General features: G+C 40.2%; 1 protein-coding gene across 1 annotated transcript; it reads left to right on the top strand.

The window, feature by feature from the left end:
- The first annotated feature begins 2,232 nt into the window (after window positions 1–2,232).
- On the top strand, window positions 2,233–233,879 carry SLC35F1 (solute carrier family 35 member F1). Its single transcript, XM_032216781.1, has 8 exons — window positions 2,233–2,884; window positions 113,305–113,480; window positions 176,500–176,627; window positions 201,210–201,369; window positions 202,238–202,394; window positions 203,834–203,886; window positions 208,658–208,812; window positions 233,655–233,879. The coding sequence occupies exons 1-8, from the start codon at window positions 2,718–2,720 to the stop codon at window positions 233,877–233,879; spliced, it is 1,221 nt and encodes a 406-aa protein (XP_032072672.1). The 5' UTR covers window positions 2,233–2,717.
- Window positions 233,880–268,954: the final 35,075 nt, after the last annotated feature.

Genomic DNA, 268,954 nt, shown 5'->3' on the forward strand with positions numbered 1-268,954 from the left:
TGTTCTTATTGCCATGCAAAGGAGCCTTATTCAAGAACAGCTTTGGGGAAGGGAGAGAATCTTCCTACAAGACTCAATGGTTGGCACCTGATGCTCCACAAAAGTGCGCCCGATCAAAGCGCGTACGTGACGTCATCAGCAGCGCGACAAATAAAATTAAAAATAAATTAAATTAAAATTAAAATTAAATTAAAGCAAGCTGATTCACATAAAGGTAAGGGTTAGGTTTAGGGTTAGGGTTAGGGTTAGGTTAAGGGTTAGGGTTAGGTTTAGGGTTACGTTAAGCGTTAGGGTTAGGTTTAGGGTTAGGTTAAGGGTTAGCGTTAGGTTTAGCGTTAGGTTAAGGGTTAGGTTTAGGATTAGGTTTAGGGTTAGATTAAGGGTTAGGCTTAGGGTTAGGTTTAGGGTTAGGTTTGGGGGGTTAGGTTTAGATTTACGCGTTAATTTTAAGTTTACCGCTCACAGCGTGCCGTTTTCGTTGCGCTGTGATGATGTCACGTACGCGCTTTCGTTGAGCGCGCTTTAGTCTACGCGGATTTGTGGTGGAACCGATGCTCCAACCCAGATGTCATCTGCCTGTTTGTGGAAGCAAGACTTTTGTTTCTCTTGCACACTTTCCTTCACCTATGTCAGCACCACACGTGTAACCCCCCCCCCACAAAGTTCTCTTATGTTGTGAGTTGAGGTTAGTTCTCCACAAATCCAACCCAGCTGTGGTTCCTGAGTCAGAAATACACAGGAAGCCACCCTTCCTTTTCTTTCTGCAACATATCCTTAATTCTGCTGTGCTTCCAGAAGGGCCTCATTCCCAGATGTTTCCCCAGTAAATCAGAGAAAGTTGTAAGACAGGGAGATCGTTTTGTGCAGGGGGTCCAGGTGCAATTTTTATCCAACACCCAGAGCGCCACTGCAAGAAAACCTTGCAGATAACTTTGAGAGACACCCAGCAACTTCCCCTATGTCTCTTCCCCACTCTATGGATCAAATACAGCTTACACGTGAATCAAACACATGCTCCGTGATTCTGTTTTAACATCGTTTCTCTCTACCAGACCTTTTTTCCCTACTATTATCTCAGCTTGATTTTTTTTTTTAAAAGCAGTCTTTTGGGGAGTTAACTGAAGTCTATAGTAAAATTAGTACAGTATAGTCAAAGCTATGGTTTTCCCAGTTGCTGTGAAAGTTGGACCATAAGAAAGGCTGAGCCCCAAAGAATTGAGACTTTTGAACTATGGTGCTGGAGAAGACTCCTGCGAGTCCCTTGGACTGCAAGGTGATCAAACCAGTCAGTCCTAGAAAAGATCAACCCTGACTGCTCTTTAGAAGACTAGATGCTGAAGATGAAACTCAAATACTTTGGCCACCAAATGAGAAGGAAGGAGTCACTGGAGAAGAGCCTAATGCTCGGAAAGATTGAGGGCAAAAGAAGAAGGGGAGGACAGAGAATGAGGTGGCTGGATGGAGTCACTAAAGCAGTAAGCATGAGCTTAAATGGACTCTGGGGGATGGTAGAGGACAGGAAGGCATGGAGGAACGTTGTCCATGGGTCATGATGGATCGAACACAACTTCGCAACTAACAACAACGAATAGTAAAATTATCACACAGAACCACTATACAGACCACACACAATGCATCCCAGCAAGTGGACTTTATTGCCAGCATATAAGCTTATTCTTTAGCCTGTAAATTCTCAGTCATCCAGGTCATGGTTGTCCCAAAGGTGCTTTTTCTGGAGACAACTGGGCATCTTGTTTTTTTTTTCCTTGTCTTTTCTTCTTCAAATAAAAAACAAAACGTCCCGTTGCCTCCAGAAAAAGCACCTTTGGGACTGAACTCTTTAGCTTCTTTCTCTTCTGCCCTTACGCCCCCGTTCGCCAGTGCCGTTGTGGATGCTGGGAGCTGTCCAAGGACCAGAGGTTCTGAAGGTAAGCGGAGAGTTTGAGCACCTGAGCACCGCAGGAAACTACAACTCCCGGCAAACAATTCCGAAAGGGAAAGGAGGGCAAAGGGGGAAAGATAGCGGATGGGAAGGTGAGGGCGTCCAATCCTGTCTGCTCCCTCTAGTGGGCGCAACTGAACTGGAGGTGGGGTGTGGGGGGGAGACGGGGAGGGGGACGCACGGAGCGGGCGGCTTCGGCTCGGCTTGTCTGCAGCCGCACTCTGCCGCGAAGAGCTCCCCTGTTCCGTGCGCGCGCAGAGGCGGCTCCCTCGACCGGGCTGTGCAGACAGCGCCGAGCGAAGCGCTGCACCTGATCGCGCTTCGCCGAGAAGGAGAAAGAAAGAGGGAGAGAGAGCGAGACAGAGAAAGCGAGACACCGGCTGGGTTGGGCTGGGCTGGGCTGAGCTGCGGAGAGACAAAAGAAGAGCCAGGCAGCCCCCTCGAGGTTCCCGCGGCTGCCATCACTCCGATTGCTCGCCGCACCCCTCGTTGGCGGACACTTGCTGCTGCTGGGGAAGGAGCGGGGAGGCTGTAACTGAAGGCAAACCCCCTCCCCCCAAAAAGCCCCTCAAACCACCCCCTTCACTCCATGGCCGAGCAGCCCTGAGGCGTGCGGCGGCGGCGCCTGGAGCTGGAGCCCCAAAGAGAAGCGCGCGAGCCCCCGCAGCCGCCCCCGCGGGCGCTTTCTCTGGATCTTCCGCGGGATTCTCGCCTCGGCGGCCGGGCGGCGCACGATGCGCCCTGCTGCACTCTTCTGATCGCCAGCCCCACCGCGATGATTTCTCCGGATCAGCAGCAGCAGCAGCAGCAGCCCAACCATGTCGTGGCGACCATTGAAAATCTGCCTCCCGAGGGCATCGGCGGCGGTGGCGGCGGCCGGAGCTGCATCTCCGCCCCGCCTTCCTCCAGTGTGCGCCAGAAGATCCGTAAAGTGTTTAACAGGTGAGCTGGCTTGGAGCGTGCCGCACGCATCCCGGCCACGATAGTCCCCTCCGCAAAGGTCGCCTTTCTTGGAAGGGGAGCGAGAACGGCAGAAAGGGCCATTCAGACCCAGCATCCTAACAATGTGGGGTGCATGTGTATGTGTGTGCATTTTGACGATCTGTTAAAACGCTGATTCAAGCGCCCTGCGCCTTCCCTAATCCCTTCTCCACATCGGCTGGGTGGGTGGGGCTGAATCGGGCATTGTAAGAGAAGAGTACTCTGCACATGTTCGGAGTAGCCGGAGGTCGGCCCTGGCCTGAACTGGAAACGAATCGCAACCCTATAAAATCCTAGCCGAGTGCAAGCCCTAGTAGAAAACGCCCGGGGGCACCAATGCATCCAACGGAGTTCCCACTGGAGGAGAAGAAGACTCAGGCTGGGTGCTTTTGTTTAAGAGTTTCTGTGGGCAGGGATGGTGTGACAGAAAGGGTCATCCATTTTCTTCAGCACGGTGGCTTTGATTAAAGAGCATCTGTCATGATGGAGGGTAGCTTGTTAAGTGGATCCTTCTGAAAACGCTAGCTAGTTGGTGCTTGGGGCTAGCTGGTGCTTGGGAAAGGGGCAAAATGGAAGCCTGATTTTTTGGAAGCAGCATTAAAATAATACTGATTGCAGCCCACAGATACATCCTCACCAGAAGAAAATATGGGATGGCAGCAAAATCAATGTCCTGCCCTTTTCTTTTCTTTTCTTTTCTTTTTCAATCCTTCAACTTAGCTAAACACAGTGGAAGAGCCCAAACGTTTTTACACTGTGGTAGATGTTTTGGGAAAACTAGCTTCTCTTCCTGCTTTTGTGTCTGTGTGCATCTTGCAAAGTGCAAGGGAAACTTGATCCAGATATCCTGAAGCAGGGCAGGAATGCAGACTGGAAAGGCTAACTCTTGCGGAGTTCCTTTCCTTGCATAGGGATGAAGGCAAAGCTTCTCTATTTATGACCAGAGTGTCTTCTTTTGATCCTGGCTGTGAGAAAAGATCATGTTTGGTTGGGGAAGTATAGCATTTGTGAGATGCTCAGGAATTTTGTTAAATCTCTAAGAAAAAGATCTTTTTAAGCAGCCTTTTCTACACTACCAGGAATCTTTTCTGTAGCTTAAGCTGTGGATCTGGAATAATATAGCTTCATTTCCTTCTTTTCTTGTGAAAATCCTCAGCAGTGGGAAATGATTGTGCGGTGCCATTTCAGGTCTCTGGGGAAATCTCCAAGGAATTTATGCCCAGTTTGGATTATTTGAGACAGGAACATGAAGAGGGAAGGATTTGGAAGCCCATCCAAGTTGATTAGATTTATTCAATAGTATGCATTGTGGTTATTTTTAGTATTCCAAACAAATGAAGCTTTTTGCTTCCTGACACTTTCATGGGACTCACATTAGTTCAAGTCTGCCTGTTCTTGAAAGAGGAAAATTCTCATTGTCAGAATGATCTGAATGTATAACATACAAAGAACATGTTGGTGAGGCAAAGTTAAGATTGCCTGGGCAGGTAACCAATAACAAATAAGGGAAAAATATGGGAAAGGAATTGCACAAATTTACAAAAGAATCTCTGTTTCAAGATCAATTGAGTTTAAAACTGTAATCTCTTTCAAATGGTAACTCCTCAGTTTATTTGTTGTATGTCTGATGGAGAAAATGAATAGATTATTTTGAATAATCTCCTTAATGGTATCTTCTTGTGTGACACACAGACTTTCTTGGGAATTCCTTGATTCTAGATTGAGGTAGGCAACCTTTTGATGGCCATGAGTGTCACCTAACATTTTGGGGATTGGGCTGAGGATGAGACCAATATCACATATGGATGAGGTGGAAACATTTGGGAGGAGCATTCATTATTTGATCATTAAAGTGTACCATTTAGCTTTATTATAATTTCCATATTAAAATGGGACAAGACTATTTTAGGTAGCCATTGTTTCATGAAAAGTGAGCATATGGGCCTTGTATCCCCATTTGATGGGAAACCAAATACCTTCTTTTGTCTCAGAAATGGGCAACTTGTGATCCTGCACTATTGTTAGACTCTGGTTCTCTAAGTCCCAGTTTGTAAAGGCTGAAGCTGATGAATTGGGAGTCATTGATTGTCAGACCAGACAGGATTTTTATGTGAATGTAGAACACATGTTTATGACTTTAAGGCTGGGAATAAAGAATGGCCCAAAGTCTTTTAATTCAAAACAATTGAAGAAAAGCACCAGGTTTTAAAATTTGAGTCTCCCAATATACTACTCTGTAGTAAGCAGATCTGCTACATCAGTGCTTCCACCCCTCCAAGCTTTTGGGCACCAGGGACTGGTTCTAGGGAGAGAGTTTTTCTGCAGACTGGAGGAGGCGTTGTTTCATGTGCTTTCTACATCCCACAGATGGGGCTTCACATGTTTGCGTGATCTGGTTTCTGGCATGCTGCGGACGGGTGTTAATCCATGGACCGGAGATTGGGGACCCATATGCTACATGTATAAGACTGCTATGAAGCAACTTATTTAGTCATGTTAAATCTATGAACATTCTGCTGTTTATGAATGTAGGATTCTGTTTCTGCAACATTTATATTTAGTACCATGCTGGGAGATGCCAGCCATAATAAGGCCAGTTATCTGGGATGGTGCAGTTGTAGTCCATTCCTTTGGAGGACTATCAGGGTTCAGTTCCACAAATCCTGACGAGGTTTGAAAAACCTGTTAGGCAAACCTGAAATAGGTGTGGGTTGGGGTTGAGTATGGTTCAGCATGTTGTCTTGATCAAGTCATTGCCTTAGCTTGTTGAATGAACTATCTCATCAAGTTTGGACATAGCATGCTGTGTGTCCAGAGAATTATGTTTGTTTACCTGACTTTCAATTCAGTGTGCATGGCAAATTTGTTGCTTGTTTGTTTGTTTGTTGTTGTTTATTAGTTTTGTATGCTGCTCACTCCCGAAGGACTCCAGGCAGCTCACAATAAACAGGGAAAGGGAAATAAATAAGACAATACAAAGAATTTAAAAATGCACAACATTGACAATTGAGGCGGGGCTGGATATTTCAACAGCCCCCAGCCTGCCGGAACAGCCAGGACTTGGTAGCTTTATGGAAGGCCGGGAGGGTAGTAAGGATCCGGATCCCCACGGGGAGCTCATTCCAGAGCGCAGCAACAGAGAAGGCTCTACCCCGGGGGATTGCCAGCCGATATTGGCTGGCCGATGGAACCCGGAGAAGGCCAAGCCTGTGAGATCGAATCGGTCTTTGGGAGGTAATTGGCAGGAGGCGGTCTCTCAGGTACCCAGGTCCGATGCCATGCAGGGCTTTATAAGTAACGACTAGCACCTTGAAGCGTGTCCAGAGACCAATGGGTAGCCAGTGCAGCTCGCGGAGGATAGGTGTAACATGGGTGTACCTGGGTGCACCCATAATCGCTCGCGCGGCTGCATTCTGGACTAGCTGAAGTCTTCGAACACTTTTCAAGGGCAGCCCCATGTAGAGCGCATTACAGTAATCCAGTCTTGAGGTGACGAGGGCGTGAGTGACTATCTGAAGGGCCTCCCGGTCTAGGTAGGTCGTAATTGGTGCACCAGGCGAACCTGGGCAAAGACCCCCCTGGTCACAGCTGACAAATGGCGATCTAAAGTCAGCTGTGGGTCCAGGAGGACTCCCAAATTGCGAACCCTCTCTGAGGGGTGTATAATTTCACCCCCTAGCCTGAGAGATGGAATAGTGTGCCAATCTTTGGGAGGGAACATCAATAGCCATTCAGTCTTGTCGGGATTGAGTGCAAGCTTGTTCGTTCCCATCCAGACCCTAACAGCCTCCAGGCACTGGCACATCACTTCTACCGCTTCACTGAGTTGGCACGGGGCGGACAGATACAATTGTGTATCGTCCGCATATTGATGGTAGTTAATCCCGTGCCGCCGTATGATCTCACCCAGAGGCTTCATGTAGATATTAAATAGGAGGGGGGACAGGACCGAGCCCTGCGGCACTCCATAATTTAGGGGCCTAGGGGTCAACCTCTGCCCCCCAACCAACACCAACTGTGACCTGTCCGAGAGGTAGAAGGAGAACCACCGAAGAACGGTGCCTCCCACTCCCACCTCCTGCAACCGTCACATAGTAGCTGTACTGTTTTCATATCTAAAGAGGAGTCTTGTACATACTGGATTCCAAAGTTAGAGTGCCTCTGAGTTTCGTGAATAACAAGAGATCTTTATGAACATCAGTTTTTGTATTTTCTGCAAAGGAAATGCTGAGCTGAACTCTATATAGAAGATAATTCATTCTGACTTAAAGGCATGCTGCTTAACTCTGTGTGAATGAGGATATTCTGATCCAAGCCATCTATCGTAATCAAATCCCAGTTTTGGCTGTTTGACATATGGCTAGCTTATGGATTACTTTCTATTCCTCTCATAGGATGATCCATCATATAGCAGTCATTTCACTCTCATGATAACCAGCCATAAACAGTATTAACCACTGCTCATCTCCAGAGCAAAATTGGAACTCAAACTCTGAAATAGAACTTTTAATCCAATGAGCTATTGCTAGAGATAATTGTAAGTTGCATTATTTAGATTTGATTTTATTAAACTTGTATGCCGCCCTATTCCCCGAGGGGACTCATGTCACGCTAACAACAGTTATGGTAAATAAGAGTGGAAGAGAAGAGGGTAGGAAGAGTTATGGTAAATAAGAGTGGAAGAGAAAAGGGTATTATATGAATGCTGCCATTTAGATGCCTATATACCTATATACTCAAGCCAGACTACTACAATTAGAGAGTTAGAGAGAGAATAATGGAACATGTAATTAGTTGGTGTCATGAAGATGTTATCTCTACCTTTTTAGCTTTTTAACTTTTAATACCGTTAGCCTATCTTTTAATTCTATTAACTTTGTTCTTATTTATGCTTTTATATCTTGTGACATGTTTTAATTCTAAACTGCCCAGATTCATTTAGGTGAGATGGGTGCTATAGAAATGTGATGAATAAATTGAAAACTATTCAGCAAGCACTAAATTACCTACCTTGAGATTGAATGCAACATTTTTCAATAACGTAGAAATAATAACTCTTAAAGAGTTTTTTTAAAGTTGATATTTCAAATCTTATCATTCAGTGAACAGAGTATGGAGTCTTAATTAAGCCTCACTCCTAGTTTAAAAATGATTGCATAAGGGAGCGCAATTTAATTTCCCAAGCATTTCTTCAAATTTGTATTGATATTATATAGTCATTTGTGCTATCTTTTTTTTAATGAAGTTTTAGGAAGATATTAAAAAATTGTGTATATTTGTGTATGTATATGTATACTGTGTGTCAGAGGTGAGTTCCTACCGGTTCGGACCAGTTTGGTCGAGTAGGTAGTAACTCGGCATGCCATGCCCCCGAACCGGTTCTCTCCAGGGCACGCATAGCACACATCAAGTACGCACATGCACAGCACATCCCTGAGCAAACTGGCAGTAGCAGCAGCCAGAACTCACCCCTGGTGTGTGTGTGTATAACAGAGAGAGGGGGGGAGGAAGGGAGGGAGAGAGAGGGGGAGAGGGAGTAGAAGCAGGAGAGGGAGAGAGAGGGACCTGAACTACCACAGACATTATTGATTGAATATACGTACATCCGTCTGAAAATTTTATTCAAGGTTCTGGCTCCAGAGGGCTGTACATGGAATTAATATATTCATTCTTTCTTGCCCTTGCTTCACATTCCACCCTAGCATTCTTTCTTGTGCCTGGAATAAATTTCCCTTTTATTGCTTAACAGTTATAGTAATTGATAGCTCCTTGAACTAAAATAAATGCCAACCTAGCCTTTTACTGGACTGGATGAGCCTGGCAAATTACAGTTGTGAGTTGTGACAGCTGTAAAGCGGGTGATCACATTGGTTGTGAACTACAGCATAAAGCCCTGCAGGGCATTGGGCCAGGCTACCTATGAAGCCTCCTTCATCCCATTACCCCAGCCTGTTCCACCCAGTCTGGCAGGAAGGGTATATTGCATAGCCTGTCAGCTAAAGAATTCCAACTGGTGGGAACTAGAAAGAGAGCCTTCTCTGCCATTGCCCTGCCTGATGGAATTTTCTGCAGGGGAGCACACAGTTGTGGGTTGTTTAGACCCTCCCAAATCCTCACTTCAACTTTTAACTAATTGTAATCTCTTTCCTCTTTCCTTAGAATTTTTAACTTTTAGGCGTATTGTTTTATATTTTAACGTTTTATTGCACATCGGCCACAGTCCCTCTTGAGGGAGATGGGTGGTACAGAAAAATAAACAAATAAATCTGATTACATCATGATACCAGTTTGTCAACTCCCACATTATCCTGTGAAGGGATAGATCTCAAAAGAAATGGTGAGAATAGAGAGGGCTCCCTTTGAATACTGTCTAGATCAGGGGTGTCAAACCTGATTTAATTGAGGGCCACATCAGGGTTGTGTTTGACCTGGGGGGCAGGGTGCGCATTGCCAGATTGATGTCACTCATGTCAGGGGTCCTGTGGGGATCCGAGTGCTCTGCCAGCAAAAATGGGCTCCCAATATCCGTTTTCAGCTGGGACAGCCTCCTGCAACCCTCTGCCAGTGAAATCTGAGCTCGGGAGGGCTGAAAGCTCCATTTTTGCTGGCAGAGGATTGCAGGAAGCTGTCCCAGTTGAAAACAGAGATTGGGAGCCTGTTTTTGCTGGCAGAGGCATCACGGGCTGGTCCTTCACTGTTTCCAGGGTGGTCCTGTGGGCCAGATCTAAGCACACCTAGTCTAGATGCTGCAGGTTGAAATAGTATAGGACAGTGATGGTGAACTTTTTCGGCACCGGGTGCCCAAACCAGAACACGCGTGCATGTGCATGTGTCGGAGCACCGGAAACCCAAAGACCAGCTGGTGATGGCGCACATGCCCCAGAGAGGGCTCTGTGTGCCACCTCTGGCACGTGTGCTATAGGTTTGCTGTCAGGGGTATAAGATGCAATGGAGGAGAGCATGACCAACCTGACTAGCGAACAGGAAAATTGCACACTATAAAATTTTGTACCCGATTCCACTTGTAATATTTCTACGTGCCATCTCCTAATTACTAAGACTAAAGAACTTTCTCAAACTGGTGGCCTCCAGATGTGTTGGGCTATGGGAGATGAAATCGTACACATCTGGAAGGCATTAGAGTGAGGCAGATTTGAGCCTAGCAATACTATTAGAAGGGGTCAGCTAGCAGTCTAATAACTGGATTAGAAACTTCAAGTGTCAGTTTACTCTACTTTCCTACAAGTAACAGAGTGAAAGCAGATAATAATTAACTGAGATAAGTAATATCCCAAATTCCATAGCAAGCGGCTGTTTTCAAAATTAAAAATGGTTTTGAATTCTTTATCCTAAAAATGATACAGTATATGGTTAAGGCACCAGGCTGTAACGCTGGAGACCATGAGTACAATTCTCGCCTTAACTGTGAAAGCCGCTGAATGACTTGGGCCAGTCACTTTCACTCAACCCAACTGACTTCTCAGAGTTGTTGTAGAGAAAATAGGAGGAGGGAGGTGTTGGATATGTTTGTGGCCTGGAGTCATTTATAAAAATAATAAAGGTGGAATGTTAAAAAACAAAAAAAATAAAATTATAGATTTCCTCCAAAACTGTTTAATAGGGTGCTGAAGAGTCATTAAGTTGAACATGACTATCATATTATTGATGAACATGATATTATTCATCCTCTCAAATCTTGTTTTGTTCTCCCATTTTCAGCACTTTATAAAATGCGGTACATACTGTACCTCAACAAATATGTAGAAATTAAAAACATTATGTATTTCTAATATCAATTTTTAGATTTGCCAGGTTCTTGATTGTAATATCAGTGTGTTCCTGGATGCTCTCCATACTTAACAATCAGCTTTCAAATAATGACAAGATTCCAGAAGCAAGAATAGAAAGAATAGTATTTTATGTACCCTGAGAACATATGCACCAAAGATGAATTCCTTGTGAGTCCAATCACATTTGGTCAATAAAGAATTCTATTCTATTCTAAGCTACTCTATTGTACTCTATTCTGCCCTGCTAATTAAAGTTAACTGGTTGATTATCTAAACATAATTTGTACCTTCCACCTCAACTTTGCTAAGCAAAACCTTACAACAGGGCTCTCCAAACTTAGTAAATTTAAGGCTTGTGGACTACAACTTCCAGAAGTCAATTTAAGTTTGGCGACTCCTGCCATAGGGCTTGTGAGGAGGCATCCAGAGAAATCCAGTTTCATTGCTAAAATTCTGAGTGTTTAAAACTCAGGACAGTACTTTGGCTGAATATCTGAAAAAAATTAGATTGTAGATACTGTTTCTTGACATATAAATTTAGCACTGTATTTTCTTGTTTAAATCCATCATTTAAAATCTTAATTAAAATAAGACAGTGGTGGGATTCAGCCAGTTCGCACCTATTCCAGAGAACCGGTTATTAACTTTCTAAGCAGTTCAGATCTCATCTTGGTTTTTTCGCACTTTACAGGGCTAATCCTATAAGGAAGGCAGGAAGGAAACATTCTGGTCTTGTTTCTAGCCTAATCTTTATTGCCCTGCTTACAGAAACTGCCTCTCTGGTTAACCCTTATTACATTTTAACTGCTAAGGCGAAGCGCTCATCAATGTGAGTGATGTTGAGTTGGCTACACCCACACAGTCACATGACCACCAAGCCCCACCTACTCAGCTGGTCATTAGGGCAGAGAATCAGTTGTTAAATTATTGGAATCCCACCACTGAAATAAGGTAATTTTAAATTGAAGGCTTCTCTTCAATGCCCTGAACTCTATGCTAATAGTACACACACACACAGAGACAAAAAAAACACACACACACGTGTCCATTCAAATCTTCTAAGACCTCTGAAATGCAGGTCATGAATCCATGAATCAGGAGATAAAGTATTCCAGTATGTAGCTTTATTCTAGAAAATAAAACTTAGTGATAATCTATACCAAAAAGCTAAAAATAAAAGCTGAAAATATTTTTAAAAGTCTTAAATTAGCTGAGTCTCACTAAGTCTCTTTCACTGATTTTTTTTGGAAAAGCCATGGGAACAAGACAGCCTTACTCACTATGATCAAACTTTGAATTATTATTACAATTAAAGAAAAATAAAGTATTCTTTTTCAACTCACAGTATCAGGCTGAGATGATCAGTCAGTTGATCAATTCCTGTTACAACTCATGGAACAACATCCTGAAAAAGTTCATGTTACACTTGTGAGAAAAATGCCAGGAAGAAAAAAAAGAATTAAAATGAGAATTTTGAATCGAATTATGGATGCTTCACAGTTATTATACAACATTGTTTCTCATAGTAGTTGCTGGTTTCTCACAAATTAGTTGCCACAGCAGTCTTACCAATACTAAGTATTTCTATCTAAGTCAGAAAATCTGTCTACAGTTGTATGGACTTACTGAAATTATAGATAAATTTCTTTTAATTTAGACTAAATTGTAGAAAGCCAACTGAAGTGATTTGATGTCCGGGAGTGACTCTCCATTGAAATCACATTAGGATTCCCAATATGGCCAAACAGGGATATTTATGGTCCTTGCCAGAAATATGATATTCAGATTTCCAGACCTGTTATTTAAAAACATGTAAACAAAGAGTATTTTGAGGGGGAGGGAAATAATTCTAACTACGATGCATTTATTGTTTTTTAAAAAGAAACAAAATTTGTAACAATGGGGTATACTGGTCAGCAAACTCAACCAGTTAGTAAGGCAAGCAGCCATCTGTATAGTATTTCTTCTGTTAATTAAAAGAAACTTGAAGATCGGATGGGTTTGCCTTTGCAAGTCTTACACAATGAATGCTCCTAACCTTGAACACTTGAGCTTTCTTGTGCAAAATAAAAGAATGATCTTCTGATGCGATTTTGTGCAAAGAGGGAACAAAGAGCTCTTTAATTTCATCTCCCATTAGGGCACTGGGAAAAGTATGAATTTGAAGCCTCTTTTATATCACATTGCTTATCCTTCTCTTTTGGCAGCATCAGAAGCTATGTTTGAACTTTGATTGTTCTGTGTAAAATTAATAAGGTTCAGGAGTGTATAAAGGATTGCACACCGTGGTTTGAGATTTGGACTCCAAGCAAACTAAGAACTTTTTCAACAGATGAAAAAGTGATGGCAACTAAATATGTAAATATAGGGATGAACATATTTTGGGCTCTAACTAGAGTCAGGTGCACAATACATAGGAAGCTGAATATAGAACTGAAGAAAATGGGCTTGTGAGACTATGTTTAGACCAGTTTTCAGTCGTAGAATTGAAACTCACCCACACAGCCTTCCATTTATAACTCTCGTGACACTTCCCCCATTCCTAATGTGATCAACCTTTCTTAATTTAGGAAAGTGGAGAGGCATTTGGTTTGGTTTGGGAGGCAAGATTGACTTTGTTGTTTGTTTGTTTATTATTATTTATTTAATTAAATTTATAACCTCTTTTGTAGCGATCATAAAACAAATACTGCAGTTATAAAGCAATGCTATGTTCATTAAGTAGACCATTGTTCACAATGTTCACTATGGGGTATTTTTGCCAAAAATTGGAAGTAAATCCTGGTTTTGAGCAAAAATGACATAAATTGTGGTCATGTGACCACAGGCTGCTGCAAATGGCCATAAATGTGGGTTGGTTGCTAAGTGTCCATAATGTGTGACTGTAGGGTGTGTGGGTGTGGCTGTCAGAACTTCAGAATTAGGTAGTAAGTATATTTGGGGGGAGTCTTTTGTAAGACCTTATATGTGAACATAAACAATTTGTGTCCAAGTAAGACAGGGTTGCATGTGCTCAGAACCTCTTCTATCATGTCATCTGAAAATTCAGTAGTTGTATGATAATGTGATAAATAGAGCCCTAAAATATATATACTAGTATATCATTATTTTTAAGAAATGGCTGCCCCAGGTTAGCCACAGCTAGTTGGCCACAATGAGGTGGCCATGGTGAGTTGGCTACGGTGAGATGTCCTGGAAAATGGGTGTCAAACTCTCATCATCACATTGTCATCACATGACATATTGTGACTCCCCCCCCTTTGCTAAAAGGGGGTGGGCATGGCCAGTGTGTGACTCATCCGACCCACGAGTTTGACACCCCTGTCCTAGACCCACTGCAGCAGACATTGCTATGAGTAAAAGACCATTGAAGGAATGAGTTGAGGGAGAATTCTTACAGTGATTTAGCTTTGTCTGTATATACAGCTAGCACATATATAGCTGGGCCTTATCGGAGCAGTCTGACAATTTTATTGATGGGCAGGAAAGGCCAGACAAACTCATTTATTCTTTTAGGGAGTTACGGCACTGCAAAGCTTAAGAACTCCAGTGCTATCTCCCTTCTGATGTACTGTAGCTCAAGGAAAGGTTTATTTCCACAATTAAAACTGTTTCTTTTTCACATCCCACTGGACTCATCCATTTGGGGTGGGGTGGGGGAGTTATACTTGCAGTTTGAAATAGACTCTTTCTGAGGAAATTGCCTTAAGATGCCAGAAGTTGCAGTCTCAGAAATCTGGAGCAGACCAGTTTGAGAAATTGTTCTTCTCCTTCCCTTTATTTCTTCAAATAATTCTTTCTCTTCTGTTGTATACCACATAGCAGTCATTTGTAATATGAAGAATCTGCGCTCCTTCAGCTGTCACTAAATCAAACCTCCAGTGATCCCAATCAGCACTGCCAGTGGTCTAAGATGCTAGGAGTTATAATTCAGCCATAACTTAAGGGCCAAAGGTGCTTCATATCTTAAGGACTAAATGCTCTTCCTTCCTAGAGGATGGTGAAGAGAGAGCAATATCATTGCCCATTGGTACATATCAGATGAGATATATCAGGATATTAATTCACAATATACGCAATGCTATTTAAATGATGGCATTTTAAAAGAAGCTGCAATTTGTAAAAACTGGGGCTGTACGAAGCAAAGGAAAAGCCACAAGTGAGGAAAACGTAGTTTGGAAATAACCTTAGTCTCTTACGTGGCAGAAAGGAAGGAACAACTATCCAGCATTAATGACAGTGATAGAAGCTGTAAAGTAAGCACTCCCTGCCATCCTGTTTGCATTGAAAATAGGACTGCACTCTGAAGCAAACTTTTTGAAGTAATGGTGATTGTCATGTAAATACAGTGTTTATTTCTAATTTCCTTCTCTATTTTTTATCTGAACTCCTGTGAACAGCAGTTAGCCAGGATTGTTCATTGAATCTTTCTTTGTTCACTGTAGCTCGATGATAATATCAGGAGACACTGTACATTTTCACATTCCCTGAAGCTATTTAATTGGATGCTTCAGGACACAGGAGTTTGGGCTGAAGGAAGCAACAGTTATTCATTGGATGATGTCTGATGTTTCCAAAAGCCCCAGTCAAAAAGACTACTGATAGAAGTTGTTGTCTAGCAGTATGTTATGTATTGTATATAGTTGTCAGTTGAAGTTCTCAGTCTGGTCCTCTATTGGAGCAGGAAAATACTCTCTCCTGATTGGTTGTGGGTTGATCAGCTTCCCTATAAAAGAAGCTGAGCCAGAAATATTGCCTCACAGACAGTGTTGAATAAAGAGCTGTTAGAAGTCACTCAGGCCTTGCCTCCATTCTTCACCCAGAACAGAACATAGAAGGTCCCAGATGTCAATTTTTGGATTAGCTAAAACTTCAATCTAACTAAACATATTTTTTCGTTCATTTAAAAGAAATTATTTTTTGTTTCCTCTTAAAAGAAATGCATTCTGCCTTCCCAGCAGGGAAAACTATATAAACCAGGAGAGATTTCCTTTGTTGCAGACCACCTGGAAGCAAATAAATAAAAATAAAATAAAAAATAAAAATAAAAAATTGCTAAAGTTATCTTGAGTTTTGAAAAATATGTGACAATACCCCCAAGTCATTTATGCATTAAAACTTGTGGTTGCAGTTTTTTTTAAAGCTCTTCTGTGCCATTGCTTCCTGAAAAAAGGGAAAAAAAGAAAGTCTCACAAGGCAGCGCATGCACATTTAAATCACAAAGGTTGCTAGCGGGCTTCCAGAGAGTCATTGTGGGATTGTGCAGCCCAGCTTTTGTCACAATTCAATATGGAACATTGCTGAAATGGGAGTGGAGGGGAATCTTTTTCCATATGTGCTAGAGATGAAATGAGATGACTTCTTAAGGGGGGGGGAGAACAATACGTAAACGGTGTTAATGGGACTTTCAAGTAGAAGGATATTATCATCAGAGGCATCTTCAGTTTCTGTTCTATTGGTCAACATGATGAAAACAGCATTGTGCCACGCAATGCAAGCAGATGTACAAAAGGAGCAGAGTTGCATCATGATGGATAGGCTCTGCTTTCATTATCCTCCCCTCTCCTCCACCCCCACTTGACCTCCCTTGCAGATACTTCTGACTGTCAGAGTCATGCACAATACTTAAATGTTCTTCGGCTCTGGGTATAATGCAGTGAAGTTCTCTCTAGCCTGTATTTTATTTTACACTTTGTTAGCATCCAACTCCGTATGGAAGTAAGAGATGTTTACGCACAATTCAGAATCAAAATAGCGATAGAGCGGCAATAAACACTGCATCCTAAATACACCTAATGATTTGTGTACGGGAATCTGGGGAAGGACAGGGCTTTCTTGGACCATGTCCTTTGATGGGACAATTCCCATGAAGGTGTGCTGTTTAGCGTGATATTCCGAAGAGCTGCGCTTTTCTGGGTATCTATGATAAGGTAAAGGTTCCCCTCGCACATATGTGCTAGTCGTTCCCAACTCTAGGGGGTGGTGCCCATCTCCATTTCAAAGCCAAAGAGCCAGCACTGTCCAAAGACATCTCCGTGGTCATGTGGCTGGCATGACTAAACACTGAAGGCTCACAGAATGCTGTTACCTTCCCACTAAAGGTGATCCCTATTTTTCTACTTGTATTTTTATGTGCTTTTGAACTGCTAAATTGGCAGAAGCTGGGACAAGTAACAGGAGCTTACTCCATTATGCAGCGCTAGGATTCAAACCGCTGAACTGCTGACCTTTCTGATCGACAAGCTCGGCATCTTAGCCACTGAGCCACCGTGTCCCTCTAAAAATTCCTCCACCTGTGATAGGTGGAGGAATTTCTCTTCCTCTTTCCCAGATTCAGCTTTGGGAAAGGGGTTAGTTAGTGCCTCTTGAACCGGGGAGGCTTCGAAAGAGCAGGCACACAAATGACTTCATAGAGAACTCTGGGGAGAATGGACAGAGCAGCTTTAATGTGCTAATGAAGGGAAGACCAGATGCCAGAAGTGATCAGAGGAGCTCTTTGTGAATCTGTCTCTTTGAGATGGCTGAAGCCTCTGTCCTTATCACTGCTGCTGCTGCTGCTGCTCACAGGCCGGGGAGAGACACTGAGGCTCTTAGTGAGGTGGTCCTCGCCTTAGCACAGCAAAGAACCCTATAAATCAACACCCGAATGCTGATGAGGGTAACTCATTAGGGCAGAGCAAAGGAGGAAAGGCAGTTGCCAGGGTTCCAAATAGCATCCTCAATAAAGTAAAAGTCCAAGTTAGAGATTCCTCAAAGTTCCAATTTATTAGAAGTGCCATGTTGGCACAGCTGGGAAATTAGAACTTTGAGGAATCTCTAGCCTCAGACTATCATTTTATTGAGGATGCTGTTTGGAACCCTGACATTAGTTTGGTGTATAGAACTTTTCTTCAGGCAGCTGGGTGAGGCAGATGTCAGGAAGATGAACTTTGACGGCTGTCTTAAATTTCCAAGGTTTCTGATTATATATCCCACCATCCTCATTGATTGTTACCCTGCTGATAGAGGTTTGTGGATGTTGTGATTCAAAAGTTGTGGAGGGCACCAGATGAACACAGGAAAAATGGAGGTAGGCATGGAGACGACAACTGATAGATTTTACAGTTCTGTACTAAGTTCATCCAAAACAGAAGATTAAGGACATTGTTTGAGGCAAAGGAGAAGATTGAGATCTTATAATTCACAAGATCTGTCTGTTTAATACACTGATGACTGAAATGGACAAATTATTATTTATAAATGAAGGCAAATATACATGTCCCAGGATAATATTGCAGGATCCTATCTGGATCAGTCAACGGGACTAGAGGTTTTGTCTTTTGACTAGATAGAAGTTCCCTGAAGATGGACGCCAGCATGAGTCCGAAAGCTCAGAAGACAAAAGCTCTGGTCCCAGTGACTGACCCAGATTGGATCCTACAAAATTGTTCCTTAATCCTAATGTTTGAGAACCTCTGGAAAATTTGCATTGGGAGGAAGACTTCACCTTTCTTAGCAGTAACATTCCAGTCTTCCTTAGGAGATGTAATTGTTTCCCTCTGAAAACTATTGAATAAAACTTTTAGATCAAATCTGCTTTTCATATTGTCAAAGTGATGGACTAGCTTTTCCTCTGCACATTCCCCTCACTTTTCTTTTATCAGACTTCAGATTTCTTTTAATTTGATGGTGAAAATGAGGGCACGTGAGGCATTGCCCTGTCAGCTCCAGTGTGTATGTGCTCACTGGCCAGCTGATTTTCGGCTGTTTTTGGGCGAAAAACAGCCCAATGTGCAAACCGGAGTTTTCCAGAGGAAGGGAGGGAGTGGTCACATGTGGTATTCGCAAAGCCTGATTGGTCCAAAGACTGAGAGCAAAGACTTAAATACTGGTGCCTTCCAATCCTGGCCCAGTTTTCTCTCAGTCTTTCTTGGTCCAAGTACTGTTTGAGAATTCCACTCTCTGGCGTGATGGCTTTCCCCAGCCATTCAGCGGGGCTGCTGCTTCTGGGAGCTGGACAGGGTGACCGTCACCACAGACGTGGGTCTGTTCAGGTGGGGGGCCCTGGTGGGTTCTCAGATGGCTCAGGGCAGGTGGATGGCCTCAGATCTCCACCACAACATAAATTGGCTGGAGTGAAGGCGGCCCGCCTGGCTCCGCGTCACTTTCAGTCCTCGGTGGAGGGGTGTCATGTGCTCTACTGACGGACAACGTGGCCACCAAGGCCCACATCAATCGTCAAGGGGGGACCCACTCGCGGGCTCTCTGGCTAGAGGCTCTGCAGCTGGGCGCCTGGGCAGAGAGGCACCTGTTGTCCTTGGTGTCGGAACACATCTCCGGCTCTCCAAATCCAGGCGGATTGGCTGAGTTGGGCGACTCTGGACAATGGGGAGTGGCAGCTCCACCTGGTCGTTGTTTCAGAGGATCTGTCAGAGGTTCAGGACTCCTCTGGTGGATCTGTTTGCCTTGACTGCGAACTCCCAACTTCCTCGGTTTTTCACCCGTTTCCAGTCCAGTCTGCAGAGGGCACGGACGCCCTCAGGAGCCGGTGGCCCTCGGGCCTTCTTTATGCATTCCCTCCCATTCCCCTCATCCTGGGGACCGTCAGGAATGTGGTGACGGAGAGCACCCTGGTCATTGTGGTGGCCCCTTATTGGTCCAGGAGGCCCTGGTTCGCAGACCTGGTCCAGCTGTCGGTGGCCCCTCCATGAAGGATCCTCGGGGGAGGTGGGTCTTGCTGCAGGGGGCTCTGATTCACCTGGAGCCCCAGTGGCTCCATCTGAGTGCCTGGCTCTTGAACGGTGGCTTCTAAGGGGGGCTAACCTGTCCTCCGGGGTCATTCGTACCATCGAGGCGTCTCGGCGTCCATCGACGACCCACATTTACAATTCCACCTGGGCGGCCTTTGTCTGGTGGTGCTCTCCTCTTGGCATTTCTCCCGATAAGGCCACTATTCCTAATGTCTTGGACTTCCTCCAGAAGGGCCTTGACGGCGGGCTTTCACAGAATATGTTGTGCCGCCAGGTGGCGGCTTTGTCTTCGGTTCTGGGGGAGGTGGGGTCTTCTTCCCTCTCCCATGTCCCCCTGATCAAGCATTTTCTGAAGGGGGCAGCTAATCTCAGGCCTCCCCCCATCCACATGTTCCCCATGTGGGATCTTCCCCTGGTGCTCAGGGCTTTGACGGGGCCCCCGTTCGAACCTCTCCGGTCTGTTCATCTGTGGTTCTTGTCGCTGAAAGTGGCTTTCCTGCTGGTGGTTACTTCCGCCCAGAGTATTTCGGAACTGGGTGCTCTGTCGTCCAGGGACGACCTTTGCCATTTTCACCAGGACAGGGTGGTGCTTCGCCTTGATCCTACTTTCATCCCGAAGATGAACTCTCCCTTCCATAGGGCTCAGGAGATCGTCCTGCCCAACTTTTGCCCAGGCCTGTCCAATGATAGGGAGAGGCTATGGCATCGGTTGGACCTGCACCGCGCTCTGCAGATTTACCTCCGTAGGTCGGAGGCCTTGTTTGTTTCGTTCCAGCCGGGGACGCTAGGTTCTAGGGTGTCCTCGGCCACCATTGGCCGGTGGCTGAGACAGGCCATTACGGAGGCCTTTGGGGCGGCTGGTCGTCCGGCCCCGTCGGGCATCACGGCCCATTCTACCAGGAGTACCATGACCATGGCGGCATGGGCCACGAGGGCCCTGTTTGAGGACATTTGTCATACAGCCACTTGGGCTTCTCCAACGCTTTCAGCCGACATTATCGTCTGGATGCCTTCGCATCTGCGGATGCGTCGTTTGGTTGGAGGGTCTTGCAGAGGGTGGCGGCTGATGCTCCCTTTGGGTCCTAGTGGTTTTCTTGTTCTCCTCCCTGGACTATAGCTTGGGTATGTCCCACATGTGACCACTCCCTCCCTTTCTCTGGAAAAAGAATGTTGGTGTTACCTGAACGTGTCTTTTAAGAGGAAGGGAGGGAGTGGTCACGACCTGCCCTGAGTGTTGTTCCGTTGTGGCCAAGGGGAGGGCCCGGGTGATCCCGGTTTTTTTTTTGTTGTTGTTGTGTTTTGTTATTTCAGTTCTACTGTTCGACTTCAAGGAAACTGGGCCAGGATTGGAAGGCACCAGTATTTAAGTCTTTGCTCTCAGTTTTTGGACCAATCAGGCTTTGAGAATACCCACATGTGACCACTCCCTCCCTTCCTCTTAAAAAACACGTTCAGGTAAGACCAAGGTTCTTTCAGGAACGGTTTGCACATTGGGCCGTTTAGGCACGCGCAACCCCCCCCCCCCCGCTTCCCCACCTGCTTTTGGCATGCCTCGACAAAAAGGTTAGCCATTACTGCTCTATACCATTTCAGACAAGTGACTGTCCATTCTCTTTTTAAAAACCTCCGGTGATGAAGCACCCACAACATCTGAAGGCAAGTTGTTCTACTGGTTAATTGTCCTCACTGTTAAGAAGTTTCTCCTTAATTCCAGGTTGCTTCTCTCCTTGATTAGTTTCCATCCATTGTTTCATGTCCTGCCCTCTAATGCTTTAGAAAATTTGACCCCCTCTTCTTTGTGGCAGCCTCTCAAATACTAGAATACTGCTATCATGTCCCCCCCCCACCCCCACAGTCCTTCTTTTCTCTAGACTAACCAAACCCAAATCTTGCAAACCGTTCTTCATATGTTTTAGTCCCAGGCTTTAATCATTTTAGTTGCTCTTCTTTGTACTTTTTCCAAAGTCTCACCATTTTTTTCATAATGTGATGACCAAAACTGGATGTTGTATTCCAAGTGTGGTCTTACTAAGGCTTTATAAAGGGGTACTAATGATGTACTCTTTCGGCATAGAGATCATGGTAGCATACTAATCTAATTGTGTGAGAATAGACACAAAATTAAGTCATACTGGTACTTAAAGTAACCCAATAGTATCACTGGGATTTAAATTAGTAATTTAAATCTCATTGATTTCAGTGGCTTTATTTAAAAAAGCGTGCTGCCCGACCACCTCGAGGGCAAAGTACATTAATTTGCCTGAAATGTAACAGTGTTACAAAGGTCATTGTTTATTTGTTTATTACTGCTTAAAATTAATGTTGAACGCTGGCGATTGCCTGGACGAGTCTCTGAAGTTTTCTTTGCAGGATTTCAGAAATGCTTCCTAGGCTGAGAGAGAATGATTGGCCTAAAGTCACCCAGCTGGATTCATGCCTAAAGTGGGATTAGGACTCAGGATCTCCTAGTTTCTAGCCAGGTGCCATAACCACTATACCACATTGACTTTTCATCAAGATCGTGTAGGTATGAAGAATGAGTCTAGAAGTATTGTAATAGGGGTTGGGAGTTCTTGTTCCACAGAGAGAAATGTCAGCCTGGACCTTATTGCAGGGCAGCAGTTACCATCTCCACTGCTTGTGCATGGTTGGAATCAGTGGTGGGTTTCAAAATTTTTTAGAACCTCTTCTGTAGGTGTGGCCTGCTTTGTGGGAGTGGCTTGCTGGCCATGTGACCGGGTAGGAGTGGCTTGCAAGCCATTTGACTGGGTAGGAGTGGCTTGCCAGCCATGTGACTGGGTGGGCATGGCCAACTTGTAAAATGTGGTGAAAATCACTTAACAATGCTCTTGCTTAGCAACCAAAACGTTGGCTCAGAAACTCTGGCTTTTGAAGCACGCAAGTCTTAAAGCTGTCAAGTTACAAGACCCTTGCACCCCTAACCCTTTAGAAAAAAACCCCAGGGGTGTTCAAACTTGACAGCTTTAAGACTTGTGGACTTCAACTCCCAGAATTCCTCCTCTTGCTCTTCATCTTGATGAGGTGCGGATGGCGCGGGGAGGGAGCTGGAACTGGTTCTAAACAGCACTGTAGATTTGTAGAATAGAAGAGGTTAGAACTGGCAGGAACCCACCCCTGGTTGGAATGAGGAGGAACTTCAGCAACAGTATTCTCTTTCTATTTGCTGGTAACTAAAACTAATTGAAAATAAAATACAAATGAGCATCAGGTCTGGTCTTCCAAGTTTGTGTTGCTCAAATGTGCCAGGAAGATGTCTAGGTTCGCTATCTGTCTCCATGAATTTAGACATGATCAAGTTACTTTATATAAAGTATTTGGGGTGTTTGTTTTGTTACTACAGCACCTACTGGTTTTTATGCTGTGGAGACTAACACAGCGCTTGAGTTATTCTCTCCCACCTGCTTCCTCTTTTTCTCCTGATTGCCTTCAGCTGCAGGTTTTCAGTAACTGGTCCATCAACCTTTCAGCAGCTTAGGACTTGACATTTCCTTTTCTGATAACTTGCCTTTTTATTGCTTGTGGTGGCTTAGTGAGCGATATAAATGGAGAGAGTCTCCTGGGTTTTTGCTCTAGTCAACAATTCTGTTCTATCACCGGAGCTGCTAGAACAAGCAAGGTACCAGAACTGACAACATCTCTATGAGAATTAAACAGCTTTCAGGTGAGAATATGTGAGATCTGGTGAGATTTCAGCTACTTTAAATCTGTTAAATCTTATTTTTTTAATATTTGCATGGCTATGGAGAATTACATAAGGATGTAGGGATCTTAGAGTTATGACATTTCATTTAGCGACCGTTCAAAGTTACGACATAACACCCCAAATACTTATGACCCAGTCTTGAAGTTACAAATGTTGCAGCACAACAGTAGCACTTATGAACGACTGCAGAGACACTGCAACATTCACCCTGCCTATTCCACTCTCTGCCAGGTCTCCACAAGCACTGGGCCTGTGGAGGTTCACTTGCCTTGTGACAATCTAGTGAGCCATTGGTTCCTGCTTTGGTGCATTCGTGGAGAACAGAGGCCTAAAGTAGTGCGAGATCATGCGCTACTGATCATGTGTGATCTTGCACTATGGTACGTTAGGCCTCAGTTCTCTGTGAATTGAGGCCTGCACAAGATCCTCAGTAAAAAGCTTTGCAAAAGGACAAGCCTTCCCTCTGTTTGCAAAGCCTTTTGCCATGGATCTGCTGCAGGCCTTAGTCCGCAGAGAACAAAGGCCTAAAGTAGTACGAGATCATGCAAAATCAATAGAGCAACATCTCATGCTACTGATCTCGCATTATCTTGCACTACAGTATTTTAGGCCTTTGTTCTCAGTGAACTGAGGCCTGCACCAGATCCATGGCAAAAAACATTTGCAAACTAACAAGACGGGCAGCGAAATTGTGTAGCTTCAAGCCTTTCAGTAAGATCACGGCCCCCAGAAGATTCCTGTCTCAGCATAAAAAGCATTTGCAAGTTCATGGAATGAGCTCCCGTTACTTGTCCCAGCTTCTGCCAACCTAGCAGTTTGAAAGCATGTAAAAATGAAAGTAGAAAAATAGGAACCACTTTTGGTGGGAAGGCAACAGTGTTCTATGTGTCTTTGGCGTTTAGTCATGCAGGCCACATGACCACGGAGATGACTTTGGACAGTGTTGGCTCTTCGGCTTTGAAACAGAGATGAGTATCACCCCCTAGAGTCAGAAACGACTAGCACATATGTGCAAGGGGAACCTTTACCTTTACCTAATTGACAAGAAAATTCTCAACAATATGCTTTGAATACTTTCCAGGTGATTTTCTCTGGCCCCACTAACAGATCTTCAAACCTCTTGGCATTGATAATATATCTGATTTGTGGATCAACAAAAATGCCTTCCTCAGACTTAGCATCAGTTATTCTTGGAAACATCTGTCTCAAAGAATAAAAACTTTCACCTTTCTTGTTTATCATTTTCACAAAAGTTTCCATCAGTCCAAGTTTTATGAGAAGCAGAGGCAAAAATCTTTGTTGGGTCAACAAGTGGTTCATGTGCCATGCTTTTTTGTCCTGGAGCCAAATTCCTTCTGAGTGGCCATTTGTTTTATAATGTAATGCAACTCTCTTGCATAGCTGTCTCATTTGCGTATGTTGCAACAATACTTGGTATATCTGACCTACATTCCAAGCAGCAGAGTAACTACCTTTAATCCCCACAGACATTCCAGTTGTATTTGGTGTACTGGATGTGTTTCAACAACAGTTCCTTGTATTTGTATGTTTCTTTCATGTGTTCAACACAGTCAACATCTACTGAAAGGTGTACATTGCCAAAACAGCAGATTTCTATAAAATGGTACATAGCAGGTTAAATTACAGGTTATTTTCATCAGCAGCAGCCAAATACCTAGAAGACACACCAAAAAGTGTTCAGGAAGGGAAATATTTGTGGTCCATTGAAATCAGAGACATTCACACACCAGATATTGTTGATCGGACTCTCTTGGTTATTCTTCATCTCTGAAATTCATCTAGTGCAGGGGTCCCCAACCCCTGGTCCATGACCAGCAGCTGTCCGTGGCATGGTAGAAACAAATCTGCACAAACAAGCAAAGCCCCATCTGTGGGATGCAGGCAGCATGTGAAACGAAACCACGCCTCCTCCAGTCCACAGAAAAAGCTCTATCCATGAAACCGGTCTCTGGTGCCCAAAAGGTTGAGGGCCGCTGATTGTTGTGGTCCGCCAGTGGCTTGTGGAGCTTTGCAGCAGAGTTGGACAGTGAGGAGCTTGGGGAGGAACATGGGCCAATCCTGGGGAAGGCTCAGACAAGGGCTCTGCGTCAGAGGCAGAAAGGGGGCCAGGGCTATCTGGGAGTTATGTGCTGCCTCCCAAGCCTCCCAAGCCTCCAGACATCAGCAAGGCAGAGGAACAGGGGGACCCTATTCCCAGTATGCGCATGCACAGAGCTGCCAGAAAGCAAGAACAGCTAAGACAAAAGGGGTGACTCGGGAGTAAGGCTTGGAGACGATTGGCCCCTCCCATAGAACATAAAGGAAGAGCAAAGGCACGTGAGCCTTGTCAGGAAGCAACTTTGTTCGTTCTGGTCAGTTTAAATTCTGAAGCTCCATTTTGACTCTGTGCTCTGTGTGGCCTTGCAAAGCTAATTTCCAATTAGGTCTTTGGAAGCATTTCAAGGGAGATAAAGGTGGGTGCTTATCAACCTTATCCCGAAAGACTTTGGCAGACTTCTGTTGGACTCTTTACAAACTATTTGTGATTCATTACAGGCTGTGAATGAACATAATTCATAGCCGTTGAAATAAAAAAAGGGTTTTTCGGACTAAGCGTGTGCTTTGTACTATCTCAGGAAGCCTAGACCAGAACACTGATCTAGTGGAATGTTCTTGCATAGATTGCAAATCTTTAATTTGAAGCTCATATATACAGCTAATTTTATTAAGGCAAAATCGTATTTACAACATGATTCTCTATCTTAAGAGATGTTTTGTGGACATAACTCTGTAATAGTGAAGAAATCTGAAGATGTAACACACCCCTAATTATTGTATTGTATTGCATTGTATTGTATAATATATTTCATAGAAAATACAGTATGTGGATTAGGATTCAGCATGCCAGGGGTGAACAGATGTGCTTTTCCAAGTAGATGAAGACTTTGTTGAATATTTGCAGTGAAAGATGAAGTTCGAAAATGCCTGACATGCAGTTTACCTATGTCATATTGGCTGCTATATAGTTTATATGTTTCGCATAAATATGGCTGTGAATGGGCAGATAGTCATTATTAATGTGTGTTCATTTTATGAAAGCAATAGTAAGGCTTATTGGATTGCTTTGTACAAATATAGTCTATGGATTATTATAAGAAGGAATGATAAAATCTAAAGTAAAGATTTTGAAATTTCATGGCAATGTGATTTTGAAATTTCATAATTTCGCTTTTTCTTCAAAGACAGTATACAGTATGTGTCAAATGAGCCTGGTGCAACAGATATAATTGTTAGTTAAGATTAATTAATCTTAGCTAGCAATTATACCTGTTACACCAAGCTCATTTGCCACACATTCCATTGTGAAGTTGTGTTGCACATCTATCTAATAATCTCATGGAGGTCAGCATCAGTATTCACTAAACTTAGTGAATAAATGCCAATAGATTCAAAAGTCTTTTCAGAATTAAGGATGTTATTTATAAAATAGTATCACAGTAATAACCCGATAGCTGCTGCTCTAATGCTGATAAATGGACTAATTTGGGTTTTGTAATAAGACCCTAATTATTGCTTCCCTAGCATCCAAATTAATGGGAACCAATAAACCAATTTTCACTGGGTGCAGAAGGCAGTGTTCAATGCTCATTAAAATGTTAATTTGTCAAAGGTGCAATGATGCTGGTGTATCAAGAAAGTAAGTGATGTTTTATATTATGTTGGAAAGACTGGGGGGAAAAATCTATAGCATGCCAAATTTTACATTGCTTTGTTGAACCTGCACAATAATTTGGTGATATAGATATCTGATGAAAGAGATTTGGCTAGCAGCATAAATCATGGCTTTAGATCTTCTGTATACTAAGCAGTGGAGGGATTCAGTCAGTTTGCACCACTTCGGGAGAACCAGTTGTTAACTTTCTGAGCAGTTTGGTGAACTGGCTGTTAGAAGAAATCATTAGGGCAGACAACCGGTTGTTAAAATATTTGAATCCCACCACTGATACTAAGTATACTCTGTAAGATGGATTTCTGGTGGCCTTCCTGTTGTCCATTGATAGCAAAATATTTACAACAGATCATTGATGGATTGGATAGTATCATTGGAAAAGCCTCCTTTTCCCAGGCAGTCTTCACACATGGTGGGTTTGGAACTTCCCAAACTCTTCCCAGATTAGGAGATAAGTTTTAAGGGATTGAGCAAAGTGTATGTGAATTTATCTTAGTTAACATCTAGTTGCGTGAGACCCTTGATGCTTTTTATGCTATTCTGAGTGTTCATCAACGTTCCATTTCTTGAAGGATATTGTGGCGGGACTGTTTCTCCTGGTACATTTACTGAAAGTTTCCTTAAATTACCCTCAAGCACTCGGTATTTTTATATGCTTTTTTCAACACAAGAAGTCCTGTCAGTTTCTATTCTCGCTGCATTGTGTAATAAACAATTGAAGTTGGAAAGCAGCCTTTCCCAACCTGGCATCTTTCAGGTGTATTGGAATACAATTCCCACAACTCCATATAACTGACAGTCACTGGATTGCAAAATGTTGAGGAAAACTATCGAGACTTGTCTGAGCTAGTTCGATATAAAGAGTAAGGAAGATGACCTTGATAGAAATAGATAATCTGTTATCAAAGAAACAAAATATACACAAGCAGTTCAAAGAGATACCGCTCTAATTCACATAGTATAAGAAAGGGCAGAGGCACAGCCCAGAACAATCAGACTGTCAAGATTGTATTGTTATAGTCATTCTCACCCCAAAATAGTTTCAGACTTCCTGTGAAATTGATTTTATGTTTGGTCTACATAGTGGGATTGACATCAGCAAAAGAGTTGGAGAATGCTTCCACAAGCTGCATAAATTAAAATCTACAAAATGATTTTTGCTTTTTTAAAAAAATAGAAAACCCAATGTAGAGTGTGCACAAAGCAAACCATTCAGTTTACTTCCTCTGTATTTATTTAATTACATCTATTATGATTGCGTACCACCAGTTCCTTCTGACTTTTCATTGAGGGATAAATATTTCTGAAAGCTTACCTCACTTAAGATCATACTGTAAAAGTGATCTGGAAGACGATATGAAGCTACCAACGGTGTTGCATCCCCATATTGTTTTTAAAATAACTAGTGGGAAATAGTGGGAAATAAGGAACAGTGAAAGTGAATACACACAATGATGTCCTTTGTGAGCCTCAATGGCTAGAATCATATTAGGATGCATATCTTGCAATAATAGGATTTCTGTTTATTCTAATGTGAATTTTATACAAAAAGTATTTTGTGTGTTGAGGTGCACAAGATGCCTGAATTATGTTCTTCCTTTTTTGCTTTCTACAAGGAAGTTACATGAATCTCTTTGATAAGAGGCAGGAACTCTTTCCCTTTCCCGAGAAAAGTGTGTTTTTCTCTCTGGGCATGCATTTCTTCTTCCCGCCTTAAGAATTCAACTATATTGTGTTATTCTTTTGAACCTTGGCTTCATCTGTTGGCATGGCAACACTTCTGCATGGATCTGTGAAATCTTGTGAATAAGCCAGTCATCAGCAGTTCATTAACACAACTTCTGGGTAGATTTTTTTTAAAGCACATGGGCACATTAAGGGATCATGCAATTCAGATTAAGGCCCCCTGTGGCGTTTCCCATAGTTCATTCGGCATCAGCTTTTAATTGGTATTACGGCATGAAGCCTCATTGGAAAATATTCGGGACAATTAGACACCTGCCCACAAAACCTAAAAGATAATGCCTGTTTGAAAATGTGTAGAGTTAGACTTCCAAAATATACATCACTGTCATCTAGCCACAGAATTTTCATTTTCTGAATACAGTACCAGCTGATCAGTACTATATTTGCATAGAATTGCTTCAGCATGGTTTCAAATCTTGCAGCTATATATTAAGCTATATATTAAGTCTGGAACATAAAGCATTAAAATGCTTGGGGCTAAAGCATTAAATGAAAGTTTGCTTTTCCTAGTTTGGTCAAAATTAGTTGACATAGAAAAAGACACAATTTTTAATATGCAAAAAGATAAAAATAATATGGCTGGTTGTAACTAGAGAAAAACAAACCCTCCACTGTCTATTTCTAGGGCATGTTTAATGTCGAGATGGCACTTCTAAGCCTAACCATCCTTATTTGTGGGAACACACCAATACAAGTTCCTCTTCAGTTCAAACTTTCGTTAGATATTAATGTTCACCTTATCTATGAGAAAGGTAGTAGAGATGCTTAACCACTGCTCATCAATGTAATCTGCATCTATATTCAGCAGCAGCAGGCCCTCTTATCTTTAGAACCATGAGATATAAAAAGAAATGTTGAGAAAATCTAAAATAACAAATCATATGTAAAATAAGGCCTATAATAACCATTTTTCCTGAAAATAAGACAGGGTCTTATTTTCTTTTTACCTCCGAAAAAGCACTTCACCTTATTTTCAGGAAGGTCTTATTATTTTTGAAGTGCATGAGGAGGTGAGCGTGGTTATCTCATGGCTGCTGCTGTGTTGCTGTATTTTCAGGGAGGGCTTATTTTCAGGGGAGGTCTTATTTTCAGGGAAACAAGGTAAAATATGCTGGTATGTTGTGCTTAATTGGTGTTATTAATGAAAAAGAAATCTTGGGTGACATTATTAATAGAATATGTCACTATGAGGAGTGGGATTCTATTGGTTCAGACTGGTTCAGGTGAACCGGCAGCTCTGACAATCAACTGGGCCCACCCGCCCGCTCCTACGCTATACTCACCTATATCCTCTCAGCTGAGTCGCGCAGCAGAGCAGATTGCCTCAGCTGTTTTTCTTCCCAGCAGTAATGCGGAAGGTAAATTTTCTCAAAACTGTGCATTCATGGGCAGTGCATGTCAGGCGGGTTCGTGTGCAAAGCACGGAATCAGAGAATCAGTTATTAAATCGGTAGGATCCCACCACTGGTCATTATCACTACTGTGGTAGAAGCAAAGGCTGTTGGATTGTCGTAACATGATCCATCCTTCTCCCAGCAAATAAATTACATAACTGTCATGAATGAGCTAGCAAGCCCACAAGCTACATTCCCTGACAGCCAGGCTCATCTGAGTTTCAATCCCTATTCAAGCCCACTGAGGCACAACTTGGGATCATGTAGGCAGGAAGATTATCTCCAAACTGCTCCCTGTCTACTGGAATGAAAATGGTTTCATCTTTTTAAAACAAAATTCAGAAGCTGGGAACCAAAGCTGAGACGAGAAATGGGGGTTCATTCAGTCTCTGCAATAGCCTCATAATTAACTGACAGAAATCCTCAAGGATCTGGCGAGAAAGTAAGGAAATAATTGAGATCAGGAGAGAAAATTGAGGCATAAATTGAGATAGAGGGAAACGATTTCAGGAAATGTTATTTCTAAAAATATAGACAGAACATTTGGCTATAAATATTGTATGAAACTATTTTTATTGTGTGTGCCCAAGACTGAACTCCCCCCCCCCTCTGGTATTCATTTTCTAAGTACAAGTTCAGTTCTTGTGATTATGTAGATTAACACCTTCTTACATTAGAGTTGCCTTAAAGTTAGAAGCAAACGACTTTGCAGTTTCTCAAATCTTTTTATTTTTCTATGGGAACTCCTTTTAAATCACAATCTGTGATTTGAATAGCACTACATCTTTATCCTCTTTGTCACTGCTTGTTTTGCATATGACTATTTAAAAAAAGTTTTAAATAAATTCTAGTTTTATTTTTTTCTTAAAACAAAATTTGATTTTATCTGTTTCTTGTGAGATAGGTTTATTTCCCAAGAATGGGGAAGGCTGACTACATGAGCTGCATTACTGAATGGTACAGGATCAATAGATGGCACTATTTTCATTAGTTTAATTTTGTTCTCTTTTTTATTTTTATTTTGGCAGAAAAGTAACATCAGTTGTGTGGTCATTATTTCTCTTACACATGAGGAGTAGAGAGGCTTGCCAATCTTTTGAGGTAGAACAGCCTAGGAAACCAAAGTCATTCATGCTAATACTACTTTTATTATAAATTTACAGTAACGGAATCTTGCAAATATGAACACATAAGATATGTTCTTGTTATTAACCTAAAAAAAAAAACAACCCTAAAAAGCCCTCACCCATTGAAATGCTACTTCTGCATAGGCTATGAGATAGCTATGAACAATTATTTCCAATTTCTGTCTCTCAATGTTTATTTTTGCTTGTTGGGAACTCAAAGTATAAAAATGTAAGGTACAAAATGTGTCATCGGGATGTTGATTTTTTTTAATGAACTGAATATTTGAGAATATTCTTGTAATCAACTATAATATATAGCTTAGAAAAGATGACCTGAAGTAGGTTCTCCAATCCAAGGAATTCGTGGATCTTGCCATAACAAGGACACAATTTAGTAACAAGGTTTGTGTGTGATCGAATGGAAGCAAATAGTACAATGTGAAAGTACAATGTGCAAAAAAGAAAGTAAGAGAAAGTCCTGGAGAAATAACACTCAGAACACTTTTGTTTGTATTTATTTTAAAGTACAGCAGGGACAGCCATATAGCAAACCAATTAAGGATCTGTGACACTAGCACATTTATTACTGCATAAGCTTTTAACATCAAACAGCTGAGCTAGAAGTCATTCAGACAGTTAACATTTCTAACAGTTGCATAATAATAATCATACTGATGTTGACCAGCTGATCAAATCAAGTTTGTTTTTGTCACTTTAAATAAAAACAATTAACCTATGATTGAAGAGGGTTGCTCATTACTTTGTAGTAATATATGAAAACTAAATGGCTGTGTAACTATTTTACAATTATATAAAATGTCAACATACTTTAAAGAAAACACCCACACAAACACAATAAACCAGATGCACAAAATGGTGAAAGAAAGAACAAAAAACCTATATGACCTAAAGACAAAACTGACAGAAAAAGATTAACATTAGAGAAGAAATTGGCTTCTTTCATCATTACAACTCAATTTTTGATCAATAAATTAAGCCTAGATCAGTCTTATCTTTTCTGTGATAGAAAAATTTTAGAATCTGGAACAGTAGCACTTGTTCATGAGCAAATGAAGGAGTGTTTTTGTCATGCCTTAACAACTATTTTGTTAATGGTCACTATATATAAGATACATTCACTTATTTTCTTTTTTCCCTTCTCACCACCCAAAACAGCTGCTCAAATACTTCTTTCTCAGATAGTTAACCCTCAAGAGATGTAGGCTATGATCCAAAAAATAATAATACAATAGTAAGTATACTACTGTAATACTGATTATAAGAAGTATACTGGTTAGACTAAGTGTTATAAAATTCTTTCTTGCTTTAATAAATATTAGTGACTTTGAACTGACTTGTTATTGTGCTTTTAAAATTATGATGTGTTCATCTGTATCTTCCTATCTCTAGCAGTTGGCCTAATTACTTCAGCTCTTTTATTAGACTTTCCCCATGTTATTGCTATCCAAACCTGGCAAGCAACATATGATGTGATCTAAAATAAGACAAAATGTCTTAAATGTAGTAAAAACTGTTATATATAGAATATTATATAGAGAATGAAAAAAAATGTATGAAATAATGTAAATGCACAAATATAAAAAGTTATAGGACAAGGTAATGTATTGTTTCATTTTTTTAATTTGGGGGTACTTTAAAAAAACATATTAGCTGACCAGTTGCATGGTCAGTGTTGTGTGGCCCTACACATTGCATGAATAAATTATAAATCAATTCCAGCTGTTTAACTTTTATCCTATCTTTTTGCACTGATACGACAGCATGAAGTCATCCACCACTCAGAAAAAATGCCAACACATATGCCAACATGTGGCTATTCTATTCCTTAAAACAGTGTGGATAGAAGAGTCCTGGGGCAGATGGTTATATCTTGAAACAGAAGAGCAGAACAATCAAATTATTGAGAGTTTCCCCAGTCTGTCACAAAGCTATTGTGTGTATACTTTTGTAGTTCTTCTAAATCTGTTGCATTTCACTCGGAGGCCCCATAAATGCCCTGCCTTTGTAAATGACTCCACAGGACTTAATAGTTCCATGTTCACATGTGAGTAAACTTGACCCATGTTGCTGACACTTCAGAGAAAGCACACATGACCTTCTCTTTGAATTGTAGAGGCTCCTTATCCCACATGTCATGTAAAGATTCAGTCTAGACAAACTGGATGGAGAGAAATATTGAGCAATTATGTTGCCTCTGGGATTAATATTCCTACCCACAGGCACCCCAGTCCTTCCTTTCTATTAAACATGAAGGTGGGTTTCATGGAATGGCTTAACCGAAAGGTCCATCTCTAAAGTTGTCCATTAAATCGGAGGGGGATCCCCCGCTAAGTGGCTCTGTCAGGAATGGGGGGGGGGATTGAAAGCAACAGTAAGAGTGCAGCTGTGAGTGGATGCTGCCCGTGTGGTTGTTGACAGCTGGTGGCCCTACTTCATGCTGCTCCCTGTCTGCCATGCAGCCATCTGCTGCAGTTTTCTTGAATGAGTCCTTCCCCTCTCTTTGTGGGGGGCAGAACAATGGCTTTGGAACTGTGATCTGCATTCCAATGGGCAGATATGTGCAGGCTCACACAAACACACACACACAGACAGACACTCTGGGGTAGGGTGATGGGAGTTGGGTTGGGTTGCTGTTCAAAACCAACTTTAACCAACCAAAATGCTCTGTTTTGTTAAGTAACACTTTGCTACCCATTTTCCTTCTGTAACGCAAAAAGACTCCCATTCCTTTTGTTATTTCTGCCCTTTGGAGATACTGTGTTTTTTTTTTAAAAAAAATCCTTTTGTTTGGGCATTCTTGTCCTCCCATTTTATCTCTACATAGACACTGCTCTAGCGCTCAAAAAAGACTGTTTAACCTATTCAGGAAAGCTGATATTTCCTATATTCTATTTTATATTGTAAATGGCAAAGATGGGCAAGCCTGCTAGATGCAAAGATGAATTTAGGATGGGCAGGGATCTTTAGGGAAAAGTTTCCTGAAAGAGTCATGTTTTTGTGCAATGGATATGCTACCCCCAACCCCCCAGCAAGACAGGGCATTCATTAGATACATCAGAGAAATGATCAGATGTATTCATAACAATGAAGTTAACTTAAGATAGATCTGGCTAGAAATGCAAGTAGCAGTTGATTAGATGTTTTGTTCTCTGTGGCATGTGATGTTTTGCTTTATTCTGGATCTTTGTTCAATCTAATTAGATTGAATAGAAGGGGGGGTGTCATATACTGTAGTTTCAATTTTTTTTAGGATGGGTTGAATGAACTTTTCTTTTCAATTGAAAATTACTAATTAATCAACATTGAGAGACTTATAAAACAACCACTTGCTCTTGTGAGCCTATTGCCACATGTCTAGTTAAATGAAAAGAAGGACTAGGGGAGACATGATAGCAGTGTTCCAATATCTCAGGGGTTATTACAAAGAAGAGGGAGTCAAACTATTCTCCAAGGCACCTGAGGGTAGAACAAGAAGCAATGGGTGGAAACTAATCAAGGAGAGAAGCAACTTAGAACTGAAGAGAAATTTCCTGACAGTTAAAACAATTAATCAGTGGAACAGCTTGCCTCCAGAAGTTGTGAATGCCCCAACACTGGAAGTCTTTAAGAAGATGTTGGATAGCCATTTGTCTGAAACGGTATAGGCAGGGGGTTGGACTAGAAGACCTCCAAGGTCCCTTCCAACTCTGCTATTGTATTTGTATTTGTATTTATTTGTATTTGCCATGTTACAAGATTGAAGGAAAGCAGAATATAATACGTTAGGATAGATACGTTTATCCACAAACAAAACTACCTTTGAGTCTGAAAAGACATGCAAAGCCAACAATCTTCCAACAGTGGCAAGATACAGATTTTGGCAGTGTTTAAAAACAGAGAGTTCATGACTTATAGCCAAGATTCAGTCCAAAATTTATGTTGCTAAGCAAGACATTTGTTAAGTGGTGAAATTCAAAAATTTTCTCTACTGGTTCTGTGGGCATGGCTTGGTGGTCATGTGACTTGGTGGGCGTGGCTTGGTGGTAATATGATCAGGTGGGAGTGGCTGCACAACTGACTCACACACAATGCAAAAGCAGCTGGACTTCACACAAAATGTGTTCCTGCAATAAGCAGGAACCTCTCAGAGCCACACAAAGCTCAAAAAACGACTATCACACTTTACACAAAAATGACACAAAAGCTGCACAACTGATTCACACACAATGTAAAAGCAGCTGGACTTCAGGCAAAATGGCCCCTGCAACAAACAGGAACCTCACAATCAGGCACAGCTGATTGTTGCACAGCTGACTGTCGGATCTTTTAAAAAACTTTTTAAAGCATTTTTTACTACCGGTTGGGGAAAATAGATGGTTAAAAATGCTTTTAAAAAGTTTTTAAAAGTTCCGACAATCACGCTGATTGTTACAAAGCTGATCATCAGAACTTTTTTTTTCTTTTTTAAGCATTCTTTTACTACCAGTTTGAGCGAACTGGCCCGAACCAGTAGCATTTCATCCCTGGTTTGGTCTTTCTTGCCACAGTTGTTAAGTGAATCACTGCAGTTGTTAAATTAGTAACATGGCTGTTAAGTGAATATGGTTTTCCCATTGATTTTGCTTTTCAGAAGATCGCAAAAGGTGATCACTTGATCCTGGGTCACTGCAGCCGTCATAAATATGAATCAGTTGCCAAGTGACTGAACTTTGATCATATGACCATGATGATGTTGCAATGGTCATAAGTGTGAACAATGGTCATTGGTCGCCTTTTTCAGTGCTGTTGTAACTTTGAACGGTCACTAAATGAACTGTTGTAAGTCAAGGACTACCTGTATTCAGGTTGATGCTGATCTCAGCCCTTCAGATGCTGTCGACCCATCATGAACTGATGGACAACTTTCCACCAAGACAGTCGTCTTCTGTGAATTTTTGTAAGCTCCTGCTTCTGTCATCAGATTCTTGTCTTTCATCAGCCTGTTTTTCGATTGCCTTCCATTTTTCCAAGTCTCAAGGTTTCTCCAACAACTCTTGGCTTTTGCATTATTGGTCCAAAATTTTTAAGCTTTACCTTAGTACTTCTAGGGAACAGTCTGGTTTTACTTCATCTAATAGAGAATTATTTGTTCTTCTTGAGATCCATTATTTAGTTCCACAATTCAAAGACACCCTTTTGCTTTATTCAGCCTTTCCTATTGTCTTTTACGGATATGTTTCAACCGGAAAAATCATGGTCTTGACAAGACCTACAAATGTTGTTTGATGTTTCTGTACTGTCATATTTCGTTTAGACCTATCATATTGTGGACTTTCTCCCAAGCAAGGAGAGAAACTTCATGGCTATCATCATTCCTTTGAGCCTAGAAAGGTGAAGTCTGTTATTGCTTCAGCTACTACTCTATCCATTTGTATTCAGTTGGCATTGAACTTAATACTAGTTTGATCAACTGTCAGAGTCCTTCCATATCTCACACCTTTCTGTTTTTCTTCAGCTATTTTTAATGTGTTAAAATGCAGCCATTTTGCCTTTTCATCTTGTATTTCAGAGCTTTTGTTTGTTTGTTTGCTTTATCTTTAATGATGTCATGTATTTTCAACACAGGATGTTCTAGTCAGTCTATCTATCAAATCTAATCCATTAAATTTATTATTTGATTCCACCATGTAATCATGTGAAATATTGTCAAGATAATACCTTGTTGCTCTGGTAGTTTTATTTGCTTCCTTTAGTTTAAATCATGATTTTGCATGAAGGACTTTGCAATCTGAGTTGCAGTTACCACTAGGTCTTGGTTTTATTGGTTGGATAGAGTTTTGTCATTTTGCATGCTGAGTATATGGTCATTTTGATTTTGGTGTTGACTATGAGAAGATGGCCATATACAGAATTATCATTTGAATCATAAAAACTGCTCAGAGTCACCTTGATTTGTGAGATGGGCAGCATATAAATTTAATATAAATAAATAGAAGGCTGAATTTTTTTGAGGCAACTGTATTACATACACCAAGGCCAATTTCCCCCATTATTTCTCCTGTTCTTTTACCTCCAAATTTCTCATTCTAGATTCTAGATTTCAAAAGCAATTTTCCATTGCTTGCTTCCTAGGGCTAAGAGAGTATGACTGGCCCAAGCAGGCTTTGTGGCTAAGGCAGGACTAAAACTCAGAGTCTCTTTAACATAGCTTATGTTCGTTAATTAATTTAATTTAATTAAATTAATTCTAATTGAATTAGCTTAATTTAAATTAAACAATCAACTCAGTTAATATGATTACTTGCATGCATTTCTCCCACATTAACTTTCAACTGGGGACTCAGGTTGTGTACCAAGTCAAGAAACCTATCTACTTAAATTGCCCCTAAAGAAACAGAACGCAACCTGTTTCTTCCCCGCTAGCTCCTGAATTCCCGCAATTGACTTTTCCAGCTACAGCACCTTGCATGGTTAATTCCTGATTCCATCTGGGAGTAGGAGTAGAAGGTGCTAGAACAGGAAGGCGAAAAAAAGCAGGAACGATCTTGGAATTGTGCTTGTTATTATAAGGATACAAATTCCAGTGTGTATTTTAAAATGTATATGCTTCCTATATGATGGAAGAGGTATCTCCCAACAGGAATTGGATGAATTGTACTTATCTTAAGTATTCTGCTGATAATAGCAGTAGCACTTAGACTTATATACCGCTTTACAGTGCTTTACAGCCCTCTCTAAGCAGTTTACAGAGTCAGCACATTGCCCCCAACAATCTGGGTCCTCATTTTACTAACATCAGAAGGATGGAAGTCTGAGTTAACCTTGAGCCTGGTGGGATTTGAATTGCCAAATTGCAGTCAGCCGGCAGTCAGCAAAAGTACCCTACAGTACTGAACTCTAACCACTGTGCCATCATGGCTCATAAACAGATTACCTGACCTTTCCAGAAGTTTTGGGCTCTGATAGTCCCAATTGTCAATTGGCCAGTGGCAAGAAACCCCAAGAGTTTGTATTTCAAAACACCTGTAGGACATAAGTCACCAATTCTTGCTTCAGGACAGAGGTGGACGATTCATTTTCTCAAGGGGCCATAATGAGAAATGGAAACTGTTGTGGAGGACTAAACCAATGCAACCTAACCCATCACACAAACTCCTCACACTGCGCCAGGCAGGGATCAAGAGCTGCACAGGTGCAGGTCTCTCCTTGACCTGCCATGGCTACCAGTTGACTGAAGGAGCTGACTCAGTTTCTTCTCCTGCCCCCTGAGGTTATTTACATTTGATTTCTAATTTGCACTTGATCTCGCACACACTCGACAAGGACACCAAAGGGCTGGGGATGGACCAGGGTTTTAAAATGCCCAGATCTGCTTTAAGGGCTAAGCATAAATGTTAAACATTCTATCTAATAAAACACTGCAATACAAGTATTAACTTATCCACTGAGCTGAAACCTTATATGCCAGGCAGTTCCATGGTGACACAAGTGCTTTAATAATGCAACCACAGCAATCATATTTCTCTCATAAATGCAGATCCGTGTAGGGGAGCCTTGCAGATGTAGAGGTTTGGCTTGGTGCCATGGGCATAGCATATGGGGGAAAAGCTAGGAAAGAAGTATCAAATTGCCACCAGCCACTTTTTCAACCCGTCCATAAACAAAATTCACAGAATGTTAATCACATGTAATTTACTCATGAAAACTAATGAGTCACTTAGGGTGAATTGTGAGTTGTGGAATGCAAAATTGTAAGGTTGTTGCAGGGTCGCAGTTAGCTCTGAAATACATTAAATAAGCCTTATATTGGTTTTCAGAATACCAAGGGCGCATTTGGTTCGCATTGCCCTACATGCCTAAGTAATTGAAAGCAGCTTAAGAAACAAATTACAGCTATCAGCCTACACTTTTAAATAGGAGAGTGAATTAAGCATCACAGCAAAATAGCTAACTTTGATTCCTTTCAGCAGCGTAATGGAAACAAAACAACAAGAGTAGGACTTTTTGTGGCAAGTTATCTGGATGCTATTTGCACTGCTTCTTTTGAAACTGGACAGACTTTTTAATAGATTGGACTGGACCTGGTGGAACATTGTATTTGCTTGCCTTCCAAAAGAAGAGATATATGGGCATATTTCTTGCCGTTGTGAGATTTCTTACTCTCCTTTGTTCCGTCAGTCAATGTGGACACTTCCAGTTGATTAGGGCAAGCAGTGGCTCACTTAAGACAGCAGAGGGCAGACAAAAAGCAACTGCAGTTGTTGGCATCCAACAAAATGTGAGCGATAGCAATACATAATGATGTTATTAGCCACAAGACTATATCACCATTACTCTTCTGCATTAGACATAGATTCCATTTAGGTAAATCCTGATGCACCAACCTTTTAAAGTTTTTTTTAAAGAATCTGAATAGGTATATGGATAAAGTGATTCCATCAACATTGAGTTTTTGGATTTTCAAAAAGCTTTTGACCAAGTTCTTCATGAAAGGCTCTTGAATAAGCTTGATGGCCATGGGATAAGATGACCTGTCTTTTAATGGATTGCCAGAAGGTTAAAAAAAAAAAGCAAAACGTAGAAACTAACAGACATTCTTTTCTGAGTGAACTAGTAAGAAATAGAATTTCAAGAATTGATCAGTGCTTCCACACTTTTCCCCAAATGACTTTGACTTGGAGGCAGACAATGAACCGGCCAAGTCTGCAAATGGTACTAAATTATTCAGGGTCTAAAAACCAGAAGTGATTGTGAAGCACTCCAGAATCTCTTCAAACTGGGGGAAGGGTCAACCAAATGGCTGATGCAATTCACTTTAAGTAAGTGTCAGATAATTTCAACTTCACATACACATTGATAGGGCATGAGCTGCTTGTGTGGCAGCTGTGAAAAAGGAAAATTTGATGCTAGGGATCATTAGCAAAGGGACTGATAATAAACATGGCAGTATTTTAATATCTTTATACATATCTATGCCACGTCTGCATGTGGAATCTGCATCTAGAGTAGGGTGTAAAGTTCTGGTACCCACCCTTGAAGAATGACGTGGCCACTGTAAGATGACCTGTTACAACAGAATTTTCTTATGTTCCTATGGGCTCCTGAAAATGTAGCTGATATTATAGTTTAGTCTAAACTTTCCTACTTCCCAAGCATTGATGATGTTAGCTAGTTGGATAATGATACTTCTGAAAGCAAATAACTGTGCTCAGAGAACACCAAGAACTTCATAGTTTAACACCCGTCTACAAATACTCTCTTCATTATGTCTTATATATTGGTGTGGATTTTAAGTGGAAAACACCTTGATATTGGACATTGCCATCCTGATGTGGTATAGTGTGATACAATTAATTTCATAGGTAATGACCAGAAACTCACTTTTGCCCCTGACTATGTTAGCTAGGACTAATGGGACTGAGAGAGACACAGGTTGCTTATTTCTGACATGCTCCACAATCAAGTACCATACTTGATTACTGAGAATGGAATAAATGCCATTAAATTATTTGGGGCTTCCTCGGAATTGGAGAAGTTTAAGGTTTTAATCTTGATTTTTCAAGACATATATCAGTAGTGCTTGGAAATACTAATAGTACAGATAATGGGCAAGCCTTGAATCTAAATTGCTGAAATAATGTAAAATCAACTTACAAGCAGTCATTCCAAAGGAAAATAAAACTTATGGCCTTGTACTCACCTTGTGGAAAGGAAATATGAGATAATTGTGCAGCTCCTTTCTTAGCGCTAAATTGTACTATTTTAATGAACGCCTTATCAGAAAGACTTCTTGGTTATTAAAGCCAAGAAGAAAGAATTTAAGAAGCAGAGTCTTGGACTGTTAGTATGATTACACCATGCTATTTTCTAACTATTTGATTTAAGGAAGAGTCACCTCTTCACCTCATTATTCATTCTTCTTCACAAGCATGAAGATGTTAGATTCCAACTAGCGTGGACAATAGATCAGAGAAATCCTTCCCTCCAGTTCTTCATTTTTAGCTGCTATCTGGATAGAGCACCTCCTCCTTACACAATGCCTGTCAACTGTCCAGGAGTGGGTATAGATTTCTCATAAGGAGAATTTCTTCCCAGTTGAATGAAAGAAAACAAACAGGGATGAGGTTGGGGCAATGCCATGGCTTTGTTTTTTTCAATGTGTTGCTCAGTTGCGTTGTGCTAGGAAGAAATCCAGCTTCTCTCTTTATGCAGTGTGCGCTCTGCGATTAAATCCTCAGCAAGTGCCCCTTTCCTAGGCAACAGGGGAACAGAGCCTGGAATCTGGTCACTTCATTGATAAAACTTGAGGCTGAAAGCATGGCTATTCCTTTGTGCCCAAGAAAATCTAGTTCCTTTCAATGTGCTGTAGCCAATATCTGACTTGTTTGAGTTTGTGGTTACCTAATCAGGAGTTTTAGAGATTCGACTTTGACCCTGAACTTTGATCTGAATATTTGAAGAGTGAAAGATTTCTTAACTCTGATGAACTCGATTTTTCAAAGCCTGATGAAGGATCAGAGTCATGAGATCATTTCTGGGCATATTTGGTTCAATCCAGGGGTGGGTTCTGACAGGCACTACTGCCAGTTTGCTTGTTGTGTGCATTGTGTGCATGCATGTCCAGTGCAATAAAAATTGTTCTGCGCATGTGCAGAAGCAAAATACAAGATGGCGGCACTTACAGAGCCACCCGGAGAACCAGTTCGGGGGCATGGCAGGCCTGGGTCATTAACGGTTCCAGCAACCCAGGTTGCCAAACCACTACCGGTTCAGCTGAACCTGTTCAAATCAGTAGGAACCCACCACTGGTTCAGTCTGAGCACCCTGTGGGCTTAGGGGAGCTCTGGGCACTCTCCTACCCTGACTGAGGGAAGCTAGTTTTGGCAATGATTTAATTTCTTCAATATTCCCTCTGTATCATTAGTTAAGGATATTGTGGAAATGTAAATGCTCTCCTTCCTGGAAATATTTTTTTTTTAATGCTGAGGTGCCCACTTGTGAGTATCTCTGCAAATAGAATGAGGATTTTTTTAAAGGAAGAGGATGCAGCAACAGCAATGCCCTATGCCAATTACTGGAGCAGCCTAGGATTTCAGACATTTTACCCCTAATTCTTTTTAGACATGTTATTAAAAGTTTTGCAGACAGCTTAAAAACTAACACTGACTAATGCAGAAGAGAAAGTGAGTTTCCAATTTCCTTTGCAGTAAATACAATTACAAAATTATCGCTCACTTTATGATTACAAAAAATGCTCATTTTTATACTACCCATTTTTTCCTAATCAGCAACATTTCCCCCTAATTCAAAGGCTCGTTATTAGTTTTAAACGAACACCTCATGTTTTTATATGTTTTTATAATGTTGAATATATTTCCTTATACATTAAAAGATAAGCCTTAATGAGTCTTTCCATGTGTCCTCTCATCATCTTAGTTGGTGTTGAGCTTTTTCCATGGCAGCATCTGTGCCTGCAGATGCTACTTTTTCAACAAGCCTCTTGGGGATTTTCTGTTTCTTTTTTTGCCTTGCTCATTTCCCCCTTTCTTAATTTAAATTGGTGCATGGCCATAACAGATTTAGGAAACCATCAGCCTGTGGACCAGCCACAGATGTATGTATGTATGTATGTATGTATGTATGTATGTATGTATGTATGTATGTATATTTCACATTTCTGAACTGTCCATCTCCTCAAAGAGGGATTCTGGACAGTGTACAATAAAACATCAAAACTTAAAACACTATATAAAAATTAAAATGTTAAAATTAGTTGGTGCTATTATACAAAACAATATTGAAGCGTAAGTATTTATTTTGTATGGCTATTTTAGAAAATGCGTACATGCAAAGAAACATCAAGATTTCCTCCAAATGCTATTGGTAATTTGTTCTTTGACTCTCAAGTTTTTAGGTCAGCTTACAATTTTCCCCCAACTTTTTAAATCTGGTACCTTTCAATGGCCAATCCAATTGAGAACGATAGGAATTCTAGTCCAACATATATGGGAGGTTGAGGAAGGTTGCTTTCTTCTTACTGTCGCCAGTTCTTGTCACAGATCCTACCAATGGAACATCCTCTTAGAGTCTTTTGATTTGGTTTCTATCTCTTTAAACCATGTATAATCACCTTGCCTTTCTTCCTAACCATTTCTCTCCTTTGTACCTTAAAGAAAAATGACTTTTGCTTTTATAAACAAGGGTACTCATACATTCTTATACATACCTGGACTTAATAGATTAATGGTATTTTCATTGAGATTATAATAATGTCATCCTTACATTGTTAAACATGAAATCTTTTTGTATTTCTGTATCTTTTAGAGTTCTAGGATCTTTTTTTAAAGTTAATTTATTTTTCAGGAAACCCTCCCATTCATAACCATACTGTACAGACGCAGGGATGTGCAGTCAGGGGAGACAGGGGAGGCAGGGCCTCACCACTGTCATCATGAAAAGAAAAACAAATGTAAAAGGAAAAAGGCTGAAGTAGTTGCTGACAGAGTCACAGTGGATGACTCTGCTTAGTGCTTAACTGCAGGAGGAGGCGAGAGAACCACGTGCCTCCTTTATTCTATCTTTATGATCACTTGAGCAGAGTTAAGCAAGGGTTAAAAGGTGAAAAATTCCTTATGCAAAGGAGGCATGTGGTTCTCTCGCCTCTTGTAGAGAAGAGTTTTTAGAGGCTTTTTAGAGTTCTCTGGCAGCAACTAGCTCAGTCTGACCTCAGAGCTCTTGCCTTTCTCCTTTTACATTTTTTTTCTTTTCATGAGGGCAAGCAAGAGCAGAGTTGAAATCCTCTCTGAAACAGCTGGAAAAGGTGCATGTGTGGGGAGAGGGGAGGAATTCAAAAAGTTTGATTGCATGCAGAGCCACATTGCCTTTTCAAAAACACACACACACACACACACACACACACACACACACACACAGCTGGATAAAAGGATATAAGCCCAGCTTCACTGATTACAAGTTTGAAAAGGCAACGTGGCTCCACCTGCAATCAAAGGCTTGGATCGGAAGGCAGCAGGGGAGGGGGGGTTATGGCAGAGGAGCTGTTTTCAAGCCATTGGAAAATATATCCAATCCAACTTCTGTGTTTGTGTTTGTTTGAGAGTGAGTGAGTGAGAGAGGGATCCAACTTCTCTGTGTGCGTGTGTCTGTTTGAGAGAAGGGGGAGGGAGGGAGGGAGAGAGGGAGGAAGGAGGGAGAGGGAGAAGAAAAAGAATGAAGGAAAACTTATTTTGCAAGGGGGGGAAATGCTGTCGCTTTAAATCGGAACTGAGCATGCCTGGCTGTGGAATTCTGGGAGTTGAAATCCACAAGTCTAATAAAATTGCTGCCTCGCCAGCCATAAAGCTCACCGCACGTCACTGTTCAGACGTGCATGCCTAAGCCACATGGAGAAAAACATAAGTCCACAACAGTGTTCATAAGTGAATTAGACACCCCCTTCCCAATTCACTGAAGGGGAGGAAGTAGAGCAGAATCTGACTTGCAAGATTCTCTTATAACCAATCTCAATAAAAGTTTCTAGCCTCCCTGTGGAGTTGATTTCTTGGTCTGGTCTACCCAATGGGGCTGCTTGGTAAGATGACAACATGCTGTTCAGAAACTTGAGGTAACAGAATGTTCTTGGGAAATGAACGTTGATCTCTGAGACAATTCATAGATACCCCCCCTTACCTTCATACAAGTAGTCCTGAACTTACAAGAATTCATTTAATGACCATTCAAAGTTACAGTGGCACTGAAAAAGTGATTTATGATAATTTTTCACACTGATGATCTTTGTAGCGTCCCAGCGATCATGTGACTAAAATTCAGATGCTTGGCAATTGACTCATCATTATAACTGTTGTTGTGTCTTATGGTTGTGTGGTCACTTTTTGCAAACTTTTGATCAGTAAAATCAATCGGGAAGCCAGATTCACTTAACAACCATTCACTTACTAACCTATCAACTGTGGTGATTCACTTAACAACTGTGGCAAGAACTGTCATAATATATAACTCACTTAACAAACATTTCACTTAACAACAGAAATTTTGGGCTGAATTGTGGTCGAGGACTACGTGTAATGGATTTCAAAACATTTCCAGAAAGAATTCTGCACACTTGGATTTGCATCCTGTGAAAACTCTTCTCTGAAATTCTTACATCCAGGATTACATCAGTGCCCTCATTTCTAATAATTGCCAGCTTAACTTAATGGCTAAGGTGCCTTTTGATAAATGTGAATATTTGCGTACCAACAAAACAATCCTTGTCTTAGATAAGAACACTTCCGATCCAAAGGATTCCATTCTTAGATCCTGCAGGTGGCAGATGAAACTTGAATCTTTCTTCAACCTACGTAGCTAGCTAAAGGCTGTGGAGAAGGCTAAGTGGCCCATATAGCCTTGTCTTCTGACATCTTGTCACCTTCCCCGCTCACCAGAATTTTTTGTTTGAGGCAGATGTTTCAATCTGGTAGAGACGGGGTTGGCCCTGGAAAAAAAGAGGTTTAAAAACCAGATGAAAGGAAGAGTATGCATTGAGAATGATTTGAGGTCCAGCTATTGATGTGACTATTATAGTGAAGGCCTATGGAGGTCTTCAAGCTATTCTCATCATATAATTTAGAAGCTTGTTTGACTACTTACTAGGCCAGTGTTGGCGAACCATTTCGGCACTGAGTGCTGAAATGGGAGCCTGTGTGCGCGTGCGTGCCCACATGCCAGAAACTGGAAGAGCAGGCACCTAACATACATGCACGCACCGGGAAAATGATCTTCCGATTGTCTGGTATGCACATGTGTGCCGGCCACCTGGTCTTCCATTACTGGCTCGCATGTGCATGCTGGATACCAGAAGAGTGTCAATGAAGCACACATCCCCAGCCTGCCACCGAGAACAAACCAGTGCAGCCCCCATTCCCTCCACTTCTGCCAAGGGAGTATGACTGCTTCCAGGCTGGTGTGCCTCTTACTCCAGTGCTGGACAGATGTTCCTCCTGCATGGACTCAGCTCCTGTGCAGCCCCACTGCCCCAGAAGAGCTGCACTGTCCTCCGGCGCTCCTGGGGCAGCTCGCCCCCCCCCCCATGACGGCTCCTCCACCAGCATCCCAGCTAGAAGTGGCGGCCACCTCCTTGCCCCTCACCCACGGCGGTGACAGGAGCAGTGGGTGCAGCAGCTGAGTACTCTTCTGGTTTCTGGCACGCCCTCACATGTGAAGACCAGCTGGCTGGTGCACCAGAACCAGAAAGAGCAATGGGCGATGGCTTGCGTGCCCAGAGAAATGACTCTGTGTGCCACTTCCAGCATGTGTGCCATAGGTTCACCATCATGGTACTAGGCTGTACTTTCTATATTAAGTGTTGTGCAAACATCATTGAGTGAATGCCAAACTTGGAGAGCACTTTAGCCACAGCAGGAAAACAAGCAAAGGGAAAATACAAGGCTTTGAATAGTGTGTGATTGTGTGTGTGCTTGAGAGAGGGAGTACCCCAGTAAGCAATAATTAAAGCCATTTAGCTTTCTTTGATCTTTTAGTCCTTACTTAAATATTGCCTAATTGGCATTTTCATAGAATATTTATGGAGAGAGAGGGGGGGAGGGAGGGAGGGAGAGAGAGAGAGAGAGGGAGGAAGAGAGGGAGGGAGGGAGGGAGAGGGAGGGAGGGAGGGAGAGAGAGAGGGAGGGAGGGGGAGGGAGGGAGAGGGGGAGGGGAGGGGAGGGGAGGGGAGGGGAGGGGAGGGAGGGAGGGAGGGAGAGAGAGAGAGAGAGAGAGAGAGAGAGAGAGAGAGAGAGAGAAATAACTACTTGAATTCAATTCCTGTTTGCAACTGTTTATCTTGCAAGCGTGCTCCTTGCCTTAACTTTTGGTAAATGTTTTCCTTTTATAAATGTCCAATATATTTATAACTGAGAAACCGAGGACTTTTTTTATTTCATACATTTTTGTGTCTAGAATTTAAATTGTTTCGGTTGCAACATTTTGTCTTTTGTAAGAGAAAAACACTTTATTCAAAGTTGGCTAAGCACACCCAGTAATCTGTGTCTACTTATTGTGTGCTGGCTGTCTATTATTTTTCAGCTCTGTGTAAGTTTCCCCAACATGAATTTGCCTCAGCTCCACCTGTTTTGCTCATGACAATACTGCATAAGCAGACTCTCCACCATAATGACCTAGAGTTCATTTGAGACCGGGTAGTTCAGAAAATGGCAGATGGTTCATAAAAAACAATGTACTACTTTACATCACTTTGTTGGTGTCTGGAATGGTATTAACATGACTACACTGTGTGTGTTTTTTAAATAGTCTTTTTGAAATAACGGCGCTACTAATGCAATCTGATCTCCCAGATGGTTTGCCAAATGTGGCTTTGGAATCAGGAGCCTTAGAGCAGTTAAACATAAGCTGTTCTCTTTTTTCCCACCACTGACTTCAGGTAGTCTTTGACTTATGACTGCAATTGAGTCCAACACTGTTGCTGCAAGCAAGAAAGGTATTAAGTGAGTTTTTTTGTCAGAATTTGTTGCATAAATTCAAATCCAGAAAGCACACATAGATAACTCATTCAGCTGGATTAATTAACTTCTTTATATACTTAAGAACATGAATAAATGTACAATACCAACAGGTGGTTCTTCCATGTAAACACAAGGCAGGAGAGTTACAAGCAAACACAAGGAGTTAATTTCATATCAGCAGACAAGCCCAGACAGACTGCTAGTTTACTTCTCAGAGCAACAGACTGCTTAAGTTTCTGTTCAATTCTCTGCATAGACTCAGATCTGTTTAACTGACTTTGGCTGACTTTGTTGCTATGCCTATTCATTGGCTGACCTTGTTCCCATGTCTCTCCCAATCATGAATATTTTAATAGATTTGCTCCATTTTATGACCTTTCTTGTCACAGTTGTTAAGTAAATCACTGCAGTTTTTAACACGTTTCAGTGAATCTGGCTTCCCTTGTTGACTTTGCTTGTCAGACGGTTGCAAAAAGTGATCACAGGACCCCAGGGCAATGCAACGGGATGTGGCAATGGTCATAAATGTGGAAAATGATTGTATGTCAGTTTTTTTTCTAGTACTATTGTAACTTCATATGGTCACTAAAGGAAAGTTTGAGGACTACCTGTTCATGGTATAGAGTTAAAAGTTTTGTGACATGCTAGAGTGCTTCCTTCCTCCCTTCCTCCCTCCCTCCCTCTCTCCCTTTCTGTTTAGATATGGAGGATTTTTGTGTATTCTTATTTGAATTCTAGCAAAAAAGAATAAATTCAGGTGTGAAATAGCAAATACAGTACCTTAAAAAGTAAGAAGCATTTGCAATTTGGGGGATAATACTTATTTATGAATTAAAAGAAGTTCATGTAACCAGTCAAGCATTTTCAGGGGGCACCATTAAATGTACATATGTCTTCACCCCATATTACATGGCTACCTATATGAAGTATGATTCATAAGGTACAGACCAATTTTGAATGGGAATATGGAATGTTTTTCAGCTGATGAGAACAGTTGTTAAAATGAAATCACTTTCCATTCAGGGCTTTGGGGATCCCTGATTGAAAAGTTCCCTACACTTTTAGCCTTCTGGAAAGCTGTGAAGATCTGGCTGTTCTCAAAGTATTGAGTTAGAAGGTTGAATTGCGGGGATGATTGATCTGGTACCTAGGAGGAAGGGTACTTTAATTTTTATTTATATTTTTTATGAATAGTTATGAGCCATCTAGAGTCATTTTATGAGGCGGCCATATAAATCCTGTAATTAATACATAAATATAAAGCTTTATTATTATATATAAATTTAAAGGGTCAGTCATACACATAGAACACAGTGTTTTTATTAACTCCAGATTGATTATTTTACCTGCCTACCATGTTTTTGTTTTAATTGGACTAGACTTCTAATTCCTTTTTAATTTTCTTTCAAGAATTTAATTCTTTGATGAAAATACCAAGGTATGTTTCATTTTTGTAATGCTGCAGTTAAAATGCCAGAACAAGTTTAAAGAAGAGATAAATAAATATAATCGGCCTATCAACTTTTCTATGTACTGTCATCCTTAAGGTTGTAAACTTTCAACTCAAACTATCTGTTACTGTTATATTACAAGTACTCCATATCTACTTTAAAAGTTTTCTTATTACATGTTGATGCTACAACTTCTGTTTTTTTTTACATTAGTGGAAATTGAGGTTAAATATAAACCCTGCTCTTTTTGCTTTGCTTGCCCTTTTTGAACTGAAGTGAATTTTAATATGCATGGCATCAGAGAACTCTGATAGGCAGAACAGGGCAGGTGGTGAAATAACTTTCATTAGCATATAAGTTTTCTGAAAGCATAATTGTAAAGTATTTAGGAAAGCATGACCCACTGGGAATAATCAAATGATTGATGAAGGCTCTAGCTTCTCTCAAGAGGAAAGCAAATGTATCATTTAAGAGAGGCAATTAATATATCTAACACAAGATATTCAGTGGAAGCCTATGGGATTTTTTTTTCTTTTTAACTACCATAAAAGCCATTCAGACTTTCAAATTCTTGAGATACAAAATAAAGCTAAGATACGTATAAAATGCAATCTCTCAGAAATCTTTAAAGTAAATTTTTGAAATAACTAATTTATAGTATGAATCTACAGTTTAACATTCCAATAGAATTTTACTGACTGTTTTTAAATTTATAAAGCAAGAAAGATGATTGGGGGTACTGGAGACTAGAACATATGGGGAATGGTTGCAGGAACTGGATATGGTTAGTCTAGTGAAGAGAAGGACCAGGGGAGACATGATAGCAGTGTTCCAATATTTGAGGAGCTGTCACAGAGATGAGGGGGTCAACCTGTTTTCCAAAGCACCTGAGGGCCAGACAAGGAATAATGGATGGAAACTGATCAAGGAGAGATTCAACCTAGAAATAAGTAGAAATTTTCCGACAGTGAGAACAATAAACCAATGGAACAGCTTGCTTTCAGAAATTGTGGAAGCTTCATCATTGGTAGCTTTCAAGCTTTCAAGAGGAGACTGGACTGCCATCTGCCTTCAAAAAGGAGATTGCTAACAATATGTGAGGCTATATAATATGATTGCCCTCTTGGTGTCCCTTCTCATCGTCCTTTCCCTATATTTTGTGAAAGAAAGAAAAAAATGCATTTACTGATCTTTAGAGAGAGGAATTTCAGCTGAAGTAATAATAGCTTTGTATAACTTTTCTTCTAAAGGTAATTACCAAAATTGCATCAGATGCCACTTATAGCAAACCTGAAATAAAGACCGAGCTGTTGTTTATCTATATTTGTGTCCTTATGAGATTTGTAGAGAGGGAAGTGATTACATCCCTATTTTACGCTATTTGATAGAAGTCAAGCATCTAATATTTTATGTAAATAACAGCACAAACCATAACTGCATACAAAAAGATGCCATTGATGTCACATGCCTGCATACAATCCTGCCCTTTGTCCCCCAGAAGGAGGAGAGGAAAACAATTTGTCTGTAAAACTTCTTTCCTGTATCCCATTCTTAATTCTGAAGGCAATCAGGTGATTTGAAATATTTCATCATGAAGATACAGCAGTAATGTGTGTTTCTTTATGCTGCTTCCCTTCCCATACTTCTGATCAATCCTTCCTCTGTTTTACTTGAATTTGCCCTTCCCCAATGGCACACACTGCCTTTAGAAATAAAGTTAGCAAGAATCTTTATGTGCAATATAAATCACAGAGGCTAATAGCTGGCTGCACCTGCCCTTCTCTGTCTCTGCTTTCATTGCCAAGGCAAACCATATTAACCAGCCTTTCCAAAGCGTCATTCTCACTACAAATTTGTATATCATCTTTGTCTGGGAAAAAGGATAGAAAACTGCTTTTTAAATCCAGTTCCTTTCCTACCTCCCTCACCCCACAAACATATTCTCACTCTTTTCAATAGGAATTTTGATCTCTTAAGTACCTTCTGCTAGATTCCAGAGGAGTATTTGTACACTCACAAAAAATGGAAGAGGACAAAGTTTTCTAATGTAAAAGGATGTTTGTGTTCCTCTCGGCCTCTGTTGACTGCTCCTTGCTTTAAAGCAGCCATTCTCAAACATTTGGGATCCCTATGCTTTCTTAAAAATGACTGAAGGCCCCAAAGATATTTGGTTTTAAATGGGTTATATCTAATGATATTTGATGTATTTGAAATGTAAAAAATTGGGGGAGGGAATTAAAATGGTTACTTGACTATGAAGACTCCTGAAAAGTCACGGGAACCCTAGGAGTCCCCAGAAAGATCAAGTGGGAAAGAAGCATACTTGTAGCTTGTAAGGGCTCACCATTGTTATCATAAAGGAACTTTTTAGAATCAGGCGGAAAGGCTGGATGGTTTGTAGTGAGAGTAATAAAATGGACTAGGATAATAAAGAAATGCTAATTGTTTTGCATAAAACAATATATCAAGTCCATTTGTGAGAACCTGAGTCCCTGAGATGATGTGGAACCACGACTCTTATCTGGTCCAAATGGTTGGCAGTGAGAGGTTTGGGGAGCCCACTACTCAGCAATGTTCAGAGGGCTGCAAGTTACCTATCCCTGCTTGATTACGCTGCTTTTTTCTGTCTACAATAAAGCCATCCCCTCACTAGTGATTTATAACCTCTTATAGCTTTGCCCAACAGTGGCAATATAAACCCTTGCTTCCTTGGTGATTTGTCACCACAGTAATGGCTTAGATGAACAATATTTCAGGGACCTCTGAGACTCTAAATCAGTAAGAGAATGTCTTAAGGTAAGTTTTTTAAATCTGTCAGCAGAACACCTTCCTTGTGTTCCTTGTGTTCTTACAGTTGGTATCACTTACTTTGGCTGTTTTTTTTTTTTTTTTAAATAAACTGGGTTGAACTTGATTAATACTCAGATGGGATTTTTAGATTTGCCTAGAAAAAGGCAAAAGCAAATCATTTGTTGCCAAGAAAATTGCACAGAGATGTCCTTGTACAGTACTCAGTAAGAATTGAATTCACCATGTCTTTTAACTGTTTTAACCAGAAAAACAAGTTTTTTTTCCAGAACCACCAGCCAACTAATTTGGTTAATTCAGTATAATTGTTTGTATGTGCATGTGCTTTAGCATTCCAATATTTCAGACATGAATGAGTGAGTTAAGAATACAATTAATATTAATCCATTTTACAAATGAGGGCTTGTGAAACAGGTAGAACTGTATTTTCTTTTTACATGCAGAAATGCAATATTCAGGCCCGAAGCTGAGGAACCAAAACTGATATGAAGAATTCTCATCAGATTCTGCAGGGAGTATACTTAGTGACAGCCATAATTATTAGTAACTAGCCGATAACCTGACATTCACCAGGTATTTATTTATAGGGGAAAAATGTCAAGACCAAAAGCAATTTCTAATGTTGGATTTTCCTCCTTACCAGAGGGAGCCCCCTTGTGGAGTACTGTGAAGCTGTTACCATGGCAACTCCACTGCACTACACAGTAGAAGCCATTTTACAGCAGTACAGTAGAAGCCATTTTAAGGCACAGCAAGCTGTATCTTAACAGAACACACACCTCAAGGAGTTTTAGGGATGCCTTACTTCTCAGTATTTGTTTCCAGAGAATAAGTCATCTGTGTACCAAGTTTGGTTGAAGTTGTTTGAGGCGTTCCAAAGTTATGCTACAACATACACACCCACAGTCGTTTTTATATACATATAGGTTTCTAGACTATGTCAACTTTTACCTTGATGAGAATTGAAACCAACTCTCATTGCCTGTATCCCTGCCATTGTCTCTTCTGCAAGCATTGCTCCATTGGAAGATGTGTTTGTTGAGGCTCAGGAATGAGACTAGGCCAGTCTTCCACTTCAAGAGATCCAGGGTGATGGAAGAAAATGAGGGTGGACCACAAATATCTACCAGCAGTCAATTAGGAGATACAGGACAGGATGGGAAGTGGAATGCAGGGCTGGTGAAGAATGGGGAAAAGGAAAAGAAACCTAAAACAAATTAGGATTATTTGGAGAAAGTTACATTATTAGATTTGAGTTTTACACAAAAAAATAGGTATCATCCCAAAGCCAGCCAAATGCATTTATTTGCTAAGCCTTGCTTTAGCACAGGGGTATCAAACTTGTGGCGTCATGTGACATATCATGACTTTTCCCCTCTTCACTAAACCATGGGGGAGTGTGGCCAGCATGTGACGAATCCGGTCCATGGGCTGCGAGTTTGACACCACTGCTTTAGCAGTTTGGTACATCCTGATAATTAACTACATTGATAGTTCTCATTTTGAAGAGCTAGCATAACTACCAGTTGGTTGCCTGTTTTAGATCACCTAACTCTCTTTTATTCCCAGAAGATCCTTCATAATTAGTAATTCTAGCATGCAACAAAGTTGTCCTGCAGTGGCTCTCAGTTCCCCTCAGCAGCTGAATTATGAGAAGGAGGACTCCTTATGGCTTAGGACAGGGGCAACAAGTTTATCCCTTTGCTGCCCTCTAGTTGCAGATGCCATTTGTGCACCCCATTTATAGTAGCTGGGGGAAATGAAATATGCTGGGACAGGTAGTCCTCAACCTATGACCACAAGTGAGCCCAAAATTTCTTTTGTTAAACAAGACATTGTTAAGTGAGTTTTGCCCCATTTTACAACCTTTCTTGCCACAGTTGTTAAGTGAATCACTGCAGTTGTTAAGTTAGTCACGTAGTTATTAAGTGAAGCCAGATTCCCCATTGTCTTTGCTTGTCAGAAGGCCGCAAAAGGTGATCACATGACCCCAGGACACTGCAACCAGTTTCCAAGTATTTGAATTTTGATCATAGGACCGTAGGGTTGTAAGTGTAAAAACTGTCCTAAGTCACCTTTCTCAATGCCGTTGAATGGTTACTAAACAAATGGTTCTAAGTGAAGGACTGCAGGGATGGGTTCCGGCAGTCACTACTGCCAGTTTGCTCATGAGCGCATGCGCAGAAGCAAAAAACAAGATAGTGGAGCCACGGCGCTGCTCGGAGAACCAGTTCGAAGTGTGGCAGGCCTGGGTTCAGCCAAACCGGTCCGAATCAGTAGGAACCCACCACTGCAGGACTCCCTGTATTAGTCTCTTACATGTTGTAGGATAGTTTTATTGAAATACTAACACCCCCCTCTTCTCATTTGCAATATAGTTGGGGGACATTATGGTGTCTTCTGGTTTAATTTCTGGAAGACAGATAACTCTGGACTATCATGAACAAGCTGTTCCTGATGTGTCTAATAAACCGAGACTCACAGATATATAATACATATGGTTGCATTGTTCAAAATGTTATTAGAGCAGCTAATGGTCTGTGTTAGAGATTTTGGCTTGTCTAACACTCTTTCCACTTGCAGCCTTTATCTTTGTGGAATGTTCATGGCACATTCTTTTAGAAACAATTTATTCATTAGTGCAGCAATAATCATGGAAATGGTTCACAGCCTTTTTTTGGGGGGGGGGGCTAAGCGGTTTCAATCCACGCAAGAATGACATTTAAATGGCAATAGCATAACCGCAAAATGAGGTAGACATTTCCCTGCTACTTTGCAGCTCAGTGAACAGGATTTTTTCTTCTTCTTCTGAATGCAGGCCCTGATGCATTTAAGATGAATAGTGGTGATTGTGGGAAAATGATCTCTTGTAAACTCACAGTATCCTGCTAGGAACAAAGACTAATTTTTTTTACTAGGAACTGATGAGATCATCAGACACTCTTGTCTTGGGAGAATTTGATGAATCTGCAGCTTTTACCTCCTGCATATGTGGCAGGTCTGCTGATGGCTTAGAGAAAGACAGTTTGAACAAAGAGCACATGGAAATGTATGTTATAGCCTGAAATATCCCATTAGAAAAAATATTATATTATAAAAACCTATCTTCATATACTGATTGCAAAACATTTAGTATAATGGAAGATTTTTGTTCATGAAGTAGACAACATTTCAGTGTTTTCATGGGGAATATAGTGTGTTTTTCTTATCGTATCTTTAATTATTACAACTCAAGTACTTAGAGGCCCCTATATATTTCATTAAAAGGAGGAGGCATGCAAAGCAGTTTAACTAAATAGCAAGAAAATGGTTTTTGCATTAGAGCACAGGTGTCAAACTTGCCGCATCACGTTGCCGTCTTGTGTCATTTCATGACATTTTCCCCATTGGCGGAGCTGGGATGGGCGTGGCCTGCACATGGCGCATCTTTCCCGCGGGCCACCAGTTTGACATCCCCGCATTTTAGAGACAATGATTTGTGCTCTGCACAGCAAGCTTTACTCCCCAAACAATTACTGGGGGCCAGCACCAAAATTATTTTTTGCATGTATTTATTTGTTTGCAAGATTTATAACCTGCCTTTCATCTAGAAGCTAAAGGTGGCCTCCACAGGACTTCCTCCACTTACAATTCTCATGACAATAAGCTGGTGAGGTAGCTTGGACCAAGAAAAGTGGGTGCACTAAGTCACTTGGTGGACGTCTGAGGCTGAGGGTTGGCTAGAACCTGGGTTTAAGTGTTGCTGGTCCAGCACTTTACTCACCACACCATACATGCTTTCTCAGTTTGATAACTCAATTCAAATCAAATTAAGGGAGTACCATTACTAAAACTACTACGTGCACATTTCATAACTTTTCTTTGCTTCAAACATACCCCTTTTGAGAGCAACTTTCCAGATCCTTAGCCTGGGGGAATCTTTGATTTAGAATCACTTTATAAGCTGGACTGTATGTAGTTCTGCCCTTATTTTGCACAAACTGAGTAACTCAGTCCTCTCAGAAATATAGAGAATCCTGTCAAAAATCTTCCACCACAGGTATGATACTTTTCCTCCAAAATATTTAAATGTATCAACAAGGAAAGAAAAAGTTGCTGTATATGTCTATTTGTTAGAGCTAAGCAAGTAATAATTTTAATGGCAGGTGCTGTTCTATTGAAGGTTTTGCTGGATCTGATGGGCTGAAAGTGGCTGCATTGTACCATATATGGAGTCATTTTGCATCCATTTTACAGTAGTCCTTGGCTTACAATCACAGTGGTACCCAGAATTTCACTTGTAAATCATTGCTTGTAAGTTGAGGCATCATGTCATTGGATTCAACTTTACAACCATTTTTATGATGATCATAAAGTAAGGCACCACTATCATAAAACAAATCACCATGGTCATGAACTAAATCATGTGGCCATTAAGCAAATACATTCTTCTTAATGGGCATTTTTTTGCCAGTTTCTGACCAAAAATGCTGGAAACAAGGTCACAAATCATGGTCACTGCAGCTGGTCATAAATGCAAGCTAGTTGGCAAGTAACTAACATGCAGTCCTATGACCATGGGGGAGGGGGGGCAGAGGTTTTAACTTCATGGACAGGCTGTTAGCTTTTTTTAAAAGTATCATAACTTCAAACAGTTGTTCAGTGGCTGGTTCTAAGTCATGGACTGCTTATAGCGATGACTCTGAGACAGCTTAAATGCATTCCTTCTCCACCTCTTTCTCCTTAAGATCATCACTTGATCACACAATGCCCTTTCACACATTTATGGTACAGAAATTAAGAGGAGTAATAGGCAGGTTACAAAAATTGTGTGTTGCAGTTCAACAGACTGGGAATATTAAATGGATCTTCAATCTGAAGCCTTTGCATAAGGGAGGGAGGGAAAAAAAACATAAAGGAAAATATCTGCTCTTCAATGAGTTTCAGGTTTGTTGGTAACAAATATGCCTAGCCAATTGGATTGGTGAAGAGAAGGTTCTGCTCATCCTCCTTTCAGTAATCTCTATATTATGAAGTATCATTGAAGCAGAACAGGTCACCGAGTGGGAGGAGTTCAAAAAGAACTGTTTTAAATGAAAGAGAAAGAAGGAAGATTTGCTCAGTGATTATTCCATGCCAGGATTCCTATATACCTTTGTATAAATCACAGTTCAAAGGCTCCGACAGATCAAAATGAAACAGCATGGACACCTGGGGTTTGTAGGCTCCTTCACTCCCAAAGGAGTATCACTGTTAGGATCATTCACATTACAAACTAAAAAGACTGCAGAGAAATGAAAAGGCAACTCCATGAAACACAAAGACAAAAAACGTTCACAGTATATTTTCAGCTTCATGGATCTAAAATAAAGCATAAAAGAAGATAGCTGGCAAGCTGACTTCTACAGTCTGTATAATTGTTATAATAATAACTGAATTCTCATTGTATTTATTTAAATGATACAATGATATTCTCTGTATTCAAAATGGTATATATATATACATTAGGCGATATTAATACATGCATACAAACTTCAAATTTAATGGATGATGATTGATAACTTCTAATGTAATTAGTTACTGTTATACCTACATGTCATGAAGAAATCTAATGGATATTTGGTAGAAAACCCACCTTTTACCTTGTTAATATTTTCCTGTTTTTGACATTGTTTTTAGGTAGTTGGATTGTATGAGTTGTGTAAGAAATGGTATTATTTGCGTAAATATACTTTTTTTTAACTTAATGGTAGAAGGAGCCCAATTAAGATTCGAACACCGACATGGGGACTCAAAAGTCTTTGTCTACTATAAATTTCTCTGCTATGTATATGAGATTAAAATGGAAGAATGTAGGAATTCAAATGTAACTGTGCCACACCTACACTGTGCCATGAAATCCATTTTGTATCCAATTTAAGAGAAGAATTTGGTGACTCTTGCCTTTATTTTTCTGAAGATGTTATGGATGGGAGGTGGTGGGACATGGTTTGCCTCTACTAGGAATAGTTTAATTTCAGTCTCTAATAGCTTAGAAGGTCTCTAATATCTTAGAAGTAGTTAAAGAGCAATTTCTGAAAGTAATTAGAAAGTGAAGTTTACAAATTTAATACCCTTTAAAATCTCTGCTTTGGTTGTGAATAGGATGGCTAATCTTAGATACTCAAACATGCTGAAAACTGCTGTTGTGTAATCTCCTCATGGGGAGCAACCATCCGAAGCAGATGTGTGGGACCTGGGTCTCCTTATTCAAAGAAGTACCAAGGAATAGGTCTAGTACTAGTTTCTTGTTCTTTGGTACAGTTGTCAGCTCCCCTTTTGCACAACCATCTTCTGTTCTCTGTAACTGCCCTGCAAGACAAAACAATGTGAAGTCTAAGAGACAATCTAAAGATTGAAGGCAAATGAGGTCTAGGCAGAAGAAGAACATCATGGCTTCAAATCTAAGGGGCTAATTTGGACAAAACTCAACAGCACTTTTCCATGTGGCTGTTAATAAAAATAGGATCGCCAACATCCAATGACAAATATGGGAGGGGGGAGGATGAGGGGGAGGATGAGGGGGAGGATGAGGAGGAGAAGAAGACTTTTTGCTGTACCTGTTGAAAATAATGACAAAAGAAATTCCTTGTATCAGCTGTATAAATGGACAAGCATTTCAGTATATTTTCAAACTATTGAAAAAAGGCATATGATATCTCTTTGCTAGAGCTGGATTCTTACATATTTTACTTGGCTATTTAACAACTCAGGAAATAAGTAATTGCCAGGAGTATCCTATAAAATACATTGATTTAGACTGTTTCTGTTCACCTTGGGAGCATATATTTCATTCTCAAAAGATAATTACATTATGCTAGCATTTGCAGTTTCATAGGAGCTGAGAGCTCATTTTTAACAATGTAACCAGTTTTTTCATTCCATGTGCAATAATAATTTTGTCCTTACAAAGCAATTATGTCAGTACTTCTGTATTTATTATGAAATTATGATAGGTGGCTTCCGTTCTGGAACAAACAGAAGATTTTTCGAAATATCCCATGCCATTAACTCCTTTGCTTTAGGGGAGGGAACTGCTAAAGTTATTTGTGGAAACCTGGGCTTATTATGCAGTTTTGCTTCTTTCTTCTTGTTTAATTAGTTAAGTACCATGGTTTTAATTTCTGGCAATTGTTGGTTTTCTCATCCTGTCTCTTGTCAATGACTTGTGTTTACTTGAAACTTTTTAAACTTTTTAAAGGAAGACATTTCTATTTAACCATATACAATATAGTGTATGTTTAGTGTTTTCCAGAATCTCGCCTTCTGTGACTCTTTGTCCAGGATGGCTTACAATTAGTGGTTGTTAATTGGTCAGTTCTCTATAAATTTGTCTAATCCTTGTTTAAACCCAGCTAAAACAATGTTTGCCATCACTCCTCATGGTAGTGGATTCCATAAATTAATTTGAACAAGTTTCCTCTGCGAACAGAGGCAAACAAAGTCATAACCAAAAGCCAACATGGGTTTGTCAAAAATAGATCATGCCAGACTGCTAGAGGGGATGTGTTCTGGTCTTTTTATTTCCTTTTTACCTTTTAATTGTCTCATTTGAATTGTATGTACTTGTGATTTATTTCTACCTGTAATCTTACAGGTTAATGTTTAATCCGCATCCAGATTTTTCACTTGCTGTTTCTTAGTTGCATAGGGAGCTTTTCTAAATCTTCCTAACTTACAGTGTCAACTGCATTGTTAAATTATTAGTGTTCTGTAGTTTAGCGTACATTTTGATTTCCGCTAACGATTCTTCCAATCTTGCCAATCTGATAGCACGCTGCCTGTAAGAGTTAAATAGGTAGTAACTTACTACCAGTAGTAAGACAAAAATACATCCTTGTCTCATTTCTTATCCTATTCTGAACTACATCATTTGTCTCAATTCAATTTTTATAAGTGTCTTATTTATTATAAAAATTCTTCACCAGTTTTTCTGGGACATCCATTAGCATTACTATGGTTTACATTTTGGCATGATTGCTCTAAAAAAAAAGCAAAGATAAACCTTACTATGTTTCTATGCATTCTCCAAACACTGTTTCTGATCTATCTGTTTATTTAAGATTTATCCTATTCAGTTCAGTTATTGTGGTCCTAAATAAGTACAGATAATTAAAAAATAAAGTTTAAGAGAATTAAAATACATTTATAAAACAATCTAACTAACATTTATAAGTGAGGTCCATGATACAGCCTATGTTAAATTATAATGTAAACACTGCAATTATATTAAATATATAAAATTATGACAAAATTAACAATATAAAGCTGTTAGCATCAAAAAAAGTAATAATATTTAAAATTGAAATGAATTATTGTTACAAGTAGTGGATTCTTGGGAGGTTGGACCAGCAGAGTCTGACAGATTTTTCATGCTGCTGCATAGAACCTATAGCTACATTCACAGTAGCAAAGGATACGTCATCTGTGAGCAGCATCTGGCATAGGCAATATCTGGGCAACCAGGTTATCTAATAATCAGCAGGAAGATGATTCTGGTCCAGATGTCTTTGCAAAAGTAGCAAGAAAGAACATATTCTGTACTTTCCACCTCTACAGATCACAGGAGGAGGTTCTTATGGAACTTATCTTTCTATTCATGGCCTTTATCTCCTTTAAGCAAAATTTGGCATGAGAAACCAGTGTAACATTTTAGTAATTCTGCATTTCTCTTTTCCAGTATAGTTACACATTGATCTTTTTTCATTCTTTAAGAGCTTCTGTGCACCATAGTTTGTTTCCTGTTTGTAAACTATCTGGAAATGGAACTGACTTAAGAAAACAATTTCTTAATTGATTTCATCCTCATCCACCCCTTTGGCCATAGGGATGGTCAAGTGTTCAGGTGTGTAGTGTACAATTAATAATTCCCCTGCTTCATTTTTACTTTCACGCAGTCCAGGAAAGCAAGAGTAAAATTTTTCATTTGGTGGGCATGGCTTTACAGCACTGATAGGAAACCCCCCCCCCCACTGCTCCAAACAATTCTGCAGTTCTTCTTATTGCTGGGCTAGACTCTCCACTTGGCAGAATTCTTGTTAATTTCATCAGTTTAAAAAAAAAATAACAAGAAAGAAATGATAGCATTCCCCTGTTCCACCCATTAAAAAATGAACAAAGAAAGGTTTAGTCTTTCATGGCAGGCAGTCTAGCAGCTCAGCAGGAAATGGCCATCAAAGATGACAGTGGGGATTGTGGGCTGTGTGTGTGTGTGCATGCTTGCCAGACTTAACACACATGAGCCAGCTGGAATGGAAACATTTGTGTAGGACAGAATGAAGTGTGGCAGCACACCAGACTGCCCTGCTGCCATCATGGAGCGGGAAAAGACTACTTTTGATACAAAGCAAGACAACTCAGGTGGAGGTCACCTTTTCAGGGACTTAAGTGGGCTGAAGATAAAGTCATCTGAAGATAAAGCCACCTGCCATCCCAAAATTATAAGACCATCTTTCAACTACGAAAGCAGGAAGTGTAGATCAGTTTTAAGACACAAGTCTTGTTCCATATGTGTTGATGCTGAGCAGTTAAGCACTGCAACTGCCATTCTCCTACAGCTTTAAAGAGTTCAGTGGTTATTTGAGCCACATATGATGTCTTCTTATTGACAGTTAGCCAATACCTTTCAGAAGGGGGTGGAGATTCAGCCGGTTCGGACTGGTTTGGGTGAACAGGATGCTGATTTTACATCTGATTCGCTGAACCACTAATTGAAAGGATTGGATGGCTCCGCTCACCCCACTCCGCCCCTCTCAGGAGTGTCCATGTGGCCTGTTTTGGATACCACGTAAGTGCAGAGCCCACTCAGAGGCTCTGGGAGGGTGAAATATGGGCGCCTCTGAAGTTCCAGAAGTCTGGAAACAGCCCCGTTTCTGGCCTCTGGAGTGGCTCTGCAGCCCAGGGGAGGCTGTTTTCACCCTCCCAAAGGCTCAAGAAGAGCCTCCAGAGCCTGGGGAGGGTAAGAAACGGGCCTCCCAGAAATCTGGAAACGAGCCTATTTTTGGCCTCTGGAGGGCCTCCGGAGCCCGGGGGAGGTCGTTTTTAACCCTCCTAGAGGCTTGAGGAAAGCCTCCAGAGCCGGTGTGATGCAGGAGGCTGAGTAGGCCCGTGACCCATCAAAAGCGCGTTCCACAAAAGCACGGTCGACGAAATCGCGTATGTGACGTCATCACAACGCGACGAAAAACATCGAAAAATTGAAATAAAAATTAAATTACAGCAAGCCGATTCACATAAAGGTAAGGGTTAGGTTAAGGGTTAGGGTTAGGGTTAGGTTAAGGGTTAGGGTTAGGGTTAGAGTGTTAGCGTTACGTTTAGCGTTAGGTTAAGGGTTAGCGTTAGGTTTTTCGTTACGTTAAGGGTTAGGTTTAGGGTTAGGTTTAGGGTTAGGTTAAGGGTTAGGTTTAGGGTTAGGTTTAGGGTTAGGTTTGGGGGGGTTAGGGGAAGGTTTTAGCTTTATTTTTACATTTTTCGATCTTTTTCGATCTTTTTCGTCGCGCTGTGATGACGTCACATACGCGCTTTCGTCGACCGCGATTTTGTCGTCCGCGGTTTTGTGGTAGAACCGAGTAGGCCACACCTACCATGGCCATGCCTGGGCAGAGAACCGATTGCTAAATTTTTTCAATCCTACCTCTGCCTTCCAATCCAGCTAAAATGTAATCTTGAATGTGCTTTCTCTCTACAAATGACTTGTCACTTCGCAACTGCATTTATAAAGAGTTTCAGTTGCTGTCTGATATTTGCTCAGTTGAAATTCAAGTTCTCTATGAAAATGTCTTTTCTTCTTATTTTCCTGTGTTGATATTCTTGATTGAGATAACTTTCTATACAGGTAGACCTTGACTTAGAACAGTTTCTTTAGTGACCATTCAAAGTTACAACGGCACTGAAAATAGTGACGTGTCCCTTTTTTCACACTTATGACTGTTGCAGCATCTCCATGGTCATGTGATCAAAATTCAGATCATCTTTTGCAACCTTCTGTCAGAAGTTGTTTGATCTTCGCAGCAAGATGATCTTACCAGATCTCACGCTTCTATTGGCACTGTTGTCTGGATCACAGAAGTGCTAAAGCGCCTACTCTCTGAGATGACAATCCTCTTTCTGATTTCTAAAGGAAATGATTATACTGCATGGGAGCCATTTCTCTTCATTTTAATGAAAATTTTACTTGCATTATATTAATACTCACCCAACCCAAGACCTTTTAGGCAAATTAAATGATACCTCTTCCCTTCAGTTCCAAAAAGAAGATTAAATCTTATATTTCTACACTGAACCATATTTGAAGTCAGCTCTATCTATTATATCAGATGTTACTGCTTCTTGAAGTGACTATGCCAGTGATGGCTAACCCTTTTCTAAAGGTGTGCCAAAATTGTGTGTGTGTGCGCTATTGCACGTGTGTGCATGCCTAGACCCACAATGGAATGCATCCTACCCACCTGCGCATGCATACTTGACCCTGTCCTGACGCCTGGGAGAAGGGAAACAAACTTCCAGTTGCCCCATCGCTCTGCTTTTAGCCCTCTCTAGGCTCGGGAGGCTTTCCGGAAGCCTGGGGAGGGCAAAAATCAGCTGACTGGTGCATGCATGTGCGCAGGAGCTGAGGACCGCCATCCCAGCAAATATGGCTCTGCATGCCACCTGTAGCATGCATGCCATAAGTTCACCAACACGGGACTATGCCATACTGCTTATTAGTAGGGCTGGCTCTGTGAAATTAGAAAATAATTATAGCATTCTTCATTGGCCGAAAATTTCATTTGTAGATTAGCATTCTCTAGAATTATAAATATTAGCATTGCATTCTTCAACCTCCTATCCTTTGTTGATTGATGAGATTAATTTGGTAAGCGAATATGTAGTAGAAGGGATGGAATTTTGCCAGTGTTGCTACTGGAGCTATATAAGAATTCAGTCTTTTGCATAATAGATTAAATATAAACGAGAACATTTTAAACATACAAAATTAGGGTTCACATCTTCCATTCAATGTTGATATAACATCATCTCTTTTTTTCCTACAGGTATTTTGTACTACTGCAGTTTTGATGGGGTTAGTGTTTGATGAAGTGGTTAAGGCATCAGGCTAGGACCCAGGAGGCCATGAGTTCTAGTCCCACTTAAGGACAAAACCAGCTGGGTGACCTTCGGCCAGTCACACTCTCTCAGCCCTAGGAAAGGGACAGTTTTAAAATTTTGCTAGGAAAACCAAAAGGACTTGTCCAAGGAATCACTACGAATCAAACTGACCCAAAGGAACCAAAAGAGATAATATAACATTTAGCAGAATATAACATTTTTAGATAATTACTGTACACATATTTGCATTCAGTATTTGTAGATTTGCAAAGCTGTCGTGTGCAACCATTATTTAGATATTGCAAATAAGTGATACAACAGCTGTCGCCTTTTGGCTTTTAGGAAATAGGAGCTCAAATAACTGAAAAGCGGATCAGAGCCGTCTCTATTCAAGCACATCCGTTAATTCATCTAGTTAATATTTCATCAAGTTGAACTGTCTGAACTACAAACACATCATTATTTTGTATAACTCTTCAGGTTTCTCTTTTGTGCAGGAACAAAGGACATTTATTACCAAATGAACAATTCATCACTGGGGGGGGGGGGGAATATGAATATACTTTCAGTGTGTAGAAATCAATAAAAAACACATGCAAAGAAAATACTTAGGTGGTTTTTGAAGAAAATGATGTGACTAAAAATGCTAGGAATTTAGTTGATTTCTTTGTCATTTCATAGAGCTACAATTCCTGGCCATATTATGGAGGAAAGTCAAATTTAAAAATAGTTTAATATGTATATGCTGAGAATTATTAACTGATCTGAGAAATTGTTATAAATTTCTTATTGTGAATGTAAATTTACTGCAGCACCTTTGGTATATTGCCTTCTGAGTTGATTGAGGGTGATGGGAACCTGTTCTGTCCCCCCTTCACGGCTTGTAACAAACAGCAAGACAAACTTAAAAGGAACTTTCTTTATCAGTTCTCAGTTCAAACTGGCTTCAAGCCCAAAAATAACAGAAATACAGTCTCTTTCAAGCAGATAACAGAATAGAAAACAACTCTTACAAGCAATGCACTTCTTCCAAAGTCTCCACGAATCAGGGTTACATGAAACACCAAAGCACTTATCCAAGTGTATCAAGCAATGTTGTACGAACCCAGGAACGCACGAAGGAACGTTGACTCCTGCGACTAGGGCATGGCAACATCCGTCCTTTTATCTCCAAACCTGCCTCTAACAAGGCCCAGCTGCATAATGAATCTTGTATCCCGAAAAGACTCACAGCAGACATCTGCTGAGTCACAACAGGAACCATACCCCAACAATATAAAGGTTATTTTAAGGGTTCCTCTTCTAAAACAAATAAGGATAAAAAAGTGCTAAGAATGGGAGTTTGAGAGTCTACCATAGACTCCATTGCCACACATTTATTTATTATTTGTTTTATATTCCACTTTTATTCTTTTAATAAATAACTCAAGGTGGCGAACATACATAATACTCCTTCCTCCTCCTATTTTCTCCACAACAACAAGAACACTGTGAGGTGAGTCAGTCACCCAGCCGGCTTTTGTGCCTAAGGCAAGATTAGCACTCACAGTCTCCTGGTTTCTGGGCCACTATCTTAACCACTACACGCAAACTGGCTCTTTGCATCATTTTTTTTTAAATCTTTGCTTCAGTTTCTTAAGATAAAAACTCCACATTGCATCCTATTCATCTGTGATATTAAATTCAGCTGCCCCGTCCATAGAGACAAGAGATATAGTTCTGCAACATTACATTTCCCCACTGCATTTAGCTGTTGCTAAATAGAAACATTAATCATTGATGGCTTTGCCATTCATTTCTTCTGAATAACTCCATGTGCAGCTTTTTGTGTCTTCCATATGGAATAGAGTTCTCTCGGATCATCACTATAGCATGTGGTTTTCCATGCGCTACTACATCACTATTTAAAATCCAAGGCTTAGGGAAGCTTAACAGACAGCTTTTTCACACAAGGTATTCTTTGATTGAAAATCTAATATTAGCCTTTACAACTTCTGGCTTTCTGTAGTTTAGAAGCTACCATGGACATGTTGCTACTTTGGCCAGAATAATCTTTCAACAGCCGCTAAGGAAGCATCCATTTTTAAAAATAGGAACACGGTAGCTCAGTGGCTAAGACGCTGAGCTTGTTAATCAGAAAAGTCAGCAGTTCAAATCCCTAGTGCTGTATAGCAGAGTGAGCTCTTATTACTTGTCCCAGCTTCTGCCAATCTAGCATTTCGAAAGCATGTAAAAATGCAAGTAGAAAAATAGGAACCACCTTTGGTGGGAAGGTAACAGCATTCCGTGAAACCTCACTGTTTAATCATACTGGCCACATGACTACAGAGACATCTTTGGACAGCGCTGGCTCTTTGGCTTTGAAATGGAGCACCACCCTTTAGAGTCAAGAAAGACTAGCACATATGTGCGAGGGGAATCTTTACCTTACCGTGTTTTTATCCTTTAATTGCAATTTTGTATTGCCTTCTGTCCAAGTTACTTCCTGAAAATTACTTCCCCAGCCTTATTATTTTTTACTTTTCCCACAATTTCAGGAATGGGAACCAGGTTTCAAGGTCTTGGAGGGAGAATCTCATTGGATGGATGAGATGACACAGAATGGGTGATGCTGAGTCAGAATCAGACTCATGCATTCAGAAGAATAATTTTCCCTCCCCCTCCCCCCCGATATGGAGCATGTTCTTTTGAATTAAGCTGAAGCTCTGCTACATTTGGAGGATAGTGCAGTGGTTAAGATGCTGGGCTTGTCAGCTGGAAAGCTGGCAGCCCATGTTCGAGACCCAAGTTACATACACTGGGGTGAGCTCCTGTCCTTACCCCAGCTCCTGTCCACTTAGCAGTTCAAAATGCAAGTAGATAAATAGGCACCACTATAATGGGAAGGTAACAGTGCTCCATGACGTCATGCTGGCCACACAAAATGCAGAAATGTCTTTGGACAGTGCTAGCTCAGTGGCTTTGAAATGGAGATGAGCACTCCTCCCTATAGTCAGTAATGGGTAGCGGAGTAAAATTTGTGTGTATCCCTATAATGGGAATATTCATTGCTAATTATTTGATGATGTGATCAGTTGGGAATATGTATAAGGAGGGGAAAATGTATCAGATTAAACTTTTTACTAGAGAATTGCTAATAGGTAGGCTTTAGAGCAGCAGATATTTCCAGAAATGCAGAGGATATATAGAAGCCTATGATCTCAGACCAAGGCCTACCTGAAGCCCTGGGATAACAATCCACTTTTATTTAAACACAAGTTCCTTTGGATCGCCTAGGAACAGGACAGCTGTGGATATCAGTTGAGAAGATGTTGCCTGCCAGAAAGTGGGTGCAAAAGCTACAGTGTATTGAAATGAAACCTAGCATTGTTAAAATCTGATTATATAAAATGTCAAGGCTTTTGGGCAATCCTTAAAATAACTTTGCTTAAAATAGTATACAAATGTAAACAAACCTTTTAAAACTCAAACTGTTGAAAAGTTTCAGAAGTGGTGGGATTTGTGATTGCTGGGAATATATGGAAATTGTAAGCACAAGATTGTGGAAAGCTGATGCACAGAATTGTGCAATATTTTACCAACTATCAGGTTCAAACCCTGCCCCACAGTGTCTGCTGCAGTCTTGAGGAGAGGGTGGGGGGGAGTGCAGCCAATACATTTTTCCAGGGCCTTTGGAGTTCAAAGGGGGCCCCAGGAAGGATAATTTTTTTAAAGAAAAATTTACAAAACCAAGTTTTTAAAAAGAAAAACAATGTTGGATATATACTTCATACTCTATACTTTGTGTGCATAGCAAAATCGCCTTGCAGCCTTGTTTGACACCATCTTTATTAATCTGAAACTCAGTGAACAGTCATTTATGAATTTTAATTTAATTACTTATTAATTTACGTTTCCAAGTTTAGTTTCATTTAATTTCTGAATATATTTTAGATATTTCATTTCAGTTATGAATGGTTATGAAATGTTATCTCAAAAATATAGAGCTCAAAAATGCAAAGAAAAACAGAAATGTGTGTCCATGGGTAGGTAAGGGCGCCCATATTAGTCTTGTTCCAGCATTTACTAATCCTCTCAGCAGCCCTGGTCTGCTAGCCTAAGATGTCATTTGCCTCTGGTCCTTTCATGTTTAAGAAGAAAGATGCCTTGAAATTCCAGTAGAAATTCCATCCAAGAAAGTAATATTTCTTTCATCTTTATAAATTTTATAATTTGAATTTATGGTAAAATAGGCTTTTAAATAAACAAGATCAAAGTTATAGGCATGCAAGAAAGATGGAACTCTTAAAATACTAAGTTTAAACATGCTTTTATAAAAGCAACAAATTACTTAATCCGTATTACTTAAAGATGGAAATACAGGATTATGCTGTACTTTGTTTGCTAAGCTGTAGAAGCAGTTTAAAAGTATTAGGCGAAAAAGTAATGCAAATAATTTTTACTCCTACCAAACCCTGAACACTGGATGAAATCATCAATATAGTTACGCAGGAAAGATGCAGAGGTAACAAAATATGTCTAAAATTATCCAGAACCAGAATTTGAATCAGCCATTCATCAAATGGCTGAGTTTTATATACCGTTAATGGAAACTAAAAGATTTATTTATTAAACATGTTTTTATGCTGCTGGAATAAAAAAAGTCTGTTGGGGACTTACATAGAAAATTGTAATGAAAATTGAAATAGATTAATTCCTATGTAGATCCAGTGAACAGTAATATACAGTATATTAATAGGATTCATAGTTCATTTTATGTGTGGAAGTCACAAAGCTGAGTTTCAAACAACCTGCGGGCTAATAATTGTGGCAATCTATTCTGAATAGATTAAATTGGGGCAATCTGCCCTTCTCTTTCCATCAGCTAACAAGACGTCAGATGATTTATTGTTTTAAAATGATTTCATTTCAGATGCAGTTTTCACATCATGTAAAACCAGAAGCAAGCAAATCCACAATATATTTATCTAATGTGTGGTCAAGTACTTCTGCGAATTCCATGTCGTATTATAGGCTTGAGAATGCCTTTGTAACATAATAGCATTATCCTGGTTATCCTTCAAAGACACAGGCAACCTGTCTCCTACAAAGCAATTTTTTTTTGGATTGGCTGATAGTTGGAACAGCTATAAAAAGAGTCTCTCTTCCTAGGAATGCCTGAAGGGCCAAAGGTCATGATATGAAATGCAGCAAGGCTATTTTTGTAGAAAGTCTCCACACTTGGCTTATGACTAGACTAGGTAAAAAGGAAAAAAAATCTCCTTTGTATTAAGTCCCTGATGCATCTCTGCAGTTTTCTAGGCAACAGTATTGAAGTAGTTTTCTAATACTGTCTCCTGGGGTGATTTTTTTTTAGATTTCAGTCTAGCTCACAGCCTGTTTTTTTTATTCTTCTCATTTTCCTCTTTTTAAAGAATCTCTTAAGATTAAAATAGTTGTGCATTTTCAGTCTATTGGATTATGTATGTGTGTGCTATTTATAGCAAATTAACATATTTTTTGTTTCATACATTGAGTATGACTTCCCCATACCAAGTAAAACCTCCTGTCTGCAGGAGAGAAAGGGTGTGGGAAAAGTCAGCCCATAATCTTAGCATCTGAATTACTGTTTAGTTCCTACAATTGTGAGTTATACTGAAACGGTGGCTTGACTCATAGCGGACATAAGGAAAATTCAAGCTGTCAGAGGCAGTGACCTGTTCCTGCACTGGATGATTTTTGACCTCCTGCTCCCTGAACAGTGTTCTTTTCCTTGTTCATTCCCTGAGCTCTTTTCCTGCCTGAGATCCGAAAAAGAGTGCAATTCATGATGGATGAAGTTCATCTGACCTCATTCGTTCGCAAACTATGTATCCGTTCGAAACACAGATGCCACAATACAGAGGGCCTATTGTTTGGCCACCATGCAAAACAGAAGTCTAACTAAGAAAGGGGCGACCTTCAGTGTCCTTGGCATAGAGTTACTAAGCACATGCCAGGAAGATGCCATATAAAGGAATCTTAGAAGGGTAGAAATGATGGGTCTTTCCCAAATTACTCTTAAAAAGCTGCTTCCTTTCACTATTCTAGTATTCTTGTTCCTTCTTCTTTCCATTGTAACCTTATTATTCCAAAATTGTAATTCAACATTACATTTAGTTGCCTCGGGTATTTTCAAGCATCATAAACGGCAATGTTCACTGAATACCTTGGAAGAAAATCTGTTTTTCGATGCAGGAGCCTGTAAGGAATGTAGTGATTCTTTTCTCCACTAGGTAGCTTATCTTTGACAAAAATATGAAAGATCTAAAGTTTGTGAGAACACTTCACTATCTATTCTTGATGATAATATCTCAACCAATGGTGAGTTCCTACCAGTTTGGACCGGTTTGGCTGAACCGGTATGGTTGGGCAGCCTGGGTTGTTGGAACCAGCAGCGACGCAGGCCTGCCACACCCCCGAACTGGTTCTCCGGGTGACGTCATAGGAGCTTGTTTTTTGCTTCTGCACATGCATAGAACAACTTTATTGCAATGCGCTTGCACTCACACCACACATCAAGTGTGTGCATGTGTGCAGCAGGCCCACAAGCAAACTGGAAGTAGTGGCTGCCGGAACCCACCCCTGATCTCCACTATTATCTGCCTATAAAAGTAGCGGTTGTCAAATGGTCTATATAGAATCCAATAAATTTTTGGAGAAAAGCAACACCTGGGATAACTCTAAGTTCATTAGATAGATAAACAAGAATAATAACATCTCACATATGCTTCTTAGGAAACAAACTTTTGGACTGCTGCACCATTCCATGCTTTGCTGTTTAACTTCCAATAGCCAATGAAAAACCATAAGGGAAGAGGGGTTAGAGCAGTGGGTCTCAACCTTCCTAATGCCATGACCCTTTAATACAGTTCCTCATGTTGTGGTGACCCCTCCAACCATAAGATTATTTTATGTTTTCCATATTTTTTCAAAAATATGTGTTTTCCAATGGTCTTAGGTGACCCCTGTAAAAGGGTCGTTTGACTCCCAAAGGGGTCCCGACCCAAAGGTTGAGAACCACTGGATTAGAGGAAGCTAAATAGGCGTTTGTGATCTACTTGATAAACCTAACCTGGGCTATGGTCCATTTTGTGTAGTGGACAAGTTATCATGCCTCCCATCCCTGTTGCTTATTTCTCCTATCTACTCTTGCATTTTCTTTGAGATGGCTTACACAGGTATCACCCCTAATTGTATCCTCTCAACAATGTCTGTGTTAAATACAATAGATCAGGGGTGTCAAGCTCATGATGAACATTGTCATCACATGACATATTGCAACTCACCACCACCCCTTCATTATACCAGGTGTGGGCATGGCCAGCATGTGACGCATTTGGCCTGCGGGCCCCGTTTGACACCACTGCAATAGATTGTGCTGGGTAAGAATGACTCACTTCCTGTGAGCTGTGAGATTGAGCCCTGTGTCTCCCTGGACCATTCCAGCATCTGAACCATTATACAAAATATTTTTAGCTATCATTCAACTTAGGTTAACATAAAATGGAGTGACTGGAGCAACATAAAATTGCAGGCTTTTTAGTGTGAGTCTTTTGGTCTGTTTCTAGCCTTTTGCCTATTAATTGTGCTTAGCTCTGCATGTACACCTCTCAGTTGGGAAACCTTGGTATAGGGCAGGGATGTCAAACTCAAGGTCCAGGGGCCAGATACGGCCTGCAGGGTTCTTAGATCCGGCCCTTGAGGCCGCTCTGGAAACAGTGAAGGACCAGCCCACAGTGCCTCTGCCAGTGAAAAAGGGTTGAAAATCACAGTGGGATTAATACTTTAGTTCTTCTTTCTATCACTGTTCTTAAGCTCCTTGCTTTGGTGGATCACACTCATAGCTGTATTGTACTAATATTGACACTGATGCAATAGCCATCTTGATCATCAATCCCATAAATATCAAAACTAAACTTCAAAAGATAAGATTTATTTTCACGATCATACTTTTCTTTCTTGTCATGTTTTTCTTCTTGCTGTTTTCCTGCCTGCATTTGGCAATGTTTGTTTTCTTCTGAGTGTATGAGTGCAGTCTCAAAATAGAAGCAATCCTTAGCTAACTTTGTGGTCAGTTACAGTTTAATTTCAAGGCAATGAAAATGTCTTAATCCCTTAGAACACATCATTTTGACCTCATCACTATGATCTTTAAAGCGCTCCATGGCTTGGGCCCAGGGCACTTGCGAGACCACCTACTGCCACCAGTAGCCTCCCACCGTCCAGTGTGATCCCACAGAGTTGGCCTTTGCAGGGTGCCGTCGACTAGACAGTGTTGGCTAGCGATCCCAGGGGGAGAGCCTTCTCTATGGGAGCGCCTTCCCTCTGGAATGAGCTGCCCCCGGAGCTTCGCATAATCCCTGAACTCCGGTCCTTCCAACGCGCCCTAAAAAGTTGGCTTTTCCAGCAAGCCGGCCTGGCCTGAACAGAATAAAATAAATGATTAATTTAATTGTTAATTTTAATCTAATTTTTAAATTTTTATTGTTAATATTAATTGGATTTGTTTTTGGATACTTTATTTAATTTCCTTTTTAACTTTTATAATATGTGTTTTTTTTAAATGTTGGACGCTGCCCTGAGTCCTTTGGGAGAAGGGCGGCATATAAATCCAATAAACAAACAAACAGATTTTAATTATTCTTTGTATCATGTGGTGGGAGGGGGAAAAAGCTCACCTAAGGGCATGCTAACAATTGGAAAGGATCTAACAATCATTTTATTGAATCGAACAAGTTACAATGAGAGAAGCAGTTTCCTGCAATTGAGAGAAAATTGCTCCAAAGGCTGGTCAACAAAATTCTGTGGTAGGTTTACAGAAATTGAAGGTAATCATGTGCATAAATTTGACAATGATTTGTTTCACAACTGATAAGGAATATAGGTGTACCTGTGTTTGGAAAAAGAACCATTTGTATGAAGGGTACTAATTCTTTGAGAAATGAGGATGAAAACTGAGCTGACTGTTGTTTTAACATTTTGGCCCTGCATCCTACTTTGAATGGAGAGAGTTGTAAGGACACCCATGATCTGTAACTCTGGGAATGTTTTAGATCAATTCAGTGATGTAATAGGCTACATCTGGGAGGACATATGTTATGAGGGAGTAGAAGGGTATGAAAAAGTTGGCTGAGTAATTTAACTGTCGTTTGTGGTTGCATTTTTACATTGAACAGTCAAGCAAAAGAATAGATATATTAGGTGGCATTGATGACTTATTTATTTAGGAAATTTATTTGCTGCCTCGTCTAGTATCCAATGACTTTGGGCAGCTTACAGCATCAAACACTAAAGCAGAGAAGACATTAAAACCAACAATCATAGCACACAGCAGATAAAATCACTGACAATTTTCAAACCATTAAAACGAGATGGGAAAGGCGGGAGCTAGACACACAGTGGTGGGGAGGGGGGAGGGGGGATTAATTAATCAACCACCTTCAGTATGAACTTCCCCCATTGGGTCCCCTAGCTATCTGGCAGACTCAGGTCTTGAGGCTCTTTCAAAACATCAGGAGGGTGGGAGCCAATTTTATCCCAGGGGGTAAGATCAGTGGTGGGATTCAGCCAGTTTGCCCCACTTCTGAGCAGTTTGGTGAACTGGTTGTTGGAAGAAATCATTAGAACAGAGAACCGGTTGTTAACTTATTTGAATCTCACCACTGGGTAATATGTTCCAGAGGGAAGGAACCAGGGCAAAGAAGGCTCTTCTGCTGGAACCCACCAGCTGAAATTCCTTGGTGGGTGGGATCCACAACAGTGGTGGGTTGCTCTTACAGTCACTAGCGGTACACTGATTGCGGACACACCTGACTTGCACTGTGCGTGTGTGCGCAATCCACTGCCCCTGCTACAACCAGCTGATTATAGGAGCTTGCACAGACACTGCATGCTGTCCATGCGTGTGCACTTTGCTGTTTGCAATAAAAACAGGTATAGAGCACAGATGGGCTGGCGGGCCACAAGAGCCACCGTACCGTTATGCTCTCAGCTGCTCTGGGCCACTACTGATATGGCTGTACCGGGCCCTACCCACAGCAACCCACCTCTGATCCACAACATAATTTAGCTATTACTGTAGCATATAGGAGCAATGGAAAAATGTCTTTTCCAGGTCTGGTTGAAATAGAAAAACTAGGGTAATTTGGAATGCTGATAAGTGATGCATGGTTTCTACATTACATTATCTTAGATCCATGGATTGTCCAAGTGAGATCCACTCAGCTGTCTAATCTCCATCATTGGAGTTTCTGGGAGGCGTAGCCATGACACATTTCTGCGATTAAAGAAGAGGAAGGCTAGAGTAAATAAAGCAAATTGTAATCTTTGATTGCTTCTCTTTCATCTCCTGGTATCTGTAATTTCATGTAATTTGTTAATATAGAATGATACTGCAAAAATGAACCATGCCACATCTACTTTTCTAGCCATTATCCACTATTTCTTCTTTCAATATTGATGGAATTTTATATTTTTAAATAGTGAATTTGCTATAATGTCTAACAGTTTCCAGACTTTGGGTGCTACTTAGGCCATAAAAATAAACACATTGGAATCCTCTCCCAGTCTATCCTTGTTCATTTCATCTCATAAAATCTAATAGGTACATTGGTACAAATTCAATATTTTCTTATATGTTTTTAAAAAAATGATGAGCGTTTCAGGAAGATAGAATATACAAATACTCTGTATATGTACTTTTGAAACAATGCAGTAAGAATGATGTTACTACCAACAAACCTTGCAATTATGACCTTTGCAGATCTGCAAACTGAAATCAGATCATAAGCATAATCATGGATTCACTTAGCAACCATTTCACTAAACAGCTGAATTGCTGGTCCCATTTCTGGTTGCTAACAAAGACTACCTGTATTATTATTAATAATAATGCACATGTCACTATACTCAGTTTGATCTAACTCAATAAATAAAGATTTGGATTGGTCTACGAAGATTCTCAGTCATCCAGGTTATGGTTACTACACATTATAGCTTCACCTCACAGTGTTTCAGGCAAACCTGAATCAACTAACATAGTTCGAGCCATGGCTTGTAATATTTGCCCCCTTTGTTCTATAAGCAAATTATGTTGTGGCCTATAAGGAGCAGAACGTTTATGCTCAATACCAGCTGATTTTAATATAGTTTGAAATGTATAGTTTGTAAACTCAGTCCTGTTATCTGTTACAACAGTAATCACCTTAGTTTTCATCTTTCTTTCAGCAAATCTTAGCCATTTAAAGAAGTGTTGGAACATTTCTGTTTTGGTTTTCATTAATAGCAGAAACTGTATCTTGAATAATGATCCATCATCCATGATACTCAAAACATAACAGGCACCTCCCAAACTGGTTTCATAGGTCCAATTATATCAGCATAAACAACCTCCAGAGTTTCCTTTGTTTTAAAACCATTCTGTCTGTTTGCTGGAGTAACCTTGCTTTTCTCCTGACTGCACACATTGCAGTTTAAATATTTACTGCAAGGTTTTAATTTCGCTCCTTCTGATAATTTAACAGTATGTTGCAGCATCTTGAAATTAATGTGCCCCATACGTCTATGTAGTAAATGTATACATTCGTCATGTGGTCTCACATTATTATAAAGTGAGTTAGCTATCTGGGCATCAGGTATAGAGTATAAACCATTTGTTAATTTAGCAGTAACCCTATTACCTTCTTTTTCAATTATATAGTTATTTCCCCTAAAGATTACTACATAGCCAATATTAACTAGAGCCCTTACTGATAATAAATTAAATTTTAGTTTAGGTACATATAACATAGATAAATGCTCATTTACAAATGAACAATATGCAGAACCTTCACCAGATGCTTTCACTTTCCATCCATTTGCCAAAGATACATGTTGCTTGCTCGCGAACATTTTTACAAAACTTTTTCTATTTCTAGTCATGCGCTGTGATGCTGCACTATCAACTACCCACAAATCATAGTCTATTGGTGCATTGCTTGGCATAGCCAAAGTAGACATAGCTAAGTAGACATTAGCGTTCTTCTTAGCTTTTCTAGTATTCTGTTGTTTTGCATTTTTACAGAATCTAGCTATATGTCACTTAGCCCTACAAGAAAAACATTTTCTAACAGTATAAGCAGTCGAAGATGACTCCTCAAGTTGTGGTGGTTTCTCTCTCAGTTGTTCTTTTTCCATCCTTCTTCTTGACTCTTCCAACAGTTGTGCAGTTATGTCAGTCAATGTTAGTTCATTTCGGGTTAGGACTTCAAGGGAAGATACAAAATCATCATAACTCTCATCCAGTGAGGAAAAAATGATGTAAACTTGATGTAGCTCTGAAAAAATCAGTTCTTTTTCATGTAGCTCCTGGAAAACTCTTTTCATAAAGTTTAAATGAGCTAACATATCTCCACCTTTCAGAAGACGTGTCCTAAACAGTTTGCATGTAATATGTATATGTGCACCTACAGTGTCATGTACATAAACCCTCTTCAAATTCTCCCAACATATTGCAGCAGAATTTTCTCCACGAATATGTACTAATTGTTAGTCAGTCAGTGTTAGACCAATTATACACAATGCTCGTTCATTGCGTCGTTGAAAATCTGCTATCTTCTTGGCATCGTCCTCATCATTTGGATCCCAAGAAGTTACACCAGTGGATTCTGTACAACATCCCATAATCCCTCCCTATGCAGGAATAGACTGCACTTCATAGATCAGGAAACATAGTTTGTTCCATCCAATCGGGTTATCAGTGATAGACTTGTTGATGGGTCATGTGCCATCTTCTCCAGGATAGTAACAATTACAAAATAAACAGCTGTCTGTATACGGTATTGCGTATCAATACCAACTCTCCTTTAGCTATACCTGGTATAACGTGGGCCTATAACCAGTGTTAGGTAAGCTCCCCGTTAGGACAATGAGTGCGTTCAGAGAAGCGTAGTGAGAGTGGTGTAGAAGAACGCATAAATCAGCATACGGAGACACTGAATTGTGAAACAGATAGTGTTTTACTTCCATGGGAATAGAGGTATGCAGAGTCCAATTCATACACGGTTAAGACAGTCAGTCATCAACATTCGCAGTTAAGGGGCGATCCAACAAACACAGTCCAGAACCATATAAACAGTTCAATACACAAAAATCGCTAACAGTTGCAAAACTCACAGTAATTCACGCTGATCAATACACGACACAGCCATCTACAACCATCATCCAACAATCAGCATCTAACAATCAGTCTGGCTCCATCTTATGGCCGCTTGAGGAAACAGCAACCAATCACATTTACAGCAGTAATTAAAGATACAGTATTAGTATCATGGTTTATATATTGCCAACTCAACTGTTATATTACATTCCTAACAGTTGTCCCAAAGATGCTTTTTAAAGAGACATCTGGACTTTCTGGTTTTTCTTTGAAGAAGTTTCGCTTCTCATCCCAGAGCTGAAAAAGATTATTGAATAAGAAGTGAAATATCTTCAAAGAAAAAAACCAGAAAGTCCAGTTGCCTCTTGAAAAAGCACCTTTGGAACAAAGATTTGGATTGTGAGAAGTTTCAGCAGAAGAAAATTTGCTGAAGGGGACTCCCTGTTTCTTCTCTGCTGGGCATCCTTTTCCACTGCAAACACCATATAGATCATGAGTGAGCCATGGCAGGATTTTTGAACAGGCTGCAGAATCTCTTAGTTCAAAAGAAGATCAAAAGCCTAGCAGTAGAGATGTGATCGTGTTTGAGCATCTTTTTATTTTTTGCCCTCTGGTATCTCATGGAACCCCATCAACTTCAATTCTTAGAACAATGTTTGAAAAACTCTGAGCAATAGCGTTAAAAATAGGAAAAAAATGTTTTCAAAATGGAGTGAGTTTTTTGGAGGTCTTAATGGTCTCAGGGAGGATGGGATTCAGGAGTCACTTTCCACCTACCCTTGTCTGTGGAGCTGCTTAAGAAGCTAGCCAGAGTTCCAAATGGATAACCATTGGCTGGGTAAGCCCTTTATCTCTCACGCCACATAACGGAGTGAGCTCCCATTACTTGTCCTAATTTCTGCCAACCTAGCAGTTCGAAAGCATATAAAAATGCAAGTAGAAAAATAGGAACCACCTGTGGTGGGAAGGTTATAGCGTTTCGGGTGCCTTTGGCATTTAACCATGCCGGCCACATGACCACAGAGACGTCTTCAGACAGTGCTGGCTCTTCAGCTTAGGAACAGAGATGAGCACTGCCCCTCAGAGTTAGGAACAACTAGCACATATGAAAGGGGAATCTTTACCTTTAAGCCCTTTATCTGAAGGAAATCATCCTTCAAATACTAAAGTTAAAGTTCTGTGCATTTTCAAACAATGTGGAACTTGGTCAAAGCCCTCCCCAAAAGAAAAGAGATGAAAAGAAATCAGCTTTCTATTCTATGCTGGCTGGAGGCTTGTATAATTTACATAGAATTGTTTCTTTTTCACATACATCAACTGAAAATTGCCATTGCATAGCAATTAGGTTTAATGGAATGGAGCTTATGATAGGCCAAGCATGCCAGCAACCCTTCAGCTTATTATTTGAGGGGAATCAATTACTCAACTGGGATGTGTTGGTTTTTTTAAAAATCATTTTTAATAATCGTTTTTAGACTTTGAGAAACAATGTGTTATGTCTGACACTTGTTTTCCCTTACAGGAAAAGCAAAACAGCTTCCTGCAAGTTTCTGTAACATTTTGAGGCAATCATATTTACCCTTGGTCTTTTTTGAAATAGGTGTCAACGTGTTGATTGTTGATCCAGAAATTTGCAGTTTGATTAAGCTTTTTCTCATTTAAGTTTCATTTTTAAGGTTTCTGTATGTGAGCTTAACTATTGTTGAAAACAAAGGGGGTGGGGAATCCATATGTTCTACACATTCGAATGTTCTGATTAATTAGGCTGGTTAATGTTTTATATTTAGTGTCTAAGGATTGTTCTCTCTCCCCCCCCCACAAGTTATTTTTAAAAAGCCATAACAATCTATTTTAACAGATGGGTGTAAAATTAAATCCTGGTATCTTTAAGGGGCTTAGTTCAGACAGAAAGACTAGCAATCCAAAATCTTGTTCATGGTTAGGATTGGAGTGAACTCTAATCTATATTTAGAGCTATTTTTATACATATACAGTCATATCATGAAGGTCACTCAAATAAAATCACTTTCAATTTCAGGAGAGATGGGAGAATGTCCTTTGCTTCTAGGTACTCTGTTTTCCCCAAAATAAGACCAACCAGAAAATAAACCCTAGCATGATTTTTCAGGATGCTCGTAATATAAGCCTTATCCTTAAAATAAGCCCCAGTTAAGATCATCAGCCAGACGGACCCAATTAGTACTGTATTTCCCCCCCAAATAAGACCTGACCAGAAAATAAGCCCTAGTGTATTTTTGGAGCAAAAATAATATAAGACCTTATTTAATAATAATATAAGTCTTATTTTCAGGGAAACATGGTAGCAGAGAGGAGAGCCAATTTGGTGAAATCTGTGATTAAACTACCAGGCTGGAGACCAGGCGACTGAGAGTTTAGTCCAAACTTAGGTATGAAGCCAGTTGAGTAACCTTGGGCCAGTCGCTCTGTCTTAATCCTAGAAGCAAGCAATGGCAAACCACATTCCAAAAATGTGGCTAAGAAAATTGCAGGGACTTAACCAGGTAGTTGCCAGGAGTCAGCATGACTTGAAGGCATATAACCACAAATATGCATCCATAAATGCAAAGGTCCTGGCTTTCCTTGTACAGGTCTTTTGGCAGCACTGTTTTCTTTTTCCATAGTGGCTAGCCCTGAATTCAAGAAACTCTCATAAGGCTTTAAAATAGAACACTGTTCCTCCAGAATGTTATTGTAGCTCTCTATGTTCTTTTTGGCTACAAGTTTCCTAAGAAGTAAATCTAATCTAATCTCCCCCCACCCACTTGCTTGTTAAAGAGATGTTTCATTCTCTTGACAGGTGAAAAATTAGAACTGGCACATTTTTAAATTGATTTTGATTTTAAGGGGCGGTTTATCAATTGTTCATAGTTGCAATCAGTCCTAGAACAAGCTTCTACAAATTAGCTTTAACAATGTAGCAATTGCTATGAAGCAATTCTGATTGCATGAAGAAACTGAACATAACCCAGTAAAATATTCACCCATTTTATGCAGAAAGACTTTATGGAGCTTCTACCTATGTTTCGTATTTTCTCAGTCCCCTACTATAATAGGGGAACAATATTGCTGCTTGCAAAGATCACTGAGTATGCAAAGGTGAAGCACTTGGGAACACTTAAAGGAAATACTAAATAAATACAGTTACACGATGTTAACATTTCTGCTTTTTCTGCAGGGATTTTTCCCATGTTTCCAGCTGCACTAAATTGGGAATATGAAATCTAATGAAAATATTTTTTAATAAATGCAAATATTGCAAGCAGCCAAAGGCAGGCATGTATTTATTATTACTGTTTATTTATATGTTTGACTCTAGGATGCCAGACAAAAACCCTTAAAGAGTATTTTATAATTCAGTGTTTGCTGTATTTGCTGTTTGAATATTTTGTTCCTTTGAAAAGTGGAAGAAAATAATTTTGAAATCTAGTCATGTTATAAGGGGACCTCGGTGTTCTCTGAGCTTGTTTTCTTGCAGACAGTTCATTATCCAAACTAGATAACGTCATCAGTGCTAGTAAAGAGTGGGGTTTGCTCTCAGTTTATATTCTAGTGCAGAGGTCAGCAACATTAAACACTCAAAGAGCCACAAAGATCCTAACCGGAAGCCCCCTGTTCAATTCTGGAACCAACTGGAAGTCCGATTCTCCCATCATGGTCTCCTCCTAGCATGGCATCCTATTCCCTCTGCTGACTGGAAGTCTTTTTCCTCTACCTATCCTAACCAAAAGCCCTATCAATTGTGGAGCTGACCAGCGACAGGGAGCCGCAGAAGAGGGATGAGAAAGCCACATGTGGTTCCAGAGCCGTGGATTGCTGACCCCTGTTCTAGTGGCTTGTCCTTTCAATGTTGGTGATCTTACAAGTTCTTTGGTTGGGCTGTTTACTGTTTGCTTGTTTGACAGTTTCTTGATTGATTGATTGTTTACTTGATTGTTGGTCTGATGTTAATCTTGGAGTTAATCTATGCTCCAACAGCCCAACCAAAGACCCTCTAAGATCAACCTCATCAATCCTGCAGGGCAAGCCACTAGAACAGTAATGGCAAACCTTTTAGACACCAAATACCCAAACTGTGCTTGCACATGCCCAAACTGAAAGGTGTGTGAGCATGCATGCATGCACGTGAACATGTGCATGCACAGATACGTGAGAATGTGTGCATGCATGGACATGCATGTACATGCACATGCACACCAATGTGTGCATTCACACCTATATGTGTGCATGCAGAAACATGCATGCGCATTCACATGCATGTTTGTGCATGTAGAAACGTGTGCACATGCATGCATATTCATGAATGTGTGCACATGCGGACATGCACAGCAGAATCTGAAGACCAGCTGGCCGGTGGGAAGCGGGGCATCCCAGCACCAGCAGTGTGGTAAAAGGTAAGATCTTTTTCTTTCATGAGCTTCTGTTTCGTCATTTGCAGGGAAACAGAAGCTCATGCAAGAAACGCCATGGAGATCTGTCCTGGTGCGACGGTACCTGTGCCAGCAGAGAGGGCTCTGCGTGCCATCTCTGGCATGTGTGCCATAGGTTCATCATCACCGCACTAGAATATAAACTGAGAGAAAACCCCACTCCTTATTAGCACTGACGATGTTACCTAGTTTGAGTAATAAAACATTTGCAAAAAAAATAATCAAGTTCAGGGAGCACCAAGGACTCCTGATTTCAACCATGAGCTAAAAATATTCTCCTTTAATGGTAGTCATGTTATATTTGTAATAAATAAATGTCTAACATTCCGCATCTAATAAGGGTTGCCTGTAATTAATTATATTACTGGACAATACAACAGAGCTTTTCTAGTATCTATAGACATTTTCAAAATTGGTCTCAATAAAAATACTAATTCATAAAAATATTTCTGATTTATTTTGGGGTGGAGTTAGGAGTATGTTGAGCTATCCAGGGTGCTGATGAACAGTGGTTTTATTTCTGGACAGTTCTGAGCATTTCAGGATTATAATCAGAATGGGATAGGAAAGTCAGTGGATGGAAAGAACAAAAAGAGAGAGGAAGGGAGGAAGAGGGGGTCTGAAAACTAATTTCTGGATCAAATATCTGGACCTTTGTGCAGTATAAAAGTAAAGCCAAAGTGATCTTGTAAGCCAAAGTAATTCACTAGTCAATTTATTAATCTTTAGATCCTCCCTTTCTTCCAGGAACAATGTATGCATTGCCCTCTTCCTCCGATTTTTCCCTAGACCAACAAACCTGGAAGACAGTTTGGCTTTAAAAGGCAAGTAACTGGTCTAAAGTCATCTAGTGAGTTCAAGGTAAATTAAATGTAGTCCATACCTTGCTAGTCCATATATCAAACCACATCACAGAGAATCACAGAATGTAAGAATTACAGGAAATCAAGTATGCCAAACCACTGCTGTGCAAGAATCTACCAATATTCAACAGCTCTTATTGTTAGGAATTGTTTCCTAGTTTCCAACTGAAAATTGTTTCCTCGTAATTTAAATCCAGTGTTTGTTGTCTTAATTTATGGAACAAACCTAAACAGTTCTGCTTTGTCTTCTACACAACAGCCCTTCAAACAGATGAAGGCTGCTATCTCCTCCACAGTTTTCTCTTCTTCAGACTGAACATATTCAACACTTCCAACTCTTCATTTTTTTCTTTCCATATCCCTTATTTTCTTTCTTTATCGCTCCATATTTATCATTTATAAACACATTGATCAGCACTTGGAATGGACCATTGATACTTCTCTCCAACTTGGTATGGAGAATACACTGATGTATATTCATTGATATGGCTGTTCAGCTATCTTGGTGTCTATCTAATGGTAGCGTAATCAAGACCATATTTTGCCATATTTAGCAGTCTTATTGCTATCCCAAACCATCATCCAGGAACTTTTCCTAGCTTTTGTGTTAAAATGTGCAACAGTTCAAAATGCCAGAAGTTGAAAACTAGAATAAATTGGTTCCTAGTTTACAAGTTATAACTAAACTTTATTTTGCTGTTTTTTATGTTTTATACCATTTTCTTGCTTTAATTGAGTTATAATTATAATCTAAGCGCATTATTTTGGGATGAATGGAAAGCAATTTGCTCAAATATTGAGCCAGCTAAAATTGTGCTTTCAGAATGTAACAGAAGATAGCGTGTGAATTCTTGTCAAAGAGGTAAAAAGAGATGTTTGGTTTCATCAGAAAACCAATTTGAATTTGCTATGTTCTCTGTGGAGATGTAAATACTATAGGTTGGATAGACTAGACTACTCATGACTATTCAATGTCTATTGAAGTTATTTCATACAGAATGTTTTTTAATGAAGTGTTAATAGTTATAATAGTTTATAATATGTGCAGACTGTTTCTTTAGGTAAAAATCTTCCGAATTTTTTACTCACACAAACACATGCACAGAGAGACACTCTGAGGTAGAGTGATAGAGGATGAGTTGGGTTGCTGTTCAAAACCAACTTTAACCAACCAAAATGCTCTATTTTGTTAAGTAACACTTTGCTACCCATTTTCCTTCTGTAATGTGAAAAAACTCCCATTCCTTTTGTTATTTCTGTTCTTTGGAGATACTGTTTTTTTTTTTTTAAATCCTTTTGTTTGGGCATTCTTGTTCTCTCATTCTATCTACATAGACACTGCTCTAGCTCTCAAAAAAGACTGTTTAACCTGTTCAGAAAAGCTGATATTTCTTATATTCTATTTATATTTATGCATTTCTTTCTATTCCTTCCATGTGGGACTAAGGCAATAATGTTGGTTTTAATTTTTGGTCTTTGAATCCTAGTTTGAACATCCCATTTATTATAAGTTTCAGAAGATCGAGATTCCATTTTCCCCACCCACCATTTTTTTTTCTAAGAAGGAGAATGGCAGCTTTGGTTTCTATTTCTGCTTGATTCTAGTATTTCCTACAGCCCATAACTATATTGTAATAATAGGTTGAATTTTTTTCAAAGAAACCATAATAAACATTGGCCACAGTTTAGAAGAATGACAAGCTGCAGTTAAATTTGAAGGTTTTCTTACTTCTCTTCAAGATCTTTTCCTGAGAGCAGGAATAGAGCAGTGGTGGGTTCCGGATCCAATTGCAACCGGCACGGTGCAACGGGGCCGAGCGTCCACCACATGCACACACTCAGCATGCGCACATGTGTACTTACCGCCCGCAATGCTCCAGCTGCTCGGTGGACACAGGCACCGTACACTCCGTGCACATTTATGGAAGCCCTGATTGGCTCAAATACAGGTAAGGAGGGCAGGGGGGCAGGCCCTCTGGAGCACCGTACCGGAATGGTACCTGGTGCTCCCAGCAGGCACCAGTATACCTGTACTGGGGCGTACTGGTTGTATCCCACCACTGGAATAGAGGCTTGAGTTTTGCTGTAATTTAAACCTTCTGCAACCTAATATTTGAGAGAAAGAATTGAGACTGTTAAGATACCCAACCCGAATGATCAGTGGTGCTATTGGCTGGGAATTTTTGAATTTAAAAGGTTTGGAAAATTTGGTTTAACTGGATGTCTGAATAACGAACTTTACCACTCTATCTGCAAGATTTTACAGGATAAGCTTTGTTATTACCTTACAGCATCATTAAATAAATGAGAATGGATCATGTTTGCAAGAGGAGGAGAAGGAGGTAGCTAATTTCATTTGTTCATACTGAGTTTATGCCAGATGGGATCTGGCAGGTAAATACCAGCCAATTCCCAAAGTATCACAGAATGTACATTTTCTTTCCTGCTTCACTGCAGACCCACCTGTTCTCAAGGTGATCGCCTTGCCTCTAGAGACCATCTAATGAAAAATGTAAGGAAGCTTTCTTAAGCTTCAGTATCACTTTATTACACTCGAGATCCCTTGAATGATGTTACCCTTGTGAGTGAAATGACCAGTTTCATACACAGAAAATCATTTTGTTTGATGTAATCTTTCAAAATTGGTGCCGCCAGAATACAACTTAAAGAGAAATCAAACATGATGGGAAGAGAGCAGTTTGAACACTCATTCATGTATTCCAAACCATTGGTTTTCATGGCAGGGAAGGTGCATTCACAGCTCTACCCTCACATTTAATATGATGTGTTTGTTTGCCTCTAGCTGAGACGGCCTTTTTCTACCGCAAGAAAAAATTCACTTTCTTGTGTTCATGTGGCAATTATTCTCCAGCCTTGAACATTGTCTTTTAGATTACTTCATCAGTAACAGCTTATTGCCACCACAGTGATAATTTCAAGCCATTGTTTGTTTAACAACAAAAATTAATAGTGCATTAGTCATTCTTTACCACAATTAGGCAAGTTGCACTTATCTGTAAAAAAAAATTTTTTTACATTGACTTGGCAAATAATAAATGAATGGTCTTTAGTATTCTATTTAATAGATTCATCTGAGAGGTATGATGTATTGGTATCGTGATAGCTTTAATAACAAGTTGTGCACAATCTCCACTTGCACAACATCTAGAGGAAGTCTTTGCATATACAATATTAAGACATACTCTACAGCCATTTCCCCTAACCCCGTGATGGCAAAGCTACAGCATGCATGCCACGCATGCGAGCCGTTGCCTAGCTCAGCTCCGCCACCAGCCAGATGATTTTCAGGTCTGTCACACATGCGGGAGATGCGTGCATATGTGCAGGGGCAGGAAGAGCACAGAGGTGTTTGGTGCATCCCCCTGCGGTACAGTTTGGGTCATAGGAGGCTTTAGAGAGGCCTTTAGAGGGGGCAGGGCACATTGCATTTTGGGTGTGGGCACACGCATGTGCGCTGTTGTGTGCGCAATTTCGGCACACAAGGACAAAAAGGTTAGCCATCACTGCCCTAACCTCATTCACTCCAGCTGTGTTGGAACTCTTCCTCCTCAATTTCTCTCCCTTGCAATCTCATTACTTTGGACAACATCAAGGGCTGCTGGATACCCGGAACTAACTTTCCTTGAGAAAAAAAATACATAATACATTGATGTCTATGATTGGCCATTTGGAAGTAAATGTGTTTGCAATAATGGTGCATAACCCAGATATATTTGCAATAATATGTAGTTTAGAGGAAAATTCAGCATATGCTCTTTAAAATTCTATCTGCATTTTTGTGCCTTTGACTTCTACATTAATGAATTGAACTGGCTCAACTATTAATCATAATCTTGGGTCAATGAGGGCGTTTGTGTATGTGTGTGTGTGGAAATACACAAAAAAAGGGTCAGTTGATCCACACAATTTAATTTAAGCCAATGAAAACTAATCAGGCATAGCTTTAAACTGAGTCCACCCACCAAGTTGTGTTTGGTAACATCTAACTGCAGTTCGTTTGACCCATCCGAGATACAGAACTTATTATCAAGTTCAGCAGGCAGAGCCTGCCTCCCAAATGGTGGCAGTAGCTCAGACATATCTACAGTATTGCTGCCTGACCACCTAACAGGAAATGAACTAAAGCATGATAATATGGAGCCTTGCAAGGGCTTAAGGGAATCTAGCTACTACCTAGCGAAAGTGAGTAGACATGCTATACAGGTAGTCCTCAACTCACAACCACAATTGAGACCAGAATCTCAGTAGTTGAGCAAAGTGGTTGCTAACTGAGACATCCTGTTTTGCCCATCAAATTGTGATTTGGAGAAGGAGGCTTCCGAAGCTCTATGAGAATGGAGCCCACTTGGAGAAGGGCACAAGGCAGACTTCATAAGGAATCCATGTCTCATATCTGCATGGCTGTCAGTAGCTGGAGAAAAATGACCAAGGTCAATGGGGCGTTTTGTGGGACTGGTGGGCTGGGGGGGGGGTGAGTCATCCAGGGCATGGCAGCTTTGATTGCCCTGGTGGGCCATGTGAGGGACCGAGGTTATATGGGAAGATAGGCAGATGGGGAGGGGGGGAGGTTGCAGCAGCCATGTGGTCATAACTGCAGTTGGTTGACAACTGCCCAAATTTTTATCATGTGACCAAAAGGGTACTGCAACAGCCTTAACTCTGAGCAGAGGCCATAAATTCCTTTGTTCAACACCACTGTAATTTCAAATAATTGATGAATGAATGGTTATAAGTCAAGAGCTACCTGTATTCCCATAATGCTGTGTGTGTGTGTATGAGTGTGAGCCAAAAAGATCAGTTAGTATAACTACATGCTGCTAGATGCACCAAGAAAGAATTTGACCAGGTTAGTGATCGTCCCAATTAACGGTGTTGTGGGCAAAGGCCATCAAATTGCTTTCAAGTCTTACATTTTTTCAAGCCTTTCTACAGATTGAATCTAGAACTGAACATTTCCCTGTTGTGTATTAGTCCATGTTCAAACTGTATATATGCCATGAGTTCTCCTGTAGTGCCTTATACCCAGATATCGTCTCAAGGACAGTAGCACTTACAATTTTACTCCTAGCACTGAAGTAAAGTCCAGTCACTAGTACATTCAGTTTTTATACTCCAGTCAAGAGGAGAAACTACCTTGATCTTCACTTCAGGCAAAAGTTAATCCTGGGGCTATAAAAATTAATCTCCCAAGGGCACTTCAACCTTGTAGGACATTTTTACTATTGCATATTATTACTGCTACTTTCCTATCTGCATGTATTTAAATGAGCAGTCAAAAAGAAATCAATTTTTGTCAGTTGTCTTAGAAGAGAAGACAAAAAAAACTCACATAACTGTTTTTCCCATGTGTAATTTCTTGTGCCCTCTATTGTTGTTGCTGCAATATTGTAAGTGCTGACAGAATCAATTAAGCAGTTTATTTAGCCTTTAGCATCAATCTGTTTCCAAAAATGAAAGTAGTTTAACATGAATTTTGATTCTGTGTCTTTATACTATTTTCCCCTTGACCTTTGAGAGTCATCAAATTCAGCTGACTTGAGAGAAAAATAGGTTAGTTGATCGAAGAAGCAATACTAAATAACACTTTGGGGACGACGACGAGTTGATTCAACAACCAGAGATGTAAACTACAAGCTTTTTGATTAGAATTTAGGAGCAAGGTCTCTTGCTCAATCAGCAAGAAAAAAATATTACATTGACTTGGCAAATAATAAATGAATGATCTTTGCTGTTTTATTTAATAGATTCATCTTAAGGGTATGATGCATTAGTAAATGTTCCTTTTGAAATTAATTGTCTTTTTAAAAGAGCATGAATTAATTCAAGACTGTTTAATGACTTGCCAGAATCATTTATTTTTCTAGCAGGGATCTGAAATTTTTATGTTTGTTCAGGCATACCTCACCAGGGAACCTCACTAGTATCATGTACAACATTCTTCACAATATGAATGGAAACAATTACTAAAGCTTTGAAAACTTGTCTATTGAGGCATTGGTGAGGAGCCTTGGTCCAGATTTCCAAATTGATTGTACTTTCATTTAAATACAGTATTTGTTTTTCCACGTGGGAGATGTTTTAGTAAATGCTGCAAAATAATTGCAGTTTTTAAGAGGTGTGTTCCATGAATGAAGTAAAGATCTGGCCATCACAGGCAAGATGATTCTTCTAATTCTAATGAGCCGAGGTGGCGCAGTGGTTAGGGTGCAGTACTGCAGGCCACTTTAGCTGACTGTGATCTGCAGTTCAGTGGTTCAAATCTCACTGGCTCAAGGTCGACTCAGCCTTCCATCCTTCCGAGGTGGGTGAAATGAGGACCCGGACTGTGGGGGCAAGTTGCTGACTCAATTTGCTAAAAAATTTGTAAACCACTTAGAGAGGGCTGAAAGCCCTATGAAGCGGTATATAAGTCTAATAAATAAATAAATAAATAAATAAATAAATAAATAAATAAATGTTGATTGTTCTTCACTAGTTTTGTGTTTCAAAAGGGTACAGAAGTTATGGGGGAGGGAGATTGGTTATTCATGGTAAGCAGTATGAAGCAGACTGTTTGTCACTCTGTATTGTAGCCATCAAATCTTGTCTTCCACATTATGTTGTAGGTTAAGGAGAATTGAAGTTATGTGATAAAGGATAAAAATTGCTGGAGAACAGCTTCTTTGCTGCTTAAGCTTCTAGCATTTACAGCTTTGTTTAGGGTGGACTAAAACTTTCCGGAAGGCTGTGTTACAGATACATCCTTAATGTAACAGAAAAACTGTACCTTAAATACTGGTAGTCCCCAACTTATGACCACAATTGAACTCGACATTTATGTTGCTAAGTGAGAAACCTGTTAAGCAGGCATGAAATATTCTTACCTTTGCTACTGGTTTGGAACGGGGGGCGTGCACGTGCGCAGAACCGTCTGTGCATGCGCAGAGCATCGTGATGATGTCTGGGTGGGTGGGTGGGTGGGTGGAGCCTCCCCCCGCTGCCACTACTGGTTCATCCAAACTGGGACAAACTGGCAGAATACCACCTCTGGTGTTAAGTGAATTTTGCCCCATTTTACGACTTTTGCCACATTTCTTAAGTGAATCCCTGCAGTTGTTAAGTGAATCTGGCTTCCCTATTGACTCAGCTTGTCATAAGGTTGTGGAAGGGGATCACATGACCCCAGGACACTGCAAATTGGAGTCAGGTTGTCCAGCATCCAAATGTAAAACACATGACCCCCAAGGAGGCTGCAATGGTTATAAGTGTGAAAAATTGTCATAAGTCACTTTTTCAGTGTGGTTGTAACTTCAAACCATCATTAAGTGAACTGTTGTAAGTTGTGGACTACCTGTACCAGACAAAGATAGCATGGTAAAAGTAATCTTGGATAAGCCCATAGTGTGCTTGCTGAAATAGGATTCTCACATGATTAAGTTTGAATGGGAATATTGTTGAAGAATCATGCAATATTATATACTAGCATTTGCATATGACAAAAACAGATTATATTATATTGTGGGACTTTCCTTTCGAGTTTGTTCAAATATTAAGCTTAGGATCATGGATGTCCACAAGAGCAGCAAGAGTTGGGCAACTGACAACATGCATTTATTGATGTCGTGAAACAATTTACTTACTTGTATCAGACATCACTATGCAAATATCTCATTGGGCTGTTTCCGCAGTAAGATCATGATGCAAATAACATGTTGACATTATCATGGCTTACTAAGCAATCTTGTGTTCGGATACCATGAATGAATTTAAGAACATAATATTTAAAATTATTGAAATATATTTAAAACCACACTGTGCATGATAAAGTCTCTTAAGTGGAGCTCATGGGAAATATTGCAATCTGTCTTCCAGTTGGAAACAGTATAGTAAACAAATGTTTGATACAAGGCAGAACACCTGCACTTCAATTTCTTTTCTTTGTTGGGTTTTGTTTTTATGCTTGAGTCGCTGGTTTGACATGGGTGGTTATTCAAATTGAATAAATAAAATAAAAATAAATTTTTCAGAGGTAAACTTTTTTAAAAATTGTGTTGTTTTTTGTTTTCTGAGAAGTTTGTTTTTCTTTAGTCTAGAACAGTGTTTCCCAACCTTGGCCACTTGAAGATGTCTAGACTTCAACTCCCAGAATTCCCCAGCCAGCATTTGCTGGCTGGGGAATTCTGGGAGTTGAAGTCCAGACATCTTCAAGTAGCCAAGTTTGAGAAACACTGGTCTAGAATAATCCCAGAGTCACTGAGATGAGGTGGACAGTGTAGAAATTTAATAAATAATTGAATGATGTCTAGATCTGGGTTGTAAAGGCGTATAATAATTTATGCTATAGTTTGGGGAGGGTGGAGATTATTTTATAAATAATCCATCAATTTGAACTATGTTGCTGCGTACTGTAATGTGGTTAAGGATAAATGATGAAAACTCTTGAAGCTGTGTTTTGTCTAATGAAAATGAGACATCTATAGTGAAGTACTCGGTGTTATGTCATATTTCATCGGCTCTGTTTTTTCTGCAATGCAAACGTGCTTCTTTTAAATTGGGAATGGCTGTCTTACTCTCAAGTAAAACAAAACATGACTCACTGGAAAAGCTGGAGATTGCCCAATGTGTTGAGGCAATCTAATAAGCATATGTGAGAACAGATGTGAGATATGAATACAGCACTCTTCACAGAAGAAACATTGGCACTGTAATTACCTCACTTATGATCAACAGTTGACAAATTGGGACTGAAAAGTGGGTTGCTAGATTTGATCTTATGATTTAGTTATTAATCGTATTTTATCCACTATTACTGTCAGGGTTTATTTTTTGTTTATTGCTAAGATGAGTTTTTCTTTATTATATTACGTTTGGCTGCTGTGTACATACCTAGGAAATGGGAGAAAATGCTTGCAGTCAGTTTAATACAGTGTTTCTCAACCCTGGCAACTAAGTCCTGTGGACTTCAACTCCCAGAAACCCCCAGCCAGCACAGCTTGAGAAGCACTGCATTAATACTTCAACTACTATAGCAAGCATAATAAATATGGTTGGTTGGGATACCCGAGGATGAGTCGAATGCAGACTCAATGTGACAGAAGGCAGGTATAAAACTAAACCCACTTCCGTGTTTGCAATGATTTTCATTTAATGTTCAATTGACATTTTCACAGCAATGACAATGTGTGGAAATATTTTAATTTAGTTTCTGGGCCTCAATATTTACTCTGGAAAAGGAATATTTTCTCCTGTTTTCATTATATTTTAGTGAACAACCAGCAGTTAATGGCAGACCGAAAATGAGGAACGTTTGGGACCACAGAGCAAATGCTAAGGTCCTTAAAAATATTCCATCTTGCTCTGATGACTTCAGTGAGAGAATATGGGAACTAGATGGTTGTAAAATTACTCAAGCTCTTTGCATATGGAAAGGACTGGATTGCAGGCAAATACAGTATGGGAGCCTTAATTAGGGCATTTCATTTGACTGTCACCATATCCAGTCCTCCACTTTTTTTATTCAACAACCACATAATATTTGTAGTCTGAGCATGATGAGTTGCCTGGTGTGTGTGTATGTGCATGTGTCTGCATGTCTCTGTGTGTACACACCATGCATGTACACATTTTGACTGTTTCTGTTAGAACATGTCACCTCAATTTGCCATTGGAGTAAAATATAGGTTCTGTAGACATTTTAAAGGAGTGCAGTTCTTAATGTTTGCTTTATACTTCTAAAGGCAATTCAATATATGCTTATCAAGTAGCAGATTTATAGGGCTGTTTTTAAAAAATCCTGCAATTTTTCTGTTTCTCTTTTACAACGACCACACCAATATTTACATATACAGATGGGACTGAATCCAGGCACCCTGGAAATGTATGTTAACTTTTTGAGATTAGTGTATAACTCACAGGTTTTTTTCAAATATATGACTAAAAACCTTAGAAGGCTTATCAGTAATAGATCAAAGTTGATTTTGTTGAAATATTAAGTGTGCTACCCAGTTAAGCCAGTGTTAGAACAGTCAATGTCTCTATTACATTTTTGCATCTAAATTGGGTTACAGTCACATTGTTGGAAGTTGGAATTCTCCTGTTTCTCATAGCCCCCAACTTGCTTCCTTTCCCTGTTTCAAAAGAACATAGAGATGAAGAATAGGGACAGAGAAAGGACTATAAGTAGATTTGAATTTTCTAACACATTTGGGAAATATTTAATCTGGCTGAAAATATAATGCAATCTTGGTGGTGGTGCTGGTAGAAGTAGTATTAAGTGCACCAGTTATTATAAAGGAATTTAGGTCTACCTATTGTTTGCTTGATTACATCCCGGGTGTACAGTAATTAGTGGCTGAAAAGAAGGGACAGTTATTCAAGAAAATGCTAAAAAAGAGCACACTGAACTATTCTGTAGTTTGACAATTTGGCAGAAGGGGAGATGTTTAAAATGGGTTTCCCTTATATAGCTTTTTAAAAAAATGCTCTTTAAAATTACTAGTTTAGCTCAAGTGAAGCGGATGTCAAGCCCTTTGCATTGAATTTTTTTACTCCTAAGAGGGTGTTGATCTATTCTCAGCCCTTAATTTTGCTTCCTTTGTGGCAGATAAGTCAACTGAAGTGCTATAATTAAGAAACAAGAGATGCCAAGTTTCATATTTCAAAATACAGCAATGCACCCTAGAAGGCAGGATAAAGATTTTGATTTTCATCTCCCAAGATAATTCTGTATAATTGTTACAATGCACTATTGTCTTCTACTGTTGTTTTAAAAGAATTTTTTTTAAAATCTCAAAACAACAGGCATAAAATTTGCAAAGCACATGAAGAATAGTCAATGTATTGGGGAGTGGGTAAGAAATAATTTCCAGTTTGTTTGAAGAATATCTGGTTATACTGGTATTCTTACACCAATACTGACAATATTGGAAGATATGAATGGCATGGAATCTTTCGATCATAAGTGAAAATATTTCTGCTTATTTAGGAAGAAAAGTGTGAGAACTTTTGTTTCAGCATCTTCTAACCTCTGAGTAGTCAAGTTAGGGTTAAAATTTCATGTGGTAGGTTTCAGTCTGTGATCTTATATAATGTTGATGCCATTCACATATTACTCAAACATATATTTTAATTTTCTTCGGGATCTCCATTTCTTTTATCCCCATACATACCTGTGAAGTTGATTTGGTTGAAAGACATTGACTAGCCCAAAGTCCTCCAATATGTTTCCATAGTTGAGGGTGAGCTTTGCCAGATGTGATCCAATTTTAGCTGCATGAAGTTTTTAAATATAATCACAAAAGATTTCAGTGAGATTTCAGTATTCCCGAGATTTTATCAGGTTCCATGTGAGAACATGGCAATCTTGTGAGAATTGGCTTTAATTAAATTTCAAGCATTTTGATCTGTTTAATTGTTTTAAAAAATATTTAAACTATGTTTAATTTTGTAGAGTAGGCATTTGTTGATGTAGCTTGCTACACTATACTCTGCCAGGATTCAGAGTTACATAACTAACTCTGTGAATTGGTGAGCTCATACAATTTGTTTTTCTTAATCCACAGGCCCTTATCTCACATAAATGCAGCTTTTTAATCTGTTCAGAATACTCCCCAAAGATGCTCCATAGGTTGTGTCAGCTGCTCAGTGAAAAATATTAATTAAAAAATCCCTCTGAGGTTGCTCCCTAACTCCCCTGGGGTTGAAAAAAGCGATGTTTTGGATTTCTTTCAAATTCTTGCTTAATGCTAAGAAGAGGTTCACACCCTCTTTCTAAATGCCAACCATAAACTGCAATTGCCAATTTATTATGATAACTACATCAACAGGAAATGTGAAGCCAAGCTGAAACAATGGAGGGGAAGCAGTTGGGACATCTTCAAGCAAGCAAGAGTTGTGTTTGACTTCACTGCTCAAATGAGGTGGGAGGAAGGATGGAGTAAGTCATTCTAGTTTAAGGAAATGGATTAATGGAGTTAGAATATTGAGTATATCTAGGATGCGATGGTTCCATTTATCAAAACACAGACTTTGGTCAAAACATCTTTTAGGGGTTTGATTTGACTTGACTTGAAATGATGCCAGTACATTATTTTTATCAAATCTGCAATCAAAGGGATTGCACTAACTGGGTGTTGTAGTATAAAATTTACTGTTTATCACACACTTCAATCGTCCCTAAGCCTTTGATGTGATTCTTAAATTCTGTGGCTTTCTATTAGTATCAGTAAAACAACAGGCAAACTGGAAACATGTTAGCTTTATTCTCCCTTGTAGATGACTTGGTGGTCCAAAATGGAAAGTAGGCCAGCCTTAGAAAGGTTAAAGGTTGTGTCCAGTTGTGATGAACTCAAGAGGGGATGTTCTGACCCAGGCTTCCTTAGAAAGCAAAAGCAAAGTCCTAGTCCCAAGAAAACCTCTTTTATTTACATGACTGTGAAATCCTTTCATTCACAGTCAGAAAGGCTTATCAAACAGCTTTTCAAAGGAATGTTTATCTACACACACCTTATCTCGTTAGGAGCGCTGCCAGATAACTAGTTTCCAAACACAGAACAAAGCAAAACTTGGCCAGAGTTTCTCACAAACAAAACTTTCCAGACCGATGAATGAATTATTTCCTGCAAAAGCCCACTCCCCATTCATTCCCCTTTTGTTTCCTATGGGAGGGGCCAATCACCTCCAAGGTGTGGCTTTGCTCTTGAGTCGACTCTACTTTCTTAGTTGTTCTTGTCTTCTGGCAGCTCTGTGCATGCGCACACTGGGAATAGGCTCCAGTTGTTCCTCCGCCTCACTGCTGTCTAACTTCCTCTCTGCCTCTGATACAGAGCCCTCGTCTGAGCTTTTCTCAGCCCTCAGGACTGCCCCTGTTCCTCCCCAACCTTCTCACTGTTTGGCTCTCTGCAGGCTATCGACAGACCACAACGGGGGCAGTGCTCATCTCCAATTCTCAAACAAGGGAACCTGCATTGTCTGAGAGATATTTCCATCATCTTGTGGCCAGCATAAAACTACTGAATGCAGTAACCTTCCCACCAAAGCAGTACCTATTTATTTACTCGCATTTGCATGTTTTCAAACTGCTAGTTGGCAGGAGCTAGGGCAAGTAACGGGAGCTCACCCCATCGCACGGTGCTTGGGTCTCAAACCCCGGCCTTTTGGCTTTCCAGCTGACAAGCTTCTTAACCTCTGAGCCATTGTGCCCCATTGGCTAGCTTTATCAGTGGGCAAATCAATTACTGTTAGGCAGGGACTGTTGAATGTCTTGTAATCTCTCCTAGGGCCGCTGAGCTAGCCTACTCCCTTTGGGAGTTGGCTTTTTTTATATAACATTAAAGAAGAAAGCTCCTACTTTATATACTGGCTGCACATTGTTTTCAGCCAACCCTCCATGGAGAATTATATCTGGACAGGAATTCACAATCTAAAGCCTGGATGTCAAACTCAATCGCGTCATGTGACATATTATGACGTATTGTGACATTTTTTGCCTTTGTGGTGCTGGGGTGGGCATGGCCTGCATGTGATGCATCCAGCCTGCCAGCCGCCAGTTTTACACCCCCGCTTATTGTCTGCCTTAAAAATTTCAACATTTTTAAGGCTGACTCCTCAGTTATGCCTAGCCAGTCCTTATTATATTGGGTTTAAAGCTTTTACTGGGAATTGAACTCACAGATGTTTGAGAGTTTGAGAGTTTATTAACATTTATAGGCCGCCCTTTTCCCTGAGGGGACTCAGGGCGGCTTACATAAAATCAGGAGGGGGGAATACAAACAATGACGTAGACACACATAGAGTAAAAATAATGAGCAACATTCATTCATCATTCGGGAGGGGCGGCTATCTTTGTCCCCAGGCCTGACGGGCTAGCCAGGTCTTGAGGGCTATGCGGAAGGCCTGGACGGTGGTGAGGGTACGAATCTCCATGGGGAGCTCGTTCCAAAGGGTCGGAGCTACTACTGAAAAGGCTCTCCTCCTTGTAGTTGCCAGCCGGCACTGGCTGGCAGATGGAATTTGGAGGAGGCCCAATCTGTGAGATCTAATTGGTCGCAGGGAGGTAATTGGCAGAAGGCGGTCTCTCAAGTACGCAGATCCACTACCATGAAGGGCTTTATGGGTGACTAGTAGCACCTTGAAGCGCACCCGGAGATCGACAGGTAGCCAGCGCAGCTCGCGGAGGATAGGTGTTGTGTGGGTGAACCGAGGTGCACCCACGATCACTCGCGCGGCCGCGTTCTGGACTAGCTGAAGTCGCCGGATGCTCTTCAAGGGCAGCCCCATGTAGAGCACATTGCAGTATTCCAGCCTAGAGGTCACAAGGGCCCGAGTGACTGTTGTGAGAGCCTCCCGATTCAGGTAGGGCCGCAACTGGCGCACCAGGCGAACCTGGGCAAATGCCCCCCTGGTCACAGCCGTCAGGTGGTGATCAAAGGATAGCTGTGGATCCAGGAGGACTCCCAAGTTGCGAACCCTCTCTGAGGGGTGTAGAATTTGACCCCCCAGCCTGAGTGATGGAATATTGGTCGAATCTTTGGGAGGGAAGCACAACAGCCACTCGGTCTTTTCTGGGTTGAGTACAAGCTTGTTAGCCCTCATCCAGTCCATAACGGCCTCAAGGCCTCGGTTCATCACGTCTGCCGCTTCATTGAGTTGGCACGGGGCGGACAGATACAACTGGGTATCGTCCGCATATTGATGGTATCTTATCCCGTGCCTGCGGATGATCTCTCCCAGCGGTTTCATGTAGATGTTGAATAGTAGGGGGGATAAGACCGAACCCTGAGGCACCCCATATGTTAGGGGCCTAGGGGTCGACCTCTGCCCCCCCACTAACACCGACTGCGACCTGTCCGAGAGGTAGGAGGAGAACCACCGCAGCATGGTGCCTCCCACTCCCACCTCCCACAGTCGTCGCAGAAGGATACCATGGTCGATGGTATCGAAAGCCGCTGAGAGGTCAAGGAGAACCAGGATGGAGGGATGTCCTCCATCTCTGGCTCTCCAAAGATCATCGGTCAATGCGACCAAAGCGGTTTCTGTGCTGTAACCGGGTCTGAAGCCTGACTGGAAGGGGTCGAGATAGCTTGCTTCCTCCAAGGACCGCTGGAGCTGGAAGGCCACCACCTTCTCAACAACCTTCCCAAGAAAGGGAAGGTTGGAGACTGGGCGATAGTTATTAAGAACAGCTGGATCCAGAGATGGCTTCTTCAGGAGGGGTCTCACCACCGCCGCTTTTAGCGCGGCGGGGAAGTTCCCCTCCCGAAGAGAGGCGGTTACAACCGCCTGGATCCAGCCTCGTGTCACCTCACTGCTGTTAGTAACCAGCCATGAGGGACACGGGTCCAGTACACAGGTGGAGGCACTTACAGCCTTCATGGCCTTGTCCACATCCCCGGGGGCAACATCCTGAAACTCAACCCAGAGATGGTCTACTTCATCCTCCTGTGCCTCGGCTGGAACTGCAGAGATGGAGTCCAAGTCCGACCGAAACCGAGCAATTTTGTCCGCTAAGAATTGGGCATAATCCTCAGCTCTGCCCTGCAAGGGTTCCCCCGCTTCCCTCTTATTTAGTAGGGAGCGGGTTATCCTAAACAGGGCAGCTGGGCGGGACTCAGCGGACGCAACCAAGGTGGCTATATAAGATCTTTTCGCTGCCCTAAGCGCCCTGGTGTATTCCTTGGTGCTGGTGGTTACCATTGCTCGGTTCGATTCGGACTTATCGGACCTCCATCGGTGCTCTAGGCATCTCCTCCGGCGCTTCATCTCCCGGAGTTCCTCGGTGAACCAAGGAGGTCTCCGGGATCCGCCGCCTCGGAGGGGCCGTAGTGGCGCAATCCGGTCAAGGGCCTCCGATGCTGCCGAGTGCCAAGCAGCAACCAGAGTCTCTACCGGATTGTGGGCGAAAGTATCAGGAATGACCCCAAGCTCCGTTTGGAACCTTAACTGCTCCATAAGTCGCCTGGGGCGGAACCACCTGGTCGGTTCCTCCTCCCTACAGTGGGGGTTTGGTCTCCGGAAGTCAAGCCTCAGTAGGCAGTGGTCTGACCACGACAGGGGTATGATGTCATTACCCCTCAGACCAAGATCACAAATCCACTGCTCCGAGAGGAATACGAGGTCGAGCATGTGACCCGCTGAATGGGTTGGGCCCCGGATTACTTGGGTCAAGCCCATGGCTGTCATGGAAGCCATGAACTCCTGCGCCCCATCAGAGTTTTCACCGAGCGACGGCAAATTAAAGTCCCCCAGGACCATCAGCCTAGGGAACTCAATTGCCAGCTCGGCTACCGACTCGAGGAGCGAGGGGAGGGCTGCTGCAACGCTGTTGGGAGGCAGGTACGTTAACAGCAGACCCACTTGACCCTTGAGGTCCAACTTTATCAGCAGAGACTCACACCCGACAAGCTCCGGAGCAGGGACCCTACGAGGAGCTAACGACTCCCGGATAACAATAGCCACACCCCCACCCCTTCCCTGGGCTCTCGGCTGGTGCAGCACCTGAAATCCTTCTGGGCACAGCTCTACAAGGGGGACTCCTCCCTCTGGGCCCAGCCAGGTTTCAGTAATACATGCCAGGTCTGCCCTCTCGTCTAAAATTAAGTCCCGGACGAGAGGAGCTTTATGTACCACAGACCTGGCATTTAGCGACAGCAGCCTGAGTCCAGGGTCCTGACTACTTGCGCCATCTGGTCTCGGAGTGGGACTCATAGGGCCGGAAGGAGGGATCTCTGTAATGTAGCGAACCCTCCTTCCCCGGTAATGGCCTGCCCTAAAGTCCCCGCCATATCTGCCCCTCCCTGTTACGACCGTAATACTCCGACCCTCTCCCGTGTCTCTGGTCCCCTCAACCACCCCCATGGCCCCCGCGTCTCCCGGCAGGTCCTCCGAATCATACATACCCATGCACTCCCCCAAGCAGTCCCCACATAAGAGTTAAAACACAGAAAATTACAACAATATAATAGTAAAAAGTGGGACATACATTCATCTCATGCGTATCCCATACATATCCCATACAAAGAGAGAAGAAAAAGATGAAAGAAAAGAAAGAAACTAAAATAAGTTGCGCAGTTAATTACAATTTAGATGTCCTCACTTCAGACAATGCATATAATGTAAATATATTTATATTGCATGCTGGCCAAATCTTGGTGCCATATAAATACTCTAAGACGGGAATACAGTATGTTCCATCATCCCAAGGATTTGTGTGGGATGCCAACGAACGCACTGCAAATCTGGATGGACCTGTTTTGTTTTTATTTTTTAATTTGGTTTTATTATCTTTGCAAACGGCCTTTTCTTTGAACAGTAGAACATCTTTCTTAGGGTTACAGCACCCTCTACTGCTAGAGAACAATATATGCCTTTTTTTTAACAGATAGAAGAACAAGAGGGTACAAAGATTCTTGTTAATCTCAGAAACTCTCTGAAAGCGAGATGAATAGTCTCTAAAGTTGACAAATAAAATTAAATAAAATTTCAGAAACCTTGGGGAATTTGTAAGAGCAAAATAAGCACCCTAAACTTTTGCAGATATCTGTGTAAATGCTCCAAAAGTTTGGGGAGGGGATCAGCCCTTTAGGGGGTATTAAGGCAGTGTTTTTCATTCGTGGCACCATTGTGAAGTGTAGTCTACAATTCTCAGAATTCCTCAGCAAGCATGGAATTTGCTAGTACATTTCACATACTTGGAATTGAATTTCACACCTGGAAATTGGTAAGATTGAGAAACAATGTTTGAAGAAGTATAACAGGAATTTTAAATCATGATCATTTTAGATATTGCTGAACTTAATGCCGAGCTAATGAAAAAAACAGCACCTTCCTTTCTTTCTCACCAGTTGTGGTACAATTCCAGATGTGCCTATAATTCAGTGTCTATGGTAATATATTGATTGATTTCCAGTTCCAGGAAGAAAAGTGTATATTGTTTAATTTGATTGTGTGCTTAAAATGTGTTAGTTGTAGTATCTGGGTATCCTACTATTCAGAATGTACTTTTTTGCTGCAAAAATCCGAGGAGAGAGATTTGCCTAATAATTGCAGGATGCAAATTATGTTGTGCATTATTCATTACGTTAAGGTGGGAATAAGTAGAGGCACGCTTTAATAATATGTAGGTCTCCCAGCAGAAACACTTTTCACATAGATAAGGATAAACTTTTACTCGTAATATTCATAAATCTTGAGAGGCAAACCATATACATACAAAAATACACCAACACACAGAAAAAGAAAGGGAGGGCCTTCTATATTTTGAATTGTAATTAGATTTATGCATCTGTGAAACTGATCTATTCGTTGTTTGAAGAAGAGAAAAAAATCCTTTTCAGTTATTCTTTTGTGTATCAAATAGCATCTTAAGGAAATAGAAATAACATATGCAAGGTCACCTTTTAAAATGCTGAAAGATGACATCATCTGTTGGCTTTACATCTGAGCAAAATTGTCTCCTGCTCCTATATACACTGGAGGGAAAAGAATACTGCAAAATCACTTCCCTTACTAAAATATAATCTAACATCATTAGGCAATATTGTTATGCCATTACTCTTCATTTTTTTAAAAAACATGGCCACCATTTCATTACTTGAAATATGAGAAGCGGTTTAGAATTACAGAATTAATACCAAACTTTGTGTGTATTCTGGCACCATTTTTGAAATCAACTTTTAGAACTCCGCAGGAAGCAAAACGTCTTTTTCCATTCCAACCAATGTATTGGACCCCAAGAGTATGAGAACAGAAGAATGGGCTTAGGACAACATGCCACGGCCAACTCACCATGGCCAACTCACCATGGCCAACTTGCCATGAGCAACTCACCTTGGCCAACTCACCATGGTCAACTTGCTGCGGCCAGCTCACCATGGCCAAATTGCCACAGCGAACTCACCATGGCCAATTTGCTGCAGCCAACTCACCATGGCCAACTGACCAAGGCCAACTGACCATGACCAACATGCCATGGGCAACTCACCATGGCCAATTCACCATGGCCAAATTGCCACAGCCAACTCACCATGGCCCACTTACCGCAGCCAACTCATCATGGCCAACTCACCATGAAACAATTCATCATGGCCAACTCTCCACAGGACAACTTGTCACAGAACACGTTGGCTGTGAGTACAAGAACAAGAGTAACACTAATATTGAAGAAATGGTGAAATAGAATCATTAAAGAAAGGAAAAAAGTGAAATGGGAATGACAAAAATTAAAATATTTTGAAATTATTTTAAATAATTTAATTATTGAATTGCCCTGCAGTGAGTTGTCCCATGGCGAATTGGCCATGGTGAGTTGTCCCATTCTGAAAGCAGGTTATCAATGTGAATAATAGAACCAAGCTTTCTTTGGGCTATGTGAAATTAGTGACTGAAAAATTGCTAATTGCATCATAGTGAAAAAATATGTATCTTGTGTATGTGGATTTTATTCCTTCTGATTATCACATTTCTTCTGCCTTTTCAGTCAATAGCAAATATGAAGTAGCTATTGGGTTATGTATGTACAATTTGCACTGGAATGTAAAAGCTAAAGAATTTTTGTAAAAACAAATTTATATCTAAAATACTAATTTTGATTTAATTTGGAAACTATGGTCAGTTTTGTGCATAGATGTCTGCCTCCTCTGAGGTTCAAATTTATTTTAACCCTGAACTGCCTAATCCTACCCATGAGATTCCATAGACTCTATTGAGACTTATTTCTGGCAAGGTTTACACCATAACTCTAGAATCCTAGGTATAGGCATTATGGCTGTTATCTCCCATTATGGTGTTCTCCAAATGCATTGGGACTACAACCCCCAACCTTCTAATGCTGATTGGTAGTTTGAGAAATTTTTATTCCAATATACCTGGAGAGAGCTAGCTTGTCCTAGGAACTAAATCTCGTAGAATATAGTGGTTTGGCATAATTATGTGCCTTAACAGTGTAGCAAAACTGCTAAAATTCTAAGGACAAAGAGGCAGGGGACGCTATTAACAGAAAATGCACATACTTGCCTTGGAAACTCTTGCTGGTTTTTAGGAAGAAGAAGGTGATAATGATTGTGTTCATCAGATCTGTTAAAAACTAGCCCTACATTTGCATAACTTGATCTATTCCTGGTTTAGTATGCTGTATGTATCCAGATCGTTTAGTTCATTGTATGAAGCCAGTAAAATGAGTTATTCAGAACTCAAAATAAGTGTAGCATGAAAACTGAAGAGATGATGATGGTGAAGATGATGATGATGCAATAATCTTAATGCTCACACAAGAAGGTACACCTTTATTTAATCCTACCAGACATCAGTGAGAATGCAAAGAGACAGAGACTAGACTGGAGTCAGCAATGAGATCCAAGGTTCAGAAAATACATTTGAGTTTCTTGAATGTATGAATAAGAAGAAGAGAAGCTTAACAATAAAGTGAGGTTCTTTAATCAAAACATCAAGAATTGAACAAGGATGATGATAAAGATGTGGCTCGCTAAATGAATTGGCTTCCCCAATCAGCTGTTGACATGATATTGTTCAGGGCGTTTCCATCCCTGTGTCCCCATGTCTTCCTGCTATCAGGCACAAACACTAGCTATTATGGCAAGATGGAACTGGCTATTGGCACTATGGAAAATGTCCTTAACAACATTAAAAACTACTCAATTGGGAATTCAGATTGCTTCCCATATGAATCAAAAGCTATGCCTAGTACCGTGTTTCCCTGGAAATAAGACAGGGTCTTCTTTTCTTTTGACCCCCGAAATAAGTACTTGGCCTTATTTTCAGGGAGGTCTTATTATTTTTGAGGTGTAGGAGGCAGCAAGAGTGGTCATCTCATGGCTGCTGCTGTGTTGCAATATTTTCAGGGAGGGCTTATTTTTGGGGAGGGCTTATTTTTGGGGAAACAGGATAATGCCCTCATGAGATGATTACAATAGGATTTAATTTTTAAAAGCAGCATTTAATATAGCAAAAGTAGGGAAATCTTTCAGGAAAATTGTCAGATGTGAACATTTTTAAAAACCAGCTGTTGGCTGTTTAATGAAGGTCTTGCTTCATATTGTGTTTATGGTATCTGCACAGAAATATTGAAAATTCAAACAGTGCACAAACCCAAGCATCACTGTAAATCAAGCAATCCAACTAAACAGATAAACATTATAACCAAGTTTGTAGAATGGCTTATGTGTGGCATACAAATTGACGGGAAACTTCTGGCTTGCCTTCCAAATGCTATATTTTCAGGGGAAGTAGATTAGCATTAGGAGCAGTGTGTGTGTGTGTGTGTGTGTGTGTGTGTATGTAAAGTAGGATTCCCAAGAAAACCAGATGCATCAGAAGAGAAGCTGAAGTTATAACAAAAGGCCTATATCATTGAAACAGTTTTAGCAAAAACCATATACTTTAAAACTGTTTAAGTAACTACTTACCAATTTCTTTATTTAAAAAAAGCCAAAGGTCTATTTGACATATTTCAAGAAACAAATATTTTGATTCTAATTTCTTAGTTTTCAAGCAGACATTTCATGGTCATATAATTTTCATTTTTTATACAAAGATAATATTTGGAGTGCTCATTTGACAGACTCTTAATGGGAGACTGGAGTAGTTTATAAGATACATGGGAGCTGAAGGTGGAGGATCTGTTCCGCCAGTGGCTTTTGTTGCATGGGGAGATTACCAGAATATCATTCGCTGCATATGTTGATTCAGGGCCCAGATTACATTTCAACACCTTGACTGTATTAGAAAAGATTGGGAGACCAAAGCATATATGAATTCAGTTGGTTTCACTTCCAGACAAGTTGCATTGAAATGACATAGAAAATACAAGAAAATACAAGAGAACTGGCAAATACCACCTCTGGCTGGCCCCAGAGTAGGGAGGGAATGGAGATTTTGTAATATCCTTCGCCCAAGAATGGGGAGAGAATGGAGATTTTGCAGTATCCTTCCCCTGAAGTGGGGTGGGAATGGAGATTTTGCAATATCCTTCCGCTGCCACGCCCACCAAGCTACACCCACAGAACCGGTGGTAAAAAATATTGAATTTCACCACTGGTTGGAAGGCAGTACTGCAGGCTAATTCTGCTGATTGCCAGCTGCCAGCAGTTCAACAGTTTCTCACCAGCTAAAGGTTGGCTCAAGTTCCATCCTACCCCAGATTGTTGGTACAATATGCTGACTGTGTAAACCACTTAGAAGTGATGTAGAGCACTATGAAGCAGCATATAAGTCTAAGTGCTATTGCTATTGCTACTTGGGAGAATGAATATGTTTCCCATGTGCTATTATCTTTCCAAGTAAGCATAGAAAAGTAAGAAGTAGTGACAAATAATGCTTGAGATAAAAATAAACAACAACTCTATATAGTTTACACTAATACCGCTCACCATATCTTGCTTACCTTGCAAATCATCCTTGAGTCTATCATACCACATCACATATTGTATTTTGTTCTCAGACTTCTCATCTTTCTCTTTTTCAGGCTCTTATCAACTCCATCCAATCACTAATTCTTGGTCTACCTTCATATATTTATTTCGCTATTTAGCCCTCATTTATTCTTTTTGTATAATAAAATAACTTTAAATTATTTTTATGTTAATTGTTTTGATTTTTTACCCCATTTTTATTAATTGGAGTAATAATTAATTAAAGACTTTATTAAAAGTCTTCCAGCCAGCTTTAATGCCTAAAGCAGTACTAGAACTCACTGTCTCCTTATTTCTAGCCAGCACCTTAACCACTATACCAAACTGGCAGTTCTTCTATTGTATTCTGTCTTATATTTCAATCCATATTTGTTCAGTACTCATTTATTTTGACCCTATGTCTTTTATCACAATAAATTATTCTCATTGCATAAATCATAAATTGACTTTCTACTGATATACCCAATTCTATGCTAGAGACATACACAGCTATTTTAGAATCTTTTGACAAACATTCATTCTTTGCAAAAAATTCCACTCTATTTTTTGCACCTTCATTTGCATACTTTAAAATATCCCCATTTCTCTACTTCAATAAATATTCTTACAGAGAGTTATCTCTCGCTCTAGCTTTTGATCATTTTTATATAATATGGGCTAGCTTTTCCATTCTTTTTTAATATAATTTATAATGTTCGTTGCAGTTTCCCTGTGAATCGCAACTGCCTTGGTCTTTAATGTATTAATTTTCAGACTGATATTCCTTGTTGCAACATTCAATTCATCTAATATTTGTTGCAAATTATTCCGGCTCTCAGCCAATAATATATCATCTGTGTACAGAAGTGTGTGCACATTCACATCCACAACTACTGCATCCACATCTCTAACATAACAGATTTACATTTACCAGTAAATACAGGTGAAACTCGAAAAATTAGAATATTGTGCAAAAGTTCATTTATTTCAGTAATGCAACTTAAAAGGTGAAACTAATCAATAAAACAAGGATTATACATAGAACAATATTGCATCTCAAGGACCCAGAGTATGGAGGAAGAATGAAGAGGCCAATCAAGCACAGTAATCCCATGGTCATTGAACCTGGTTTTGGTGCTTTTGGCAAAAGTTGCTCTCATCAGAAAAGAGGACTTTGGACCACTGAACAACAGGACTTTGGACCACTGGGCTTCATTAAGACCAGGGTCAACGCAGCTGTCTACCAGGAGATTTTGGAGCACTTCATGCTTACTTCCGCAGACGAGCTTTATGGGGATGCTGACTTCATTTTCCAGCCGCCCACACTGCCAAAAGCACCAAACCCTGGTTCAATGACCATGGGATTACTGTGCTTGATTGGCCAGCAAACTCGCTTGACCTGAACCCCATAAAGAATCTATGGGGCATTGCCAAGAGAAAGATGAGAGACATGAGACCGAACAATGCAGAAGAGCTGACGGCCGCTATTGAAGCATCCTGGTCTTCCATAACACCTCAGCAGTGCCACAGGCTGATAGCTTCTATGCCACACCACATTGAGGCAGTAATTGCTGCAAAAGGGGCCCAAACCAAGTACTGAGTACATATGCATGCTTATACTTTTCAGAGGTACAATATTGTTCTATGTACAATCCTTGTTTTATTGATTGCATGTAATATTCTAATTTTCTGAGATGGTGGATTTGGGGTTTTCATGAGCTGTATGCCATAATCATCACAATTATGACAAATCATTAATATTTACATGAAGCCGCTGGGTGAGATCATTCGACGGCACAGGATAAAATACCATCAGTATGCGGACGATACACAGTTGTATCTGTCCGCCCCGTGCCAACTCAGTGAAGTGGTTGACGTGATGTGCCAGTGCCTTGAGGCTGTTAGGGTCTGGATGGGGGATAACAAGCTTGCACTCAATCCGGATAAGACCGAGTGGCTGGTGTGTTTCCCTCCCACTAATTGGCCAAGTTTTCCATCTCTCAGGCTGGGGGGGTCAAACAGTACGCCCCTCAGACAGGGTTCGAAATTTGGGAGTCCTCCTGGACCCACAGCTGACTCTCGAACACCACTTGTCGGCTGTGACCAGGGGGGCATTTGCCCAGGTTCGCCTGGTGCACCAGTTGCGTCCCTACCTGAACCGGGAGGCCCTCACAACAGTCACTCGTGCCCTTGTGACCTCTAGACTGGACTACTGCAACGTGCTCTACATGGGGTAGCCCTTGAAGAGCATTCGGAGACTTCAGCTTGTCCAGAATGCAGCCGTGCGAGTGATCGTGGGTGCACCTCGGTTCACCCACTTAACACCTATCCTCCGCGAGCTGCACTGGCTGCCTATTGGTCTTCGGATACGCTTCAAGGCGCTAGTCATAACTTATAAAGCCCTTCATGGTATTGGACCTGGGTACTTGAGAGACCACCTGCTGCCAATTACCTCCAATATACCGATCAGATCCCACAGATTAGGCCTCCTCCAAATTCCATCCGCCGGCCAATGCCGACTGGCGACTACCCGGAGGAGAGCCTTCTCTGTGGCTGCTCCGACCCTCTGGAACGAGCTCCCCGTGGAGATTCGAACCCTCACCACCCTCCAGGACTTCCGCAAAGCCCTTAAAACCTGGCTGTTCCGACAGGCCTGGGGCTAAAGAGTTTTTGCCCCCCTTCTCGAATGGTATGGTTGTGTGTTTTTTAAATTTTGTATTGTTATGTTCGTCTTTTTATCCCCCTGTCTGTACCCCCTTCCCTGACTAAATTGTGAGCCGCCCTGAGTCCCCTTCGGGGAAAAGGGCGGCATATAAATGTAATAAATCCAATCCAATCCAATCAAACTATCTTGCTTTGCATGTAATGAGTCTTATCTCATATATTAGTTTCATCTTTTAAATTGCATTACTGAAATAAATGAACTTTTGCACAATATTCTAATTTTTCGAGTTTCATCTGTACATTACACAACGAAGTGACTCACTTTTTTTTCTTACACCCTGTTGAATTGTTTGGGCATTTGCTAAGCATTCGATTAAAAAACAATTCTTTATAAATTTCTTCACTTTGAAAGAGTTAACTATCTTCATTTTCAAATGTTGAGATAACTGCTTAGAGCAGTGTGCTCATTTGTTGAAAGCAGATAAAACAAGAGTCACAATCAGAGATGTTAGAAGGCTAGACGAGCTGTGGTGGCACAGTGGTTATAGTGCAGTATTGCAGGCTAACACTGCTCACATTGCCAGGCCTTTGATTCCTTTGATCCTGACTGGCTCAAGGTTGACTCAGCCTTTCGTTCTTCTGAGGTCAGTAAACGGAGGAGCCAGATTGTTGAGGCCAATGTGCTGACTCTGTAAACCACTTAGAGAATGTTGTGAAGCACTGTGAAGCGGTACATAAGTGCTCTTGCTATTAGAGTATTTGTTCACCAGTAGAATTGTCTTCACACCATGTAAAAGTGGTATTGTTTCAATTAATTTAGGAGTGATTGAAATATAATGTTTAAGTATGGATGCCTAAACTTTTGTATGTAACGGTTTTCATTGTCATTTTCTATATTAGTACTGTATACTAATACATGCTGAGTTTATTTTTGATCTGTGCTTTGTACCAAATATTTTACAAAAGAAGTTATTTCTGTAGAATGAACACTTTTCAAGTACAAAACAGCAGGGTTGATTTGATAGTCATTACCTGCTACTTGACATTATCGAAACAAATAGGAAATGTATAAAGCTTGTTCAGATTGAATCAGTCCATTCATCCATCTAACTGTATTGACTAAACTGGGATGGATCTTAAAACCTTCAACTGTCTTATAGATCTGTCTGGCAATATCTGAAGTTCATTTCTTGTTTATCCAATTTATATGTTACAAAATCTACATTGATTCATCAGGCCCTCTGATTGGCATTTACATCAAATCCTACTTCTGGCAACCTGTTATTTTAAGGTAGATAAGAAAAGTAGATAACCTCATCAGCCTGGGAAGTCTGAGTTTTGAGAACAGTTGATCAATGCAGTCATCAGTTGGCTACCACTAGGATCTCTCTATTCATAAAGTGATCTTTATGGAGGACATAGTTAGTGTCCATACAAAGTTGCCTACTTAGTATTTCATGAGTGGAAAATATGAGTGGAACAAGAAGGTTAAAAAAAAATGTTAGGACAAATGTCACAATATACAAGAAGAAAATATAAAGAGCAATAATATATGAAAAATAAAAAATGAACAGCAATAAAGACAAATGTATCAAGATACCAATATTTGATTATACTACTATACAAAATAAAACTTTATTTTTTTAAAAAAAGGCTAAAATGTATAAAGGTACATATATGCTAGTTGTTCCTGACTCTAGGGGGCAGTGCTCATCTCTGTTTCAAAGCCAAAGAGTCAGCGCTGTCCGAAGACCTCTCCGTAGTCATGTGACCAGCATGACTAAATGCCAAAGGCACATGGAACACTGTTACCTTCCCACCAAAGGTGGTTCCTATTTTTCTACTTGCATTTTTACATGCTTTCGAACTGCTAGGTTGGCAGATGCTGGGACAAGTAACAGGAGCTCGCTATTAGGGATTAGGGATTCAAACCGCTGAACTGCTGACCTTTCTGATCAACAAGCTCAGCGTCTTAGTCACTGAGCCACCAGGTCCCTTCTTTTCTATTCTTTTCTATTTTACATATATAAAATGTATATGTATGTATATATGCGTGTATGTATGTATGTATGTATGTATGTATGTATGTATGTATGTATGTATTCAGAGTGTTCAACGGAGACCTATCCTTAACGTTTCAACGCTTTCCAATCATGCATCATTTTTACTTTTGAAAGAAAGAGCCTATTTTGAGCCTTGAGGCACTGCTAGAATTAAAAATGACGTTGGTCCCTGGCACCTTATTTTGCCAGTATGCTAGCTTCCCATTTTTAAAATTATCTTTAATATCAAAAGTGAGATGAGATCAGAATGTGGTGCTGCCAGGGAAAATCTCTGCTGGCGTAAATGTGCCCAAAAGGAGCATGTGGGAGACTTCTGGTTTAAAGGATGAATCTTGAGGTATATTAACTGGCTCCAATAAGCTCCAACATCTGAATATTGACACTGGACTTAGTTCCATAGCTCAGGGAAATATTTTTGCAGTGAGGCTTTGGAAATATCAAGTGTCTTCCTATCTTTTGTTTGAGCTTCTTATTTCCCCAAAACATAAACTCATTCAAACACCCTGCAATTTAAAATTCTATTAAAAGAAGGAAAATGAGTCCAGCTCTGTGTGTATGTGTGTGTGTGTGTGTGTCTTTACCATTTATTAAGACTGTTTCTCCCGCCACCCCACCCCAATGTGGCAAGCCTGTAATAAATTTACCAGATTGTCAAAAACTGTCTCTCTGTACTGAAAGCCAGCCTGTATGGGAAAGATTTATCTCACTGCCTGAGGGAAAACCGATGAACTGGAACCATTGTTTTCTTAACTTGTATCTAAAATTGAAGAACCATATTTCCTGTGAATTCCAAGCTTATCTTTAGACCTTGTTAAATTTAATTTTGCGGTTGCTTAATTTATTTTCCTCAGTATTAATTCTGAGGAATATCAATAGGAATGTAAGGTGTGGTTAATGCAAAGAATTGTTTGTTCAGTTTGGCAATTTGGAAATGATTTATAGATTTAATATTGGGTTTTGTTCGCCTTTTGTCTTGAAGCACTATACACACCTGTTTTATCTATATTTTGTGTCTTGCTTCCGAAATAGCTGTGTTTAAGACATAGTTATGGGAGGCAAGCAGTTTTTAAGCAGTATAATTCATTTAGAATCTAGCCATCAGGGGACATGTCAGTTTCAACACCTCTGTATGTCACTGTCAGAAATTGGTGATTGAAGCTATCTCACCAGTTGTTAAAATCACAGTGAGAAAATGCAATCGATACTTGGTAAATCTCATGAGTTTAATGGCCTTTGTATCAAGTTTGAAGCTTCAACTAATTCTTCATTGCTTCAAATACCGTTTCTGCATAAAATCTCACCTACTAAAAACTTGGTTAAGAAAGGATGAAAGAAAAAATAATGGAAAACTCTCCCAAGGAACATATTGTCAAGGAACATAAGCTTCCTTGTTAAAACAAAGCTAATGTTTATGGTCATTAAATGAGTACTACTTATAGTGTGGAACTAAGGGCAGCTCCATGTGTGATGTCCACCACATTCATGTTTAGCTCTGCACCCATATGGTAGTTTAGCTAGTTTAACTTTGACAAAAGTGTACTTTTCCCATCCAAGCATTAAAGTTCTGTTGATGAGTACATGTAGAGAGATTCTTTTCCTGTTGGTGTAAAATCTTTCTTTACTTTGCCTTACAGTCTCTTTTTACCCTGCAGAAATTTTGCCCTACCATCATGCCACTTTAAATTGAGCACATGGCTGGTAATTGATGGGTTGGTAAGTTCCCTGAATTCAGTTACTTTTCATAACACCAACCATGGTTACAGAGATGGATAATGGTTCAATTCTGCTATTTGTCTCATTCTGTTGCTCAGCTGGGAGGGTGCATTGATTGCCTGATGTGGTGTTTGTTGTATTCTGAGATTGGCAGTGATGAAGATGATCATAGGTTGGATTAAAATTGACTCTGGGGATTAGAGAGTGAAAACTCTAATTGTTGTTTAAAGATATACTCAAATTCTGTATCTCACAGATATGAAAAGCAAAGTATTTCACATTTGTCACTGGGTTGTCCTATCAGTATTAGTTCTACGAAGCTGTTTTTGCAGGCTGGCACCATTCTGATGTGTTAGAAGAGAACTTCCATAGTTTTCAGCCAGATGTTCCAGTGACTGGGGGAGATAGTCTTCAAGAGTTAAGGTTTTGCTCCCAATGAACACAGAGTTGAGGATCTATGTAGCCAAGGCCTAGCAACCTGTAAGTCACTTGAGGTCCCTGTAAATGAACAAATGAAGTAGAGTGGCAAACAGTTGAATTTTAGTAAAAGGAACCTGTCAAGGTTCTGATGAAACAATAAACATTGTGGAGGACAAGACCGACAGAACCAAAATATAAAGCTCTTTTCTGTGAATTTTAATCATGCAACAATTACATTATCAAGCAACATAGTATTTTATCTCTGCATGGAAGAAAATACAGAGGATTTACCTGAGATATTCTCTCTCTCTCTCTCTCTCTCTCTCTCTCTCTCTCTCTCTCTCTCTCTCTCTCTCTCTCTCTCTCTCTCTCTCTCTCTCTCTCGTGTGTGTCAAATACAACCTTAGTTTGAAACATTCCCTTTAAATCTACTGAGTTGCAATTTGCTGGGGAATATAATTGATGATCCATTAGACTAAAAATTGAGTATTTGAGGTGCATTTTTCTAATATTAAATCTCAGTCCATTGGCAGAATAATGGGGTAAACATTTTACATGGTTATTCATTGTGATGTTGCAATGAAGACTACTTCATGTGTCAGGACATTGCACAAAAGATGTACACACTTTGTTACCAGGGTGAAGCTTCTAGATTGAGCAGATGTCTCTGTATATGTATTCTTTAAAAAGTTAAGATAAATCCTGTGTTGACTTTTCTGATCACATGGCCCTGAGAAAAATGATTCATTTTTCATTCATGTCATGTCACAGCTGTTTAATTTTTCATCAGCTCTTGATAATCATTAATCAACACAGGAAATCTAAGCTACATCCAGAAAACTGTCATATAACAATAAATGTCCACCTTATTTCACCAGTAGATCTTCAGTTTATTTTTGTTGCATGTTTAATATGTATGTGTGTGCTCAGCATTCTCACTTTCCAAGGTATACTTTGAGAAGTTTGTAAAACATTGCTATCATGAGTTCCATTGGTTAGATTCAGTTTTGTGATCATGCTGCCATTTTTCTATTTATGTAAGCACGTTTAATATTGGCTTCATGCTGTTTTATGAGTAAAAAGAAAGAGAAGCCTTCTCTTCCTTTTCCCGCTAATTGCTTTTAGGGCAGGGGTGTCAAACTCAATTTCATTGAGGGCCACATCAGGGTTGTGTTTGACCTCAGGCAGCCAGTGTGAGCATTGCCAGCTCGATATCACTCATGTTGGGGGCACCTGTGGTTTTCTCTTCCAGTGAAAACAGGCTCCTGAGTTCCATTTTCGGCTGCTACGGTCTCCTGCAACCCTCTGCTAGCAAAAATGGCAGCCCTCCCAAGCTCCGTTTTCTTCATTTTCTCTGAAAGAGGCACTTTGCTGTTTCCAGGGTGGCCCCACAGGCCAGATCTAAGCACCCCATGGGCCAGATCCAGGCCCCGGACCTTGAGTTTGACACCCCTGTTTGAGGGGGGCCAAGAAAGAGAGGAAAGTAATCATTCTACCAACGGCATCTTTGGCTGTTCTAACAAGCTGGTTTCTCTGTCTTGTTTCTTTTAGGGAGCTCCTGTTATCTGTTGCTTTGGGGCAAGTCTTATCCCTGCTGATCTGTGGTATTAGCCTAACCAGCAAGTATTTGTCAGATGACTTTCATGCCAACACACCTGTCTTTCAGAGCTTTCTGAACTACATTCTCCTATTTTTGGTCTACACCACAACATTAGCTGTTAGACAAGGTAAGTGGGGTGTGCTGCCTTTAAATGGGTTATTATATCAATTCCTGAAATTGTACGGGGCCTCATTTTTTTCCTTTTTGCCAATTTTGGTCTTGTTATGTAACAAATCATTCTATAATATAACTAGAGTTGAATTTTTAAAGGCAATAAAATGATGCGTTCTTTCATTCAGGAATAAGTTAATAATTACCAAGGTTCAAAATCACCATTACATGTTTTGCTGGCATAAAGTTGTTCGAACACATTTCACCAATAGAATCCTATACAAACAATGTAAATTATTTTATTATTTTTTAGGGTAAAATACAATAGTTATAGGATAAGATACAATACAACTTAATACATGAATATGTAAAATAGAATAAAATGACATAAAATTATATTTTGGTGTCACCCTTACCATCTACCCCAATCAGTCCCACGTATGCAGATCTCAACTGTACCATTTTGTTTAAGTACTCTGCTGTGTTAAATGTTATTTTCAGGTTCTGGCCGCACATAAAGTAAGTGGTTTTGATACGGGGATCCCAATGGATCATTCATTTGGTACAGAGCAAGGTACCTGTTTCTCAGCCCCTTATACAAGCGATAAATAAATAAATAAATAAATAAATAAATAAATAAATAATTGCTCAAGAGGTTACGTCTAGAATGATAACTGAAATGATGAGATTGATTTCTTTGATTTCCTGATAAATAAGGGGAATAGTTTCATTTGGAGTCTAACATGAGTAAATAAAATTTTATGTGCATGGATTTTCCTCTTTTTCCCAACATTCTTGATGATCTAAGGAGCACATCTAGTATAATGTGGGAACTGCAACAAGAGATGAGAAAGACTGGAATTGGGAGGGGATTCTATTTATGGGAACTTCTTCAAGGCAAGCCAGTCTTTCATCTTCGCATACTTGAATCAAACTCTCTCCCTTCCTGCTCTCTCTCCCTCCCCCCTCTCCCTGTCCCTCTCTCCTCCCTCTCCCTCCCCCTCCCCCCTCTATCATCTTTATCCATCCATCATCCATCATCCATCATCCATCCATCCATCCATCCATCTATCTATCTATCTATCATCATCATCATCTATCTTTTTTTCTATTTATCATTTCTCTCTCTCTCTCTCTTTAATGTGTTTTCTGTCTCTTAGAGAAATATAAATATTTTTATATCCACTGTGATTTAGTATTATATCACTGGGGTTTTGCAATATTATTACAGCATTACTTGATATTAATCCACATATCTTCTGTAGCCTTCTTTGTCCTATTTCATACTACCATTGTGTCCCACAAACCTCAAAAGCATCTCCTCATATATGAAGAACAGGAAGTAAGAATGAAGCATGTGTGAAAACCTAGTTTCTGCTAAGAGCAGAAATGCACATGAGCACAGAACCTTAAGCCAACTGTGGCCCTTCAAAATTGTGGGTCTAGGACCTCATAGCTACCAGTTTGCTGCCAAATGGTACGTGACAGAAAGCAAAAATACAGAACAAGAAAAAACCCAGAAGGGTATGGCTAGCTGATGAGACTAAAAAGCTTGAAATAGCTATACTAGTCTCCCTTTATTTCTTTGTCAGTAAATTTAAATTTAACACAAAATAGTTGTTGCGGAAGCAACTGCCTGCGAAGGCTCCTGGATTGCAGCTGAAAGGTGAAAATGGAAGCAGTAGGCTCCATCCCATATTTGGGTTGACCAGATAGACTGGTCTCACCAGAAAAACACTTACAGAATTATCTTTTTAATTATACTTAATCAAGCCCTTCAAGTTAATGATATTAAATTGATCATTTATGAGTTATGTCACAGAATTCCAAGGAGCTGGGAAAAAAGGACACACCATTACATTAGAACAAAACAACCTGGGTTAATTTATTTAAATAATTTATAGAGCTAAGTGATTCTGGGCAATATACCCACAGGTTAAACCCACAACCACTACCACATACAACCCTGGCACCCTGGTTAAAAGAATAATTCTCCAAAGGTGGGGGGGGAACATACTATTGGCAGAGCTTGCTTAACCTCTTGGTCCAAATACTTAATTACCTAGAATTTCCTGGTCTTTTTATGTAATCCAAGGTAAATAGCACTGTATTTTGGCAATTCACAGTTATCTGTAACTGATTTTACTGCAATACAAGGAAAGAACAATGGAGTGTATAAGCAAAATGTTATCTTGCTATTTGTTGGAACTCATTTTAATATATAAGTCCTCAGTTTAGCATTTGGCTTTTGTGAATTATTTATGTTTTTCTTCCAAGAATTTGCAGATGCTTCCGTCTCTATGTTGTCTAAGTATAAGCAATCAACGCTTCCTTTCTTACTCTGGTTAATTTCCAGTGGATAAATTAATGTTAGTTTCCATTCTGTTCCTTTTGTCTGGCTCTATAACACCAATAGGATAGATTGTTATAATTGTTACAAAAAGTATTTGCCTTTCACATTGAATAACAAGTAGCTGTAAGATCTTACCAGTCTAAATTTAAAGGATGATCCTTTACACGTGAGATATATAGCTTACACTACCTAGATCTCACTGGTATAGCACAGAGGTGGACCTACAGAGTTAGCAATAAGGATTTTGCTTGTTGACTAAGTGCAAATCAATTTATCAATTTATTTATTTCAACAAAGTGGGCTGAGGCAGTAGTTTACCTCTACTCTTCCCTTCAGCATTCCATCCATCTTCTTTCCCAAGCCACAAAACAGTGAAGAAGAGAAACAAGGGAAATCTCTTGAAAACTCCTGCTGCTATTCACACCAAGTTAAATGGTGAGTGCCTGGAAAGACCAAGTGGAAGAACCATTGCAAGGTCCAGAGACCATCCCAGTTGCTGTTTACCCAACAAAGGGATAATAAACCCTCATCTCTGGGGGTTTTTTTTTTGCTCATTACTTATCCATATGTTAACAAGTGTGGATTAAAGATACATTTTATCAGAAAATCACTTTTCGGCTGATTTCCAAACCAAATGTGCTGTGGAGCAAACTTTCAATGGCTTAGCATTATGTGATCAAATGAATGCTACTTATCCACGTAGAGATATTTGCACCTATGGGAGTATAATCTTTACTGTTTGCTGTTTTGTTTGATATACAATATAAGTGGCATAACTTCATAATATTTACAATATTTATCAAATCAAGAGTCATCTTTTGGCTCATACATAGAGTTAAATGAGAATTCTGAATTCTTATGGAAATATTTGATCGTATAGATCAAAAACTGGAAAATATAATACAAGGAACAACGAGTAAAACCAGGACAATGAGGAAACAAGGGAGTGACCAGAAGAAGCAGAGGAGACAGAAGAACTGAGAAATCAAGAAGAAGAAGATAACAATAAGAAGATATCATTAAAATTGATAGTGAATAAGTGATTCAAACAGAAGGATTTTTTTTTAAAAAAGATGTGAAAGGGAATGGGAGAAACATGGAAGATAACTGAAAAGAAAAAGGAGTTAGACCAAATAGCTTTAAAACCAGACAGTGTGAAAAGATGGAGAGGGAACAGGAAGCTAGAAGGTATAGTCAATATACAGATTTAAAGGTAGATGAAATAAAAGACTTAAAAGACTTAAAAGAAATGTATGGGAGGCAACCCCAAAAAAAGATTAAAAATTTAGATGCGGGCAAAAGATGTGGGATAAAGGGAAAAGAAAGGGAATGTAAAGTAAAAATATGTCATGAAAGTATTTTAATGATGTGTATGAATATTAGAATTATATAAATTGGATAACTGATTTGTTTTTATGTAGTGTGATAGTGATCTAAGTATAGAAATATGGTTCACAGTGAAAGATTAAAATTAAACAATAAGTGATTATGTAATGAAAGAATATATTTGTTATTATCATGTCTTTGAATGAAAATGAAATGTAATGATTGTGAGTAATAATATTATGTTTATTTTTATTGAAATGTATGATACCCAGGCATCACACTATTTATGCATTGATATATATAAATAATACAAAAATTAAAAAACGACATAAAAAGAGAATACGGAATTTCATTTTGCTTTTTATTTTCTTTAATTGTCTTCATCCTGTTTTCACGTCCAATATTGTCTAAAGGTGTTTTCCTTTTTTGGAGAACTTTTGAGCAATCCTCTAAACTTTCATCTATTTTCATTTTTTTAAAAACTGTTCGTCTTGGACTACAGAGAAATCAAATCCTTTTTTCCCCCTACTGGCATTTGAAGAAATCTCAGAGTGACATCTAGTTTTAAGTATATCTTCTGTCAGATATCAGAGAAGCAATAGTCAACCAATGTCCTTAGTAAAGAAACAGCATCATTTCAATTTCCTTTCCAGAGACAGCTGTATAAAAAGGGGGGGGAAGGTTTCACACGTTCTCCAAAAGACTCCCCCCCCCAAAAAAAAGCCATTTATCTACCAAAGATCTTGGAGGTTTCAATTCTATGCAACTATTTAAGACCGTGCATTTAATTCAATATTCCATTCCATTCCCCATCATCCAGTCAGAGTGAAGAAGCTTCTTCGATGAGCAGTGAAATGTCTTCAAAGAAAAACCAGAAAGTCCAGTTGCCTCTTGAAAAAAGCACCTTTGGGACAACCATGACCTGGATGACTCAGAATCTTCATAGACATTTAATTCAATACTAATTGGTGACCCGCCCTTTAGTTGTGAGGCATTTTCTCCTGCTCTAATCTGCCTTTGATTACTTATCATAGTCATAGTCATAGTCATAGTCACTTTATTTGTATGCCGCCCTTTTCCCTGGGGGAACTCAGGGCGGCTCACAGTTCAAAAGGGGGGGGGAAGGACAAACAATTTACAACATAAAGACACTACATCATTTAAGAACACAACAGTCATACAATTCGAGTGGGGTTAGAGTCTTTAACCCCAGGCCAGCCGGGACAGCCAGATTTTAAGGGCGGCGCGGAAGGTCTGGAGGGTGGTGAGGGTCCGAATCTCCACGGGGAGTTCGTTCCAGAGGGTCGGAGCAGCCACCGAGAAGGCTCTCCTCCGGGTAGTTGCCAGTCTACACTGGCTGGCTGATGGAATTCGGAGGAGGCCTAATCTATGCGATCTTATCGGTCTAGTGGAGGTAATTGGAGGTATCAGTGATCAACTCACCCTTGCCTTGAGGAGAATTGCATTCTGACTTTCCTCTAGCCAAATTATGAGATACTGTATAGCTGCTCTGCTAAGCTAAATAAAAACCACCATGTTTCTTTCTGTTTGCAAGCTCTACTTTCCAGGGATATAGGGTAAAATTATAAAATAATTATTTTATCAATATTTAGTTCTTTTTAATTTAATTTTAATTCAGTTAAATTTGAATAATCTCAGGTTCAATTTAAAAACATGTCTGATTTTCAGGTTGTTTCACCAAAGAATCTCATTTCCAAGATGCAGATTTTCATGTGAAGATTGAAAATCATGTCCCCATCACATTGTGGATCATAACATTTGTTTGGAGCCATGGAAAAAGCAGCTGTGGAAAGTCAAAGTGGTCTATCTTTAGAGTGAGAAGAAGATATTCTTGGTATCTAGCTAACACCTTTTTCACAGAGTGTGAAGCAAACTTTCAAAGGTTAACAAAAGTCACAACTCTGGGGAAAATCCTGGTATTGTTTCACAAGGTCTTTTTAAAGCCTCCATTCCCATGGGATGCTGTAATAAAAAGCTGTCTTTAAAAGCATACTGTTTGCATCTTTCAAAGCATCTGTTTGTGATGCCTTTTTTTTTTGTTTTACCCTTTCCAGTGTATTGTTATATCTTTTTGGGGATCCTTGATTTGCAGAGGTGGTATTCAACTGGTTCTCTCCGGTTCGGGCAAACTGGTAGTAGCAGCTGTGGGAGGCTCCGCCCACCTGCCCCGATATAATGTGTGAGCACTGTGCATGTGCAGGAGGTGGTGCACATGTACAGATGCGCGCACTCACATTTGTGAACTGTTAGGGAAAGTAAGTGAATCCCACCGCTGTTGATTTGGCATGAAATGGCCACAGGTTTATGTTCCGCATGAAAGATGCTAATCGGAATCCATGCCCATTTCTGTGAACATAGGTTTTCAGGGTTAATCTCATATGTTTCTGGTGGTGCAGTGGTTAGAATGCAGTATTGCAGGCAGGGCCGGATTTTCCTATAGGCTAATTAGGCTTCAGCCTAGGGCCTCGAGATCAAGAGGGGCCTACATTCAAATTGTAATGATGTATTTTATTGTCTCTCATGTAATTTACAAACTTAAAAATGGGAGGTGAAAGGGCCTCGTAAGTGGAATAGCCTAGGGCCTCTTTTCATCTAAATCCGGCCCTGATTGTAGGCTAATTCTGCCCATTTCCAGGAGTTCAATCTTGACCGACTCAAGATTGACTCCATCCTTTTGTGGTTGGTAAATAAGTCTAAGTGCTAATTGCTATTGCTATATCTAGAAATAACAATGATGCTTGACTCCATCTTGGGGGACTTTGGGAAAAGATGATGGAGGAATTTACTACTTCTGTTTTTATGCTTTGAGAGTACCCTCACAAAATTAAGGCAGCCTTGCAGAATCTCTCAGCACTGAAAACTACTAAGCAAAATGTTGCTTAGAAAGTTCTATGCACATAGAGGAACCTAAAACAGATTTTAGTGCTGTAAATTTAGCGTATGATTCATATTGAGAGAATAAATCTTTCATTTCATTTTAAGGTATCATTTAATAAAGAACAATTTCAAATTATGTCTTGTGAAATTGAAAAGCCGAACAATGTGCAACTTAAATGCTCAGGAAAAGGCTAGAACTTTGTGTCATCACAGAATTGTGTAATTTTGTTGTCCAATCAACTCTGAGTTTGCACAATAATGCTGTTATTGCCAACTAGAAGTTCTACAGGTTTTGCATCACTCCATAACTATAACAAAAGAGTGTAAATGCTTAGATCAGTTGAATGGATTCAAAAGATGTAGAGGGTCATTAGATGTAATTACATCTAATAAGAACATATACAGTGTGATTTTGTTTTAAGCACAAATTCAAGAAATCTTAAAAAATATTTTCCCTTCATATCTCCAGAGGTGGTACTCAGCCAGTTCTGACTTGTTCTGGCGAACTGGTAGCAGAAATTTTGAGTAGTTCGGAGAACCACCTCTGGCTGGCCCTGCCCCCATCTATTCGCTGCCTCCCGAGTCCAGTTGATCAGCTGGGTCTTCTTTTGTTGCCCTGAACAGGAGAACGGATCTGGAAGTAGGTTATTGGGGCAGGGAATAAATGGGGATTTTGCAGTAACCTTCCCCAGGAGTGGGGAGGGAATGGAGATTTTGCAGTATCCTTACCCTGGAGTGGAGTGAAAATGGAGATTTTGCAATATCTTTCCCTCAGGAGTGGGAAGGGGATGGGAATTTTGGAGTATCCTTCCCCCATGAGTGGGAGGGAAATGGGAATTTTGCAGTTTCCTTCCCCTGTCACGCCCACCAAGCCATGCCCACAGAACTGGTAAAAAAAAATTGAATCCCACCACTGCATATCTCCCATTTCCTGCAACAAAGGAAAGGAAAATTTAAACTGAATAATGAGAATAAGAACAGGGCAGTATAATCAGTACAAGTTAATTGTCTGAACAAAACAGAAATTATTGTAAATATTGAAATATCCTGTAAATCCTGTAAGATTTGTAGTTCTTATTAAAATGGGAGTGTTTGTTGAGGGACTGCTCAGGCTAATCCCTTCACACTAATATCATTCCAGTAGTATCTGCAGGAAAAATAAAAACTTGAAGATATTCAGCTTATATGGAAAGCAGTCACATACAATTGTACACACGCAGGGCCGCTCCTTCTGCAAAGGGCTACATTAGGACAAAACTGCCTGAAGGAATCTAATGTTATTTCTTGGGAGGAGAGCCAATTAAGACTCATGTTATGAAGGATGCTGTTTGAGTAATAAATGAAAAGGACTACAAATCATAACTGTGTCCCAAATATCAGAGACAGAACGCACCTGTAGGAAAGATTCTACAAGTTGCAACATCTGGTGGCTTGTCACTCTGGAGTTTATCTGGGGAAGAATTTAAGCCTTGCATGCATTGTCTCCCACCCCAATTTGTCTTGTTTTAGTTGTCTATTTCCTTTCCTTGTGTGTCTTTTGTCTTTTTATTTTATTTTACCCTACATTTCATTTTAGGATTTTTAGTCTTAGCAAATTTGGAGAGCACCAAGTTGGAAAACTGGTATTCTCCTTGGGGTTCTGAATCTAAGTCAGAAGGTAAAGCTACCTGTGTCTTGACTCAGACCCATCATCTCCTGGTAGGTGCTGCCCAGAGAAGGGATAATGAGATTCTATTCTTAAGAGAAATCAGTGGGGCATGGGCCAGCAGCAAAAGTTCCTATGCTATGGAGCAGGACTCCAGAGATATGCATAGCATCCTTTGTATCAGTCTTGCATAAGATAGCATCTGATTGACAGAGACTGCCTGGACAAATCTTTGCAGTTTTTTTGGCAAGATTTTTCAGGGGTGGCTTGTCATTACCTCCTTCCTGGGATAAGAGAAAGTAACTGTCCCAAGGTTACTCAGTTTGCTTGTGCTTAAGGCAAGACTAGAACTCATGGTCTCCCAGTTTCTAGCTCAGGACTTTAACCAATACACCCAACTGGCTCTCACAAAATAGTTCTATTGGTTTTTGAATATTGATTGATATATAAGACTTTGGATTGGATAGGCATGTAGGACTAGGTAAGTGATCACTAGCACTTTGAATTGTATACTTTTAAGCCCTCTGGGAACCATTGCAGCTCATAAAGCAAAAGGTGGATCACATCCACATGGGTGGATCACTTTTCATGTGAAATATATCTTAGGTTTCAATCTAATGAGGAGGTGATCTGTATATTTATATCATTTCTATAAGATAAGATCATTTCTGTCAGGACAATTAGGTACAGTATTTGGGTTTTATGATTGTTATCTTCCAGGAGTTATTTAAACTGGGAGGTATAGAAATACTTGTAATAAATTGCAATACATTTTTAAGCAACCAAATGTTTTGGGTGGCTGTTGGGACAGTGATTTATTTATGAGAAATATTTATTTATCAATGTATCCTCCATCTCTCTACCACCATTTTTTTTTAAAAGAAGAGACATTCAGACCAGCTAGTTTTCAAAAACGAATAATCCATTTTAAGTCTTCATCAGGATTTCATTTTATTTCGCCAGACACTTTGTATGCAATAAACACATTTTTACAGAAAGGGTGTGTATAATCTTTCACAGTTTGAATTTTTTAAAGTATGCATTTGCCACCCAAATCTTTAGAAAACAGATGATTTTCATGTACTATGAAATAAAAGATAGATTTAGATTGTACAAATTTTCTCTTCTCATAGAATTGATATAAATAAGCTGATTACCTCCTCCTTATTAGCTTGAAATTTAAGATAGCCTTCACATGAAAAGCGAAGCATCCATGTAATCCCACTGTTTTATGAGCTGCAAAGGCTCTCAGAGGGCTTCTGCGTACAATTCGAAGTGCAGGTGATCACTATTATAGCCCTACATGGCAAAGGGCCAAGTTATCTGTGGGCTGACCAACCTCCAATTGGCTCTGCTCTGCTCATGTCACTAGATCCATCAGACTGCTCCAGGGTCCTTCTAATGATTTGATCAGTGTCATCTTATGGGGCCCAGGAGATGTATCTTCTATGTCACAGCCGTTGCCCTCTGGCACAGAATTCCTCCTGAGATGTTAATAGCTGTGACCTTCTTAGCTTTTTGGAAAGTCTTGAAAAATGGCTCTTCCCAACAATGCTGAGACCAGGATGTTAGGTGAACTTGTCCTGCATGGTTTAAGGAGATAGTATGTTTTGAGAGTACTCTTCTTTTGACACATTGCATTGTTTGGATGGTTTTGTTGTTTTTTGGATTGTTATATTTGACTCAGTGTTAATATACCGTTTTCTGCCCAAAGTAATGAGAGTGAAATAGGTAGCTGTATAAATTGCATAAATAAATAATATTCCTTTTCAGTTGAAATGGAATGTTCAGTAGCAACGCTGTTGTACTGTGCTCGTTTACTACAAATTAAAAACATAAATGATGTAAGCAATTCAATAAAAATGAAGATTATACAGAGTAAACACCCCAAACAGTTAGTACCACATTTGGCTTTGTATTGGCTATCATGGTTAACATCCTGCAGCAACTTTCTCATCTCATTTGATTTCCTTTGTAAATTTATGAGCATCTCTATCGTAGATTTTTCTTATACAATCACTTAGGTGGGTTTGGAAAACTCTGACATGGTACTATTATGCATTGCATTTAATGCAATACTCATTGAGAACTGGGTGTCCCCAAAAGTGAGGATAGCTATGAAGGAAAAGGGATTGTATTTTTTAAAAGAACACTGGTCAATCCTAGAGGTACATAATTTAAGGTCCTCCTAAAGTTTTGGGTAAAAGTCCTCCAAAGTTATTATCAGATCATAATTTTATGAGAGGAAAATTGCTAAATGCATCACTGGAGAGGAATTATTTCCTCTTAATTACATGGTAATGAAATGAAATTGAACTTAGGTTTTGAAGATCTGGGAATGAAGCTTCTGGTACATCATTGAAATACCAAATGTTGCTTTTGACTTTGGAAAAGTGGTTCTGAGTTAGTCTAGCAGAACATCTGAACTAATGAGACTTGGGCTGCTGTCCCATATTTACAGAGAGAAAGTTCATAGGGGCCCTTGGGACTGACATCTATGCAAACATGAACAGGATTGACTGTTAGTTAAAATATCAGGCAGAAACAGTAACAGTTGTACCCTTGCCCTTGTTATTTGACAGAAATTCAGCCAACTGACATTTCCCAAGGCAACTGGCTTCACAGCTGAAGGAAATTCTAACTGTGTGATTTAAGTAGTTCTTCAGCAGCAGAGCCACAGCTTGGGTTTTGGCATGTAAATAAGAGGATTAATGGAAGAAAAACCAAATTTACACCCCCTTATCATGAAGGAGGAAAGTTTGAAGTCATTTATACATTATTTGTTGATATGCCCAAGTCATACTGGAACAGAGTTGGTCATGTTATAAAATCAAGGTTGGTGACATCGGATGTGTAGTTTTTTTTTTTCCTTCTCCAATATGGTGTCTTCCAGATATTTTGGATCACAACATCAATCTGTCTAAGAGAAAGATATTTGGAGGGTGGCTGCTTAGAATGCCAAGCTTACTCTCTGTGTGGTGGAGACTCATAGAATACCCTGTGAAAAAAATTCCTTTGTCTCCACTGACTAAATAAGGAGAAGCTTAAGGGGATTCTTTTAAGGTCTTTAGCTTCCCTCAGTTGTGATCTTACTTGTTTTCCATGCACTGAATGTAAAGTCATTTCCTTTGATATAAGTTTGGTATCCTATAAAAGGTCACATAAATGAAGGTCACGCAGAAACCATCATTTTGTGTACAGATTTGCTGGCAGAAGAGAAATGATTCTCTCCTTTGATTGGAACAAAGGAGAACGTACCAGCAGGACTTTACACTCTAGCTCAGGGGTCTCCAAACTTGGCAACTTGTGGACCTCAACTCCCAGAATTCCCCAGACAGCATAGGATACTCTAGCTCATGGGTGTCAAACTTGCAGCCTGTGGGCCAGATGTGTCATGTGTTGGCCACGCCCACCCCCAGTTTAGCGAAGGGGGGGAAGTCACAATATGTCATGTGATGCCATGAGTTTGACACCCCTGCCCTTGCTGTATACCTGTAATCTCTTCGTGTTATTTGAGACCTAAGACCCAAAAAAACCTTCAGTGTAACAATTCTCCTCTCTTATCAGACCTGTTATGGTCTGATAGCACTATGCAGCCCATGCTGCAAAGGTGGTGGTATTCAGGAAGAACAAGATCCCTTGAAGAAAAATAAAAAAAATGTATCTAGACACCTGGGTTTCAAAATTTTCCTTCAAGCAACAATCAGAGGAAGATTTGGAGCTTGGGGGGTGTCAGCTTCTGCTTTGCTGTTGCTTCAGCTGCCATGAAACGGGGAGGGAGGGCATGGTATTTTGGGTGGGGTTACTCGTTGTACTGGAGGAATGTTCTGGAGGTCTTTGGATGGACAGACTACGCATGCGTGGGTGTTTCCCGCCTGGACTAACGGCACCGACATTCCATCTTCGTGATGCCTTTTGAAGTTATCTCACACCTGACACTTGAAGGACTTATGATTGGACTAGGCCTATGATGCCAGAGGGTGTGGAATGGACTATTCTATATATAAACTGCTTTCGCGCCTAATTAACCAGACTTCGCTATGCAATCGCTCTTTAACCATTTTTAATTAGTAAAAGTACATTTTATTTTCCACAAATGGAGTCTCATGGTTTTCTTTCCTAATTATTAAATGGAGAGGTGCTGACAAGGGGCTATTGCCAAATATAGGACAGATAAGTAGCTGAATACCTTCCAAGACCATATAAAGACAAAGCAACCAATTAAAATGTCTTTAATGTCTTTTTGAACCCTAAACTGAGGTTAGCAAGATTTTTTTTAAAAAAAGGATCATCATAGTTTACATTTTTATTTGCTTTATTCAGTTTGATTCATTATGTACCATTAAAATGGTGGTAACTCTTAGTGACCATATAGACGTCCAAGAAAATCTGTTCCTAATCTGGTCCTTCACATTTCCCAGCAATGCTCCCATTGCTTGTTGGGAATTTTTTCTTTCCTTTCACCTTTCCCAATAGGGATTTCTCAAGGAGTTATGTTTTCCACCTCCAGCACCTTCGTATAAATCACTGTTGCTCAAAATAGGTATCTACTTGTTTTACCTGGGCAATTAGGATGATCTGTAGCCCTTGAGTAATGCTACTGGGGAGTATATACACTTAGTGTACATGCCTGCATCATTTCCTCATTTCTTCCAGAAATATCTTTCTTGTATAGCAAGATTTGGCAGTAGAGCAAGGTGTGTGTGTGTGTGTGTGTGTGTGTGTGTGTGTGTGTGAGAGAGAGAGAGAGAGAGAGAGAGAGAGAGAGGGAGGGAGGGAGGGAGAGAGAGAGAGAGAGAGAGAGATTTATAGTAGATCACTTGTGCTTTCTGAAGATGGAAGTGATTTTGTTTCCTCTACCACCATGTTGAAAAGTGAGATCTCATCCCCTTCCTTCCGTTGTTGCTTGAGAAATTGACTTCTTTGGGCAAAGCACACAATGGTTCTGTTCAACGCCTGCTTAAGGCTCTCTCTGCAAAACATACGTTATGTCTGTCCCATGGTTCTCTTACTCAGCATGAAAGCAGGCAGTATTAGGAAAAGCTGTTGAATAACCATCATGGGTTAACTAGGTAACCTTCACACACACACACACACACACACTGTCACGCCCCACTCCATTCCATAATTAGGAAAGAAGACCAAGAGACTCCATGGGTTGGAAATCCAAAGTACTTTTACTAATTATAAATGGTAAGCGAGCAGTAGTGAAGCAAGATCTGAATAATATGGCGCGAAAGCAATTGATATATGGCAAAGCCCGTTCCCCCCCTTAGGATCAAAGCTCCAGTCCAATCATAAGTCCTTCAAATGTCAGGTGTGAGATAACTTCAAAAAGACAGGCCAAGATGGAATGTGAAGGCCGTTGATGCAGGCGGGAAACACGTACGCATGCGTAGACCCCAAACGACTGGAACATCCTAGAACATTCCTGCAGCAGACCTCCAGCACATCAATTAAAACCCTCCCACATACACGCCCCCCCCCCCTCCCGTTTCATGGCAGCTGAAGCAGCAGCAAAGCAGAAGCTGACATCCGGCCGTCCCCCGGAAAAAGGCTGTCAGGCCTGGAAGAAAAAATAAACAAAACAGACAACACAGAACAAAACAGACAAACAACAAAGAAACAAGGGAGGGAAAGGAGAAAAGTCAAGGCTTGTCGGGATAAGCAGCATAAAATTTCCGAAGCAAGCGGGGAGCACGAACGTGGGACTTATCAACCCATTCCGTGTGGGAGGGGGGAAAATGTTTCCAAGCCACAAGGTATTGGATGCGATTGCGGTGCCTGCGGGAATCCAGAATGTCCCGGACTTCAAAATGACGTTCCCCATCAACAAGCAACGGAGCAGGCGGAGGGTCATCTGCGGGCCGCAGGTCAGACACCCATAGTGGCTTGATGAGGTTGATATGGAATACCGGATGGATCCGATTAAGATGTTTGGGCAATTGCAAACGAACCGAAACAGGATTGATAACTTTCAAAATCGGGAAAGGGCCAACATACTTGGGACCCAATTTCTTAGACTTCTGTGTGGTATGCAAGAATTTCGTAGACAAATACACTAAATCACCAACGTGGTACTCATAAGGCTGAGAGCGTTTCCTATCAGCCTGCTTCTTATGAGCCTTGTGGGCTGCGTCCAAGGTGGAACGAGTGAGGGGCCAAAGGCGACTGAGACGTTCACTCCAGTCCGCCACGGAAGGAACCTGAGGCTGGGCCGTAGGTAGTTCGGGGATAGGAACAAAATCATGGCCATAAACGACCCTGAAAGGGGTGAACCCAGTGCTGGAGTGAACCGAATTGTTATAGGCCACTTCAGCGTGTGGTAACAAGTCCACCCAATCGTCCTGTTGATAATTGATGAAACAACGTAAATATTGTTCAAGGACGGAATTAGTACGTTCACAGCCGCCATTAGTCTGAGGATGGTAGGCGGAGCTAAGGCCCTGGGCGGAGCCAATACGCGTGAGGAACTCCTTCCAAAACTTGGAGGTGAATTGGACTCCACGATCGGAGATAATACGGTCGGGAACGCCATGCAAGCGGTATATGTGGGAAAGGAAGAGCTTAGCCAAGGCCTTGGCGGAAGGAATCTTGTGGCAAGGCACGAAGTGAACTTGCTTGGAGAACAAATCAGTAACCACCCAAATAACCGTGTGCCCCTGGCTCTCGGGAAGGTCCACAATAAAGTCCATAGAAATCTCCTTCCACGGGGCAATGGGGCGGGCGACGGACTGTAGAAGCCCGTGTGGTTTCCCCGGAGGTTTTTTGGCGGTAGCGCAAACCGGGCAACTGGAGACATAAAGTTCAATGTCCTTTTTTAAAGAGGGCCACCAGAATTGTCTCTTCACGAGGTGCAAAGTTTTCACGAATCCAAAATGACCCGCCATCCTGGAGTCATGAGCGCGACGAAGGACCACAAGACGTAAGGAAGCGGGGATGTATAATTTAGCTCCAATCCACGGAAGATCGTCTCTCATGGTGCATTCGTCCCGATGGTTCAGGAACCAGTCGTCTTGAGGGAGAGCTGCTTTGAGGTCAGAAAGCAGGTCGTGAGGCACGTCCTTTTGGGCCTTGGTCTGGTGACGTGTGAGCACCGGAGCCGCCAAGAGCGGTTGGACGATACTAAGCTTGGAACAATTATACTGAGGTAACCGGGACAAAGCATCGGCCATGAAATTCTTTCCACCCGGGATATACTTCAGAGTGAAATTGAAACGGTTAAAATATTGGGCCCAACGCATCTGCTTTGGGGAGAGACGGCGAGGCGTGCGCAACGCCTCCAAATTTTTATGGTCAGTCCACACCTCAAAAGGGTGTTTAGAGCCTTCAAGGAAGTGGCGCCAAGTAGCGAGGGCCCAACGAACTGCAAACGCCTCTTTCTCCCAGACCGCCCAGCGTCGTTCCGTGTCAGTGAGTTTACGTGAGGTGTACGCGCAAGGCTGTAAGGTACCCTGGTCATTGGCTTGTAGCAGAACAGCCCCAACTGCGACATCACTTGCATCAGCTTGGACAACGAAGGGTTGGTTGAGGTCAGGGTGTTTAAGAACTGGTTCAGCGGCAAAAAGGCGTTTCAGCTTTTCGAACGCCGCCTGGCATTCCATGGTCCAGTCCAAAGGCTTACTGGGTTTAGGTTTTGGGTCGCCTTTAGTTTTGAGCAAATTAGTAATAGGGAGAGCAATGTCGGCAAAAGAGGGAATAAATTGACGGTAGAAATTAGCGAAACCCAAAAATTGTTGCAGTTGTTTACGAGTTTTGGGAGCGTCCCATTCAGTGACGGCCTTTACCTTTTCAGGGTCCATTTCAACTCCATGAGGGGAGATACGGTAGCCCAGATAGTCAATAGTAGTTTGGTGAAACTCACACTTAGACAATTTGGCATACAAGTTGGCTGCACGGAGTTTTTTCAAAACAGTGCGCACCAGATTGACGTGGTGGTCGTGAGAGCGGGTATAAATGAGGATATCGTCCAGATATACGATAACGCCCTTATAGAGATGATCGTGCAGGATCTCATTAATAAACTGCATGAATACAGCAGGAGCCCCCTGTAGGCCAAAAGGCATGACCCGGAACTGGAAACAACCAAGAGGGCAGTTAAAGGCGGTCTTCCATTCGTCCCCCTCCTTAATGCGAACCCTATAGTACGCTTCACGCAGGTCAAATTTTGTGAAGATGCGGCCCTTCCCCAGTTGCGCCAATAAGTCCTTCATCAATGGGAGTGGGTAGAGGTTTTGAGAACATATGGCGTTAAGGTTCCTAAAGTCACAACATAAACGAAGAGACCCATCTTTCTTCTCACGAAACAGCACAGGGGCCGCCACCTTGGGTCGGGCCGGTTCAATGAAACCACGTTTCAAATTTTTGTCAATGAAAGAACGCATCTCCTCCATTTCCCTGGGTGACATGGAGTAAATGCGGGGTTTTGGGAGTTTGACCCCGGGCAAAATGTCGATGGAGCAGTCAGTAGGCCTGTGGGGGGGCAGAATGTCCGAAGATTGCTCGCTGAAGACTTCCTTAAGATCCAAATATTCCTTCGGAATTTTCTCCTCTCCTGCAATCCTCTCCTGCCCCCTAGCGGCTACTTCAGGAACGTTAGTGACGTCAGGTTGGTTTGGAGAGCCCTCCCCCACTGGAGGCATTTTGGAGCGAATACGCAAGCGGCCTGTCCGCCAATTTATGTGAGGGTTCCACTTCCGGAGCCACGGGATGCCCAAAATAAGTGGTCTGTCCATGCCAGGTGCGACCACAAAAGAGATTAATTCAGTGTGGGTACCCATTTTCATTTCCAAAGGCTCAGTAAAAAAATGGGCGGGCCCCCCCCCCGCAACCGATCCGTCTATCTGGCAAAAAACAATAGGGGTTTTCAACGTGCGCAATTTGAGGCCTAATTTCTCAACCATGGCTGGGTTGATCATGGACCGGGAACAGCCGGAATCCAGTAATGCTAGGAGGGTGGCAGGTGTCCCCTCAGGAGGAACTTTTAATTCAATAGGGAGTAGAAGGGGCCCCTTGTTTGAACTCACCCAGTGAGGTGAAGTGTCGTCATCTGAGTCATCAGAAGAAGAGGAGTTAGCATCCGCGTCATCCGTCAAAGGTTGGGGAAGAGGAGGGGGGTTGGTTTCCCCAGCGAAAGCCGTTTCCTTCTTTTTCTTTTCAGAGCCTCTGGCAGGTTTCTCCTCACGTCTGGGAGGGGGTTGGGCAGAGAGGGGTGATTTCGCCCGACAGAGGGGGGCCGTATGCCCAAGCTTCCCACAGCGAAAACATGTTAAAGGTCTGGAGGAGCCAGAAGGGGGCTCCCTCGCGTCGCCTCGGCGTTTGGAAAGCGCTTGAGTAGTAGGAGGGGGGAGGGACTTGGCAGCTCTTTCTTTTCGCTTCCTTCTTTCTTCAGTGGCATAACGCAGACGAATTAAGTCAAGCTCAGCGTCAGCAGCATGTTCAAACCAAGTGATTAAACGCCTCGGCAGGTTACGATTGACACATTGTTGATAAATGTCAGCGTCTAAGCCTTCAGCAAATCTGTCCAGAAGTGCGTCCTCCCCCCAGCCTCTCATGTACTGAGACAGACATTGAAATTCCTGGATGTATTGGGCGACCGGTCTATCGTCTTGGTCAAAGGTTAAAAACTTTAATTTGTTCCGCTTCTCAGTTAACGGGTCATCAAAACGTTGGCGGAAAGCCGCCATAAAACGGTTGAAATTCCCCAAGAGGGGAGAACCAGACATATGCAAAGCCGTTGACCACGTAGCGGCTTCACCATCCAAAGATAAAAGGACCATTCTGACCCTTAAAGTGTCAGATTCAAAGTCCCGCCCATATATTTCCATGTAGTTAAAGACTTGCATAAGAAAAGAGGGAAGGGTGGCTGAAGCACCATTAAAACGCACAGGCAAGGGAGGAATTTTAGCCATCCGATGTCGTCGAGGGGGGGCCTGGGGGGGAGGTCCCCTTTGATCAGCAAAACCTCTAGCCGCAGGGGATGATACAGGCCGAGGGGGGGGTGGGGGAGAATCTTGGCGTGGGTGACGTTGCCAACTTCTCCAGTCTCTTTCCTCCTCCCCCCTCCTGTCCTCCAAAAATGTTTGACCCCAATAATCAGGTAACTCACTCCGCTGTGGTTTTCTCACGGGGCCCTGGTGTTGATAATTTCTCCATTCAGCTTCATCGCCTCTTTGGCTCCAATAGTCAGGGAAATCACCCGCCTGAGGTTTCCTCACGGCCCCTGGCTCCAGCGAAGTTTGTTGAGGTGGTCTCTGGGTGAGTCCAGCATTCCAGCTTGTCTCTATTTCTCTTTGCCCCACTGAAGTTGACCAACGGGGTAGGGGGGAAGGCTCAGGCTGATTGGAAATTTGTAGTTGAAATAAATCTTCGTGCAGAGGTCGGTCAGACGGGCTGGGCTGGTGTAAAGAAAGGTCGGGAGGTCCCAGTTCACTGGAATCCGTCCCTCCCACGGCGCCTTCCTCTTCTCTGGTCGGAGAAGACATTATGTCCCTTCTCGGTAGACGTAAATCTCCTGGAAAGGGATATATTATTCAGATCTTGCTTCTTGTCACGCCCCACTCCATTCCATAATTAGGAAAGAAGACCAAGAGACTCCATGGGTTGGAAATCCAAAGTACTTTTACTAATTATAAATGGTAAGCGAGCAGTAGTGAAGCAAGATCTGAATAATATGGCGCGAAAGCAATTGATATATGGCAAAGCCCGTTCCCCCCCTTAGGATCAAAGCTCCAGTCCAATCATAAGTCCTTCAAATGTCAGGTGTGAGATAACTTCAAAAAGACAGGCCAAGATGGAATGTGAAGGCCGTTGATGCAGGCGGGAAACACGTACGCATGCGTAGACCCCAAACGACTGGAACATCCTAGAACATTCCTGCAGCAGACCTCCAGCACATCAATTAAAACCCTCCCACATACACGCCCCCCCCCTCCCGTTTCATGGCAGCTGAAGCAGCAGCAAAGCAGAAGCTGACACACACACACACACACACACACACACGTTATTTGGGAGTAAATACCATTGAACTCTGGGCGGTTTATACAGGCATAAAATTATAGAACTGCTATAATGAAATGCCCTTAGTGATAGGAATTAAGAGCTGGGAAGGGGGGGGAGCTGCAAGAAAAATTCTATATATTGCATTTATAGATGGCTAAGTCAATAAGATCACAAGGGAAGTTCCTGATTGAGTTTTGACAAAAACAAAAATACATTTCACAATTTACAGTGGTGCTATACAATCACTATAAAGACTTTCTAACTAACATCCTTTACTGTATGTAACCTTTTAACAATTGTGATTGAGGGCTCATCAGTCAGCCACCTCCAAATTATTTCCCCCCTTCTTGTTCATTTTCAGAACATAAATTGCTTCAAGAAAGCTTTCAAGCCCAGCTATAAATTGAACCATCACACCTTTATTGGAGTGTAATAAGGGAAGCAGAGAAGAACATTTTAACAAACCAATTGAATCTTCTGCAGAACTTTAGCAGAACTTTAGCAGGGGCATGCATAAGCGCACCAGCGTGCCTAACATCCGGGTCCTACTGTCCCCATTTATTTGTACCCATTTCCTGTATCCTTGTTCATGTTTATTCTTATTCCTGTTATCCTATATATGAGTGACAAACTAAAAAAATAAATACAATAAATAAATAAATAAACTTCAGGAAAGAGTGTCTCTCTGCTGAGCCTCTTGGGCTGGAAAGGCTTGCTGCAGGATGATCAACCTTCTCCTCTCCAAATACCTCAGAGCTTCACATTCAGTCAGTCCCAGTCAGTGTGGCCATTGAAAAAAGGCCATAAGAACTGCAGTACAATACATCTGCAGTCATCAGGTTCCTAGGATTGGCTGTGTTCTGACCTAGGTTTCCCCAAAATGTATGAGGCAGAGTCCTGGTCCCGACAAAACCCCTTTTATTAAACGAATGTGATTGGCAAACAGTCTTTCAAAGGAATATTTATGACTACAGACCTTATATATCTTGGAAAGCTGCCATGTAAATATTTTCCAAATGAGGTGCTGTGCAAGGAAAGACTGGACATAGAGTCTCTGAGATTCATGGACAGATCTTCACACTCCTGAAACAATCTAATGACCGAACGAACAAATTGTTTCCTCCAAAAGCCCACTCCACTTTCGCTCCTCTTTTATTTACGATGGGAGGGGCCAATCACCTTCCACCTGTGACTTAACTCCCAAGTCTACCCTGATTTCTGAGTTGTTCTTTTCTTCTGGCAGCTATATTCATGAGCATACTGGGAACGGGCTCTAGCTGTTCCTCTGCCTCACTGCTGTCTAGCTCTGTAGCACCTGATCACTGCCAGATGGCCTCAGTCCCATCTCTCTCTCTGATGCACAGCCCTCATCCGAGCCTTCCCCAGCTTCCAGGACTGATCCATGCTCCTCCCCAAATTCCTCACTGCCTGACTCTGCTGCCAGCTTTGCTGGCCGCTGGCAGGCCACAACAGACTGTAAGCCTCTTTTGTGCAGTTCAGAAAGCAAGTGCCATTGAATATTTAACTTTTTCCTAAGGCTAAGCAGCCCCAGATCAGCAAAGCAAGTCCACCTCTACAAATAAGTAACATAAAAGCTGCATGGATTTGTTTCTACCATTAATATACCACTCAGGATCTTACACATGCATACAGAAAACCCTGTGAAATGTACAAATCAGCCTCCGGCAGTAGTAGGTTCATAGGTATGCTTCTGCACCAAGTGAAGGTTTCAATTGGAATTGTACTATACAAATGCAAGCAAAGAATTGTGATGAAAAACTAGCACACAAATGCAAAGAATAGCTCCCTGACGTGTGGTAGTTATATTGCTTCTTATTCGGTTGGGCATAATATTATTGATGCCATCTTTTTATGAATTTAAGTGGAATGTATAAAAAAAGCAGGGAAGTCTCACTTGGGACTGGTATTAGTAAAGAATCCAGAAATTGGTTTCTGCTTAGTAAACAGATTTCCCCTTTTACTTTGCCCTGAGGATAGTTGATGGTTATTTTGTGAAAGTTCAGCAATATTTGAGCCTACGTAGGTGCCCATTTTATCCAACACCAATTTTCACTGCAGTTTATGAAATATTTAATCTTTTATCTATTCAAGCTGTTCATTGCTAGTGGGCATATAGAGGTTTATGCATGGCACGTTTGTAGGGCAAATTTTAAAAGTCGGTTCTTTGACTTTTCACTTCTTCTTCGTTGGCCAAGGACAGTGAGTCTCATTTTTGCCAGAATGTATCTTTGCATATGATGAATCTCAAAATTCAAAGGAATAGAATTTATCCTCACCACTATCCTTCTCATTATTTTTTAAGAATCGTGTGAGAAGTAGTATGCCATCTCTAGAGGTCCTTTAACCTTTTACAGGATATTCATTAAATCAAATACTCTGTGCCATTCATCTTAGACATGAAGAAGAGGTTGAATTAGGGACATTGGAAGAATATTATGACCTGATCCCAGTTTCTCAGGACATTGAACTCCATTCTTCCTTGAATGTTGTGATGCAGTCCTCAGTCATTTGTAAAAGAACATATACACCTATTCTTTGAAGAGAAACTCTATGAAATTTGCCCAATTTTTCGTTGGGAGTATAAAGATGTGCTGGGAGATCCGAGCAACAAGCATTCTTTACATTTTGTTGCAGGGCTGTCCTCGTAGTCCTCGACTTACAACAGTTCACTTAGTGACCATTCAAAGTTACGACAACACTGAAAAAAGTGACTTATAACTGCTTTTCACACTTACAACCATCCGCGTGGTCATGTGATTTACATTCGGATGCTTGAGAACTATCTCACTTTTATGATGGCTGCAGTGTCCCGGAGTCATGTGATCAACTTTTGCCACCTTCTGACAAATCAATGGGGAAGCCAGATTCACTTAACAACCATGTTACTAATTTAACAACTGCAGGGATTCACTTAACCACTGTGGCAAGAAAAGTCGTAAAATGGGCAAAACTCACTTAACAAATTTCTTACTTAGCAACATCAATTTTGGGCTCCATTGTAGCCATAAGTTGAGGACTTCCTTTCATTAGCCAATGATTGCCCATTATTTCCAACAGCATCCAGAAAGGTGTATCTTGTGTGATTCTGGCAAGTGGAGGAGGTCCCGAGCAGAAGCCTTTAAGGAGAAGGTTGGGGTTAATTCAGCATTCTCATCCATCTACTGATTCACTATAGAAGCTTTTTATGGTATAGGAGGATGCAACTCTGTAGTCCAGTGTTTTTCCACATAGGGCAGGGACACTTGTTTCACAAGCACTGTAACAATCAACAGCCTCGGAAGAGCTGTCATTTGCTTGTCTAAATAGACAAGTCAACTGATCTGTGCCTGTGTGATGACCTTGAAAGAATATTTATGCTCGTCACATTTGCTACCATGTCATTTCTTAGTACATAAATACAAATCAACAGTATCTCTTCCATTTGGTGCCTGCAGTCTTTCATCAGAGTATGATGAAAGGCTGAATCGAGCTTCTTTCAAAATCCCAAGTGTTGAATGTTCACTTTTATTTATTTTTTAAAAATGTGCGTGTTTAAAAATATATAATAATCACTAGGTTATTTAGCATTATTTAAAGCATGTGCATAATCAGTGCAACATGCTGCATTCCAAATTCAAATGTATTCCGCAAATCAGGGGGAAATATTACTTAATTTCCCTGTTTGATGCGGAACTGAATAGTCCTTAATGATTTTTGGTGCAGCTTCTATTTAAAGATGAAAGTGCCTGTGAAAATAGTCATGAAGCAGCTTGGATTTAAAAAAAAAATCATTAGCTGGCAAACGTTAAGGCAATGTTACTCTTTAAAATTTTGGGGTTGTGGTAGATGACTATGGAGACAAGCAAGCTAAGGATTTCGAGACAAGATGGCTCAGCAGATTGAACAATGGGCAGCAGAGAACTGACAGTTTGAAATTGGTCACCAGGGAGGATTTTTTATTGGAAAATATTTTGTAATCCAACTCAGTTCGTGGACAGGTGAGTGAAGGCAAAACTCGGTATTATTATTTTTTTAGCATAGTGCAGTGATGGCAAACCTTTTCAGCACTGGGTGCTGAAATGGGTACACAAACACACGCTCATCAGGGCTGCAACCTGGAAGGGGGCATGCGCGCACCAAAAATGAACTTCTGGTTTCCGGTGCGGGCATGCACACTGGCAAGCTAGTCTTTTGGTTACTGTTGCACATGCGTGCACGACGATCAGCTGGCCAGCGAACATGCTCACACTGGAAAACAGAAAACCAGCGCTTCCAGTTTCCAGCACTGTCTCATGCACAAAGGCCAGCTGATTGTCACACGAACACGTGTGCCAGAAACCTGCAAGAGGAACGGGCGATGCCGTGCATGCCAGATGACATGGCTCCATGTGCCACTTTGGGCACAAGTGTCATAGGTTTGCCACACGGGCATGGTGCCTTATCTGTGTTCTTTTGACAATTGCCGCAGAAATGGACTGGCTCCTCCACATTCTCTAATAAATAAAAAGGATTAGTTATTCTGATGCATTCTATAAAGGGCCTCCAATCTGTTAGAGAGAAACAGAGGAAATAGTGATAAAAACCACGTTCATGCTTTTATACATACAAAAATAAAAGGAATGCTTGTGTTAATCTACACATGGAATAATTACCATATAGGACAACTCTTAATATTTCTCCATAAATAGCAGGTACACCATTTATCAATAGATTATTTAGCAGTTATATGACCATAACAGACTGTAATTTACAATTGTTTGTTCAGATATTAATGCATAAATAAAAGTTCATATTCATACCATTTGTGTCTCCAGCCAGACAGCCCTTATCTACTTTTAAGAGGACACCGCAGGAAATAAACATATATTTAGTTGCTGTGGCTACCATGCCACTCAATTCCCAAAGTTTTGAGCAAATGACATCCCAGAAAGAGTGAAGTAAAAGCATAAGCAGTCTTTAAAAAAAAGAAAAGAAAAACTAGTTTAAAAAAGGAACATATATGCAGCACACCCAAGTATTTGGGATCGGAGAAGGCCATGCTTTTTCCCCATGCCAAAATATTTTTTGTAAAGAGTTGTGTCTTTATAGACTTTTGGAAGCCAGTGAAATAGTGGACCCTAGATGTTTGAGGAGTGGGGAAAGCATGTTAGAAAAGAACAGTTGAACAGAAGAGATCAGAACATAAATCATGGTATTTGGATAGAGCTTTTTTGAGTAATGATAACTGTGAAGTGTCTGGGGAGGAGAGATAGATCCTGAAACTCATATTTTTATTAGCTTGTCATGAAATAGGACACTAGGCTCATCGAATAGAGAGCTGCAATTATTGCTATCTTTTGTTGCAATCATAGGAATTGCTGCAATATCAGTCTGTGCAAATGCCTTCCCATGGAAGCTCGTGATGGCTAACAATTTGGTTAACTTGTAATATTGTTACTTGAAGATTTATGATTTGATGATTCCATTTGCCCTTGAAAGATGGTAAGCCTATTATTTTTCTAATTTGCCATGATTCTGATTTAGGGCCCTTCTGTTTCCTCTGATGGCTTTAAAAAAAACAAAAAACTATAAGACAATTTATTTCTGTGAGAGGGCATGGCTGAATGGGTAAATCTGTACTTCCAGCAAGTTGTGAAAATTCTCTGGTGATTTATGGCTGCTTATGTTGAAACAAATAGGAAAACTTTTTCCCTAGTATCCTAGTGATGCTTTCCATTTAGCAGCCTTTAGGGAATGGAGGTGGAGAGAGAAACCCAGGAATAGATTACACAAGGTCAGGGGTGTCAAACTCAAGACAACACATTGTCATCACATGATGTATTGCAACTTTCCCCCCTTTGGTAAACCAGGAATGGGCATGACCAGCGCATGACACATCCAGCCCGCAAGTCACAGGTTTGACACCTCTGCACTAGGTGAAGGCCAGAATGAGATGGACAGGACACCTGCCTGCTATCACCGAGAAACAGAGATACCAAGTCATTGGATGAGACTGGCAATGTATATAAAATAAAAAACTAATACAAACTAACATAAAATAAAGACGAAAAGAGAAAAAGAAGTACAAATGTGCAAGAAATGTTTTAAAGAAATATAGAAAAGAAAGAACAAAAACAAAGCGTGGCTTCTGATATTCTTCAGAGCAATCTTAAGTACAAATATATTTTAACCTCTCTTTCTCTGAAATAACATCATAATACTCATCTTTCTATATTCTATCCCATCTAATCATCAAAACCATAAATCACGAGTCCGTTTTAATGTTTATGAAAAATGTCCATAAAATGATTCTAGTCACCAATAAATATACATAATGTTTTGTCTCACACCAAAGTAGTTAATTTATCCATCTCAGCAAAACCTATTAATTTCACAAATCATTCCTCTATAGTTGGTAGTGTGAAATCTTTACATCTTTGTATATATAATAATTTTTCCACAGTAATCCTATATTGAAACAATCTTCCATGGGTTTTTCCTGTTTATCCATTAGTCTTAAAAGGACAAGTTCTGGATTCAATTGAATATCAATCTTTAAAAACCTCTGTATCAAAGTACAGCATTTATTTGGATCCAGATTTTTAAAGCTTTTTAAAACGTCCACAGAGCATGATAAAATATTCCTTCATGTTCTTCACATTCCCACCATACATACCAAAGGTGTTTCTGTATTCCAGGTATTTATTTCTATGGCATCCTCTATGACTGACACATCATTTTATAAAAATTCTCTTTGAGATCATACATTTTGAACCTGTTCTTCTGCTTCAATTTCAACAAAAGTGTATACATTTTAGCAATTACATGTTCATCATCAGTACACAATTGCTCTTCAAATTCTGCCTCACTTTGTACCATACCGTAAATCTTTTTGTCCATTTTGAATCTGATAATCATAAGTGAGAAAAGAAGGATTTATGAGAAAAGAAGGATTTACAACTATATCCTTCTGCTACTTAATTACTTTCTTGATTTGATTTTAAATTCCCCTTGATGGTTTTTCAATAGCTCTCAGTACATGAACCATAGTTTCTTTTCTATGATACGCTTCTGGAGCTGAAAATCATAAAGGCATTTTCAGACCCAATCTGGATTTATATCCATTCCATATTCTCAGTAAAATGGTTTTTGAAATCCACATTAATTTAAACTAATAAAGGAGAGAAGCAACTTAGAACTGAGGAGAAATTTCCTGACAGTTAGAACAATTAATCAGTGGAACAGCTTGCCTCCAGAAGTTGTGAATGCTTGAACACTGGAAGTCTTTAAGAAGATGTTGGATAGCCATTTGTCTGAAACGGTATAGGATTTTCTGCCTAGGCAGTGGGTTGGACTAGAAGACCACCAAGGTCCCTTCCAACTCTGCTACTGTATTGTATTAAGCTTGATTGTGGCATACATATCCATTGCCACCCAAACCTCAGAACATGATCTTCGAGTTCTAAAAGTCTCTTGTTTCTCAGCAACATCCATTCTTTCTTTCTGACCTACAAGCAGCAAAATATAATTTCAAATCTGGTAAACCAATTCATAAACCCAGTCCTCTTTCCTTTGCAACTTGCAATGCTAAACTCATGGTCCCCCCCCCCCCGTCACATAAATGTAGATATATCTTTCTGTCATTGTTTAAATGAAATATCAGTTGTCAAAACAAATATTGCCTAAAACAAAAACACGTTGTTGGAAAAACATTCATTTTTTATCAAAGGTGACAATTTTAATTTCTCCCATCATAACATGTCATTCTTAATTTCATTCCATGTTTTAACATAATCATTTTGAAAGGACATATAATTCATATTTTTCATATTAATACTCAAATATTTTACTTTTTTCTCAATATAAAAACTAATTTTCTCCATCAGTTTGATTTGATCTTCTAATTTCATACTTTTCGTTAACATCTTTGTGTTCAGATTATTAACCTGAAAATCTACTAACATATTAAAGTGCTTTAATTTTCCCATTAATTTTCTCATTGGATGAAGCTGTCTTAACTGGGGGCTGGCTAATTAATCAGATCAATTATTCTTCACAGATAGTTGTACCCAATAAACTTTGTCTCCACTGATTGATCTGCCACACATTTTTGAAAATCAGTGTATGGCCTCTTATTTTCATTTCAGTTCTACACCCATCACTTTAACTGCAAACAGTTCCACTCCTGATATCTTGCAAATATAGCAAAAAACAAAAAAAGTCTCTTGAATAATAATATAGTAGAATACTCTTAAGGCACAAAGATACTGTGTGTTTTGGAGGCACATACAGTGTGAAACAACATGTGAAAACTATGATGGCAGGGATGGTAATCATGAGGATGAATTAAATTTATATGCTGCCCAACTCCCAGTGACTTTAGGTATTTGAATTTTTTCTTCCCGTTGTCCACTTTGGGTTCCATATAGATAATAGCTGATCTTTCCACCAGTTTCTATTTCTGACCAATCTCCTTTTTCAACCAGTTCTGAAATGGCAAATTAGTGCCAATCATTCTGTCTCTTTGTGTTACATAAGCAAATGCAGGTCTCCTTACAATAGCAGTTTGTTGTTTCACAGTCCATTGCTTCATTTGATTTATTCATTCCAACCGGGCATAATAATATTGCCCAGGATGATTTCCTTTCAAAACTGACTGCTCCTTCTATCAGTCAATGAGGCAGATGAGCTGCAGGCACAAGTCAGCTGGAGATGTAATGATGGATGATTACAAGTTATCCAAAAGAGGGAGACAAACTAGTGTGATGGTTGCCAGGTTTATGTGCATGGGACTCCCATTCTGATGATTTCTGTGCTCTTAACTTTGAAGTTTGACCCAGCTCTTTCAGGTAGCAATTCCATATTCTATGCCTCCAGAGTGATGTTACTATGCTCTGATCCAATGCCTCTAAATTCTACATTCCCTACAAAGGATCCAAGTTCATATCTTTCTACTAATAGTGTTACCAATCTTCTTGGCAAGATTTTTTCAGAAGTAGTTTGTGGTTGCCTCCTTCCTAGGGCTGAGAGAGAATGATTGGCCCAAGGTCACCCAACTGGCATAATCCATAAAGCAGGACTAGAATCACAATTTCCCATTTTCTTACCCAATCACCTTAACCATTACAGCAAACTGGCTCTCTTTTTCATGTTTCAGCCACCTTTAATTATTTAATTAAACTTCCACCCTATAAAATTGCTGTGCATTGTTATATTTCTTGCCCTTCTGTTGTTGTGATGAAATATGCATACAGCTGTGAATTATTTCATTTTCTTACAAGTCTCAGTGATAGATTTCACAACTTAGCAGTATAAGGCAAAAAATACATGGGGCATGACTTTGCTATTAAAAGATGTTTTTATTACTTGTGAAATTTCAAATATAGTTATTATAACTGAAAAAACCAAGCAGGTCCTTTAAAACACTGTAACCTTTATTCAGTAGCTGAAGGAGTGTAACAAAACTCGCAACAATGTATTAAATGAAAGCTGGCTAGGCGGCTGCAGGAACAGCTGAAACAATGTAGCAATCAGCAAGGTTGTTGCTCTAACAAGACAGTTAACTGTTTAAACGGCTTGCCTTTTATACTGCAAGCACCTGGCTCGGACTTTCTTCAATACACAACAATAGTCAAGAACACAGTTGCCCAAGCTGTGTATCTAGTATACCCAAATGCCTTTGTTACTCTGTTTAGTAAGACTTGCTAGACTTTTTAATAACAGATTGAAAAGCAGGCTATCTTAAAATGAAATATTAACCTTGGGTTTTGATGATTAGACTTGTTCGTGATGACAGAGGTAGTTAGTTATGGTTTATTCTAGTTCAAAGGGCCATTGATTTTTAGGTTTTTATCTGTATTGGAGAAAACAACCAGAAGTTATTTCTATATAACTTTCCCCTCTTTTTCTCTGCACTCCTCAATTTTGCTTTTGCCCTGCCCTCCCTTTTTCTTTTAACTTCTTGTTCTTTTTGGTGTTTTATACTTTTTAAAAAATAATAATAATAAAATTTTCTGGGGGCGGGGGGGGGGGGAAGAAAAGTGGGTTATCTTTTTATCTCCCTACAGAATTTATTTTTAAAAAATGTAATACAGCTAGTCCTCATCTTACGACCATGCTTGAACCCAAAATTTATGATGCTAAGTAAGACTTTTATTAAGCAAATTTTGCCTCATGTTACAACTTTTCTTGCCACATTTGTTAAGTGAACCACTGCAGTTGTTAAGCTAGTAACACCGTTGTTAAGTGATTCTGGCTTCCCCATACCTTTGCTTGTCAGGAGATTGCAAAAGGGGATCACATTGCCACAGGACACTGCAACCGTCATAAATATGGGCCCGTTGCCAAGCATCTGAATTTTGATTATGTGACCATGGGGATGCTGCAACAGTCATAAGTGTGAAAAACGGTCTTAAGTCACTTTTTTCAGCACTGTTGTAAGTTCAAATGGTCACTTATTGAACTGTTGTAAGTCAAGGGCTGGCCATATATAGATCCAAAGAACAACTTTATAGTAACATAACAAGCTTATTTCTTAGGGATTCTCAGGATAAATTCTGTATGAGCTTATTCCTACAAACAGAATTGTGGGTGTGATGGTCCCTCTGTTAGTCCCCCCCCAAATGGAATGAGAGAATAGCAAACATTGGATTTACATATGTAATGCCTCCATCTCATGTAGAATGCCATTGGTCCTTCAGAATAGGAATGTGTTTACGCCAGTCTATTCCCCCCCCACCTCTGAATGGATCTTCCATATGGATGCTACAACAAATGCATTGGTTGAATCCACATGGTGGGCAAAACATAGGAGCCTGAGACAGGATCACACAGCCCATTCCAAGCCTAACAAGTAACATATGTGAAATATATTGCTAGCTCAACCTCCATTTAGGGTAGACACACCTGTCAAATGCTCCCGAGCTAAATTCTGATGACAAATAAAGAAAACTTCAAAGCCTCTTCTGAAAAAAAGACGGGCTCCAATTTTTAAAAAAATCCAAACTAGAAAAGAATGACTTTTTGATTTCTTAATTTTGGCTTGCTGGGAAAATATACATTTCAGAGCCCATGTTGGTCAGTAAGTGACTGAGAGCCCCTTAAATGTGCAATGATAGTAGGCAGTATATACTCGGGTTCCTTCTTCTTTTTTGTTAAATAACAGCCTGAGAGGCCATATTAGGATTGGGAGGCTATGTTAACCCTTTCCCTAATGCTGTGTACCGAAAGAAAAGCCCTTCACCTACTTGTAGTAGGATGGTGTGACAATCGTGGGACCCATCCCAGATGATGTAAAACAGCAACCTGTTGTTCTAAAAGAATTGGCCCTGAAGAAAGAGGGAACACTATGCCTTAGTCCCTCTCATAAATTAGCTTTTTTCTCTCACACTCTGTTAACTAAGTGGCTGATTCCTGAGTCCCATGAATAGAGCCTTTGAAAGTATAAATTAGTCTGTTTTCCAACTGCATTAGTCTTCTGTGTATTCAGTTGTAAAGGCAGCTCACCTGCCTTATGCCTCCATAAAAATAAATAGTTTTGTATATAGTGTTTTCTCATGGACTCATTTTTTTGCAGATTTTTTAATTATTTTTTCCCTTCTACAACACCTTACAGTCATTACATCAACATTGTTATGTCATCATACCTGTACATGTATATAATATTTCGCTTCTATATTTACACAGCTTTATACACAGTTCTATATATATTTATATATAGTTTTTTGGCTTAATTAATTTTATTCTTGTTTTGCAGCCATTTGTACCAATTGTTCCAAATTTCATAATATTCCGACTCTTCTTTATCTTTTAATTTCAATGTTAATTTGTCCATCTCTGCACAATCCAAAGATTTTTTTGTCACTAATTCGTCCGAAGGGGTATTATTTTGTTTCCAGCATTGGGCAAATGCTATTTTAGCTGTAGTTAGCAGATGTATTAATATGTACTTAATTTTCTTTGTATATTTCCCTTTGATTATTCCCAGTAGAAAGATTTCAGGTTTGTATTTTATCTGTTCTCCTGTAATTTCTTGCACCCATTTCCAATTTTTTGACCAATATTTTTGTGTTTCCGGGCAGGTCCACCATATGTGATAATAAGTCCCTTGTACTTTTTTACACTTCCAGTAGGTCAGCTTCATGTTTGGGTACATTTTAGCCAATCTTGTTGGTGATAAGTGCCAACAATAAAATATTTTGTATATGTTTTCTTTAAGTGCTGCTGATCATGTTAGTTTATAATTTGTGTTCCAAATTCTTTCCCAATCCAGTAGATCTAAGTTGTAACCAACATATCTCATGGACTCATTTTTGAATACAGTCTGTCAGCAAATTTTTCACAAAATTTGAACTGTGTTCCTATCCACATTTTAATTCCTGAGCCAGGAAGAACCCAAAGTTATGTTTTCATACTGATCTTATTTATAAATAAAGTGGGTTCACTAAAATGCAGATCAAGGGTACTCTTTTATTCTTAATAATTCTTAACACATCAGGAACTCATATAAATCACCCCTGAATGATGCAATCAATAAAGGCTTTGTTGCTTTAGAAAAAATTATGATGCATTCATTGAAAATTGTGGAACAGATTTCTGAATCGTCAATTATGACTTCCACAGTTGAATGGCCATATTTTCAGAACATACAAAAATAAGATAAGTAAAACTTTTAAAAATGTAAGAAGAGTATCATTTAATTTCATGGTGAATAACATTCCCCCCCCCCCTGAATTTGGTACAGCTGGTCTTTGGAAAAGCAAGTTTAGGGCTGAACCACCATGGTTGACTCATGGTTAAGAAACAGAATTTGCAGAATAAATCTCCACCTCCATAAACGTAAAAGAAGAATTTCTTTCTCTTGAGTTTCCTGGTATAAAAGAACATGTCATTTAAGAGAAGTTAACATTAATTTTGCATAGGAGGGTGGACCCCAAACCTTGTTATTGTTAGTTACGAAGTCGTGTGTGACCCATTGCGACCCCATAGACAATATTCCTCCAGGCCTTCCTGTCCTCTACCATCCTCTGGAGTCCATTTAAGCTCATGTGAATTGCTTCAGTAACTCCATCCAGCTACCTCATTCTCTGTTGTCCCTTTCTTCTTTGCCCTCAATCTTTCCCAGCATTAGACTCTTCTCCAATGAGTCCCAAACCTAATAATATAGAATTAACAGTATTAGAGATATATGGGCCAGTCTTAAGTCTATTGTCTTTTTTTAAAAAACTGGGCATAAATATTCTTTTGAAATTCACCAATTTGTGGGCAGGGATTTCCTGCAATTTCTCTGGATTTCCCTAGGGAAAGGCGTTCCCCCACAACTGCCCAAGAAAAAGATTTCCCTCTTTTAGCCACACAGCAACACCTGTTCTGAAAAAGCTAATAAGCAGGGCTGACTCATTCCTGACACAGTCCAGAGATTTTAACTGAAGGATGGGAAGTCTGGAAGCCAGCAATCTGCTGAGAGATTATTATACAATATGAGCAGTTATACACACTGAAGCTAAAGAAATGCAAGAATACCCCTTGCACATAGGAGAATTCATCTTATGTTCTCTTCTCCTTTCCAAAGCAAATTCTGTTTCTAAAAAAAATGCAGGGACATTTTTTTCTGCCCATCACTAACTTTCTCAACCGTGTCTTCCTCTGTGTATTTAATAAATCAAAAGATTTACAGTGACTCAGAATCCGATCCGATTGAGCATTGAGTTAGCAGCAGGTATTCATCTTGCCATAATCCAGACCTTCTTATTTTCCCCCACTTTGGTTCTCAGGTTTGTTGAATGTTTGGGAGGGAATAAAAAATTCTCAGTTTTAACACCAGGGATATCTGCAGGTATGCTAAACAAAAGTCAAAGTATATGATGTCATTGAAGCTGCATTGCACATAAAAACCAGGTGGAGCTGCAATCATTAACAGAGCAGCTATCTTGACTTTGTTGGCTACAACCAGTAATTTGGTTTCTTTTAGATTTCTCCTAATTCACACCTCTCTGCAATTAGTTTAATTCCCTATTAGTTTCCTTTATCTATTCCACAGGTGTCAAACCCTCAGCATCACGTTGCCATCACATATAGCAACGTTTTTCCCTTCGCGGAGCTGGAGTGGGCATGGCTTACATGTGACATATCCTGCCCAAGGGTCGCCAGTTTGACACTCCTGATCTATTCTTTTGTTTCTATCAGCTTTCATATACCTAGAATGGTTTTTCTGTGTATATTTATCACCTTCCTTTTACTTCTTCCTTTTAAGAAATACATTAGTAGTTTATCTCTGGGAGTTGTGAGTGCTCCAACACTGTAGGTTTTAAAAAAGAGATTGGACAGCCAGTTTTTCAGACTAGTATAGGGTCTCCTGCTAGAGCAGGGGGTTGGACTAGAAGACCTTCAAAGTCCCCCCAATCCTATTATTCTATGTTCCTCCAGCTCTGAGGAATTTTATTTGTAAAATCTTAACCAAAAAAAAAACATTTTAACTTGAATTTATCATCACAGAGTTTCTTTTTCTCCCTATTCTATTGGTAGGTATGTGTTGTTTTTAGATCATTTCTGGCAAGAAACTATACATCTTATCTTAAAAGTTATTATTTTGAAAAGCACCAAGTATTTTTTGATATTGTTGTTGACTGAAGGATTAGCACCTTTGCAATTGGTTTGGCTGCTAGAACAGGCTACATACACATCTGATGAGATTGTGCATGAAAGTACATGATATGACTACTCCTGCTATAAATAACACTTGGGTAGAATATTTGTATTTATTCTTGAACATTTCAGTATCAAGTACAAAAAGATTGCTGATAATTCTGTTTTAAAGAGCATGCTCGCAGTTTAAAAACGGATGCTTTAAAAGTAACCTTATCAAAAGCCCTAACTCAAGAAGATAGGAGGAACCAGGGGTGGGTTCCGTAAGTCACTACTGCCAGTTTGCTTGTGGCTTCACGTATTCGATGCATGCTGCGTGCGCATACGCAGTACAATTAAAATTGTTGTGTGCATGCACAGAAGCAAAAAAACAAGATGGTGGTGCCTACAGCGTCTCCCGGAGAACCGGTTCGGGGGCATGGCAGGCCTGGGTTACTGCCGGTTCCAGCAACCCAGGCCACCAAACCACTACCTGTTCAGCCGAACCAGTCTGAACTGGCAGGAGCCCAGAAGCGGTTGCTTCAACAACCAAGGTATTATTGAAAAAATGATTTGTGGGATTGCTTTTTTTTTCAAAGCTCTCAGTGGCTAGCACCATGAGCAACTTTATGATGAATTGGTTGCTGTCATTGTAGGGGCTATGGGTTTTTTAAAGCAAATCTTTGCCTTGATATACCAGCATTCTGATATTGTCCCTATAATGAAGGCAAGAATTGCTGCTTTGTTTCCAATGATACGTGAACCCGAGTCCTGAAATTGTTGAGGCTTCTATTCCCATCCTCCTCAAGGCTGGAGATAGAAGAAATAAATCTAATGTAAGTCTGATGCCATTTTGTTAAATGCTTTGCCATTTAGAAGCATGCATGCAATATTCCATGGAGCTCAAATATCTGTAATGATCTGTTCCCACTCACCACCTCGCTCCATCCAGATCCTCTTGGCCTTCAGAAAAGACAGTAAAAGTGTGTCTTTTTCATTGAACTTTGCAAAGATTGGAGTTTTTTCCATCTGGAGAGGGATACAGGCTTGAGTTCTTGGTTAACTACAATTATGTTTTCATTTTTGTTTATTGTGTTTTGGTTTTTATCTATTGTATACAACTCAGAGTCTCAGTGTCCCAGTTGGGTAATCACATAAATTCAATTGATCGATTGATCGATCGATCAATCAATCAATCAATCATTTTAGCCTTAATATCTATTTCATGGCTATATAATCCTCATAGAACTAACATTTTCAGCCCATGGGAGTTTTCATTTTTACCAAGGAAAACGCAAGTATTAACAGCATAAAGCTCATTTCCAAATGGGAATCAGTTGTTTTAGGATGATCACTGGTGTGGAAAGAGTTGAAAACACCCAGTAATAGTGGCAACAGGTTTTTTTTTTTAATCATCTGGCAATTTCACGCTTTCTCAACTAAAACTATCTCACAAAGATACGTGTGGTCGGGTGGTGATGTTTTATTGTGACCTCCAATATTCCCCTCGGCTCTTATCCTGAAAAACAAACTGTGCAGAGCCTTATGAACCCCTGCAGCTTTAGATCTATGTGTCTGTATATGGAATTAGGAACATTAATTTGGTTCACTTTGAAAAATGAAATTGAAGTAACAGAATGTTTGCTATCCCACAGGGTGTTCTTTTTTCCCCCCCAAGATCATCTGTTCCTCAAGAAAAGTGTTTCCCCATCTTGGCCATTTAAGATGTGTGGACTTCAATTCCCACTAGTCCCCAGCCAGAATTCTGGTGGTTTTAGTCCACAAAGCATAAAGTTGCCAAGGTTGAGAGATACTGCTCAAGAAAGATGAAAGAATATTGTTCCTGAGGGAGGGAACAGAATTTGCTTTCCTGCAGTATAGGAATGTTCTCAGTCCTCTCAATCAAAGCATGTCTTACTTTGCAGTTTTTTCTTGCCTTTCCCTGCTGTAATTTGCCATGTAAGTTATTCTGCTGTTTTTATTATAATTTACAACTATCACTTACAGTAATATCTCAGTCACAATCTTTCAGTGTTGTTTCTTTCAACTGTTGCTCAGATTCTTTCACTTTTCTACTACTTTTTTCAATCACTCCAATCCTCTGCTTCTTAGTGCCATCACTGCCTGAAAAATACATAACTTAGATAAGCAGAAATAAGTGCAGATATCTCAGAACTAACATGCATGAATTTTCCCAGTGTTATTGAGGCCATCTATGAAGATAAAAGCAAATGCTTCATAGATTGCAAAGGTAGTATTTATAAGACACTTGACTGTATTTAAGCTAACTTGTTCTTCCATGATTAATACATAATCATGGGATGTAAATAGTTATCTACATATCTATTGATCATTTCTGAAGGGCATCACATTGGGAAGCCTGCTCTGCAATTATTATGGAATCACGGTTCACATTTCAACATCAAAAAAACAATCTAAACCATCTCAATGGAGAGAATGCTTTTTAAAAATGTTTGGTAACATGCATTTCCCCCTGTTACACACATTATCAACTTGACAGTACGGCATGTTCATTATTTTATATAAACTGTGTATGCAGATTTCTGAATGTATGTAAGGGAGAGACGGATACAATATTTGCATGCTGAGAATAACAATGCAAACTATATTGACATATGTTCATTATTTGAGGCAAACAGGTATGCCTAGATTGAAATGAACTCTTTAATTAGTTTTAAATTTAGATTTAGATTTAGATTTTATTGTCATTTATAGGCCGCCCTTTTCCCTGAGGGGACTCAGGGCGGCTTACAATTCGTGGGGAAGGAGTGCAAGACAAAACATGAAATAATATGTGAATAAAATAAAACAATAAAACACAACATTCATTCAGCATTCAGGTGGGGCGGATGAAAATCTTATCCCCAGGCCTGACGGGATAGCCAGATCTTAAGGGCTGCGCGGAAGGTCTGGACGGTGGTGAGGGTACGAATCTCTATGGGGAGATCGTTCCAAAGGGTCGGAGCTGCTACTGAGAAGGCTCTCCTCCGCGTAGTCGCCAGTCGGCACTGACTGGCGGATGGAACTCGGAGGAGGCCCAATCTGTGCGATCTGATGGGTCAAAGGGAGGTAATTGGCAGAAGGCGGTCTCTCAAGTAATCAGACCCACTACCATGGAGGGCTTTATGGATGGTGAGTAGCACCTTGAAGCGCACCCGGAGATCAACAGGTAGCCAGCGCAGCTCGCGGAGGATAGGTGTTATGTGGGCGAACCGAGGTGCGCCCACTATCACTCACGCGGCCACATTCTGGACTAGCTGAAGTCGCCGGATGCTCTTCAAGGGCAGCCCCATGTAGAGCACATTGCAGTATTCCAGCCTAGAGATCACAAGGGCTCGAGTGACTGTTGTGAGGGCCTCCCGATTCAGGTAGGGTCGCAACTGGCGCACCAGGCGAACCTGGGCAAATGCCCCCCTGGTCACAGCCGACAGATGATGGTCAAAAGACAGCTGTGGGTCCAGGAGGACTCCCAAGTTGCGAACCCTATCTGAGGGGTATAGAATTTGACCCCCCAGCCTGAGTGGTGGAACACTGGCCAAATTATTGGGAGGGAAACACAACAGCCACTCGGTCTTGTCCGGGTTGAGTACCAGTTTGTTAGCTCTCATCCAGTTCTTAATGGCCTCAAGACCCTGACTCATCACGTCCACCGCTTCATTGAGTTGGCACGGGGCGGACAGATACAACTGCGTGTCGTCCGCGTATTGACGGTATTTTATCCCGTGCCTCCGAATGATCTCGCCCAGCGGTTTCATGTATCTCTCTCTCTCTCTCTCTCTCTCTCTCTCTCTCTCTCTCTCCCTCCCTCCCTCCCCCTCCCTCCCTCCCTCCTTCCCTCTCTCTCTCTCTCTGCCTCTTGCTAGCCAACCTCCCTCGGTGACTAAGTATATCAGTTCTCTTTCCAGCTGTGTCAAAAAATTTCCCAACTTTGCAGAAATAATTTTCTAATGCACACTCCCTTGCTTCATATTGCGTCTTTCCACAAATTACAACACATCCATATAGAATGGAATCTCCTACACCATCTCCTCCTCCTCTTCCTTTTATAACTCCCCCACAGACCTCAGTGCAGATGATCTTGCATTCAGTAAGGTTGCTGGGTGTGGATAAGGAACAGAAGCCGAGTTACAAGGAGGGAAAGAAATACAGTATTGATACAAATCAGCCTTTAATGAGAATTTGGGCAAGAACAAATTCCCGGAGGAGCAACAGACTCTGGAAAGAGGTTGACTCCCAGTATGGGACAGTGTGCTGTGACCATGACAATGAGTCCTCTTTCCTGCTGATCCAGTGGTGGACTAATGTAGAATACTATTGTAATTTTCAGCCGTCTTGCTTTCCAATAGTTATACAAAAGGGTCTTCTCAATTTATTCCACTGGATCTATTCCTAGTGTGTCTTTATTAAGAGAACACAATTCCAATTTTTCTTTTCTCTGAATGCATTTTGATGCATTCCAGCTCTTCTAGTAGATGTTATACATTTGTTTTATAGAAGTGACTCCTGATTTTGGGTTGTTATCCCTCCCTTTTTCTTTTCCCCTTTCTTTCTTTTACCATTCTAAGCACCTTTTGGGCAACCAAGTGAGGATACCCAGTCTTTATGCAGCTCTTTTGGAGGAGATTTTTTTCTCTCTCTCTCTCATTTTTTCAATTCCACCTCTTGGCATACGATTGATCCTGGAATTTGAAGCCTTGAGTAGTGAAAACATATTGTCCGGTCTGCAGCTGGTTCCTTTTGGGATCTTTGGCCTGCCAGACTAATATACTATTCTACTATGCTGTTTCATTAGTGGGGAATTGGGAGGGGGAATTGTAAGGAGTAGAATGTGATGTTGTCAAAATAAAATTCCTTTCTAGAATCCAAGGTCATCCTTTGTCTCTACACCTCTGCACCTGACCGGAACTGGATGGGTAGCACTGCTAGCATGGCAGTGGAAGATTGGGCCATGTGATGGACTTGTGGGTGTGGGGACAACATCATGAACTTTCAACTGGGTGGAGGAAACCCAGGAAGCTTTCAGATTCGGGTTTCCCCAGATGTGCCAACATAACTCTCTTAATAAATTGGAACTTAGAGCAATACTTTGCCTTGGACTCTTGATTTAATTTTGGATGTTATTTGGAACCCTGACACATATATTGAGAATAGTAAACATGACAAGCCATTTCTGTACTGTTGTGGAGAAAATTGAGCAGATGTGTCTGTGTACCTACCAGTGACAGCATGTTTGTTTTTTTCTGAACACTTTAATCCAAAGCTCTTTTGCATTTGCTTAATGGTTCCCTTACCTACTGGCCCAGATTGGAGCCTGGGTCTCTTATGGAGCAGTTCACCTAAAGACATAATGCTATCCCTGAGTGCAGATGCTTGTTGAATCTCTTAGCTTTTTGAATCATTTGTTTAGGAGCAACTGAATTCTTTTCTTATCTAAGAATAATTAATGCTATTAATTATTTCATGCCAAAAAGAAGGAATAAGGAAAGTTCAAAGGTACTTTTCCACCCACATTTCATGTAGTAGAACAAGAACAAGAATCAGATTAAACCCCAAGGTTAAATTATAGTTATTTAAGATGGAATAACTAATCTTTCCTGCCTACTACTAAGAATCATTGATTAAAAAGTATATCTCAATTACTTGTTTGTTTAGTGTCCATTTTAGACAATAAACCACAGATCAAGAGGACAATCAAATACACAGCTATCACACAAAAAATCACCCATCATCTAATTCTCCATACAAAAAAAGATAATATAATATAAAGGCTCTGCCAAAAAAATATCAACTGAAAAACAAACAAGCAAATGAAAAGCAGTCTGAGGCCAATTATAGAGCCTAAACATGTCCCAAAAGAAAAGAGAATTGTTTCCAACAGCTTTCTGCAAAGCCAAGAAATGGAGGGAGAGGGATGAAAATGAACATCAGGAGGGCAATTCATGATATCTGGGCCACCACCAATAAAAATGCTTCTAGGTTTCTATCCCTTTGATGAGTGATGGGACTCCAAAAGTTTGTCATGGGAAGACCATGGAAAATGGGCAATGGCTAATCAGAAAAAGATAGTCTTAAAGGTCTATGGAGGTGAAGCATGAAAGTTTGTATAGGTTAAATGAAGCAGTTTGAATTGAATCCAGAAAAATACTGGCAACTGAAACAATACATATAATAGGAACTTAGTCTCATTAGAATCTGAACAGTACATTCTGAATTAACTGCAGTTTCGAGATCTTCAAATGCAGCCGTATGTAGAGTGTATCTAAGTTGACTAGATGCATTGTGATAAGGTCCTAAATCACCACAGTAGCCCTCAAAAGGATTGTATAGTACAGCGTTGGTGAACCTTTTCAGCACCAATTGCCAAAACAGGAGCATGCACAGGAGAGCACCGGAAAATGAAAGAGCAGCTCCCCAGTACGCACATGCATGTATGCGCTGGGAAGCTGAGCTTCCAGTTTTTTGCATGCACATGCACACTGGTCATATGGTCTTCTGGTTTCTGGCATGCATGCATGCATGAAGACCAGCTGGCTGCCATACATGGGCACACCAGAAACCAGAAGCTCAGCTTCCTGGCATGTGCATGCATGCCAGGGAGCTGCTCTTCCGATTTCCAGCACTCCTGCGTGCACAAAGACCAGCTGGCTGGTGTGCATGAGCATGCTGGAACCCAGAAGAGCAATGTGCGATGACTAGCATGCACAGAGAGATAGCTCTGCATGCCACTTCTGGCACACATGCCAATGATTCACCATCACGGGTATAGTAGCTGAAACTGAATAAAATGTGGCCTGGCCAAGGCTTTCATCCATTACTCAAGCAGGAACAATGAGACCAGGAGAATCCTTAAATCACCTTCACCTATTCCTTCAGGGAGAGTATAAACCCATTCTTTGTTAATAATACGGACCTGGGAAGGAGTCAGATAGTCTATTTATGAGTAACCTCTCTACCTTAGAAGGACTGAATTCAACTCTGTTTTTCCTGTCCACTTCCTCACAGCCTCAAGAAACCAAATAAACAACTCCACTGCATCTCTTCCCTGCCCTTAGATAATGATATATAATTGAATTTCATCTGCATATTGATGATGTCTCACACGGATTTGATGAATGGCCTTGCCTAATAATCTCATGTAAAGTTAAATAATCATGGGCCTGAGTACCTCTTCCAAATAATTGACCAAACTGTTCACTCAGGAAGGAGTGAAATCACTGTAAAACTGTGCCTGCATACGTTTCAGAAAGATATTGTGATTGATGGTACTGGATGCTGTCATTAGGCCTAGTAGGATCAGAAAGTGAATGTTCCTTCTTTCTAGGGCCCAATGAAGATCATCCATCTGTGCAACCATTGCACTCAGGAACCTGTCCAGATGGTATCTGAATAATCTGGTTCATTTGGAATCTTCCATAAAGGAAGTCGTAACACATTCTTTAAAATCTTCCTTGAAAAAAAATTGGAAACTGGCCAGAAATTGTCAGACATGGCTAGAACTTCAGGAGGGGGTGCATCACTGCCTTTTCAAGGCAGGTGGTACCACCCCCTCTATGGAAGAAGTATTTATCACCTCTCCCTCACTCCAATTATGCCTCATGTGGTGATGATATGATCTCTCTGGTGAATTCCCCTGCATGACTGACCAAAATAAGTGAGATGCAGATTCATGATTTTGCCTTCTAATGACATGTCCGATGTTATGCATACTTGTTTGATAGCCACCTTTCTGTCCAACAAATACGCAGGAATCTTCTCCAGCACCACAGCTCAAATGAGTTAATTTTCTTCACATCTTGCTTTTTAAAGGTTCAACTTTCAGAACCATAGGTAGCTTACAGGAAACACAACAGAGCAAACTAACTTACATTTGATTGCTAGGTTGATGTCCCTGCTTTTCCATATTCGGCTCATGCTCTTCATTCCTCAGTGACCCAGTGCAATCCGACATTTTATTTCTGTGCCACATTCACCACTTTGAGCCATCTGAGAGCCTAGGAAAGTGAATTTTTCCACACATTTTCTCTCTTCACTGTCAGTTTCTATTTTGATGTTTCCCTTTCTTGCATTGGCCATGAGTTTGTTTTTTTTTTGATGTTCTGGAGCATGTATTCCAAAGTCATTCTCTGACATTTGATCCATCTGACATAAGACTAGGAATCACCGAGGATAAACTCATGGTTGATGTGGAGAACATCTAGTTCTTATACCAAAGGCCCGGAGATTGAAATCGTCTATAATTAGAAGCCTGAGAACTCTAAACCTCATCATGACTGTGTCCCAGACCTGATCCCATCAAGTTCTATAATATATGCCAGGTCCATATTTATATTCATCAGTGGATCATGAATGAATGTAGTAGAAGTACAACTTAAAACAATTCATCTAGTAACCATTTGAAGTTACAACAGCATTGAAAAAAGCAACGTATGTACATTTTTCACACAACTCTTGCAGTCACATGATCAAAATTCAGATGTTGGCAACTGACTCGTATTTATGACCATTGTAGTATCCCAGAATCAGGCAATCACCTTTTGCAACCTTCTAATAAGCAGGGTCAATGGGAAAGTCAGATTCACTTAACATGTGTGTTACTAATTTAACTACAGTGATTCACTTAACTATGGCAAGAAAAGTCGCAAAACTCACTTAACAAATGCCACACTTAATGACAGAAATTTGAGACTCAGTTGTGGTTGTAAGCCAAGGATTACCTGCAATACTATTCAGAGATTTGGCTTTCATCAACAGCAAATTGAGACCAAGGTGCCTAGTCATCTAGGAAGGAGGGTAATGGACCTGCAACCAATTGAAATATTTATATTCACATAAGTATTCATCCTGTTGATTTTTATTTACCTGTTCTGTAAATAGATGTTAATTTGTGATAATTCAACTGCTTTGCAGTACAATGAGATGATTTATTCTTTGTGACCAAATCCAATGTGTTGTAATACAGTTTTATTTTCTCTTGGCAAAGGGCCTTTTTCCCCCTTGCCAAAAGCTTTCTGTGCCAATAAACAAGACATGTAATTGCTGCGTAATCCCCTGCTTATCAGGCAACATCACTAAGAAAATAAACTATCAAAAGGAGCAGCATTTTCAAGTAGAAGAAAAATACACACAACAGTCAGTTTTCCTTCAAGGATTTCTTTCTTTTCCTGGCAAGCTGTCTTTCAACAAGTAGAATGAACTCTGCAAGCACAATGAGATGACTCTGGCCTGGAAATCCCAAGGATATTTGAGGAATTAACATCAGCAGCAGCAGCAACAACAACAACAACAGCAACTTTTATTAGTACAACTCATACTCATCAGTGCAATGTACTTTAGGGCAGTGGTGAAATCTAAATCCCCTCCCAATTCTGTGAGCATGGCTTGGTGGAGGTGGGGGTCATGTGACTGAGTGGGTGTGGCCAACTTTTTTTCACTTTTTAAAGCTGTGAGCCGCGCGATCGCAGGATACTTTCCCCCCGCTTTTTAAAGCATTTTTTCCTGCTGATTTGCCTGAACCGGCAGGAAAAAAATAATTTAAAAAGTGGAGGAAAGGCTTCCAAGGATTGCGCGGCTCACAGCTGAGTTGCACAATCCTCGCAAGCCTTTTTTTTACTACCGGTTCACAGAACCAAGGACAGTCGTCCCTACCAATTGTATTGTATTGTATTTAATGGATTTATAGGCCGCGCAATCCCGGAGGACTCCGGGCAGCTTACAGAAAAGAAGTAAATTATAAAAAAATAAAGAATTAAAAAAGACAAAGAAAACAGTATAAAACATCACCATGCACCCAATATGATTGGGGTTGGACCTCAATAATGAGGTCAACATGAGGCCCAGGCCTGCCGAAATAGCCAGGTTTTGACAGCCTTTCGGAAGGCCATGAGAGTGGGCAGGGTCCGGATCTCTGGGGTAGTTCATTCCATAGGGTCGGAGCAGCTACAGAGAAGGCCCTCCTCCGGGGAGCCGCCAGCCAACATTGCCTGGCTGACGGCACCTGAAGGAGGCCCGCCCTGTGCGATCTTACTGGCCGTTGGGAGGTATGCGGCAGTAGGCAGTCTTGCAGGTATCCAGGTCCTAAGCCATGTAGGGCTTTAAAGGTAATAACCAGCACATTGAATCGCATTCGGAGACCAATAGGAAGCCAGTGCAGCTCACGGAGGATAGGTATCACGTGGGTGTACCTTGGTACACCCAATATCGCTCACGTGGCTGCGTTCTGGACTAATTGTAGTCTCCGAACGCTTTTCAGGGGCAGCCCCATGTAGAGCGCATTACAGTCTTGAGGTGACGAGGGCGTGAGTGACTGAAGTGCCTCCCGATCCAAATAGGGCCGCAACTGATGCACCAGGTGAACCTGGGCAAAGGCCCCCCTGTTCACAGCCGACAGATGATGTTCTAAGGTCAGCTGCGGATCCAGGAGGACACTCAAGTTGTGGGCCCTCTCTGAGGGGTGTAAATTTTCACCCCTCGGGATTAAGGATGGACTATCTGGGCTGTCCTTCGAGGGCAACATCCACAGCCACTTGGTCTTGTCAGGATTGAGTGCAAGTTTGTTCACTCCCATCCAGATCCTGACAGCTTCCAGGCATTGGCACATCATGTCCACCGCTACGCTGAGCTGGCATGGGGTGGAGAGATACAATTGTGTATCGTCCGCATATTGATGGTATTTAATCCCGTGCTGACGAATGATCTCACCCAGTGGCTTCATGTAGATGTTAAATAGGAGGGGGGACAAGACCAAACCCTACGGCACACCATATTTAAGGGGCCTAGGGGTCGACCTTTGCCCTCCAACCAACACCAATCGGCCAAACCAGGCCAAACCAGACTGAACCGGGAAGATTTCACCTTCAAGGGGAATGTTGACTGTATACCCCCATATGATATAATTATCATCAGGATGAAAGTGTAATGGCAATAAATGAGGATATTTTTTTAATATTCCAGTTTATGTTTCAGACTGGATAGTCCTTCCTGGATTCTTTCCATGTTGCAAGGTTTGTCCACTGGGTGGTATGGTGAACGTATTTGCAGCCTTGTTCACAAAAGTAGATTAATCTGACGGGCATATGAAAACCAGAATTGGTAAAAAGGGAGATATGAACTACTTCCAGCTATTTTTCTTGGATATGAGCTGGCTCACTTTCCCTTCTGTGAGTCTGTGCCTAGTGGTAGAGCTTGTTGTTAGTGTACTACTTAGTTATTGAATAGATTTGCTAGATGGAGAATGATGCAGTTGGGGTATTACACACAATGTACCTATGCATACTCACATATACTTTTGATATATCTATTTCTGTTTTTTATTTTATCTATCCAGTCTTGTCAACTGTATAGACAATATGAGATTATATATACAGTGTGTCTTTGTCTGTCCATCTGTCTGTTTATCATCTATCATCTCTATCTATCTATCTATCTATCTATCTATCTATCTATCTATCTATCTATCTCTCTCTCTATCTATCTATCCATCCATCCATCCATCCATCCATCCATCCATCTATCTCTCACACACACAGAAACTTCCTCAGTTCTAGTACTTATTCTGCTGTGTGTGTGTGTGTGTGTGTGTGTGTGTGTGTGTGTGTGTGTGTAAACATTTTATCACCTGGAGGAAACAATCAGCATTTTCTTGCCAGCTTCTTTTTATTGGGTTTTGTTTCACTCTTTCCCCACCCAAAGACCAGCTTCTGTGCAATGCTTGGCTTTTAACCCACACCCTAGATCTATTTCCCAAAGCCCACAGCTCCACCCCCCCCCCCCCTTGTTTGCCTTAATTCTCACAGTCAGCAAACCTTCTGTTCCTTTCCTAGCATCTGCTCATTTCTGAAAGCTTTAAGCGTCTGACTCTAGGGAAGGGCTGCTCACCCGAGTTTAGTACTGATTCTTGTCTGAATGACCAAAGGGAGGAGGTGGCCTGCTGCTCTTTTCCTTTCATTTGGAAACAAAATGGAGCATTTGTCAAGCTGCCAAGCTGCCAATAAGAATGCCTGTCTTTTGCCTCTTACTTGGCCAAATCTGAACATGGAAATTTCTTTATCAATGCATTGTTCCTTTAAGAACATGAGACTCCATTCACAGCAAGTTGAAATGAGGGGAGGACCAAATTCACAATCCCTGCTTCTTGGGTAATGAAAGGGCAAACAGCAGTACACTTAGACACTGAAAGACACTCTTATGTGTATAGTTGATTATTTGAATTTTAATACAATGTAGACCTAATAAAAAAGTAGAAGGTGCTTACTATATGAATAATTACAATTGCATGAAGTTTTGAGGATTGTAGGATGAACTTGTAGATTCTGCTTTCATCCAGCTCTCTCTCTCTCTCTCTCTCTCTCTCTCTCTCTCTCTCTCTCTCTCTCTCTCTCTCTCTCTCTCACACACACACACACACACACACACACACACACACACAAAAGAGGTGGGAGAATTCTGTATGCATATCTATTTCATTTTGTAGATTGCATAGACAACTTTTGTTATTGAGCACTATATAACTACTGGTTTATTTATTTTTAAACTGAGGTGCAATATATTTGAGTTGAACCTCATTGTGTCCCTTGGACATCTTTTCCCACAGTCTTTTGAAAAGTCACCACCGAGGATATTCTTACCCTGAATAGGATGTGCAAATCATTCAGACTGATTGGAATGAACTTCTTCTAAACTTCTTGGGCAATAGTCAGAAAACCTGAGAGATGGGATCTGGGTAGTTTATAACATTTTTTGGTTGCATAGGACTCAAGGCTTGCTTCATCATTTTGCTACCTGAGGCTAACATCCTACAAAAAAAACCCTCTTCCTATTTATGACAGTAAAAGTGAAGTAAAAACAAGCTAAGTAGGTAACATTTTGTCTTTCAATAAACCCCATCCTCAGAGGACTGCTGCCTGGGGTGAATCCTTGCCTCTCCCCAAGAGTAAGCCTTGTGTATTCCTCCATGGCTCTTGTTAAGATCTTTGGTGTAAAAAGAGTAGATGCAATAGCAGTCACAGCCTTTCCCAATATGTTAAGAGAACTAGAATCCCCCTCCCTCCCTCCTTCTCTCTCTCTCTCTCTCTCCACACACACACACACACACACACACACACACACAGTTTATGTATTGTATTGTCCAATGGTGGGATATGACAGGTATGCCTCAGTACAGGTGTACCGGTGCCTGCTGGGAGCACTAGGTACCGTTCCACAATGGTGCTCCGGAGGGCCCATCTGGCTGCCCACTCTCCTTACCACTATTTGAGCCGATCCGGGCTTTTGTGCACATGCACAGAGCATACAGTCCCTGCGCAACACTCCGCCTAGCAGCTGGAGCATTGCAGGCAGTAAGTATACATGCATGTGCTACGTGCATGCTGCACATATTCACATGGTGGACACCAGGCCCCGTTGCAGCGTACTGGTTGCAATGAGATCCGGAACCCACCACTGGTATTGTCCTATAAAACTAATGTACTATGTATCAAGCTTTGAATTTGTGGAAATGTCTCTGAGGGATTTCTCATTCCCATTATCATCTTTAAAACTTCCCCCCAAAATTAAAACAGACCAAAATAATCAATTCCATCCCTTCCAGCCCCTCCTTTTTGGAAAATTATTCTGGATTCTTTCCATTTTAGTTTACAGTATCACATTCCCACCCAGCAAATCTCTATATCCAGATTGGGGCAGGGCTGGATAATAATGATAATGATAATCACAAATATGTTGCAGCATATTCTTATTCTTTGGATTACATCTTGACTTGCCTCTAAATTATCAGAGTTTGTTATCAGAGGAGGAGGGGGAGGAGGGGGAGGGGGGAGGGGGAGGGGAAGGAGGGGAAGGAGGAGGAGGAGGAGGAGGAGGAGGAGGAGAAGAAGGAGGAGGAGGAGGAGGAGGAGGAGGAGGAGAAATTATCAGCAAACTCTTACTGGATTTGCTGCTTTTTTTTCTGTAGGTTTTCTAAAATGTCAGGAAATAAATCAAAGTTAAGAAAGCAGCATATAATGAGCCTCTTGGATTTTCAGAGAAATGTGCATAGGAGAAAAAAAGACAGTTGTTAAAACTTTTAATAACAAAAACAAGAGATGTAGACAAGAATTCACATGAAGTTATTTACAGTGCCCTGAAAAATGGCACCAGTTGCTAGGCAACAGAGGCTCACTGTTCATTGAAAAAAGCTGCAATAATGAGAAAGATTTGGAGATACATTTTTATCTTGGTTAGAGAGTTGAGTAGAATTTTTGCTGGCTTTAGAACTAAGTGTGCTTCCAAATTAGTCCTTTGTCATAGTTCCTTGTCAGTGTTGTTAGTAAATTTAATAATAACTTTTCGCACAATGAAATGTGAACAAACCAAGATATGTCTAGCTGATCAATGATATGTAGAGAGGGAAGAGAGAAATATCCAATAAAAATAGGTGATTATTATCTTTTTGAAGTGCATGCATCTTCTAATATATCTATTAATTTCAGTTAAGAGTTACACATTCTGCATATAAATTGTCTTATATCAACAATTAGGTAAAGAGCTACATTATACATTCTACACTTATGTCTCACTGACAACCACAATGCTTTTTGCCATGTTTCTATGAAGAAATAAAAGGCCAATGCATAATTTAGGCAGTGGTTTCCCTACACAACCAGTTGTAAAGGAGTTAGAGATGTCTTTTCCTTTCCCTTTTTTTTTTTTTTTTTGCTGATGTTTGATAATACTGTGAATTTCCTTTATTCTCATGCCATTAGGAAAGTAGAAGTGATTAGGAATGAGAAGTTCTGCAATTGCCTGATGAAAACTGATACAATCTGATATGATGGTGTTGAAAATGTAATTTATTGCACAGTAGGAAAGCTGGGCCTTTGCCAATGAGCCACAACTTCTTATATTTCTAGTTATATTACTCACTTTACATTTTTCTCTCAGATCAAATTAAAAGTCATATCTACACCAAACTCATTTTTAAAATTAACACATAGTTTTGAATGGCAGCAGCCATTTCTTCTCACAAGGTTATGTTGGCTGGGGATGTGGCTGGGGATGTGAATTTGAATTTATGCTACAGAACAGGAACTTTCTAGTCCCTTGAATGTTACAGATTGCTAGAACTGATTTTTAGTGGCTGGTAGAGGCTATCACATTCATATTATAGAATCAGTACTGATGCAGTAGTAGCTTTTCTGGGGCATGTAATATTTTTGAAGTTAATTCTATGATTTTGTTATTTTTCTCAATGAATGTAATTTGGTTTCAATATTTATAGATGTAGTCTACATTTCAGATTAAGATATTTAAACTCTTAAATATATGGATATGCACATCCTTACCCATACACATGTATCCTACGCACAAGCATACATACCATTCATTTATAAAGATCATTAAATGTTGAGTCCATTTATATTCCTTTATTTGCTGATATAACTCAAATCCTAATTCCTCCGAATATACGAATTTCACGTTTTTATAATGCTCCTCATTGGGGTAAACTGGTCTGTGAATGTGTCATTTTCGTTGTGTTCTATAGCAGCTACAAGCTCAGATTGGTGTAGATTAAAACAGCAGATTACGCAAAGGGAAAAAAATGATCTGTTTACGTTATTTTCCCATAACATAGTGTTCCTATTCCTATAGTAAAGGTAAATGTAAAGATTTCACTCGCACATAAGTGCTAGTTGTTCCCAACTGTAGGGGGTGGTGCTCAAAGTTGAAGATAAAACAAAAGGAAAACAAAATTCCTGTTTTTAATGTCCTTAGGGATCACATGCAAAGCAAACAATGTAACCTGAAAATAATTGCTAGATAAATGTAGCTTGCTGGCACATTCCGATTTATCAATGGCTAGATAAGCATGGATTTACTTTTAGTTAATAAACAATAAAAAGTAGTTCAGATGCAAATATAATCAAAGTCCTAACTGCATATATTTTAGCTGCACGACAGGCTTGAGCAATATCAGCTAATCATTCTCAGAGTGTGCATGGGTATATTTAGATTTAAATATATTTATTTAAATGGGTCTATTTGCTGCAGAACCATACAGAAAGGATGGTTCAAGATTGGTTGCAGATTTTTATACAGATCCACTCATTTCTGGTGCAGAATTGAGTAATATGTTCAGTAGATTATGTGTTTTAGAAAAAGAGTTTGAACTTGTATTTTGAGAGAAAATTAACATTTAAATTAACATTTAAAGGCATGTCTAACTCTAGGCCCACAGGCTGCATGCAGCCCTGGACAGCTAATAATGAGACTCCACAAGATTGTAAATTTTAATGTGATTTATATACATTATATACACTATTCTATTCTAATTACTGTTTTTGAGCCAGGTTTCACTTAATTTGTACTTGTGCCTTTGGTTTTTCCTGTCTCTAGTTTAATGAAAAGGACTAGGGAAGACATGATAACAGTGTTCCAATATCTCAGGGGTTGCCACAAAGAAGAGGGAGTCAAACTATTCTCCAAAGCACCTGAGGGTAGAACAAGAAACAATGGGTGGAAACTAATCAAGGAGAGAAGCAACTTAGAACGGTGGAGAAATTTCCTGACAGTTAGAACAATTAATCAGTGGAACAGCTTGCCTCCAGAAGTTGTGATTGCCCCAACACTGGAAGTCTTTAAGAAGATGTTGGGTAGCCATTTGTCTGAAACGGTATAGGGTTTCCTGCCTAGGCAGGGGGTTGGACTAGAAGCCTCCAAGGTCTCTTCCAACTCTATTATTCTATTCTATTAATTATAATTATAATTATATTTTGTATGTGGCCCAACACAATTCTTTTTCACCCAATGCAGGTAAGCCAAAAGGTTGCTTACCCATGATTTATATATTGAGCAGACCTTTTGAAAAGGAATGGCATTGATTTTACATCAATAGGTTTGGCCATCACAATAGTAATATAAGTAAGTGGAGTGCTAGAAAAAAAAACATTTCTCTTTTTCCCCCCTGGAGCAGCATTTGCCAAGGATAATTTTTCCCTTCAACAGCATCCTATTTTCATATTGAAAGTCATCAACTGGTTCCTGGGTAGTCTTTTACATTCTTCTGTCTCACATTGCAGAGAAGATTTATCACCCTTAGCCAACTGGATTTTCTTATCTAAGACTGAGCATAATGTGATGCCCTAAAGTTATTTGTTAACCTCTTTCTCAGCCAGCCAGTCAACTATTTAACATAGCAACATGACTATTAAGTACTATTTCTTAGTAAGATTGGCAGAATAATTCAGTGTGGATTTCTATCTTTATGACAGCGTTCATTTCATCACTGATGAATCTGCTTCAGAAATCTGCTTCTCATTAAATGCAAAGTGTATTTTTGGTTTGTCCTTCATGCTAAGTAATTGAGCCCTACCTTAATTATAGGCTTTCATCATGCTAAAAGCAGATATGTAGGCAAAGACATCCCATGAGTTCAGACATAGAAGACTGTTGTGCAGCTTAATGATGAATATGAACTAATAGATACTGAGCATTTCAAAACACATGACTGGTTGTTCAAAAGGATATTTGATTAACTGAATGAACCAAAATAGTCTGTACCAACTGGGTGATTATAAAGGCACTACATAACAGTGACCAAAGAGGGACTCCTTGTAGGTTTTCTGTGACTGAGGATTTCATAATTCATAAATTAATGAATTTCTTTGATTGAATGAATGTCCTTTAACTTTAAGCAAGCTTGACCTGAGCTCTAATTGAATGGGGTTTTTTTCTTTATATAATTGTGCTTAATACTAAAAGACTGCAGAACAATTTACAGTGAACTGCGCATGCGCAGTCACTAAAAACCAACTGGCGGCCCAGCAGCGGCAAGGGAACCAGTTTGGGGGCATGGCAGGCCTGGGTCGCTGCCAGTTCTGCAACCCAGGCCTGAATTCCACTACCAGTTCGGCCGAACTGGCCCAAGATCACCCAACTGGCTTTGTGCCTAAGGCAGGACTAGAACACACAATCTCCTAGTTCCTTGCCTGATGCCTTAATCATCACACCACCTGGCATTCTACAATGAACACATTGATGGTTTGAAGAAGATGAAGGTTGCCAGTTCCCCTGGATCTTCTAGAAAGGCTAGTGCTTCTGAGTGGATTACATTGAACTATTTGTTATCTCCCATCCAACTCTTGAACAATGGCCATTTGGCCTCTACCTTTCTCTGTAGAGCTGAGGTGGCGCAGTGGTTAGAGTGCTGTACTGCAGCCACTTCAGCTGACTGTTATCTGCAGTTTGGCGGTTCAAATCTCACCGGCTCAGGGTTGACTCAGCCTTCCATCTTTCCGAGGTGAGTAAAATGAGGACCCAGACTGTGGGGGCGATATGCTGACTCTGTAAACCACTTAGAGTGGGCTGAAAGCCCTATGAAGTGGTATATAAGTCTAACTGCTATTGCTATTGCTATTGTTCTGCCTCTGCTGTATTGTCATCTGCATTTTAGTCACGTACCTTTTACATGATTGGAGAAGAAGGAAATATGCTATCTTTAGTACAGTGTAGTAAATGAGGTGATTTCCTGTTCTTTCCTTCATTCCAGCAGGCTCCTACTTTTCCTGAAGTATTCATTAAAAGGATATGATGATCCCATTTGTTGAGCTGAAGTCTGTTGCCAACCACAGCTTCTTATCTGCAGGGATACAGGAGACAATCTCAGTGAAAAACTTAGAGGATTCTAAAGAGAAAGTGAACCAAACAGAGCAGAGCTATTGCTGAGCAAAGAAAGCTCTTTAGAAAATAATCCAAATACAAGCTAGGGATGAGAAATGAAGTGGACTATCCTGAAAAAACCAAAATTGTCTAGCTTTTGGAATACTGAAAAGCAACACTCCTCGCTGCTACAACTTATTGCAAATCTCAAGAATGTTGATCTATTGGGTTTAGCAGCACAATATATAAATGCCCGTGTAATTAATGGTTTATCTGTTTTCCAAAGCCCTACCTCACAATATAGTGCAGCAAAACTTCATTATGGCTAACTTCTCACATTGTCTATACCAGCGGTCCCCAAATTTGGCAACTTTAAGACTTGTGAACTTCAACTTCAATTGTCACCTTCTTAGATAACTGTTGACTTCATACTCTACTTTAGAACCATAGCATCTCCTGGAAGCCCTCATCCATGGATTAATGAATCCTTTCTTTATTTGGATGCATCAACTAAACCAGGGGTTTAGTTCAATTTCATTGAGGGCCACATCAGGGTTGCGTCTGACCTTGGGGGCCCAGGATGGACATGGCCAGCTCAACGTTACTCGTGTTGGGGGAGCTTGTGGTGGCTTGAGTGCTCTGCCAGCAAAAACAAGCTCTGTTTCAGCTGCAACGCCTCCGTTTTCACTGGCAGAGGCACTGCGGGTTGGTCCTTCGTTGTTTCCAGGGTGGCCCCACAGGCCAGATCTAAGCACCTCATGGGCCAGATCTGGCCCCTGGGCCTTGCGTTTTTGACACCCCTGAACTAAGCTATGCAGAGTGGTTAAGCAATGCCTTTAAAAGGAGGCCATTCTTCTTCCAATGGTGCTGATCCTAGATGGCGAGAGTGAAGGGGTTGGGTTATGAAGGTTTACTGCAATGCTGATTCCCCCCCCCCCTAATTTAAAAAAAAAATGGTTTATTCAAAGAACGTTAAAATACAAAATGCCAAAATATTTATAAGAAAGAACAAAAGAATAAAAAACAACAAAACATGTTAGAACATGTTCTTTCTAATGTTAGAAAGAAAAAAGTGTCTTTAGAAAATACTAACACATCAGTGGTGGGATACGACTGGTATGCCCGGTACGGGCGTACTGGTGCCTGCTGGGAGCACCAGGTACCATTCTGGCATGATGCTCCAGAGGGCCCGCCCGCCTGCCTTCCTTACCTTACTTGTATTTCAGCCGATCGGGGCTTCCGCGCATGTGCACAGAGCGTACGGCACCTGTGCGACGCTCCGCCGAGCAGCTGGAGTGTCGCGGACGTCACGGGTATTAAGTACTAATATGCGTGCTGTGCACATGCATGTGGTAGACGCCGGCCCTGTTGCACCATACCGGTTGCAATGGAATCCACAACCCAACACATATACACATAACAATAACATCCTTCCTAGTTGAATGCTGATTAGTATAATACAGCAATGTTGGTTTCCCACCCCTTACAAAACAGGCCAAAAGAAGTTTCAATGGTTAAACTATTAACATTGTTAATTAAACTGTCTGCCTGTCATCTACAAACTTTAATAATAACAAAATAGTTAACGGGAAAAAACAATAACAATGAACATATTATGTAAAAGTGTAAAAGTAATAAAAATGGTGAACCGTAGTAAGGGAAAGACAAGACTGAAATTCCAAAACCTTCTGGAATCCTGACTATGCTTCCATTATTGCTTTTTTTCTAACTGACAAGAATAAGGCAAAATTTACATTTTGTGTTTTCTAAACTATATCAGATGAAAGTGCTTATTTCAAAAGGGCAAGTGAAGAAAGAAAAGGGGAAAGGCAGATCTACAGCAGCAAAAATGTAAATGTCAGATGTACACATAACTGATTCCTTTTCTTCCATTCCCATGGCTGTTTTGCTTCTATCCGTGCAGTTACAACAGGTAAATGTCACAGCTTAGAGTCATTTTTAACTCTAAATTATTTGGCATGGTTTGATTGTGGATTGCATCAGAATGGTATAACCTAAGTTTGGAAAAATGTAGTTAGTGATAACAACTCTGTTACAGCAAATTTAGGTTTTATTCAGTGTTGCTGATGAAACTGCAAGGAGATCAGATCAGGCCATCCAAAAAGAAACCAACCCTGGCTGTTCTTTGGAAGGACAGATACTGAAGCTGAAGCTCAAATACTTTGGCCACCAAATGAGAAGAGAGGAGTCCATGGAAAAGAGCCTGATCTCGGGAAAGATTGAGGGCAAAAGGAGAAGGGGACTGCAGAGGATGAGATGGTTGAATAATGTCATTAAGGCAACAAACATGGATTTGGGCACACTCCAGGAGACAGAGGCAGTGGTACCTGGAATGCTATGGTCCATGGGGTTGAGAAGAGTCAGATACAACTTTAGTGACTGAACAACATCAAAGCTGCCGATGAAGGAAATACTTTTGGCTCCTCACAGAAATATAAAGCCTAGATCAGGGGTCAGCAACTTGCAGCTCTGGAGCCACATGTAGCTCTTTCATCCCTCTGCTGTGGCTCCCTGTTGCTAGTCAGTGCCACAATTTTGAGAGAAGCTTCTGGTTGGTAGGAGGGAAAGCACAGCGCACCAAGCAGAGACTATATGGCAAGGAGAGGGTTTTCTGGTCAGCTCCACAATTGATAGGGCTTTCGGTTAGGACTGGTAAGGGAAAAAGGATGCCGTGCTAGGAGGAGACTCTATGGTGGGGGAATCGGACTTCTGGTTGGCTCCAGAATTGAAGTGGGGGGCTTCTGGTTAGGACCTTTGTGGCTCTTTGAGTGTTTAAGGTTGCCATTCCTGGCCTAGATAACGTTAAGATTTAAAAACTTGACATGGCCCGTTGACATTATAGTTTTCATCAGCTTCTGTTTCTAAAAAAAACTCTCGCTGAAGTTGCTAACAATACTGGGAATCAGAAGAGGGAAAATTAAGTCTTATTAACATTAGGATCTAGGTGACAAATGGGTTTAGAAGCTTCTAATTCTTATCACATTAATCCAGGCTTTTGTTTAATTGCTCTCCAGAATAACTGTGATGCTAAACTTCATATACCACAAATCTGATTCTGGCAAAATCTTGCTTAATATAAACAAACTGCATATTTGTGCAAATAAGAAATGTGCTTTCCTGAGTGAAACTGTTAAATTAAGTTTAGTGTGTCATCTTAATTACGCAAAATGGAATGTAATTCCCTCATTCTTATCCTACAGTATTCTATTCTGAGCTAAGAAGAAAATGAGACACTAACATCCCTGCTTGCGCCAAGCTTGCAGTTTCTGATTAATTCAAAGCAACCTGTTTTACAATGGGCTTCATTATTCCGTGATGAATGTAGCCTGTGCCTGCTGTTGACTTTAGACACTAGGCAATGATGTCAAGAGTTGTCAATGAAGTGTAGACAAAAAACTGTTCTTATATAGTACATTGATAATACTTAAAGTTTCTCCACTATGTGTAACATGGTACAATTACATCCTAAGTCTTCTGAAACAGAAGATGAGACTGACATGTGACCTGAACATCCAACTGAAGTCTTTTATGAAGAACAGTTTTAGCTAAGCTGCTAACATTACAATCAATCTTTATACAATCTTAATGCATGGGTATGCAAGACCACAGTACATTTTCATCTTCACTTACCATAACATCAGATCCTAGGCTGAACATTAACTTACCAATAAACTGTGATTATTGAGGCATTTTTTTGTATTAGCCTGTATATGTTTTCTAGCCTTTTTGAAAGAATTGCTACTGTATGTCACAATAGTTTTGAGATGCTTGATTATAAGCATTACAAACTTTTTCAACATTACTTCTTCATCCTATAGCTTCCTACCAGGGGTGGGCTTCAAAAATTGCAGCAACGGGTTCACTGTCATATTGCTGGGTGGGTGTGACCATGGTGGGTGTGGCCTACTTGCCCTCCTGCACCATGGGGGGGGGGCATTTTTCACCCTCCCCAGGCTCTGGAGGCTTTTCTTGAGCTTCCGGGAGGGCAAAAAGTGCTTCCCCCGGGCTATGGAGGCCCTCCGGAGGCCAGAAACAGGCCTGTTTTTGGACTTCCAAAATGTCGGTAGGCCCATTTCCCGCCCCCTCCCCGAGCCTCCACTTACCTTGCATGATGAATGGACCACTTGGAGACTCCTGGGAGTGGAGGGGCGGGGTGGGAGGGTCCAGCCAGGGGTGGCATTTGGGGATTCGCTGAACTGGGCAGAATCCTAGCTAGAGGATCTCCTGAACCTGTGAGAACCCCAACAGCCCACCCCTGCTTCCTACACCTCTTGCAAGTTACTTACATAGCCAAACATTTATAACATTTACACTGTTTCCTCACATAGGAGCATTCTCACTCCAGCAGTCCATAATCTTCTGTTGAGCTCAGTTCTTCAGGTTATGACAGCCCCCACAGAGATAAAGGCCGTTTACAATTTTAGACCATTCTGCTTTCCTTCAAGCTCCGTCCCAGAGAGACAAATTTCCCTCTGCTGCCTCCTGAGACTTTGATCTGTTTCATAGAACCAAAACATTTTCTTATTCTGTTATTGATGCCATAATTTTAGCCTGTACCCGATTCCTTAATTTTTAAGGAAGGAGAACGGATTTCCCCAATTACAGAACAATACCTTTGCTTTTTAAAAAAAAAAACAAGCAAACCCTACAACAGACATGCTCTCCAGTAGGGGGGAAAAAATTCTGTCTCTTTACCCGAACTGCCTTCATATAAACTGGCTGTAAAATTGGTACATGGTGGGAAATTTCAGCCCAACTGTGAAGCATTTCCAAGAACCTGTTGATAAATTGAGAGGGAAACTTATTAGAGCTCCTTGGGTTTTTTTTTTATGTTTGATAAAATTGGAATGATGTGAACATGGATGGTGGCAAAACCATGCAGAGGGAGGGCCAATGAACAATGCATTCATGGCTGCTTGCTGGCATCTACTGACTTGAAGGAACTATGACGGCTGCTGTAAAGGGTGCATCTCAGCTGCAAAAGGAATGCTGAGTGGGAGGGTGATTGAGAAAGACCAAGAGAAAGTCAGGCTTCGGCATTGCTACATGATAGCATTAATCAGTCTTGTCTCTCTTGACTAACTTAATTCCAGAGGAACCACAAGAAAGAAAAAGCAAGATAAACCAGTTGTCTCTTTTTCAGCACTTACAAGATCTCAGCGTCCTCTTCACTATCTATGGCTGAAAAGTCTCCCCCCCCCACCCCCCTTAATAATTTAGCAGCACACTACTTCTAGTTCGGTCTATTTTGAAATGACAATTCACAATCATTCTCTTTTTAATTAGGGGATTTCTAAAATAAAGAAATTATGTTTGTAATCGTATAACATATAAATTCTCAAAGTCACATGGATTATAAGCCAAGTTTTATTTACAAACATCTGGATCCCACCTACTTCAAAGACTCTGGGCAGCTTGCATTCCAATAATAAGACTATAAAAACAATAAACGTAAATCAGGAGTGAAACTTCAACAATAAACAAACCAGGACAACAAACTCCAATTAATCATACCCTCTTTAGGTAAAGGTAAAGGTTCCCCTCACACATATGTGCTAGTCGTTCCCGACTCTAGGGGGTGGTGCTCATCTCTGTTTCAAAGCTGAAGAGCCAGCGCTGTCCAAAGATCTCTCCGAGGTCATGTGACCAGCACGACTAAATGCCGAAGCTGCACAGAATGCTGTTACCATCCCACCAAAGGTGGTTCCTATTTTTCTACTTGCAATTTTACATGCTTTCAAACTGCTAGGTTGGCAGAAGTTGGGACAAGTAACGGGAGCTCAATCTGTTACGCAGCACTAGGGATTCAAACCGCCAAACTGCCGACCTTTCTGATCAACAAGCTCAGTGTCCTAGCCACTGAGCCACTGCATCTAGTCCCTCTTTATCTCCACTTAAATAGCAATTAGTTCCCCAAACAGTTCTTACTGGACAAGTTATTCCCAAATGTTTGGCTGCTTCTGGACTAATGAAAATGTTTGCATTGCCCTATTTAATTGCAGTAATTCAAATGAAAAAAAAAGATGAAATCATGGATGACTGTCATAGCCTCTATCAGTGTCCACAACTAATAGACTGGAGAAAGCCAATGTCAATCTGATCTCCCAAGAGGCAAGACAAATATGAACGTACACAAGAAGAACTTTTGCTTTTATGGCCAAATGAAGACCTTCTCAAGTCAGTCTTTCAACGTCTGCATTCCATCAGTAGCTCCACTCTAGTTTGCTGATAAAAAAAAAATCTCTTACCTTCCAATAGAGCTAAGGAGTTAACTTATATAGATGGAGAATGTTTGGGTGCAAATGTCCCTCCTTATGACTTGCTAACCAAAAGTAAGCATCACACCCATAGCTTAGTCACTTTTTGCTTTGGACCCAACCAATAATGGAATCCAGAGCTTTGACAAAGATCATCTAACATAGTACAGATCCGCAAAGTATTCCCTACTTATCTGTAAATATTAGTGGATTTTTCCTACCTTGAATTGTATTTTTAACATAATTGTTAATGTGCCTTTTTCTTTAGGACAGGGATCCCCAAACTGTGGGCCACAGCACACTAGTGGGTTGTGAGGGTTTTGCAACCAGGCCACGGAAATGGTCGGCAAGCATCCGTGTGTGTACGAGCAACCTCATTTGTGTGAGCCACTCGCACAAGTAAAGCTGCATGTCTGTGTGTACACATTGCTCATCTAACTGGAGCTGCATGCATGCGCTTGCTGGCTGCTCATGTGGAACAGCCACTGGTCCACAAAGCCAGAAATGTTGGGGAACCCTGCTTTAGGAAATGTCAGTATAGTGGCTGAGCTGAAAATGTATGTCTTTTTCTCTATCTTATTATTTGGAACTTTAAAAGTAAAAAAAAAAGAACTAGAAATTGATAAGAAATGTATACCTCACTTCCTTTTGTGGGATGGTATTTCCTATTCCAAAGTCATCTGAATTTTGGGACTTTCTACTTTCCATAAAATTGCATGCTTGTAACCAATTCTAAATGCATTATTTGTCCTGCAGAGGAATACATTTTTAATAATGCCCCCCATTAGCCTGTGGTTAATATGTGCTAACTAAAGCTGTGCTCTTTTTCTTATGGACTTCTGTATAGAGTAATTTAATCTATTTTGGGCATTCTGTTGAAACTATCCCATATGCAGTAATTAAAACTAGAAGTTGTGTATACTATAAATCATGCTGACATATGCTGCCAATTTTCACACAATATACTCAGATCAATATTCTCTTTTATAATAAAGAAGTTTCCTTTATTATTTGTTGAAAAACAAATAGGAGGATGTTTTTCTCTATTTCTCCCATAACTCTGTAGCCACTGTAGTGGAAGGGATCATCCCTCTGGGAGATCACATATGCTCCTTAAGGAAGGAGGAAATAGAGAAAAATGTCATCCCATCCCTTTCCAATGCTTTGGAATTTCACTGAGTGTTGGTTTGGATCCAGTCCACTGAAAACAGAGCTTCAGATCAATCTGGATTGATTCAAATTAATATTACATTTTCATTAGGTTAGTAAAATTGCATGTTAATCTGCCCTCAAAAGTCTCTCCGCCTATAAAAAGTGAAAAGTGGCTTTGAATCTGTTAAATATTTTGGTGTCAAATCTCAGACATGCTTTTATTGGAGATGAGAATATTCTGGGTGTGTACGTCAACAAACCTGACACTGAGAATTTGCCCTGAGCTGTAACCCTAATCCTAACCCTAACCGTAAAGAGGTTTTATAACAGGACGATTCTTTACACAAAACCTATTATAGGGATAGTCAGAGCCTAGCATCTAGCTCAATGATGGCTAACCTTTTTCTAAAGGTGTGCCAAAACTATGTGCGCACGTACTATCACACATGTGTGTGTGCCCATCCCCCCTGTACATGCGAGAGTGACCCACCCACCGCGCATGAATGAGTGACTCCCCTGCGTCGAAGGGAAAACGGCATCCCCGCCCCCCCGGAGGCCCTCCGGAGGCCAGAAACGGCCCGTTTTCCAACTTCCGGTGGGCCTCGTAGGCCTGTTTTTTGCCGCCCTCAGGCTCCAGAGGCTTTCTAGGAGCCTGGGGAAGGTAAAAATGGCCTCACCTGCCCCCCCCGGAGGCCTGTTTCCTGACTTCCGGTTTGCATGTGGGCCATTTTTCACCTCTGAAAGGCCACCTCTGAAGCCTCTGGAGGGCAAAAAATGAAGGCCGAAATCAGCTGGCCAGCGCACACATGCGCGGTGGAGATGACCACGCAATGCTTTGCGTGCACTAAGAAATGGCTCCGCATGCCACCTTTGGCACATGTGCCATAGGTTTGCCATCATGGACCTAGCTAATTGCATCCTCCCCGGGGGGACTTCAAGAGCAGGACCTCTGCACATTCATAGCTGGGAAATACAGCAGAAGTAAAGGACATCAGATAAATTATTAAAGAGGAGCACCAAATAAATCCTGGACTCTATCTGCATCCTTTGTAGGTCACGGCGCACTGAAGAATCAGTGCTATTAGAATTGCACTTTCAAGAATTGTGCGTATAGCAACTATATATTAGAGTACTTGTCATAATAACTCTTGAGGATATATTTTGAAGTTACTACATTACTTTTAAAGAGGTTATTTTGTTTTTGGGAAGCTGCTCCCTCATGAAAATGCATCCTTTAATTATCCATCATGTAAGCTAACAAGACAGCCAAATAGTTTTCTGTGAGCAAAATTCACAGCAGAATTCTAGAGATAAGCTACAAAGGTAGCCCTCAACTTACAACAGTTAATTTAGTGATTGCTCAAAGTTAAAACGGCACTGAAAAATGTGGCATATGACTGTTAGAGCCGAGGTGGCGCAGTGGTTAAATGCAGCACTGCAGGCTACTTCAGCTGACTGCAGTTCTGCAGTTTGGCTGTTCAAATCTCACTGGCTCAGGGTTGACTCAGCCTTCCATCCTTCCGAGGTGGGTAAAATGAGTACCCGGATTGTTGGGGGCAATATGCTGACTCTGTAAACTGCTTAGAAAGGGCTGAAAGCCCTATGAAGCGGTATATAAGTCTAACTGCTATTGCTATTGCTATTGTTCCTCACAGTTATGACCTTTGCAGCATCCCCATGATCACGTGATCAAAATACAGATGTTTGACAACTGGTTCATATTTATGGCCGTTGCTAGATCCCAAGGTCATGTGATCACATTTTGCGCCCTTCTGGCAAACAAAGTCAATGGGGAAGCCAGATTCGCTTAACAACCGGGTTACTAACTTATCAGCTGCAGTGATTCACTTAAAAACTGAGGCAAGATATATAACAATATTCTTATGTATGTTTTGTGTTTTGTTCTTTCTTGTTGTGTTTTATTGTTTTTAAAGATTAAAACATTCAATAAAAAATATTTTAAAAAACCTGAGGGAAGAAAGGTCGCAAAATGGGGCAAAATTCACTTACCAAATGTTTCACTTAACAACAGAAATGTTGGGCTCCATTGCGGCCATAAGTCGAGGACTACCTGTATTGAACACAGATTGCTTTATTGTTGGGCAGCCAAGCCTAGCACTATCCTTTCTATTCTCAGAAAAATATATTTTGAATCCACCGGATATCACTATGCAAAGAAAAAGCATTTTTATGGCCATTGTCATTTGGACTATGAAGCTTAATGGAACTATGTGAGGCTGTAGAAAAACCAAGTGGCTCATCCAGTATCAATTCTCAAATTATCTACAGAATTATGTCAAGATGAAGTGTATAACCCACAATGTAGCCACCACTATTTCTCTTTTTCTTCCTAACGATGACATATTTTTTTTTAAATTTCCACATCTCAGTATAGTTTGGAACGCCAGTATATAATTAGGATGAATGCTTTACACTGCTAATTGGAATATGTTTAGTCATATTAGTTAATGAAAGAAAAAATAATCAAATGGCCCTTGAATCATACATTTGCTTCCAACAAACCAAGTCGTATAGAGCAGTGGTCTCCAACCTTGGAGTTTAAGAGTTGTGGACTTCAACTCTGGGAGTTGAAGTCCACAGGTCTTAAAGTTGCCAAGGTTGGAGATCACTGGTATAGAGCACTGGCCAAAAAAACCCCACCTCAGTTGATGAATTTGTTTAGGGATGCCACATACATTTATGGAGGGATGCAGTGGCTCAGTGGCTAAGATGCTGAGCTTGTCGATCAGAAGGTTGGCAGTTTAGTGGTTGTTAATCCTTAGCAGAGCATAATGGAGTAAGCGCCCATTACTTGTCCCAACTTCTGCTAACCTAGCAGTTCGAAAGTACATTTAAAAATGCAAGAATAAAAAAAGGGACCACCTTTGGTGGGAAGGTAACAGCATTCCGTGAGCTTCAGCATCATGCCCATGGAGACGTCTTTGGACAGCGCTGGCTCTTCAGCTTAGAAACGGCGATGAGCACTGCCCCTAGAGTAGCACGCATGTGCGGGGGAAGCTTTACCTTTATACATTTATGGCAATACTTGTGTAAATTTGTATATATGCATGTCCATCTTGTGTTTCAAACCTTTCTCTCTTTTCTCTCCCCCCGCCCCATTCCAATGCAGGTGAAGAAAATTTATTGGCAATCTTAAAACGAAGATGGTGGAAGTACATGATCCTTGGAATAATAGATATAGAAGCAAATTACCTGGTAGTTAAAGCTTATCAATATACCACTTTTACTAGTGTACAGGTAAGATTTTCTACTAGTTTATTTTCTCTCATCTCTACTCATTATATCAGAAAACCAAAGGAAGCCTGGATTTAACTTCGCAGTAATAGTAATAGTAATAGTAATAGTAATAGTAATAGTAATAGTAATAGTAATAGAGCCATACTTTCCTGCCTTCCCGAGATTGCCATCCTATTTCCTCCATATGTTGGCTCAAAGGAGAGAATAGATTTTAACATTTATGCCAGGCATGCTAAGCATAAATATGGTAATCACAGATATGGAGCTGCAGGCACATAAAGCCCTTCTTAGCTCTGTTCATTACACTGGCTAAGATGAAGCTCGGAGCTTCAAATAAGTTAAAAAGCAGTAATAATTCTGCTCAGCCTTCCATAAAAGGATTAAAAACATGTTAAGAAATGTGAAAAGAAGGTTATTATCTCATCCCCCATATCCAATTTCATGTAGAACCGAGTCAATAACTGGAAGTTAAAGTCATAGTTAGGTAGATATTATTCTTCAAAAATCAGAAACTCTACTCATGACAGCTAAATTACACGGCAAGGAAACAGATGGATAAGTATCCTACAAGTCAGAAACATAAAATAAGATACTCCTCACTGTAACAAAGCCTTCCAGTGTTGAAATTACCAATTTTCTCTAAAGAGCTTAAACTCACAGGTCCTTCTGATAGAACTGCTTGGGTGGCATTTCCCAAGGGAAGGCTCTGTGTGACAGATTTTAATCAAGATGCATCATCCTTCAACCATTTTCTTCCCTTTGCATTGTAGCATTGAGTTTTGGTGCCACACAGTTGTAGACTTGTTTTTTTCACAATTATTTTCAGTCATTCTGTCCCTGGTCATCTCACGGTTGGACTGTTGTAATGCGTTCTACATGGGGCTACCCTTGAAGAGCATCCAGAAACTACAACTAGTGCAGAATATGACAGCGTGGGCAGCTTTAAGGGCCTCAAGAATTGCCTTATAACACATTCCTCCATGAGCTGCTTTGGTTGCCAGCCTGCTTCCGGGGGCAATTCAACAGTGTTGGTTATCACCTTTAAAGCCCTTCATGGCTTTAACTTGGCCTGGATCCAAATTATTTGATGAACCCTCTCATCCCTCTGGGATTGGCCTTTCCACTTTTGCCAGCAGAGGAGGCATCATGTGGTTCTCATCAGCCTGACGGGGTCCTGGAGGGCATTTTCTGCTGTTGTGCCTACTCTCTGGAACATCTTGCCCCCCTCTTTGTGAGGTTGGCCCCACACCCCTCCTTTCTTTCATAAGGGTCTAAAGGCATAGCTGCCAATTAGCTTGAGGCCCCAGTGGGGGAACAGGACAGTGATTAATCAGTTTTATCATATACTGTATATCTATATTTATTACTTAAAGCACTTGTTTTGTGATGCAAAACCTGTACATTGTACAAATATGCTAAATTTGTAATATCTTCAAAAAACTTTTCTTTTCTCTTCCTAAACTTTCACTCATGTTGTAGCATTCTAGTGGCTGTGCATTTCTTTCGTTTGATCCAGTCATCCAAATCATTTTGATTTCAAAGGCCAATAATTGTTGAAACAGATAAAATTCCATGTGCTTTTTTTAGTTTTTAATTTGAAATAGCTCTCAGCTTTCTTAAGGATATGTAATAAAATCTAAGGTTGTTTTGTGGTTGTATTATTATCAAAAAGATGTTGCAAACAGAGCAATATTGTAGTGGTGTTTCACTTTATACATCCTAAACATGTACAAGCCCAATCATGCAGAAAGAACTCAACTACATATACATTTGATCTTTGTCCAAGAGGTAATTCCTTCATTTGAGAAGAGTTGGATTCTATGGTAAGAGTATTTTTAGAAAAATAACCCTTTTTAGTTCTTTGATCCTGATAAATTTCTGAGCAATCTATAATATTTTAATTTGAGTTGGGTACTGGTTTGTGTGATGACTTCTCCACTCTAAATAAATTAGATGGTTTTTATCCTTAAAGGAAAGGATAATCTAGATATATTTCAGTCTGGCTTTAGACCTGGTTTAGAAACTTTAATGATTTTGGCTACCTCAATAAATGAACTAAGCCAAGAATTCAATAAAGAAAGCAAGTTGCTATTGACTCTGCTGGACCTAGTTAATGGCTCTTAAACATGGTGTCTTTCTTAATAAAATTACAGAGATGCAATTGAGGGGTATGGAGACTTAATTTTTCTGAATAATTACTTTTGGAAAGTGATGGAGAAAGACTTATCTTAATTTAGTGTTTAGATGATGGTGTTTCTTAGAATTATATTTCTTTTTCATGATATGTAATATTTATGTGTAGTGGAAATCATTTGAAGTTTGAAGATGTAGTGTAACAAATATGAAATTATATTTAACTATGTCTTTCCTTTCCATTCTATTCAAGGGAGGTTGTCTAAATCATTGCCTGGGAGCTGAATTAATTGGGTCATAATAAACTGAAATTTAATCAATCAAGAAATAAGCAGCCTTAGTAAGGCTATAGTAGGCATTTAAGTTGTGCGCAATGGGATATTACTCACCTTGAAAATGTAGGCTTGTAATTTGGATATCTTCTAGAACCTGGCATTAATCTTGGATGCTTGTTAAGAATTATTTGCCCTGCTAACAATGTAGTCCCATCTATATTCATTGGAAATGATCCTCAAGAGTGTAGCAAATACCTTATCACATTGGTTTATGACAATTTAGTTTACACTGGACAATCTTTGAAGACTATGTTGAAACTATTGTGGTCCAGCCTGTAACAGAATAATGCTGTTCTGGTCCTGTTCTTCAAATGGCTATTCTGCTTCCTATTTATAAGTACAATTTTACATGACTATGATATTGGTTTTAAAAAACTCAAATTTTATTTTATTCAAAACATTAAAACAAACTCCAAAAAACAACAACACCAAAGCTAAACAAGACTACGAGTGTATAAACAAATCAAAAGAGACATATACATAAATTGTCCCTCCAGTTGAATACTAATAAATGTATTTCAAAGATAATAGCCCCCCCCCTTGCAAAGCAGGCACACAATTTATAATTTTTTACAACACTATTTACCCAACCCACATAGCCTGTGCACTATGTGAAAAAGTTAATAGGAAAACCAACAGCTAAATTAAACTTCTAAACCCTCTGTTAACAGTCTATTGTATTTCACTCACAGAAAGTCCACAATGGCTTCTGTTGTACCATAAGTCACAACAATCATTGTCTTTGGTCTGTCCAGGATCAAATATCCTCAATTGATTCTTAATTAATAAACTATTTTCTTAAGATATTAAACAGGATCTTTTGTAACAATTGGATGTCATGAATATGAATTTTAAAGTCCAGAACTACTAATTTTGAGAGTGGGGAGGGAATGAGAATTTTGCAGTATCCTTCCCCTGCCACACCCACAAAGCCACACCCACAGAACCAGTAGTAAAAAAATTTGAATCCCACCACTGCTCAGAGTTATTTGGAATTAAGAATGTTCCTACTTCACTGTTACTTGATTAAATTTGGACAAAACACTTCCCTTTAAAAAGACATTTAGTATGAGATTTTGACTTGCATTTGAAAATATATCTCTGGGTTATTAGTTTTTTAAACTATTTTAATAAGCTCTGTTACTGTTTAACATTTTAGTATTGCAATATTTAATGGTTATATTGAAAAGTTGCTTTGGGGAGTTGGGCAGCATAGCGGTTTGATAATAAAAACGGTTTTACTCGTTTAAGTTTTTTAAAATATGCCATTATTTTTCATTTAATCTATCTTGATGTCCTAAGGAAAAAGGGAGAATATAAGTATTTCTAATCTCTCTGTCCCTGACTCCTAAATCTTAATCTTAAGTGAAATACCTCAAGCTACTTGAAGAGAATAAATATTAAAAATGGGAGGAAATGAAACAATTAAATATAATTTTTAAAAAACTTTGCACATTACATTTTTGCAAGTTCCAAATTTCACAAATCCAGCTGTTACAGGCTTATGCTTGATAGAGGGAGTGATGGTTGATTATAATTCTCTGTAGTCACTAAGCCACATTTCCTTTTAGTTCATGAATTACTTCCTTATTTCAGTTTCTTAGTTCTTTCTTAGTTCAAGGAGAAATCTACATCTTCTCTCTTCAGATATTCACAATGGAAAATTTAATGAGTGCCTTCATCTATATTGTATCTCTATTTTAAAGCTCCATGTTCTCAGAAAAAATAGAGATATTAAGTAAAGATTCAGATATTGTGGTTTTGAAACAAAATAAGAAGATGAGATGGATAATCCTGTTGACATGGAAACATGCTGAATTTATAAACCTAATGTTCTGCAAAGTTAATGGGACATCTCCCCATCTTTTGACTGCTTTATTATTTAATTGGCAAGTAGAAGAATCAGTTTGTTTTTCATTGTTTAAATGACTACTCTGTAGTGAGAAATTATGGTTCAGATTTGAGAACACAAGGATCACCCCCCTCCCTCAAGAGAAAAGGCAAATCTGAATTTATACCAAGATGTAGCAAAGAAAATAGGATATAAAGTTATGTACATAACTTTAGCTTGCATTCTAAGAATGATTTTCCATGATTTGCAATCTTATAGAATGACTGAATTCACATAGTTAAAAAGCTACTTTGCAGATAAAACACATTTTTTTTCTTTAGATCAGAAAGTGGCATTGTTAGAAAGCTGAGGGATTGATTCTCATGAAGCAAGAAACCTGCCTATGATTTTTTTGGGGGGGTGGGGATGAAGTTATGGTTTTTAAACATTCCTTACAATTGAGCAAGAACAGTTTATAGCAGACTTTATGAAGAAATGTATGCATTTGATTTTTCTCCTACTGCAACTGGAATAGAGGTTGGTTTTTTAATCAAACTTTCTTTTACAATCTTGTTCAGAAACCCATTTCAGTTCAATTTAACTATTTTATGAGATTTTTAATATCTAGAGTACTGGATCATATCTTGTATTTATCTTAGTAAGCTAGCGCATTGGAATGGAATGCAAAGATAATCATTTTTCCAGATTTGCTTTCATAAATGGTTCACATGGGCAAACTATTCCATAACATTAATTTGGCAGCAAAATAAACGAGTTGAGGGGGAAGGGGAGAGAAGATATTCCTGGTTTCTAATTCCTTCATTAATCTATGGCACTGGAGGCTTGAATTCAATGTAATTAGCCAAGTTGTCTCCTATCTTCTCCTTGTCTTCCTAAACTGCATTTCCTTCCTTTCCTCAGTGGCTTAATTGTGAGTACTTAGGGCAGAGACAAAAAATAGGAATTAAGAAGTTCTACCTCTCAACATCCCCTTTTACCATTTCATCATTTTTCTCCTTTTACAATGGCCCACACTCTCTTTAGCTTTTTTAAAATTTCTAATATACTCAAATATCCATTTTATTTTTGGAAACACTCAAAACTCATTTTCAGTGTTACCTTTTCAGACAAAATCATAACATAGCAGCTTTAGAGTCTTCCTTGTGGGAAGGACCATCCAGATGTTTTAATAGGTGTTTGGGATATATTTTTTTAATTTAGATTCAGATAGGTAATTATGGCTGAACATTTTAATTATATTTGATTCCTTAGTTAGAACATATTGCCACTCCAGCTAAATTTAATTCTCATGCATGTAAAATATTACAAGATTATATGTTGGAATTTAATTTAGGGCCAAATGATTACTTTTAAATCCTTAACACTAAGATTATGGAGAGGAGTTCCACGCGGGGCTTTTCAAACAGCCAAACTCCTCTCCTGTTCCTTATTCTGCTGTTTGAACAAGCCACGCGGGGCATGCTGCCTTGTCTTTGACAGCCGCCTCTTTTCCAATTGGCGGGGGAAGAAATCCATCTTTTCCCTCCCTCTCCATGGATCCCCGCCCCAATTGGAAATGAGGCAGCTGTGAAAGGCAAGGCAGCGTGCCCTGTGTGGCTTGTTCAAACATCAGAAAAAGGAACAGGAGAGGAGTTCCATGTGTGGCTTTTCAAATAGCCAAATTTCTCTCCTGTTCCTTTTTCTGCTGTTTGAACAAGCCACACAGGGCCACGCTGCCTTGCCTTTCACAGCTGCCTCATTTCCAATTGGGGCGGGGATCCATGGAGAAGGAGGGAAAAGATGGATTTCTCACCCCCCCCCCCAAATTGGAAAAGAGGCGGCTGTGAAAGTCAAGGCAGTGCGCTCTGTGTGGCTTGTTCAAACAGCAGAAGGAGGAATAGGAGAGGAGTTCCACGTGGGGCTTTTCAAACAGCCAAACTCCTCTCCTGTTCCTCAGGCAGGCCGGATCAGGAGTGCACGCCAGGCTGTTGCTCCTCCTGCCGCCACCGCTGTTGGTGCGACTTTCGTGAGGGGAAGAGAAAAAATAATAAAAGGCTCTGGGCAGTGGGACCGGCCCGCCATGGAGCAACCCCCCCCACACACACAGCAGAGTTTTTTTTCCCCTCAGCTTGGCTCTTCTTCATTCCTTCCTTCCCTAAGCACCCCCTCTGCATGCCAGGCCGCCAGCCTGAAGGGGAGCGAGCGATGGTGGTGGTGTGTGGCTGGCGGCAGCAGCGACTACTGCTCCTGGGCTCAGCAGGCAGCGCCCCAACTCCTCTGCCGCTACACCACCTCAGCAGCAGCACCTCCTACCCGCAGAACCGAGGCAGGGAAGAAGATTCAGAGGCATGGAGCCACAGACTTCCCCCTTTCCCCCGCCCTACGGCTCGCCTTCTTGGGTGGGACCAGGGTGCATGCAGGGTGAGTGGAGTTTGTGACCAACTTTAAAGTGAATGGGGATGTTTGTGACTAAATGGGACAGAGAACATAGAGGGATGCAAGGGAACATGGAGGTAATCTAGTCTAACCCCTTCTCAAGGCAGGAGTCCTTCCTTCTCTTTGAGAGCTGTCAGTGGCAGACATGAGGGAAATGGTGTGTGTGTTTGTATGAGAGAGAGAGAGAGAGAAAGAAAGAAAGAGAAAGAAGGAATGAGAAAGAAAGAAAGTTGGAGAGAGAGAGAGACAAGAAAGAAGAGAAAGAAAGAAAATAAGTGGGGGGGAGAGACACACGAAGGAAGGAAGGAAGGAAGGAAGGAAGGAAGGAAGGAAGGAAGAACTTATGATCATAATTGAGCCCAAAATTTTGGTTGCTAAGCAAGAGCGTTGTTAAATGAGTTTCACCACATTTTCCAACTTGGCCACACCCACCTGGTCACATGACCACCAAGCCACTCCCACAAAACAGGCCACACCTACAGAATAGGTTCTAAAAAATTTTGAAACCCACCATTGGTTTAGTGTAACATCTAGCTGTGCTCCAGGAATCTTATCAATTATTATAAGAAAAGTTGTTCTGGTGTTTCAAAATTGTAGTTAAATACATTTTATTCAAGAACAAAACAGATGAAACTTTTAAAGAATCATTTATTCAATAAATACACTGCAAACATATAAGTTGTTCAGAGTGATTTTTAAAGTACATTTGTATTTGTGATTGTATTACTGCATATAACTCATGGAGAAAAAGAATAAAAGTATCTGAACAAAAACATTTGAGAAAGAACATTAGGGAACTTTGGACTACATATTCAACTTTTCAAAACCATTGTGTCTGTTAAATTGGATCTTAAAAAATTCTAGGTATTTGATGTAGAATATTAATTGAATCATGTAATAGGTTTTGCGAGTGAGAAGAAAGACCTGATAAATTATTGGCTTCTTAAATCAAACAGCAAAATCAAAGTAATATGTGGGCTACTATAAAAGATAGATCAAGGATTTTTGAATCTGTACTTGTGTATATGTGTTCATGTATGCATTTACACACACTTTACAATAAGAGTCATAGATTAGGAAGAATTTTTTTAAAAAATAATATAACTCTTAAGATAACACATGACCAAACCATTTATCTACCAGTATCATTATCTCTTCAGAATATACTATTGTATTATATAATGTTTGTCTTTTGTCCATTTTTCTTTGTTTTGTTTTGCATTCTGCATTTTGCATATTAACATAATTGATATAAAAACTAAATAGACTCTTGAAAGAATAATTTTGCTTCTTTGATTTGGAAAAAAGGATAAGTCTGTAAGCACTTCCTTCAACTAACATGTTTTATTAAAGACAGAAGATTTTGTGAGAGACACAGATCACTTCATCAAATGCATAGAACTGGTAGATTGAGGTAGGATTTAAATTACAGTTTTGTTTCTGTTTCCATGTCAGCTGAGTCCAGTGGCTAAATGTTTTTAATATAAACAATGCTGTGTTTCAATTGTTTAATATAAATGCTGAATGCTGCATTTCAGGTTAAATGGCCTAGACATTGATATTTTGACATAGATCTTTTTAACATTTATATTTTATTGTATTTTACTAATGTTAATATATATCGCTAGTCCATGTATGATATGCCATATGCTAAATAAATAAATTAACACATGGTGAAGAATGGAAGGGGAAGATGGTTATCAGACACGGATTACATGACAACAGCTAAGAACTATGATAATGATTGACGATTATAATGCTACTGTGTTTTTTTAATCTTTCTGGTTCAGATTGACTGAAATCTTTTGACCAGTGAAGTCAGCGATCCCTCACCCAGTGATGGAGTTAAAACTCAGTTTTTATAAAACAGTTTGGCCTACAGTATTTCAGATGTCTGCCTTATAGGGATAAGAAAACTGTGCTACCCTGTTTTAATGGTGGGGGCAGGGAAAGGGTTTAGGTTTGAGGCCTACAAACCTTTCTTTTGTCAATTCTGACCACAATTGTCAAAATAATTAACCATTGTTTCTATTGCTCTGAACATGGGATACACATAGAAATGATAGGGTAAGCTTTATATATTTGTAAAGTAAGGTGATCAGATTTTCAGATTGGTAAAGAGGGACACCTTTGACCGGAGGGGGGGGGGGGGCTTGATTAAAAATTTTATACAGAGCAACATAAATTTTCATATAACGCAAAAATAGTATTGTAATATTTTTTTATTTCAACATAACTACAATTTACAAATATAAATTGTAACTGTTGCCTTTGATCACGTGACCATGAGGATGCTGCAATGGTCGCTAAGTGTGAAAATGGTCGCTAAGTGTGAAAAATGGTCATCAGTCACTTTTTTCAATGCCATTTTAACTTTGGTCACTAAGCCCATTATACTACCTTTCTTGCCACAATTCTTAAGTGAATAACTGCAGCTGATAAGTTAGTAACATAAGTGAATCTGGTTTCCTCATTTGACTTTATCAAAAGGTGATTATATGACCCCAGGACACTAAAACCATCATAAATATGAATCTGTAGCCAAACATCAAAATTTTGATCACGTGACCATGAGGATGCTGCAACGGTCGCTAAGTGTGAAAATGGTCTCTAAGTGTGAAAAATGGTCATCAGTCACTTTTTTCAATGCCATTGTAACTTTGGTCACTAAGCCCATTATACCACCTTTCTTGCCACAGTTCTTAAGTGAATAACTGTAGCTGGTATTTTGTATTTTGGATAGAATCTTTTTTTAAATAGCCTAAGACAATTTAAAAAAAGAACCCACACAGAATAAATTGAACTAAACATTTCAAACTATTCTTTCTATACACAATATATTTCAAAGTATTGTGCATAGAATTTTTTAAAATGGTTTCACTTCAATTTATTTTGGATAGAATCTTTTTTTAAATAGTCTAAGACAATTTAAAAAAAGAATCCACACAGAATAAATTTTAAAAAATCCTATGCACAATAAATAAAATATTATTTTAAAATACATTAAAAAAATAAAAGAAAAAAACCCAGCAGGCACAAGTGAGCACTCCAAGTCAATCCAGAATGATGTAGATGTTAATACAAAGAACTGAGCAAATTAAAATTGTGAAATTAGTCAGGGAAATATTTTTCAAAGAAACTTTGCCACCATTTTTCCTACACGAGCCGACCTCCAACCTCTGTGTCCCTCCCCTCTGGAAAATCCAGGAAGTAACACTCATGGCTTCTCTAGCCAAGTATTTTCTGGAGCTCTATGGTACTTGGTCATTTTTTCTTATAAAATGAGGTAAAAAGGGCGCGGGGGGGGTCCGTTTTCTTGCGTTAATGTTTTAATTTAATATCTTCAATGAAAGTACTGAGACAGAGAGAGGGATTAGACAGGGTGTCTTTTGTCTTGCCCCGGTTAGGATTTTTAAGCAAATCCACTGGGCTTTCAACATGAAGCCAGAAAATCGGGACTTTTTAAAAACGCCCCAGGACACAGAACAAATTGTTAGAAATCATGACTGTCCCGCTGAAATCGGGACGTCTGGTCACCTTATTGTAAAGGCATTCCAGGGTTATTCACATATTTGTGAAATGCTCCCATCTGCATTGCATTATCCTTTCCTTCCTGATATCCTCATCCTTCTCAAAAAAGAAAAAAAGAAAGCATCACCCTCACCCACTAAATGTTATCCTCATCTGGTTAGAAGAAATCATGTTCCACTGAAGACAGTGTGAAGGAATTAATTAACTATATCAGTTTCCTAGATAAATCCACAATGGAAAAAGTATCAGAGATTAGATCCACAATCCCTTCTTGTCAAAGTGTAGGATTTTTTGAATTTACAAAGCAGATCATAACCCTTGGAGGTTGATAAGCGAAAGTTGTTCAATTGGAGCCCTCTACTGCCTTTCCCCCATCAGGATAAGAGGACAATACTCTTTCTTTTAGAAGGAAAACTGTATTTCTATAATTGTTGGAATACACTTTGAAGGACTGTTGGACTTCAGTGTACACACTTGCTATTCTTTTTATTTAAATGTCTTTCCACACTTCCGGCCTCAAAATATTTGTCAGGATTGTTTATGACTCGATTGAATGATGATTTTTATTTACTGTATTTCATTCCCTGTCAGAGAACATCAGTCAAAAAGGCCAACAACCACGGGAGAGACTTTTTTCAACAGCATTATGTGTTTATTTATTTATATAAGTTATAGTATCTATCTCCTGTTCAAGTTAGCTAACAACACTTTTTTGATTTTATAAAAGCCATTAAAATCAGTATGACTGCTCTCAAAATGATCATTAAAAGCAGATTTGATTATTGATAGTTGTTAGGGTAAATTCCCAGGTCACGCCAAAATAGTTTTCTCAGATACTGTCTATACTTTGACAATACTAAAATATTAATTCTAAAATATTAGTTTTCTCCCATAACGTCTTTTTTCATCTTCAGCAATAAGTATAAAGCATCTCATCTCAGTGAGATGCTTTGTTTTGCTTTCTATAATCATGTCCTGCAACTGATCCATTTTTTTCCAGAAAATATGTGAAGAAATTTCCCACCAACCTTAGAAAATATGGCAATGCATTTCCTACCTACAAATATGAAAATAACAGATTTATTGGTCCTTCAGTATAGCCATAAATATCTTCTTAGTAACAATCAAGGTCTTTGCCTGTCCCTCCTCCACTTTTAATTTCATGAACGGTCTTTTTAGAATTGGACAAACCCCTCTTTAACACCAAGTCTACCCATAGTTTCTATGATATACTATTAAATTCCAAATATCTACTGCCCAAAAAACTTGCATATATGAATCCTAACTTTCCCTGAAATCTAGTTTATATCTTTTCAGAATATAGATCATGGTTTACTTGTTTGGTTGTCCATCCTGAATTTTGATAAATAGATACATATGTCAGGAAAAGGGATCTAGTTTTCTCTTTTCCTTTTGCACCCATTTGATGTGAAAGATCTTTTCTTTATAGAGAGAAACATCTGGTGATATGAGCTCTCATCCATGGAGAGCTGGAATCTGTCAGAAACAGAAAAGGCAACGCCTAAGAATTCCTGCAAGTCTAGTAATAACTCAGGCATGCAGGAAAAAAGAGAAGAGCATGATAAAATTCCCACATTTCGTGTTTCTCCTGTCCACCAACGGAGGCTCATATTAACAACTATTAACAACTATTAACAACTATTAACAACCGTATGAATTGGGTGGAGGGGGTGGAGCTGTTGTTATATCCAGATTTTACCTTTCGTTAGCCTCATGACCTATGTATCTACTCTATTCTGCCTTCATCGGCTGTTTAAGATTAGGATAGAAATGTCATAATCAAATCAGTAAGCAAGCCCTGTGAAATTAAAAACTCCAGGAACATCTGTCTTCCGTTCCCGTAGACTGTTGGAGATTTGGTATATTCTAGTCTAATTCAGAGAAAATAGCCGCTCGAGTATACATGGCCATTTCAGTAACTTTTAAAAGAGATGAAAGAATTTATAAACTAGATGCTGCATTACATTTTAATTAGCCAGTTCTTTGGTATTTCAGTGAAAGGCTTCTGCATATGCTTGCTATTTTGCATATGTCTGTATGCTATTTCCAAATTCACTCCTACTGCTGTTTGCTGGATCTAAACATTTGATAGGAATAACTCAAGAGATACATTCTAAGTATGGTTAAAAATCTTGCTTTTCATTTGGACAAAACTCTTTCTCCAACGCATTCACACAAAATTTTCAGGTCGTTCTTCCTATATATATGAACTATTTTCTAGCTTTTTACTTTCTTGGTAGTAAGTAGATGCCAGCATTCTACATTACATATTCCACATTACTGGGTTTCTTTTTAAAGGGTCATGCATTATGCATTACTTTTTTAGTTACATTTTCTTGTGCCTTGTACGGAACAGCATTTACTGGGCATGTTCTGTCATTGCCAGTTTTGACTGAGTTTTATTGACAGTTTTTTCCAAGTGAATGTGTGGAATCTTCACCACAACTGTTGTACTAAAATAACCTTTTTTTCAGGAAGGAAAATTAATTTCTTCCCTTATTTATGTCCTTTATGAAACTGATTGGATGAAAAAAATGGTAACCTGAGCATTTGGCTTTTCTCTCAATCAATACTTTATCAACTGCCTTAGCTTAGTTTTGCCCTGCTGTGTTATAAAATGCTGTGTTTGAATTTTAATGCCAGACAGAGCTGACATAATATATCTAATTTTATCTTTCTTTTAAAATTCTTTAAAGGAGATTCCACTATTTGTGACTATCAGAGACAATAGTCTAAATGCAGAAGCTTACTTTTTCCACCATTGAATTTCATTTTGTTAGATAGCGCCCAATGTTCAAGTCTGTCAAGATCCCTATATCTTAAACCCATCTTCTGGAGTGTTGGCTATTCCTGCCAGCTTGGTGTCATCTGCAAATTTGATGAGTTCCCCATCTATCACCTTGTCCAAATCATTGATGATATTGAAAAGTACTGGGCCTAAAACAGAGCCTTAGAGTATCCCACTGTATACTTCCCTCCATGTAGATCCAGTTCCATTGAGGACTACATGTTGAGTGTGATTGGTCAGCCAGTTATGAATCCATCTGGTGGTGCTGCTGTCTAACCTACATTTTTCTATCTTAACAAGTAGTATGTTATGATCTACTTTATCAAATGCCTTACTGAAGCCCAAGTAAATTATATTCACAGCATTCCTCTGGTCCACTAATTTTGACACTTTGTCAAGAAATGTACTATGATTTGTTTGGCATGATCTGTTTTTGGCAAACTCATGTTGGCTTGTGGTTTTTACTTTGTTTGCCTCTAGTGTTTGCCAATTCATTGCTTGATTATCTTGTCCAAATTCTTCCCAGATATTGAGGTCAGGCTGATAGGTCTGTAGCTTTTTTGAAGATGGAATCTACATCAACTCTTTTCCAGAAGCTTTTTTGTTACTCTGTTTGTTATTTACTGTGATGATAGTAAGCATCCTTGAAACATTCCTCTCTTGATCTAATCTCTTCCACTCTATTACCATTGAGCAGCAACTGGGTCATTGGTAATCAACTGTGGTCATTATGCCACTGATCTCTGAACAAAACTTCTGATGTTTCTACTGACACCTGTTATTTCTAGTCACTTGTTTATCCAATCATTGCAGGGAGTCAGATGCCGTCTTATAATCAATTCAAGCTACATTCAAGTTGGTCTTCCTCCTCTGGCAATTTTTCAAAATCATCTTGTCAGCTGGGAGCTGGGTTTTTGTTTATGTTTTGTCCCTTTGCTATTTGGGTGGCTTCCTTTCTGTTCAGATGGAACTAGATTCTTTTCAAGTTGATTATGTTGAATTGCATCAACTACCATGCCAGTTTTCAATTTAAAACTTGTTGTTGTTTATTTGCTTGGTCTTACAAATGATTATTGTTGTTTTCAGCTTTTCCCATTCAGACAGTAGCTCTGTTTGTTATTGTATGACATGCTAGTTTAGGGACATTTTTATGTTCTCCCATTGTGAAATATAAGACAAAGTATATTACAACATCCCTGATGATACGCTTGATCTAATTATGTCATATTTTTTATTTTTTTCCACCCTACCCTGCATCATTTTGAGCAAATTAGCACTTTTCATCATGTTTTTTTTCAAATGGGAAATATGAGCAAAGATGCCTGATGATGAAATTAGCAGACGGTAGAGTTAGCCATAAAAACCGAAGCAAGATTCTTGATATCCCAAAAGCAAAATAAATATAACTGATATGCTTAGTTTTTAGCAATTTCTTGTCCCACTCTGGGATTTATTTTCTTTTGCCTTCCGCAGGACAGGTGTTAAATAGACTTCTCTTTGGTTTTACAATAAGGAAAAAGCTTTGCTGAGCAGAACTTCAGAGAGGCTTCATTTATAATGTGGCATTTTAAATTTGAGTTAAGAAGAAAACTAGATTGATTATATAAGCACCGTTTTATAATTAGAATTGAAAATCATGTAGAGAATGTGTGTTTCTGAAGTCTGTCACATTAGACATGACCAGAGGGGAAAACAGCAGTGAGAAGCAGCAAAGTAGCAGGGGGGGGGGGGGGGAGGAACCTTTCTGGACTAAATCTTATTTCTGCTTGAAACAGCTGCTGCTATAGCAGAATGCCAATCATTGACAACTGGCAGATGTTGCATTGGGGGGGGAGGTTTTCATATAGTTTGCTTGGAAGCAGCATAAGGGAACTGCTCAAATGTGACAACAGAGAGTATTGTTGAAGATAGAGGAATCAGTGATGGAAAATCAGCACGGATGTTGCTTTCTGAACATGGGTGGAAGCATGCTGACCAACATTTTGCTTTGATATTGGTAAAGATCAGCATTACCCTTATTGATATTAAAACTGCTCTTTCAAATAATAATGTTACATAAATGGATACGCCAATGTATGTGCACTGCAAGAGATATTTTAAACTTTTAAAATACATTTTAAATAAAACAGTAGTTATTTTGTCTCCATTTGCAAAGACTCACACTACCCCGATAGTCCATAAGTGTATATTGACAACACAGGATAAACCAATAATAAGAAAAGTATTAAGTCTTGTCCCAAAAGTGCTTTTTTCAAAAGGCAACTGGACTTTGTTTTTCCCTTGGAGACATTTCACTTCTCACCCAAGAAGCTGAAGAAACTTCCTGGAGGAGGGCAAAACATCTTCAAGGAAAAACAAAGGTGCTTCTTGAAAAAGTACCTTTGGCACAACCATGACCTGGAGAATCTCCAAAGACAATTAAATCTTGTGTGCTCAGAGCCTGTCTTAGAACTCAGTGGAGGATACTCAAACTTGAGGAATTTCCACACTGCCAGTACAGCAGCCTTGCACAGACATGGAATGAGCTTTTCATCACTAGATTTTAAAACTGGCTCAGATTGGCTCCTTTTTTTTTCTGCTTAGAAAGAAGAGAGGCTGGAACTGAAATTTCCCATCTTCTCTCTTGATTTCCTTAGATCAAAATAATGAACCTGCCCTGCAGTAATGAATTAGGTGTTTTCGGTAGAGTAGGTAGTACCCTTGATCAGTCTGCTTTATATACGTTAAGGGACACTCAAATTCTTTCCCATTTATTGAGATTTGTGGTAATTTCTAATAAAAGTTCAATCCAAAAATGTGTCATACCCAGATGCACAAAAGAATCATGAAGTACCAGCTTCTGTAGTAAATTATGGGAATTTTGTCAGAAGAAAAGAGATGACAAATTACTTATTAGATACGTAAAGACTGAAACCTAGACTCTCAAGAGTTAATTATTCAATACCTTATGTAGTTTAGCTTTCTCTCGCATTCATTTTAAAAATTAAAATTATTTCTATCCCTTTTTATTAAAGTATTCACAAATTTAATTTTTCACTCAAGATACAACATAAATTGTTGTTGTATTTTTTCTTTAAGTTGTTTTCATATTTCTTTGCTCTCATTTTCAAAACTTGGTGTTATGAGTATCTCACTCTCCCCTTGCTCTCTATCACTTGCTCTGCCCCCTTTTCCTTGTTCTGTTTTAAACCAGGAAACCACAGAGACAGAAAAAGTCTGTGTAGATATGTTTTGCTGAATTTATAAAATATAAGGATGAGATGTATGCTTGATGTACCACAATTTTTCCAAAAAAGAAGCTGTCATTACCTGAGATATTAAGCAGTTGACACCACTGACCTCTTGTGGGGAGAAAGATGGAGTTCTGAGTAGTAGCTTCCTTTCTAAATTGAACTAGGAATTTCGAGAAAAAAATAAGGTATTCTAATATTAACAACAACAACAAGATGTTCATGTTTCAATTTTTCTTCTAAGCTCAACTAGAAATTTCAGGAAAAAGATAAAACATAATAATATTAACAATATCTTTATGTCTTGGTTTTCCTTATAATTATGATAATATGAAAAGTGAGCTTGAATCTCACACTTTTTCCAAATGATGAGACGGGATGGGTAAATCTTGCGGTTCTTCTGAGGTTGAGTTTCCAAGAATAGACAAGGGCCCCATCCTTTTAGGAGAGGACTAGAGCCCAAATGGGGTCCAAATATTGCTGCATGAATATTATGGAAAATTGTGCAGACAACACACATTCCACCATGTTTTCTAAAAATACAAGTACCACTAGATTGCCCCAGAGATCATAGATTGAAAGTTTCCCTATGAGACAATGTAGGTATGTTATTCAGAGGAGCTAAATAGTTCTACTATAGAAACAGTTAATCTGTGCTCAGAAAAAATGTCCATGGAAAGGACCCACAAGGGATATCGAATAGAACTATCAAACTGCTAAATAACACTTTGGTGTATTAAATAACTGGATGATGTTACTAAGACAGAAAGCAGCCAAAATGGGTGGGTGTTTTCTTTTTTTTACTTTTATTCCCATCTTATTATTTATTTTGGAAAAATATAAGAAAAAGATGATACAAACAGAAGAAGAGGTTTAGGCAATGAAATAGGAATGAATAAACAATAATTCTGTAATGTTATAAAACCAATACTTAAATGCATCATTAGAAGCTTATGATAATGCAAGATGTTTTAAATCTGTTTTCTAATCAAAGCTCACATGTCCTTCTAGAGTTTTAATCTAAAAATGTTTGGTTAACACAGTTCAAATAATAAAAAAGACTGTAAATAGTATCCCATATATTAAATCAACGCTACAAATTATACATCAAATATAATTAAGATAAAACCCCTCAAACATACGTTTTGGATGTGGCATGATCCCATGTATTAGATTGTAGACCAAAATAGTTTCCATTAGAATTAAATTCTACATCAGATTTAGTTTTTAAATGTTAGGTAATCTAAATATTAAGACATATTCCAACCATTTAATTATCCATTCTCCCAAGGAGGGAATCAGAGACCTTTACCAATAAAAGCATCATAATAATTTTATGGAGATAAAGTATTATGCAGAGATAATTAATACAGATCTATTATATCTGCCAACTCTCCTGATTTTGCTAGGCTGATTCCATTCTTCAAACATTTGTTCACTGTTGTTGCTATGGTCCTTTCAATCCATTTGATGGAATACGTCTATCTAGTTTTCTTGAAATATTTTTTCAGAAATGTCTTGCCAGTATCTTCTTCCAATGACTGAGACGGAATGACTACAAATTGGTTTTTGTGCCTAAGGCAAAGTTAGAAATTTTCCAGCTTCTAGTCTAGCACTTTTAGCCAATGTTTGTCCTGCAGCAAATCACATCCCAATAAAATCCCAGATTCTTTGAGATGCATTCTTTGAGATGGGATCTGAGAAGCATCTTGTTGATTGCTTTCAAGAGAAGCAACATGCTTTGGGGAGAGAAGGAGAGTGATTGTTTAATGCATGATCTGATGCTCTAACATTCCCAAGTGATTCCCCAAAAGAAGGGGATCATTGGAGATGCTAGTCCCAGTTTCCTTCTCTGCTGCTTTTATGACTTACTTCAGCCTATCAATGAAGTAGAGAAAACGTAAAGGAGATGAGCAAACATGCATACAATACCTACCCAACATTTACTTTCAGGATAAACAACATTATCAGTAGAGCCTCATCTATTCACAAGATGGATTGTTTTTTTAAAAAAAAACAGAGCACAAAAACAAAACAAAACATCACTGGGTGTCACCTATATTGTAGCTCACCATTCAAGCCTTTTAATCAGCTATATTCATACTGGACAATGACACTGCTTTTCTCAGGTACTGGGTACAGACAGACAATTTATCCAATGGAAAGAAATTCCGAAAAGCAACAAGAAACAAAGCACAATGATGCTAACATGGGAACCAGTTTCTGCAACAAATCCACTTGTCTACTTTGCTCTTACATTTACAATTCAGGGGTGTCAAACTGGTGGCCCACAGGCCAGATGCATCACATGCACATCCACCCCAGCTCCACGAAGGGCGGAAATGTCATGATATGCCATGTGACACTCTGAGTTTGACACCCATGATTTACATAAACAGCATCACAACTATCCTGCTCTTTGATGCATTGATTGCCAGGTCTATAAGAGCCATTGCATCACATAATCTGTCTAACATTCACCAAATAACATTCAGTTTCCCAGCCAACAACTGAGCCCCACCTCCATACCAAAATGACATGTATGATCACATTTCCAAAACAGTTAATGCCATCACATTCTTTCTACTGTACATTTAGCCACAAATACACTAAGCAACTAAGGAGACTTCACATTTCTTTACTTTATTCTCTATTCACAGTTGAAAACAAAACATCCACTCAGCATTCCTGATACCTACACAATCTTTCCTTCCACCATTGACCACTCTTTATCAGCAACAACTTTGAATTCTACATTGACCCACAAACATCCATAGTTCAAATCTATTAGCTTGTCCTATGCATTCTCTAAATCAACAAGCATACAATGAGTTTTATTTTTAATGTTCACCCATTTCTATTGGATTGATGGAGGACAGGATAGGGAGCCAAGTTCAAGTCTATGCTCCACTGAGGTAGCAGGCTGAACCAAGGTAGGCCTCAAGCCTGAACCAAACTAGGGTCTCATGATATTAAGCTTTAACTGTTCATATATAGATGTTGCAAAGGTTTGCTTTTAGGACATGGTGCGGTTAGACAAGGGTTAGAAGCACATGAAACCTGCTGAGGCAAAAGTTAATTTTAATGTATCTGCTGGCTTGACTGAAAATCTGTCTGGAAGACACATTTAACTTCCTCAAAATATGAGCTACCCTGCTCCGTTAGCTGACATATGTATTATAACTTCCTGTAGACATAATATTGCTGTAACTCAAGGCCAAATCTTGAGGGGTGTTTCCAAAACTAACAGATGGCTTTATCTGAACGCGATAAACTATATAAGGGATTTCTGCCTGTCACTCATTGTTCAGGCCATTTATTCTTGCTATGAACCTGCACAAATAAACTATTCCTTCCCTGAAGAGCTGGATTGCGTGTCCTGTTTTTTCTGCAACACCACCATAGAAGTTCCTTGGATTGGTCTTTCTCAAAACCAAATTACCTTCCAGGATTTTTTAAAGAGAAAAAGAGACTGTTCTATACCTCCTTGCACTCCTGAACTAAGTCAAGATATAAATCTAATGAATAAACAAAAGGGGGAACAATAACAGCATTCTTCCAATCATCAAGAACAATTGTAATTTTTCCACATCTTAGTTAAGATACACATAAACAACTTCATAAATAAATCACATTCATATTTTAACATTTCTCTAGTTACATATGTGAGTGGATAAATGGACACCAGTTCAGTGGGAAGGTAGTAGTGCTCTGTGACATCATACTGGCCACAAAGGCCTTAAAAAGTGATGAGCACCATCTCTTATAGTCGGCAATGACTAGTGGAGTAAATCTGCAGGGACTTCTCTTTACCTTACCTAGTTACATCTTCATCCTATCAAATCATTCTGCCCCTTTTAATCTTAATCTTTCTTATTCACTTGTGATTACATTGTTGTAACTAAAGTACCAGTTTGGTGTAGTAGTGAAAGTGCTGGCCTTAAAAAAAAAACCAGAAGATTGTGAGTTATACTCCTGCCTGGGAAATAAAAACTGACTGGCAGATCTTGTAGTCACTATCTCTCAGCCTAACCCATCTCACAGAAACATTGTAGGGGAAATGGAAGGAGAAAAGAGTACAGTATTAAGTATGCTGGATGCATTGAGTTGTTTTTTAAAAAAAAACAATAAAGGTGGAGTAAAAATTGAATAAATAAAATAAACTTATGTATGAATAGTCTTATGCTTAAATGACATTAAAACAAAGAAATTTTTCTAAGCATATACTTTTCTTACCCATCATTGGGTCTTTGAATGGCCTAATCACTTTTTCTGTTCTTTCTCATTTCATTTTCACCCAGTCCATCATGTCATTGAACAGAATAATTTTTCAGAATGTTGCCCAAACCTCATAACTTTTCTTATATTTTATTATCTTTTATTTTATATCTCTTTTATTTAAAGAGATATTTATTATCTCTTTTATTATCACCATTATCAGGAGCATAAGAAGCATGTTTCACCAACGAATGAATCCTATTTCAGATATCTAAACAACTGCGATGACAACAGCTCGTACTTCCTGACCTTTAGCTCTTTCATTGATAAATAAATCTACACTTCCACTTCTCTGTGACTATTCATCAATTATTATACTCCAAAGATCAGACTACCTTCATTCATTCTACAGTATTGTAATAGATTGTATCTATTTCATCCTACTTTTTTCTCGTAGATTCAAAAACACATATCTTTTTCCTTTCTTTTCATTAATAAACAGGCTTTGTCATAAAGAGATTTGGGTATGGGGAGTGAAAGGGAAAAGGAAAAATTGTGCACCAGTCTGAGAGGCTGGGGAAATCAGGAGGAATACATGTGTAGCCTCCCTCCCTCTTTCTCTCCTGGAATATAAGTGCAGTACTAGAATAGCTAAGATATTGCTCCCAGTTTCTGATAGATGACCCAACATTGAGGAAGACATACAGCACACACAGGGTGAGAAGGATTCCCCCCCCCTATATGTATGCATATTTGTTGGGGAATGTTTCTGGGGTGGTATTTGTGTATTGTAAGACACAATACTGTGTCTTTTATAAGAGCCGAGGTGGCACAGTGGCTAGAGTGCCTTACGACAGGTTACTTCAGCTGACTGCTAGCTGCAGTTCAGCAGTTCAAATCTCACCAGCTCAAGTGGATTTGGCCTTCCATCCTTCTGTGGTCAATAAAATGAGGACCCAGATTGCTGGGGGCAATATGCTGACTCTGTTAACCACTTAGAGAGGACTGTAAAAGCACTGTGAAGTGGTATAAAAGTCTAAGAGCCCATTGAACATAAATTCTAGGGAGGTAATTTGCTAGCTGTCGTATGCGTGAGATCTGCCTATGGAGTATGAAGATGGGAATGCTGCCTGTCTGGGGCTGAATGGGGTCTGGTGTGAACTTCTAGTATGGTGTTGCTTGTTGTGCACAGGTGAGAGGGTTGAAGAAGAGAGAAATGTGTGAGCATAGATGGGCTTTGGCATGTTTCCTTTTGTCTGTTTTTGTTTTGCTTTGGGGGTGGCATATGTTTACATATCTGTTTGTAGCTTTTATCTTGATGCCATTCCGTAAGTCACTTGTACCATTTTATTTTATGATATTAAATTTAGCAGTTAAAGAGATGGAGAGACGTGACATATGGTAGAAAGTATTTGATATAATTTGGCTTCTCTTTGTCTGTAATTGTTAATTAACAAGCAAAACAAAACAAAACAAGAGACCAATCTTTTGGACTTCAGATGGCATTCTCTGCATTGTACAGCAGGTTGATCTTTGAGAAAAGTGTTGGTAGCTGATTTTCTTGGTATCAGAAAGGCAGACACTGATCAGTAGCAATTAAGGTTTGGTTTTTTAAAAAATGTTGAAGTTAACTGAATAATGTGGCTTATCCTTTAAATCAGTATTTGGAACATATTATCTTTGGAGTGGAAACAAGCTTTCTTCTAACAATTAGGAGGCAACGTTTTATATTTTTTATTGTTTATATGTTTTACAGCTGTCTTTGTAAGGCACCCATGTGTCTTACAGGAGCAAAGCAAAAAAATAAGCAAAATAAAGATGGCTTTGAAACGGAGATGAGCACCACCCCCTAGAGTTGGGAACGACTAGCACATAGTATGTGCGAGGAGAACCTTTACTTTTTTAGGCAAAGATGGGTATTCAGCCCATTGCATGACACTGAGGTCTCAAACCTGGCTGTTGACAAGCTCAATGGTGAGCCATCGCACTGCCCAAAATTAATGAGAACTTGAGTTTAAAATGCCTGGAAGTTATTTACTTAATACCTCTAAATTATAAAACATCCTTTATTCTTCACTGATATATCAGCTGAAAATACCGGTATATGTCTATATTACATAGACTTATGTCTAAATAACCAAAGCTAATGAAAGTGGAATGTGATGTACTTGTATAGTCATCCATTTGGGCTGATGCTATCAAAGCCCAAATAAGACAATTTCCATCATCCTTAAATGAGTTGAGATCATATTTCTAGGCAGTGGTGGGATTCAAATAATTTAACAACTGGTTCTCTGCCCAAATAACCAGCTGGATGGGCGTGGCTCAGTGGTCATGTGACTTGGTGGCATGGCCAACTCAACATCACTCATATCAGTGGGCACTTCGCCTTAGCTGTTACAATGTAATAAGGGTTAACTGGAGAGGCAGTTTCTGTAAGCAGGCTATCAAAGATTAGGCTAGAAACAGCACCAAAATGTTTCCTTCCTGCTTTCCTTACCGGATTAGCTATAAAGTGGGGAAAAACAACATGAGATTTATTCCAACAACTGTTCTCTGAACTGCTTAGAAAGTTAACAAACGGTTCTCCCAATAGGTGCGAACAGGCTGAATCCCACCACGGCTTCTAGGTCTCATTTGGTGGCTAACAAATTTTCTTAGTCCAGCTTGTCTGCCAGTATCCTTCAAGAATAGATGATGATGTAGAGACTAACTTGATTCTTGCACATAATAACGGCAGCAAGACTGTTGGTGGCCAATACTGGAAGAAGGAAGACTTGCCTACAACTCAAGAATGGACATTGAAAGTTACACACTTAGCCGAGATGGCTAAAATATCGGCATATCTTAAAGATCACTCAAAGGAGAGATATAAACGAGACTGGAAAAAATGGATTGGACTATATACAAAATAAATACGGGACCAAGAATTCCAGTTAGCCTATGCTTAAGATCGGAAATGACTTAAATTGTTTAAAGTTAGCTTAGCCAAGAGAAGCTAAGGTCAATGTAGAATGTCATTAATTTCTTTATTTCTTTATTCTCAATAGATTTTAGACTGTTGTTAAAATCCATACCGTGTACGGGTTCTGGGAAGTTGGGGGGGGGGGAGACGAGGGGGGTTGGGGTGGAGGGTGGAGGGAGGGAACATTAGGCTAGACAAGAATTTGGTGTAAACTAGAACTATTTTGACACACAAAATGTACTTCGAGTTTACTGATTGAGGAATGATGAAATGTTGTTTAAAGAAATAAAACTTTTGACACTACAAAACAGCTGACCAGCTGTAATCAGTTTACCACAAAAAAAAAAAAAGAATAGATGATGATGATCATCACCATCATCATCATTATCATCATCTTACTTTGAAGGGAAAATTCAGAAGCTTTTCTTCCATGAGAACGCACATATTGTGAACTCGTCTCAGTTCAATTAACAACTCCCAGAAATCTTTTCAACCAATGACTATGTGTTGCTCCTCTCTTCAGCTCTTCAACTTCAGATTCATTTTAGTCTGATTCTTCTAACTGTATGAGTATGTTTGTGGGAGCACATATCTGTCTGTATAGGTACACACCTCAACACATACAATTCTTACTAAAGGTCCAGTGATGGTTAGCAATATAGTTGCACAGATAACTCTGTGCATTGTATTTTCAGAGGAGGAAAAGAAACACTAATCATGAGAATTATCAGTGGTTTAAGCAAGTGGCATGACTGAAACCATCTGAATCTTATTAATGATGAATATTCTAAGGGTGCTCTGAATACGAAACATTCTTCCTGGAAAGTGGATTGATCGCATCCAAAGTTGTCCATTAATTTCCCAGGAAAATTAGATTTAAAAGCATTATTTGGGCCAAGAAATATCATTTATTCCTCTTGTGCTGGGCTTTGCAGAGACTATCTTTAGTTTTGCTCCCAAATAATTTGCCAGGTATGTCTGAAATAACCATTTCAATCAAACCCTTTTTGAATTACAGATCTGTGTGATTATCCTCCATTCAAAAACTCCAATCAGAATTTTCTTTCTTTATTATTCTCCCCACTCTCCTACAGCTCCTAGATTGTTTTGTGATTCCAGTGGTGATCTTACTTTCTTGGTTCTTCCTCCTGGTGCGATACAAAGCAGTGCACTTCATCGGGATTGTGGTGTGCATTCTGGGCATGGGCTGCATGGCAGGAGCAGATGTTCTTGTTGGAAGACAGCAAGGAGCAGGTACGTTTTTGCAGATTAAAAAGGAAATGGTGTGGTTTTTGTTGTTGTTTCTAAGTTCCCTGGAAATGTCTGCATGTAGAAACATGGCAGCTTGAGACAATAATGGATTACCTAATGATGTCAGAAGTAGCCCTCAGGATCTTGCTGAATTATTTTTACCAGTATCTCTCACTACTCCGCATGCTGGATAAGACCAATGTGGGAATTTTGTGATGCCTGGAGTTCCAAACATCCTGTGAAGGGCCATAGAATCTTTGCCCCATTTTTTTCCTTTTCACAATTCACTTTATAATATGTGAAGCAATCTCCTGAGGCAGCATGGCTCTATGACAGGGGTGTCAAACTCAAGGCCTGGGGGCCAGATTCGGCCCATGGAATGCTTAGATATGGCCTGTGGGGCCACCCTTGAAACAGTGAAGGATCGGCCTAGGGTGCCTCTACAAGCATAAATGGAGTTCAGGAGGGCTTCATGCAGCCCTCGGGAGCTCCGTTTTTGCTGTCAGAGAGTTGCAGGAGGCCGTTGCAGACAAAAATGGAGCTCGGAAGCCCATTTTCTCTGGCGGAGCACTTGGGTCACCACAGGCACCCCAATATGAGTGACATTGAGCTGGCCACCATCCCCCAGCCACATCCACCCTGACCCCCCGAAGTCAAACACAACCCTGATGGGGTCCTCAATGAAATCAAATTTGATACCCCTGCTCTATGATATACCTTTGCATGGATTGAAGTCCTGAGAGAGGGACTCAGTCATGGTAGCCAGAACTCTTTGGTATAAAACTCATAAAGTGTTTCTGAATGAATGACGTAGAACTTCTAATAGCATATTGTGATTACTATTTTTTTTTACAATTCTTTTTGCTCCTAGGAGAAAATAAACTTATAGGTGATCTTCTAGTACTAGGTGGGGCCACTCTCTATGGCATTTCCAATGTCTGTGAGGAGTACATCGTACGGAATCTGAGTAGAGTGGAGTTCCTAGGGATGATTGGACTCTTTGGTTCCTTCTTCAGTGGAATTCAGCTGTAAGTAAAGAGGGGCATCACTCCATCCTATCATGTCCAATAGAGAAAGATCCACAGTCATCTTCTCTCATGTTCCATTTGTTCCTGGGTGTTTTCCTATAGATTGCTCATCATGAATGGTCAAATCATCAGGACTCTCTCTCTACCTTGCTTTCTTATTCTACCATTCAAAAATAAAAGTAACTGTTTGGTAATAGAAAAGTATTTTTTTTAAACTTTGTATCAGCCAAGGAATTAATGGACATAAAAAAGATGGTCAAATTAGTTTTCTTTCATTTTCATTCTCCTAAAAAGTTCATAGCAGCAAACAAGAGATTTAAATCTAATGCTTTTCTATCATAGTTCAGCATATAATCACTCTAGTACATTGGCTCTCAATAGGTGCGATGATGTTCAGGTGTCTTAAAAAAACACAATGAAAAAAGCAAATTTTTGAAGGAAAAGGACTGAGTAGACTCTTGGATCTGTTACATACTGTACATATGCAAAAAAAAACCAAAAAAAACGCCCACAGGAATGCATTGACTCACGTAACGTCTGCAGCCCTTGCTTAACAACTGTCTTTCCTTAACCTGTGCTGCAAAAAATGTTTGTAGGATTAAGTTGGTCACATGGGGTCCCTCCACTATTGAGCTTTATAATGTACGACACAAAATCTGGCCTCTATTATGGTTGTAAGTGGAGGACTGTCTGTAATTTTCTCCATTTCCAAGGGGTTAAATCAAGTTACATCTGATCTGGACACTGTCCTGTGACACTTCTACATATCATAACAGAGTATGGGCATGCATTCTTGTCATCTTTCCCTGCCTAATCAATATTAGAGAGATTAACTTTTTCAGTAATACCAAAGATTTCAGTCCTTTTATTTTAATACCATTTAATAAATGTTTTGGTACTTTCTTTCCAACATCAAGACAAAAATATGATCTGTCACCAGTAAAAACATTAATATAATGCTTCACTCTGTGAGGCATGTATCTGTTTCTTTCCATTTTCCCCGCAGCTCTAGGAAAACCATATTAATGCCATCAGAAAAACTGATAAAAAAATATACATCAGACAATTAACTTGAGCAATCATGTAATGTTGCAGTATTTATTGCTAGTATTATTACAATTGCTAATATACTATTATAACTAGACATTGGTTTGATGTAGTATATGGAATTTTTCTGTGAGGAAAAAGGTTCCTTCTATATTATTCTCCTCACTCACAGAGGAGGCTACTCCTGCCCTTACATAACTCTCTCTGTTAGTAACCTCATTTCTCTGCTAATTACATTTTAATTACAAAGAGAAAGTGAAAGCTGTTTGTAGAAATCTGATAGTAACCAATATGAGCATGAGATTTCCACTATTTTAACAATATATATATTATCACTTTTTGGAAATAATTAAGATTTTTCTTATCAAAACATTTCTTTATTTTCCTCCCAGTGCCATAATGGAACACAAAGAATTGTTAAAAGTGCCCTGGGACTGGCAAATAGGTAAGACTAGAAGTTGCTTTACTATTGCTTATTGTTCAGAATATAAATTTGTTTGAGATTATTGCATTGCTTAAATGACAGTGGTGGTAACATTTTGGTTTAGCTCCATATAGGCCTGAGAACATCATATAGAAAATTTATCTTTTTTACAGCCCTTACTGAATTGAGCTTAAGTTGAAAAGTTGGTAAATGCTAGTTGGGTTCATCAAGCATGCTGACATTGGGTTCTCAAATCATAGTTTATAGTTTAGTGACATGTGGCAACCAGATCACTGACAGTTGTTGTTGTGTTTTTTTTTTTGCTTTGAGCTGGTCAAAGGGCAATTAGTTAAATTTACATTCCCATTGGTGAACAATACTGAAATATTTTTGGATCTGCAAATTACTGTTGTAGGTATTAATGGCTTTGGTTATTCAATTCAATTTGATTGCTTTGCTTAATAAATAATGATGAAGTAGTCCACTCCCATTAATTTGCTCTGTTTGTGATGATGGGCAAATTAAAAGCAAAGCAAACAGAAATTGAGAGAATGTGGGTGTTTTTTTCATATTTCTTAGTGGCAAGGGAAACTTTTCTTTACTTTCTAAGAATTGGCCAGATGTAGTCTCATGGCCTGTTGTTTTTCTTTTCTCTTTTTGATTAAAAAAAACCAGTCAGGTGTGTGTTTTAACTTAAAGCAAAAAACCCCAAACAAACAAACCTTAAAATGAAGAGAAGATAGAACAACTCCCTTCTTGGCTACCTCTACAAAATAAGGAGGCCTCACTTTCTCCCCACTGCTAACCTCTTGAGGTTCTTAAAGATTATTTTTTTAATAGCTTGTACAAGAATTGGAAAAATGTGTAGGAGACGGCTGTACAGAGGGCAGGGTCTATGACAATTTGCCGTGGCCAACTCATTGCGGCCAACTCACCACAGAACATCTCACTACAGGAAAAAAGTTTTCATCAATATCAAAGAACTAGTGGAATAGAATCATTGAAGAAAGGATGCAAAAGGAGGGGCAGAATGAAATGTGAATGGCAAACATTAAAAACATTTTAGTTATTTTAAATAATTAAATAGAATTGTTAAATTGTCCCACAGTGAGTTGTCCCATGGCAAGTTGGCCGTGGCGAATTGTCCTGCAGTGAGTTGGCCATGGTGAGTTGACTGTGGTAAGTTGGCTATGGCGAGTTGTCCCATTCCAGTACTAGGGGGTGTAATCTTTGTACCATTTTTTTCAGCTGAAGAAACTATTATCTGTATACACCACTGCTGTGCTAAGCAAATGGTTTTGTCTAGAAGGCTCATTTCTTTAGTAGTACAATAAAGAAGGCATTTGATGCCAACTGCAATAGAAGGCTACAAATGCCAGTTAATGTAAAAAGGCACGTTGAGCCCAACTGCACTTATAACGAGGAATAAGGGAGGTAATATGCTTAATGGGCCTCAACAGCTCCTGGTTAGCTTCCTTTCCAAATGAATATCAACAGCAGCAGTTGAAGAGCTCCTTAAGCTGACTGGTTACAGAGGCAATAGCTGGGAATTGCGGTTATAATGACACACTCAACCATTACTCCCATTGGGTCTTCATCATTTCCTCTGATTATCCCCAAACCTTAATGAAGCTGTCCACATCTGCTATTACCTTCAGTTGCAAAGATCTTCCTGCTTTGTTCAGTATGGCTCTTAAATTGAGCACGGATCAATGTAAAGCATGACTGGTCTTTTTTATCACGCAGTTGAGGTTTTTACAAGGCTTCTGGGGCTCGTTTCCCTTTTAAGAAGAAATTAGAGAAATATGTTTGGTGATGGGAACTAACTAATCACCAGCAGCAGTGAGGCAAAGGCCCTCCAGCTTCACCAGTCTGTAAACAGGTAGCCTCTGAAGCATATTTTTGCTATCCTTCAATTAGCAAAAGCAGATGTTTTGTTAGAGCAGAGAGCACTTGATTTTGGATTCCATTTGCGCATTAGGCTAAATCAGTGAGATGCAACTTTTTTGGGTTAGAATGGACAGAGTTGGGATAATAATTAATGTCAAGTTGATTTTATTTACATGTATCCATTTTATTTACGTATCCATGACTGGCTGGGAGAATTCTGGGAGTTGAAGTCCACAAGTCTTACAGTTGTCAAGATTGGGCATCCCTTGGATATATTACTCCAATGAAACTTGGACATATCATTCCAATGAAATACAATTAATATTATATATTAATATTATTCTTTTCCCCTTCTATTACATTAAACATGATAATTTGGTAACAGATTTGGACGCTTTCCAGGGTTCATGCTCAAGGTTTTTTGGGGCTACCTATATATAGCTTTGAGACATAATTTAGATGATCTAAGTATGTTTGAGCAAAGTCCTCTTCCTTTTTCTGATTTCCTTCTCAGCTGAGTGGAGTATTTTGAAAACTTGTGTTTCTACTTTCAGTTACTTCCAGTTCATCGTGTTAATTTCAGTATGCCAGAGTTCCTGGTGTGCTTGCTGAAAACTTATGTTAATAGCAGGTGATAGGCTAGCCCCTCCTTGCTAATTTTCAAAATATTGCAAAATAAACTGTCAAGTGCCCAGGAAATTAAGAGATTCAGGCAGTTCAAATGAGTATAAATGAGTATAAAAGTTTACTGAAAGCTTAAGCTTTCTACAGAATCTGGCCAACTGACTGTAAAGGGAAATGCATGGGAGATAAAAGAGGCATTCAAGGTGGGTGTACTTAGATCTCTTGTGGGCATGCAGGGACTCGTGACTTATGGCACCTTTGACCTCTCCCTCAAGCTCAGCCTGGTCATCTCCTACATAAACTAATATTTTGGACAGTTTTATCTTTTTAACAAAGCATGCACGATGTGCCTTCTTTTATTCCTTTTCATTTACTTCCTGGTATTTTGATTATATTATGTCTTTTGGTTACATCATGTCTTTTGGTTGGGCAGTTAATGATCATTTTTTCATTAGTGTTTTTAATCATGCAATGGATGAAGCCACCAAAGAAATATTAGACTGCCGTGGATAGAAATACAATTTAAAAAAAACAGTGCAGAGAAAATATTGGGAGCCTAAGTATAGAAATACAGGGAAGTCATGATGATGACAAACATTATGACATTATTAATATTATGACATTGTTATGCAAATGACATGAATGGCATGACACACATGAAGTTATTCACCTTTTGGTCTTCCTTGCAGATACCCATAAGCAAGACTTGCTTTGTGTGTTTTTGTGAATGTGTGCAACAATTCACAAATGTGTGTGAATTGTAGCAGAATTGCTTAACAATGTGTGCAACAGAACAATTTGGCCTGTAAGCGCTCTGCAGACCTTGCCAAGGCTCTAGACACAGAATTCCACAAAAAAGCAACCTTCTCTATTCAGCTTTGCTAGCCTCTTACCTATTTCCATCATAAAAGATGCACCATCTTCTTTGCAAAAGCTTAACAGCTTTCTTCAAAGCTAAGAAGTAATGGAAATTTGAGAAGGAGACATTTAACTGTTCTCTCCCAAAAACCTCCCCACCCCATTCCAGTGTACATTAAGTGCTGAATATGTACTGTGTACTAGAAGATGGATGGCTGCATTTTAATAGTATCCATCAGTTCCACCAGTAGCTCCATCTTTAAACCAAAAGGAAAGTAGCTCTTGAGGAAAAAAAGAATCCTAACCCTGCTGTAAATAGACTTTCATGTGTCCAAGGAACTGAAAGTAATTACATTGCCTTAGTAAATTTATGGTATGTTTGTTCTGGAGAAAGTCTTCAGGAAAAAATGATATGAGATTGTGACATAAATCACACAGGGAAAGAAACAGTATTTGGAATTTGCCTAGTTATACAGATAGAAGCAGTTCAGTTTAATATCAAGGTCCCAGGCTATAAACCAGGAGACTGGGAGTTCTAGTCCTGCCTTAGGCACGAAAGCCAGCTGGGACTTTGTGCCAGTCACTATCTCTCGGTCCAACCCATTTCACAAGATTGTTGCTGTGGAGGAAAATAGGAGGAAGAAGGAGCATTAAATATGTTTGCAATCTTGAGTTATCCATTAAAACAATAAAGGCAGTATATAAATAAATAAAGGGAGATGTTGCCTCTCGTTGATCTCTTTTTTGCTGATAATTCTTGTGGATTAACTTTGCTTTTGAATTTCGGTTATTATTTATACCTGTAAATTTGGGATACTGCTATTTTTTGTGATTGTAGTACATATGATTATTTTGCTATGATGATCATTCTTGTAGCACGTACAAATATAGAATATCGAAGACAGGGAGGGTGAGGGCGGAGTGTTAGAACTGTAGGCAGTGACTGTGAAAACTGGAAGATTGAAATATCAAACAAGGAAGGGCCCAGAATGACATTCTTGTAACATTTCAAGTCAGCCGTACTTTAGTAGCCAAATACACAGGAGCTTTGTCAGAAAAGTCAGGATTGAAATGTGTGCCATGACAATGAAACGTCACACCAGGCCACTCTCACTTTTTTTATTGCATTCCCTGCAAGTACATACCTGAAGTAAGATTTATTTTTTTCCTGGATTATGTTCAGCTGACTCTGCCACCTCAGATCACAAATAAATTAAGGCCATCTTCCCTCTCTCCTGGCACACCTTGAAGTTAGAAATCTTCAAAGGTTTGTTTCTCTCAGCAGAAACGTTGCCTTCGGAAAAAGGTGGGCAAGATGGTACTGACTGCTTATCATTTTCCTTCCTTCCTTCCTTCCTTCCTTCCTCCTTCCTTCCTCCTCCTTCTCCCCCTTCCTTCCTTCCTTCCTTCCTTCCTATAGGATTACTGTATGTTGGCTTTAGTGCCTGCATGTTTGGCCTCTATAGCTTCATGCCTGTGGTGATTAAGAAAACGAGCGCTACAGCAGTCAACCTCTCCCTCCTTACAGCAGATTTATACAGCCTTTTCTGCGGATTCTTTCTCTTCTACTACAAGGTAAGTGGACCGATCTGGTTACAGGTAGTCCTCGACGTACGGCCATAATTAGGACCAGAATTTCTGTTGCTAGGCGAGGTGGTTATTAAGTGAATTATGCCCAATTTTATAATCTTTTTTTTTGCCACAGTTAATTTCATTTTTTCAATTTCAATTTATTGACATTTGTATGCTGCCCACTCCCTTGGGACTCTGGGTGGCTTACAGGCAAGACAAAAACATATAAAAAATTAAAAATAAAAATACAATGGTTAAAAATTCACACCATGCATACTGTTAGGGGCTGGATACTAATCAACAGCCCCAGGCCTGCCAGAACAGCCAGATCTTAGCAGCTTTATGGAAGGCTGGAAGAGTAGTAAGGGTCCAGATCTCACAGGAAGATCGTTCCATAGGGAGCTACAGAGAAGGGCCTCTGCCGGGGAGCCGCCAACGACATTGACTGGCCGACGGCACCCGAAGGAGGCCCAGTCTGTGTGATCTTATTGGTCATTGGGAGGTGAATGGCAGGAGGCGGTCTCTCAGGTAGCCAGGTCCTAAACCATGTAGGGCTTTAAAAGTAACGACTAGCACCTTGAAGCGCGTCGGAGACCAATGGGGAGCCAGTGCAGCTCGCGGAGGATAGGTGTAACATGGGCATATCTAGGTACACCCAATATCGCTGCGCGGCTGCATTCTGGACCAACTGCAGTCTTCGAACACTCTTCAGGGGCAGCCCCATGTAGCGTGTTACATAATCAGTCCAGTTAAGTGAATCACTGCATTGTTAAGTGACTCACATGGTTGGTAGGTGAATCTGGCTTCCCCTATTTATTTTTTTCATTGGAAGACAGGTGGAAAGCTGACCAATAGTGACCACACGACCCCAGTTCACTGCAACCATTATAAATACATGCTGGTTGCCAAGCATTGGGATTCTGATCACAGAACCATGGGGAAGTTGGGGCGATTTTAAGCTAAAGGATCTGTCATAAGTTATTTTAGTGTTGTTGTAATGCAAATGGTCACTAAATGAATGGTTTTAAATCAAGGGTTGCCTGTATATGAGAAATTGTCACTGCCTTGCTAACATTGACATTGTACTAATGGTGATAGCATGTAAGAGCCTTGGTTAGAGCTTGGTATTAGCTTTACAGCCCTCTCTACGAGGTTTTACCAAATCAGCCTATTGCCCTAACAATCTGGGTCCTCATTTTACCAACCTTGGAAGGATGGAAGGCTGAGTCAACCTTGAGCCGTGAGATTTGATCTGCCAAACTGCTGGCATCCGGTGATCAGCAGAAGTTGCCTGCAGTACTGCACTCTAACTACTGCACTCTAACACTGTGCCACCATGGCTTATTGTATTGTAGGCTAATTCTGCCAACTGCTGGGAGTTTGATTCTCACTGACTTCGAGGTGGGTAAAATGAAGACCCAGATTGTTGGGGGCAATATGCTGACTCTGTAAACTGCTTAAAAAGGGCTGTAAAGCACCCTGAAGCCGTATATAAGTCTAAGTGCTGCTGGCACTGTTAATCTTCAAAGTTCATACTGTTTTCAGTCCAACTTGTTCTGAATGGTTGTGACACCAGCACTATACAGCATTCCTCCTCTGATTGCTGAATATAGCAGAAAAGCAATTCTCTGATTTGTGTATCAGTCATTATCGGAAGGGAGTCTCAACCCAGGGGGTTAAGCAAGGTTGCATCAGGATGGTTGTGGCAACTGAAGAGTCGTTGGATTGTGACTTATCTTGATATATAAACTCTTCTAGCATGAGAACAAGCAAAGAGTCTGAAAATATGGGAATTATCTTGAATCTGATTAATATAAGATCAAATATAATCTCAACATATTTATTAAATTTTCATGCCACCCATCTCATGGTTACAGTGAGATGGTTGGCTTACAATATAATGAAAAGGTAAAAGGATAATGCAAAGCAATTAAAATGAAGAGGATTAAACAGGAAGCTTAAAACCAAGAGGATGCGCTGATCAACATAAGCCGTAAGTTTTTAAAATTCAATGCTTAAATACCTATTTGTTCAGATTAAATCTTATGTTGCTAAGGAAAAGAACCATTATTAAGCAACATCTGCTACAAGGGCATTCTGAGATTTTCCCAGCTGGACAAAACAGAGTTCCAGTTTAGAATTGTATAACCCGGATGTTGTGGGTTGCAAATAACTTGATGTGATATTTTTCAACTTGTAACTAGCAGATGCCTTCAGTGTCCTGTGTCCTGGTGTAATCCCTGGCTTTGTTCTTGTACAAGGAGTGAAAGTATCCCTGATCACCATAGGCATAAAGCATTAATATTGAATTGCTTGTGTTAATTATCATGCTGAGGATGATTTTCCTCTGCACATTTTTCACTTGCTTTGGTTTCAGCCCAGCTGCTCTTCTCCTCAGCTACATCATCCCTTTCATTTTGTAATCACTGACCAGTGGACAAAAACAGGAGTGGGCTTCAAACATTTTAGCAAGGGGTTCTCTGATGAGTGGGCATGGCCATGGTGGGTGTGGCCTAGTCAACTTTCTGCACCACAGGGAGGGGGGAGTTTTGCCTTCCTTGGGCTCTGGAGGCTTTCCGAGCCTTCAGGAGGGCAAAAACAGCCTTCCCAGGCTCTGGAGGCCGTTTGGAGGCCCTCTGGAGGCCAGAAACGGACCATTTCTGGCCTTCCCGAACTTCTGGTAGGCCCGTTTTTCGCCCTCCCTGAGCCTTCATGTGCACCCTGCACTTAACTGCATCCAAAATGAGCCATGTGGGGACTCCTGGGAGGGGTGGGGTGGGATGGGCAGGGCCAACCAGGAGTGGGATTTGGGGGTTCTCCGAACTGCACAAAATCTTAGCTAGAAGTTCTCCTGAACCCCTGAGAACCCCAACAGTCCACCCCTGGACAAAGCCTTTCTTCATGGGAGAGCAAAAAGGCTTTATTGGTTAATAAGAACTATCCCAGCTCTTTAATATCTCTTCCAAAATTCACTGTTATAATACTTTCAAGGAACTGCTAGCTTTCGGTGTCTCTTTCCTCTGACCTATAGCAAAGAAAATATAAATCAAGCAAGGAACTATCTTTATTTTGCTTTGGAAAGTAATTGGAAAAGGATTTTAGTCATTCAAAGGGGTTGAGTCCTAGTGGACAACCATTTAAATATGAGCCAGCAGTGTGCAGCAGCTGCCAAAAAAGCCAACACAGTTCTAGGCTACATAAACAGAGGGATAGAATCAAGATCACGTGAAGTGTTAATCTCACTTTATAATGCCTTGGTAAGGCCACACTTGGAATGCTGCATTCAGTTTTGGTCGCCACGATGTAGAAAAGATGTGGAGACTCTAGAAAGAGTGCAGAGAAGAACAACCAAGATGATAGGGGACTGGAGGCTAACATTTAAAGAACGGTTGCAGGAACTGGGTATGTCTAGTTTAATGAAAAGAAGGACTAGGGGAGACATGATAGCAGTGCTCCAATATCTCAGGGGTTGCCACAAAAAAGAGAGAATCAAACTATTCTCCAAGGCACCTGGGGGTAGAACAAGAAGCAATGGGTGGAAACTGATCAAGGACAGAAGCAACTTAGAACAGCTTGCCTCCAGAAGTTATGAATCCAACACTGGAAGTCTTTAAGAAGATGTTGGGTAGCCATTTGTCTGAACTGGTATATGGTTTCCTGCCTAGGCAGGGGTTGGATTAGAAGACCTCCTAGGTCCCTTCCAATTCTGCTGTATTGTATTGTATTGTATTGTATTGTATTGTATTGTATTGTATTGTATTGTATTGTATTGTATTGTATTGAATCATCTTAACTTGCCTTTAGAGCTGAACTTTTCAAGATTTATAATCTGCCCTGTATTCATTAGGGCCGTAGGCTAGGTTGTTGCAAAGAAGATGAATGCAAAAGAAGTGAGAAATATGGCATTATGACTCATGAATAATTGAGTAGATTATTTATAATGAGGGAGAATTGCATTCATATTTTTATTAAATTATAATGACTTAGGAGTTACGCTTTAAGAAAGTAAATTCCATCTAAGAAACCCTGGCAGGTAATTTGGTTTATAAAATTACATCTAACAGTAATTCTGTGTAATGAGTAATTGATCTTGCTAGACACCTACTGTGGCCAAACATACTCTATTATCAATCTTTTCTCACATGACAAACCCACAACATATAATGTCCCTAGCAAATTGTGCTGGTTTTTGTTCACCTATCATCAGAAATTTTCTTACCAAATCAGGAATCCATATTTCATCAGAAGTAGTTAAGTATTAAACTCCTGATGTAGAAGTCCTAAAGAGTCATTCTTTATCATTCTTCAAGGAAAACCTGAAAAAAATGGCGATCCATATAGTTCAGAACCTTTTTCCTCTGTCCTTCAGAACTGAAAGAGATAGGAGATGTTGTATTTAACTTACACCTTCATTGTTTTTCAGGACCATATAGAACAGGGGTGTGGAACTAACCTTTTACAATTTGTGAACTTCAACTCCCATAAGTTGAAGCTGGCTCAGGAATTCTGGGAGTTGAAGTTCACAGATCATAAAAGGACCATAGTTCCACACCACTCTTCTATAAGGTCCTGAAAAGCAAAACCCAATGATATAGAGATGCTACTATAACGAACTTCCTTGTAGTGATCCACACCCAAATCTTGATGACCACTAGATGGCAGCAAAGAAATAGGAAGCACACTCACGCTTTGCCTTCATTTTGTCATTGCTCTAGCAGCTGTTCCTAAATAATCCTAGCTACAAGCACACCTCAGCGCACTTCATTAAGGGTCTTTCCCTTACTTTCTGTGTAACCAAGCAGCTCATCTTTGCTCTGTCCTTCAAAGTTGTTGGTACATCCTGGGTGCTCTGCCAGAATCTAAAACTGCTTATTCCTCCTAATGGTGTCCCTTATTATGTTTGTTTGATTGATGCCCTGCTAACTCTCCACATGATAGGATCAGGCCCTTCGGCCTTTGACTCGAAAAATCAGCATATAGACCATAACAGTAGGAATTGCAAGATGCTATTCAGTAGTAGAGAAATGGCATCATGTATGTAATTTGGTGTTCATTCTCATGAAGCCACTGCTATTAGGAGTTGTAACATATTACATGTGAGAAGAATATCATGAGCAGATAAAAAGACCAGTGCAGTTCATGAGAGTGCTTTCTACTCCCCAAGTAATCTGCAAACTACCAGTAAATTTATCTGCATGCTGGGTTTGTTTGTTTTTTATTTTTTCCTGGGTTGGTTGTTCAAACAAACATAACAAGCATTGGGCAAACCTTGGCATTTGCCTGAGACAAAAGATGGAAAAGAACAATTGAAAGCCAGTGCTTTCTGCTGTATAGCTTGTGAATTCAGGCATGGTGCATACCATTGTCCCACTGCCAATTCCTGCATTTTGACCTTTGCTTAGACATGTAGCAATACTTCTCAAATCTAGGAACCTTAAGCTGTGTGGGCTTCAGCTCCCAGAATTGTCCATGTGAGGTTGAGAAACACAGCAATTAAGAGTTGTAGAATTGGCTGGGCTGATGGTCTTGATTAATTGGCTTTCAACTAAGATAGAACCAGTGGGAAAGCTTTCACTCTAGACACCATGAAGAAACAGTACATGCTACAGATTTGAACAACACAACAGATTACACCACTGCCTATTTTTCCCTACAGATATTGCTATTGATGCCTGATCAAAGGGCAAGTCTATTTATAAAATACAGTGAAACATCTGAAGAAGGCTGGGTTTTTGCCAAAATTACTTGGAAGTCATCCATGAGAGGATCAGGACACATTAACTTATTTTCTAGATCTGTCTGTCCTCACAACTTCAAAATATTTTCAAGATAACATTTGCCCCACAGTTTCTAATCATATCCACCACACTGTCAATTATATCTATCGAGCAAATCTACATACAAACATGTTTAAGTACAAATGCAAACAACTTTTGAATGCTTTTAATGAATTCAGAGAATCAATCAAACTTCCAAGGTTCCAATTAAGTATTGAAGAAAATAATTTTCAAGACAAGGAAATTTGATGGATTTTTTTCAGCTGAATCCTTTTTAAATTATTTTCTTTTGCTTTGTGAATCAGCAGCTAAAGCTATGCAACATCATTTTAAAGACAATGTAGTAATCTAAAAAATTCCAAATGTTGGTGGGTAAAATATCAATGTATTTCAATTTGCTATTCATAAATCATGAACCTGCCAAATGTGAAATAATTTATAATTTCCATACTTGGTCAAAGCTGCAGTACACTGCATAAATAGGATGCAATGGAATGCAAGAAAGTAATGAAATATTCAGCTCAGGCATTTTGCTTTTCATTTCTAATCGTTAAAGCTTGAAAAAATTTCAAAAATATTACTTTTTTTGAAAAATCACATAGAGAGTGAGTGTTAGCTTAGCTTCCCTCTTAAAACACCCCCTCTATTCGTCGAATGGACTGAAGCTGTGTATGCTTGAATTACAAATCCATTCATTTAAAAGTAATCATTCCCTTCATATTACTACAGTACTATGGTTAATCTGGCTTGAAAGGTATTTTTGAAAAAGGAGATGTCATTCACTCAGTTCTTCTGGGGATTTGATGAAGATCTTTAGGTACACAAGAAAAAAACTGAATAACTTTAGAGCAAGAATGGAACCTACATTTTGGACAACATCATTATGGGTTTTTTGATCCTTTAAATCATCTAAAATTACTCTGCTGGGTAATGGCACAATTTGTCATTTTTTTTTTAATAATAAATTTTCTCAAAGTAAAGGCTAATAGAAGTTGATTAAGTTAAGCTTAGTGTAGCTAATTTATCTTTAATCTTACATTTTGGTCCTCCCTGTGGTACATGTCTATTTGGAGTCCAAAATATGATTGCCCAGCCCTCTGTGTATATTTCCACACATGAGATAATTTTTTGTTTTTATTGAATTATATGAATTTTATATGGGCAATAAATGAAGGATTTAATCGTTGACTCTATTGCCTCCAAGGTTGTTGTTTTTCTTCAAATAAAATATATTGTTCTTTTCTTCATCAGAAAAGATACAGTAAGTGTGAATTTACAATGTCAGTGGATTCTGCTTTTTGACACTAAAACATTGTATATTACATCTCAGAGATTTATCGTTTTCTGGAAGACAGACTTTACATTTGAAAATCAATAGATAATTTTATGAAACAGCTGCCGTTGCATTTTTTTTTGTCTGGTGTGGAAAAACACAAGAAAAAAATGCTACAGAATGAAAAAAATGTAATTCAGGCACTTTTAGAGGTTTTATTTTCAAAGCCTTTGTTCAATGTTTAGGTACATTTAAACTAATACTTCAATTGGATTTTCTGCAAGCAGATCATTCAAGAGAAAACCAAGAAATGCAAGGCAATGGAAAAACATAGGAGTTAATATTATATAAAGTTAGACTATTGCTCCAAAGTGCCTGGTACTGTCTGCTCTGATCTCAAGATCTCAGAAACCTTCCGCTTGGTGCAGAGCTTGTGTCCCAGTTGATGTCGGGGTAACTAAAGTTCCCCTTACTATTGTGATTCATGTTTTGTATCATCTGTTATTTCAGTTTTAACTGAAGTCTCTTTGAGAGTGGGCGGCATACAAATTAATTAAATAATAAAAAACTGACAATCTCAAGAACTAAAACTGGGTCTTGGCAGTGGTCTAAAATATAGCAAAGTCAACCTCCCCCCCAAAAAACCAGACTCTTTTTGTTAATATGACAATCTATTGTGAGTATGGCTGAGATTAAGACCTAGAAAAATAAGTGATGATAAATACCTTGACAGGCTGTGCTACACTTTGATTTGAGGGCAAATCAGAGTTTGCTCACAATGCATCGCACACAGTCCAAAACACCTTTCTGCCTTTGTAGTGCTGCACAGCCTTAACTCTTGGCAAGCACAGCCAACTTGGTTTATAGAACAGGACACAAGATTAGGAGAGGCTCCTTTAGCCCATCAGTGGTTTTCCGCATGCGTGAGAATAGAATGGCTGCCGGATTCCGCCGCTCCGAATGCCTGAGAATAAGAAGACACTAACCGCGGCGCCCAGGACCCCTAACATGGTAACGGAGGGGTTCCTTTTGGGCGCCAGCCTTCAGCCCTCCCAGGGAGGTGGTTGTTTGGGGAGGGGGCCGCCTCTGAGCGGCTCCAGGAACAGCTCCGGAACGACGATATCCCCCCTCGCGTGGTTTTCTGCATCGGCCTTTTTAAACAGCTGGGAAGCGGCGGCGACGGCTTTGTGCGAGAGGCGGAGGCTTTGGCCCCGCTGTTTGGAGGGGTGCCGAACCCCCTCACTGACTGGACAACATCGTGGGGCTGGTCTATGCCCCGAAGAGGGGGTGGGAGGTCCAGGAGAGATGCTTGGACTGGACTGGGACTGGGACCGGGAGCAGAGGAACTGGTTTCCTGTCTCCGCTATAGCTTTGCTGATATCCCTCCCTGTATTTTGAAGCGGCGTTTTACTTCGATCTCGCCGCTGTTTCTGCAGGACTTTAAACGGCTTGACCATCTGCCTGCTTGGCTTAGAAGTAAAGCTGTAAGAACTCAATTACGGGCTCCCTGCGGCAGCCATTACCATCAGCTGCTACCATTGCAATCATCACTGCCTCAGGAGTGCTGTGTTGGCTGGGAATTTGGACTCCCTCTAGTGGCCATTACTGGTATTTTTCTGGACCATCAAATACCTTTATTATCATCAAGCACTATTACACCAGAGAGGCAGTGTGTTGAGAACTTGGACTCCCTCCAGTGGCCATTATTGGCACTTCTTTCTGGCCATATACTTCTCTGGACCATATACAGTTTTCTATTGGACTCCCATTAGACTTTGTTAACGAGAGGGCCAAATTTCTAAGATCCTGCCTTCACCAATTCGCACAACCGCGCAATTTTTATCTGGTATGATGAGTGCATGGGATTGTATGTGGTTGAGTGAATGATCCCACTTTTATCATTTTATTATCATTGTATTTTATATGTTTTTAACTTTCTGTGGGGACTGCTTGGGTGAGTGAATGAGTATGTCTGATTCGGAGGACCTGCTGGGAGAAGCGGGGGCCATGGGGGTGGTTGAGGGGACTAGAGACACGGGAGAGGGTCGGGGTATTACGGTCGTAACAGGGAGGGGCAGATACGGCGGGGACTTTAGGGCAGGCCATTACCGGGAAGGAGGGTTCGCTACATCACAGAGATCCCTCCTTCCGGCCCTATGAGTCCCACTCCGAGACCAGATGGCACAAGTAATCAGGACCCTGGACTCAGGCTGCTGTCGCTAAATGCCAGGTCTGTGGTACATAAAGCTCCTCTCGTCCGGGACTTAATTTTAGACGAGAGGGCAGACCTGGCATGTATTACTGAAACCTGGCTGGGCCCAGAGGGAGGAGTCCCCCTTGTAGAACTGTGCCCAGAAGGATTTCAGGTGCTGCACCAGCCGAGAGCCCAGGGAAGGGGTGGGGTGTGGCCGTTGTTATCCGGGAGTCGTTAGTTCCTCGTAGGGTCCCTGCTCCGGAGCTTGTCGGGTGTGAGTCTCTGCTGATAAAGTTGGACCTCAAGGGTCAAGTGGGTCTGCTGTTAACGTACCTGCCTCCCAACAGCGTTGCAGCAGCCCTCCCCTCGCTCCTCGAGTCGGTAGCCGAGCTGGCAATTGAGTTCCCTAGGTTGATGGTCCTGGGGGACTTTGATTTGCCTTCGCTCGGTGAAAACTCTGATGGGGCGCAGGAATTCATGGCTTCCATGACAGCCATGGGCTTGACCCAAGTAATTCGGGGCCAACCCATTCGGCGGGTCACATGCTCGACCTCGTATTCCTCTCGGAGCAGTGGATTTGTGACCTTGGTCTGAGGGGTAACGACATCATACCCCTGTCGTGGTCAGACCACTGCCTACTGAGGCTCGACTTCCGGAGACCAAACCCCCACTGTAGGGAGGAGAACCGACCAGGTGGTTCCGCCCCAGGCGACTTATGGAACCGCTAAGGTTCCAGACGGAGCTTGGGGTCATTCCTGATACTTTCGCCCACAGTCCGGTAGAGACTCTGGTTGCTGCTTGGCACTCGGCAGCATTGGAGGCCCTCGACCGGATTGCGCCACTACGGCCCCTCCGAGGCGGCGGATCCCGGAGACCCCCTTGGTTCACCGAGGAACTCTGGGAGATGAAGCGCCGGAGGAGATGCCTAGAGCACCGATGGAGGTCCGATAAGTCCGAATCGAACCGAGCAATGGTAACCACCTGCACCAAGGAATACACCAGGGCACTTAGGGCAGCGAAAAGATCTCACATAGCCACCTTGGTTGCGTCCGCTGAGTCCCGCCCAGCCGCCCTGTTTAAGATAACCCGCTCCCTATTAAATAAAAGGGAAGCGGGGGAACCCTTGCAGGGCAGAGCTGAGGATTATGCCCAATTCTTAGCAGACAAAATTGCTCGGTTTCGGTCGGACTTGGACTCCATCCCCGCAGCTCCAGCCGAGGCACAAGAGGATTGGGTAGAACATCTCTGGGTTGAGTTTCAGGATGTTACCCCCGGGGATGTGGACAAGGCCATGAGGGCTGTAAGTGCCTCCACCTGCGTACTGGACCCGTGTCCCTCATGGCTGGTTACTAACAGCAGTGAGGTGACACGAGGCTGGATCCAGGCGGTTGTGACCGCCTCTCTTCGGGAGGGGAACTTCCCCCGGCACTGAAAGCGGCGGTGGTGAGACCCCTCCTAAAGAAGCCATCTTTGGATCCAGCTGTTCTTAATAACTATCGCCCGGTCTCCAACCTTCCCTTCCTTGGGAAGGTTGTTGAGAAGGTGGTGGCCTTTCAGCTCCAACGGTCCTTGGAGGAAGCAAACTATCTCGACCCCTTCCAGTCAGGCTTCAGACCCGGTTACAGCACAGAAACCGCTTTGGTCGCATTGACCGATGATCTCTGGAGAGCCAGAGATGGAGGATATTCCTCCATCCTAGTCCTCCTTGACCTCTCAGCGGCTTTCGATACCATCGACCATGGTATCCTTCTGCGACGACTGCGGGAGGTGGGAGTGGGAGGCACCGTGTTGCGGTGGTTCTCCTCCTACCTCTCGGACAGGTCGCAGTCGGTGTTAGTGGGGGGGCAGAGATCGTCCCCTAGGCCCCTAACATATGGGGTGCCTCAGGGCTCGGTCTTATCCCCGCTACTATTCAACATCTACATGAAACCGCTGGGAGAGATCATCCGCAGGCACGGGATCAGATACCATCAATATGCGGACGATACCCAGTTGTATCTGTCCGCCCCGTGCCAACTCAATGAAGCGGCAGACGTGATGAACCGAGGCCTTGAGGCCGTTATGGATTGGATGAGGGTTAACAAGCTTGTGCTCAACCCAGAAAACCGAGTGGCTGTTGTGTTTCCCTCCCAAAGATTCGACCAATATTCCATCACTCAGGCTGGGGGGTCAAATTTTATACCCCTCAGAGAGGGTTCGCAACTTGGGAGTCCTCCTGGATCCACAGCTATCGTTTGACCACCACCTGACGGCTGTGACCAGGGGGGCATTCGCCCAGGTTCGCCTGGTGCACCAGTTGCGACCCTACCTGAATCGGGAGGCACTCACAACAGTCACTCGGGCCCTTGTGACCTCTAGGCTGGAATACTGCAATGTGCTCTACATGGGGCTGCCCTTGAAGAGCATCCGGCGACTTCAGCTAGTACAGAACGCGGCCGCGCGAGTGATTGTGGGTGCACCTCGGTTCACCCACATAACACCTATCCTCCGCGAGCTGCGCTGGCTACCTGTCGATCTCCGGATGCGCTTCAAGGTGCTATTAGTCACTCATAAAGCCCTGCATGGTAGTGGATCTGGATACTTGAGAGACCGCCTCCTGCCAATTACCTCCCTGCGACCAATTAGATCTCACAGATTGGGCCTCCTCCGTATTCCATCGGCCAGCCAGTGCCGGCTGGCAACTACAAGGAGGAGGGCCTTCTCAGTAGTAGCCCCGACCCTTTGGAACGAACTCCCCGTGGAGATTCGTACCCTCACCACCGTCCAGGCCTTCCGCACAGCCCTTAAGAACTGGCTAGCCCGTCAGGCCTGGGGACAAGGATAGTTGCCCCTCCCGAATGATGAATGTATGTTGCTTATTACTTTTATTATATGTGTCTATGTCACTGTTTGTACTTCCCTTCCCTGATTTTATGTGAGCCGCCCTGAGTCCCCTCAGGGAAAAGGGCGGCCTACAAATGTTAATAAACATTACAAACATTACAAACAAACATTATGATCAACAAGGTATGGAAACTATCTGAAATTTCTCTGCTTCCCTAGCTTCCTGCCTACAGATGCTCTCCAATAGAAGTTGTTAGTTTCTTTCTCATTTTCTCATTTGTGACTCCCATGATATTTTCACAGATTTGCAGTAAATAGCTAAATTTAGTGACTTGACCACTTAGGAATGTGAAACAGCCTCTTGAGCTCATTGGCTCTAGTCAAAGATAATGGGTTCTTCGTTCTTTTTTTTAAAATCCAGAAATATTTGAATATACAATTGCATTAATTATTGTTAAAACAATCTGGTCTTTAAACTTGGCCTTTCACATCACTCTGACTTTAAAATTGAAAAGAAATCTTCAAAACAATTCTACATCATGCCTGAACCATTCATGTTTTTATGGCTAAAGACTGGTTTCAAAATTAAATGACTTTTTGACCTGCTCTGAGTTCAACCCATTGATCTGAGGAAGAAAAGGGATGTTTTTCAAGAAAGAAAAAAGATCAAGTATGAAACCAGTTTGCTTTTCCCAACAAGGCATATCCCGAGTGGAATTTGTCTCAATGTTATCCAGCTAACATTGCATGCAAATTGGAATTGCCTGTATTTATCTTTTATTTTGAGACCTGGCACCATCTTCCTTCCTGCTCTGCACCACAACACAGTTTCTTTCCCTGTATGGTAGGATGTATCCTTACGCATCTGTATATCTGTCTGCATATCTGTGGGTGTATTCATACACCATCCCTATCTGCACTTGTCTGCTCAAGAACAAATCTGCAATAAAAATGGACATTGACTAATGTGAACATCTATCTCAATTAAAAGTTCAGATGCAAAACCATGTCAGAGGAAAGCAAACTCTTGGAAAAACCCCTCTGCACTGTTTTCTTCCCAAGGGACTTTTACATCCAGGTTGAAGTTAATGAGCTACAGCTGTGAAAAGTTTGCTGGTCCAAAGGGGAATGAGCCCCATGTGTATGGAGGAAGAGCACAGCAGAATCCCCGGGCAACTTGACCGAATGTGCCTGTTGTAAAATTCAAGAAGACGAATTAGCCCAAGGCCCAGGCTGAGTCAATTACTGTAAACCTGATGGTGAGCCCCACCAGCCTCAAAGATAGCAATTCAGTATTGATTATTAGCAGCGGATGATATTTTATTAAAAGTGACTGCTCAGAAGCCAAGAGAAACACAGACACCCGTCAACACTGCACGCGGATGCCATAATACAAGAAAACATTACAAAAACAATAAACAGGAAGGGGGAGATGGCTTTATTTAGACATCTTTCTGAGCTGCAACAAAAACAATAAAGACTCATAATTATTTAGCATTGATTTTCTTAGATCAGGATGTCTAAATCCTGGGACAGTAGTGGGCGACTGTAGGATTCAATAATTTAATATTTTAGCCTCAGGGAAACAATTACAAAATCAATGTTGCTTCTCTTCCTTTTGCCCTCTTAAGCACATTCTTACCTGGCCAATTCTTTACTAATCCCCCACCAGCTTGGTGGTAGACTCTATTTTTTAAGTTGATGCTTGCAAGCCGGGATGAGTATATAAATCAGCTCCTACAAAGGAGGGAACCTGACCGCAGTATCGTTCAGCTGAAGGCCAAGTTTGAAAAGCTCTGCAGTGCTCCAGTTCTGAAGGGGCAAAAATATTTCAGGGATGCCCATTTACCTCCTTTTGGGAACTCCTTAAAGCAACTGCCTGGGTTGCAAGCAGGGGTGGGATTGAAAAATGTTAGCAACCAGGGCTCTGCCTGGTTGCTGGGTGTGTATGGCCATGGTGGGCGTGGTCTACTCAGCCTCCTGCGCCACAGCAGGTGGGATGTTTTCATCCCCAGGCTCTAGAAGCTTTCCTTGATCCTCCAGGAGGGCAAAAACAGCCTCCCTGGGCTCCGGAGACCCTCCAGAGGCCAGAAACAGGTCTGTTTTTGGACTCGGTACTTTCAGCAGGCCCATTTTTTGCCTCCCCAGGCTCTGGAGGCTTCTTCAAGCCTCCGGGAGGGCAAAAATGGCCTCTTCCCTGGGCTCGGGAGGCCCTCTGGAGGCTGGAAAGGGGACCAGTTTCCGGTGTTTCCAGGAAGCACGTTTTTCACCCTCCAAGAGCCTCTGCACAGGCCCTGCACTTACCTGGCATGATGATGTGCCCTGTGGAGACTCATGGGAAGGGAGGGGTGGGGTGGGTAGGGCCAGCCTGTCCTTGTAACAACTGATTTGGTGACCCAGATGCAAAATTAACATCCAGTTCACCTGAACAGATGCAAACTGGCTGAATCCCACCCTGGTTGCAAGGCCACAACTACAGCACAACCCCAGAAAAAGATATTGGGTTCAAAGGGTTATCAAGAGGGGTTGTGTGTTTGCTCACTTGCATGTGCTTCAGACCATTTTTACTCCTTTAAATCAGAAGTGCTGAATGATCCATCAGTTCAGTGGTGGGATTCAGCCAGTTCGCACCTATTCGGGGAACTGGTTGGTAGCTTTCTAAGCAATTCGGAGAACCAGTTGTCGGAAGAAATCTCATTTTGTTTTTTTCCACTTTACAGTGCTACTCTTATAAGGAAGGCAGGAAGGAAACATTCTGGTGTTGTTACTAGCCTAATCTTTATTGCCCTGCTTACAGAAACTGTCTCTCTGGTTAATCCTTATTACATTGTAACAGCTAAGGTGAAGCGCCCATCAACGTGAGTGATGTTGAGTTGGCCATGCCCACCCAATAACATGACCACCAAGCCCCACCTACCCTGCTGATCATTAGGGCAGAGAACCGGTTGTTAAATTATTTGAATCCCACCACTGCATCAGTTCCAATATGATACAGGCAATCCTCCTTTAGAAACTGCCTCATTAGTAACTGTTTGCAGTTACAATGCAGATTAAAAAGTAACTGTGATAAATCCTCACATGCATGCCCTTCGCAGGTCTGTAAAGCAAAGGAAATCTGAAATAGGATGTAAACACAGTTGTTGTTTCACATAGCAACCTCTTTGCTTAATGACCAAATTGCTGGTCCCAGTTGTAGTTTTCTAAATGAGGATTACCTGTAGTGGTTTAAATACAATCCCAGATCCTTTTGGATGTGGAGACTATTAATTAACAATAATTCCTAACAAAGAGGAAAAAAAGTTTCCTTACATTAATCCTTAGCCCCCAAGTGCTTATTGATTTCTTTAAAAAAAACAAGAAAGTCAGCCATGAGCTGATGTACATAGTTGGGGCAGATAAATGCTTTATAAGTGTATTGAGAATTTACACCAAGGGACACAGTATGCTCAATTACATGCACCCATGTGCCTTATACTGGAGGCTAAAACATATGAAGAACGGTTGCAGCAACTGGGTATGTCTAGTTTAATAGAAAGAAGGGGAGACATGATAGCAGAGTTCCAATATCTCAGGGGTTGCCACAAAGAAGAGGGAGTCAAATTATTTTCCAAGGCACCTGAGGATAGAACAAGAAGCAGTGGGGGAAACTAATCAAAGAGAGAAGCAACTTAGAACTGAGGAGAAATTTCTGACAGCTAGAAGAATTAATCAGTGGAACAGCTTGCCTCCAGAAGTTGTGAATGCCCCAACACTGGAAGTCTTTAAGAAGATGTTGGATAGCCATTTGTCTGAAACAGTGTAAGATTTCCTGCCTAGTCAGGGGGTTGGACTAGAAGACCTCCAAGGCCCCTTCCAACTCTGCTATTGTATTGTATTGTATTCTATAGTATAAGTAAATTGAACCCATACATACACACCCAGGAACGTAAAGGGTTTATCTGTGGGTGCTTAAAGAAAAATCTCATCATGCAAAAGTGTGCAGTTTTGGAAACAGCAGTTTTCTTATGGTAAATCTAAAACATGGTCAAAATATAAATCCAGGTAATTAGCCCAATGTATTTTTTGAAAAAAAATTATTTAGATGAATGCCCTTCACAATAGTGACTCTGGGCAGCTTACAAATATTTAAAAACAATACAAAATATTCCAGACATTCTACAAGGGGAGTAGCTTCCTTTTTAGTCAAGTCCAACGTGTCATATTTCAGACCTGCATCCACCTGGCTTGGAATGTGCATTGAAGTATCATCCCTGAATAAACCTGTCAAATGAACTCACAAGCCCTTGCCAACTGAGGTGTTTTGAAAGTAAAATTTATAAACATTAGGAGAGCCATCTGTTATGTTTAAATTCAGTGGTTTCTAAGGTGAACTACAGATCTTACATCAAAACCATTGTATAAAGGCATCGTTTTCACCCAAGCCTCAAAGGAAAACAGTGATGCGTTTTCTGTGTTGAGTTTCCAGAAGCCCGGCAGCAAGAGGGATTTGGATTCTCTGAGGAACAAAATGTCAGAATTACAGATAGAAACTGGCAGTAAACGCCAGTGTTGTGTAAAGCTTTGGGAGCCCTTCTCAATTTTCAATCTTTCTGCCTAAATATAACCTAAAAAGTTATCTCCACACAAGTCCTACTAGTTCAACTAGAAAATGACAACCCAATTTTAAAAATGTGTCGAACACATTATTCTTAATTCTTATTCACTTATTGTTTTTAAGGAGAATAATCCAAAGCTACATATTGTATGTGGCAAATGAACCTCTCAGATTATCAGTTCATTTGAAGGGGAAATTAGAGTCAAGGGCTTCAATCAATGGGATAATAATCAGGTATGTGTGTGAGAGGTCCTGCCTTATTTATAGAACAGAATTCTGGGTATTCACTATCAAAGCCTAGTCTTCACAATACAGGTATGTGGAAGTGTGTCATGAACTGAGAGAGATTTCTGAGAATTAAAAAAAAACAATTGTTGATCATTACCAGACTGGAAAAGGTTACAAAACTATTTCCAAGGAGTTGGACTCCATCAGTCGACTGCTGGGCAGTTTGTGTACAAATGAAGCAATTCAGCATCATTGTTAGCCTCTTGACTGACCAAAAATATACCAAGACGTGTAATATTTTGGGAAGTCTCAAAGGACCCCAAGGTAACCTCCAAGGCAGTGATTCTCAGCCTGTACTCTGCAAATTCCTGGAAGGGGCCACAATGTCATCACAGGGGGTCTGTGAAGGCTTGAAGAAATGTTATAATTAAATTTTTAAGTTAAGTCCTGGGGGCCCGTGACTATGATCCATGACCACCAAAGGTATTTAAAGGGAATCCATGGAGAAGAAAAAGTTGAGAACCACTGGTCTAAGGAACTAAAGGTCTCTTTTGTATTGGTGAATGTCAGTGTTCATGAAATCACAATCAGGAGAACATAGAAGAACAATGGTATGTATAGAAGAACATAGAAGAAAGCCACTAAAAAAAGCATTGCTGCCTATCTACAGTTGTGAAAGACCATGTAGATAAGCCAGAATACTATTGGAATAATGTTTTGTGGACAGATGAATCCAAAGTAGAACTTTTTGGCCTGGCTGAAAAATGTTATTTGGTGAAATTGAAGTGCAGGTAAAGAACCTATAAAGTTCTTTATGACTCGGCACTGGCTTACTTCTAGCAGATGACTATCCCAAAATAATTGCCTTGAGAATCCATGTGATACATATTATGTTGGGAAGCCACAGGAGCTTCTTCTGTACAAACACAGCTTTGAGTTGACAGGAAATACATATTTATAGCATACCTTTCTCCAATGTACTAAAGATTCTGCCTTCAGAATTTTAATAGTCCTCACACCCAGGGAGGGTACCAGCCTAGAGAAAATGCTTGTAAGAGAGAGCTGAAGAAAAAGTTGAGAGACATTGGTCTAAGGAATTAAAGATCTCTTTTGCATTGGTGAATGTCGGCGTTCAGGAAATCACAATCAGGAGAACATAGAAGAACAATGGTATGCTTGGCAGGCTTGCAAGGAGAAAGCCACTAAAAAGAGCTTTTATGCTTCCTTCCAGTTTTTGTCAAATAACTACTGCTTCCCCATTTAGACTCGCAGCAACATTTCCAGCAGTGGTAGCAGAAGTAATAGTATGTGCTTTATCATTTATACCATTATCGGGATTAATAATCATGGAGCCTTGTTTGTCCCAGATCTATCTTATAACTCATTACCATTACTAGATTGTTACTGGACAAAACCAGAGCAATAAGCAGCAACCATCGATCATTCATTGACCCAATAACACAGTTCATCATGAAAATCTCCAGGGTATAAGTGAATGCCGGTGGATGGTTAATGCTACAAATGAGATTTGGCCTCTCTACATCTGAAGGCAGGAAGCCAAGCTCAACACAACAGAAATGTGGTAGCTGCTGAGAGATCATGGTCAGTCCTTTATGCAAGTGAAGTCAGACATAACAAGCAGGAAGTCAAGAACAAGAAACCCAGATGCTCCCATACGGTGAAGTCCTGGTTGCTAGCAAATTGAACTTCCAAATTACGTACTTATGTACTAATTAGGCAGCTACTCCCAGCCTTAGAATATTCTTGACCTTTACCAGACATAGTTCTTCAAATTCAGGTACTGGCAGTACCTGAGGTTCTCTTGGGGCATGTGCGAGAACCAAGATGGCTGCGAGGCTTTTTTCGTCATGAGCTTCTCCGACGAAAATGCCTAAAAAAATCTCCAGCAGCAATTTTAAACTTGAGAAAGGAGGTTCCCGGGATGTTCAAGATTCCGGGGACCTAGGAAGACCAGCCAGCGGTAGGGGTTGCCACTCTGGGACGACCCTGGACGACGCCGGCTCTAGCGACTCCGGCGGTTTCCATGCTTTTCCGCCGTTCCGGCCGTTCGGCAACGAGGAAAGGAACCTCAGCCGATAACAGCGATGGCGCTTCCCGGCGGCTTTATCGCCTATTCCACCTTCCTGCCCGGTTTATCAACGGCGAGGACGGCGAGGACGGCGAGGACGGTGAGGACGAGGTCTTGGGGAGACCGCCCCTGTGCCGTGCAGATCGTGGCGATTCCAGCAGTTTTGGAGGCTCCGGTGATTTTTGCGCTATCTCGGCCGTTTGACACCGAGGAGGCGGGCTTTATTTTGAGAACAGCGGCGGCGTTCTTTGGCCATTCCAGTGCCTGTTCCGCCTTTTCGTTTTGCCTGCCCCTGACGGTGAGATTTTGGGAACTCCCTGGGGTGGTTTTACCCCCAGAAAGAAGACTCCTGGGCTGGGCCACCATTGAGACTGCAGGTGGACAGATGATGGCGGCATTGGGTTCTCATTGAATCCCCGCAGTACCTTCTAACCAACATTGCCCAGCTTGCTGAACTTCCGGTTTCCTCATCAAACTGACAATCAAACCGACACTATTTTAGAGGATGTGGATTGGGGTCGGGTGTCTGTAGAGACTGGCCAATTTATGGGACTGACTGTGACTGCCATCACCACAACCCTTACAGACGCCCTCCCCTCCTCCCTGCCTTTCCCCGTAGCTTAGCCTTCGTTTTAACATCATTATTGTCTCTGTTTTAACATCATTATTGCTGGCTGTGAAGCCATCTGTGGAGAACCATTTGACCCTCCCGGAACTCGCAATTTTAATAGAACTGCTGCGCATCTTATAATTTTTTCTTTTTCTTTTCTCTTTTCTTTAAAAAAAACCCTCTCTCTTTCCCTTCTCCTCTTCCTTCTTCCTAGCTCTAAATCTTAATTTTAAACAGGTATGTTGATATGGGATTGTATGTGATGTGTGAGTGACCCACTTTTATTGCTATTATTGTTGTATTTTTTGTATTTTAATTATTATGTGGGGACTGGTTGTGTGAGTGCTTGAGTATGCTTGATTCGGAGGACCTGCCGGGGAATGCGGGGGTCACTGGGGTAGTTGGGGGACCATGGCCATGGGAGTGGGTCGGAGCATTGCGGTTGTAACAGGGAGGGGCAGATATGGCGGGGACTTTAGGGCTGGCCATTACCGGGAAAGGAGGGCTCGCTACATCACAGAGATCCCTCCTTCTGGCCCTATGAGTCCCACTCCGAGGCCAGATGGCGCAGTAATCAGGACCCTGGTCTCAGGCTGTTGTCGCTAAATGCCAGGTCTGTTGTTCACAAGGCTCCCCTTGTCCGGGACTTAATTTTAGACGAGAGGGCAGACCTGGCATGTATTACTGAAACGTGGCTGGGCACGGAGGGAGAGTCCCACTCGTAGAGATGTGCCCAGACGGATTTCAGGTGCTTCATCAGCCGAGAGCCCAGGGAAGGGGTGGCGGTGTGGCCATTGTTATCCGGGAGTCTTTAGCACCTCGTAGGATCCCTGCTCCGGAGCTTGTCGGGTGTGAGTCTCGCTGCTAACGTTGGACCTCAAGGGCAAGTGGGTTTGCTGTTAACGTACCTGCCTCCCAACAGCGTTGCAGCAGCCCTCCCCTCGCCTCGAGTCGGTAGCCGAGCTAGCAATTGAGTTCCCCAGACTTATGGTCTTGGGGACTTCAATTTGCCTTCGCTCGGTGAACACTCTGATGGGGCGCAGGAGTTCATGGCTTCCATGACAGCCATGGGCTTGACCCAGGTAATTCGGGGCCCAACCCATTCAGCAGGTCACATGCTCGACCTCGTATTTCTCTCGGAGCAGAGGTCTTGGTCTGAGGGGTAATGAGATCATACCCCTGTCGTGGTCAGACCACTGCCTACTGAGGCTCGACTTTCGGAGGCCAAACCCCCACTGTAGGGAGGAGGAACCGACCAAGTGGTTCCGCGCCAGGCAACTTATGGGCCTCTGAGGTTCCAGACGGAGCTTGGGGTTATTCCTGATACTCTCGCCCCAGTCCGGTGGAGACTCTGGTTGCTGCCTGCACTCGGCAGCCATCGGAGACCCTTGACCGGATTGCGCCACTACGGCCCCTCCGAGGCGGCGGATCCCGGAGACCTCCCTGGTTCACCGAGCGCTCCGGGAGATGAAGCGCCGGAGGAGACGCCTAGAGCACCTATGGAGGTCCGATAAGTCCGAGTCGAGCCGAGCAATCCTAACAACCAGCACCAAGGAGTACATCAGGGCACTTAGGGCAGCAAAAAGAGCTCACATTGCCACCTTGGTTGCGTCCGCTGAGTCCCGCCCAGCCGCCCTGTTTAGGATAACCCGCTCCCTCCTAAATAGGAGGGATACGGGGGAACCCTTGCAGGGTAGCTGAGGATTATGCCCAATTCTTAGCGGACAAAATTGCTCGGTTTCGGTCGGATTTGGACTCCATCCCTGCAGTTCCAGCCGAGGCACAAGAGGATGAATTGGTAGACCACCTCTGGGTTGAGTTTCAGGATGTTGCCCCTGGGGATGTGGACAAGGCCATGAGAGCTGTGAGTGCCTCCACCTGTGTACTGGACCCGTGTCCCTCATGGCTGGTTGCCAACAGCAGTGAGGTGACACGAGGCTGGATCCAGGCAGTTGTTACCGCCTCTCTTCGGGAGGGGCACTTCCCTGCCGCACTTAAAACGGCGGTGGTGAGACCCCTCCTGAAGAAGCCATCTCTGGATCCAGCTGTTCTTAACAACTATCGACCAGTCTCCAACCTCCCTTTTGTAGGGAAGGTTGTCGAGAAGGTGGTGGCCTTCCAGCTCCAATGGTCCTTGGAGGAAGCAAGCTATCTCGACCCCTTCCAGTCGGGCTTCAGACCCGGTTACAGCACAGAAACTGCTTTGGTCGCATTGACCGATGATCTCTGGAGAGCCAGAGACCGAGGCCATCCCTCTATCCTGGTTCTCCTCGACCTCTCGGCGGCTTTCGATACCATCGACCATGGTATCCTTCTGCGACGACTGCGGGAGGTGGGGGGGAGGCACTGTTTTGCAGTGGTTCTCCTCCTACCTCTCGGACAGATCGCAGTCGGTGTTAGTGGGGGGCAGAGATCGACCCCTAGGCCCCTATCATATGGGGTGCCGCAGGGTTCGGTCTTATCCCCCCTACTATTTAACATCTACATGAAACCGCTGGGTGAGATCATTCGGAGGCACGGGATAAAATACCATCAATACGCGGACGATACTCAGTTGTATCTGTCCGCCCCGTGCCAACTCAATGAAGCGGTGGACGTGATGAGCCGGGGTCTTGAAGCCGTTATGGACTGGTGAGGGCTAACAAGCTTGTACTCAACCCGGAGAAGACCGAGTGGCTGTTGTGTTTCCCTCCCAATAATTCATCAGTGTTCCATCACTCAGGCTGGGGGGTCAACTTTATACCCCTCAGAGAGGGTTCGCAACTTGGGAGTCCTCCTGGATCCACAGCTGACTTTCGACCATCATCTGACGGCTGTGACCAGGGGGCATTTGCCCAGTTCGCCTGGTACGCCAGTTGCGACCCTACCTGAATCGGGAGGCCCTCACAACAGTCACTTGGGCCCTTGTGACCTCTAGGCTGGAATACTGCAATGTGCTCTACATGGGGCTGCCCTTGAAGAGCATCCGGCGACTTCAGCTAGTCCAGAACGCGGCCGCGCGAGCGATTGTGGGTGCACCTCGGTTCGCCCACATAACACCTATCCTCCGCGAGCTGCGCTGGCTACCTGTTGATCTCCGGGTGCGCTTCAATTACCTCCCTGCGACCAATTAGATCGCATAGATTAGGCCTCCTCCGAGTACCATCTGCCAGTCAGTGTCGACTGACAACCACACGGAGGAGAGCCTTTTCAGTAGCAGCTCGACCCTTTGGAACGATCTCCCCGTGGAGATTCGTACCCTCACCACCGTCCAGACCTTCCACACAGCCCTTAAGACCTGGCTAGCCCGTCAGGCCTGGGGATAAAGCTAATCTGTCCCCACCCGAATGATGAATGAATGTTGTTTACTATTTTACTTTTATGTACTATTTTGTGTCTATGGTTTGTACCTTCCCCTCCCATTTTATGTAAGCCGCCCTGAGTCCCCTCAGGGAAAAGGGCGGCCTATAAATATTAATAAAATCTCTAAAAATCTCTAAAATCTCTTGCCCTTCCCATTATTTGCAAAGTCTATCCAGTGGAAATTCACAATGAGGTGAGAAGACTACCTGGAGTTCTGGTGACTTGGAGGTTCTTCTTAAATGCAAGATTGGGATCACTATTGTTAGAGATCACAATACCGGGCTTGCTTTCTATTTTGCAGAATTTCAATTATGATCAGAATGCCCAGAATTATTCAAATCACTTGACATGATGCATAGCGGAAGAAAGCTGCACAAAACAGATTTTATCTGCATGAAGTTGGTGGCAGGTGAAAGCTGTCCTTCAGCACTATTGATGTTTGACATTATATTTTAGCTGCCAAAGCAATAGAGTGGCTGTGCTAAATTACCTGGTGAGATGTCACAAGAAGGGAAAATGAGATATTGCAAGAGAAAAACAATTAATTGGCCTGCCCACTAGACAGCCTCTCTTTGCCAAGCTTTGAACTTGCCTCAGTGGGGTTTCTTCTATTCTGAAGTGAGCCAGTCTTAACTGTGGAAAATTGCAGCAGGTGGAGATGTCACAAGAGCTTACAGCCAGTGTGTTGTGTTACATCTGTGAATGTGTACATTTTAAGATAATTTAACAATATGTCAACCTATCAGATGTATGTGTGCATATTCATACATACATATACTCAGACATGGTTTACACAAAGACAGGTCCTGAGGCCATATCAAACAATGAAAAGTAAATGCCAGGTAGCGATATTTGAATTAATATGCAATGATTATATGAAATAGTCTGAACATTGTAATTTGCTAGAAATTGTTTCTCCAAAACCAAGTCTGCATTTTTTTTTCTCAAAATGTCTTTTTTCTGAACAGGTTTTCCATTTTTCTTCAACTATGCTTCTGAATTAGTACATACATTGATTTTCACAGTGAAAACTAAGTTGGTGGTAAGCTACTGTCCATTTCCAATGGGCTTGACTTATATGAACCTTTGCAGGCAATTTATAAGTTCCCAAGAAAAAACTGCACATTTAGAATCATTCACTTAGTCATGTCTTAATTATTCAGAGACGCTAAGGATCTTTTCTGTTTAATTTAGAACAGCTTAGTTTCTTCTGAGAGTATATTTCAGCTGACATCTCAATAATACTTTTTAGCCTGAGGCTGTTGATTTTGTTTTCATCTTGACATTTATTATATTTAATTAGTTGTTCTTGGAGGTAACTAATAAGTACACCCACAACATATATGCATACAGAGACTTGTGTTGTAGAGATTTTAAACTGCCTCATTAAATGGATGGGTGGGTGGGTGGATGGATGGGTGGATGGAAGATTTCTGACAGTCCTTCCAACTTCCCATAAGCAAAGTCAATGGGGAAGCCAGCAGAAAGTTGGAAAATTGCCCACCCATGGTCATTCTGCTTTTCTATTTAGGTAAGAAAATTTCTGAAACAATGACCCAACTGGGCATGACTTATCTAGTCTTTTCACAAAATTGTTATGATTCTTTTGTGTCTTAGTTACCTTTGATTCCTTTGTGTTTTAGTCACTGGATTTTTGCTTCTGCAATTGAAGTCTAAAGATTTATCTAAGGCATAACATTTCTTTCTTAGAAAATTGTAGTAATCATTGCCTGAAAGCAATAAAAGCCAAATTAATTTACTGCTGATTTAGGTAATTTATTTTTGGCACTGAATTTTAATTTGATTTGATACACAACAACCTTATACAGGAAAAAATATTGCATGCAACTCTTCTGTACAAGGCATTTACTGCATTCTTTTTTTTTTTTTGACTAATTTTATTCTTTCCATTTAGTTTTCAGGACTTTATCTGCTGTCATTCTTCACAATCCTTGTTGGCCTTTTGCTGTACTCCTCTACATCCACATACATAGCCCAAGATCCACGGGTGTACAAGCAGTTCCGAAATCCTTCAGGACCTGTTGTAGACTTGCCAGCCACTGGACAGCTAGAACCTTCAGTAACATACACCAGCCTCGGCCAAGAAACGGAAGAAGAATCTCATGTCCGTGTTGCCTAAACTCAGGCCCTGCCACCCTTGGTGGAGTTTGTATCACCATCATCTCTGTATCATTCATAGAGAAAGGTATTTTTGGATGCAGTGACTCTAGTCAGCTGCAAGGTAGCAAATAGGGGAAGTTTATTAAAAAAAAAAAAACAACCACCACCATTAAAATCTTTCCGAGAATGCTTGACTAGGAGCTGTAATTCACAGTCCTTCACGTGGAGCAGTGCTTTACAATCTACAAATCTTAATTAAAGTTTTCTTAAGGAGACGTTGTGAAATGGCAGGGAAACTTTCCTGAAGGACAGTTTGCCTACCTCAAAGCCTCTATTGGAATGGAACCCATCTGTAGTTGTAGAGGGGACGTTTTAGTTTACATGGAGCAAACAGGCATGGCCAGAGCCATATCTGAACTGAACAATCCATTCTACAATATGCCCTGAGATCCTTCACAATTTGCTGGATAAATACAGAAGTAGATTCTAAGGGGGAAGGGGGGGACTGGTGGGAAGGCATCTCCCAGTGTCACTTTGCTAACCTGTATTCAGTAATCTAGAATACTGAACCAACAGTACAATATTAAGGCTTCTGAAGAGAATAAATATGATTTAAAATGGCTCTGATTCTTGGCAGAAATGCCATTCTAGTCAAAACATACTTTGCAAAAAGAATTTGGGATTTTTTTTTTTTAAAAAGTGTTTTGCCCAAAGGCTGATTGCTTGGGAACACCATATCAAACAAATAGGATGAACCTTGTAAAATTTCTTCATTAAGGTATATTTTTCCTGACCAAAGGGTGACCAAAATGACACTGGTAGACTATTACACAGTGTTATGCATTTTCATTCAAAAAATAAATGAAGTCCTGAGAAATACCTTCATGCAGTTTTGTCTAGGTGGGTGTTAAAAAATTTAGTGCAGGTGATGTTGATGCGGGAAAGGGATGAAATGGGAATCGAATATCTGATGAGAATTGGAACAGTTGATTGTGAGTGGGCGATCTTCAGTTTTTTTCAACCTGTAGAACTCCCCACCTGTCCTTTTGCTGTACTCTTTCCAAAGCAAAAAAACAACCCTCCCATATGCACACTTTTACCTGGGGAAAAAGACTTCAGAACAATGTCAAATGCTCCAGTCAAGGGGTAAATTCCAGCTGGGGATCTGGGAATTGACTACAAGTTCCCAAAACCTTGTCAGGAAAATTTACTCTACATACCAGTTTCCACCAACAATGGATACTCTTCCTCAGTGACAGTGATAATTTCTGGAACATGAATGCCAAATTTGCATTCAAGTTCCAGGTAGCCAACAAAAAAGAGAGAGAGACAATGTTGTCTATCTAAAAAAGAAGCCTGGCTCTGCTGCTCCTTATCTCCTCTTTTTGACATAATGGAAGAGAAAGAGGCAGTTTTCAATAGGACCTGTTTAGTGTATGTTTGAGGAAAGACTTGAAAATTTGAATATTTTCAGGATGAATGTGTATTTGTTCACCAATTGCTAATGGAAAGGGACTTGAAACATGGGAAGCAAGAAAACTTGGTAATTAACATTTAATGCAACAAGGGAAATGCCTAGTAGGGCCAAATATGCATGGATACTACCAATTTTTCCAGTTGAGATACACAGAATCTATACCCTAGTGCCATTGTGTTCATTCAGCTACTTAGCTACCTGGTTGCCTATTCTCTGAAGCCTCTCTCAGCCTGGGCCCTCCTGATGTGATGGGCAGAATTCTCTCACCTCTAGCTACGCTGCCTAGGAGTTTCACTCCAATGCCTTTTGAAGGGCTGAGGTTGGTGAAGATGGCTCAGAAGAAGTTCTGGGAAGCCATGGATGGACAGCTACCAGTATCCATCTCTATTCTAAGAATAGGTTGAAAAGAGACTTTTTAACCTTTTTTTAAAATATGTGCATAATACTATAATAGTCAAACACTGACCTTTGAAATATTTTTACAGTATTAATGTAGGCAGCTGAGATTTGCTGATAACATAATTACATTTCCACTTTCGCTCTCTTAACCTTACAGATACCAACAAGTTCCTTTCTCTTTGCAAATTTAGTTGCTACAGAAAAAAAGAAATGGAATATTTTTGTAGACATTCTGTCCAAAGGGAACACAGGAATAGCTGACCTGTGCTGCTCTCATTCACATTCACTGGCTAGATGTGAATAGTTTAGAACTCAGTATGTTCAAAGTCTTTATGCTTATTCCATATTTTTTTGAAGGAGGAGGTGTTTCTTCTGTATCTTAGTCCAGTGTTTTTCCTTTGAATCAATAACCCATTCCTGATTCCAAATGTGATGGCTGCTTAGATCCTTAGTCTTCTAGTATGGATTTGCACATTCCTTTCCTTAACAAAATTCTTGTGATTGTCACTGCTCGGCGACACATGCATTATGCTCAAGCTGGTTAATTAAAGTATAGCCTCATTTCCTGGTTAGGAAAAGCACCCAACAGATTTTTCCTCTGTCTGCAAAATTAATGTAGGAACTCGGCAGTAGTTTTGTTTCCCTCAAGAATATTGGCCAAAGTCATTCTTTTATCATTATGTATTCATCTGAATGAAGTTGGTGACGCAACAGTTCTCAAGGTGCCCGAACCTCCCAACTACCATAGAATTGACCTCACTTGGGCAGGATTCAGTTTACATAATTGGGGCCTTGGCTTAATTATGGCTACAGTTCTTACAAAGAAAAAGAGGCATAATACTATACGTTCATGGTGCTATAAGCAAAACTAGAATCATCTCTTGTCCTTTAACATCAGAACAAAGATACTCCTGTGATTTAAGAGCCTTGAAGCTGATCCAGAAACAAAATTCAGATTTCTTTAGAGCCTCTAGCCCTTGAAAGAAAATTGGGATAGGAAAGCTTTTTGAAATGTGTTGTTAGAATGGAAGAATCAAATAACTCCTTTTAAAGCTTACTCTTTCTGCACAGTTGATCACAGTAATCTACTAAGTATTTTGGATCTCCTATGGTATGAATACAGCCTCTCAATGCTCTTCATTACAGCAAACTTGATTGGCTGGTTTTAGGTTTCTGAATTATCTTGGGGAAAGATACGCTTGTTTCTTTTTAGATGCACTAATTTAATTATTTGATTCATTTAAATCAACAGGATCTTTTTTAGACTAACTTGGAAGCCTGAGAAAACATGCATTTGCTTTAATAAGGGGCAAAGAGCTGTTGTGTTTGCAAGAAGTCTGAAGCATTTTTTTTTCCTAATAATATTTGAAGCATTGCCAGTTTTATAAAAAATATTATTTTACCTACCTCAGGAGAAAAAGAACAAAGAGATGAGACTACAGAGGTATTGAATATTTCCTCAGTGAGCTGAATTTGCCAACGAACCTCTTTCTTATATTCTTAGTACCGAAAGTTTGCAGTATACAGTACAGTCAAAGTAAGCTGCTGCATTTTTACATGTGAAAATTACATTCATGAAGTCCATTCTTTTAAAAATTTATCTTCATCATGAACCTAATTCCTCTGAGAGCTGCATGTTATAGCACCATCATACATTGTTCCATTTTAGAATTCTAATATATACAGTATATATGTATCTTCGGTGGTACAGAACTAGGGATTTGCACAGCAGTGGGTTTCACATTTTGTTACCACCAATTCGCCTGCTCTCCCCCACACACACACACATGCACACCTAACCGCTTCAGACAAACCAGTCCAAACTGGCTGAATACCACCTCTGGATTTGCACAACTTGAAAATATATTTTCTTTCAAACTCAAAACAAATTGTTGTGTTCAGATAGTTCTACTGAACTACCATTTTGAATTAGCACTGAAGAAAGAAGAAAAATATCTGAAACATATGGTTTTTCTGACTTTCAGCCCCCAAAAATCCTAAGAAACCCCAGTGATTTTTTTTACAGGACAAAGAGAATCGGAGAGGTATACATTGTGTTCTCTCTTCCATCATCTTCCATGTGGCCAATGGGCCAGAGCACAGCACTCTCTTTCTCCTTTCTATCTCTTTTCAGCTCACAACTGATATCCTGCTCTCATCCCAATATTCCCAGTGGTTTTCCTTTTCTTTCCCCCTCCAGCTACCTCTAACGTTTGCAAACTCTGCTGCCAGAGAAATCCCTCAGCCTTGACTTTTTCCTATTCTTAAATTCTCCAATCAATTCTGCCCAGAGGAATCATGTACTGTCCATCCCCAGAATAAAACTGTCCCATTTTTTTTCTACATTGACCAAAATACAAGACATTTTGAAATACATGGTATGGCCCCAGCATAAACCACATGAAACATGCTGCTTTATGTGCAAAACAATATGCATAGGGAGCATTTTTTACACACAACAACAATAATTTATTATTACAGTATTAGACTCCAACCAAAACAAATAAAAGCACTCAGTATATATACATTTAAAACTTCTAGTATAAAATAATAAATAACAACTAAAATATATAATAAAATCCAGTGTCAATTATACATGGTCTGACTATATGATAGTTATAGTGTCTTTGCAATCAAATGCCTTCAGTTAGTAACCACACATTCTAGCATCAACTCCCCAATAACAGAACCAATGGTGAGAGATTATGGGAACTGTTCAGCACATCTAGGCACATTTGCTCACACTGATTCACCTATTTTATTGTTCACTGGGCCCCCATTGGTTTCCTGTGCAAAGAAGAATCCAACTGGAAACTGTCTTGACAGCTTTTCTCAACCAGCCGCTCTCCAAATATAAAACTAGAAATTCCATGATCTGACCATTTTAGTTGGGAATCCTGGGACCTACAGTTCCAGAATATCTGGGAGATGCCAGGTTGGCTCATTCTGAGGCAGTGGTGGGCTCCTACCAGTTCGGACTGGTTCAGCCGAACCGGTAGTGATTTGGCGGCCTGGGTCACTGGAACAAGCAATGACCCAGGTCTGCCACGCCCCTGAACCAGTTCTCCGGGCGATGCCCTCTTGTTTTTTGCTTCCGCACATGTGCAGACCAATTTATATTGCACTGCGCATGCACGCATCAAGCATGCACATGCAAAGCATGCATGTGCAAAGAGCCCACAAGTAAACCGGCAGTAGTGACTGCTGGAACCCACCCCTGTTCTGAGGTAACTGGGTAGAAGCAATAGCCCTTTGTTTAACCAATGCTACCAAGTGGTCATTTTTTCCTGTTTCGTTTTGCATACAAATCAAATTATTAAGACTATTTTGTAAATTATTCTATGGCAAATATTCTATACTACTTTTTGCAACAGTCTTTCACAGGTTGGGTGACATATACTGCTGTGCAGAGGTGGATGGGTAAAATTAGAAATCTCAACTATAAAATAGTTGTGCAAAATTGCCATTTCATTTAGAATCAGAATGTTACTGCCTGGTGATCATTTATATACTGTATTTAGAGCACATATTATTCCTGAGGGGGTACATGAATTCCAGGCACTGCTTAAATATCATCGATATAATAATTTCATTGTGGCTTAAATATTGGCTTGACTCATTCTATCAAGGCTGTCTTGATAAATGTAGGCTTTAATTCTGAATATACTTGGATGTATCTAAAGAACAGGGTTTGAGTGTGTTCAGGGGCCTTAACTGTTTTCTCAGGTTTCAAAAATCAGAAGTCAGCTGATGAGCATTGCCATCTCCCAGTCCTTTTTGCTACCTTTTACCAATTAAATACCTTTCTCTGAGTCTGTGGTCCCATCCTTGATCTTAATGACTTTTTGAAGAACTTATGCTTTTATTTTCTTGCTTAAGCATTTGTCTTTCATAACTTTTGAGGACTTTTATTTATAGTATTTATTTTGTAAGCCAAATGTTGTCGTAGGTTCTCTTTTAAAAATAGCTCATTCTTATGACACTAATTTGTAGATTACTTTCCGTAGAAACAACCTGGATGAAAGACATCACTCAGTACACTCAAAAGTGTTCTTACTGAAATAGAGCATTGCGAGTTGCAATCTTTCAAAGGCTGGATAGCCACCATTGAGAGCTTCTTCTTCCCCTCTTCAAAAAAACATTTAAAAATATTCTTTTGCATGGGGCAAGGAGAATAGACAAGGGAGATGGAAGACTGGAATGTTTAACAATGGAAGCTGCCTATATTAAATCATCATTGCTCCATTGAACCAAAACAATGTTTTTTTCTGGTTGGCAGCGAATCTCGGGTAGAGTTCTGCCAGTCCAATAAGCTGCTATATTTGCAGACAATGGAGTTTGACCTCCCTGCCTTCTTCTTAGAAATCACACAATCTGCTCTTGAGCAGTAGGCTTTTCTAATTCTTCTGCAATTGAACAATGTTGTTAAACATATTTATTGCCTAAAATGAGATGCCAAGATAAATTGATTGATGCATAATGAAAAGTGAGGTCCATCTGAGAAAGTTATTGTCTGAACAGCTGATGTCTTGCCATTCTAAGAATTGAGGGAGGGCATCAGCAAAGCTCTTTTGGTTCAGTAAGTAGCTACGCTATCAGTGTAGCCACTGACTTCATTGGAAAATGGATGGACCAGTTCCTGCAGGTGAAAAGGTATTCAGCTATCCTGACTGTGCTGATATAGTTCAGTAATTGAATGGAAACTGTAGCTACAGTTTGGTTTGTCTTTGACTTGAGAACTCAAGAATATAATCGGCAACCAAGACAGACCAAGCAATTGATGTTTTGCATCACTGTGTCAAATGAAGATGCTTCCGTATATAGTTTTAGATATTGCTAACTTGTGCCATTAACATTTCAACCTGTGTGTCGTATTTTCTCTTTTTTTAAAATGACATTAGTATTCTCAAGCTAGCTATAAATATCAATTTTACCCCATGGGTAGGATTTTAATTGTTAAATGCCATAATAAAAGCACACTAATTTTGACAATTACAAATGGAAGTAAGAACCAAAAACAAGGAATGTCCACAATATTCACTAAGAACAAATTATCTTCTGTTTTGATATTTGCATGCTCCAACATGGACTGGCTGTGGCAATGTAATGCCTGTATAATGTTTTCAAATAAAAAAAATAATCCTTTATATAAGCCAAGATCGTTTTTATTCTGAATTAAAATCAAGTGAACATCCTCCTTTCCAAGCCCATTTGTTTCTGGGGACAGATGTTTATAATGTATAAGGCAGGGGTCACCAAACTTGGCACCTTTAAGACTTGTGGCTGGAAAATTCTGCGAGCTGAAGTCCACAAATCTTAAAGTGGCCAAGTTTGAAGACCTCTGGTATAAGATCACAGTTTTTGTTTAGGTGGCCCAGACATTTATCACACTGTTAGACTCTCATAGGACCAAGATTCCATGTTAACCCAGAAACAATATATATTCACGTTGATGTTGATTATGTGTTATTTAATTCTTTCTGAACTTTCCTTACACTTAAAAATCTTCGCAACAATGTTAATATTTTCCTATCACTTTACTGGAATGTCTTCAGAGATTAAATATAGAGGTACCCAACTTGTAATCAATTAATATATCCATGATTTAACTTTTAGCTTGACCTTTGCAGAGACATTTCTTTCAATTCTAATCCCCCATAAAATTACAGAAATTTAATCTGAAAACACCTGTCATTTAAAAAAATTCAAACATCAGGTTATCTCCCATGGTGGCAGGGTATTAATGGAAAGTCTTAGGAAAAGTCATCACCCTGTTTTTACAGCCACCTCCGCTTATTACAACCTTCCTCAGTTTCTCTCTGGAAGGGCCCCTCAACCTTCACTGAATGCTTTGGGAAATGTTCAGGGATGTTGTGGGGAAAGGCAGTGTCAGACATTGGATATTTGACACAAACAAGAACACTTTCCAATGATAACAGTGTTTGGAAGAGAGAAGACAAAGGAAGAATCAATGTTATTTTTGTAAAAAAGAAATCTTTGAGAAAGAAGCAAACAAAGACAACATTCAGTTAGCTAAATTACACTTACAATCAATGTGTAAAAGTTTTTTTTTCTTCAGGGATGAAATCAACTTACTTTTGCTACTGGTTCACAAATGTGAGTGCATGCGCCACTTCTGCGCATGCGCATGACCATCTGTGCATGCGCAGAGCTTCAAAAATGGGATGAGATGATGTCTAGGTGGATGGGCAGAACAGCCACCACTACCAGTTCGCCCAAACCGGATAGAACCAGCTGAATTGCACCACTGCTGTACTTTATTATCCTCCTTTTCTTACCTATTACAATTTATTAAGGAGCTGTTACTATCTTTATTTTCTGTCATGGAAGCAAAAAAATACACAGAGTCAAGTCGTCACAAGAGATGGATGAGCAGATGGATAGAATATTTAAAGTGCCAATGAAGCCACATCTAGATTTAGTCATGCATAGAGCAGACCCATTCAAAACAGTGGAACTTCCATTAATCAACACAAACCAGCCAATGGGTGTTTGTTTTCATCCCTCCTATCTTTCAACAGCATATGAAATAATTGTTTTTGTCCAAGGTCAAAGCAGAGCTTGCAAAAACATCTCCCTCTTGAAGATGCAATGGGTATTCCCAAAGTTTGGAGACAGTGTACTGTAGGGGAAAAAAATATCTTGCTTTATTATACTGTGTTAGCATCACACCATCAAATTTCACTAACAACATTAGTTTGTAGTAGTTTATGATACAATGCCTCAGAGTTGTTCTACCATAGTTGATGCTTGCCTATCATTGAAAAGAGAACAAATGAAATTTTGAACTACAAAAAGTCCCCTTAATTTTAGTAGCATTTCTAATTTGTAGGGAGTCTGACATGAATAATTTGAACCTTGGAGTGTATGATTCAGTGGTTTGAAATTCTTTGTGTTCGGGACTTACTAAGCCATATCATTAGCAATTTCCATTGAATTGGAAAGGAGAGATGGACTACTGAATAATGCAATAATGATACTAATTCGTTTCTGACACTAAACTGGTATGGTCCTACTTGTGCCAGTCAGCTAGCTGGAGTATGCTTTAATATGTCACAGAATGAAACTAAGCAGAATACTTTGAGTCAAGCTATTTTATATTTACAACTATTTTTATCACTATTGTATTTCATATATATCCATTGTTATGGCTGGGTGAATTTATTACAGATGAAATTTATTTTTCTTTCCACACAAAGTTCTATAAATAAAGGTGTTTTATTGAAAACTGCCAAATGGATTTGAAACGCTTGATATAATATTGCTGAAAAATCAGAGCTCATCATTCCCTCCAATTATCAGTTTCTTGGACATGCCTCTATCTCATATTGGTTGTCCCACAGTAGCTAGTGCTAAGTTGGAGAAATTTCCTAAAGGGAGCTCCCACTCAGTCCCTGTCAGGTTTTTTTATTATTATTATTCCTCCTTCTATTTATAGCTCTTCAACTAATCCTGCTGCTAATTCTCTAATCAACAGATGCTCTAAAGGACACCCCTCTCCCTGGATGAAGTAAGACTCAACAGCAACTGCTTGTTATGAACAATCAATTATTATTTGCATGGAACCCAGTTCCACTTTATGTCTTGCATTAAACAATAACTACCCAGGTTTACGAGTAGATTTACAAAGGCACAAGTATAACAGTAACTTTTGAATTCATTGGACTGCAATTACAGTATCTGTTTCACCCATCCCAACAGATTCCTTACAGGAACAGGACATTTTTCTTGTATGGTACATACCTAAACACATACAGCAATATTACACTACATTACACTCATCATTTAAGAGTTGACTTGTTCATTTCTTAACAAGTATACTCAACCACTGCTTCCTTGCAAAAATAGGCGTTACTTCTGGCAACTGCCCTCCCTTGGACCTTCTTGTTCCTTCACATGTATTCAATTCCTTGTTGGTTCTTTGGCTCTGCCAAACCTAATCCACTCCACCCCACTATGATTTTAGAGGTCCTTCTTTACTTGGCCTTAATCCTCTCTCTGTCTTGCTGACATATTGGGGTGGTGCAATGTAAATAAGAAACTTTCCAGCCAACCCACCTCTTTTTATTGAAAATTTTAGAAAAAAAACTTTTACAAACGTTACCTCCCCCCTGCCCTCCCCCCCGAACCCCCCCCAACCCCCCCCCCCGACTTCCCAGAACCAATACAGGGTATAAATCTTTAACAAAGATGTTCTAAAATAAACTTAAAGAAAGTTAGTATCATCTTTCAATTGAGCTTTAACTCCTCTTTGCTAGGTAACTCTAAACAGATTGTGTCATTCCTTGTTTCTTCAGTCATAAACTATCTGGAATTTCTTAGTCCCATATTTATTTTGAATATAATCAATCCATCTTCTCCACTCCAGTTTATATCTCTCATTTGCGTGATCCTTGAGATATGGTGATATTTTAGCCATCTCTGCTAGGTTTGTTACTTTTAATGTCCATTCTTGAATAGTAGGCAAATCTTCCTTCTTCCAGTATTGCACCACCAACAGTCTTGCTGCCATTATTAAATACAAAATCAAGTTAGTCTCTATAACTGTACAATCACTAATTATAACTAACAAGAATAACTGAGGGTAAACTTTATCCTTTTTTAAAACATTTTGCATAATCCACCATATTTTTATCCAAAATGCTTTTACCTTTTTACAGGTCCACCATATATGATAATATGTAACATCGAGACAATCACATCTCCAGCATTTGATTGTAAATTCGGATACATACAGGCCAGTTTTTTAGGATCTAAATGCCATCTATAAATATCTTGTAAAAGTTTTCTCTCAAATTCTGGGCTTGTGTAAATTTTACATTTCTTACCCATATCTTTTCCCATGTATCCAACATTATTGGTTCTTCAAAAGTTTGTGCCCACTTTATCATAGTCTTTAACTAATTCTGTTTCCAAATCCATTTCTATTAATACATTATATAGTCTCTTTATATGCATTTGACTTTGATCCCTAATTTGTTTTAGTAAATTATCCTCATTTTGCGTAAAACCAATTTTTTGATCTTTTTCCATCTGGCCTGTAATTGCCCATACTGAAACCATGTTTGAATTACCTTTTCCTCTTTTAGTACATTCAAGGGTTTTAATTGTAATACACCTCTTTCTAAGGTGAGAAGCTGTCTGTATGTAGTACATCCTGTTTTTGTACTATATTTATGTTTTCTACTGCATGTCTAGGAATTGTCCACATAGGTATCTTATCATTTAGTTTGTATTGATATTTTTTCCAGACCCGCAGAGCATTTCTTAAAATATGACTTTTAAAATTCTTATCCACCTTTTTGTCATATAGCAAGTAAGCATGCCAACCATATACCAAATCATGCCCTTCGATATTAAGTATTCTATCATCTGTTAAATTAATCCAATCACTGATTACTGATAAAACTACTGCTTCATAATATAGTTTTAAATTTGGCAATTTCAAACCTCCTCTCTCACGTACATCTTGCATTATTTTAGTTTTATTCTTGGCTTCTTCCCTGCCCAAGCAAATTTGTTTATGCCCTTCTGCCATTCTAGAAAATTTGCATCTTTTTAAGTATTGGTATCATTTGAAAAAGAAATAAAAATTTAGGCAAAACATTCATTTTCACTGCTGCTATTCTTCCCAACAAGGATAATTGTAATTTTTCCCAATTTTTCATCTCTTGTCTGTATGCTACGCCATAATGGCTCATAATTATACTTATATAATTTCCCATTTGAGGTTGAGATGTAGACTCCTAGATATTTAACCTTTTTAACTATTTCACATCCTGTCATTCCTTCTAATTCTTCCCTTTGATTAGTGTTCATGTTTTTAACAAGCATCTTTGTTTTCCCTAAATTTATTTTAAATCCAGATACTTGGCCATATTAATTAATCATATTCATTAAAACCTTGCTAGATTCCTGTGGTTGGGTTAATGTTATAACCAGATTGTCCGCAATCTATATTCTTGATGCTAATCTTGATTCCCTGTAAATCATCTGATCCCCGTATTTATTCAACAATAATTCCAGGGTTATAATGAACATAATGGGGATAGGGGGCAACCCTGTCTTGTACCTTTCTCGATTTTAAATGGGTCTGTTAAACTTCCATTGACTATAATTTGTGGTGTTTGTTCCTGATATATTGCTTTAATTGATTGTAAAAAATACTCTCCTATTTGCATCTTTTCCATTGTTTTCATTAAAAATTGCCAGTTCACTCGATCAAAGACTTTTTCGGCATCTAAAAATATAAGCGCTGCAGGGATTTAATTATTCTTTCCCAAGTATTCCAGTATATTAACAATTTGTCTTACATTACTTCTCATTTGTCTTCCTTGTATAAAACTGGTTTGATCATTATGAATCAATTGCTGAATAACCAACATTAACCTATTCGCTAATATTTTAGTGAAAATTTATAATGTATATTAAGTAAAGATATAGGTCTGTAATTTTTTGGTTGACTAAGATCTTGATCTTATTTAGGTATCAGGGATATGAAGGCTGTCTTCCAAGATGGGGGTACCTTCCCTTCCATTTGGATCTTATTAAATAATTCCTTAAGGGGTTCTACCATTTCTAATTGTAAATTTTTAATAAGCCACTGTCAAACCATCTGTACCTGGTGCTTTCCCTGCCTTTAATTACCTGGAGAATTTCCCCCGAAGTTATTGGTTGATTCAATCTTTCCCTCTGCTCATCTTTAACTATGGGTATTTTTTCTTTGTCCAGGTATCTATCTATATCTAAACCTTATATTTTGTCATTCGTATACAATCCTGTAAAAATTCACGAAAGGCCTTTTGAATCTCATCCTGTTGATACACTTCCTTCCCTTTAAATGTATTTTCGATATATTGTGAGATTTCTGTTTCTTCCTAATCAAATATGGTAACCATCTACCAGATTTGTTTGCGTTACAAAAAGTATTATGTTTTGCATGTAACAAATTAGTAGCCACCTGATCTGACATCAGCATATTAAATTGCGCTCTTAATAAAGTAATTGCTTCTTTAATCTTCTTATCTCCTGGGTTTAATATTAACTCCTGTTCTCTCTTCCTGATCTCTTCCTCTAGTTCAGTTCTTTTTTTCCCGTTTACGTCTATGTAACCTATTTAAATTTATTAGGACTCCTCGTATGTACGCTTTACTTGCGTTCCAGACCATTTCCATAGATGTGCCCTTATTCATATTAAAAACAAAATATTCTCTTAACAATTTTTTACATTCATTAATATTTTTCTCATATCTAAATAAATTTTCATTAATCTCCAAGTCCTTCTAGCTTCCTTCCCAAATTCCAGTTCTATCCAAACCGGATTATGATCTGATAAAGCTCTGGAACATATCTTCGTCTTCTTTACCCTAGAAAGGAAATCATTTGTTGTTAGTATAAAGTCAATCCTAGAAAAGGATTGATGTCTATCAGAGAAAAATGTAAAGTCATATTCTTTTGCATTCCTTTCTCACCAGATGTCACTCAGTTCGAAGTCATCCATCATATCGAAAAAAGACTTGGGTAGTTTTGCTCGCATTTGGATATTTTGCAGGAGACCCTTCTTGTCTTTCTTGATCCAAAACACCGTTCCAATCACCCATTAATATGCAAGATCTATAGTCCCAGTGTATTAACTTAGTATGGAGCGTTTTGTAAAATTTATCTTGTTGATTGGGAGCATTTATTCCCATTAGAAGCATCTTTTTCCCTTTTAATACCAGTTCTATTGCAATATATCTTCCTTGAGAGTCTGCTTCAATTAATTTGGCTTTCATGTCCTTTCTTAAGTAAATCACTATACCATTTTTCTTCTCTGGGCCAACCCACCTTTTTTAAGCCCAGTTTTCAGGTAGCCACACCAATGAGGAGAAAAGTCTTGTATGTTCTCCCTGCACCTCTTTTTCAGCAGACATCATATCATTGACTGGTCATTAAATCAAGAGTTACCTGCACAATTACAAAGATATATCTGTCTCTTTTCTATTATCCAAAGAGGGTTTTTTCCCCCCCAAATCATCAAAACCAGAAATCATTTTTTTGTGTGTAATGCAAAAAAAGCAAAACGACAAAGAAGCTTACTGTGCGGTCTGATGAGCTGGGTGACTACTGGTTTCAGAATGGAGTTACTATCCACACTGAAGAATTATCAGCAAAAATAATTCACTTAAAAGAAGGAAAGACGTTTTGCTTCTTCAGGGAAAATTTAACAAGGATGAAACATATATCCAAACAGTAAGTGGGATAATGCAAAGAATTGATATTAATATATTAATACTACATAAATCTTAAAACTTTTGCTTTTAAAGGAAGCTCTATCAATATGTATATAGATTTTAACCATATGAGCACAGCCATGGAATTCTAGAAAGAACAACAGCCTGTGCCTCTTTTTCTGTGCCCTTCCTAGTGTGTCTGTGTACACCTCCACAGGAATTCCTTTTGTGAGGGGTCCTTAGCAGGGGTGGGATTGAAAAATGTTAGCAACCAATTCTCTGCCCAGTTACTGGGTGGGCATGGCTATGGTGAACGTGCCTACTCGGCCTCCTGCACCACAGAAGGGGGGGCGTTTTCACCCCCCAGGCTCCAGAAGCTTTCTTTGGGCCTCCAGGAGGGTGAAAAGGCCTCCTTGGGCCCTGGGGGCCATCCAAAGGCCAGAAACGGGCCTGTTTTTGGACTTCTGGTATTTCCAGTCCTTCTAACTACCAGTTCGGTGAACCAGATGTAAAATTAACATCTGGTTCACCCAAATCAGTGCGATCCAGCTGAATCCCACCCCTGGTCCTTATGCTCTCTGAGCTTTGTTGTTTTTCTGCAGACACTTCATTACACAGACTAGATGATATAATCAGCAAGGTCTTTTGCAGAGGTGGGTTCCTCCTGGTCCTGTCCGGTATGCCAGAAGAGGTAGTGAAAATCTGGCATACCAGACCAGAACGGTAGTAATGGTGGGTTGGCCATGCCCCCGAACCTCCGTCAGAAGCTTTTTAAAAGCCCTTTTCCCTGCCGGTTCAGGCAAGGAAAAAGAGGTTTTAAAAACTAAAAGAGAGAAGGGGGGAGAGAGGGAGGAAGGAATGGAAGGGAAAAATAAAAAATTTAAAAAAAAGGAATCTCACTTTTTAACCGGATTCCGCAAGTAGGAAAAAAATGCTGTTGCTTTAAATTGGAACTGAGCGTGCCTGGCTATGGGATTCTGGGAGTTGAAGTTCACAAGTCTTAATGCTGCAAACTTTAAATTGAAACCTGCTTTAAATTGAAAAGGAAGTTTGCAAAGTGACATTCAGCTGTTTTTTTCTGGGTCAACTGGACAACAAACTGGATAAAAGGTAGGATTCTTATATGGTTCTGTTTTTGAGGTTTGTGCAATATAAGCTTTGTGTTTCTAAAAGGATTTGGATCATTCTCTGCTTGAATGGAACCAAACTTTCTATAGGCTCATAATCTAATTATCTAAAAACAGCACAGCAATTTAGGGCTAGAAGGCTACTAAGAGGTCATCTAGTCCAACCCCCTGCTGCAGCAGAAAACCTTACATTGTCTGGATTATTTTGGTGCCTCTAACAGAGAGGAAAATTGTCAGAAAGGAGAAGGAGTTTACTAGGACAAGGCTGCCATGCAGAGGAAGACAGAGATAGTCCTTGGCTTATTACTACAATGGAGTCCAAAATTTTGGTTGCTAAGCAAGATTGTTGTTAAGTAAGCTTCACCACATTTTATCCAATCCATGACATCTCCTGATGAGTGACATCAAGTTGGCTACACCCACCCAGTCACATGACCATTAAACCATGCCCACAAAAGGCCATGTCCACAGAATAGATAGTAAAAAAAATTGAAACCCACCCCTGGTCTTTTCATCTTTTTTCAGCTTGTTTAACACATATCATTAGAAAGTTCTCCATGCAGAGATAGTAAGGGCAAGATGTCTTCTAATACAATTTATCTCTAACAGTTTCAAAGTTTTGAGTCTTCCTTCCTTCCTTCCTTCCTTCCTTCCTTCCTTCCTTCCTTCCTTCCTTCCTATTAATACAGGTAGTCCTTGAGTTATGACTACAATTGAGCCCAAAGTTTATATTGTCAAGTGAAATTTGTTAAGTGAGTTTGTCCCATTTTACAACTTTTCTTGCCACTGTTGTTAAGTGAATCAATGCATTTGTTAATTTAGTAACCATGGTTGTTAAGTGAATGTGGCTTCCCATTGACTCTGCTTGTCAGAAGTTTGCAAAAGCTGATCACATGATTCCAGGATACTGCAACTGTCATAATATGAACCACTTGCCAACCATCTGAATTTTGATCATGTGACCAAGGGGATGCTGCAAAGGTCATTAAGTGTGAAAAAACATAAGTCACTTTTTCCAGTGCCATTATAATAACAGTCACTAAATGAACTGTTGTAAGTTGAGGACTGCCTACGCTGCCCTTCTCACTGCCATACCTATCTTCCGAAGCATTCTAGCTTGTAAATAGGGGTGCAAAGATACACTGGTTCATCCAAGACATGCTGACATCTCGGCTTTGACTGGGACAACCAAGTTGGCTTTTGCATTGCTCTTTTAGCATGCCTTGTGTCTAACCAAACTTGAAAGGTCTGTTGAATTGACTAAATTTAATATCTATGCTGATACCCACATCCCCAAAAAATGCATGAGAGGTATTATTGACTGCAACAGACCCACATAGTGTTTTCAGACAGTTGACTGGACACACTAAACTTACTCAGCTGGATAGTTTAGCCACATTGGGTCTTTTCAAGGGCGCATCAATAACCAGAACCAGTCAGGTTAGTCACCTTGACCCAACCATATTCTCAGAAAAGACAAAGTCAACCAAGTAATGAGGAGATAAGACAACAAGACAAGACTGAAAATAAGAAACGGGTAATAAACAAGGCTGACGTTCATTTGCCGGGACTAAAAACCATGGTAAGTGATTGAACCTAAATCAGAGGTGGTTGCTACTGGCATTACTGCTGGTTCTGTGCACAAAAAAATATGTCAAAAAATGCTTTGCGCACATGCGCATTTACACCTAAAAAGGTCTGTGCATGAGCAAAACATTAGAAAAGGGGGGGAATTACATTTCTGCAAATGAACAAATGAAGTTTGTTCTGCGCATGCACAGAATCAAAAATAAATGACGCCACAATAGAACCAGTTTGGGTGTGTTGGCGGCCCAGCCAAACCGGTCCAAACTGGTAAGAACCCACCTCTGACCTAAATCCTTGCTGGAGCTTGGCTTGGGAGCTCAGCTTGATATTCAATAACCACTTAGAGTTCAACTTTGGCAACCACTCTATCCTGCAACTTGATGGAGAACCAACCATAGAGGTTGCACAAGTAACTCCACCAAGAACAAGGACTCCATGCCACTTGAACCAGGAGAGTTTAAAGAGGCAGAAAAGGCTAGAGTAAACCAAAAGTCTGGTTACTGGTTAGGCCAGTTCATTATCATTGGGAATATAAGGTTAATTTTCTACAGCCAAGAGACATGTCTTGTATTGGGGAAAGTATGAAATGCAATCATGAAAAAAATGGGAAAACTTTTCACCCAATGTCTTGTATGTCCCATCACAGACAAAAGAACCCCACATTAACTAGGAATCAAATGAATGGGCTCATAAAATTGCTACTTTTGTGAATGAAATTATTAAGAGAAGGATTGGTGATCCAAAACACCTTCTAGGTGTTTGACTAGCACAGTCAATAGTTGCTTCAATTCACTCATGTGACTTTGGGCATTAAATAGATTGTTAGGAGTTGAAATGGGTCATGGGTAACCTAATGGACTCAATATCCATTTTATGCCTCAGAGGTTGCTGAAGTTTGTCCATATTAATTAAAAACAGAGAGAAGGAAAGACAACTTGCAAAATAGGGTGACAACAATTCTGATGAATTGCCCTTTCCCCAATGTTCAATATTCAATTAAGTATATACAGAAAATCTTCCAGGGAAGAAAGAAGTTTTTTTCTACACCCAGAAGCATCTCCACTTTGTTCAGAACAAAGTAAGTGCAGTATGCATAGTTTGAACCTCCTAGTAGGAGGAGTATCACTATATAAACTTGCACCCAGTTCAACTGTTGCCAAGATACCCCATTTCCCTGAAAACAGGATCTCCCCAGATAATAAACTTAATCCGGCTTTTGAGCACATGTGCTAAAATAAGCCCTCCCAAAAAAATATTACAACACAGCAGCAGCCATGAGGTGACCACGCTTGCCGCCTCCTGCACCTCAAAAATTATAAGACCTCCCCAAAAATAAGGCCAAGTGCTTATTTTGGGGGTCAAAAGAAAATAAGACTCTGTCTTATTTTCAGGGAGACATGGTAGTAGAGTTATGAGAATGCCTGAAAATATGAAAGTTTACCTTGCCATACTTCATTCACTCTGAGGAAATAGTTTTGGCCTTTGACTGCAATTCAGACATGATAACTCTACTAAATTGTGAAGAAATTGCAACATTTTTAATTGGGGCTTATGATCAATGAAATAGAAAAGACTCAAGGTGGATTGATTTTGTATATGGTTAACCACAGCAAGACTATTGTATGCTCAACAAAGGAAGAAGAATGAAATTCCCACAGGGGAAGAATGGATTGTGAAAATGTCAGAACCAGCCAAGGTGGAAACGCTGTAGTAAATTCAGCATGACTAAAAGATTTATCCTTTTTGTTAGCTATATAATTCCATAATGTAGCTGTCTTCCTTTCTAAAAATTTTTTCTCCTTAGGAAAATAATTTATACATATTTTTACCGAGAAAACTTTTTTTTTGTCAATTCTTTGCAAGAAGTTATAATTGGATTCGTAGAACTAACAAAAGTACATCTAATTGTTTAAGGAAATCGATTTGCATCAGAAATGGTCTCAGTTCCCTCTGGATTACATAGCTGTCTAAGACTGCATTGTGCCCCATTTTCTTAAAATTGAGCTTATTAGCATAGAAATGAAATAGAAATAGAAATGAAAACACCACGCAATGTAGGGGGGCATTTTTGTTTTTAATTTGAGATTATTCAAGCACAACATTTATCTCTGAAGAAACTTGTCAATAGAATTAAGGGTTGTCCCATAACCATACTACTTTAGTAGATATTCAGACAAATTTACAGACCTTTCCTTGATCAAATGAATAACAATAAAACTCTAAATGACACTGTTAAATTATTGCCCTGAAAACTCTTCAATACAATGCTGAATTTTAAATTTGATTTATTACAATTGATTAAGAATAATTAATTCCCTTATGTAGCAGTTTATTTATTTTTATTTGAAAATAGAAATATTGCCACAGCTGTTGATGGAAGTACATGTCAAGAAATCAATCCTTGACTGCAATTCAAATATAACAACATTGATGAAATATAACTAAAAGCTGGCTTGTCTGGCTTTACAAATCTTCCTGCTTCATTGTGAAAGAGAAATTCACATTCTGGAAACTAGCTGTCAAATTACAATAGCTTTACAATAACTGAAATTCAGATTCAGGTGGTCTTTGCTTAGTAACCACAATTAAGATCAGCAATTCTGTCACTAAGTGCCAGGGTTCCTAAGCAGAAAAAGCATGTGACCATGATGGTCACATGCTACATTTGGGAGTTAAGTGAATCACCATAGTTGTTAAGTGAAACATTGTGTCACTGCAATTTAGTATTTTTCTTCCAGTCTCCATTGACTCTATTTGTGGCAGGCAAATTGGAAAGCACAGAAATGGCAATCATATGACCATGGCAGTGATCATAACGGATGTAGATATGCTGGTCTTGTTGTATTCGGGTCTTTTCCCGTGTAAGATTGAGATTGTCTTGGCAACGTTTTGACGATGTCTCACTCGCCATCCTAAGACTGGTGTTTTTGGCTTAAACTCGCCGCAACGTTGCCAAGACAATTTCTATATATATATATATAGAATATATAGAATATATAGAATATATAGAATATATAGAATATATATTATATATATATATATATATATTATATATATATAGATATATATATATATATATATATATAGATATATATATCGATATATATAGATATATAGATATATAGGGTCTTTTCCCATGTAAGATTGATAGTATCTTGGCGATGGTGATGGGATTGTGCATTTAAGTAGTTGGTGTGTGGTGTTTTTCTGGTAGATGGTGTGTCCTAGGGAGCAATCGGGTTTTTTGTAGATTAGGACGTCCAGAGGGAAGTTGGTTGTTAGCTTCTATTCCATAGCAAATTGTATTTTGGGTGTAGGCTGTTGAGATGTGTGAGGAAGTTGTCCAGTTTTTCTTTCCCATGTGGCCAAATTACGAAAGTGTCTTCTACATATCTAAGACAGACTTTGGGTTTGGGTTCAGATTTATCTAAGCCGTCGGTTTCAAAGTGTTCCATGTATAGGTTTGTGATGACAGGTAAAAGGGGTGATCCTATAGGTGCTCCTTCTATCTGTTTGTATTTTTGTCCATTGTGGATGAAGTATGTGTTGGTTAGGCAGTGGTTGGGCAGATCTAGGATGTGCTTGGGGGGGGGGTGTATTTGTTTTGGATAGCTGACAAGGCTTCTTTAATAGGCACTTGGTAAAGAGGGTTATGACATCAAAGCTCACGAGTAGGTTGCTGGATTGTAGGTTTTGTTTCTTTTGTTTCTATGAAGTGGAGTGAGTTTTGTACGTGTGAGGTGATGGATTCTGCGTAGGGTTGGAGTTGTTTGGTGAGGAATTTGGCAAGATACTGTAGAGGTGAGCCTATGGAGCTGACTATGGGTCTGAGTGGTGTTCCTTCTTTGTGTATCTTGGGGAGGCCATAGAGCTTGGGCATCTGGATGATTTTTCTCTGGGGATGGTTATTTGCTGGATCTCTTCACTGATGGGAGAGGCTTTTATTTGGATTTGGTGGTTTTTTTCCAGGTAGGTGGTGGGGTCTTTGTTTAGGGTTTGTAAGCGGGGTCTTGGAGTAAGTTGAATAGTTGGCTTGGTAGTCACATGTGTTCATCACCACAGTGGCATGACCTTTGTCTGCTGGAGAATGATTATGTTGTTGTCTTTCCTCAAGTTGATCAGTACTTTTGTTCTTCTTTATGTAAGTTGCTTCTGGGTGGATTGCTGGAGCAGAGGACGTTGGTGACTTCAACGATTTTATTGGCTTCATCTGGGTTGATATTGGTTATGGTAGCTTCAATATGTTTTCTGCATATGTTTTCACTGGGGATGCATTTGTGGGCGACTGCAAAGTTGAATACTTTGGAAAGGACATTGGTTTCTGCTATGGTGAGGGTCCTGTCTGATATGTTATGTACTGTTTGTTTCATGAGTTGCTATGGAGGGTGGTTGGGCTTCTGGTGTTTTTCTAATCTGTGGAGTTTGTTGGTGTCTGTGTCTGTCTTGTGGGAGGTTTCTGTTTCGGCTCTCCAGAGGGCTAGTTTGGATTTCCATAGTGCTGGGTGGATTTTGTTGCTGAGTTTGAGGTGAACAGTGAGTAGGTCCCAATGTCAGCGTTCCAAATATCATGCAGAATTAAATCAGAGTCCAAAGCAGAGCTATCCTTAAGGTTCCAATTTAATAAGACAGACATGTTGGCACATTGCTGTGGAATTCCAACTCTGAAAATGACATCAGAATTCCACCCAGTTAAAAGTTCATGATCTTGTCCCCACACCCACAATCCATCACATGGTCCAATCTTCTTTTTCCACGCTGGCATCCACACCCAACTTCTTCCGGTCAGGTGTACTGGTGCAGAGACAAAGGATGACCTTAGCATCTAGTAAAGAATGAAAAACATATATTCCACAATTCTACTCCTTCTATTCCCCCCTCCCATTGACTATACTAAAGAAACAGCATAATGAAATAGAGAAAGTGTGGCAGGCCAAAATTCTAAAAGGAATATAATTGCAGGCCTGACACCATGTTGGTTTGGTCTAGTAGGAATCTTTTCCTGTAGAGTTCGTTTCTGATCAGGGCTAATTCAGTTCTTTTCAGGATCCTTTCGGTTTTTGAATGGAATTTTAGTTGGAAGCATGTGGGGATCACGTTTTTGTCTCGGCAGTTGCACAGAAATGTGAGGTCACATAAGATGGTAGCTCTTCGGACTTTGAGTTTTTCGTAGGTCCTGGTCAGCAGGAAGGTTTCCTCCCCATAGAGTAGAATATTTGTTTTGTAGATTTTCACGGGTATAGTTATGCAGGTTTTGGCGTATTCGGGTCTTTTCCCGGTAAGATTGACAGTATCTTGGCGATGTTTTGACAAAGTCACACTCGTCATCTTCATTTTTCATTGATTTTGTAGGAACCAAATTACTCTCCAAAACTGAACACTTCAACACAAGAATAATTATGGAAGCTATTGAAATAGAGAAACACCCCCACAACATGAATAAACATGATGATACCTCCTACCTACCAGACATCTGGAAACTAGCTCTAGTCAATAAACGAGTCCCAGCCACAAAAACCAACACAGGACCCAGAACAACACAGGACACCATCACCAGTCACCCTCACCAAACATCAATTCCATCAATCAATCAAGATGTGACAACACAGCCAACCAATCCGTTTAAAGCAACGCCAACATTCCACATACCCCCACCTATATTTATAGAAAAACAGCAGCTTCGATTACGCTTTGCTCGCACAAGCACAAATCCAAAGGCACCAGCCTGAAGATTACTAGTGTGACCTTGTCAAAACGTCACCAAGATACTGTCAATCTTACACGGGAAATGACCCGAATACGCCAAGACCTGCATATATATTATATATATATATATATATCTATATATTATATATATATATATATCTATATATATATATATATATATATATATATATAATATATTAGTGTTATATTTATGCTGATAAATAAATAAAGGGAGACTAGTATAGATCTATTCAAGCTATTTAGCTCTCATCAGCTAGCCATACCCAAGTTTTGGGAATCGAATCGAGTCGAATCGAATCGAATCGAGCCAAAACTTGGGTATGGCTAGCTGATGAGAGCTAAATAGCTTGAAATAGATCTATACTAGTCTCCCTTTATTTATTTATCAGCATAAATATAACAAATGTAACAAAAAAGGCAACAGTAAAAATATTGGGTTTCTGTCTGGGGTCTCTTGTGACGAGCCTAATGACAGAGAGTGGAAGTGTGACCTTCCTCCCATACTTGGGCATACCAGGGGTTGTGACTTTAAGTATATATGTGTGTGTGTGTGTGTGTGTGTGTTTGTGTGTGTGTGTGTGTGTGTGTGTGTGTGTGGTGTGTGTGTGTGTGTGTGTGTGTGTGTGGTGTGTGTGTTTTATTTATTTACAGGGGACGCAGTGGCTCAGTGGCTAAGACACTGAGCTTGTCAATCAGAAAGGTCGGCAGTTCGGTGGTTCAAATCCCCAGTGCTGCGTAACGGAGTGAGCTCCCATTACTTGTCCCAGCTTCTGCCAACCTAGCAATTCAAAAGCACATTAAAAATGCAAGCAGAAAAATAGGAACCACCTTTGATGGAAAAGTAACACCGTTCGGCCCCTTCAGTGTTTAGTCATGCGAGCCACACGACAATGGAGACATCTTCGGACAGCACTGGCTCTTTGGCTTTGAAATGGAGATGAGCATTGCCCACTAGAATCGAGAACAACTAACACATATGTGCAAGGGGAACTTTACCTTTACATATATTTACATCATTTTAATTTCAAACAGTTACTAATCAAGGAGAGACAGTCTGCAAGGACTTCTTATACCTTTCAAGACAGATGTAAGGTTTATTTGGGCAGAAGCCTTGAGAAAAATGTTACTTTTGCTTTGCTTCCCACTGTTCATAACCTCAAGCAATGTTTTTCAGTTTTGGCAACTTTAAGATCCGTAGACTTCAATTCCCATAAGTCAGTATCCACACATTTTAAAGTTGCCAAGGTAGAGAGGGGTTGAGGGAGGAAGACACCTCAGGGCACAGTGGTGGTTCCTATAATTAGAGCTTCGTTCTACATAGCTGTTAATTAGTGAGGGATTTTGTGAAGGGAAAACCAGCCAGGCTTGGAGTTTTGCGCAATGAAACGAAGTGGTTACACATGCATAGGAAACTAGGAACAGCTGACAAAGCAGCCTCCTGATCCCATTTTTTTTAAAAAAAGATGCATCTGCTTTTCTGAATGAAGGGGCTTCACAAGCATATTGCAAATTGCCTGTTTGGGAGGAGTTGCATAGCCCTCATAATGCATGTGCTGAAGAAGTACTGTATTTTTCGGTGTAAAAGACATTCCAGAGTAAAAGATGCACATTAGTTTTTGGGGAGGAAAGCAAGAAAAAATATCTACCTCTGCCTACCAGCATCCATTGGTATTTATCTGGCTAGCGTCCTTGCAGCAAACAGCAAACAGCCTGGTCAGCTTCAGCACATTATTGCAGCTTGACTTAGCACAAACAGCTGATTGGTGGTTGGAGCAGCCTCCCGAAATACCACCAATCAGCTATTCCAGGCTGTGGGGATCGTCAGAGACCATCACTGCCTCAGCGTGTCGCATTTTTGGCCTCCGTGCATTGCATTTTCGGCCTCCACACACTCCATATTATACCTGTTCTAGGCTGCCAGGATTGCCACAGCACATCACCACCTCCACACATCACGTTTTCAGCCTCTGTGCATCACATTTTGGGCCGGTTCCAGGTGGTGCTGTGGCGATCCCCACAGCCTGGAATGAGTCTAAAACGGGACATGCGGGGACCAAAGCACGAAGCCGAAAACAGCTGAAGGTTGGGGGTCAGCATGTGGGCGGGGCTTTGGCAACATTCGGTGTGTAAGACGCACTGCAATTGCCACCTACTTTTTTGGGGGGGAGAGTGCATCTTATACTCTGAAAAGTACCATAGTTCTGATTTTTCTAATACCAACTTGACAAGTTATAGGTGAGAATTTGAATATTGGTGCCTTCAGTTCATTCTTATTTGGTAAAATCTGCTTGGTAAAGTGATCAACTAGAGAAATATTCTGTATGACTGGATTCTGAACAACATGCCTAATCCAACTAGAATTCACGCAAGGATATAAAATCTGCATGGGCTACAGGGGTGGGTTCTGGATTCTTTTACTGCCAGTTTGCATGCACAGAAGCAAAAACAAGATAGGTGCCACTGATAGAACCACTTCGGGGGTGGGTGGCTGAGTTACTACCTACTCAGCCAAACCGGTCCAAATTGGTAGAACCCACCTCTGATGGACTAGTTGTTTTAGGCAAGATTTTCAAAATGTTTTTACTTTCTTCTTCTTCCTAGGGTTGAGAGTGATTGGCCCAAAGACACCCAATTGACTTTGTACCTAAGGCAGGACTAGCATTCAAGAGTTTCTAGCCTGATAACTTAAAACTTCTATATGTAACATATACAAGTAGTCCTCAACTTATGACCACAATTGAGCCCAAAATTTCTTTGGATAAATGAGACATTTAAGTGAATTTTGCCCCATTTTATGACCTTTCTTGCCACAGTTATTAAATGAATCACTGCAGTTATTAGTAACACAGTCAAGTAAATCTGGCTTCCTCGTTGACTTTGCTTGTTAGAAGGTTATGAAAGGTGATCACATGATCTCAGGACATTGCAATCATCACAAATATGAGTCAGTTCCCAAGCATTTGAATTTTGATCCCATGAAACAATTGTAAGAGTGAAAAAAGGTCATAAGTGAACTGTTTTACGTGAAGGACTATGTGTATACCCAAGAAATAAAGGACTTCTAGGAGAAAGTTTCATTGAAACAGCCTAAAGATATCCCCTGATCCTTGTGATATCTGAGAGATAAAGTTTGCAGCAAAATCATATGCAAATGTGATGTGACATCATTGCTTATAAGGCAGACAGTAGAAGTAGCAGAGTTTCATATTTATAGAACTTTCCTCATTTTAGGAAAGGTTCAGAGAGACTGTTGTGATCAGAGGTGATGGTAAATGGAATTCATATCTGGGGCTCTGTTGTTTAAGCCACCTTACAGAATTCATATCATATAAAGGCATGTCACGATTTGCTTTATCCTTAGGTAAATGGAAATCATTTTTTCCTTGAGAATCCATTATAAGCCACTGTGATGGGCCATGTTGCACATGTTGCTCAAAAGGTGTGTTTAATTCCTGCGCTTTTCTCTCAAGCCAAAATCTGAAGGTGTTTCTCTCTTCTTTTAATCTCTAGTAAGCTGCTCAGATACTAATTATCAATGATGTACCTAAGGGTTGTGCAGCAGAACCTGCCTGGCTTGGACAAGGTGGCGAGGAAAAAAATAAACCTATTAAATCTGCAGGGGACATGCAATTATCTAACAAATTAAGATGATGAAAATAAAATTTAGAAAGGTTGTAGAAGGTTAATAAATTGGTCATCGCGTAATAAAGCAATATGGAACAGAGATAAATATCAAGTTGTTAATTTAGTTCATCAAAGGCAAAGGCATAATACTGCTTTGGCAACAGTGCATCTGAGGAATATTTTAGACTTGTGGTTGATCTTAAATTGACTGTGAATCTGCAATGCAGAAGCTGCTGCAAAAAAGGGAGATATGATTTTTAGCACAGTTCTAGGCTCTTGCATCACAGGAAATAATTGGAATATTATTCCAGTGCATGTCTGTAATGTTCAGCTGCTCAGCTCAGAGCTTGAATATTGTGACTATGCAGTGGTGGGTTGCTGCTGGTCCTGACTGGTATGGCCGTACTGGTAGTGGCCTGGAGCAGCTGAGAGCGTACTGATACGGTGGCTTGTTTGGCCCACCTGCGCTCTATAGCTATATTTTATGCCAAAAGGCACCCTGCGCACATGCGCACAGCGTGCGGAGCCTGCGTGCACACTGACAAGCAGCTGGGTATTCCAGGGGTGGTGGATTGCACATGAGTGCGCAGCACACATCAGGTGCATGCACAACGCATGTCAGGTTCGTGCATGGACAGACTGCGATCAGTGTATCGGTAGCGACGGTAAGAGCAGCGTGTGACTATGGTTCCAGCACCCAGTCAGGAGGCTTTAAGGATCCGGATCATTGGAAGAAGTTCAAGGGAAGGAACCAACAGTGATCAGAAGACTGGGAAACAGAAGAAGTGTGGGAACTGAACATGTACAGCCAGGCAAGACAAAAAAAAAACTAAAGAAACGTTGGCTTTCTTCTTGTCATTCAAAGAATTGGATTCAGCTTCTTCTTTCATTCCAAAGAATTGGATCAGCATCAGTAAAATGATAGCACATTTTAGGAATAAGAGAAATAGAAGCAAGTCAAGTCAAGTCAAATAGGTTTTATTATCATTTCAACAATATACAGTACAGTACACAGTGAAATGAAACGCTGTTTCCCCAGGACCAAGGTGCTACAACAGACAACATGGATAAAAAGTAAACTGAACAGGACACAGAACTACATATAGCTCTAAATCTAAGAACTTAGAGAGAGAGAAAAATACACAAGCTAAAAAAATACACAAGATAAATACACAAGTATTTATGGTTCCAGTTTCTTTGTGTTGAGGAGTCTGATTGCTTACACAGTCTGTTTGTGCAGGCCCGAATGCTTCTGTACCTTTTTCCAGATGGCAGGAGAGTAAAGAGCGTGTGTGTGTGGGGGGGGGAGTGTTGGTCAGCCACGTTTCTGGTTTTATGGATGCAGCGTGTGGTGTATATGTCCATGACAAAGGGAAGAACAACCCCAATGATCTTCTCTGCCATCCTCACTATTCACTGTAGGGTCTTGCGATCTGAGACGGTGCAATTCCCAATCCAGGTGTGATGCAGCTGCTCAGGTGACTCGATGGTCCCTCTGTAGAAGGTTGTGAGGATATGTGGGGGAAGCTGCGTCTTCCTCAGTTTCCTGAGAAAGTAAAGACACTGCTGGGCCTTCCTTGTTATGGAACCGGTGTTGAGGGACCAGTGAGCAGATGTTGTGTTTAACTATCGAGTGAAATAGTATGATGCCTCAAGACTATTTCACATAATATTGATCGTTCATCAATTGCTGTACATGTAGTGAAAATTAATGAAACATGGTTTGTTTCCACTGATGGTCATATTTATTAATTGGAACTATTAGTGTCCAAAGGGTGCTTTTCGTGAAGATTTTGCTTCTCATCCAAAAAAGCTTCTGCAGAACTTCAGCAAAATGTCTCATGGAAAAACAAAGAAAGTCCAGGCTGTCTTGTTGAAAAAATGCCTTTGGGACAACCATGACCTCGTTGACTGAGAATCTCCATAGATATTGGACTACTGTATTAGTGATTTTTCTGTGACCACTACAACTGCCACCTTGGAAGGGAAAGGTGCTTATAGATCAAAGTGTTTCCGTTTTAATCTACCATATATATATGTAATATGAACACAAATATAACATTTTATATGAATTCATCATTATTTTTATACTTTTGGAGAACATTATGACTGATTAAAAAGTGCTAACGATGAAATGAATATGCAAACCAGAGAAGCTGCATTCTCAATTGAAGCAGAAAAAGTATCTTCTGCTTGTAGTGCAATAAAACAAGAAAGTCAGTAACAAGAGTTAATATAGCTCAGAAATTAAGTTATACTAAATAAATGAGGTGTGAATATCACAGAACAGGTGTGAAGAATTAATACTTTTCTGTCAGACACATTTCCTATAAAACATGCAGATATGTGACTGGAGGCTTTTGGGACTGGAGTTATAACACAATAAAATCTAGCCCTTCTCATATTTTAAATGGCAGCATGTTTTGTGGAATGAAGCGAGAAAGGTAAATTTTTAAATGAGGTACAGATCAGACTGGAAATGTTCAAAACTTCATCCCTACAATTGGCCCTATTATTTAAACAGCCTCCTGTGCATTATCTACTGCAGAATGTCTCAACCTTGGTAACTTTAAGATGTATGACTTTAACAGTTGACTGGGGAATTTTGGGAGTTGAAGTCCACACTCTTAAAGTTGCCAAGGTTGAGAAACACTGACATAGAAGAATTTAAAGAGAAGGAATATGCAGAAATGAGCTTTTCTTCTGTGTGCACAGCAGTCCATTGAGAGAGAAAGAATAATTGGATTCTGATAATTATTTTAAGATGTACCATACCTCTCAAGCTAGTCTTTAAATTTTTAAACCTCTTGGCTATTGTTTTCAGGGGAATATAATTTTGTATCCTCAATGTTTCAGGTTGTCAATGTTTTCTGTCCAAAACGTTTAATTATCTCCAAGTATGGAGAGCAGTCCTTTCCCTATCTACAATTTAATTAATAATATACTACAATTCTGCTGGACTAATTCTAAAAAGGTTTTTTGACATAACTACTGTAACATATTTCACATTCTCACTTTTATACACCCACTCTCTAAAAATCCCTTCAAACAAATTTCACTTCAGTAGTATCAATGGTGTGTATGTTTTAGTGACATCTTCTGGATGAAATTATTGTTGAAACAGAATCGGGCGGAGGATTTTCTTTTTTAGTCTCCTACAACTTTCCTTTGGCCCTCATATAAAAGTCTGTGGTAAATGGGACTGAGCTGCCTTGGAAAGTTTGACGATGCTATTTACATTTGGATTGGTAAAGCAATTAAGTAAAGCTTTAGTCAAAAAATTCAATTTTGTAAGTGCAAATGGTCCATTACAATCTGGTCAGTAAAAACCCAATTGAACCCCTGTACTGTATTGGATTTTTTTCTCTTTTTGATTTTTTTTCTTGCTCTTGGTCAGTGCTGAATGCTATATTTTCAGTACTATTCCGTATTTGAACTATATACAGAATGCTTCAATTACATCAAGGGTGTCAAACGCACAGCCCTCAGGCCGGATGCATCACATGCTGCTGGCCATGTCCATCCCCATTTAAACAAAGGGGGAAAAGGTTGTGATATGTTACATGATTACATGTTGTCGCGAGTTTGATACCCCTAATCTACATTATCCCAGCATCCCTCAGGTCAGTATTGTTGCTTAAAGCTGAGCAACAATGCTTTAGCCAAGACTGAACAAGGATTCTGACAATCTGGAATCAGTGGCTTTACAGCACAAACTAGATAGGAAATTGAGTGCATCTACCTTTCATGTTCTCATATAAAAACAGACAGTGATCAGTTTACAGCTGGAAGGACTGGTAAGTTAACAACTTCAAGACCCTGCCTTCTGTTCAACGTTCCCTCTATAGCTGCGTGACTGCGCAGCCGTACACATCACAAGGAAAACACCGCGCAGCAGTTTCCAACTGCCGCGCAGGCAGGACAAGAGGGACAACATCAAGGAAACAGTGGAATGAAAGGAAGGAGGGAAAAGGAGGGACAGAAGGAAAGGAAGGGCAAAAGGGAAAACAAGTTTTATTTCAGTTAAACCATGAACTAGAAGCGTTAAATGTGTCCCACTGTCAGCTGCCCACTTCCCGCCTTGTAAGGCTGGGCCTCCCACCTACCACCACCCTCCCTGGGGCCTCCCTCCGGGCCAACGCCCGAGCATTTATTAAGGTGCCGCCGAGCACGGGAGGCTCGTAGCCTCCGATCCGGTGCCCTGCTCCCCTCCGCTTGGGAAACTGTGCGGTTCCAGATGCAGCGCTCGCCTTCTGCCCTTGGGAGGCTCCAGAGTCGGGAAGGGGAGAGGCCACCGCCTCCTGCCCACTTCCCGGTGGGGTCTGCCCATTCTCGGCTCTTTCCTCACCCCAAAGAGCCGGCCGCGCCTCCTTCACTTCAGGTGATTGTCCTGGAGATCTTCTCTTCAACAGATTCAACCGAAAATAGAGCCTGTGCCCTGCGCAGATCAACAGGGTAGCTGCTGCAATGGTTTATTCTCCTCGCTATTTGTCCATCCGTCCATCTCTCATCTCTATTAACTATGTTGTTAGTCTGTCTGTGTCTCATCTTCTTTCATCTATTGATATCATTTTCAAGATGGAATCTATCTCCCTCCTTCCCTCTGAATGTCCAGTTCCTTCTGTTGACTCATTCATTGTCTTCCTTGTCCTGCCCCAATTCTGGAATTTCTCCCCCCCTACAGAAGTACGGACTTTTGGTTGACTTTCTACTGGGGACTTTTTAACCTACTCCCCCCCCCAAAAAAAGGTGGCACCTGCCTTACAATGAACTTTATGAACCCTAGTTACCCAGGCTGATTATGACAAGTAACTAGCTTAGCATGTGTTCCTCCAGAAATGTAAAGTGGGATTTGAACCAAGCAGTCCACATACAGCAAATTATAATAGATACCATCTGTTTAATCAAGGTGGAGAACAGTTATATTAGTAATGAAGACATTTATAATTCTGTAGTTAGGTTTATATCATAGGCTGAGAGATAATTAGATGGGGTAGATCTACAGATAAGCTCTACAGACAGATCTAAATGAGCACAGAAATAAGTAATATAACAACACCTTTCCTTAATTGGCATTCAGGATGTGGGCAGAACTGATGTCGAAACTTAAAGCTAATGATAAGACTGGAATAAACGTTGTTATGAAAAAAAATCAGGTGCTCAGGCATGAAAATGTGCCGCTCAAACACTACTTTTCTGCACACACTGAAAAAAATTTAAGATGGAACAATTGCTTCCATTACTACCCTTCTTTTGAAGTTTTTGCTTGCATCAAGATGACTTAAAAAAACAACCTATAATCTATTGTAGCTTTACTTATAAATGCAAGTAGATGCAATTTTTATTAGAACCAGGCCATTAGTGGATGAGACTGAAATTCTCATCAGCAGCAGCTTTTATCATTCTTAATCAGTGATGCTTGCTATCTTTGAAAAGCTAGAAAGCAGATTGCAAGCATGTATTTAATGTCCTGTCTAGTTTCATTGTTGGAATTTGAGGATTTCCAATAACTAAATTTACTGGCAGTTAAGTTTAGCATAGTACAAAAAAAAAATCTTTTACCCTATCAAAACACACAATATGACATTCAAAGGAAATTTAAAATTGACACTCAAAACCATCTTTTTAAAGTTATGACTGACAGAAGTAGAGATTTAATTTATTCTATTCTCACATATTACTTTTCCATTCTGAAAAAAAAAATACCTGAAAGCAAGAATTTTCAGAATTGTATGAAAGGTGACGGTATATCTTTCACCATGGTGCTATATATTTGGAAACTATTGCTTCAAAATTCAGTTGATTTTACTTTTTCAATGACTTTTTTTAAATGGACAGTGTTATTGTTCAGGGGATATGTTCCTTCTCTGGTTGTACAATTTATTTTATTCTTGATAAATTCTTTATTTTATCATTAATCATTCAGAACTGTAAATTTCTTTGAAACAATTTTAATATAGAGCAACTAAGATATTTTTAAAATGTGCAGAGGTTACAGTTAACACTCTATTAAACTGTTTTAAATCAGGACTGTCAATCTGGTGGGCTGCAGGTCAGATGCGTCACACGCTGACCACGCCCACTCCCAGTTTTAACGAGTGTAAAAGTCTTGATACGTCACGTGACGCTGCTGTGACGATACAAGTTTGACATCCCTAGTTTAAATTTGGCTAATGAGACAGAGGGATTGCATACAAAAAATACCCTACATTTGGAAGTGTCAAAAGTCGAAGCATTTAGAGCTCTGAGTAATAGATTTAATTTAATTCTGTTTTTTCTTTTATTCTTTCATTGCGGAGGTTCTTGTTCTATGTGCCAATAATACCTTTGATTGGTTTGTTTTTCATACAGACTAAGCAATTTGGCACCATGAGATGCACTCTAACAATCTAGTAGTTAAAGTTACTAAAGTAAAACGGTATTGAATAGAAATGCATACTTTGCATTATTTTTCAGAAGCATCTTTTTTGGCCTCTAGAAACAGTGAAACTGAGTTATGTATAAAGCTGTTGTTGTAGGGCTTTTTACACTGTTTTTGTTTTTTTTTAAAGAAATGTAATTCTAATTGCTGTGAACTGTCAAGAGTGTATTTGAAATGAGCAGTGTAGCACTTATGACACATGAGCATTAACAACATTGTGCCTGCTACTCCCTGTGCTGCTGCATTTTGGGCCAGTTGAAGCTTTCTGGTGGTCTTCAAGGACAGTCCCAAACAGAGTTCACTGGATAGTCTAGTCACAAGGTGACTGTGACACAATTAACCATCTGAAGGGCCTCCTGGTTGAGGAAGAGTGCAATTGGTGTTCTTGATGAACCTGCATCAAGGTTGTCATAGAGTTCAGGAGGGCTCACAGGTGCCAATTTAAAGAGGAAGTGCAATCCCATTCAAAACATTGAAAATGCCTCTAACCTGGGGTGGGGGGGGGAGGGAGTAAAAGCCATAGACAATGAGGATTGAGCCAAAACCTGTTCCTCCTCATCCAGATCCAAACAGCCTCCATCTCAACACCAACTGGAAGGGGGCAAATCATTACAACAGTCCCCACCTCTAAACCCTGCAGACAGTCCATGAAGAGGGACTGGGACAACTTGCCATAGCCAACTCGCTGCGGCAAAATCGCTGCAGCAAACTTTCCACCACCAACTCACTGCAGCCAACTCACCATGGGCAACTTGGCGCAGGACAACCTGCCATGGCCAACTCACTGGTCAACTCATTGTGGGACAATTTAACAAGTCTATTATTTTAAATAAATAAATATTATTTTAATTTTTGCCATTCATATTTCATTCTGCCCCTTCTTGTGCATCCTTTCTTTTAATGATTCTGTTCCACCACTTCTTTGATATTAGTGTAACTCTTGTCCTGCAGTGAGTTATCCTGTGGCAAGTTGGCCTTGGTGAGTTGGCCATGCTGAATTGTTATAACCCCCCCACGAAGATACTGTGGTGAACAGTATGAAAAGCTGCTGAGGGATCAAGTAGTACTAGAAAAGGATGCAACAACACCATAGTGATTCCATCAAAGATTGTAGACAAGTATGACTCCAGTACTGCCTCCATTCTATGTTCCAAAGTTGAGCAAATGCAAGGGAATTTATGTCTTTCTTAGCTAGTTATATCAAGTATTCTCTAATGAGGTAACTGCAATATGAATCTATTTTGATCCATGGTCCAATTCACAGAGGACCCAGTATTTCTTGCTGGATAACTTCTAGCAAGCAGCTCTATTTAATAATAATAAAGGCAAAAGGACATACTGCTTGGATCTACACATATACTATGCTGATACATTGCAACATCCTAGGTACTTGGAGAAAACTCAGTGAATATGAAGGCCAACACAGGGTAAAGAACTGACAACTGCAACTTCACATTATTGTGAACAGATAAAAAATAATCACATTTGTATGCTACCTGACTGTATTCATTTCCATTCATTGATAATATTATTTTGTGCTATCAGGAGAGATCATATACAACATTGTTCTGACCCCCTCTTCCGTCCAGTAACGAATGCCGAGACAAGCTTAACTGGAATGTACTTTAATAGCAAGACACCAAACCTCGGTGGCTGAAAGCCAAGCAAAACAAACAGATAAGGACCTTGGCAGCAACTCAGACAAACTCAGGCAGCAATAAACACAGATAAGGCTTGGCAGCAATCCAGCCTGCCAAGCTCACAGTACTCTGACATCAATCCTGCGTTGACTTTTGCAAAGAGGGCCGTGTGCACAAGTAGCTTTTTATAGTCTGGAGAGGAGCCTAATGACCACCAGCTGAGTACAATCACCTCCTGTAATTGCGTAATTGTTCCTGACACCTAGTAGCTCTTCGATGGCATGCATCCAGGAACAGCTCACTGCTGGCCTCTGGCTCACTCTCCCTTGTCTCCTCCCCACTGGTCCAAGGCTCAGGTGCCTCCTGGTGGCCAACCAGCCTCTCTGCGCCCTGCTTGTAGTCAGAACCCTGTCCAGGGTCCTCCACATCCTCCAGAGCCAACTCAGAGGGCCCCTCGCTGTCGGAGTCTGGTGGCAGCTCCAACAGCACCTGCTGGGCCACAACACATTTACCTCAATAATACCATATTGTTTAAAATTAGAGACAAACAAACACAATGTCTAGCTTTTGTAACAAACATTTATTTTTCTTCTGCAGATACAATTCAAACATCAAACAAACAGATTGAGTGGAAAAATACTAGTATAATCAACAATGAAAATTTTTATCATTTAATAAATAGAACTTTGGCATTCAAAATTCTAGCTGTAAATGCTACTTTTAAAAGTTACAAAAAGAGGGTAGGCAAGAATGACACGCCTAGAGATGAGCCAGCCAGTGGCTCTTTAAAAATAAAAAAATTAAAAACAGCAACAACACTGAATGCATTTCGATTTAAGTCATGACAACTTCTATGTACACA

The sequence above is a fragment of the Thamnophis elegans genome, chromosome 4 (assembly GCF_009769535.1).
Source record: "Thamnophis elegans isolate rThaEle1 chromosome 4, rThaEle1.pri, whole genome shotgun sequence".
In the NCBI taxonomy this organism is placed as follows: Eukaryota; Metazoa; Chordata; class Lepidosauria; order Squamata; family Colubridae; genus Thamnophis; species Thamnophis elegans.

Coding starts and splice junctions, on each gene's coding strand:
- SLC35F1 (XM_032216781.1), top strand. CDS start 2,718: ATGATTTCTCCGGATCAGCAGCAGCAGCAGCAGCAGCCCAACCATGTC. Junction 113,481..176,499: donor AACATTAGCTGTTAGACAAG/GTAAGTGGGGTG, acceptor ATTCCAATGCAG/GTGAAGAAAATTTATTGGCA. Junction 202,395..203,833: donor TTCTTCAGTGGAATTCAGCT/GTAAGTAAAGAG, acceptor TTTTCCTCCCAG/TGCCATAATGGAACACAAAG.